Source organism: Centruroides vittatus, unplaced genomic scaffold (assembly GCF_030686945.1).
Source record: "Centruroides vittatus isolate TY-2023 unplaced genomic scaffold, ASM3068694v2 scaffold_861, whole genome shotgun sequence".
Classification (NCBI taxonomy): domain Eukaryota; kingdom Metazoa; phylum Arthropoda; class Arachnida; order Scorpiones; family Buthidae; genus Centruroides; species Centruroides vittatus.
Window position 1 is genome coordinate 287,505 of NW_027122718.1, and position 288,358 is coordinate 575,862.

At 33.6% G+C, this 288,358-nt stretch overlaps 5 protein-coding genes and 2 long non-coding RNA genes across 11 annotated transcripts; 6 read left to right on the forward strand and 1 right to left on the reverse strand.

Annotated features, from left to right (window-relative positions):
• The first annotated feature begins 10,617 nt into the window (after nt 1–10,617).
• LOC136990033 (cyclic GMP-AMP synthase-like receptor) lies at nt 10,618–82,568 on the forward strand. 4 transcript variants are annotated; one of them, XM_067288363.1, is made up of 8 exons: nt 10,618–10,654; nt 40,032–40,320; nt 43,318–43,536; nt 52,328–52,483; nt 56,655–56,810; nt 63,246–63,377; nt 70,594–70,781; nt 82,017–82,568. In XM_067288363.1, the coding sequence occupies exons 2-7, from the start codon at nt 40,051–40,053 to the stop codon at nt 70,768–70,770; spliced, it is 1,110 nt and encodes a 369-aa protein (XP_067144464.1). In that variant the 5' UTR covers nt 10,618–10,654; nt 40,032–40,050; the 3' UTR covers nt 70,771–70,781; nt 82,017–82,568. The 4 variants fall into 4 exon arrangements, with proteins under 4 accessions (XP_067144464.1, XP_067144467.1, XP_067144465.1 ...); XM_067288364.1 differs by lacking the exons at nt 10,618–10,654; nt 82,017–82,568 and adding an exon at nt 27,085–27,257 and having other exon boundaries at nt 70,594–70,805; XM_067288365.1 differs by lacking the exons at nt 10,618–10,654; nt 82,017–82,568 and adding an exon at nt 36,892–36,913 and having other exon boundaries at nt 70,594–70,805.
• LOC136989977 (uncharacterized) lies at nt 22,010–23,638 on the forward strand. The gene is made up of 2 exons (XR_010882984.1): nt 22,010–22,232; nt 22,344–23,638. It is a non-coding gene; the product is annotated as an uncharacterized lncRNA (long non-coding RNA).
• LOC136989978 (uncharacterized) lies at nt 23,968–25,102 on the forward strand. Its single transcript, XR_010882985.1, has 2 exons — nt 23,968–24,343; nt 24,523–25,102. It is a non-coding gene; the product is annotated as an uncharacterized lncRNA (long non-coding RNA).
• A 5,269-nt stretch (nt 82,569–87,837) lies between the features above and the next one.
• LOC136990027 (folylpolyglutamate synthase, mitochondrial-like) lies at nt 87,838–136,484 on the forward strand. 2 transcript variants are annotated; one of them, XM_067288356.1, is made up of 12 exons: nt 87,838–87,976; nt 88,059–88,190; nt 89,383–89,501; nt 89,626–89,737; nt 96,850–96,930; nt 117,164–117,225; nt 119,827–120,007; nt 120,325–120,466; nt 123,064–123,177; nt 130,428–130,575; nt 130,644–130,786; nt 135,802–136,484. In XM_067288356.1, exons 1-12 carry the CDS (start codon nt 87,881–87,883, stop codon nt 136,179–136,181), a joined length of 1,710 nt encoding a protein of 569 aa, XP_067144457.1. In that variant the 5' UTR covers nt 87,838–87,880; the 3' UTR covers nt 136,182–136,484. The 2 variants fall into 2 exon arrangements, with proteins under 2 accessions (XP_067144457.1, XP_067144458.1); XM_067288357.1 differs by lacking the exon at nt 123,064–123,177.
• A 14,947-nt stretch (nt 136,485–151,431) lies between these two features.
• Nucleotides 151,432–177,701, reverse strand: LOC136990034 (cyclic GMP-AMP synthase-like receptor). The gene is made up of 7 exons (XM_067288368.1): nt 177,662–177,701; nt 164,198–164,485; nt 163,077–163,295; nt 161,817–161,972; nt 161,572–161,727; nt 155,175–155,303; nt 151,432–151,698 (listed from the first exon to the last, which is right to left on the reverse strand). The coding sequence occupies exons 2-7, from the start codon at nt 164,465–164,467 to the stop codon at nt 151,522–151,524; spliced, it is 1,107 nt and encodes a 368-aa protein (XP_067144469.1). The 5' UTR covers nt 164,468–164,485; nt 177,662–177,701; the 3' UTR covers nt 151,432–151,521.
• A 17,581-nt stretch (nt 177,702–195,282) lies between these two features.
• On the forward strand, nt 195,283–280,658 carry LOC136990029 (histone-lysine N-methyltransferase SMYD3-like). Its single transcript, XM_067288360.1, has 12 exons — nt 195,283–195,562; nt 206,542–206,605; nt 209,088–209,198; nt 224,234–224,297; nt 233,620–233,741; nt 249,389–249,456; nt 249,533–249,641; nt 254,561–254,671; nt 264,199–264,310; nt 271,246–271,423; nt 276,411–276,519; nt 280,375–280,658. The coding sequence occupies exons 1-12, from the start codon at nt 195,450–195,452 to the stop codon at nt 280,504–280,506; spliced, it is 1,293 nt and encodes a 430-aa protein (XP_067144461.1). The 5' UTR covers nt 195,283–195,449; the 3' UTR covers nt 280,507–280,658.
• Nucleotides 280,659–287,351: 6,693 nt separating this feature from the next.
• On the forward strand, nt 287,352–288,155 carry LOC136990095 (uncharacterized). Its single transcript, XM_067288447.1, has 2 exons — nt 287,352–287,558; nt 287,631–288,155. The coding sequence occupies exons 1-2, from the start codon at nt 287,352–287,354 to the stop codon at nt 288,153–288,155; spliced, it is 732 nt and encodes a 243-aa protein (XP_067144548.1).
• Nucleotides 288,156–288,358: the final 203 nt, after the last annotated feature.

Genomic DNA, 288,358 nt, shown 5'->3' on the forward strand with positions numbered 1-288,358 from the left:
GATTATTTTGATCTTTAAATCAAAAAACAATAATAATTTTCTTTTAATTTCTTACACGATAAATCGAATCCACAAAGATCCGCTTTTCTTTATTTTAGTAAATAATACAATCGAAAAGCGGATCTTCAATTTAAACACTAGACGAGATATACATATATTGATATATTCTGTGCATATTTTTGTGATTTAATTATTTTTCAAAATATCCACAGAAAATCAAAGTTTAAAAAATAAACTTGTACAATTATTGGAATAATACTTTTAGAATATTAAAGTATTGTTTACAATTATTAATCTGTCCAATATCATAATGGTGTATTTTACATTGTTCCTCATGTGATATTGTGAAAACAAAACGATCAGGCAAACGAGAAGAAGGAATGCGTATTTATTATATGTGGCTTTTTCTTTGTAGAAAAAGTATTCGAGTCAAAAAAGAAATCTTTGAAAATTATTTAATAGTTGTATCTATATCGAATCATTGGTATTATTTTTGTACTTAAAATTTATTTATAGTTTGATCTCATTAGTTTATATTTTAAAAAATTGTATAAATTGTAAAAATAAAAGAGGAAAATATTCTTAAATGAATAAAAATTGTTGAAATTAAAATTCCATTTTGGAAGTAACGAAAATTTTCGAAAAAAATCTGAAAGAAATGTTCAGGAACTTGGTCGTGTCTGTAACAAAATATTATGATAAAATACGACGCACGTCGCTCCGAAGGATCGTATGAAAGTTCGCGTTTAACTTGACCTTGCCCGATTGCGTTTTCGTCTTCGTTAAGTTTAAAAATCATTTTGGAAATTCCTTTCGCTGGTATTTTCTGGCCGACCGTATATTCCAGCCAATTGTTTGGCCGTAAACTCTTAAATTATAAATAATGTATATAGTGTATAATGCTAATTATAGTTTTAAAAATTAATTGGAAGCTATTTTGTTGAAAATAAAACAAAATCCATTAAAAAATATGTTTTCGAATTCATATATTTAGTTTTTGATTGGCTATGGAAAATAGGTACAAATTATCTGAATATATTCATGGAATATGTACAAAATGTGGATATGGATGTAATAGTGTAGGTGAAATAATAAATTACATGTAGCTACTGTGTACATTTGTACAGTACTTTGAATAAAAATGTATGGATACGCACTAGTTTAATTTTGAAAATAAAAGATAAACTTCACAAGAATCCGTGACCATTTATAATTCTCACATAGATTTTTTTTTATTTAAGCCTAAATGTAAAGATGTAAATTAAGTATGTACTTGACAGAATTATTTTTTAAGAGGAGTTTTCGTTAACGACTGCCAACAAATGCTATTAAATCTGTGCGACCCTTCCAATGCCGATTAATAATTTGATGACGTCCGCGTCAAACGATATTTAAGCAGCCTCGGAGGTGTATCCAAATTAAACTGCGTAGTGGTTTTGGTTCTGCAAAGAAATAGACTCCCCTGTTAAATGGATTATTAGCGTTCGTTTCAAAAATGCTCTTATTTAGTAACCGCTGATAGATTTTACAATATAGTTTCTAATAATGTTTATCTGGCTTTCAAAAATTACCAACTAAATTATTTCAATATCTTGCCGTTTTAATTGTATACTTCAAAAGGTATTTATAATTACAACTTTTTGAAATAAGCTTCAGATAGGGTGTCCGACAGACCTGGAAAAAGAAAAAAATGTTACAGAATGTAAATGCATTGTGTACTTGAAAAGGGAATAACAAACGATTTAATGTGCATGATGATTATTATACTTAAATTTACAGTCAGTTTCAAAATTATAAACACACCCAACTTTTTTAAATAACAAAAACATTAACAATAGTAATGTATAATAATTGTATGTTGTTTACAACATCGATTTAAACATTTTCTGAAATTTTTAGAGCAATCTGACAATTACAAAAAAAAAAATATCACAGATTTTCAATTTTTGATTGTTTCAAAAGTATAAACCCCCTTGCATAAACTTAGTATGATAATTTTTTATTAATTATTGGTGTAATTAGTTGTCACCAGAGGGTAGTATCGTTCATTATTACAAATACGGTGCCAATTTTAAATAGTTTTTTGTGATTTAAAACAATTCCTCGCGGAAAAACACTAACAGAGTTGGAAATAGGTGAAATTTATCAACTAAAAGGAGCGGGACAATCTCTAAGACAAATTTTGGCAGCTGTAAATCGATCTACGCGCGCCGTGAGAAATGTGTCGACACGGGGTGAAAATTATAGCAGAAATAAACCGTGCGGGAAGGTCTACACTCCTTACATCTAGAAACGAACGAGAGGTTTTTCGGCTACCGACGGTCAACGAGTTGTCTGTCGGAGAATCGGCATCAACGATGCCAATTGCAGATTTGCCGGCAATTGTATGGAGATTTATGCATAATCATAAAAATGCCAAATTTACCAAAATGGCTGCCAAACTGAAATTAACACAATTGCACAAAACAGCTTGATTAAAGTGGGCCAAAGACGACTTGGAAAGAAGAGTGAAAACAGTCTTTTCAGATGAAAAAAAAGAAAATGGACTTGACAGTTATAGTCACTACTAGCGTGATTTGAGGAAGAACAAAGTCAGAATGAGCAGACAGCGAGGCGTGGGCAGGATTTGGATGGGGTAAACAGACATAGTATTTATAGAAGGTAGAATGAATTCAGAAAAGTATCGAGAACTGTTGTATCAAAATTTAATAACTTTTGGATCACTTATTGGGTGAGAAAAATTGGTAATTCCAACAGGATAATACATCAAAGTCAACTAAAAATTGGTTTGCCGAAAATAAAACATGAACGTAATCGATTGCCATCATCACGGAGCCCCGGTACGAACCGGACAGAGAACGTTTGGGGCATCACGAGTCGTCTCGCTGGCCAAAATAGACAATACAACACTGTAAATGAACCGAAATTAGCAATCGTGGATTGTTGGAAAAATATTAACAACTTCAAAAACTAGTAAAATATATGCCCGATAGAGTATTTGAACTAATTAAATCAAATGGTGGACCTACAAAATATTGAAACATCACAAATCGTTTTTTATTTTGTGCACATGTATTTATACTTTTGAAACAATCAAAAATTGAAAATCTGTGATAATTTTTTTTGTAATTGTCAGATTGCTCTAAAAATTTCAGAAAGTGGTTAAATTGATGTTGTAAACAACATACTAATATAATAAATACATTACCATTAATGTTTTTGTTATTGAAAAAAGTTGGGTGTGTTTATAATTTTGAAACAGACTGTAATCAGCATGCATGACGATTAAATTTGAGTAAATTAGTTATGATTATACTTAATTCAAACTTTGTACTTTCTTAAAACATTATGTGGCTTTAAATTGTTTTATGGAAAAAACTGTAGCTTTTTCAATTGTAAATAACTTATTTTTGAGTGTCGTCTTGTGGGATTGGCTGAAAAACAGTTGGCAACTCTAGCTAGCAGTCGGTTTTCTTTGGAAATAAGGCTGTAGGGAGGTTGATTACAACGCAGTTTCAAAGCTCTTACCGAGTAAATGATACGTAGAATCCACTTGGGCAATACTTGCAATTTATGATTGCATGATTTGGAACTTGTCACTATTTAAATGAAAGACTCGACTTCTATTTAATCACTATTTTTACAAAATGTCATAAGAGTCCCTTTTGGAAAGATGTTACCATATTCTATTTTAATGTGATCCTTTTCAACTTTTTGAGAAGATGAGAGATGAAGTGTACATTAGATTCGAAGTATAAATGAGGAGCTCGGAAGCAAAACATGATAAGTGACATTAGTATCATTTATACAGGTAGTATTATGGCATGTTAAACCTGTTAACTGTAATTTGAACAGATTTCATTATGGTTAATTGATTTTAATAGTGAAATCTATTCAAATTAGAAAGTTTTACGTGAAAACTTTTAATTTACAGTTACAAGACAATAAAGAAAGATTTCATTTTTTATGAAAACAATAGTTTAATCAATCATATGTTCATATAATTATATAATATTAGCTGTTATCCGCGACCATGCCCGCGTGGATTTTGCAGGCAAACACAATTTATATTCAGTATTTCAACAACCATAGTAATTGTTATATAACGATGGGCAAGCAAGCATTCAGTGGGAACCGAAATGTAGGTTTTGCAACATGCATGGGAGCCGCTGTTCTGTACTGTCCTGGCGGATAGTATGGTAAGGCGCGCGATTTTATTATATAATATAAAACAAATATTGATTTTTTTAATAAACATATTTTCACAAAATTACAAAAATAAAATTGTAAAAATAATAATAAAAAACAAATTAACACTTTCGGCAAGAGCCGCGCGTTTACAAGCGTTCTATGATCGAACCAATATGCAATAACATCCGAATTTAAAACGGTTCGAACATTTGGTTAAATATCGAAATATATAAAATTATTTATAACAATGTCTGAAATGTTATCAATTTAATACACCTAAGTACTCAATGAAACCTAAATGTAGTTGAAACAAAAAACCACATCTAAAATAGTACAGTAGAAGCCGTTCTTCGGGTTAAACCTTAATTCTCTCCCTCTCCCCCACGGGGGAATTTCGAAAAATCTCTTCTTAGTGTGCGTTTTCATGACGTACCCTACTAAAACGCAGTTAAAAACAAAAATATAAAATTAAAAATTTGGAACTGAGGACCCTCAGTTCCAAATTTTTAATTGGATAATTTCTGTTTTTTTTAAGGAATGGTTTAACTCGACAGCCGAGTAGCCTATAAAGGAAGGTTTGGTCGTCTGAAGTTTTATTCTAGAACACGTGATAAAAATAAATGGTGGTTACCAGAAATTTTTGGATCGACTGTGTCTCTACAAAAAAGTAATATATTGTAAGACGAGCCCACCAGTGGCCAAGCGGTCTTCGTTCCCGAACACTGGCAGTTCGGTCGTGGGTTCGCGCCTCGCTCAGACGGGCTGGCCATGTGGAGTTTTCCAGGTTTTCTCCACGTCTGTAACGCCTAAATAAGGCCAGTTTCCCTTAAAAGGCATCCCCCTAGGCACATCACCCAAGTGTTGGGTTGCCATAACTAAGCAAACAAATATATTGTAAGAGACTCTTATCACATCATGGCAGCTAACAAAAAGTGATAAACTCATCTCGGTAGTACTTTCCAGTCCTTGTTTAAACGTAAGACCGTGAAAAATTTTTCGTAGGCGATCTATCTCGGATTCCATCTCTCCTCGCCCATTATGGGTCTGGCAAAAGTCTCTTACTGCTATAAGGAAAAAATATTAGATAGAGGCTTCGGACCTCCAAAAAAGTACGCCTATATAATAATCGAGTAAAAATTATTTTGGTTAAAATATTTACAATTACAGCGAAAAAAGGTAGATGCGCTGTCGCCGTAAACTCTGGTACACTGATGTAGACACCCCCTCCTCTCGGTGGTGCAACGAACATCCCCCTCACCACATAGTTTGTGTTGCGGTAGGTTGATAGTTTATTGTTTTTCTAATCGGTGTTTTAGAGCCACGACTACAGAAGACCTCCCGGTAGTACCTAATACATTTCCACTATATATATCAGTAGTTTGGAGTGAAATCGATCAAAGGGTGTTTATGAATTGATGTTAAATATCTAGCTTTATTTTCTAAGATTTTATTTCGTGTCAATGCAAAACAGTCGATAAAGGAAACAAACGAGAAGTCTTCTTAGCTACGTTATTAACAAATGCTCCTAACTTTTTAAAATAAAATAAAATTTATATGAACGATTATGTAGACGTAAGTTACACGTACACGATAGCGACGTCACAGCTGGCGTGTGTAGCCGTAGATAGGTAGAGTTGTGTACTTAATCCGTCGATATTGTTTAGCACAGTTCCTTTTGCTCTTTTGTCGTGCATACCGGTATTTAAAAAAAACAATAAATACTTTTTCAGAATTTTAGTGGAGATAATAACAGTTTCTACGTCATTAAATTTATTTAATATATTAATTTAGCTTATTTAATGAACCAAGATCGACAAGCATGTACTAATGCATTTCCGAGCCTCAAAAACGACAGGTTCCAGACAAAGCCTAGGATGTGTATGCTTAAATCCGTCACTCTTCAAGTATTGCTCTTATTGAGTGATATTGATATTAGTACCTTATTTTCTAAGTTTATATTTTTTAAATCTTAATACTGTACTTACTTTTATTTTACTTTTTACTTACCCACTAGCGGTCGAGTGGTTTTAAGGCCGGATGGCCGAGCGGTCAAGGTGGTAGCCTACCGCTCTGGGGAACCCGGGTACGAAATCCGGCGATTCAAAAATCCGAGAAATTTTTAAGGGGGTGTGGTCCGTCCGGATATGTCGGACCCCGTCCCTCCCCCATTCTGAGCCTGGCCTAACCCATAATAGGCTTACTAAAAAAGGCTCCTCTTAGTGCACACGGGGCGGAGTTAAAAAGAAAACAGTGGTCGAGTGGATAAAATCACTAAACATTGTAGCGGTCGCGGGTTCACACTTCATAACAATTAATGATTTCAATATTAAGATATTGACGAGAGGACAGCCGAGGCAATTGAGGGACCTATCACTCTGGGGAACCCGGAATCGAATCCGCGCGGGCAATCCCAGGAATTTTTCATGGGTCCGAATATGTCGGGCCCCGTCCCTAGCCACTCGGTAGCCTCCATTGTAGGGCCTAATCAAACCAAATCTGATGGGTATGGTTACAAAAGCCCTTTTAGTAGACGGCCGAATGGCCGAGCGGTCAAGGTGGCAGCCTACCGCTCTGGGGGACCCGGGATCGAATCCGAACGGGTCGAATAATCCCCAGGAATTTTTCGGGGGTGGTCCGTTCGGATATGTCGGGCCCCGTCCCTCACCACCCGGTCGCCCCATTGTGGGCCTGGCCGAACCCATAATGGGCCTTCTAAAAGAGGCCCTCTTAGTGCCTACAGGGCGGAAAGAGTTAAAAAAAGCCCTTTTAGTGCCCGCAAGGCTGAGCCAAAAAATGAAAAAAGCTACGATAGTGGAGTGATACACATTCAAGATTCAACTTATCTGCTCCATTCTATTTTCTGATAAGTACTATAATTGAGAAACTTCGCAATTCAATTTAATGATTTAATTTTTAATATAATTATGAAACTAAATATTTAATCAATTTATGATTTTTAGGCATAAGACTTGTTCTTTACAGTTGTTATCCGATCATACAAATGCAGAAAAGGCCCGCCGTTAGCGTGACCTGTTATTGCGGAAATGCTTTTTTTAATTAAATTTGTAGATGTAAGATTCAGAACAATCGATATCGATGGCGACGATGACTCTGATGGAATTGGTTTCATCGTCGAAAAAATAACAGTAATCGATAATATGGACGAACCAAATTATCCACTAGGAAAAGAAACCGACGATCCCAAAGAATTTTTACAATATTTAACAAAGGATAGGCCTAACCATAAATAGTTTCCCCATTTGCTTCCCTCACAGAGTATTTTGTAACGGAGAAGATTGCGTGATTGCAATTACGACGGAATCGTGGTCTAAAATTGCCGATTTAGGAGGAGCTTCTGACAACATTAAAAAAAACTACAATGCAGGCTTCCTTACGGACATTAATTGCGATCGATCCGTAACCACGGCTACACAAGTCACGAATCTATTTCGTATGCTGGGTACTGCGTTTGGCTGCGAGAAAGATCCAGCGAATGATCCAGTTTGCAGTCCCGAAGATGTGGGAGATCCGATTGGAAATTATACAATGTACTCAAAAGTTCGTAACGCTTATAAAAATAATAATTTGAAGTATTCTCCACGCTGTCGGAATTCTATGAACGAATTTATTAAAATTAAAGGTAAGTATAAACGCCATTAATAATTAAATTAGCAATAAGGAAATAAAATTACACTCGGTTGCTTGAAATAGGAAATTGTTGGAAAACTCCCAACGCGCGGGAACGGAATTTCCGAAGAGGGAGAAGAATGTGATTGTGGAAACAGAAAGAATGTGCAAAGTGCTAGATCGTTGCTGCATTCCTAAAGGATCTCCATCCGAATGCTTTATTGTAAAAGGAAATTCTGTAGCGCAGATCGATCTGTGTTGCAATCTCGACTGTGAAACTGTTTCTGCCGAAAAAAGGGAAATTTGCTTTATCTTTAAAGAATGCCGCGAAGTAATCTCATATTGCGATGGATTTTCGCCGTTTTGTCCCGAAATTTTTGCCAAAGATGGAGAGCCTTGCCTGGGTACAAGTAAAACGTGTAGAAATGACGAATGTATTAAAATATGAAATTAAATGTATTAGCAATATCTGCCAGGATAAAGGATTAGGAACTTGTGAATGTTCGTCAATTCAACATCAATGTTATATGTGCTGCGAGAGATCAGACAAATGAGTCTCGGCCATAAACTTAACTTTGTAACAGCAGCTAAGCATCCACATTTAAAATTTCCCGGGACACCTTGCAATATGAAAGGCGGAACGTGCGTTAGGTGAGTTAAATAGGAGAAAGTATGAGTGTAACGGAAAAAGTAAGTTTATAGAATTTATTTAATATTTTACTATTTTTTCATTTGACAGTACTGGAACGTGTACAAAACATATCTTCCGGAAAAGTTATGATTTCTGGAATTTCTTTCTTCCCATACCTTTCATTTTATATGCAGTTTTTGCAACCATATATTTTGTCTACGTCTGCAAGTATTAAGATTTTTTGATTTCGTACATTTTAAATAAAATTTTATTGATTGTATGTTTCATTTTACTTTCCCAGTTGTTACGCATACATAACAAGGGAAAGTATTGTAATCGAGTCAAATTTTGCTCTGGAATTTTTTGCAAATCTCCACGTTTTGAGATTTCCTGAACCCAAAAAAGTTTTTATGCTTAATTATTATAAAAAGGCAAAAGAATTAATTTTGATGGTAGAGATGAGTTCTTTAAAAAAATTATAAATATCGATAACGAGTAAAATTTTCATTAAATCCGACCCCACTGGCGATATGACAAACGACCTCTCTTTCTATCTTCCCATCCTCTCGACCTTTAACCACCAAAATTTAATAGCAACAATGCCCCGTATGTACAAGTTAGGAGCCGTCCATAAATTACGTAAGGGCGATTTCGGCCATTCTAGACCCCCACCCACCCCTGTGTAAGAAACCGTAATATTTTCTTTGGTCCCTCTCCCCTTTCCTATCTTACGTAATATTTAGGCATGATTTTAAAAAAAGATTTTAACAAAACAAATTTTTTTTATGAAACCCTAAAAACTTTAGGTCCAAAATATATAATTATTAATTAGTTAATTAGTCTTTTATAAATAATAGTACATATTAAGTGAACAAATTTAAAAATATAAAAATTTAATGAATTCGAATGAACAATTTATTTTAAGAACTTTATTTTTTAATTATTAACAATCTTTTCATTATTATTATCATTAATACTTCATTTTTATATTAATTTTCACAAAAGGACGCAAAAAACTTTGACAGATCGACTAGCTACTACACGTGTAAACAGAAACGTCATACAAAACAAAACAATAGAGAGAAACCACCAGACCGCCTTTCTCCCACGATAAAAAATGTGTAGAGCGTGAATCTGCTAGCGTTATTATTCTATCACGTCACACGAGATGGCATTGGTACAACGAGCGTTCATAATAGAAACGCCAAATTGAAGCCAAATTCAAAACTCCACCACTCGACGAGATCAAAAAATAAGAATATTACGTAAGACGAGATCTATTACCCCCTACCCCCGAGTAAGAAATCGTAAGAAATCCTTGACTCCCACCCACCCCAAAATACCTTACGTAATTTATGGACGGCCCCTCAGCATGCCAATATTTGTTTCTTGATCTTTACTCCATCCTGAGATGGTAAACGAAAAAGACACAAGCACGCACATACATCCATAAATTGTTTTTTTATTATTTAGGGGTCTCCAAATGTCGAGATTTGCAAAAAAAAAAAAAAAAAACTCGGAAGGTCAAATTTGACACGATTACACTACCACTACTTTCCCGTGTTATATATACCTGTGTATGTGTAGTTCACATTATCAAATCTTTTAAACACGTTATCAATTGTGATACGGTGCAGATTATACTATAAAAAAATAAATCCTGTCTGGCCAGCCAGACGCCTTTCCGATGATTTTGTGATTGTAGTGGTAAATTCCGATGAATTGTGAGTTGTAGTTGTTTACTCAGCATCCGAAGCATCTGAGTAAACCACTACCACCCACACGTAAATCCCCTAAACACACATAACAATACAGCTGAGCAAATCCTTAAAACATTTCTCTCATAGAGCATCGGTGTAATCATGATTCACTGTATAATTAAAGCGGTACCCGTATGTATAGAATTCAATTTTAAAAGCTTGTAATTAATTGGCTGATAATATTTCATTTGCGTTTTAGTGTTTCCATTTGTTATACGTTACCAGTTTAACTGTCTTAATAAATTACAAAATGGAACTAAAATCTACTCCCGAAGCAAGATTGCGCCTGATAATTGCGCAGAAGCTACTGCCAGTACCCTCTACCTTTTACCTAGCGGAGACATTGCGCATGAAGGAACGAAGCTCTATCCGCAATAGTACCCGTACCTATTTTTGGCGTGCAAAAACGAATATCTGCACCCGAATATATTCTCAACTCAAATTCGTAAGTAATTGTGTAATTTTCATGAAATATCAAAAATATCGAATAATAATATAATGCGGGCTATCAAAAACTTCCTGGTGATTCGATTCCGGGTCCCCTCCAGTGGGAGGCCGAAATTACCAATCAATAAAATAAACTGCGCGCTTATTTTTTAAAATTATTTTGATTTTTCATTACCGGATTTTCAATTTAATATTAATTTAAATTCCAATTACAGTTAGAGTTGACATTTAATTGTTCATCTACATTTGTAATACGAAAATAAATAAATTATTTACGGATATTCATCGAGACCTGAAAATGTAACTACAGCCACGGTTAAGGCCTGACCTACCCTTCTGGGAGACCAGGGATCGAATTCAGAAAGTAACCTGACGAATTTTTCGTGGGATGGCCCCACGAAAATATGTCGAGTCCATACCTCGCCATCGGTCGACCCAATGTGGCCTGATGTATGGTGGATATGATTAAAAAGACCCTCTTAGTGTCTGCAGAGAAGAAAACATTTTTTTAATAAATGCAATTATAGCAAAAAGCAATAACTTCGTCTATTATGCAATAATTTAATGCGTTGTTGCTAGGAAGCAAATTAAAATGATGGTATGCTAATGTTATGCACCATACTGTAAATTATAGTCTTGGGTCACGAGACGGTTACGTGCCAGCAGCAATTGACGGTCGTACGTTATGTCACGAAACCCGAGCGCAGCTTCTACTCAGATCGGACGAAAGAACACGAAAAACTGATTCGTTCCATCCGACTTAAGTAAAACGTTAATTTTAGAAATGTTTGCAAACGCTCTTAACGCTATATAAACTGTTAAGCTAGCAGCTGGACAACATCGAGTGTATATTCAGAAGCACCTGACAAGAAAGTTGCCGAATACCAGTGGCGTGCCCTGACATTTTATGACAGGGAAGCTGTGTTTCTGTAAAAAGCCGACTTCTAAGGGCAATCAGTTAATTGCGTCTCGGTGATGGTCTAGGGCAGGGGGCACGTGAGTAATTTTAAATAAAATGGCTGATGTTTTGACTGGAAGATATTAGATGTTAACAAACTGATGTTCCTGTATCGTTTATATTATGCAAGAACACAATCAATATGAGTTTAAGAGCTATTTGGATAGTTTCACTTTGCCAAGATTTCGGAAAAGTTTATTATTTTAGAGTTTTTCGAACAGTTGAAAGGAGAGCACAAAAAATACACAAGGATTTATTTACAAAGCTTCCTAATTGTGATGAATTTAGTAAAAGTTTATTGGTTAAACTTGGATTGAACTCATCAAAAGAGTTTATAGAATGGAGAGATTCTGCATCTTCCCAAATGCAACTACCTGTTCTCAGTTTAAAAATAAATGATGGTGAATTATGGCCAGTTCTTGTAATTGAACAGTATGGTTATCTTTTTTGTTGTTTACCTTTGGTAGAAGAAAAATATGAGAATGAATGGTCTAGGGCAGGGATGGCCAACATACGGCCCGCGATTAGTTTTTCAATATTAGCTACTTAACTTCCAATAATTGGTCGAATGGATGATTCGCGATTCTTCTTCATTTTTTTAAAAAATTCCATTGTAGAGATTTACAACTTTTGTATTCGTCTGTTATAAATTTACACTATTTGAAGAACGAAAGACCCCACACTCACTGAAACTTGTCTGCCACTCCGCCAAGTTACTAAAAAGCTCTGTTTACGCTGACGTGTAGAGTACAGTACTGTACCTAGGTACTCTACTGACGTGTGACGCACAGCGCCGCCTGCCCGTCGACGTTTTTTTTTTTCGCTTGTACGTTTCTTCGCATTGTAAAATAATATTGCGCATGCGTCAGGAACTTCTCTTCGAACAAACCTGACCTGCTGCCCGGATCAGCGTATTTGTATTTAACATGATTTAATTTTAATATTTCGTTCGGCCCGCGAAAAAGTTGTTCTTTCCAATTCGGCCCGAGGGCAAAAACTGTTGGCCACCCCTAGTCTAGGGTCCATTCGTATTTATTTGTTCGATAATCCAGTAAAAACTGTAGACTTCTCTAAATATATTTTTAATATCACAATTACATCCCGAATCGCTGGTCACGATATAAGGGCTAAAATTAAAAATAAATTATAAAAACTTACTCGGTGAAATAAAATGTGCGCTGGATATACATACCCGGTACAATATATTGTTCGATTGTATTAATATACTTTTAAAGAAAATTATAATTAAATGCAGCTTTGTAAAGAAACGTACATAAAATTAACATAAAATATTCTTTACTTTTTAAATTTTAAAACAATCCACTTAGTCAAATAGCTCGATACGAGTGGCTAATGATGGAATCGGAGACGGTCCGGGTAGGTGTGCGGTGCGTGCGTGCCAAATCCCGAGGGTGCCGATACCGGTCGATGTCAAATGCCTCTTTTGTCGCATCAGTCGTATACCTGAAAGGACGCGACAGGGCTGTTGTAGATTTTAAACGTTTCTCACCACAGCTGTAAAAATCTAAATATGTTAAACTTAATACTAAGTAGATTGTCCGTCATTTGTTTTCTAACTAATTCGTTTTAGGACCAGTGTCTACGGAAATTTCCAAAATTTACAACTTTTCGGTCACTCTCACTGAACTGGAAAAATTTTCTTTATTACGTCTAATATTACGAAGAAATCTGCCCCCGCTGTACGTGGCTAGAGATTGGTTGGGTTAAGCTTTTGTTAAGTAAAATTCCGGCTCTTTCGGCGGGGTTTTATTTATTTCCCCAATTCCCTAATCTCTTAATTATTTAACTACTCCTTAGTAGAAATAAGTCGAAACCGGTTACTTTGTACTCGAATATCCGTAGTCTTGGGAAAACATTGGAAATACAAATTTTTATGACAACGGATATATAAATCGTAAATTTAAGGAAAATAAATTCTAGAGCTTTTTTTTATACCATTGTACGTCTAATTCATTAAATTTGGTTGTAAATGATGCTGCCAAAGTAACAGTTAATTTTTTAACATTGTACAAGAATTAGACACGTTTTTTTCTGCATCCCCTTACAGATGGGACGTACTAAATCGTAATATCACCGGTTTAACATTGAAATCCGTAAGTAATATAAGATGGGAGAGCGGAATAAACGTAGAATAAATATATCAAATGGATTTTTTTAAACTCCTGTCAACTATACATAACTATCATAAAAACATACCAGTAAATTCCTATCGGTTGGGTTAAGTTATAAATGTACTTATGATTCACATAATCGGGCGAGGGTGGCCAAATATCTTGCAGGCAGACGGCTAACAACCCAGAATCGGTCCGAGATAGATCGTTGGAAGCGTTATATGTGTGTAGCTTCCACCAGCTAAACCGGGTGAGGTTGGTGCTCTAAAGCGCATGCACCAATGCCTATAATCTGGTTGTTTGGAAGCTGACCCGGGCCGTATTCTGGTCACCATCTCTGGTCTCTCGTCTTTCACAAGCCGGTCCCTGATTGGCTAATCATTTGGATTAGCCAATCAGTGATCGGCTTGTGAGAGACGAGAGACCAAGAGAACGTGACAGTATACGTGCCCCGGTTTCGACAATACAGCGCTTCCATTCCGCCATTGATATTCGAATATACAATAGCGATCTTATCGTTTTTTTCACGTGTAGTATAGAAATTTGTAATAATATACATAATGCGGTTATACTAAAATATTAATTTTAATTAATCCAAAATACGTTAAAAATATGAAAATAATCGCGCAATATGTATTTATGTTTTAGAAAATACAAGGAAAGCGGCGCTTCCACCGCTTCCGATGATGGCAGGCTACTGCCGAATACACAAAAAACTTTTATTATATGATATCGAGTATACGTAAAACCTAGAGTATTCAACACAACGAATAGAATTTGGTAGGTTTTTCCCACTCGACCTTTTCCGTCTTGTGGGCATTAAGAGGACCTTTTTCCATATCTATCGTGGGTTTGGCTGAGGCCATAATGGATGCTTCCGGGCGGTAAAGGACTCGACCCGATGTATCCGAGAAAAATTCTAGAGGTCCCCAGAGCGCACTATTGATGGCGCAATTACAGTATTACGCTAACTCTTAATACACGTAGCATTTTTTGTTAAATATTAAACTATAATTTAATATTTGATTTTATATAACATATCTCTTAAAGATTGTTTAAGAGATACGTTATATGATTTATTCGTAATTTATAACTTATAATTAATTTTCCTGGAATAAAACAATACTATCATTTTATGATGATAATATTTAATCCCGAATAGAAGAAAAACTATCTATGAAAATATGTTTTTCACATTATGACCGATTACTTTTAATCGATTTATTTTTACATTATTAACATGATTACGGAGATGCAGAGAGTCCTTGAAAATGTCACACCCAGGGGCCAGTACGTTGGGGCACTTGAGGAAGGCACGTGCTCCCTTTTTGTCTAGATTGCTTTCTTCCCTAATTCCCTAGGGGTCCCAAATACTATTATTCGATAGAAAATTCATGCAAATATAAGAGACACAAACGAACGATATTTGTTCATTGCAATCCGGGCCAAGTTTTGGTCAAGTCGCATATGACAATTAGCACCACATTATAGAAGCTCTAATCCGACGCCGAGTCAGTTTGAATCCACTTGCATAATGTACGAAGCCCTTTTTTTATAGTTTATTCCTCCTTTGTGTACTTTGCGGGCGCTGCTGATCACGATAATATGCATTGTTTCATACAAGCGCGGTTTTTAAACCCTTTTTCCCTCTATGGGCACTAAGAGGGCCTCTTTTAGCAAGTTCATTATAGATTCTACCAGGCTCAGAATGGGGCGGCCGGGTGGTGAGGGACGGGGCCAGACATATCCAGACGGACCACCACCTGAAAAATTTCTGAGGAATTTTCGTCTCGTCCGTATTGGATCTCGAGTCCCTCAGAGCAGTAGGCTGTCACCTCGACCTCTGGACCATCCGGCCAAACACGTAAGCATATTGAATAAATAGCAGAGGTAAACTTGTTTGAACAGGTACTTGCGTGATATTTTCTTCGAATATTTTCTTTTTCTTTTGTAATTCGTCACTAAACACTTGGCTGCCGAGAAACATTTATTCGCTTGTACCAATGGTTCCCAACCTTTCTGAGGCCGCGGAACACCATTCGTATATGTGAAGTCCCAAAAACGGGTTGACATTAATCATTTATATTAGAAAATTGTTAAAACGAATGTAGAAAATCGTCCATTGTTAAAGAAGACAAAAACCGATCAAAGATCGAATTAGACGCGTTAGTCATTTGAAATCGCGACGCCAAAAAAAGCAAAAGATGTCGAAAGGCAAAAAGGGCCTAATGTAAAATAAAACGCGATAATTGTAATAAATAAATGGTGGTAGACGAATGTCCGCCAGTAGAGATGGACCTTTGATAAGTCGCTCGTATACGAAATTTAGATCATTAAAATTTGGAAAAAGGGAAAGGTTAATAATGAAAAGGAACATCGCGTCGAATCATTAAATTTCAAAAATATCTCAGACCAGACAACAATGGGAAAAATATGAGCGCAAGTTTCAAAGTTCCATCTGGATGGGAAGAATTTTCCCATCCAGAAGAAACGGACGGTGTTAAGTAGATTCGTCGAAATGGCTCTTTCTCGTGACTCGAACAGGGGTCGTTTTTCGCTTAGAGACAAGCGAGGGACCAATTGAGAAGCGGGAAAGAGGGGGCGTGGAGCCAATCAACACGAACAATACGAAAAAGGGAGATTGAGATAATCGCCGGGCTGGAGAGACGAGAGGCCTTTTTCCTTCTGAACGCGGAAAGGCCGGTCGGAACTGTGAATCTGCTTACGGCTAATACGCGCGCAAAGATGATTTATTTTTCGTGCATCATGCCGATCTGCTAATTAGTGCCACTAAGGACAGACCACCAGTGACGAGAGGTGACCATCTCCACCTGTTGCTGCCCCGGGCCTACAGTAGAAGACGTCAGGAAAACGCCGGCGTGACTAACACTTTTCCAAGTTTCCCAAGTTATTCGTCTGAGAAGAAGTCTGTACTAGGTGTAAGTTCGTTTACGTCTAAATAAACGACTTTTTGTGAGACACTGGTCGTCCTTGTCTCCTCCCCCACACCCACACGCGAACGACCCTAGACCATCCTGTCGCGGGATTAACGATTCCCCCTAGAAGTCGGAGAACTTACACTGGTGAGAAGTGGGATTTAAGTGTCCAATCTCCACCAGGTCAGCGAGCTTACATATACTTTTTATTACACGGAGCATTAGCATCAATACATTCAAAAATTGATAAGCAATTCCATGTTTACTATCCTCGGGAAACAACGAAGCAATAAACTAATAAATTTTAATATATTGAATAAAATTAAGACATGGAATTGTCCACGAATATAGCGATGGGACTAAATTGAAATAAAAACTTTAAAATCTTTTCTTTAGTAGAACAATCGAGGTAGGTTTGCGGAACATTGATTAAGAACCACTGGCTTACAGGCCTACTAACGTTTTCAGTCTAATGAAAACGTTAGTGTATAAGTAAATACAGAGGGGCCTCGCTTAACGAGCACCTAGCACAGCGAGCATTTTGCATAACGAGCAAGACAAATTGTAAAATTAGTCTCGCTCAACGAGCGATGTTTCGCATAACGAGTGATTAGGAGACGGGAAGTCCCGAATTGTGCGCATGCAGCATGCTCAATCAGTCTGTGATTAGCACTGATTCCTCTAGCATCTTAGTGTCGCTCGTAATCACATATTTTTCCAAACTTGTGTTCACACATATTACTTATAAACATCGACAACCATAGCCCGTTATATAATAAACACGCCAAACGATATGCCAAATTCTTGGGTCATTAAATTTAATGACCGATTCCAAATTAAATTTTAGAAATGTGTGAATTAAAAATTACCTTTTTATAATTATTAAATTTAATACCAGATGGAAACATAACTGCCTACCTCTAGTCAAATTATTTAAATTCTAATATTTAATTATAGCCTTTACATAACCCAAGAATTTGGCATATCGTTTGGAGTGTTTATCAAACATTAGCTGCAATTTTTTTTGTTTCTGCAAATCGAATTCTCATTTCAGGATGGTTCATTCCGCGCTAGAAGAAATGATGATTACGATTCACGCTCCTTAACAGTGTATATTGTACAATTTTTTTTGAATAAACGTTATACATAAAACATTTGAGCATTTTTTCGGCGTGGAACGCATTATCGTATTTTACATTAATTTCTATGGGAAAAATTGTTTCGCATTACGAGTAAGACTCTGGAACGAATTATGCTCGTTGAGCGAGGTTCCACTGTAAATGTTTCTCAGCAGCCAAAAGTGTTTAATGATTATTTTTTATGTGAGTATGGGTTTTGTTGTCTCCTTTATATTTAAACTTATACAGTCAAACCAGTTTTTATGCGGTGGATAGGGACCGCATAAAAAAACGCATAAAAAAATCGCACAAAAAAATCGCACGAAACTTTACGAATGGCTGTAAATAATAGTTTTCGCAACACGATTAAAAAAATATTTTTTTAATGTGGTGAATAGGGACCGCATAAAAAAAGTCTCGCATAGAAAATAACTCAAAACCGTACGAAATAGAATTTATTGACAACAGATGTCAGCACTTGACTGCATCGTCTCGTCTATCGTCTGTTTTACATATTTTTGTCCAGGTGGTGTTTTGTTGACTTAAAAAATAAATTATTTCATTTTTCGCATATTCATGCAATAATATTACTATAATAAGTTCATTTATGCTATAATAAGTTTATTTAGCTATAATAAGTCAACGTGAGACATGATGAATCGCACGAGACTAGTCGCCAACTATACCGCACAAAAAAATCGCACAAAAAAAGACCGCATAAAAACAGGTTTGACTGTAATTGCATACCCTATAGGAGTTTTTTTTTTTTTTTTTAACTCTTTCCGCCCTGTGGGCACTAAGAGGGCCTCTTTTAGTAGGCCCATTATGGGTTCGGCCAGGCCCACAATGGGGCGACCGGGTGGTGAGGGACGGGGCCCGACATATCCGAACGGACCACCCCCCGAAAAATTCCTGGGGATTATTCGACCCGTTCGGATTCGATCCCGGGTCCCCCAGAGCGGTAGGCTGCCACCTTTACCGCTCGGCCATCCGGCCACCCTATAGGAGTTAGGTTTGAAGTAGCAATCTGGCCGCCAGTATTAGGCGGCCAGATTGCTACTTCTCTAGAGGACCCGGGATCTTTATTCTCTAGAGGACCCGAGTCATTTATTCAATATAAGGGGTTCCATAAAATACTATACCGTAATTAGAGAGGAAAGTCCCACCAGTGGCCAAATGGATAAAACCACTGACACTGGTAATTGGTCAACCTCACCAACGGGCTGGCTGTGAAGTTCCCCGGGTTTTCTTCATATTAGTAACACCTAAATAGAGGCCAGTTTCCCGCAGAAAGTCTTCCCGGGACATCCCCCTTCGGCAGTTCGTCCCCGTGTGCGTTTCCTTATACGAATAGAAAATAAAAATAAATTACAGAGAGGAAGTTTGCCAAAAGTACACAATTGTACACAACAGGACGAAAGGGGTCGAAAGTGGCTCAAAAATTCTTCACGCGATTAATGAATGCTCGGCTTGGCATAACACGGCTCAGTTTAGTTCAGCTTAGTTCGCAGCTCTCTTACGAAAGCTCTGACCTCAGTGTTCTCGTCCTCCCACGAGAACGCTGAGCACACGAGCTTATCCATTCACTTTCCAGAATGAACTAAACCTCTAACTCGACGGATGAATGATGAACCCGTCAAGTTAATAGAAATAGTAAGTTCAAGGAAGCTTACAGATGAAAGGAAACTCTTTCCCTTTAAAGTAATATGATTCAATCTTTCAAATATAAATCGTCATCACAAACGTGTGACGGGGTCGACCGGAGCACCGGAAAATCATGTTCGCGGCAACACCTGACGTCATGGCCCTAACTCCGTCAGGTCACGTGGAGCCGCGTGTAAGCGGGCAATGTCCAGTTCTACCTGAGTGAAAGGGGCTATAAATAGAGTTAACAGATTGGTTTCCCCCTCCCAAAAAATGGAGGATCAGATGGTCGAGGTCGTTAAGGCGTAGCCTACACTCTTGGGAGGCCCGGGATCAAATCCGGCGCGAGTAACACCAGAAATTTTTCCGTCCCTCCTCTATAACCCTCATTGTGGCCTGACAGAATCCACGTTGGGTATGAAAAGACTATTAGAATCACAGGCTTGAAAGAGTTAAAAAAATTAGTCGGGAAAGAATGGGAAGGAGTCGTGCTTCTGAGTTCCGAGTCACTACTTCTACATCTATCGGTTAAGGAACCGAACACGTCTAGTCAACTTTTCCGCACTGAGCTAAAGTGTGCTGTGTGTTTTTTGTTTTCTGAATGTACTCACAAATACTCTGGCCACAAAGGAACGGCTTCGACGGCAATGCAGAGGTAGACGGTCGAGTATGGCGTCACGGATGGCTCATAGCATTCATGATGTCACCGTTTCACCAGCCTGTCGTATCTCATATACGTCTCTACAATTCGTCAATATCGTGCAGCGCTGCTGGGTACCCATCGTATACCGATGCTTTTATGTGACCCCGAAGAAGAAAATTTCGGGGTTTAAACGTGGAACAAGACCCTATTGCCTTACCTGGCGGTTGCTAAACTTCTCTGCGAAACCGCTGACCCACGTCTGTCCGGGAATGCACCGGCGCCATCGTTCTGGTACAAACCTGCTGTAGTTGTATCGTCACTCGTCCCTTTCGTTGAATGATTTATTTTACTGAATGCACCAATTCACTATTATCGTGGCATTTTTTAAAATGAATTAAGCTTTTGTCCCTGGATAGATATTTAAGATTATATTATTTTAATGCCGAAACAAGCATGCACTACATGCAACGGGGTCAACTGTATAAATATGGGGCAATGACAATGAATGAGAAAAATTTCTCATCGGGTTTTAGTTGGTATACAAAATAAGGTGTATTTCTTGTGTACAGTATTCGTTTATACTTTTAACTTTTGTAGAAGAGTATAAAATAAAAATACGTTGGAGGGAGGCGATTTGCTGGTACAAAAATATTGGGGGGATACGTCCTCTCTGTTCCATATGGACGCCCTTGACGCCATGCACACATTCGTTCAATATTGATAATAATTGACGAGTTATTACTTAACCTATTATTTTTCAACTGTTATTTCGGAAAAAGCAACTACATATTAATTTTTACTTGTTATTGATTTTTGAAGTACGTCACGTATCGTGTGTTATTGTGTAAATAACTGGATAAAAATCGGGCCAGCGAATCGTAGAAAAGTCGTGATAACACGCTAGGCTTTAACTCCGCCAACTTGGGGAACCTGGGTTCGTTTCACTTAGGAAACAATACCCTTAATAGACGGCTGCCCCAGATATGTCGGGCCACGTTTCTCCCCATCCGATCGCCCCCCATTGTGGTTATGATCGAATCCATCGGGGGCAGAATTTAAAAAAAGGTTTTATTAGTGCCCAAAGCGTGGGAAACCTCCCAAAAATGCTAGACTGTGGCCAGACGTAACCATCGATTCATCGCCGATGATTTCACCAGATCACTGATGGTTTTGAAGCCTTTCGATGCACTATTTTGATGTGTTATTTTTTTAAATTTAAAAATATATGTAAACACGAATATGTCGGACCCTGCCTCTTACTATCCGGCTATCCCATTACCGGGGGCAAAAAATTGGGCTTGCAAAAGGCTCTTAGTGCACAGAGTTAAAATATAATTACGATATCGAGTTGTATTTTTATGGAATTGAAAGCGTTAAACATAATTTTTAATTTTTAAAAATCTAGTTTTACCTAGTTCCAGCCACGGGTTAGGATGTGTCCGTGGTTGCAGCGACAAGGATCTTTCGCTGATTTGGCAACAGTACGGCCTTGTCGAATCGATCTTTCTGTAGTCATTCGTAGTAGTTTAGTCGTAGTTTTATTAGATTTTCGGTTATTCCATATGTTTTATTTATTCTTTAATCAATCGTGGTATTTCGTTTGTGTAAGTTTCAGTTTAAAATACTGGAAGGAAATTTAGATAAAAACGATTCTTTAATGTTAAATATTGGCAAGCGCCAAATCCGACAGAGGGCGCTCAAAATGGCTGCCGAAACAGGTAAGGAACCGACAGGAAACGCTGTCTTGTAGAAGGTGAAATCGTTTTGGATGCTGGACACATCGTATTTTGTGGATTAAACTCTAACAACAACACTGAACATAGTTTTATTTATCATAATAGTTATGCTTTTATATTAGAACATGGTGTATACTGCTTAAAATATTTAAACACTTCTCACCCGTTACACGTTAACAGGTGAGAAGTGTTTTAATTCTACAGACGATAGTCTTTTATTTTATTTTTAAATAATAATTCTTATGTAGTCATGACGTAGCGGTAATATTCCTATTCAAGTTTGAAAATTATTCTTTTGAAAATCTGAAGCCGTCCACATAAAAAGAAAAAAATGTCTAATTTTTTTTTTTTTGTAAATGGACATGCCTGTCGAAAAATTGTTTTTGTACGCAGATCGGAAAGAAAATAGGTAAATTTTCTATCTTCGTATACATATGTCGAGATAACTTTCCGGTCAAATTTTTAAAAATATTCTTAATTGAAAATATAAGTTAATTTACGTTTTTTCTTTTCATTTTAGTATTATGCTCGGCTGTCACGTGTTTACGAAAACCAGACGGCCCCGCTTTGCACGTGCATTCTCCCTGTAATTGAGATGTATTTAAACAACAATATCTGAGATTGAAACACTAAAGCAACAACGTGAACTTTCGGTGTTTTTGTTAGAGTTTAATCCACAAAATACGATGTGTCCGGCATCCAAAATGGCTTCACCTTCTACAAGATGACGTTTCCTGTCGCCGATACAGTCTAGAATTTGACATAAATTCAATGTATTTAATAAATATATAAAAATATAAATAATGCCGGCCATGTACTTTTTATTAATTATTTACTTTATAAATTCAATGATTTCTTCTCCATTTGGTCATCGCAATAGTCGTCACCGATGGAAACTGAATCGGCTCGGGCATTGAAGAAACACGTGGTCGGTTCCTTACCTGTTTCGGCAGCCATCTTGAGTGTCGTCTGTCGGATTTGGCGCTTGCCAATTGGTGTCAATCTTACGATGTGTTATAAACATTGCGATTAAATAGTTCCAGCGATTTTTTTGGTATATTTTCAAGTTTATAAGAAAACTTCTGTATAAATAGATACAAAGTATTCATAATATCACATGTAAACCACGCAATATTAATTATATTAATGTTCAATCCTCATAATATCTATTACAGACTAGTATAGAGACAATGTTTCGTATAATTACAAAAGAAATTGCCCAATAAAATATATAGAATCCAAATTGGACTTGGAAAACGTGAGACCGCTCCAGAGGGTAATTAATATTCTATGTAATACTTTGGCTGTCTGGCTCCGGATGGCACCGTTGTAAATAAATAACAGACGAATTGTCGGTATTATTTATTCTCGTTATTACGTTTGTTTAAGTTTCGGTTTAAAATGCTGGAAATCTTTCTCGAGCCGGGAAATCGTAATATCCGAACCCATAAAATCCAATTTCCCAATTATCGAATCGTAAACCAAAACTAGAAAAATCGATAGACGAAGTAAATAAATATTAAATTTATATGCCTTTGTGTCCGTAACTTAATAATTTAAACTTAAATCGTCGACTAGGACACGTCTATTATTAGGACTTATTATACCGGATAACCAGTTCTGCAAATTAAGTAAACATTAAGTTATCACAGGTGATAAATAAAGACTGTTTTTCTGACTTTGTACTTAATTTACAGAACCGGTTATGCAGTATAATAAGTCCTAATAATAGATGTGTCCTAGTCGACGATTTAAGTTTAAATAAATATTAGGTCGTTGCGAGTGAAATGGTTACTTATTAAAATTTAAACTTTCTGCTTGTGTAGTTTGACTTTTTTTTTGTATACGAGTGGCACCGTATGCGAGCAATTTAAAAAGTAACGTACGATAAGTGAATTTAAAAATATCTCGTTTATGTCACGAGTTTTGTGCGTTTGCGAGTGGTTTTTCTTATGGCATGGAAAGAAAAGAAAATACGGTAGAGTAATTTTCTCGTACGTGTACGAGCCGGGACGTAATGCGGTCGAGGGAACAGGAAATATCGATAAAGGTGCCACGAGCGAGCGTACCGCGCAGCATCGGTTTGAAAAATTTTGTTCTAGGAATACAAATGTCCGAAATTTGCTTTGCGGACGTCCGTCGAGTGTCGTCGAATTGGCAGCGGATCATCGTAACTTTGTGGAGTTCGGGGCAAATTCAAATTGGGTGGCTCCGTGTACGGCGTCGACTTCGGGTTTTTCTTTAGGGAAATTTTTTTGGAGAGACGTTTTCTTCTAATGGATTGGTTTGGAGACTCCGGACAATTGCCCGTTTTACCCGTAGGATAACGCACCACGGCAAATCGGAACCTTGCCCGACCATCCGGGAAATTGCGAAAAGGTCGATCGTACGTTATTCGATCCTTTCTCGACAATCTATTAGGGAAAATGAGAAGCTCGACAAATGAGTACCGAGTGAAGAGAGAGAGAGACAGAGCTTCGTTTGGAGGTCTGCAGTTCTTTAAGTATTCGTCACAAAAATGTACGTATATTGTCTTGTATTGTAACTTGCAACAAAAAGTAATTTTTTTTATTAAATCATTTATTTATAATAATTATATTGATTAAATATATTTAATAATGATTTTAAATAATTTACAAAATTATAATTTCAATTTCCAAAAAATAATATGCAAATAATTTACATACTGTTTTCATTAGATATTAATACGTTCAAACATAAAATCTAATTCGATCCTCTACGACTGTCGACGTTCTGTGCAGTGGCTAGACGTGCAAGAAGCACCAAAACACGTGCCAAAACCGAGCCTTCGTATGCATAAAGTGATAGTGTCTGTAAGGGAGCGTGATCTCTTTTTCATTTCTGTAGAGGTAAAACAACGAATGCCGACAAATACTAATTGATGTAATGTACAACGAACTGTGCACTCGAGAGCCATCATTTGTGAATAGATTCAGTGTTTTATTGCTTCACAATACTGCCAGGTCACTGCAAAGAAAAAAATTAAAAAGTTGACAGAATTAAAGTGCAAAATTCTTCTTCATCCATCTTATTCTCCAGACCTTTTGCCAACACTATTTTAAACATTTGGACAGTTTTTTAGCAGAGAATCTTCAAGGAAGAAGACGCAATAAAAAGTGCCTTTAATAATTTTTTGGTTTCTCATTCTTGTGATTTCTATCAAACTGGAATTATTGCACTTCTGTTATATTGGAAGAATTTTGATGAATATGTAAGTTTCAAGTGAAATTAATAAATGTTCAAAGTCGGAAATAAAAATCAGCCATTTCATTTACAAAGACTTAATAAAAATAACACAACATATCCTAACTCAATCAAGAACTTATCTGATAGTCAAAAACTATACACTGATTTAAGGTAGTCACGAATAACCTTCACTGTCTGGGCTGCATGTGGTATGCAATGTTCGAATATGTGACCTTGGGGCTTTGGCAATGGAATTTTAATTTCTTCTTTTCTGTCTCGTGTCATCATGCAACTCTAATTAAGCTGTTATTCATGAACATTCAAACTAAACTTGACAAGTGAAAAGATGAGAATAAACTATGCATTAATAGTTTGCATAACTATATTTAGAATATATTATTTTAGTACCTAGTGTACTGGCAATTATGTTGGTACTCAGCAGGGTTAAAGCCTGCAACTGAGAAAAATTGATTACAGCCAATTGGAAGCTTACAAAGTTCTCATGTAGTCCTCATCCAGAAAAGGTTACTCATACTGGTTTAAGAGATCAACATGTCATCTTTAAAAGACTGTGTTGCATGACTAATTAAAAGTCAGATTAATTTTTAAGAAAATTAATAGAAATACCATCAATTAAAACAGACAAAAAACTATGATTGGTCTCAAAAGTGTCAGAACTCGTAATACAAATTATAATAATATCGTTTGTGCACAAGAATAGTGACTCAACTCAAAAATTTCCAATTTCGAGTTTATTGTAGAAATGTATAGCAAACTCCCCATATTTTTATGTGGAAGAACGAACACTAATATTTATTTCCAAAATAGATTTGAAAATTTTAAAAATCCAAGATCGTGACAAAGCCTTACAGGAAACAAACTGTTAAGTGGCTGTTCTGGAGAAACTATTTTTTTGAGTTGTGTCACTATTCTTGTGCACCAATGATATACTATACTAAAAAGATCTGATTAACTTAACTGGGAATTCTTTTCAAACAAAATTAAAATAATGAAAACTTCTTAGATAAACAAATAAAAACTACAAGAAAACTGAAACCAGCTTTACTAGCACATATCCAAAATTCTAGAGTAGAAATTTCAAATACAATATTTGATTCAAACAGTAATTACCAATACTCAGTAATGAATTGCTACGAATACTTGATTACAATCTACTCATACCCGTAACTTTTGATTCAGCAATTAAGCAACAATTACTAATATATCAAAAGTAATGAAGTTTACATAATCATAAGTAATACATTCTAATACTTTTCTGACAGAGGCTAAACCAATTTTTCTTTATCATATTTAGATCTATAATTTTCTTCCTATGTCAAGTGAGTCAAATTATTCTGTTTGGATTTCAAGTCCAGCAATTACTATATTTTTATTATAGTCTAATTTAATTATTCTATAATATGCGAAATATCTTTCGGTAGTCGTCTCGTCTCAAAATATTTGACACGTAAGTTAATTGCTCGTTTAGCGGTCGACGCGAGCGGCAGACTTCCGAACCCGATCTACAAAATGCGTGGGTTCGAAAGTTTGTCGTTCTTCAAATTAAAATTATAATTTGTATCAAATGTACAAATTATAATTTTAAATATAGTGAATATGATATATATTTCAAGATGTAAAATTGGCAATTTAATGACCATGTAAAATGATATTTTACATTTGAATTTGTGAAACAAATCCAAAACTTAATTATCTATTTACTAATATTGAACTTTATATATAATTGTTACTTATTGTAACCTGTTAGTAAATCTATGTAATTATGGTTAGATAAATTATATAGTCAATATCATTGTAATATGATTAAGGATAAAGATTCTGGGAAAAGAGAACTTTAACAATCCGGTAATCAATTTCTCGTTAAACAAAACACAAACATTTTCGGCCTAATTCGATAGGCCGTCGTCGGGTGTAACTGGATTTGAATGCCTTTTCAAAAATTTAACCTTTCAATCTATTTACTTTAATTAATCAATATCATACCTTTCTTACACTTTTCAGCAATACTTTATTAGAAACAAGTGTTTTCAGCTCAGTTTATGGATCTGCTTCAAGTTCTACACTTTTGAATTGAATATTTCATTACATTGAATTGAATACTGAGTATTTCAAATAGGAAAGCAAACCCATAAACTATGCTTGAAATGTTTGTTTCTAATAAAGTATGCTGGAAAACAAGGAAGGTGTGATACTGATTAATGTTAAGGTAAGTAACTGCTTTGAATGACTGATTACTTTAATTATTATTGAATTAGTTTTTATTTTTTAGTTTGTGCAATATGGTTTCCATTTAACATTTATCTTTATTATTCAAATTAGCCTCTAAAATAGAAAGTGAGAGAAAGCAGCTGAGATGTAACAAATAGTCTTCAACCTTAAAATGTTGAAAATAAAATATAAAATTATTTTTTCTTGTTCTAAAAAATTAATTTATCATCAATTCTTATTCAAGATTTGAATATAATTTGCAAGGTTTAAAAATGCCAAAGTGTTCATGATTATTGAAATTATAAGCACAGAGAATTGCTGATGGAAATCCTATGTTATAGGATTATTTTATTTTCAGATTTCATCAACAAGTAAAGCAATAATAAATTGTATAAGATTTAACGTAGAAACATAACAGTCGTAGTGCATACCAGTGCTCTTTTTCTAAAAATTTACTGTCGGTACACTTATATAATGACTGAACATTCAGTATTGATTTTACTGAACAACTGTCATTACTATGGGTACGTTCGTTAAGTCAAACGAGTTAAACGCGTTAGTAACGAATCGTTCGAAAAGTAGTAGTCTCGCTCAGTGCGCATGCTCTGCGGTGATGACGTATCGAACGAAACTCTAACGAAGCTCACGAAGGAAAGAGTTAGTTTACTTCGTTAAGGAAATGGCGCCCGACAATATCGATGTTTCTAGATCTACTCGAGTGTTTAAATTGTGAATTAAAAGGTGAAATGATTGAAATAACTGTCCATCCGAAGCAACCTAAGAAAAATATTTTGGATAAGGCTGCACTAGCAACATTCATATCTTCGATTTTAGAAACAGCCATTTAGTTATAACGAATCGTTCGAAAAGTCTAACGAAACGAATAACGATGACGTCATTCTCGTTTAACTCGTTTGACTTAACGAACGTATCCTATGTATGGCTAACAATACTTTTTCATGCTATCTGCCATTATAGCATACCAGTTCATTCCAGCTGAAGAATAGCCCTGAGACATGCAAAGACATCTGTCTCTAAACATGCACCAGCACAAACACCCTAATTAGGAAAACTCTGTTCTCACTATTTATCTGGTAATAAGTTTGAAATCCTAACCAATTCAATTATATCTGTCACCACAATAACAGTACAGGAAATTCTCATTAATTCGAACTCGGATAATTCAAAATTCCATTAGTTTGTAACTGTACTTTTGTTCCGGCTGAGGATATAGAGATTTACGTGTTAAGGAATTTGCTACTTCAAAATTTGAAGCAAAAATTCTGTCCGAACTGTGATATGCATATGTTAACTTGTTCATTTAGATCAAAGTACCTTCATGCTATGAGAACAATAGGCCAAGAACTGGTCTGGTCATCTGGTCAATATGGCTTTGTTTACAGTAACACATTTTTGGGTGTCACCTTAGCCATGAACTATCCTTTTTTCTCTTATCTCATAAAATATAGCTGATTTTTGGGATTGCAAGATTGGCTATAAGTAGCAAATTGAAATATTTATACCGTATTTTACGGACCATAAGATGCTACGGATTATAAGATGCACCTTAATTTTTAAGCAATTTTTTAAAAAAATACCTATAAGATGCTACGGACTATAAGACGCACCTGAATTTTGGAGGCAATTTTTCGAAGAAAAAAGTGCGTCTTATAGTCCGTAAAATACGGTAGTACTCTAGGCCCATGGTTCTCGATCCGTGGTCGGTGGAACATGGGTGCTCCGTAAAGCCACTTCAAATGTTTGACAAAAAAATCAAATATACAATTAAAAATTGTTGCAAGAGAAAAATAACACAATGTAAAATAATTTTTGTGTAATCCGCAAATGCCAATGACGTCATATACTAGACCGAGTGTGCTTCTGATTTCAAAAAGGTTTGTCGTCCTTGCTTTAAAGCTGATGTATTGTAAGTGTTCCGTGGAAAAAAATGCAAAAGTTTAGCACTCCCCGACTTCAAAAAGATTGAGAACCACAGCTCTAGGCTACTACATTTTGGCATCTTACTACTTTTTGAACCACTTCAGAAATAATCTGGGCTACATTTTGAGTTATTTTGCTTTACTTTTTATCAAACATATCTGGCAACCTGTGAAGTTCTCATTGGACATGTGCTATTTATCTTCACATTTATATTATTATTATTATTTATTTATTATAAATTAATCAAAATAGCATTCTTTATATGTATTCATATTCTGTTTTCTTAATAAATTACGTCAGTTGCATGGCATTTGGCATATTGTACAGATATATGTAAATCTCGGATAATTCTATACTCGATAATTTGTAGTCATGATTATTTCGTCCCTTGAATTTCGAACCAACAAGGATTTCCTATATCTACAAAATTATTTTAAAAATAAAATTAATTCATATACTGTAATTAGTGTCGCCAATCGTCCGGTTTTCACCCAGACAGTCCAGTTTTTAATTCATTGTCCGGGATTTCGTAGAAATTGTGAAATTATGATGAAACAAAATACTAGCAAATATTTTTATAAATTTAAATTTACTTTATTTTAACAGCAAAAGACTTCACACTCTCACCCCGAAACTTAATTACTTAATTCACCATCTTACGCTGAGTAATGTTGCAACTTGTCGACCCTTTTTTTTTTTTGCTTCTCAGCTCTTTAAAGCTAAGTTATTTCATTTCTTAATTTAAGTTGCTCCTACATGAGTCCCTAACTGGTTTAGAACTGGTGTGCACATTATTCTTTGTATGGTAAAATAACATTGCGCTTGCTTCAGGGTTGAACCGTCCGGGTCAGCAATTTTGAAAAGGTGGCAACACTAACTGTTATTATAAAGCAAGATATTTTTAGAAACTTTATTTCAGTTTTCACTATATATTGTGAAAAAAATTGAGTTTTTTTGCAATATATTCTCCAAAACAATATTATCTTGTTAGATCTAATAGATAGCATTGATTTGGATGAAATATTGGAAAAAGAAAATAAATTAGTTCCATAGAAGAAAGAGAGAAAGTATAAAAGTTCTTATTATTTATGAAGTAATGCATTTTAAAGATATTTAACCCAGCGTGAGTGAGGTCGGGTATGTTGTACCCGAGAAGTTTTTAAACACAGACTATTTAATGTTATTGTTGCCATGCAAATCCTGTCGTCACAGTAGCTGGAGGTAAGAGAGTGGGGGGCAAGGTGCACTGTTGAGTTTAGTGCCATGCCGGTGTCAGTGGGAGATACACATGCACAAAGGTGACTGGGGTACGTCACACCCGACCTCAGAGTTGGTGTTACATTTTTGAGTTGACAGTAAGTTTATGAGTTATAGTTATTTATAGTATTCTTAGATTTATTTTTAAATTTCTCATGAAGAAAATGAACGTCGGCTACAAGAATTATTAGAAAACTGTTCAAGTGCTAGTTCCTGTGACTTCAAGAGCGAAGAAGAGATTGACAACATTTCTCAAAGAAGTGAAGAAAGTGATTCGGAACAGGAGGGTATTTTGGATGATTTGGAAGAGCCAGGATCTGTGTCGGCAGCTCCTAGTCAGTCATCTGAGGTACGTGGGGTTTTTTATACATCCAAATATGGTACAAAATGGATGAAAGATTGTCCTAGACAAAGCATTTGTATTCGTTCTGAGAATATTATTACTAATGCTCCAGGCATAAAAGTGCTGCAAAACTTGCCAAAACAGAGATTGAATGTTGGAGTCTCTTTATAACAAACAGTATGTTGAATACTATACTTACATATACAAATAGTCAAATAAGGAATAAAAGGGAAAAATGTCCAGAAAATAAAAAGCAGTACAACATGAAAGATGCAACTTTGGAGGATTTGAAGGCATTTATGGGACTTTTATACACTGAAGAGCAATTGAATTAGGGATAGCTGGCATTATAAAAATTTTCAGTTGTGCGTAAGTGTGAAAGTGATTTGCAGATGAGGTAAGCAGCAGTTTGACAAAATAAGGAGTGCTGCTAACGGTATCAGTAATAGTCAGAAGCAAAATGGGTAAGAGTAAAGATCTAAGTGCATTTGATCATGGACAAATCATCAGGGCCCGACGAATGGGTCACTCCATTTCAGAAGTAGTGGAAACACTGGGATTTTCATGCACCACTGTTTCGAGGGTGTACCGTGAGTGTGTCAATTCCGGTAAAACCATCACTGCCAGGGTCAACTGCTGCAGACAATAGCATGTGGATGAACGAGGTCATTGACAGCTAGCCCACATTGTAACAACGGATAGATGGGCCACGGTGCAACAGATCACCCGTCAATTTAACGCTGGTGCACAGCAAGGTGTAAGCTGCCATACCATACAAAACCGTCTCCTCTCAATGGGGTACAGGAGTCATCGTTCTATGAGAGTCCCCCTGCTGACTGCACAAAACAGGGCAGCACAACGATTAGCATAGGCACGGGAACATCGCCAATGGACCATCGAGATGTGGAAAAATGTTGCCTGGAGTGATGAGTCGAGATTCACTTTGGTACATACTGATGGCAGAGTTCGTGTATGCCGTAAACCACATGAAGCGATGGATCCTTCCTGCCTGCAGGAGACTCTTCAAGCTGGCGGAGGTGGCATTCTTTTGTGGGGACTGTTCACATGGACTGAAATGGGACTCCTGGTACGTGTGACAGCGTCGCTGACAGGTGAATGTTACCGGGATATCCTTGACGACCATCTGCTCCCATTTGTTCATTTTCGACAGCCCACTACAGAGATTATCTTTTGACAAGACAATGCACTATGCCATCGCTCCCAAACTGTATCAGAATGGTTAGATGAACATTCCACAGACCTGCACATGCTTTCCTGGTCATCACGATCACCTGACCTCAATCCAATCGAGCACATCTGGGATGCAATTGAGAGAGATGTTCGAGGCTCCAACCACCTTCCATCTAATCTTCGTGATTTGTGGGAGATTATTCAGGACCTGTGGATACATATGGCTTCTCATTGCTTCCAGTGTCTTGTGGAGTCCATGCCAAGACAAATTGCAGCCATCATCAAAGCAAAAGGTGGTGCTACACGCTACTAGACAGGTATCCCTAATTCAATTGCTCTTCAGTGTATATAACTGGCCTAAACCGCTCAAATAAACAAAACTAGAACGATTTGTGGCGTACAGATAGTATAGGAGTTGAAATCTTTCGGACTACAGTGTCACTGCAGAGGTTTTACTTTCTCCAAAACTGTTTGAGATTTGATGATAAGAACATCCAGGACCAAATAAAAAAGACTGACAATCTAGCTGCTGTAAGAGACATTTTTGATAATTTTGTTGAAAATATTTGAAAACATTATACGCCTTCTGAGAACCTTTCTATTGATGAGATGCTGTTATCTTTCCGAGGGTGATGTCCTTTCCGCGTATACGTTCCAAAGAAACCAGCCAAATATGGCATAAAAATACAAGCTCTTGTAGATGCGAAGACATTCTATATCCTCAAACTGGAAGTATACGTGGGAAAACAACCACCAGGGCCTTACTAACTGCATAATAAAGTGTATGATATCGTAAACCGTTTAATGGAACCAATAACAAAAACAAACAGGAATTTGACGTTCGATAATTGGTTTACTAGTTACCCCCTTAAGATTCATCTGTTGAAAGAACATTCATTGACTTCTGTTGGCACAGTCTGTAAAAACAATACACGCATACCTGAGATTTTCAAAAAAGGAACAGAAGTAAATAGCTTTTGATTTGGGTTCCAGAATGACATTACATTGGTGTCCTACATACCTAAAAAAAATAAAGTTGTGTTGGTTATGTCAACTTTACACCATGATAAAAATATAGACGAAATTGACAGGTGATAAAAGAAAATCGGAAATGATTACTTATTATAATACAACTAAAGCCAGTGTCTGTGTGCAGATGAACTGAGTGCCACTTATGATGTTTCGTGCAACAGCCAGAGGTGGCCCTAGGGTGGTGCAAATGGTGCGACTGCTCCAGGCGCCGTCATAGTGGGGGCACCGAAAATGCAACAATAGAACAAATATAAAACCCAATCACCCACAATTGAAAGGTATATTTGATAAGTTTTAGTAAAAGAGACAAAGCAGCATGAAAGATCACTATGAAACATGTTTTACATCCTTAGAACACTTAGAACATAAAGTTAAGGTTTTGAAATCCTATTGCCTAAAAAAAAAAAAAAAAAAGTCAGCAGCTCACCATGTGTTAGGATTAACCCTCCACTATGAGTTTCTTAAGGGGCCTCCAAGATTTTCTTCTCTCGGGACTTTGCATGCATATAGCGTGGAATTCGCACTTAACGTTGTAGACTGTTAACCCTTTCAAACAAATATTATTTCTTTTTACTGTTATTGTCTCTCATCCATACTACTACCAAGTTAATCTTTCGGAGGTCTGAGTTATTAATAATTTAAAAAATGTACGTTATCTTTAGTCTCTACAGGGGGGATGCCACAATGAGATCTCGCACTACCTGAAAATCTTGCTAGGGCCACCTCTGGCAACAGCAAATGTTGTCCTATGATGATTTTTTACGGTATACTCAAAATGGCTGCCATAAATGATGACGTAATCTACAGAGAAAATAACATAGTTGACAAAACACGCACAAAGTGCTGAGACTTCATTCATAATTTCGGTTAGAACCTGCTAAATGATAGTCTTCACATTAGACAACAAAACGTACATCTTCCAAGGGAAACTCAAAAGAGGATTGCTGATCAACTGCGAGAACCTTCACCACCAGTTCCCTAAAAAATGGCTGGTAAATATGTCAGTTGTGGTGACTGTACTAAAAAAAAAAAAAAATAGGAAAACAAAACATTACTGTTCGAAGTGTGAGAAGCCAATATGTATGGAGTGCACGATTTTTATGTGCAGAGAATGTGCTGATTTGTAGGTGTAATGTTGGTGCAGTGCTAATTGATCTCATAAGACCTTTTAGTTTTTTTTTTTCTATTTTTATAATTAGAAGATACTGTAGTTATGTTGATTAACTAAAGAAGTTGTAATTTTGTTAGAATTTTTATATGAAAAAATGTTAAACTACTAAAACTTGTACTTTTTCAAAGAAAATATATACACTTTGTTATTTCAATAAAAAAAAACACACTTTTCAATCTTAAATATAGTATTTTATTTACTCATCTTGTTGAATGGATACTATTATTATTATCCCAAGTAAAAAAATACTTAATACACAATTATAGTATCAAAAATTCGGCATCAAAGTATCGGGTATCTCCTACCCGCCTCATAGCTGGTGTAACAATTTCTCACACCTCATTCACGCCTGGTTAAGTTCATAAATAATATGGAATTGGAAAAAAAAGGGTTATATTCTTAGTACTAGCTGCAAGTATCCGCTTCACTGGGTTTTTTTTGTTCGTACATTTATATGTAATATAGGTTTTTTTAAATATAAAAGACATGCGTTAAAAACTTTTCTTATCCTAGCAGATAAGTCCAGCATTGCTCGGGCAAAAAGTAACAATAGCAAAGATTAAGATTATTATGTTATAGCCGACCTTACCCGTTTTCACTGAATGCAAGAATTAGGTCCCCCTGTTTCCAGAGACTAATTAGAGAATTTTTAGATGGGTCTAAAAATATGTTCGATTTCCTGCAAAAACGCATAAAACCGCATCTGCGCCTGTAAGTCTTGTACGTCGCTTTCTCTTAACACTTCCATTGTTAACACTCCCATTCTTAACACTTTTATTGTTAACACTTCCATTCTTAACACTTTCAACCCACATATCTCCCAGCTGTTATCTGCGACTTCGTTCGTGTGCATTTTGCAAGCAAACCCTATTTACATTCAATATTTCAACAACCATAGTAATTGTTATATAACACCTACCACTGAGAATTGCTGAGAATCAAACTAACTGTTTTTAATTTGATAAATTTTCTGGAACGTTTACAATCGTTCTATAATCGAACCAATATGCAATAACAAATTTGAATTTAAAACAGTTCGAACATTTGGTTAAAAAATCAAAATATATAAAACTATTTATATCAATGTCTGAAATGTTATCAATTTAATACCCCTAAGTACTCAATGAAGACTAAACGTAATTAAAAACAAAAATTTGCATCTAAAATAGTACAGTAGAAGCCGTTCTTCAGGTTAAGACTTAATCCTTTCCCTCTCCCCCTGCGGGGGAATTTCAAAAAATCCCTTCTTAGTGTGCATTTTCATGCCGTACCCTAACTGTGTACCAAATTTCACCTCTAGGTTCTGGAGATTTCTAGAAAAAACTGGAACATTCTCATTGAAGCATCATACATTTTTGTAGTCAACCACTTTCAACCCCCATATCTTCCACACCCTTATAGCTATCGAGACACAACCACCATAGTGCACAATGGGAGACTTGGGGCTACTACCACACACAAACACCATTCATATGCGATGTGTAGTTTTGGCTGCAGAGTGAGATATAAGCACACACACACGTCCATTTATATATATATATATATAAATATAGATAATAACAATGTGTATTTACAAGACAATGCCACTTTCATCAGTGGGTCTTCCAGATATTCAGCTAGTGCCTGAGTTTTTGCTTTTAACATACTCGTACCAAATCCAATGTCTTTATACAACTGATTGGATGTAACAACCTTTAATATATCCAGCAATAAAGTAACTGTCTTGAATAATCTTCAGATTTAAACAAAGTTATATATGAACTTCACTTTAAGGCTTGGAGACAATTTCTCAAGATAGTTGAAAAAAGTTTTTTTTATTAATTTATTGCTGAATATTTGAACTTGCATATCCACTTTTACTTTCCTAGCTGTTATGTATACATAACAAGGGAAAGTATTGAAATTGTGTTAAACTTGACCTGGATATTTTGCAAATTACATTTTGAGACATCCTGAACCCAAAAAGTAAAACAACAAGAAAAAATTCTGTGGATGTGTGTGTTGGTGTCTATTTTGTTTAATATCTCAGGGTGGGGTAATGATTATGAAATGAAATTTGGCACTGTAACTTGGTGCATAAGAGGTGTTGATGCTATTAAATTTTGGTGGTTAAAGGTCAAGGAGTGAGAAAATAGAGGGGGGGTCACGTGTAACATCTCAAGGAGGCAAACTTAATGAAGATCACACATACAGGAACCACTTACCAGTGTTAGAAACGAAAAAAACGTCGTTAACGACGTTTTTTCGTTTCCAACACCGGTAAGTGGTTCCTGTACGTGTGGTTTACATCCCCGGTGTTCCATGAATGTAGAAGCTTAATGAAGATTTACTTATTATTAAAATTTCCAATTTTTTATAAAATTCATCCCTACACTCAAAATAAGCCTTTTGCCATATTAATAATATAAAAAGTTTTTTTATAAGAAAAATCTCATAATAGATGGTGCCACACAATTTTATTTATGATTAATTAATCGTATTAAAATTATTATTTAAATAAAATCTCATAACTGCTGGGAAAGTTGTCCAATTCATTGCTGAATTTTTTTATTTCTATGCAACATCTAATCATATCAAATGTTTAATATTAATTATCACAACTGTTATTAGTAAGATAATAAAAATATCTGAAATAAATTAAAAAATGATTTCATAATCAAGATAAGACACTTATATAAAGATCAAAGTTAACCATATATATAGAATTTAATGCTCTTGTGTAAGTGTTTTTGAATATGTTTGTATTAATTATTATTTTGTACATGAATTATGTATATTATACAATTTTTTATTTTGGATGAAGTTATATCTTAACTAACTACTTGTTGACTATTCTATCCTTTTTTCATCTGCTCCTTTACAGAGCAGTTTATAGCCATTTATCAGCTAGTTGTTATCCCAATGTTTAACATTCCCATTCTAACTTTAAACACCCTCCTCTTTCCTTTCATTGAACTAACTTCTTTAGTCAAACCTGTCCTTGGTTTGGTAGTCCACACTCATTTCTTGCAGTTTTCTGGTGACGTGACTGAACATCACTTGTGGGATACACCCAAACTCTTGTATATTCTCTCTTATCCATTATTCCATTTGGTTTTGGTATATAAGTTTTACTGTCAGATGGCCTTCCTGACACCAACCCTCACTACTTACTAGACTTGGGATGGGATAGCTTGCCCCCTGTGTGGCTGGTATTTAAAATAATTCATTTTGTTTTTTATTATTATTTTTATTTATTTTTCCCCCATAAAAAATTATTACTGTATTCTTTTAATAATCATAACAACATTTTGACACTAGGTTTATCCCTGACAGATTAGGTCAGTTTGCCATCAACAGGCTGGGCTTAGAAGGACTGAGCCTGTTGATTACATAAAATGATATTGACTCCCAGTGACTAATTGAGATCATTAAAAAATAATTAAACAACTAATTGCTAAAAAATTTACATTAACTACAAAATCTGTAGTTTTCACAAATAAGATAACAGTTTTTTTTTAATTTATAATAAAATTTCTTCATTTGTAGAGGTTTTTTAACTCTTTCCACTCCATGGATACTAAGAGGGCCTCTTTTAGCAAGCCCATAATGAGACCAGGAACAACTTGTAACTTGTTAAGTCTCCAGTACATTATATTAATTAATTTAAAAAAGAGAAACATTCACATGAAGAGTTCACATGTTAAAGAACATTAAAATAAATGTTTTATTTTCCTGCGAGCACTTTCGACATATTTATAAACGTCGTCTTCGGGCAGAAATAGAATTAAATAAAATTTCCGAACAATTTTTTTTTTTTTTTTAAATTAGAACAAAAATGGCATTAGCTGCATAGGACATAACAAGTTTAAAATAGAACTTGAAATATTAGATTTAAAAACGTGCGTAACATCATTGCGCACGCGCCCTATGCGAAAACAACAAGAACGGCGTTGGCCGTTTAGAACACAATGCAAAACTTAAATTTGCGTAACATTGTCGTGCATGCATTTTAGAGGGCAGAAAACAGGAACGGGAATTAGCCGTTTTTAACAAAACTTAAATATAACAAAGCTTAAAGTATTGATTTAAATATGCGTAAAATTTTTTTGCATGTGCCTTACTACACAGAGAAGGTGGGAATATAGAAACAGAGTTAATGCAGGTGTTTTATCCGTTTGTACAAACTGATCCAAATCCCGGGCAACTCAAGGGTTTAAAAAAAAAAATAAAAAATTTTGTTTGGAAATTTTATTTAATTTTATTTCTGCCTGAAGACGACGTTTATAAATATGTCGAATGCTCTCGCAGGAAAATAAAACATTTTAATGTTTAACACCTCTTCGTGTGAATGTTTCTCTTGTATCAGTAAAATAGTCGGCATGACGTCCGCTCAAAGTATTTAATTTAAAAAAAGAAATTAGTCTTAAATTATTCTGAGAAATGATAACTAAATTGGAACCTGAATGATATAGCTGAAGATCAAAATCAAAGAGTTGGTAACATTGATTCATAGTTTTATGTGACTTTTGAAGATGACAACTTTTAATTCTTAGCTTTTGGTAAAAAATAACTAGAAATTTAAAAAAAGCAAATAAAATGTAAAATATATCAGATTTTCACACATCTTTAACTCAAAAGAAAAAATTAAGCTCTCATATTTATGAATTTAAAATCAAACAGAATGTTTGAGAAAATTTATGCTTATTTGAAAAAATAAAACAAGTAGACAGCGTTGACTTATTCTGTAGTGATATGAAATATAAAATATTAAAATTAGTTGTAGTGTTTTTATGTTTCAATCTTAATTTTTTTTAGCTGCGGCTAATCGAACGATTTCTATCGACGTCAAGTACCTATAACTATTTTAGTAAGTTTATCGCGATCAATTGTAAATAGAATACTCGATAATATAAAAATTTAGATATTTTTACGTAGTGTAGTTATAGCGATCGTACGTTCTTTATTTCACTGCTCTGTCCTTTAGATTTGTTTTTTCTAAAATGACCATTTTGTCCTTTATTTTGTAAATTGAAATAGTAAATTGAATATTGGTGCCCATACATGGCACCAATATTTATTTTACAAAACTTATAAATTTTACCAAACTTGTATTGATTATTTAACTTAATAGCTGGGGCAGCTCTTTTATGGAACCCTTCTGTTGGCAAGGAAGATTGAGGAAAACGTTCTGTTTATTTCTAGTCACTGGAACTTATATATAAGTGATGGTAAAGTATTTGATGAAGTTTTGTGTATTAAAAGTTATGTTACCAGTGAAAGGATCTAAGAATGCTGACAAAACAATAAGTTCTGCCAATGTAGATGGGTTAAAATTTTAAAATATTTTGAAGATGAACACATATCTTTTTAAAAACATTTTAAAAATCATTAAATTTTTAAATATATTTTGCTTATGCCTTCCTGGCTGTAATGCTTCCACTGAACAAGTATTTTCATTATTGAACAACACATGGACCAGTGAAAAATGCAATTAAAAATTGAAACAGTAGAAGCAAGTGTTATATCAAATGCAACTTTAAATAAATTGTATACAGTTTTAAGAATTTTTAAAACATAAATCTGATTTATTAAAAAAAAGGGTCATTCTTGTGAATAAAAATTAAAACTTTTTAAAATGTGATTGTTTAAAATGCCATGTATATACTTAAAACCTTTATAACATTTATTATAAAATATAAGTTTTAGTGAAACAAATAAATGAAACTAGCTTTTTTTATGAAACAATTTCTGATTTGTCCTTTATTTTCTTCAAAAAAAAAAAAAAAATGGTCACCATAACTACATAGTGTTTCATTTACATAAAAAAATTAAATCTGTCTTTATTTCTATTTCAGGTTAAAATTTTAAAGATACATGGCTAAAAATGATAAGATGCTTTTAACAAATTTAAAAGAAATCCTAAGAACAGAAGTGAAATTAACAGGAGAGAGAGAGAATGTTCGCATTCTAGAAACTAATTTACCTCTACTTATTAAGCAAATGGAACTAGTATCTCCATTATTTAAAGCTGTTTATCAACGAATTTATTATACTGGAAGTTATTACGACGGATTAAGAGTAAAAAATGCAACCGAGTTTGATTTAAACTTAGTTTTGGCATTTCCTAAAAATATGGATTTAGAGGTATGGATATTTATAAAATTATACATAATGATTTAAGCCATTGCAGTGTAGTTTCTTTCTTTATGTCCAATTTTTATAAATTTTATTTATCCAATAGATTCCAAAAATGTTAACTTCAATACATGATTAGCAAAATATCTTAGAAGTAAAACTAATTACTACTACAGATTAATTAATAAAAAGTAGTAAATTAATTAAATAAGATTGCATATTTGACAATATATATTTTTTTTAACTTTCATATAATTTCTGAAAGTGCAGTACATGCTAATAAATATTGTTTTGAAGATTCAAAAGAGGTAAATTCAATCAATGCCACATTTTGGACACCCTTAGGAACTCAAATATATGAGGTTCCAGACTGAGTCCAAACCCATTATTAATCGTACAAACGTGATAAAAGAGAAAAGAAAAGGAAACTGTAATGAAAATAAATGCGATGCAAAAGTCGACAAGTGAGACTTGAGTGTGACTCTGACACGTGTCGATCAATAGATCGGTGTTGAGCCAGAGAGTTCAAACTTTGACAGTGACAGTGACAGTTGTATACAAAAGATTGAAATTAAACTGAATCGAGAAATGAGAAGGTTTGGCAAACAGAAAACACCGCATTCGATCGTTAACGTTCTAAAATATCAAGAAAAAGGACATAACGAGCTAAAATACAAGTGTAGGTTTCTTAGTTCCATCAACATCTCCCAGTCAGAGTCTAGGGATGGTGTTGGGTTGACCATCTAAGACAGGTCTTTCTCGTGACCTGAACTGATCTTATTTCCGCCTGGAAACGGAAAGAGACCAGTCGGGAAATGATGAGAGGAAGTCGGAACCGATCGGAAAGGGAAATTTGGGAACAAGATCTTATAAAAACCCCAATTTTCAAGGTCGAAACATAGATTCCTTACAATTTGTGCCATTAGAAAGAACCTGTGTCTTTCTCTTCAACTACTGCAACACTGCTATTGCCCAAGTTCAACTCGTCGCCTCGTCCACTCTGTCTAGTATCTCTATGTCTTCTTTTCCAACCTGCCGAATTCACCTTGCCATTGTCTCGGGGCTGCCGTGAAATGTCCGTTCGGGATGCGCCGCCTCCGACAAGCTCGTCGAACTTTCCAACAATCTTCAGTTGCAGAAAGAATTTTCTTTATAACCTACGTAAGCCAACTATTTTCCTTTATTTCAAATAAACAGGATTTTTGTAAAGGTGCCTAGCATCAGTGTCTCCTACACCACCACCCACATATGATTTACATCCTGACAAGAGATTAAAGATTTCCCTGTTGGCAAGCTCACATATATAATTAATTTGCAAGTGCTGGTGGGCAAAAGTCCAGTCCAATTGAGTTATAAAACTTGCAAAACAGGAGTCAATCAAACCAAAAATGCTTCCATGTTTATATATAAGATAATTGAAAAAGTTGGATCAGAAATGGAACTTGTGAACTTTATGAACACATTATTTGGATAGTGACTCGGCATATGCATTTCATTGCTTGCTTTTCAACAAAGAAACTTTTTATGGAAAGTTGTGATGGATGGTGAATAGACAATAATTCTGAACAGAAGAAAGTATGATTGAACATCACAATTTATGTAGATGATGATGGTCTAATTGTCAGCAGTGACAGGAAAGAGATCGCTGAATTTTTGAGAGCTCTGCAACAAGAATTTAATACGACGACAGGGTCTCTCGACAATTTTCTTGCGACGAAAATAAAACAGTATGAAGATGGATCAATTACAGTAAGTCAAGAGAATTACACAAAAAGAATATTAGAAAGATTCCAAATGCCGAATCAAATGCAGTCTCAACCCCTGTTGGCTTTGAAGAAAGTGATCTTGACGAGGTAGTGTCATCTGATACACCCTATTGCTAGGCAGTGGTCTGTCTCGTGTATCTTGCAACAGCATCTTGTCCAGATATCACCTTTACAGTGAATAAAGCTGCTCAAGCTACGGAGAAATCAACTATTCAAAATCGGAATCAGGTAAAACATATATTTTGGTACTTGAAAGGTACTACGAACTGGAGCATCATTTATAATAAAGAAGAACTGAAAGTCTACAGTGAATTCTGATTTCATTAGTGACAAGAAGACAAGACGTTCAACAACTGGAATCATCACGAAATTCTTGGTGGAGCTATATCATGGACTAGTCAATTACAAAAAGTAGTGGCAACTTCCACAACTGAAGTAGAGATTATCTCAGCAAGTGAAGGAGCAAAAGAATTAATTTGGTTACAATGTTTATTGTCTGAATTGATTGAAATGCCAGAACAGCCTCCAATGCTGTATATTGACAACGCAAGTGCTATAAAGCTAGCAAAGAATACGGAATTTCGTCAACAGTCCAAACATATCGAGGTTCGACGCTTTTACGTACATGAAAGATTTTTAAATGGCGAACTCAGATTGGAACACGTCGACGGAAAGAACCAATTGGCCGATTTGTCGACGCTCGAATGTGTCCAATTTCATTTGCTAAGAGAAAAGATTGGTTTACGAAAGTTGTGACCAAGTAATCATTAAGGAAGTCTTATTTTTTCTTTTGGAAGAAGTGTTATAATAAAAAGAAAAAATATGACAAGGCTCCCTCTGTCGCGTAGCAGAAGAGTTAACGTTTTTTTATTTTTATGTAAACAAACCGCATGCAAGTCAGCCATGTTGTTTTCTCGTGAAGTTACGTGTAAAGTTATTTATTTCAATAAAAAGTAATAAATTGAATTCATAATTATATTTGTTTGACAAACATTGTAGTATTTCAAATTATTCTGAGATGAAAGTAGCATGTTTGTTTAAATTAGAAAGAACAGGAATACCAAGAACTTCTCTCTATTCCTGTATTTACCAACATATTTGTTCTTATAACTCATATAAATACAAATATTTTATATGAAATTTTATTCATTTTTTATTAAATAGTAAAAAATTTAAAATTAAATTTTTGTAATTACTGTAAAGATATATTTTCTCTTATTAATTTGTTTTCTTCTTATAGATAAGAACTACTAATTCTCCTCCCTCCTTCTGTACTTGTAAGCTGAAAAATAAAGAAAGTTTGAGAAAGCAACAAAATTTTGAATTTATCGGTAAACTTTTAAGAGAGTTTTTTGATGAAAGAACTGATTTCTTTTTACCTGATAAGATCAGAAGGTGGCTTCAAGGAGTTTTTGATTCTGCACTTCTTTCATTTGAACCAAGTGGTGATGTAAAAGAGGTATTTCATTTAGATTATTAATATATTTAATTTTGTAATCTAAATTAATATTTTAATTTGATTTCAGTTTTCAGGAATACACTAATAATTTTTCTTTTGTAAATGTAATGAGGGCTTAACCCTTACTAAATTCTCACAAGGAGTAGTTTAATTTATGAACATTCAGTTTTAAGATAATTACTAGAAAATTAAAATAATGCTAAGATTAATTTATTTTCAAAATACTGACATTTTAAAATTATATATTTATAAATCTTAAATTTTTCTTTCTAGATAATTTCTTATTAGAATACAGTTCTAGAATTTATTTAATATTTATTAAATAATCCATCATTATAGAAGTAATTTTATTTAAACTTTTATGATTATGTATATTATTGAAACAGTGAACAGAAGCAGACTTATCAAGGGAGCCTCTGATGATAACTGATTACATCAACAATGCTGGAATGAGACACATTAACTTTTGGCACACTCCCGATCACATTCCAATCCATTTTGAGTGTGGACTGGTCAGACATGGTAGACATTAATGTCATAATTGAATGCAAACAAACTGGCCGGGAATGTGCACTCTGGCCAGCAGAGTGACCGACTCTTAATCCCATTTACAATTCACCTCAATATTAAGAGACATTGGAGTTGGGGCAGTCAACAACATGTGAAAATTCTTTTGATGAGTACAAGTCTCTCAATGAAGACCACATAGTCCTAGTCCTAGAAACTGCTGATAACTTATATATCTCATTGACAGTAGGTAGAATTTGCCTTCTACTACAGTAGAGCGTCGATAAGTGGAACCAATTGGGGACTGGGGTCCTTCCAGTTAATGATTTGTTCCAGTTTCCGACTTTGTACGAAAAAATACATTAACCTGTCCGATGTTCAAATTTTTCTCCGTTGCGTATCGCTTCCTGTTGAATTTTTCTCCGTTGCGTGTCGCTTCGTGTTGAATTTTCGTCGATTTTAAGCCTAACGAAAATTTTTATAATAATCATCGAGGCTATTGTATCGTTAAAAATTATTTCTGCATTTTGTACAAACAAAATAAATATATTAAAGAATATAAAAAACATGAAAATTATACTTTAGAAGTAAATTTAGTATCAAAAACATTCGATTCAGCACGACACAGTCCGACTGAAAATCGTTCCACTTTCCGGCCATTCCACTTACCGACGCTCTACTGTAATTGCAATCAATAACCTTCACCCAGTAGCCAGCTGACGGAAAACTAACATAGGTACCCTTAGACAGTAGGATTGCTTGTATCCATTGCCTATCACCCTTCCAAAGTGATGTGGAACTTCCAGACTTAAAAGCTAAACTCTCAATTTTCAAAGACCTGTTTTTTGGAAATGGTTGAGAAGTGGGTCTTATTATTTGGACAAGGAGCTGTTTGTGTTTAGCACTACATGCTCACCAAGTTTTGTTCTAATCAGAGATACGAATGTCTGGCCATCTCCTTGTTAGACAAATGGCTTATGGAGTGATTTAACAAGATTTTGTCAGATATACTGAATGTATGTTGGCATCAAATATTGACACTGGGCTGATACTTTGCCATTTGTGACATTTGCTTATAACATTTCACAAGATACAAGATACTTATTCACTATTCTTCCTGGTTCATGGTCATCATGTTCATCACGTTACAGTTCCTGCTGATCTTATACAACCTATATCTCCAGAGAATTTTGAGGATTAGTTTGCTTTTCTCAGTACAAAAGTTCTCAGAAGCTTGAAATCTGCATGAATACATACTTGATGGTTAAGCATTATGACAAGGAGTGATATGATGCTCCTTATTAGTTTAAATACTAACAAATGAATTATTGTGGATCTACACCCCTACTTGCAGGCTGGGACTATATGAGAAACTGTTTTGTCAGTATTTTGGTCCTTATAGAGTGTTTCACTGAAGTTCTAAGGTCACCTATAAAGTAGACCCTCTCTCTTCCAACAGCAGACCACAAATACAAAAGAAATTGTGTATGTAATCTGCATAAAACTTCTCGTGACTGGACTTGGAAGTCCCCAGTGGTGACATCATAAAAAAGAGGAAGTGCCACTATGAACTTGTGCATTCTAAAATTCAGCATACTGTTCAAGAACAGCTCATGCCAATATTTCATTTCTGGACTGAGATTTGTTTGATTCTCTTTTAGTGTTTCTGTTTTATTTCTAGAAATTGTAACATCTTTTTATTTAATTTTTGAGTTGTGTGTGTGAAGAAACCATTGTCTTCATTCTTTTTCTTTGTGACAATATATTTGTTAAATAATTTTAAAAATTTGTTCTTATTTATTTTAAATAGTATTTGAAAATTTATCTAGTAAAACATACCAAACCTCAAATCAAGGCATCTTTTTTCTTTTAATTTGAAATATTTTTGATAATTCAACACTTCACCAGCAATCTCAAACGTTTTAAAATCCTAAAAAGATTTAAATTTGTTGGAATGGAGAAAAACAAAACAAACAAATTTAAATAATTCTATGCTTTAAAATGTTTGAAAATCTGTTGTTCCGTTAGGATGTTTGAAATCACTGAGGATGAAAAGTTGAATTTTCAAAAAACATTTCAAATTAAAAGGAAACTATGACTAAATCTATGGCATTCTTTATTTATTGCTAGAAATCAAAGACAGCTGTATCTTTCATTTGGGACTAGACTTCCGGACTTTTATAAATTCAAGTGATAAATATATAATACTTCTTTAGTTTCCATTATCAGTTATTGTTTTCAAGGCATTTCAAACTCTAACTTTATAGGAGCATAAGTTAAATTTCATTGTGTTCTATGTAATGATAAGATTTTAACTGTTATGCCTTTTTTATTTCTATTTTGAAATGCCTCACAGGAATAACAGAACAATGATATATCGTATATCTAGACAGATGGCCATCAATTTAATCATAACTTTGTGAAGTGGATTAAGTTGGCCATGGACACACTTAAAAATAAAAAAATTAATTTTACTGGAAATTTTTGTAAATCAGTTCTTATTCACAGTATTAACTAGGTATTTTCTAGGAGAAGGAAACCGAGCTTCGTGGCTTAGATTTTCCTGTTTTAGCTTGGCACGAAAACACAAATATGGTGATATGCTTCTAATGTTCTGTCTACAGCAGTTTAAAACCAACAGGTACGTGGGGATGTGCATGCCCATTGTCATAGCCAACAAAAACGTCGTGAAATATTTGAAACACCCATGTATGCAGCCAGCAGCCATAACTCCAGTGACCAGTTAAAACATGCACATGGGTGGATGCAAGACATAAATATGTGAGTTTTGAAAAGTTAACTTTATCGTGACCATTGTGCATGTTAAATGCCCGTTGTAAAGATCAAAATGAAACATTGTCGTAGAGATGTAAATTGACAGCAGTCGTAAACTCAATTGACATAATATAGTGTATGATGAGCTTACAACTGGCAACTCACCCATAGAATTTACATGGAGAAATTTGACATGGAATATCTCAACTCATAGATCAAATTTCAAAATTCCAGCATTGTCACATCAACCTTGCAGAGTTGTACATATTTGCAAAAAATCATGTTTAATGGTCATGCAATCCCTTTGAATTTCGATCACAGACAAACCACTTTCTGATTTACGAAGAGCTCTACTTACATTCTGCTCAAAAATAGCGAATCAAGTTACATGAAAAATAATAATTGTTACATCAAATGCCAGTAAGCACAAACCTTGAATGTATATAAAAAATTTTATTCTAATATATTCTTTCTACATTCCTTTAAATACATGATAAAAATACAGTTAAACCCTGTTTCATACAAAGTTGAAGGGAGTAAAAATTGGCATTTTGTGTTAATGAGGTTTGTATTAAGCAAACTTTACAAAACATCAATGGTCTTACCATCAAATGGCAAAAGCCAAATTTTCTCCCAGTTATTTCACTATCTTGTTTGAATATGTGTAAAAATAAACAAAGAAACTTGTGTTTTTGCTATGCTTTAGCATAGCAAAACACAAATTTCATTGTTTACCTATGCTTTATTGAGATACAGTGGCTTGAAGAATTGGTGTCTGTTTTTCAACATTGGTTAGAATTGGTAGGACAAAAAAGCTACTGGATATAACAGGTGATCTAACCACCAAATTGAATCTAGAAGCTGGATACACAGAAAATTCTACAAATTAAAAAATACTTCTCTGCTCTTTACTGACACCGGGTATTATAACTATAACTTCAAAACGAACCTGTTACCGGTGTAAATCTTCTTATGAGCATCTGACTAACGTTTTCGAACTTAAAACAGTTCTTCTTCAGGCGAAGATGGAATAATTTGAAAGATAGAATAGAATGTTTCAAATCGAACCGCTTCGTCTAATTCCGTCATGGCTGACATGCGCTGTAGTGTCCGGGTGTTGGTTATCGTTTATGCATGTCTAAAAGGATTTGCCAGGCCGATGAAATGTCGATCTCTTCTTTTTGGTTGATGCAGATATTATTACAGCTCGTTTTATATATAGCGACCGCTTCTAACCATTTTATATGTTCCGGGTGGGGCGTCGTTACGATGATTTTAGCCGTATCCAGTTCCGCATTGATATCTTGATCAGATGCGTATATACTTAGCGCCGTGTTGAGTTTCCGGTGTTGTAGGTCAGCTTGGTGTTCTTTTAATCTGGTCTTTAACGAGCGCTTAGTGGAACCGATGTAAACGAGCTCCCTTTGCCATGTGTTGTCCCTTAGGGGGATAGAGTACACTCCATACATTCTGTTGGGATCCGGAGGGTCTTTGCAATTTTTTAGGATTTCGGCTATTGTGGGGCCTCTTCGATATGCTATCTGCATCTGCTGTTTTTTGGCTATTTTTCCATATACTTTACAAACGTATGGGTTGTATGTGATAGGAAGCCTTGTTAAATCTTTTTTGTTAGCGCTACCGTTTGCTTGTCCAGCGGATGCATTTTCTTGGTGATGTTGCCTGGTTATACGCCGTATTAGGGAAGGGTATCCGTGGTCCGTTGCGACTTTTTTAAGATATGCCAGTTCTTTGTCTAGCGCTTTCTTAGTGGAGGAGTACGAGGTTGCTCTTCTTACTAAGGTTTTGAAAGCGGCCGCTTTATACGAGAACGGGTTGCAGGAACCCTTAGGTATGTATATTGGTGTTGCCGTCGGTTTTCTGTAGACAGACGTTTGGATCGTAGACGCTTCTATCCTGATGGCGATGTCTAGAAAATGGGCCTCCGTGCTGCTTATCTGCTCCACATCTATGACCAAGCCATACGGGTTGTTGTTGACAGTTTGTACAAAGGCCGCTATATCAGGCTCCGTTTTCCATAAAATGAGTACGTCGTCAACGTATCTCTTATAGAGTAAAATATCCGGAAGATATCGTGGGATGACTTTACTTTCCATCTGCCTTACCACCATCTCACATAGGTCGCCTGATACCGGGCTACCCATGGGGACGCCTTTTGTCTGTTTATAAATCGTACTTTCGAAAACGAAGATCGAGTTGTAACAGACCAGATGGGCCATTTCCAATATATGTTGGTGGAATGCTTGATCCTGAACGTATGTCATTAAGAAATCTCTGAGGGAGCAAAAAACTGCCGGGAGCTTCACCGATGGGTATAGTGATTTAAAGTCAAGGACTGTGATAAGTTTCGGACACTCAGGTAGATTTTTCAGTAGGCCTATGAGGTTTTCTGGGTTCGCAATGGTGTAAGGGTAATCTTCCAAGTTTGGCAAAAGGAGTTGGTGGGTAGCCTTCTCTAGTTTTCTTGTAGGTGCTCTTGCTTTGTCTACTATTGGACGAAGTTGCTGGCCCTCTTTATGAGTTTTAGCATACGCAAAGAGCTTAGGTGTGTCCGGTGAGTCTACTATTAAGTCCTGTAAGGCTAGACGTTTCGCTAACTTCGATGTTGCAAAGCGTTTCACCCTATTCTGCAGTTTATCCACAACGTCATCGTTTTCTTGTTCACATTGGGTGATATTGATGTAGTCATGTAGTCCTCGTTGGTATGTGCTCCGTTTCATAATAACCAAAGATTTCGATTTATTTGCTCTGGTGAGGATAATATCGTTCCTTTTCATCCATTTGCTGGCTAGCCGTAGTTTTGTTCTTAACGTCATCATTTCTGGGTTTTCTTTGGCTCTTATGGTCTTTAGTGTGGTTATCCATCTATAATATTCTTTCTGTTTATCGGGTAGGTTTTTTATTAAGAGCTCCAGGTCAGGAATTAGGTTTCTGGATCCCGTTTTCGGAGGCGGTAATGCGAAAGTTGGACCATACCCTAGTACATCCTTCACATACCCGGGCAACTGTATATCATCCCATACGGTGTAAGGGAAGGTTGAATGGCGGTGGCCTATTGGTGTCTGGAATCTTAAGATCCATTGCAGCTTTTTACGGTAGCGCTCTGCTAGTTTGGCCTTTAATCTTTCTTGGATGGGAACTAACCTGGCATTTTCTTCAGCCAGCGTAGCTGGATCTACATTGAACAACGAATCTTCGGCCCGAATGAGATCGCTAAGTATCGAGAATAGGTGCTTTCTAGTCGACCTGATGGCCCTATTGAGGCATAAAAGCCTTACTTTTTTGACGAGCGGTTCACTGCCCGGTGGAAGGCGTATCCGATAAAAAGACATGGGCATTATTCCATTTTTCCTGCAATCCATAAGGAATTGAAGTTCAGCTCTAGCCCTAGTGAGGGCTGTTAGCTTCTTCTGGTATATATTAGCCGGCATAGCTAATGTTTAAAGTACTTCTCTGCTCTTTACTGACACCGGGTATTATAACTATAACTTCAAAACGAACCTGTTACCGGTGTAAATCTTCTTATGAGCATCTGACTAACGTTTTCGAACTTAAGACAGTTCTTCTTCAGGCGAAGATGGAATAATTTGAAAGATAGAATAGAATGTTTCAATCGAACCACTTCGTCTAATTCCGTCATGGCTGACATGCGCTGTAGTGTCCGGGTGTTGGTTATTGTTTATGCGTGTCTAAAAGGATTTGCCAGGCCGATGTTATGAAACGGAGCACATACCAACGAGGACTGCATGACTACATCAATATCATCCAATGTGAACAAGAAAACGATGACGTTGTGGATAAACTGCAGAATAGGATGAAACGCTTTGCAACATCGAAGTTAGCGAAACGTCTAGCCCTACAGGACTTAATAGTAGACTCACTGGACACACATAAGCTCTTTGCGTATGCTAAAACTCATAAAGAGGGCCAGCAACTTCGTCCAATAGTAGACAAAGCAAGAGCACCTACAAGAAAACTAGAGAAGGCTACCCACCAACTCCTTTTGCCAAACTTGGAAGATTACCCTTACACCATTGCAAACCCAGAAAACCTCATAGGCCTACTGAAAAATCTACCTGAGTGTCCGAAACTTATCACAGTCCTTGACTTTAAATCACTATACCCATCGGTGAAGCTCCCGGCAGTTTTTTGCTCCCTCAGAGATTTCTTAATGACATACGTTCAGGATCAAGCATTCCACCAACATATATTGGAAATGGCCCATCTGGTCTGTTACAACTCGATCTTCGTTTTCGAAAGTACGATTTATAAACAGACAAAAGGCGTCCCCACGGGTAGCCCGGTATCAGGCGACCTATGTGAGATGGTGGTAAGGCAGATGGAAAGTAAAGTCATACCACGATATCTTCCGGATATTTTACTCTATAAGAGATACGTTGACTGATACGTTGACGTTACTGATGATTGAAAAAAGTCTGTGATTGTATTGACGAAGTGAAATACGAACTGTGCTTTTTAGAATTTTCAGTAACTCGTGGTGGGCATTCAAACATTAAAAATCACTCGAAATGTGAGAAACATAAGGCAAGCAATAGGAACTTCCTCAAATGTATTGTCATTTTTAAATGTACCGATTTAAGTGACAAAGAACTTTTTTAAAAGTTCACTCTAGTGATAAATATTAATAACTTCTTAATGATAAGATATGCTTAGTTCAGTTATTAAAAATTGCTTTTAACTCGTTGATTTTGTTAGCAACTGCTTTATTTGGCCTTTTCAATCATAGGTATTTATCCTAGTAGGCTTAATTTTCTGTTGCGAGTACAGTCAAACCTGTTTTTATGCGCTCTTTTTATGTGCGATTTTTATTTGTGCGATTTTTTTAATGCGAATTTTTAATTTGTGCGGTATAGTTGGCGACTAGTCTCGTGCGATTTGTCATGTCTCACGTTGACTTATTATAGCTAAATAAACTTATTATAGCATAAATGCACTTATTATAGTTATATTATTGCATGAATATGCGAAAAATGAAATAATTTACTTTTTAAGTCAACAAAACACCACCTGGACAAAAATATGTAAAACAGACGATAGACCAGACGATGCAGTCAAGTGCTGACATCTGTTGTCAATAAATTCTATTTCGTACGGTTTTGAGTTATTTTCTATGTGAGACTTTTTTTATGCGGTCCCTGTTGACTGCATAAAAAAATTATTTTTTAATTGTGTTGCGAAAACTATTATTTACAGCCATTCGTGAAGTTTCGTGAGATTTTTTTTAATGCGTTTTTTTTAATGCGGTCCCTATCCCCCGCATAAAAACAGGTTTGACTGTATTTTCTCAAAATTGTCCCGGTTTCAGAAAAAAATATTATGGTAAGCCTAATAAATCTACTTAACATTAATGTGGACTTTGCACAAACCAATAACATTACAGGGTTTAACTGTATTTTTGTATTTAATTTTTTAAGTATTTTATTTTAATTCAAAAAATTGATATATTAATACAATATTTCAATTCTAATAGATAAGAAAATCTAGCAGTGGACCAGCGTTAACAATTTATATTAAAACAACGACTGGAACTCAGTTAGATGTAGATCTTGTTCCTGTATTGGAATTCAAATACCCAGCTTGGCCTGATGGTGCTCGGAAAAGTTTTAAAACATCAATTCCAGATGATGTACGTGCTTAGTTTTAGTTTTAAGATTTTTAAATAATAATAATCTATTTTTATTCAATAATAATCAAATAATTTTACCTAATAGATATTGTAAATCTGAAATTTAGAGTAAAAGCATAGCACACACAAAAAACCAAAAATCCAGCAAAAGAAATGTAAAATATAATGAAATCGTTAGTTTATCATTAAATTTTGTACTTACTTTGCTGGATTTTTGGTTTTTTGCATGTGTTATGCTTTAGATTTATCCTGCATCAGTTCTATATAAGGTGCATCCAAAATGTTTATGGAATGAAAATTATTTCAAAAATATTAAAAACTGGGTAACCCCTGGTGTTTTAACTTTTAACACCACTTTATAAAAGTTATAAGTAATTTATTTTGGCAATTTTTCTTTTTTATGTAATCTTCTCTTCTTTGCATTTCTCAGCCATGTTTTTACTACATCTTCCACTTGTGCCCTTGACGCAGCATCTGTCATTGAAAATATGTTAATTTCTAAATTAAATTAATTAAGATATCTACAACCATGAGGCTGATGATAATAAGGGCTTATCACACCAATGATAATGGGCACAAATGCTCAGGAATTAAAGTAAAAACATTTAATAAAAACAAAAAAGGGGTGTACAATAAAAATGTCTACATAAGTATGGAACCGAAACACCCAAAATGCATTTCAGACTATTTTCTAATAGAAAATAGTTAATACCAACTGATGAGGGACTATTTAGAAAATAGTCCCTCATCAGTTGGTGTTAACTAAAGGTTTTAGTATACTTAAAAATTATACAAGGTAAAAAAATAAACTTAAAACTATGCCTAAAGCTATGGAATATAAAGATGAAAATGCCATTACAACTGTATGAGCAGTAAGCATTATCAATGTAGACAGGTGTAATAAATCTTCATAACGTTGCAGGTGATGTGCCATACAGGGTGTATATGTTTGAGAAAATTAAAATGGTCTTAAATATTACCAACATCAATTTGGTCCCTGACCTTTGTAACAAAACCCAAAACACATACAACCTAATCACCCAAACAATATGGTTAATGTCCTTAAAAAAGTAATGTTATATACAGGTTTAACTGCAACTGCACTAATCCTATGACCTGTGTCGGTAAAACAAAAAGATGCCGTGATGTTCGTATAAAAGAACACATTAACGCTATCAAATACAATTCCGAATACTCTGCTGTTGCTAAACGCTGCAATCTATATGGTTGCGAAATTGATTAAAGTACAATAAAAGCACTAAAATTCGAAACTAACACCTATAAACAGAAATATTTTGAACACAGAGATTTTAAAAATTAATAATGTTAATAGAATTAATTATAATTCAGGTGTCGAAATTGACAAAGGTTGGCACAATTATATCTTTTAAAAACAAAATATTTTTGTGATGTTACAACTCTATCTTGTAAATACTGTTGAAAATTTGTAATTGTATAGGTTGTCACCACTTGTGCACCAGATGTGGATTGTAACACACCTGCTCCCTGCATCTTGTAGTAATGCCTGCACCTGCAACTCTGTCGTCTTATTGTTTTTGGTATGTATATAATCTGCCTGTATAACATTAGTTCATAACTGTAAAATAATAATTGGTCTAATTCATAACTGTTTTTGTATCGGCACCCTGTACGGCATGCCATCCTGCAACATTATGAAGATTTATTACACCTGTCTACATTGATAATGCTTACTGCTCATACAGTTATAGCGGCATGTTCATCTTTATATTGTATAGCTTTAGGCGTAGCTTTAAGTTTATTTTTTTATGTTGTATAATTTTTAAGTATTTAACGAAATTTTTAATTTTTAAGTAACGAAAACCTTTAGTTAATACTAACTGATGAGGGACTATTAGAAAATAGTCCGAAATGCATTTTGGGTTTTTCAGTTCCATACTTATGTAGTCATTTTTATTGTACACCTCTTTTTTGTTTTTATTAAGTGTTTTCACTTTGATTTCTGAGCATTTGTGCCCATTATCATTGGTGTGATAAGCCCTTACTATTATCTGCCTCACGGTTGTAGATATCTTAATTAATTTAATTATACCTAGGGTTAAAAGCAAGTTTTGTAATAATTATGTTAATTTATATACAATGCAAAATGAAATTTCAAGACCCTTAAAACATATTACTGAGAAAGTCATAGGCAAAATTATAACTGAATGATTAAACAGAGCATACAAATATAAGTATATATTGATAAGTTTAAATTTTCTTTTATAATAATGCACTGAACAAAAGTTTACAAGTATAATAAAAACTACATTGCTTAATAATAATCACAATGCTTTCCTTTACAAATCACAACCGTACCCAGCAGAATTAAAAATACCTGACGATGATCTAACGAATAGATCGAAAACGTTTGTTACATTAAAAAATCTCTCAGCGAACATTAAGGTGTTGGTTTAAGCTTTCCTTTACATTCAATTACTTGTATTAAACACTAAGACAGAATTTCCTAGGGCTGACAGGCTACTATTCCAAGCAGAAATCATAGCTGCTTTGAATTCCTTGATGTTTTTATGTTGCTTTCTGACACTATACACTATGCAAGATTACCCCAGAGATTTTCTATTCAATTAAGATCAGAATTAATTAAAACATTAGTGACCAGCACATAAGAGATGATACAATACTGAATTCTGTGATATGATCCAATAACTTTCTTACTAATCCGATCCCCAATACTTGCTTCTTTCCATATACTAAAAGTGTCGACAATAAATGAAAGCCTCGAAGCTCTTTGGCTTAGAGAATATTAATTTTATTCACTGACTTAATTTTAAATTTAAATATAAGAAAATAAAGGTTACAAATCAATTTATGAGCACTTTTCAGATCTGGGTCCTAGGCTGTTGTAATTGTTTACCTAGACCTGACTCTGGCCTGTTTTTAGAAAAAAATTCAGATATACAGAATAATTTCATAATAGTATAGAAAAATCACCAGATTGAAAAATCATTGTCAAATTGCCAATTGGCTTGAAATATTGCCAGCTTTATGTTCCTACTGGAAGCTTCTGCTTTTGCCAGCATTTTCTTAAGATTCATAGTAACTACTGGGCTCTCACCTTGACAAGGTGGTGACTCGTGAGAGTTATTATTTTAAAATTTTCAATGGATTTTCTTTTTTTTGAAAACTATTTTAATATTTTATCACCAATGACAGAATTAGCTATCATTGTCTGTTAAATCTAAAATTAATAAAATTAACATAATGAAATACCGTATTTTACGGACTATAAGACGCTACAGACTATAAGACGCACCTTAATTTTTAAGCAATTTAAAAAAAAAAAAATACCTATAAGACGCTACGGACTATAAGACGCACCTGAATTTTGGAGGCAATTTTTCAAAGAAAAAAGTGCGTCTTATAGTCCGTAAAATACGGTATTTGAAAAAAATTATTTATGGATCTTTCTTATCAGACTAGCTTAATGGCATTAAAAAGATAAATTCAGTTGCTGCATTCTATAAAATATGACTGCATTCAAACACTTTTTTGAGAAATGCTTAGTCTTTGTAAAAATTATTTCTGAATATATCATTGTTTTTTTAGATAAAATATACATGTATACCTCGAGTTACGTCGCTCCCGATTATACGTCGTTTGTCAAAAAAGTATACGGAAAAATAAAAATCAAGTTTAAGTCAGTTTATTTGACTTTAAATCAGTTTATTTGACTTTAAATCAGTTTATTTGACTTTAAATCCGTCCGTCACAATCATTGAAGTCGTAATATCACTAGAAAAGCATTGAAAGCACATAAAATCATATTAAAATATGTACATTTACAGTAAATGTTAATATAATCATCATAAATCCTAGAGAACAAAAACATGAAAACATCTGTGTTTCTGTGTTGTCGTCTTATTTAGCGGTCTTTAAGTGTTCATTATTGGCGTTTTCCACCGTAGTTTTGACTTACGTTGTAACTACACAAGTAAATTCGACTTATGTTGCCTCTCCTGGAACCAATTACCGACGTAAGATGAGGTATTACCTGTATTGTGAATAATATATTGACTAAACTATTTTTCAATAAGAGAACTATTTAATTAGAATATATTATTATTATTATTATTATTATTATATTATTATTATAATTATAATACTCTACATATGTATATTAATTTTTCAGCAAAAATATTGGTTTATTGTTCCTAAACCACCACAGGCAAATTCCTGTAAATCATGTCAAAATTATTCTTATCAATGGAGATTCCACTTTCCTGGAGTAGAGAGACACTTATTACATAACAAAGGCTGTGTGAAGCCTATAATTAAGTTGTTAAAGGTAATTTTTAATTAAAAGTTATGTTAATTTCAAAAATTTATTGATAAATAAATATTTGTATATATTTATTACTAGGTATATAATGATAACAATACTTTTTGATGTAGCACAAATTTGGCTGATTTTCACAGACTTATCACAATTTCTAGATTAAGTAATGAAATGGAGTCAGAAAATCAAGTTCAGAAATATACACTTTTATTAGTATTGGAAATGCATTTCGGACTTTCGTCGAAAAGCATTAACCCAGACAAGAAGAGAAAAATTTACAATGATAACAATAATTTAATTTATTACTATAAACAATAAATTTTAGAGATTAAAACAAATATAATTAACAAATAAAAATTATTGTGATGTCTTCACAATGCTGAGCTGCAATTTTTAATATATTTAATTTAAAATACAGTGGAACCTGCCAATGTGACCACCACCTTCCTATAGTAACCAATTTTATTTGGTCTGAAATTTACTCAATAGATTTTAGAGATACTTTTCCTTTGTGTAGTGACCATCTGTTTATTGTGTAATGTGACCACTTTAGAGAAAAAAGCTGGTGGATTGTGGGTTTTTTGTTGGTTTTTTGGTGACCCTTGTGGTATAGGCAAGAAGAAATTCTACTTGCAGATCAACACCTGCCTCTCACACATTGTAGTATTTACTTCAAAAGTATTTTCTATTATCAGAAGTTGCTTCAATATTGTAATACAACAGCTACCATGAGAAACTAAATTCAATCCACATTTCAGAAAAAATGTTAAATAAATGTTCTAAAAATTGAAAAATGAGAAATAATTTCATTACCTCTGAAATCTGCTTTTATATGCTTTTTTAGATCAACATCTAATTTTCTGGGCACTAGTGATTATAAGTTTCGGGCTGGATTTTATAATTGTTTAGGCTATAAAAATCTGAGATATCTAGCAACCTTGTTCAGGCAGAATTTAGAAAACTCCAGAAATATCGCACCATTTCTACTGTACTGAGTTTCCCTCCTATTTGTCATACATAAGTGTATTCTGTAGTTTTGTGTATTTTGTTCATTACAGAGACCATCTAAAATCTGTTCATCTACAGCTCTGCAGTCATCAATTATGGCTCAAATCAATCCATACGGAGAGCTTACTCTAAAAGAAAAACTTGAGGTTATCAAGTTTCTTGAACCAAATAGTCAGCAAAAAGCAGCAGCAAAGTTCAGGATAAGTAAAGCCTGTGTTAACAACGTTCATAAATTCAAGATAGAATAGAACTTTGAACATTATTAAAACAATGAAAATGGAGACCATTCCAGAAAAGTAAGAAAGACAGCAAATTTTGAGATAAATGCTGCTGTTATGAAATGGTTTCAGCAAATGCATGGCATGAATGCTTTTGTGTCTGGCCAGCGCCGGATTAAGCCTCTAGCAGGCCCTAGACAAAATTTAAATTGGGGCCCCAAATAAATAAGTTGCTTGTAAACAAATCTTAAATAATGTCACTTAAAATTTTTATTAATAATAGAGAATACAAACACTAATACAATAATAATTGTACAACAAAAGAGTTTCTGGTACAATGAGAAATGTACAGTAAGGCCCCCTTAACGCAGGGGATGCGTTCCTAGTTGATAAAGCACTAAGCGAAACAGTGTTAAATGAGACGATTTTGACATAGAGTAAATAGGGATAGGGGGAACACGCGACCAAAAAATAAGCAATTTTACTATAATTTTAAGTTATTTTTATATAAATTTTCGCATAATAATATATGTTAAATAACACAAACTTGTTCTTTGCGATGAAGTCCTGTAGTTTCATTGGTCGCTTTCTTTTTCTTTCCTTAAGCAAATGTCGGTAGCAGAAGATCGCATCAAAAATGCCTCGTTTTGCTTTGGCACTCCTATCAAAATCTGGATCATTCGGTACAATTTGATCAACGATTTCAGTTATCGTTACCAAACTTTTCCTAAGGAAATCTGTAGCAAGTTCTTTGGTTCTTTGTCTTCAGAATCTCTATTTTCTAGTTCTACACAAATTCCTTGTTCTTCCAGTTCTTGAAGTCATCATTGGTAAGGCTCTTACCAGAAACCTGCAGTAACTCCCCAATATCCTGCTCGTCTACATCCGTATTGATTAAGTTGACAATTTTGTCAACCTAACGATACAGCGATAGACTCTTCTCGATGAAAATTCTTGGATACCTCCAGCCGTAACTTCTTTCACACTTCGTTCATGCATTTATCAGTTAATTCTTGCCAAGAGAAGTCGGTATTTCCTGTGGCATCCATCATGTTATATATTTTTCAAAATTGAACAAAACAAATATAGATTTAAGGGAAGTACAGTGCTACGACGAATTGCCACCTTTTGCTGATTGGTTCGTGTTTGGGAATAATTGTATTATATATGAATCAATGAAATACCGCGTTAATTTGAATCAGCATAAATTTTGAGCATTTTTTAGGCATCGAGCAGACCACGTTATATTGAATCAGCGTTAAGTGGGGTCTTACTGAATATAATTTTAGCCATTAATCAGCTTTTCAAATATTTAAATTTTTCATTTTTGGATTTTCATTTCAGAAAATTGATCAATCTAGCCATTTGAGAGTGTTTCTTTCTTTAGTAAGCATTGTTAAAGACCCTTTCCTGTCCTATCAAATTTCTTAAATAATTTTTAACTCATTTTAAAACAGAGAAAGATTCTGCACTGAAGCTGGGTCCCTCCGAATTACGGGCCCTAGACATTTGTCTAATTTGTCTAATTTGTCTATTGGTTAATCCGGCCCTGTGTCTGGCCAATGCTAAAGGAAGTAGCATTCACATTTTCAGAGAAGGTACTGTATGGAGAATCAAATGATGTAAATGACATAACAGGGAAAACTTCAAAGAGAGGATATCTCAATTTATACAGTTTTTGACCCAATTAATGCATATACTGCTATATAAAATCACAGCTGTCAACATTAATAGAAATAAATTCATAAAACATATAAAACAATGTGTTATTGGTTTGTTTGATATAATGTATGCATTCTCCATATAGTGACCATTTATCTTCATCCTAAGGGTAGTTACATTAAGCAGGTTCCACTATATACCTGGTATATACTCAATTTTATTGATAGTAGTGTCTGCCCCTGTACATCATGCTTTTCCTGATAACAAGAGTTATACAACAGGACCGTGTTCAGTAATGCAGAACACCTAAGTTAGAATTCTGAGTGGCTTAGTGGGTGGAGCTAAGAATGTTCTGAGCATCATTGAACAATTATTCTTAGACAACTAGGCAAAATGGTGGACAAAATTAAAATTATGATTGCAACAATTGTCGCAAACAAACTGGTCGAAAAGGATGAAGTAACCAATACAATTATTCAAATGGAAGCTGCGTCAGATCGTGACGAAATTAATAAAGCAATTATTAATTGTAAGCAACGAAATGGACCGCTATCTTCCGTTAAAATGTATTCGGAATCTGTTATACCGACATATGATAATTTTACATTTAAATGTCATTTTAGAATGAGTTAATGATTTAGAATGAGAGAATAACTTTGTGATTGTTATAATAAAATATGTTTAGTCCAACATGAGCAGCCAACTTCAAATCGTACGACGAGACAAAAACAATGACATCACTAGTAGAAGTTATCATAGATAAAAGAAGCTGACTGAACTAGCTAGAATTCTAGCGGTGGGAGGAGTCAAGCAGTAGTTAGAAATGAGTTCAACATCACAGTATAACTAGACTTAGCAAGAATTCTGCATTACTGAACACAGCCCAACTCTTGCCAAAGAATGTGTCATAACAAAAATGAGGCATAGAAAAGCAATATTTTTGTAAGTTTTAAGATAGCTGTAAAGACTTGTTCAGCAAGGAAAGCTTCACATTGTGAATATCCTAAATGCAATTTTATGGAGAAAAATTCCCATATATTGTTAACTTGATATACATAATAACAATCCTTTCAATGCCAAAAAAACTGCCAGATTATTTATCAGACTATAACAAAGCTAATTGGATGTAAAGCATGTTGGCTATAGGTAAGTGGTTAGGCCACCATCTAATAATAAATTTAATTTTTAATTTAAATATAGAATATCCTGGAAAGGAAGAAAGATTAGTCAGGAGTGGTATTTCAATCTGCAACTCCTGTTTATCATGCAGATACTTTTTCAGTTATTTTGCCAAGACCCCTATACAATCTTTACTTCCAGAGCTATTAATTACTTAAGTAATTTAGATATAATCATACTAGTTGCCTACAGCCCTCTATGGCTCATAGTTGACTTATCATACACAAACACACACTTTTACCACCCTTCATTGAATGTTGATGTGTGTGTGTAAACACTGATGGAGGAGGACTAAGAATCCTTCCCCATTGTGAACGGACTTAACAGAATTTTGTTGATAAAGTATTATTCAAGATGATAGATCCCCATGTTTCATATGAGAGTATTAGTTTCGCCTACAAGAAAAAACAAGTTTTTTCCAATATCCAATTCAATTAGTAATGCCAAACAAACTGCCGGGTTATTTGTCAGAATTTAGATTAGCCTTGTTATAATCCAATATATAATTCAGCAGTTTGTTTCACGTTACTAATTGAATCCAGTTAATGTGCATGTTCTTATATATATGAGCCGTTGATTTTGAAAGTGGGGCAAGTCCATTTTATGTTATTTTTAGATATTTAATGGTTGCATTTAAATGGGTTTAAAAATATTTGTAAACCATAATAGACTTATTTTATATTTTTTTGGTCTTATTTCATGTAAATTTAATATGCAATAATGATTATCCATGTTAGGTGAAAAAAATCATGGTTTTGATATGCGCCAATGGACTTGCCTCACTTTCAAAAGCAATGATTTCTTGAAATCGTTGATTTTCTTTGAATGGAATGTAATTATAATAACAAAAAATTGAATACCGTATTTACTCGCATATAAGGCGACCTTGCATATAGGACAAGGTGTGACTTTAATTTAAAGATCAAAATAAAGAAAATTAGATTTATTAATACAATTCTAATTTTATTTCGTTTAATCACAAATAAAATATGAAATGCACGTAAATGCACACATTGTCTTGCAAAAATTACTGGCATTTTAAATTTTAAGGCAAAATCATGTAAAATCAACAACATAATTTGTTCACGTAAAACTGGACAATTGGTAACCTTTACTTGCCAATTCTTAACAGTCGAATCCACTCTCCGTCGATGAAACTTAAGAGTTTCTCCGAATTCCGATTACCGAATAATCATTCGTTTTCACATGGGAATAAATTAAAACTGATATCGGGCTCCCGTGTGATTTTGGAATTTCAATTTGGAATTCAGTGCTATTCATCTTTACTTCTGACAATATACAAGAACGATTCAAACAATCCAGATAAAATACTTTTGTTTTTAAACACCAGAGGGTGAGCATCCGTTAAAAAATGCAAATACACGGTTCACAAAAATTTTTGCAAAAATGCAAAGAATCCTTCGCTCGCGCGTATAGGACGACCTAGGTTTTCAAAGCAGTGAAATGAATAAAAATTTTGTCTTATATTTGAGTAAATAAGGTATTTTATTTATTTACTTATTTATTTTATTTCAACATTTCATACTTCTTTTGAAAAGCTACAATAAAACAAAAAATAAAGTTAATTTTATAGGAAAAAGTGTATAAAATAAGAAAAAATATTCAGTAATAAGTTGCATGCATATAATTATATTTCTTAGTTTAGATGGTGCAGATTTTTAAAGTATTCATGATGAATGGATAGTACATAGGATAATAAATCCTTCATATCTTTATATTTTTCTTTAGAGTGGACTTGCCTTACTTTCAAAATCAACACACAACAAATATCATTGACGGTATAAATTACTAGTAACAACTTTATATTGATATTAAAAGATATTTATTGTGAATTGACTAAAAACATAAATTTTATGTTAATTTGTAATAAAAATTAGCTTTAACTAATTTTTTCGCAAAATGAACTTGTCCCACTTTCAAAATCAATGGCTCATATAAGCCTTTCAACTTTAATGGTATAATAAGAAAATAGTTTTAGTGTCATGTATTTTTGGGTTTAATTAAATTCATATTCCTGTTACACAGTTCTAATTTAAATATGCATTAATTGATATTGACAAGGAGTTATTAAAAATTGCTCCAACCATCAGTTATGATTGGAGCATACCACATACCAATAAATGATATTTGGATGCTTTCCTGAAATTTAACATAATAAACATATCAAAAATGAATGTTATTACTACAATTATATACTAATAAGAATATCATAAATTGTATTAAAAAACAGCATTTTTAAAGTGTAGGTAAATATAGTTCTGTATAATTTATCAATTTGTTAGGATAATGAATATCTTTATCTTTATCTATATCTATACAAGTTTAAAGTAATGACAGAATAATTTATAATTCTTAGCTGTTACGAGACAAGCAAGATTGGAGAATTTTGGCATCTTATTACTTGAAGACTGTTGTAATGCATGCGGTAATCAAACCCACTGATCAGATAGACTGGAATGAGAGTAAAATGGATAAAACTTTTATTCGAGTAAATATATATTTTCTTATTAATATTACTATTATATTATATATGTAAATACAGTGCATTCGTGCTAATCTGAACTAATTATTATGTGATAATTAGTTCAGATATCTGAAAAGCATAAATCACCAAGATGTTTCTTAAGAGGCCAAAAAAGTAAAAATCAGAGGGTGCTAAGTTCAGACTGAACCAAGATGGTCCATTACATCTCATCCATATTTATTTTAGCCAGTCTGAAGTCTGATATGTGGTGTGAGAGTTACATTATTGTGCAGCCGCATTATTGCATTATTGCACTTCTCAGATGATGATGAAGTTAACTTCATCATCATCTGAGAATCAAGATGCAGTCATGGACTTTTTCAAATCATTAATTAAGTGGAGAATTTTTTAGAAAGGAATTTTTGCCCTTTGTCCTGCTGGGTAAAGTGTTTCGAAAATAACAGCAACTGTGTACTTTCAAATGGCTAATTTAATTTTTTTATAACAACTTAATAACAAGTTACATTAAAGATTGTACCTTACTTTTGGGACATGCCTGTTATTTAATTAATATATTTCATTGTTTATATCTATTGTTTCACTGAAATTAGAAGTCATTAAATTTGATATAAAGTAAAACTTTGCTAAATCAAACTATGTTAATTTGAAACTGTTTATAGGTCCCAGACATAGTGTATAGGGTTTTTCATATGACATGATCTCATTAAATTGAAATTTTTGGTACTTTTAGCTCTAACTAATCTTCCACATATCTTTAAAAGGTCCTTCATTTTCTCTTATATTCTGTGTGAATTGTTGGAATACAACAATTGAAGTTGTTTATAAATAGAATATTGATGCATACGTTGTATTGTGTTGTGATGATTTTTGTAAAGTTTTTCTGTTGAATAATAAAAGGTTGGTGGTATGGTGATTCGTGGTGAGGTGTAATATGTTCCGCGAATGGACCGATACAAAATAAACGAATCAGATTTTTCTTTTAACAAGATATGATTTTTATTTTCGCCAGAAAAGAACAAAACAGGTTCTTTGCGGATCCCAACTTTACAAAGTAAAACGTCGTACAGGCGTTCTGTCTCTTAGTATACAACAAAGGGCACGTTCGAAACGGAACCCGACAAAGTCCGACGTGTGCAGACCTTAAAACTAAGCTTATCCTACTTATAACTAGAAGAGAAGAAAAAGTTAAATTAGGTAGAGGTAGAAATAGAAGAAGAGTGAAATACCCGGGATTTTCTTTTCTTCGTATCTCTACTTTGGTGGGACACCGCTCTTGAGTCCTTCTTGATTATTGTGAACTTTCCGTTCTCTCGATGAATTTCTCGTTCTTCCGTAGTTTTCTTTAGCTCTCTCTACGATAGCCTCGAAAATTTCCCTCCTTTCTCAGGCCTGACCTTTTCGGCTCGTAGTCTTTGTTACTTTTCTTTCTGCAGCTAACCTATGCACCCCGTTCGAGCTCAATCCTTTATCCACCTTCTCTCTCCGCCGTCCAGTCCAAAAGTGACTCCCCCGTTCCCTCCGAAGCCCTTGGGGTCTTGTTCTTCTATTGTTTCTGTTGTTTACTTCTTCGAAACGGTAATCCCACCCAGAGGGTACTAGAAGTGGAAAGGAAACTTAAATTTATCTTTGTATACTAGTACATTTATCAATTAACAGGACTTATTACACTGGAAAATTATGGATGCAGATATTTAGTCTTACAGATCAGAAATAATATTTTTTATTTAGTTCACCTGTTTTACTCTCCCTTTTCAAGCACTAACCTTCCATTAGTCAACTAATGAACAGGTGAACTAAATAAAAAATATTATTTCTGATCTGTAAGACTAAATATTTGCATCCATAATTTTCCAGTGTAATAAGTCCTGTTAATTGATAAATGTACTAGTATACAAAGATAAATTTAAGTTTCCTTTCCACTTCTAGTACCCTCTGGGTGGGATTACCGTTTCGAAGAAGTAAACAACAGAAACAATAGAAGAACAAGACCCCAAGGGCTTCGGAGGGAGCGGGGGAGTCACTTTTGGACTGGACGGCGGAGAGAGAAGGTGGATAAAGGATTGAGCTCGAACGGGGTGCATAGGTTAGCTGCAGAAAGAAAAGTAACAAAGACTACGAGCCGAAAAGGTCAGGCCTGAGAAAGGAGGGAAATTTTCGAGGCTATCGTAGAGAGAGCTAAAGAAAACTACGGAAGAACGAGAAATTCATCGAGAGAACGGAAAGTTCACAATAATCAAGAAGGACTCAAGAGCGGTGTCCCACCAAAGTAGAGATACGAAGAAAAGAAAATCCCGGGTATTTCACTCTTCTTCTATTTCTACCTCTACCTAATTTAACTTTTTCTTCTCTTCTAGTTATAAGTAGGATAAGCTTAGTTTTAAGGTCTGCACACGTCGGACTTTGTCGGGTTCCGTTTCGAACGTGCCCTTTGTTGTATACTAAGAGACAGAACGCCTGTACGACGTTTTACTTTGTAAAGTTGGGATCCGCAAAGAACCTGTTTTGTTCTTTTCTGGCGAAAATAAAAATCATATCTTGTTAAAAGAAAAATCTGATTCGTTTATTTTGTATCGGTCCATTCGCGGAACATATTACACCTTGCCATGAATCACTACAATACAACTTGCATTTTGCAGTGCCAACCATTACCCTGTTACACTGTGTTACCCTTGCAAAGACAAGAAACTCAAATATTATATCTAAACAATGTTTTTTGCCTAGAGAATCTCTAATTTCAAAAACATTACCAGCAATGTTAAAACCTTTACTAGACCAAGTTGTAAAAATGTTAACTTACATCAAGTCAACATCATTTAAGTTCTTTTTTAAAATTTGAATATCTATGGAAGTTCAGTATAAATCTTTGCTTTTGCATGCTGAAGTAAGATTGTTATTCAGGGCCAAAGTGTCGAGTCCATTTTTAGAACTTTTTCTAAAATGAAGGTGCAAATACTTTTATAAAAATGATATTTGGTTTGTTAAAATGGCATATTTTGTCAATATTTTTAATTACTTCAATAGCTTAATACAAATATCCAAGGAAAACATGAAAATATTTTGACATCCACTGACAAATGTCAGCATTTCAGAAAAAGTACAAACTTCATAATGAAAATGCTGAGGGAATTATTTCCATTATAAAAGAACATTTAACACTATTGGAAGAAAAGAGTGCAAGTTACTTTCCTTCCTTAAATATAGAAAATTATGACTGGATATGAAATCAATTTGGTGCAGTTAGTACATTGAATCGTGAATTTTCAATACAAAAACAACTTGTCAACAGATGATACATTAAAAATGAAACTCTCTGAAATAACACTTTGGATAAAAATCCAAAATTTTCAATCTAAATAACCAGTTTTCAACACAAGGCACTAAAAATTTTGTTACACTTTTCAACATAATATGAGCTCAGATCTTGCATTCATCAATATAAAAACTCAAAAAACAAGAGACTTACTAATATAGAAAAAGAACTATACGAGGGTAACTTAACAATAGTAGACCTCATATTGATAAAACTTGCAAAAACCGACAAGCTCATATATTGCATTATAATTGACTTAAAACTTATATAATTGAAGCTCCATTTTATAAATTATTTTATTTACAGTTTTTACAAATATAATTTTTTTAATTATTTTTTTTACTATTATATAATCTGTAATTATAATTTTTAATAAAAAGATGTTTATTTAAATTTTTGTTATTATTTTATTATCTTAGTGATTTTGCTGTTTTGCAAATTTTTCTGATATTCAAAAGTGTTCTGTGACTTCAAAAAGGTTAAGAACTGTAAAGTACTATTTTTAGTATCTTAGGAAACCGACTATAATTACGGTCGGTAAAACTTCCGTTAACCTAACGGATACTTTATGCGGATTCGAGATTAGTTTGCCAGGCCTGGGCTTTTTAAGCGTGCACCGAAAAATTAGTAATAATAACGATAAATATCAAGTCAGATCAAAAGTTCAAATATATTTAATTAGCAACTAGAACGTACTACGTACAAATGTCAATAATCCAAACAAAATTTATTAACGAAAATCAACAAGTCAACCCGACAATAAACTCAGCTACTTAGCTTAACTTAATAGTAATTTCCCTTTGAAATTCGACAATCAAATACTTAGAAACTATGAACAAAATCTCTTACTAATTAAACGTCTATCCGTCACCTCACTATACGAAGAAACTACTTCCTCAATCCTTTCGATATCGTCAAATCGTCAATCGAACTCCTCTTTAACACCTTGGATCGTCCAATTATCAATCTGGACTTCTATCAGAAAATACTTCGCTTTCGAATTAACCTCTCTCTCAAAGTCGCCTCGATTTGGAATTCACCTCTCCTTCTTCGATTAACGTACGGGTTTTATACTGTGAGGTGACGTCACACTTGAGCTGGGTTACTCCCCTTATTTACATACTTAGTTGCTAACATTAATTTTCTTTTCTGGCAGCTTTAAGTTTCCGACAAAGCTTATAAACCGTTTACAAAATATTTATCATAATTTTCTGGGATGTTTAAGACGGTTTATCAAGTATTTCTCTACTAGTGATTGTGGGGACTCCCCCTTCCATTTTTTTTTTCTGCGGACTGTTACTTCCGCCGGGCAGCGCAAGTGCGCAAGATGTTTCCTATGGCGCTTATTTCTCCGTGAGTTGTTTTATCTTCATTTTTCATTACTAACAAGAGAGTGGTGGGGAACCTTCATCCTAAATAAACATAAACCCCAAACAAAAGATAATAAAACGGAAATAATAATAATAAAATAAAAATAACTTTCGGACTCAGTTCCTTACAGAACCACTGTGTTAAACTCAATTAGTAAAGAAACAGGCAGAAAGCCTGGCTTTACAGAAACAACAACAACAAATTTTGTCATAGTTCTGGCATCTGGCATTTTAAAAAATGCCAGACATCATAAAAAACACTTTATACTGTGCAGAGGCCTATAGACAGCTTTGGGTTAATGCAGTTCAATTTAGCAAGATTTTACTGTATTGCAAACTATTATAAAGAGATTATTATAGAAATACAATCGATTCCACTTAATTGGGACACATTGGGACTAATCCATTTTGGCCCAATTAAGTGGCTGCCCCAATTAAACGAACTAATAATAAATTCTATAATAAAATATGTAATATGTAGGTAAATAAATAAGTAGGTTAAACAAAATAATAATTGGGTATTTATTTTGATGCTTTATTGAACCAAAATACAGAAAATATTTGTACTATAAATTTGCCTGACTCACAACGATAGATAACTAATTCACATAATGCTAGTGTTGACAAATATTAGTAGTGATGTAAACAAGGGTGGACCATTCAATCTGTTCCTGATCAAACAATTTTTCTTTTCTTTCTTTTTAGTTAGAACATGTTCTAACTAAAAGGGGAGAAAGAAAAGGGTTTGTCCAAAAGTCATTTTACAGTCTTCGAGCACAGTTTCCTTTACTTGGAGATGGACCACTTCAGCAGGAGTGTCTGTAGAATCCGCCAGCTCGATGCTGGTCTCAACAATGGGATTGCTGCTGTCTGAATCTAGACGTAATTATGCACACAATACCTTCCAAGGGAACTCTAGCTGCCTTCCAACTCAGTCAAAAGACCTCGAAAAATTGTCCGGCGATCTATGTCCCTCTGCTTTTAAGGGGATCGTCTGGTCCAATCCAGAACAGGGTCAGTAACTTGCATTCAGGTCTGCCTCAGACGAAATCCTTGTGTGATACATCCTGTTATGCTGACCCCCTCCGGAAAAACCAAACTGCTCAAGCAAAAGACAGAATCTCTTTCTCTCTGCCAACTGTTAGGCCTAGTGTACGTAGTGCCTACATTTTTTGGAAGATTACTAAAATATATTAAAAATTGCTAAATTTATTTTCTGCTACTGTCCCAATTAAATGATTAAATTATGTATTCATTTGTTAGTTTGGTTTCCGTTCTTTGAGATTTGACCCAATAATGCGGCTGCCCCGATTAACTGGTGGCCCAATTAAACAGAATTGACTGTATATGCACAATTAAACTGAAGTGCCAAAAAATTAGACACATTTACCTAATAATGTGTAGCTACTCCCTGAGCCTGAATAACAGTGGCTACATGACGTGGCATAGACTCTATGAGGTGTCTGAGTTGTTGCACAAGTATCTGAATCCAGACTTGTTCAATGATTTTCCATAATTCAGTTGCATCTGTTGGATAGTTCTGCAAAGCATTGAGTAACATTTGCATAGTGTCTCATAAATGTTCTATGGGGTTCAAATCTGGTGATTGATGTGGCCAAGAGAGTAACTGAAAATATGTCAAGTGTTCTTGAACCATTGTTGTACACAAGATTAGTATACTTTGCACCTGTCAAAGTTGACTGCAGTCTCACCATTAGTCCCTGTTCATGCCAATAGAACATACTCCAAACCAGAACAGCTGCCACCAGCTTGCATAACACCTTACTGACACGATAGATTCATGGCTTTATGTGGTTGTCGCCACACATGAACATAACTATCAGCTCTAAAGAGCTGAAAATGAGATTCATCTGACCACATAATACTGTGCTGGTCATCCACTGTCCAATTTTGATGTTCTTTGGCTCAGGTGGGTGCATTGCCTGATGCCTGGGTGTTAATGATATCAGAGTGGATCAGCAAATGCCAAACAATCACTGTGCAACATACACAGGAATGCTGTGTATGTTGCACAGTGCATTGACTGATGGGTTCAGCAGTGCCCCTGTTGAAATCTGACGTGATTTGATGCCAAATTGCCCTTTGTTGCATGGTTAATAACCTGGTTAAGCCATCAGCAGTCATGTTCTTTCATCAGCCATGGGCACCCACTCTGTGATGCACTGCTGATGTCTGTCCAGAATTTAAATATTCCTGGTAAACCCTTGAAACTGTCGCATGAGAAAATCTAAGAGCATTATGGCTACCTTGCTGATAAAACCATTCATCTTGCTATAACAATCTATCCATGATCAAATGATAATAAATCCTTTACATGCCCATTGCTACTCTAAGCTCACATAAAATCGATAGGTATTATACCTATGGTGTCAAATGCAAATGTTTCAGCCCAAAGCCTTTCCCCTGTGAAGAAGGTAACAACGTTGCACATGCTGCTGTTTCTAAGTTTTTGGCACTTTAGTTTATCTACAGTAAAAAATTTCAATATTAAATAATTGTCTGAATTTTTTTCTTTTAGATGCTAAAACATTTGCAAGCTTATGTTCAAAATAAATGTTTACCATACTTATTTTATGAAAAATGTAACTTAATTTCTAAAATGGGAAATCAGCAAGCAGAAAACATTGATCGTCGATTGAGTAGAATAATTCAAGACATTGAAAATGATCCTCAAAAAGTATTTGTATATATGTAATTATTTTTCAGGTAATTAAAAAATTTTTTTTCTATTTTAAAATAATTTACATTTTAAAAATACAGTGCATTCTCGATCTAGTGTTCCCATATCAAATTAACTTATATATAATGTTAATTTTTCCTGTATTCTTTGTTCCTGCATTGTTTGTTTTCCTGCAATGTTTGTTCTGTATTTTAACTGAAAGAAAAAGTTATCCTGCATCAGTCATTTTACTCACATAACAGAGGATGCTAAATTGAAACACTGATTTTCATGTGCTAAGAATAAAAATATATCAAATTTAAAAGTTAAACCCTTTGACTACAGTTAACCAGTTTTTATTCTGATTTTTCTACTGCTTTACAAAATACTGTACTTTATTGGCAACATTTTCTCTTAAAACCTGGCAATACTAGTAAAAATTAGCACATTGTCTGAGCGTTGCTATCTGTATGATAATTTTTGTATTTGTACAATTATTTCAGGTGCCATACGATGTATGATACCGATAGGGTTTTGTTCAATAATTTCATAAATATGCCTTACTCTGAAAACAATCCTTAATTTTTGAAAAGACCTATTTGCAATCACTATTTCTATACGTATTGCCCTTTCATTGATACTTTGTGTCTTTTTTGCCGTGAGAGGACTACTAAATTTTTGGAAGTTTTTAGATTGGCTACTACCATATATTCTCAATTATAAGACACACCTTTGTCATACTATTTGAGACTGCTAACTGCTATACTCTAGACCTACTGATAAAATGCTCAAATTGATGTGAAATGAAAATTTGTGCAAATAAACATTCTGTTGAAGTGCCATTATGCTTCTCCTTGTACAAAATGTATTAATGTAGTACCTATAGAGTAGTTTCCATCTAGCAAACTGTCTAGAACTGAAACTGTTTTGGCATGGGAGTTGTGGAGTGGTGGACTAAAAATTTTAATGGTTGCAAAAACTTGGAAAATTGATCTTTATGCATATGATATAAGTACTGTATATAAAGGAAAGTGTTACATGTTTGTTAATAGTAATTTGTTAATGTCTGGTATGTTGAAATTGTGTGAAAAAATTAAATTTTAGCTTATGCCCATTCAGAGGTTTGTTTTGCATCATATATTATGAGAGTCATGAAGACTTCATTGTAAAATGGGGTATAAAACTTTTTTTTGGAAGAAGAGATTGCAGATAAAAAGTTTATGAGAATCTGACATAGGGTCAACCTTTTAATATTTCTCTGGATGAAGAGTGTAAGTATAAATGATTGAGATGGATGTATGATAATTTTAAGTGAAATATGATAATTTGAAGGGGCAGATATGATGATTTACTCCCATAAGGTTGGCAAATCTGCATTGTCTTGAGATAGGCAAGATCTAGTGATGTAACAAATAGTATATTCAACCAGGAGCGTGGCCGAATTGCCGAATATTCAACCAAACTATTCGGCTTCATTAACGCACGTACGAAAATTGGCGCGCAAACCACATTATTGCAAGGATTGCGCGCCCTGCTCTCTATTGGCCTGCTGTCACTACGATTTTTTCTTCCAGTAGGTCTAAATTATAATTATTAAAGTTAATATGAGATGGAGCCTAACGTCTACCTCTAGTGCCAAATTGTTTTATAATTTATGTAATAGCCGTAAGTAGTAGTGGTTTCGGCCATATTGATCACAAAATTAATTTTCTAATTACAAATTTGAATTAAATTAATTTTATTTTAACATATTTAGAAAACTTTTTAATTCCCTTCAGTTTTCATATTTAGAAAACTTTTTAATTAAGTTCAGTTTTGATATTTAGAACACTTTTTAATTCCCTTCAGTTTTCATATTTAGAGAACTTTTTAATTTCCTTTCAGTTTTGATATTTAGAACACTTTTTAATTCAGTTCAGTTTTCATATTTAGAAAACTTTTTAATTTCTTTCAGTTTCGATATTTAGAACACTTTTTAATTTTCTTCAGTTTTGATATTTAGAACACTTTTTAATTTCTTCAGTTTTGATATTTAGAAAACTTTTTAATTTAGTTCAGTTTTCATATTTAGAAAACTTTTTAATTTCCTTTCAGTTTTGATATTTAGAACACTTTTTAATTCAGTTCAGTTTTCATATTTAGAAAACTTTTTAATTTTCTTTCAGTTTTCGATATTTAGAACACTTTTTAATTTCAGTTCAGTTTTGATATTTAGAAAACTTTTTAATTTAGTTCAGTTTTCATATTTAGAAAACTTTTTAATTCACTTCAGTTTTCATATTTAGAAAACTTTTTAATTCAGTTCAGTTTTGATATTTAGAACACTTTTTAATTCAGTTCAGTTTTCATATTTAGAAAACTTTTTAATTTCCTTCAGTTTTCATATTTAGAAAACTTTTTAATTTTCTTTCAGTTTTCGATATTTAGAACACTTTTTAATTTCAGTTCAGTTTTGATATTTAGAAAACTTTTTAATTCACTTCAGTTTTCATATTTAGAACACTTTTTAATTCAGTTCAGTTTTGATATTTAGAAAACTTTTTAATTCAGTTCAGTTTTCATATTTAGAAAACTTTTTAATTCAGTTCAGTTTTCATATTTAGAAAACTTTTTAATTCCTTTCAGTTTTGATATTTAGAACACTTTTTAATTTAGTTCAGTTTTGATATTTAGAACACTTTTTAATTCAGTTCAGTTTTCATATTTAGAAAACTTTTTAATTTCGTTCAGTTTTCATATTTAGAAAACTTTTTAATTCAGTTCAGTTTTGATATTTAGAAAACTTTTTAATTTCCTTCAGTTTTGATATTTAGAACACTTTTTAATTCTGTTCAGTTTTCATATTTAGAACACTTTTTAATTCAGTTCAGTTTTCATATTTAGAAAACTTTTTAATTCAGTTCAGTTTTCATATTTAGAAAACTTTTTAATTCTCTTCAGTTTTGATATTTAGAACACTTTTTAATTTCGTTCAGTTTTCATATTTAGAACACTTTTTAATTCAGTTCAGTTTTCATATTTAGAAAACTTTTTAATTTCTTTCAGTTTTGATATTTAGAACACTTTTTAATTCAGTTCAGTTTTCATATTTAGAAAACTTTTTAATTCCCTTCAGTTTTCATATTTAGAAAACTTTTTAATTTCCTTTCAGTTTTGATATTTAGAACACTTTTTAATTCAGTTCAGTTTTGATATTTAGAAAACTTTTTAATTTCCTTCAGTTTTCATATTTAGAAAACTTTTTAATTCAGTTCAGTTTTCATATTTAGAACACTTTTTAATTCAGTTCAGTTTTGATATTTAGAACACTTTTTAATTCAGTTCAGTTTTCATATTTAGAAAACTTTTTAATTTCCTTCAGTTTTCATATTTAGAAAACTTTTTAATTTAGTTTCAGTTTCGATATTTAGAACACTTTTTAATTTTCTTCAGTTTTGATATTTAGAACACTTTTTAATTCAGTTCAGTTTTGATATTTAGAACACTTTTTAATTCAGTTCAGTTTTCATATTTAGAAAACTTTTTAATTTCAGTTCAGTTTTGATATTTAGAAAACTTTTTAATTCTTTCAGTTTTCATATTTAGAAAACTTTTTAATTTAGTTCAGTTTTCATATTTAGAAAACTTTTTAATTCAGTTCAGTTTTCATATTTAGAACACTTTTTAATTCAGTTCAGTTTTCATATTTAGAAAACTTTTTAATTTCCTTTCAGTTTTGATATTTAGAAAACTTTTTAATTTCCTTCAGTTTTGATATTTAGAACACTTTTTAATTCAGTTCAGTTTTGATATTTAGAACACTTTTTAATTTAGTTCAGTTTTCATATTTAGAAAACTTTTTAATTTCCTTCAGTTTTCATATTTAGAAAACTTTTTAATTCAGTTCAGTTTTGATATTTAGAAAACTTTTTAATTCCCTTTAGTTTTGATATTTAGAACACTTTTTAATTCAGTTCAGTTTTCATATTTAGAACACTTTTTAATTTAGTTCAGTTTTCATATTTAGAAAACTTTTTAATTTCCTTTCAGTTTTGATATTTAGAACACTTTTTAATTCAGTTCAGTTTTCATATTTAGAAAACTTTTTAATTTTCTTCAGTTTTGATATTTAGAACACTTTTTAATTCAGTTCAGTTTTCATATTTAGAAAACTTTTTAATTCCCTTCAGTTTTCATATTTAGAAAACTTTTTAATTTTCTTTCAGTTTCGATATTTAGAACACTTTTTAATTCAGTTCAATTTTGATATTTAGAACACTTTTTAATTTAGTTCAGTTTTCATATTTAGAAAACTTTTTAATTCCCTTCAGTTTTGATATTTAGAACACTTTTTAATTCAGTTCAGTTTTCATATTTAGAAAACTTTTTAATTTCCTTCAGTTTTCATATTTAGAAAACTTTTTAATTTTTTTTCAGTTTCGATATTCAGAACACTTTTTAATTTTCTTCAGTTTTGATATTTAGAACACTTTTTAATTCAGTTCAGTTTTGATATTTAGAAAACTTTTTAATTTAGTTCAGTTTTCATATTTAGAAAACTTTTTAATTCAGTTCAGTTTTGATATTTAGAAAACTTTTTAATTCCCTTCAGTTTTGATATTTAGAACACTTTTTAATTTAGTTCAGTTTTCATATTTAGAACACTTTTTAATTCAGTTCAGTTTTCATATTTAGAAAACTTTTTAATTTTCTTTCAGTTTCGATATTTAGAACACTTTTTAATTTTCTTCAGTTTTATATTTAGAAAACTTTTTAATTTAGTTCAGTTTTTATATTTAGAAAACTTTTTAATTTCCTTTCAGTTTTGATATTTAGAACACTTTTTAATTCAGTTCAGTTTTCATATTTAGAAAACTTTTTAATTCCCTTCAGTTTTATATTTAGAAAACTTTTTAATTTCCTTTCAGTTTTGATATTTAGAACACTTTTTAATTCACTTCAGTTTTGATATTTAGAACACTTTTTAATTTAGTTCAGTTTTTATATTTAGAAAACTTTTTAATTTCCTTCAGTTTTCATATTTAGAAAACTTTTTAATTCAGTTCAGTTTTGATATTTAGAAAACTTTTTAATTCCCTTTAGTTTTGATATTTAGAACACTTTTTAATTCAGTTCAGTTTTCATATTTAGAACACTTTTTAATTTAGTTCAGTTTTCATATTTAGAAAACTTTTTAATTTCCTTTCAGTTTTGATATTTAGAACACTTTTTAATTCAGTTCAGTTTTCATATTTAGAAAACTTTTTAATTTCTTTCAGTTTTCATATTTAGAAAACTTTTTAATTTTCTTTCAGTTTCGATATTTAGAACACTTTTTAATTCAGTTCAGTTTTGATATTTAGAACACTTTTTAATTTAGTTCAGTTTTCATATTTAGAAAACTTTTTAATTCCCTTTCAGTTTTGATATTTAGAACACTTTTTAATTCAGTTCAGTTTTCATATTTAGAACACTTTTTAATTCCTTCAGTTTTGATATTTAGAACACTTTTTAATTCAGTTCAGTTTTCATATTTAGAAAACTTTTTAATTTCCTTCAGTTTTCATATTTAGAAAACTTTTTAATTTCGTTCAGTTTTGATATTTAGAACACTTTTTAATTTCCTTCAGTTTTGATATTTAGAACACTTTTTAATTCAGTTCAGTTTTCATATTTAGAAAACTTTTTAATTTCAGTTCAGTTTTCATATTTAGAAAACTTTTTAATTCAGTTCAGTTTTGATATTTAGAAAACTTTTTAATTCCCTTCAGTTTTGATATTTAGAACACTTTTTAATTTAGTTCAGTTTTCATATTTAGAAAACTTTTTAATTTCCTTCAGTTTTCATATTTAGAAAACTTTTTAATTCAGTTCAGTTTTGATATTTAGAAAACTTTTTAATTCCCTTTAGTTTTGATATTTAGAACACTTTTTAATTCAGTTCAGTTTTCATATTTAGAACACTTTTTAATTTAGTTCAGTTTTCATATTTAGAAAACTTTTTAATTTCCTTTCAGTTTTGATATTTAGAACACTTTTTAATTCAGTTCAGTTTTCATATTTAGAAAACTTTTTAATTTTCTTCAGTTTTGATATTTAGAACACTTTTTAATTCAGTTCAGTTTTCATATTTAGAAAACTTTTTAATTCCCTTCAGTTTTCATATTTAGAAAACTTTTTAATTTTCTTTCAGTTTCGATATTTAGAACACTTTTTAATTCAGTTCAATTTTGATATTTAGAACACTTTTTAATTTAGTTCAGTTTTCATATTTAGAAAACTTTTTAATTCCCTTCAGTTTTGATATTTAGAACACTTTTTAATTCAGTTCAGTTTTCATATTTAGAAAACTTTTTAATTTCCTTCAGTTTTCATATTTAGAAAACTTTTTAATTTTCTTTCAGTTTTGATATTTAGAACACTTTTTAATTTCTTCAGTTTTGATATTTAGAACACTTTTTAATTCAGTTCAGTTTTGATATTTAGAAAACTTTTTAATTTAGTTCAGTTTTCATATTTAGAAAACTTTTTAATTCAGTTCAGTTTTGATATTTAGAAAACTTTTTAATTCCCTTTCAGTTTTGATATTTAGAACACTTTTTAATTTAGTTCAGTTTTCATATTTAGAACACTTTTTAATTCAGTTCAGTTTTCATATTTAGAAAACTTTTTAATTTTCTTTCAGTTTCGATATTTAGAACACTTTTTAATTTTTTTCAGTTTGTATATTTAGAAAACTTTTTAATTTAGTTCAGTTTTTATATTTAGAAAACTTTTTAATTTCCTTCAGTTTTGATATTTAGAACACTTTTTAATTCAGTTCAGTTTTCATATTTAGAAAACTTTTTAATTCAGTTCAGTTTTCATATTTAGAAAACTTTTTAATTTCCTTTCAGTTTTGATATTTAGAACACTTTTTAATTCAGTTCAGTTTTCATATTTAGAAAACTTTTTAATTCTTTTCAGTTTTGATATTTAGAACACTTTTTAATTCAGTTCAGTTTTCATATTTAGAAAACTTTTTAATTTCTTTCAGTTTCGATATTTAGAACACTTTTTAATTCAGTTCAGTTTTGATATTTAGAACACTTTTTAATTTAGTTCAGTTTTCATATTTAGAAAACTTTTTAATTTCTTTCAGTTTTGATATTTAGAACACTTTTTAATTTAGTTCAGTTTTCATATTTAGAAAACTTTTTAATATCTTTTCAGTTTTGATATTTAGAACACTTTTTAATTCAGTTCAGTTTTCATATTTAGAAAACTTTTTAATTTTCTTTCAGTTTCGATATTTAGAACACTTTTTAATTCAGTTCAGTTTTGATATTTAGAACACTTTTTAATTTAGTTCAGTTTTCATATTTAGAAAACTTTTTAATTTCCTTTCAGTTTTGATATTTAGAACACTTTTTAATTCAGTTCAGTTTTCATATTTAGAAAACTTTTTAATTCCTTCAGTTTTCATATTTAGAAAACTTTTTAATTTCCTTTCAGTTTTGATATTTAGAACACTTTTTAATTCAGTTCAGTTTTCATATTTAGAAAACTTTTTAATTTTCTTTCAGTTTCGATATTTAGAACACTTTTTAATTCAGTTCAGTTTTGATATTTAGAACACTTTTTAATTCCCTTCAGTTTTCATATTTAGAAAACTTTTTAATTCTTTTTCAGTTTTCATATTTAGAAAACTCTTTAATTCAGTTTTATTTTCATATTTAGAAAACTTTTTAATTTTCTTCAGTTTTCATATTTAGAACACTTTTTAATTCAGTTCAGTTTTGATATTTACAAAAATTTTTAATTTAGTTCAGTCTTGATATTTAGAAAACTTTTTAATTCCCTTTAGTTTTGATATTTAGAACACTTTTTAATTTAGTTCAGTTTTGATATTTAGAACACTTTTTAATTCAGTTCAGTTTTGATATTTAGAAAACTTTTTAATTCCCTTCAGTTTTGATATTTAGAAAACTTTTTAATTTCTTTCAGTTTTGATATTTAGAACACTTTTTAATTCAGTTCAGTTTTCATATTTAGAAAACTTTTTAATTTTCTTCAGTTTTCATATTTAGAAAACTTTTTAATTCCCTTCAGTTTTGATATTTAGAAAACTTTTTAATTTTATTTCAGTTTCGATATTTAGAACACTTTTTAATTTTTATCAGTTTTGATATTTAAAACACTTTTTAATTCAGTTCAGTTTTCATATTTAGAAAACTTTTTAATTCCCTTCAGTTTTGATATTTAGAAAACTTTTTAATTTACTTTCAGTTTCGATATTTATAACACTTATTAATTTTCTTCAGTTTTGATATTTAGAACACTTTTTAATTTTCTTCAGTTTTGATATTTAGAACACTTTTTAATTCAGTTCAGTTTTCATATTTAGAAATCTTTTTAATTCACTTTAGTTTTTTAAATATGAAACTGAATTGAATTAAAAGTTTTCTAAATATGTTAAAATAAAATTAATTTAATTCAAATTTATAATTAGAAAATTAATTTTGTGATCAAATGTTGTTTAAATAAAATTAATTTAATTCGAATTTATAAAAACATTTAATAATTAATTTAAATTTGTGATCAATATGTCTCACAAAATTAATTTTGTTATCGGTGTGGTACAAACCACTACTACTGCCGTAAATAGCCTGATATGATTCGGCAGTTGTTGGTATTTAGATGTAAGTTATAAGTTATTTTATTTGCAATAAATTTTTTTAACTTTTTAATTAAGCACTAAAATTTTGTTGTTATTATGTATTTGTAAACTTAATAGTACCCTGGGTATACTTTAGTGGGGACATAGGGTTTAGTTTCTCCCCAGTTGTGGAACAGTTCAAATACAGTCAAACCTGTTTTTATGCGGGGATAGGAATTGCATAAAAGAAAATGCATAAAAAAAAATTGCGCGAAACTTCACGAGTGGCTATGAAAAATAGTTTTTGCAACACAATTAAAAAATATTTTTTTTATGCGTGAATAGGGACCGCATAAAAAAGTCTCACGTAGAAAATAACTCGAAATTGTACGAAATAACTAGGAATTGCTTTTTTAACTCCTCGGGCCTTTTTCTGCAACACCTAATGGGGAAAAATCCTCTAAGAATTTTAATTTTTATATTAATTAATTATTTCCACTTAAATACGAATCTAACATTAAAAAGTTAAAAATAATCGTCAAATAATGATTTTATTTGATAAATATAGTTGCAGGAAGTGTTATTTCATTTAACTAGGCGTGAAATTTTACACCGGCAGTCTAAAGCTAAAGGGGAGCTAACTTACCGCATCTGTTCAAATATAACATAATATTTATTGTTTTTATGCTATTAAAATAAGAGAGGACCGAAATAAACGTATGAGAAAAAAATTTGCTGATGTCATAGAAAACAACTAATAGAGTTTTTAAAAATTTTACAGGAGTCAATTATGTTCCAATTTTATTGACATTTTCATATACCGCACAAAAATACATGCCATCAATGCCGTAAGATATCGGGCTATAATATTTAATTACGAAATAATTTAATACTAGAGTTAGATGCTATTTCTTATTAACTTTAATAATTATAATTTAATGTTCAGCATTAATAAAAGTTACCAAAATGATTAATTTACTGTGTTTTTGTTATTTCTTACTCCTGTTTTTAGGTATTCGTATTTGGCCGAATAGTGATTAAATATTCGGTATTCAGCCAAATAATAAAAATAGGCTGAATACCGAATAGTAACCAAATATTCGTTGCATCACTAATGAAAACATATCTGGCATATTGTATACCTTACATTCTGCACATATGCAATTTAAGTTAAAAAATGGGCTTTGCTGCAACACATCTCAGTTCAGCTTATCTCTCAGTTCACCTGTCAACACTTCAGCTCGGCATTCCCAAATAGCTGAGCTTTATCAATTTTTATATATATGTATAGATAAATAGATTTTATCATATAGGATAGAAGTTTCAATAAAGTAAAATCAATCTTAGAACCTGGCAGTTTGTTTTAACAAGATTTTCTTGATGTATAGCTAGTTTTCATTGTCATTTCCAAACATTTCTCAACAGTTCCTATAATATTAGTATAATCCACTTCATGTTTTTGATATATATTTCAATGATTGAATTATTATTATTATTATTATTATCATTATTATCATCTCAATATATTGTTTTAAATAAACTGCATTTCCATCTTTGCAAAATCTTTTACAGCTTATTTCTCTGTTATTAAAATTAAGAAATTATGAACTAAGGTTTGTTTTCATTCCAGAACTAATTAACAATTATGCAACTCCAAATGCTACTATGAATAGTAGCATTTGGAGTTTCAAATGCCAAAATACTTTTTTAAAGCAGATTTTAAAAGATTGGGAAGTAGTAAGCTTACTTTACTCTATTTTATTGGTGGGTTGAAACAATTACATTGTATTGTTTAAAGTTCAGTTCTTTAAAAATTTCTTCAAAAAATTGATAAGACTTCACAGGTTAAAAATTGAAGAATTTAACCATTGTTTTTTTTTATTCGGACCTCATTTCAACATAGACAAAAACTACTGAGTGTTATCTTCACTATTCTTTATTCTACTATACATTTCGGGCGCAAGATTTTTGTGTAGCTTGCACCTCTCATCAGGTGTTACATTTCTACAAATTAGTAGAAATACAATTATTACATTAAAATTATTACAACTTTCATTATTTGGAAATATTTACATTATAGTGAACTAACCTGTTTCATGTTTAGACATATAGCTACACAGTGTTGATGTTCTATCCCCTAAGGCATTTTTAACTGTCTTTTGGTTTGCTTGCTTTTTAGCCCCTCCCATTTCCTCCCATGAAAGTTGTAATAATTTTAACATAATAAATTAATCAATGTAATAATTGTATTTCTACCAATTTGTAGAAATGTAACACCTGACGAGGGGTGCAAGCTACACAAAAATCTTGCACCCGAAATGCGTAGTAGAATAAAGAATAACGAAGATAACACTCAGTAGTTTTTGTCTCTGTTGAAATGCGGTCCAGATAAAAAAAAAAAACAATGGTTAAATTCTTCGGTTTTTAACCTGTGAAGTCTTATCAATTTTTTGAAGAAATTTTTACAGAATTGAATTTTAAACAATATAAAGAAACCACACCATTGATATAGTACATATCTGTTACTTATAGTAGATAATTAGAATGTAATTTTTTCAATTATCGACGAAGCAGAGTATAGTCGACTAACAATTCTAATTTTGAATACAATCTGTATGAATTACTATATTATTCAGTATGTATAATTTCGATTTTAATTTTACAGATCAAAGTAATTTTAAAGTGGATCCAGAAAAAGAACTGGAATAGTGTGAAAGAAATATGAAAATATGGAATAATCTGTTAAGCTCCGTTTATGAAGAAAAAATATCATCCAATGCTGCAGGAACTATACCTAAATCACTTCTACATTCATCAGCTCAAAATAATAATAATACCATTGTTTTTTCTTGCTTAAAAGATGCTATTCAATTTTTTTCCATAATTATGATCCTAATTTTAAGAGGAAAATGTCAGTTCCAAATTCCTCATCATTCTTGCTAAACGTGGCAACGGCCAAGCACGTATCTCTTCTCGTAACAGGAAGTATACATTTAGTCGTGAACGTGTTATCCTTGATTGATCCAGAATTACAGGAACATTAAATTTTAAAGCAGTAATTCTATAAAACTTATTTATCCAAGAAAAATTTAAAATGTTTGACAGTAAATGAAGCAAAAATTTATTTACTGTTGTTAAATATTTAAAATTTTTTCATTTTGTTTGAAATATTTATATCTGTTTAAATAAAATGCTAATTGGAATTGAAAAAAGTAAATTTTATGAATTTCGCATTTAATATTTTAAATGTATAAAAGATATTTCATAAATTACAATAGTTATAAACAAATAATTGTTTTCAAGTGAATTTTATATGAAAACTTTTATAAATATTTTTTTTATTCAATTTCTTTTATAAATTTTGAAAATAAATCTCTATTTAAAAAGTTTCATTCAAAGTTTTTTTTATACAAAACTAGCTGACCCGGCCACGCGTTGCTGTGGCTCAAAATGTATCTATTATAAATGTATAACACTTCCCCTGTGGGGGGAATTTCAAAAAATCCCTTCTTAGTGTACATTCTCTTGACGTACCCTATTAAAACGCAATCAAAACCGCATGTAAAATAGTATAAATAGAAGCCGAGTTCTTCACAGTAAGCCTTAATCCCGTCACTTTTCCCGCTGGGGAATATCGAAAAATCCCTTTTTAGTGTATATTCTGTTGACGTAACCTATTAAAACTCAATTGAAAACGCAAAAAACCGCATGTAAAATAGTATAATAGAAGCCGAGTTCTTCACGGTAAGCCTTAATCCCGTCCATCTCCCCCCACTGGGGGGAATTTCGACATGTATATTATATAAAAACACGTGCGTATTCGAATGCAACGTTGTGTCAAAATTTCAAAGGAATCGGTAGGAACAAACGAACGTTATATTTTATTTATATAGATAGATAGAAAACGATCTGCTTCAGTCCATTCTCACAGAAAAGCATAATGCCGCACAGAAAAGCAAACTTAAGTCGTCGGAAGTTAGCGCCATCTGTTGGACATAAAAGCCTTAATCCATATATAAATATATTTTTGAAAGGGGGAAATGGTGTAGGGGTATGAAAAATAGATAGTAGCCGATTCTCAGACCTACTGAATATGCATATGAAATTTGGTAAAAATCGGTAAAGCTGTTTCGGAGGAGTAAGGTAACTAACATTGTGACACGAGAATTTTATATATAAGACGAGAATTTTATATATAAGATATACTTTTTTGAATTGTGTAAAAACATGTTTGTTTAAAGTACCTTTAATAAAACTAAGAAATTTGGATGATGATGACGATGATTTCTATATTTGAAGTATTGTATACAGCAGCAGGGGGTCACAAACCAGTGACCTGTGGATTGGGTACAGTCCGTTAAGATTTCACATTTGGTCCACAGCCTCGGTGATTTCTAAAAATCAATCTTTCTATTGATAACTTGCCAGGATTAAAACAGAAAAAATTCAAACTTCTAAGGGTCGAGTTATAAACTCTGTAACGTAACCATATCTGTATTCGTAAATGTTTGCTACACCGGATATCTATAGCAATAGGTAAACTATTACTGTTTATGCAAGTCGTAAAGGTTAGGCAACAAAAGGGTCTTTGTTCTAACAAAGACACTTGTTATACTTGAAGATACAATTACAGTCAAACCTGTTTTTATGCGCTCCTTTTATGTGCGATTTTTATTTGTGCGATTTTTTTAATGCGAATTTTTAATTTGTGCGGTATAGTTGGCGACTAGTCTCGTGCGATTCGTCATGTCTCACGTTGACTTATTATAGCTAAATAAACTTATTATAGCATAAATGCACTTATTATAGTAATATTATTGCATGAATATGCGAAAAATGAAATAATTTACTTTTTAAGTCAACAAAACACCACCTGGACAAAAATATGTAAAACAGACGATAGACCAGACGATGCAGTCAAGTGCTGACATCTGTTGTCAATAAATTCTATTTCGTACGGTTTTGAGTTATTTTCTATGTGAGACTTTTTTTATGCGGTCCCTGTTGACCGCATAAAAAAATTATTTTTTTAATTGTGTTGCGAAAACTATTATTTACAGCCATTCGTGAAGTTTCGTGAGATTTTTTTTAATGCGTTTTTTTTAATGCGGTCCCTATCCCCCGCATAAAAACAGGTTTGACTGTATTTGTTTGTAACTGATGTAATTTATGAAATATCTTTTATACATTCAAAAGAGCCTCCTCTTTAGTTTACTGTATGTTTTGGTGTACCTGTACAGTACATCAGAGAATGCTGTATGTCGATTTTATGTTTCCTATACTACCTTGTATTTACTATATTTAATTTGTATTACTATTATATTGTGTTTACTATATTTACGTACAAATAATGTTAACAATAAATGATGTTAGAATAATAAAACTCGTGTTTCTTTTGTAAATTGTTTATTTTTTTGTTCCATTTGAAGTTGTGAATCCTATTGAGCATTTCCTACTGGATGCATATACTGTACATTTTCAGACTTTTCTTACAGGACGATTTTTGGAACGTATCCATCGCGCAAAAAGAGGAATAAGTGTACTGTACATATAGCCTGATACCAGACATTTTCAGCTTTTGTAGCCAAAAATTTTCTAAAAAGTAGCCAACTCAAACCATTCCATTTTAATAACCTGAGATTTGACAATAAAATTCAAAAAACACCACTCGTACTTTTCCAGCAATAACTTTAACCACAGAACAAACTTTCGGTCAATTTACAGGCCTGAAGCAGGTCTGTAAACTGATCCGTAAATAAGGATCGCAAGACCCAAAATACAAGCATAAACTGTAATTTACTAATATGTCGAAAACACTCATTTTATATGCAAAATTTTTTTAAACTCTGCCCTGTAGGCACTAAGAGGGCCTCTTATAGCAGGTCCATAATGGGGCGACCGGGTGGTGAGGGACGGGGCTCTCCGAAAAATTCCTGGGGATTTCTCGACCCGTCCGGATTCGATTCCGGGTTTCCCAGAGCGGTAGGCTGCCAGCTTGATCGCCGGCCCATCCGACCGTCATACCAAGACGGACTATAAAAATTAATTTTCCTCTGTAATATTCTTAATAATTATTAATTTGCTATTTCAAAAGGATTTATCAAACTACAATTATTTAATTTGAAAGTTGACTAATCGATTTCTTTATTAAATTGATACGTACAGTATTGTACTGGCGTAAAAATTATCATTTGGCGCATTAGCTACTTTTTGGGCTACATAAATTTGACTTGGCTACATTTTAGCTACATATTTATATATTATTTGGATAAAAATGCACTTTAAAATGGTGTTTCGTCATTTTTTTATTAAGTGTAGACTCAAATAAAATAAAATGTTTGTTTGTATTCTTTATTAAAAATAAAAATAATTTATCTACTTCTAAGTAAAATTTGAAAGTGTCTGTAGAAGCAATTTTTTAAAATATGCTTTTTTGTGATAGTTTTAATACTTATTACTATAATTTAGGCCTGTTAATCCTTAAATAATAAAAGTAGAAAAAATAGTATTAATTTTCTTATTACAAAGGACTTATCACACCACAGTTCTTTAATTTCAAAGTCGACTAAGATTTCTTTATTATACTAATATGCACAGTACAGTACACACCTTGGTTTGTTGTAGTTCGTGGCAGAGAAGTGGAGAGATATACGGAGCTTAATGCTTAGAAGGGAAATCCTCCAAAAAAATAACGGGTAGCACTTCATCGGGAGATTCTTCGAGTCGAGGTCTCTTTTGGTTAGGAACAAGAAATTGATCTAAAATCGATTGTTTTACTTTTTTAATGAAAGTTTTTCTCAAATGCGATAGCGCATTGCCGTTTTCTATCACCACTCAGGGCCGGATTATCGAATAGGCAAAGTAGGCAAATGTCTAGGGCCCGTAATTCGGAGGGGCCCGGCTTCAGTGCAGAAGATTTCTCTGTTTCAAAACGAGTTAAAAATTATGTAAGAAATTCGATAGGACAGAAAAGGCTGTATTTAACAATTCCTACTAAGCTCCGCTCGACTGGCCATTGCCTAAAAAGAAAAAAAAAGGGGTCAACAGCCACCCGAGCATCAGAAGTAATGTACGCCACAAGATCTCTCGCACCATCCAGAAATATTCCTAGGGCCGCCTCTCGTGGTAGTACTGATGTATGGTTATAATTTATTTTCTAAATCTAAACCTATTCGATATAGCGTTCAAGTTGCTCGAGTGCGAAGATATTACAATTCAATAGTGTTTTATAAAAGAGTTAAAAAGGGTGACACTACGGTGTGACTTGGGGTGACACCACGATATCCGCACCGGGTGTCACCCATGCTAGCTACGCTAATGTCACATTATATAAGATTTGTTTAGAAGCAACTTATTTAAATGGGGCCCCAATTTAAATTTTGTCTAGGGCCCGCTAGAGGCTTAATCCGGCGCTGTCACCACTATCATTTTTCTCTTTCTTGGATGCCATATTGATTAAATATATAAATCACAAAACCGAAAAAAGGAGTTTAGCACAAACACTCGGAAAAGCAATGCCTAACTCGCGCATACCTAACAGCAACTAAAATTTGACACAAAAAACCGTTACGTTCGTTATCCGAGACAAAATTTTTCCAAAATAAAAGTTCGTTGACCGGGGTTCCATTGTACTCGGTATCGAAGAAAAGTATAGATACGGTATCGGTATCGGCAGTATCGGGAGTCCCTATTCCCATAAGGATGACGCTGGTTGCATTGGGGTACCAAAAACGTAACTACACACATCTCCGGACGCAAAAGCCTCGTAGCCAGCGTCCAATCCCCCCGAATAAGAAAATCTACGATTTTGGTAAACATACGACGAAGTTGCATGGGTCAATGGACAAATATCATTCATTAGTCTTTTTTATACTGTATTTGCAGAATAGTCTAGAACAGTTATTCTCAACCACTGTGTCGCGAGATTTTTAAGTGTGCCGCCACTGGGAATACCCACACGTCAAACAAGTAGTTCAATCTGTTCTATCTTCCTAGGGAACGTTTGGAAAGTGTAACCGGTGTTACCAGTAATTGCCCCTAGTTACCAAGGTGTTTAGAAAATGTGACCTAAATAACGAACGGCGTTTAAAAATCACTGTTATGACGTCACCGGTTGTCCCGCGGTACTTACCGTGTGTGACGCCAAATTTTTAAATTATTAAAAGTGTACCGTGACGAAAAAAAAGTTGAGAATCATTGGTCTAGAAGTTAAGAATTTCCTTCTTGCACACAGAGGAGAGACAGTTTAAAAAAAAAATCATCTATAAAAGAAAATATGCACTTTATTATTAATGTTTCATATTTATCACGCAATTATTTATAATTTACAAATTAAATTACTATTTAAAGAATTTTTTATCGTTTCTGAACTATCTGTAATCAACGTATTTACGGATTTCTAATACTGTAAATTATTATTTTTATTTTTATAAGTATTTATTAGGTGGCGCTGGCGTACTTTCATTGCGCGGAACAACGTGGGTGCTTATCATTTCTAAACAGGATATATATATAAACATCGGAACCGCTATGAGAATCTTTTGGAAAATAGTAAAACAGGCGATGGAATTGGGTACCTCCGCCGATAAACGTAGCTTTTCTACCGTAACAAAGCTAACTTACGAGGTGTTTTAAATTTTATTTAATAAATAAACACTAAGAAGTGATAGTTTCAAGTTTTAACCGGAATATTCACTTGTATATTCAGGATGCTGTGTATGCTCTAAACGGACTTCAGAGTAACGCGGCTGTTTTGGAAAAGGCGCGAAAAGAGAGAAGTGTCAACGCCTATAAAAACCTCAAAAACACAGAAAAGTTTCTTAAAAAGCTCGACATAACGGTGAGTAAAAAATTAATTAATTATTTTATCAAGTTTCTTAAATAATTACCAAAAACTTCGTTTAATTTTTATTTTTTCTATCTGTAATTAATTTAAATTTAATAGATTAAAAAATTATATAACAGATTTTATATCGACTCTACCATGCGATAAAACCCAAAGGTGCAACAGAATTTCTACCAGATTAATTTCTCAAGAAAACAAAAAACAAACATATCCTCCATTTAATTGTTATATAGTTTATTCTTTTTTTCTAAAGGAAGATTAAATATATTTTAAAATGGAGAATTTTTAAAACGATTCTATTTTTGTAATATTAGAAACTGACTGTAATTAAATCCATTCTTAAATTTGAGATGTTTTTTCCTATGTAATATATTTTTAAATCTTGATTTGTTCAAAAAAATTAAATATTGTATAAATTTTTTTTTTATTTTCAAAAACTTTAAAACAATTTATTAAAGAAATAATTACAGATTATATTAACTTTATTTGAATAGTTTTTATTTTATTGCTTTTTATTGTATAACTGTATTTTTAGAAAATTTATTGAGTTTTTTTTTTAATGTTTCTGATGTAAATAACTCAATTATTTACATTATAGTTATAGTTAATGAATTTAAAACAAGTGTTTTATTAAATTATAAAATAATTTAAAATATTACTTTTAAATTTAAGAAATGGCATTGAAATGTTATTTATTTTTTTAATTTTTGAAAGTTAATTTCTAATAGTGAAACTTTATTATATATTTTTATTTAAGTGCAAAATTTAAAATTTTAAATGTAAGTAAATAATTAGATTAAAATTAAGTTTTTAACTGTACTATTGCCAGAAATGTCTTCGGTTTCGATTTTAATTCGAAACGATCGGTTTTATTTTCGAAATCTAATGGTGAAATCTTGGCGCTTTGTGTTTATCGTTTTATTCTGTGTTTATCGTAAAACGACTACATCTACGACTTGGAGATAAAATTAAATGAACAAATTTTCAAAATAATTTTACCATTACTAAAATTCATTTAAGATATATTTAATTATAGTTAGTTTCGTGGATTACTTTTTAAATTTGTAAGTATTAATATTTAAGATGAAAACATTTTATAGTAAAATTTGTTATTAAATGTAATTTATATTAAAATATATAAATTGATAATGATCAAAAATGATTAAGAAAAATGTTTATTTCACAGCCTACTGACTTAGATAGATTAAATATCATTCATATCTCTGGTACAAAAGGCAAAGGATCTACGTGCGCTTTTACGGAAAGCGTGTTACGTCGTCGAGGAGTTAAAACTGGTTTCTACAGGTAACGTGTTACGATAGAATAAAATGTAATTTTTATAAACTTTTATCAGTTTGTAAACAAAGAAAATCAAAGTTTTATTTATTTTTATTTTTTGTTTTCCAAAGATAAACTTTTATTTCTACAGTTCTCCTCATTTAGTTGCCGTTAGAGAGAGAATTCGGATAAATGGAAAACCTCTGTGTAAAGAAATGTTTACGTCGTATTTTTGGAAGGTTTATAATAAATTAAAATTACAAGTATGTTATTTATATTAAATTTTTTATTTTTTAGTTTAGTCAAATAATAATTTAACAATTAATTTTCAAATGTTTCTGAAACTATATAAATTTTAATTTATACATAGTAATTGTATTATTCTGCCAAATACTTTTATAAAAAAATTGCCTTAAATTTTATTAAAGCTTTTGAGATTGTTGTTATTTTTAACCTCTAAATAAACTGGATGTGTACAAATGAAAATTACACACCTTTAAAAACTTTAAAATTCCAGTAAATAACTTTAATAGACCCGAAGACAATGTTAGTAATACATTGAAAATGTTTGTCTATTAAAGTTATTTACTGAAATTTAAAGTTTTTAAAGGTGTATTTAATTACACACCTGTAAAAACCTTTAAATTCAATAAATTAAGATTGTTGTTAAAGAGAAACAATATTTAAACAATGTAATTATAGTAATAGCTAGTCATTACACTGTTAACTTATAATAGTTTCAGTGTCATTCACCAAGTAATGCTATGCAAATATTAGTTGTATGATGCATTTCTTTCTACATATTATAAGCAGTTGTAATTAGAAAGTGGGAGTTTTAACTATTTCTTTCAAACATTTGTATTATAATATTTATTTCACTGTACTAATTAATTTAATTTTCCTACTTTTTATACTTTTTTCTAATTTTTCATATCATTTTTAGCAGTTACAACAGAAGTGCAACTATATGATCAATGTTTACCTAACTGTAAAGTTAGCCAAACATTGATAATATGGTTGCACTTCTGTTATAACTGCTTCTTAATTTCAATTTATTAGAAATAACTTCTCTCAGATCTGTTATATGTATCTTTCATATTCTTAGTTTCTTTGTATTTACTTAGAAATTCATTTGAAATAATAGATTAGCCAAAGTTTTAAAAAATGGTGCAAATGCATTATAATATTTTGAATCGTTACTAATGCTTCTAAACTTTATTTTGATATAAAACAACAAAGTTTTTGCAAATCATAGATCTGAATTGCTGGATTTTTGAGCCACATTTATACTAGATTTCAATTAATTAATTTGTAAAATTTATAATTCCATAATTTTTTGGCTTTTATTATTGCTTTTCGTAAATCTTTGTTTATTTTAAATGAATTTATATCTTCTCTCTTGGTTTTGTCTCAATGCCAGAAATTAAATCAGTTTATTATTGTAATTATGTTACTTTGTGGTTGGAAGCATTATTGTTTATGTACCAGAGAACCATATCTGGAAATCCTTTTAAATAACAAATATGTATTCCTATAATAGACTGACCTTTGACCACCCAGAACTTTGGGTGTTGCTTTTTAAATTAATAATTAAAAAAGTTAATTTTGTGGATATGGTGAGGTTAACCAGTTTGTTAAAATTATAGTTTTAATTTTTACAGTTCTTACAAGGATCCATTGGTCTTATACCTTTTTTCCTAATATTTAAAAACCAGTTTTATGTCATTATATTTCTTTTGCATTTGGTCAAATTTTTAAAAATTGACAAAAAGCTCATTAATAATTTATGCTTATAAGAAGTGATCGAATTTTTTAAACTCGCATTCTTGTTACGGCTAACGGGAATCTTAGCCAAGTACAAGTTCGGGGTCGTCGATACTCGAGAGTCCGTACCCCAAGGTTCGAATCTATTCTGGGGTATATGTTCGTTCTTGCTCCGCACTCGTCGACGTCCTAACAACAAGGGACCAAGTCACAAACTGTCTGAACCTACCGGTTCCTCTCATATCGCGCAGGATTACTATCGCAATGACTTCCGTTGCCGCGGCTAAGGGTCTTCTGCCTTAGGGGTGTTTAGTCATAATCCCACGAACAATAGCTTCGCACCACTAGCCACTCAAAGAAGCACATGTACATGTACCAAGTGTTCGTTACAGCACTCTCCCCTTTAGGACGAGACGTCTCGGCTCGTAACAATTTCTCTTAAGGATATAACAGTTATGATTTCCGAGGACTGAAGATAATATTTCTTCTTAGTTCCTGGGATATCGTCGGTGCTGTAATCTGCATCTCGCGGGTCATCTGGTTCTGGTTCTTTGTCAGAGTCACTGCTATCTTGTGTCAACGTTGATTCCTTGTCCTCTGTTTGATCTAGGGACTTCATGATGAACTTTGGTGTGTAGAACAGTTTTAAGCGCTCTACATGGACCACATCATGCCAAGGGCTACTACGAGGTTTAGAATCAATAGCCTCTATTTCATAGTTGTTATCGTTCAGCTTGCTTATAATTCTGAAGGGACCTCTATATTTTATAGGTTTGCCCTTCTGTAGTTGTTTGGGGATAGCCAATAATACTAGCTGTCCTTTAAAGTATTCATGAAATTGTCGGCATTCATTGTATTTGTTCATACAAAGGTCTTTTGCATTAGCAATATAACCTAACGCAATTTCACGAGCGGCCTCCGCGCACTTAACCCAGACAGGAATATTTGTATCGGCCAATTCGTTGTTATCGACAAAATTGATTCTATTTAAATGTAGCTCCTTGGGTAATAGAGGATCTCTACCATATACCAAATAAAACGGAGTGAAGCCTCTAGGCTCACTATAAGTGGTATTATATGCGAAGGCTGCGTAATTTAACAATTCTGACCAATTCTTACGGTTTGCCTTATAAAAATTATTTAAAATATTTTTAATTGTTCTTATCGTTCTTTCTGCAAGATTGTTTTCTTGAGGGTGATAAGCAGAAGTATGCTTTGAGCCTATGCACCTAATTTTCAAAAATGTTTGTGTTGCTTTCGAAATAAATTGCGAGCCTCGATCAGTTCTTACTTCTCTAGGACAACTGTGCCTTAAAACGATGTAGTTTTCTATAAAGTCAATTACATCCTTGGAGCATTTGCTCCGGAGCGCATCTACTTCCACATAACCTGTGAAATCACAGACTGCAACTATTGCATGAGTATGTCCTAACTTATCTTTAGGCCATGGGCCAGCTAGATCTAGGGAAACTCTTTCGAAAGGTGCGTTGACTGGTACTGGCATCAGCATACCTGCTTTAGGACAACATTTAGACAACATTCCTTCTGTGTTGTCAGATAATTACACTCACTTTTATTAAGCATTTGGCTGATGTAGCATACGGGATGCTCTCTTCCGTCGTCATCCTTTTGAAACAGAGTAGCTCCTAATCCTATATCACATGCATCTGTGTGTATATAACACATTCTTTCTGGGTCAAAATGACTTAAAACTGGTGAGTTACATAGACTTTCCTTTAATCGTACAAAACTTTCTTGTTCGATATCTCTCCAAATGAACTTTTGATTGATTCTAAGTAAACGGAATAATGGTGTGGCGATAGTCGAGAAATCCTTTATGAATCTTCTAAAATATCCACACATTCCTAAGAAGGATCGAAGTTCTTTCACCGTAGTAGGTACTTTCATTTCAGTAATTGCCTTTACTTTCTCTGGGTCGGTTTTACAACCTACATCGTTGAAGATGTAGGTTATGATTAGCGGAAAATATGCATTTTTCAGGTTTAGCTTTCAATTGAGCATTTCTAAATCTTTCGAACAATTCCTTTAGTAATTTCAAATGTTCTGGGAGGTCTTTGGAAAATGCTATAGTATTGTCGATATATGTAAGTGCTTCCTTCCACTTTAGATCGCCTAAAACTTGGTCAACTATCCTCTGACATGTTGCTGGGGCACCTTTTAAACCGAATGGCATCTTCAAAAACTCATATATGCCATCTGGGATTATAAACGTGGTCTTGCATATATCATTTTCAGCCATGGGTATCTGCCAAAATTCAGAGGCTAAATCTATTACCGAATAGAGTTTGTTTCCTCCCAAGATTTCTAAGGTATCATCTATACGAGGTAGAGGATAAGTATCGGAGACGGTGAGGCTATTCAGACGATGATAATCCACACATAACCAATGTTTCCCATCTTTCTTTGGTACTAGCACTATAGGTGAGGTCCAGGGACTCTTTGACGGCCTAATTATACCAGCTTGAAGCATTTGCTTTACTAAATCTCTGACAACTTCTTGTTGATATGCAGACATTCTATAAGCATTTTGCTTAATTGGCTTAACATCCGGCTTTGTTACTATTTCATGAGATCCTAGGGTGCATACTCCAAGATTGAAACTGCTTTTGGCAAATATGTCTAGGTTCTCTCTCAATACCTCTTCTATTTGTTTTACAGAATCTTCAGATAAATCATTCCTGATATTAAAAGTAAATGACTCTATGTTTAGTCTTCGATAAGAATGAACGAATAAGCTAACATTTCTTTCCTTCAAAGGGTTAGCGTTTGACTTTATAGTATTTGAATCTGTTGCATTACTGTCTGATTGTGATGATAAAGACAAATTTACAAAGGATCATTCTTCACATGGTTTCCCTTTGGCAACAGTAGATTCTGCTGGGAGTAAAACAGGAGTTGGAGTGCTATTTAATACTAGAATTATACATTTATTATTTCTCACCTCACAAATACCTGATAAAACATCGATACCATTCTTGCCCATTTCGTGCTTTATTTCTACTGTACTCTGCTTAATTGGACAGCAAACTTTTACGGTACGCATAGTAAAAGCATTTACAAGTGTTTCTTCTGTGGTACGGAATTTTGTGTTGGTATGATGTAAGAGGAGCATTTGAATTTGACTAATACAATTCTCTCCCATTGGCACTATAAATAAGTTGTCTCTGAAGCTGATGGTTGCTTTCATTTGTTCACAAAAATCACTACCTAGTAATAAATCATGTGGAAAATTTTCCAATACTACAAACACAAATTCAATACTATTTCCCATTATTTGTAGTCTACACATACAAGTACCTTCACACTCTATCTTTCTATTATCTGCTACGATGAGTTTAATAGGTTCAGGACGTATTTTTAGTCTTAATTCTATACATAGTTTTCAGCTTATCAATGATTTCTCTGAGGCCGTATCAATGATGGCACTAAACGGAGAGCCTTCGATTTCTAAATAAATAGTGCGTAATTTTGATTTCGAAATTGCGAGACACACTAAAAGATAAGGAGGGATTTTAGCAGCTTGGAAACAGGGCTCTCTCTCAGGAGCCCGACCCATTAGTTTTTTTTCTTTGTTTTGATTTTCGAGTTTATCCACGAGTTGGTGCATTTTTTCGAAAGCATAAAATTTTGGATATTTGCAGCTCTTCTTATAATGACCCCTATTCCAACAGTTATGACAAATAATATCGTGAGAACTTTCTTCTGAGACTCTGATTTCGAGAAATAGCCTGTTCTGGTTGTATGCCATTGTTTCTATTGTTAGTTCTCCTAAAGGTTTTAGAATGCTTATTGTATACGGATGTTCTTTCACGGTCCATTAATTCACGATTTTGATGATTTGATTGTTCTTTGTAAAAATGGCTGTAAGGCTTAGGCGACCTTGAAATTTCATTAGGTCTATTTGAACATTTGCCTACACTGAAACTTTTGTAGTATTTTTTGAGCTCTCTCTTTGTTATAAAGTCTAATTCCATAATGGCATTGGTATAATCATCTAAGGTATGGAATGTTTTATTTGCAATAGACATTCTTTCTTCTTTTTGCAGACCATTGTTTAATAGTTCGATTTTTTCTATTTCTGAATATTCATGATTTAAAGAATTAATTAATTCTGATTTATCTAAAACATAAGAAAAGGCTGATTCTAATTTTCCTTGAACCCTATCATACATTTTAATAGTCTTCTTTACAGTGGAATCTGTTTCATACCATTTCTTTATTTGTGCCTTCAACCTAGTCCGGGTCAATTCATACCCTTTTGCCTCTTCTAGCCTAATTCTTTTTACCAAATCTATATCTGATTGTAGCTTTAGTGTGGAAATAAACATTGTATCATCTAATTCGAAACATTCTTTTATTCCTTGCAGCTTTTCCAGCCAAATGTTTATATTTTGTGGATCAAAAGCAGGCCAAGATATTAACTTTTGTGGAATGGTAGGACCTTTTGGAAGTGTGAGACTGATCGAAGGATTTGAGTCAGCACATTTTGCATTTACAAACGTATTCTCAAGTTTATTAAATCTAGTTTCTAATTCCTCTCTAATTTGGTTTATTAAGTTAATCATCATGTTAATAGGTGAAACAGACGAAACGTTCGACTTCCTATCATCCTCTAGAACAGTAGGGGAAGGTTCTCGTTCCATTCCCGAGTTTTCGATGTTCCTGGATCTATTTTTTTCTTTTTTCTCAATATTTTTAATTTTCTCTTGTAATTCACGAATAACTGATTTTAGCTGCATAATTTCGTTATCTTTAGAAATAATTCTATCCTCTAAAATATCAATTTTGTCTTTCATGGCCAACTTTTTTGGCATTTTGGTTAGGTACAATAATTCCTGTTACAATTTAATATTAAGTTACCCAAAATGTAACTTATTTTATGATTATATACAATAATCCCTGGTCGCCAGACCTTATGTATGAGACAAAGGAACAATGAACCTACTGTTTTCTCTTCCTTTTAAGTTGAACCTTGCTATCATTTCTTTTTGGTTTTTTTCTTTTTCTTCAGATGTGATGAACCTCTGTTCCTCACTGGTGGCTCCAGTTTGTTACGGCTAACGGGAATCTTAGCCAAGTAAAAGTTCAGGGTCGTCGATACTCGAGAGTTCGTACCCCAAGGTTCGAATCTATTCTGGGGTATATGTTCGTTCTTGCTCCGCACTCATCAACGTCCTAACAACAAGGGACCAAGTCACAAACTGTCTGAACCTACCGGTTCCTCTCGTATCGCGCAGGATTACTATCGCAACGACTTCCGTTGCCACGGCTAAGGGTCTTCTGCCTTAGGGGTGTTTAGTCATAATCCCACGAACAATAGCTTCGCACCACTAGCTGCTCGAAGAAGCACATGTACCAAGTGTCCGTTACAATTCCCTTGTTTAAAAAAATTTTTGTTTGATGTACCATTCTACAAAAATTTTTTGCCTGGTGAAGATGGTAATGCACAGTGAAAGAACCTGTGTACACATTTTTATTTTTATTAAAGAATTTTAACACCAAAAGACAGCAATTTTTTTTTATTTTTTGGTTAAACTTTTGTGATAATTATTTTTATTATAATCAGTGACATTTTTAACTTGTTTTTCAGGAAAAGGCTGAAGAAGTATCCATGCCACCTTATTTTATGTTTTTAACAATAATGGCATTTTATGTGTTTCTTCAAGAAAAGGTAAGAACATAGTATAAATTTTAGTAAACATTGTGTAACTAAAAAATATTAACATAATGTCAAATGATTGTTAGATTATATCAGGCTATATTATATTATTATTTTTTGATACTATTATAATTAAATATCAAGTACAGTGGGTGATTGGTTAACGAACATAATCCGTTCCAAGACTTTGTTCGCTATCCGAATTGTTCGTTAACCAATTATTGATTTACCATAGGTTTTTATGGGAATTTGATTAATTCATTCTGGAGACCCCAAAAAATAAAAAAATATATGTTACCACTAAAGCTCGAAAGCCGTTGATGTGTACCTTACTTAGCTAATCTCCAGATTAACTAGGGTGATTCATTAAAGTTTTGAAAATTGTTCCATTTCTCAAATTACCTAGGTAATGTGCAGATTATCTAGATAATCTGCACATTATCTACTAGGCACTTGGTAAAGTGAAAATAAGATCTTTGCTGGAACAACAGCAATCTTTCTGTATGCTTAAATTAACATAATGTTATTTATTTAATTTTCGTTATCTAAAGAAATCAAGTTAATACAATCAAACAATCAACAAATTAGATGATAGAATCAATCATCAATCAATTAAAAAACTGTAATTCAAAAAATCTAATGGTTTAAAATATTGTTACAATTAGGGAAATGAATTTGCAAAACATATGATAAAATTGTGCTTACTTATTAGTGCAATCTAAAGATTGATGACACTTTGAATTACATAGCAATTGGTTTTTGCAACAAGCACACCTATTTGTGGTACGTTTAGATTTGCAGTTACATTTCTGAAACACTGCCCAGTACCAAGGGATTGTTTTATTGCTGTTTGACGTAAAGATATTTCTACAGCAGTGACATCTTCTTTCGTTAAAAATCTCTTTGCAAACACTGAATTCAGATTTTGCATACAATTGTTTTGAAATACCCATTTTAGTACCAAGTTTATAAAAGCCATCCTCTGTTTTATTAAAAACCACAGCTAAAATTGAGCATGCATCAGTTTTTGCTCTGTCTTATTCGGGTACTTCAATTCATTGACATTTGGGTGCTTTGCATTAGAAACTGCTAACATTTTCTTTGCTTGCTTTTCTAAACATTTCTTGGCTTCATCATGCTGTATTTTTTTTATCCATATTCTTTTTACAGATGTTGCACAATACATTCTTACCATATCCTTCCTCTTTAGGATCTATTTCACCACAAACTACGTGAACAAACATATCACATGATTTACACTTGTGAGCACTTGATGTTGCTTTTGAGCAAACAATACAGACCATGTATTGTATAGTCCTCTTTACAGACTCTGTACGAAACTGTGATGGTGATTCTGCTGAAGTTGAGGGTAACTCAGTGATGACTTCTTCAACATGCAGAGGTGATTCCTTGGAGGTGCAGGGTAACTGAATGTTCTTCATAACTGTATCCTCAATCAGTGGTGTAGAAGACAGTTTAAGATTACTATTGATAAATTCTTGTATTTCTATAGGTGATTCTGTAGAAGCAGAGGATAATGGGATGTCCTCTTGAGTAAGATTTGACTGTGATCCCATAATCACAGTCTCTTGTGAATCTTCTAATTTTTCAAGGTCTTCTTCAGTATTTATCAAATGTAATACACTTTGTGATATAATAGAAGACAATCCCACTTTTGCGGGACAACCGAACATGGTTTCGTATGAACTTCCTTTAATTGCAGAATGATAGGCACGATTCTTCATGAATTGTACAAATCGTATGCCCTCACTCCACTTGTTAGTTAGGTTATCAGTCATCCAAGTAGTTAGCATGTTTTCAATGTCTTGATTTGCTCATTCTACACTTCCTTGACTTTGGCTGTGTCTAGGTTTGCCATTAAACATTTTGATTTCTGTCCACAACTGTGTTACACATTCTAAGATTTCATTACAAAATTCACGTCCGTTATCAGAATGCAAAATACTTGGAGTGCCAAAAAGGAGAAAAATATCAAGCAAGTTATAGGCCACTTCATCTGCCCATTTTGATGTGAATTGCTTTAATACAACAAATTTTGTTAAGTGGTCTTGGTATACAAGAAGAAACTTAAAGTTTACATCTGGTTGAGATTGGTAATCAATGAGATCCACCTGACATCTGCTATTGAAATGCAATGAAATAATCGGCTTTACAAGAAGCCCTTTTTTCGCACTTTTTTGTTTTTGTTGACAAGGTTCGCATAAATCCAAAAACATTTTTATTTGGGCTTGGGTTATGTTTTTATAAAATGTTTTTAATTACTTGATCATTCTGTCTCTTCCATCGTGGCCAATTGACAAATGAGTCAAATACAATATGTCAAACAATTCTTCGGCATGGACAAACTTTTTCACACTCTCGCGCATCTGACAACGGCTCAATGAGTTTTTCACAGTCAACATATCATACCTTTGAATTATTCGATAATCTCAAGATGACTCTTTCTTCTTGGAAACTTTTATTCTGAAACCAAATTAAAAGTGGAGGGAGAGAGGGAAGGAGTAGGGAAAGGAAATGACAGAAACAAACTTTTGAACTTTAATGATACGGAAGCTGATTACCTAGGTAAAATGCGGAAAACTCTTGATTTCACATGTTAACGGATCACCCTAGTTAATCTGGAGATTAGCTAGGTAATGTACAGTACACATTAACAGCTTTCAAGCTTTAGTGGTAACATATATACTTTCTTACTACATTTATTTATATGTAATAATAAAAATACATATATACACAGTCTTGCATTTTTATTAGTCATGTTTTTTCCATTTGTGGAGGTTAAAGAATCTGTCTATTGTTGATTGCTTTTCTCTCTTCAGATTTTTCAGAAGTAATTAATAGCATTGTAATTGTAGATATCCCCAAGCCTATTAACCTCAACCTGGTTTGGATGCCATTCTAAGACTGTTGTTCTGACATCCTCCCACTTCTTTAAAAGATCTTTAAGAGTAGATATCGGCATTAATCCTCTTTTTCAGAAGAAAACATATCTCTCTGAGTTTCTTGGTGTTCTTCTGTCGTCAGATCAGGTTTCATTATGAGCTCAATGTTCTTTATTTCTCAGATGTGATTTTTGTTACTTCTTCAGCTGCTTGAGTCTTCTTGATTATACAGTATCTTTCTTAGATAAGATTGAACTGCGGCCTACTGTAGACCTGTTTAAGCCATACTGCCCAGCAACGTCAGACAACTTCTGCCCATTCTCTACCTTTGCTCTTATACTCTCGCCTTTCGCTGCAAAATTTAATGAGTGCCTGCCTGACAGTCTCGCGAATACTATAAAAGAATTGTTTCTGTCAGAAAAATAAAAGACTGGAATTACAAGGGAGAGTTTTAAAGTTCGGAGGAATACTATCCAATTAGTGTATACCGGGTTGGGCTTCAACATTGACATCTCCCATTCTCTGAAAAGTTTCGAATTGTTGCCCGAAGACAAGGGAAGACCAATTGGTATTTGTTATTTTATGTTGCTCTTCTTGTGTTTGTTCTGTGAGGTGTTCATTATCTGAACGTCTGTTTGTTGTCCAAACATAAAAATAGTTTGCAAAAGTGTTTGTTATCCGATTTGTTCGTTAACCGAACTGTTCATTAACCGATCACCCACTGTAATTGTTTGGTATTAGTATAAAAATCAGGTTAATTGATGTTTATATTTGTAAATATTGGTTATTAACATATTGGTTTATTCAAATTTTTATGGATATGTACTGTACTGTACTGTACATGTTGGATTGTTCAAGGATTAGGCAATTACACCTGTTTTGGCTTTAAAAGTCATTTAACTTCTTCCTGGTTTAGATACATACACATCTATATAATTTATCTGATTTTCAGACAAATTATGTAAACTTAATACGTGAGTAATAAGTTCATAAAAAATTTTTTTACATATATAGTTAGTCCCTGATTTACAACCAACTATACGTAACAACAGTCACAACTAGTGCATAAAAACTATTTCTGACTTCAAACAGTCAGTCACACTAACAATACTGTGAGATTGGGGTCGGTAAAACCTCACCCACTTGTCTAGGATGGCTTCAAAAGGTTTATCTAAACTTTTGGGAGACTAAAGATCAGGAGATCTCCTGCTCTGTCAGTCCTGACACCAGTTAGAACGATTATTTTTATATTGCATTCTAACTTGCAATTCCTGTAGTGGCTAAATACAGTGTGTGATCAGTTAACAAACAGTTCAGACTGCAAACAAATCGGACAATGAACACTTTTGTGAAAGATTTTTATGTTCTGACAATGAACACTTCACAGAACAAACACAAAAAGAAGCGATGTAAAATAATGAATACTGATTGGTTTTCCCTCGTCTTCAGGTAACAGTTCGAAACCTTTCGGAGCGTGGGAGATGTCGACATCGATGATCAACCCGATACCGATCGGATAGTATTCCTCCAAACTTTGAAACTCTCCATTGTAATTCCAGCTTTTTGTTTACCTTTCTGACAAATAATTTTTTATAGTCTTTGCAAGACTGTCTCTCACTTGTTAAGTTTTGCCTCAGTTTTTATTTTCCAAAGGTGAGAGTTTAACTGTCCTATTGGATATTCATTAACATTTTAACACCAAAATTTTTGAATTTCATTCAGGCCTCACATTTACATAATTCTTTCATGTGCTAGTTGATTTCTGTTTTCAAATTTTTGTGAGTGCTTTTCTGAACTTTTTATTTCAAAAAGAAATTGATAATATTATGGAGCCTAAAAAGAGTGGAGTTTTAAGAATTGTTCTCACCATAGAAACCAAGCAAGAGATAATAGCCAAGGTAGAGAGTGGGCAGATGATGTCTGATGTTGCTAGGCAGTATGGCTTAAACAGGTCTACAGTTGGCACAATCTTAACTAAGAAAGATATAATCAAGAAGACTCAAGTTGCTAAAGGAGTAAAGAAAATCACATCTGAAAAACAAACTTGTGCCATCCATGAAAAAATGGAGATTGCTTTTAATTTGGATAAAAGAAAGGGAAATGAAGAGAGATGTAACTTGTGGTCGAAGGAAGTCGGACTGCTCCTTCCGGCCACAGGTCGATGACTACTCACTTGTCAAGGATGGCTGTTATGTTTTGTTACACGTTATGTGAGTGGAGGAGATCAGTGGAGCCAATGATAAGGTGTAGGCGACAGTCGAGCAAAGACACTATCGTAATAACGAAACAAGATTTATTGAAATCAATCAATGGAACAAGTACAACACGAATTTCGGGTTCTAGCATTCTAACTCCCTATTACGCGGGAGAGGGTCGAGAGAGAGCTTACAATACCGATTGCATACCTCTTTGAACTGTTCCCCTGAAAACGGAATATCCAAATAAAATCGGAAATAGGTCAGATAAAGTTGGCACTAGGTTCTCCGGTTGGGATGAGTTGGAGGCTTGAGTATCCACAAGGTGACACTAGGAAAAAATATTGGCTTGGAGGTCGGCGATGGACACACTCGTTCGATCGAAGACAAGAGACTCCCCAGAGGGGGGAAGAAATGGCTTTTATAATTTCGCGGTGGAAAATTATGTCACGAGACTGATTGTTTACAGGTTAAAGTTGCCATAAGGATTAAACAATTAACAGAATTGGACGGTAAGTGTAAACTTTACGTCGTTACTGCATGAGAACTTTAATAGGAAGGGTTATAAAATTCCCACGAACTCCGCGGTTCATTTTATGAGTCATTACGGAAAATAATTTAGATAAATTCCGGATTTCACAAACTAGTATGACTCATTCAAGAGAAAGCTAGAGAAATTTTTGAAGAACTGAAGAAACAAACTCGACATTCGTTACATGAGGAGATAGAATTCAAGGATACCACTGGATGGTTTGCAAAGTTTAGAAGGAGATCTGGCATTAAACGTGGTAATTCACAGTGAGTCTGCTAGTGCAGATAAAGAAGCTGAGAAGTTCTGTCTCAAATTTGAAGAATTCGTTAAAAAAGAAGGATATTGTCCACAACAAATTTACAATTGTGATGAAAAAGGTTTATTTTGGAAGCGCATGCCAAATCATACCTACATCACAAAAAATGAAAAAAATATTCCTGGGCATAAACCCATGAAAGTCCAATTGATGTTACTTTTGGGAGCTAATGCTAGTGGTGATATGAAGCTTATCCTGCTTCTTGTCCATCGTTCTGAGAACCCTAGAGCATTCAAAAAAATTCCATAATTAAAGAAAGACTACCAGTGATGTGAAGATTGAATAAAGAGCATGGGTCACGCAGACTCTTTCCAAAGAATTGCTGTTTGAAGTTTGTGCTCCAAGCATCAAGAACCAATGAATTGCCATTGAAAGCATTGTTGCTATTGGACAATGCACCAGGACAACCAAAAGATCTTGAAGATAATTTGCTGAAAGATTTTCCCTGGCTGACAGTTCAGTTTCTACCTCCGAATTCCACTTCATTGATTCAACCAATGGATCAAGAGGTTATTGTAGGTTTCAAGAAATTGTACATTCGAGCACTGTTTTGTCAGTGTTTTAAGCATTCTAGTTCTCATCAACAATGAACATAAAAAATGTTTTGGAAAGAAACATTTGATATTCTTGAAGCTGTATGGCTCATTCAAAAGGCATGGTCAGAAGTCACTCAACGACAGTTGAATTCTGCTTGGCAAAAGCTGTGTCCCTTCTGCATTCAGGGAGATGGAGATGATGTCCCTGAAGTTATGGATGAAATTGTGACAACTGTTAGAGATCTGGAATTGGAGGTGAATGAAGATGACATTGAAGAGCTCAAATTGGTTAGATCTCTGGGAAATTAGCAGAAAATGAACAGAGAAAACAAAATTACAACAGATATTCACTGTAAAGTACAAACAGTGGATCCCGAACGTTGATACAAACAATAAGCAGAACATACAGTAATGCATGGGCATTTTACAAAAGGAAACAGTATATGAGATTCACGTGATGATAATACAAACAGAGTATCCCAAACATCATTATTGTTGACACCTCATGACACATTATTAGTCGCAGTAACAAAGCAGGGAGAGTGGAGTCACCCAAGGTACACAATAAAGATGCGAGGTGGGAGTACTCGAACAGCGATACAGTATAAAACCAGTGACCAAGCGACAGGTTTTATGTACAAAATAAGCAATCAGATGAAGAGCGACAACTTACCGTTAAACAAAGTCCATTACAAGGAGAACTCGGTTGTTGATTGTTTGATGCTGGACGTGAGGTGGGTCGAGGGCTGCCGTCGTCTTCAGGAAGGTATTCACAGCATTGAAAATGTCACGGTCCTGCAGAAGCTTGTTGTGAGGGCATGGCCAGCTGTAGTTAGATTTGAGGATGTGGATCATCAGTATGATCCTCTGCTGTGCGTAGAGCTTGCAGTTCCAAAGAAGATGCTCGGTGTCCTGTGGAGAGGTGTTGTCACACAAACAGGTGTCAATTGTCTTCAGGTGAAAGTGCTTCAGGTACGCGTTGAAATTGCCGTGCCCAGTGATTAATTGCGTTAGATGATAGTTTTAAGTGGAAATTCTTCACTCTAGTCTCTCATTAATATTGGGGATGAATTGGTGTGTTGTCCTTCCAGTAGCACTGCTTCCTCTTCCTGCCAGAGAGATAAGGCCTGGTTAAAAGCCCAGAGCCTGATTTTTCAAATGGGAACCTAACGTGGAGCTGGTGGCGTGCTTTGCCAGCTGATCGGCGGCCTCGTTGCCGGGAACACCAGAATGGCCACGGACCCATTTGAAGTAAACAGTGTGGTGGTGGGTGTTGACAGAAAGCAGACGATGGATCTTGACGACGTTCTTGCCCCTTTTAAATGGGGTATAGATTGAGTGGAGAGCAGTCAAACTGTCTGTGTAATGGTTCCCTCAGCAGCTGAACACAAATGTTCAGCTGCTGAGGGAACCATTCCTTGTGCACGTTCTCCATGGCTTTAGTGATTGCTAGGATCTCAGCCTGCGGGACTGAGCAGTGGAGCCCCAGCCTATAAGCAGACGTATAAGTAGAATTATTTCTGTGATTGTAAAGGACGAAGGTTGCCCCAACTCCATCGCTATGCAGTGAGCCGTCGGTGTAGATGGAAATGTCAATTTTCTCAACTTGAGAGGAATGGTCCTGGAGCCATGGATACTCCTGACTATTGCTAAGTTTGTAGGCTTTACGTTCTATCATGTAGTGCTTCAGATCCTCTAGTTTGTTGGTCAAGAATGGAAAGGAAGTCTTTGCAGCTGTTGCAGGAGCTTGGTGGTTGCAGGCGTGCCACAGCCACATAGCCATCCTCGCCTTCATGTGTGCCGGCATGAAACCAGCAATCACCAGCAAGGCCGAAGTTGGAGCCATGTGGTAGGCCCTACAGATACGCAGGGTGGCGATCTGTTGAGCTTTTAGGAGTTTTTGCTGAATATACACTTTTTTCGTTGCTGAAGCCCAGATTGGAGAAGCGTATAGAAGGATTGGCTCGATAGCACCAAGATAGCTATGGCGAGTTGCCTTGTAGCCAACACCCCTGGTATTTTCAGCAATGCTTAAAAGAGCGTTTGAGACCCGAGCAGCCTTTGCACTAACCAATTCAATATGTCTAGTCTACTGGAGTTGTTGCTCTAGGATGACACCAAGGTAGGTAGATTCAGTCACTCTTGGTATGTGGTTCCCATCAATGAAGATCCTTGGGCTTTTTTGTAGAGGAGTGTTTTTGGAGAAAATAATGTAAGAACGTTTGCTGTAGTTAATCGGGAGCTTTACACGCTTGCTCCAGTTTGAGACTTTGTTGAGAATATCATTACCGAGAATTGGAAGATCATCACTGTTTTTGTTTGACACTAAGATGACAGTGTCACCCACATAACCCTGTATGAGAGTGTCATTAGAGCCATTAACCTTTCAGCAGTGGGAGAGTCAGGTATAGTTCTATCCCTTAGTAGTGGAGAATATACCCGAAAAATTTTTAAAGTATTTTTTCACGCAATTTTTCTCATTTTCGTTTTAGAAAAAGTATTTGTAAACAGTTATGTCTAGTAAAGAAAAGTCTTTTTTTATTGTTACATAATTCATTTTTTATGTGAATTTTTTTTTGTGGTAGTTTTTGGCTAGATTTTGGTGATACCCCCAAAAGAATTTAACGTATATATACGTCCCTCACCACTGCCACACGATCGCCCTCAACGTATATATACGTCCCTCACTGCTGAGTGGTTAAGGGAGGTCAACAGATCATTATGGATGATTGTCCAGAGACTGGGACCCACAATGGAGCCTGTGAACAACCCTTTGTGACGTGGTGAACATGGTGGTAAGTGGTGGTGTACATGCCTGCCTGGCGGTCTTCTAGGAAGCTGCTACAAATCAGGAAAAGGTTCCTTGGGCATTGGTAGACACGAAGCTGACTGAGAATCATAGGCCACCATAAATTGTCACCTGGAAGTCAATTGAGATAAGAAGTGTGTGTTTCCCTTCCTTCTTTGCCTGCTGAAATTGATCAACTATTTTAGTTAATGCAGTAATAGTTGACTTTCCAGGGGTAAAGCCGTGCTGATGAGGACTTAGAATGTTATTTGTCCTTAGATGATGTAGGATCCTATTATTGATGAGTTTGTCAAGGACCTTCCCCATGACGGGAAGGAGGCTAATCGGCCTGTAGTCCCTAGGGTAAGTAGGCACGACATCAGGGCGCTTGCCGATAAATTTTACAGAGTCACTCTTCCACTCTGTAGGGAAATAACCCAGCGAAAGACAACGATTGAAGATGGTGATGAAAGTCGTGGGGATTGCTTTATAAGCCTTCTTAATCATTTTTCTGGTGATATTGTCAATTCCCGGTGCTTTTTTGATGTTGATTAATCTTATCGCATGGGAGACTTCGTTATAGCTAAAGGGGTTGTCATCCCGTTCATCTGGAGAGTCTCTAAAGCTGGTGCGAATGGGATGATGGTGGTCGTTGTTCGTCCTGGATGTCATGTGGGAAATGATAATTAAAGAGCTCCCTCATGGTGTCAGGGAGAGAATTTGTAAAGTTGCCATCAGTAGTTAAGACTGCTGCAGGAGTGTTTGCCTTGCCTTTTTTCTTAAAGGCGATCTAGTAAGGCTCACTCCAAGGTGTATTAAAATGGCTGCAGTAACTCCACCAAGCCTGATGACGTTTGTGGTTTATCATGGTTTTATATGCGTTAAATTTCTCAATGTGGCGGGCTTTAAGAACCTCCTTTAAGCGAGTGTCGTTCTGCCGACAGTATAGCTTTCTAAGCCTATGAACTTCTGTACGATGCATAGACAGCTCACTGTCCCACCAAGGGCCATGGACTTTTTATTGGTGATTTTCTTACTTGCCATTTGATGGCTATGGAGGATGACCCTGCTCAGTCGAGTAACACAGTTGTCAATTTCACTTTTGGTCATATTTATAATTGGAGTGTCAATAATCCAATTGTCTCGGATTAAGTCTTGAAAAAGTGGTCACCAAGTGTGGTAGCCATTAGTAGATGGCTTACTGCTATCCACATTGATGTTAAGGTGCGTCTCAATATACCTGTGGTCACTTGCACTAGGGATATCAAGCGTGGAGCAAAAGCTGACCATTGGTGCCATCGAGGTGTTGGCCAGTGCAACATTGATCCAACTCTCTCCCCTTGGTGAGAAGTATGTGGGAAGGGGACTGGTGTTGAAGAGGTAAGGTAAAGGGCTGCAACAAGCTCTTGAAAAAGATAGCCCCTAGGATCTTCAGACGGACTATGTCAAAGAAAGGATTGTGTTTACGTCACCACAAATGGCCCATGGCGCAGCCACAGTGTTGCTGATTCTGTCTAACTTGTAAGTCGTGAAGAAGTGGGTTCAATACGCACAAAGGGAGAGCAGTATATAGACGAGATAAATATGATGGTGTTTTGGATGTAAATGGACCCAGTAGTGACGAAATTGGTTGAGAGGTGGGGCATAAATTGCACAGTCAAGTTAGGGTTCCTGATCAGGATAGCAGTTTTAGTCGTTGGAGTGGTTTTAGGAGGAATGGCAGTCCAGCCACTGAAGTGAGAAAGCTTGCCACTGTAAAGGTAAGGTTCTTGGATAGCTATGATGTCAGAGTTGTGCTCTTTGGCGATCTTGATCAGGAGGGAAGATGGGGCTTTGCCCCTTTGCAGGTTGATTTGTAGAATCTTCAATTGATTGTTGGTCTGAGTTGTGATGGAGTGTGAGCTACTGGCCATAATTGGTTCTACTTACTGTGTTGAATTTTATTCTGTTAGTTATAGGACAGGCAGGATCAAAAGCATTATGATCTGTCCTAAATTCCCTCTCATCTGGCAGCTCACTATTTGCCTTTTTGCAATTAATGCAGCAAGGAGTCTTCTCGAGCCGGCAGCAGTCAGCAAAGCAATGCTGTTTGGCAGAATGACTGCACCTCAGGTCCTCGGGGCATCCACTGGCGTGATGGTTGTAGCCTCAGCAGTTGTAACAACGGACGACTGGGATATGGTTGTCTGCTTTTACATTGGCCCAGGCCAGGAATAAATGTTTATTTGTCACAATAACTTTACTGATAGAGGGTGGTACAGCAATAATTACATGTCAACAGTTTTCTCTTATTCTTCCTTTGTGTGTAGTAGTACTTATTCTGCTGTTACTAAGGAATGCCTCCTTGCTAACTTTTTGTAGGCATTGATTTTGTTCATAAGCCACTGTGAGGACATTGTCGTCCTCGATCGAGTTTGGTACATTCAGTAAGATAACTGTTGGCTGTCTTCTCGTAGAAACAGTACATTTTATTTTTCTCCTGATGCTATCAATGTTGTTGATTGCATTCATAAGTGTCTCACCCTCTTCGTGTGTTCCAACACGCACACAGATCCCTTCGTTCTTGATATCTCTAACAGATTTTATCCCGACTAATCTGCTTCGGCTTGATGGTTTTCATGATGGTAGCCTTTATTTTCTTGATATCAAGCCTGGATTCTGAGTCACTGTTTCCCTTTGTATAGACCAGAACAGCATGACTGCTGCTTGTTCCCTCTTTAATCAGCTTTTGGCCGAGGGTCTGGTTTATCACCTTCGTTGTATAGCTTGGACGTATCTGTTACTTTTTTGCACCACCGCAGCATAGGACATCTTTTCCCCACTGTTAGTGCCAGAATTAGTAGCGGGCTCCCAAGGCAAGTGTAGTTCATGTAGGATCCCAAACATTTGGGCAACGCATGAATGTAACTGTGTCACCCTCATTCTAACTTCCTTTCTCTTTTTCATTCTAAGGTTTCTGCTGTGAGTTTCAGGCAGAAGGTTCATTAACCTCCCCAGCTGGCTACTATCCTCCTCAAGGATTGTCTCCTTGGGCGAACCAATGACAACAGTAGGTTTGAGAGGCACACTCATCTTCACTGGCTCTGAATCAATTTGTGGTTATTGATTGGCTGGCTCCATTACCACAAGAAACTTGAATAAAATCTGAAGCAAACGATTTGACTCATACACCAGCTACCAGAAGCGGGATGACTTGCACCAAAACAAGAGACTGGACTAGAGTCAGACGGGGGAGAACAGAAAATAATGCAAGAAAATAAGTAGAACAAGATCAGCGATATCAGTAGATAGAACAATTAATTCAGAATACAACAGTATACTACACAACCAGAACGACCCAAAAGCTGCGCTACAGTGAACAAAGTAAGCGATCGAATTAGGGTCATGTAGGGAAGTAGGTCAACCACATGGCGAGGTCTGTGTCCTTTGACCCTTTGTTCGTTTTTGTTGCTATAACTCGAGAAATAATTAATGAAATTAAACGAAATTTCTACAGTACTAGTACTATAACACCGTCTAACTAGTAACCAACTAACAGCACCAACGGCCTAATAAATCAGCCAGGAAAGTTAGCTAACAACGGTCGCAATAACGTATGATCTAGGAAATGAAAAATAACATTTGATATATCAAACAGAATGGTATATAGAGGCGAATACAATGGTGCATACAGCAAAAAAGTACAAGGAATAAACGAGATGAATACAACCATTTTTCAATTGCGTGGTCGTGACCAAAAAAGGACCATATCTTCCGAAAAAATATACCGATTTTAAAAATTAGGATGGTATTTGAAAGCGCACGTCTTAAGCAGTAGAATAATATGTGAATCACTCACCAGTGACAAAATTTTGCAGAGAAATCACTTTCGAAAGTCGGAGCACATAGAAAAGCACACTATCCACTTGTGGTGCCCAGCGCCCTCTACTTTGCGTTGATGACAGTAAAAAGGGTCTTCTAATGAGGGCGGCAATGGTGACATTAACATACTGCGTAGGCTGGAAAGCATCTGCTGGGATAATATGTGGCGCCATATTAGATTTGTGGTGAACCAAGAACTGTGACCCCTCAGGAGATTTACATATGCACAAATCTAAGAACGTTATGAAAGAGAATGATGCAGCAATTATTGCTGCATCATTCTTTCTCCCAAGTTAATGGAAGGATATATGCTTGAGAGTTGCTACATGAAGGTGCCGTTAAGAACACATGTTAAGTCACATGTTCTTAACAGTATTACCAAATATTTTAATTTGAAAATATGTGTTCTATTCTCCTCAGAATATTCTGTATGTTCTTTTAAAATATTTATTCACCTGACGATGACGATTATGAATTCGTCAAAAGTACTTGAAATAAAAAAGCAATTATAACGCCAAACTCAGTGAACTTTCCGTCCTACTATATAAATCATAACCTATAAAAATAAATTTGAATAATCAATCCTCTAATTTAACTTTTATGTTTGATAGAGAGAGTTTACAATTCATATTACCTTCGTTGACATTCAGTCTTCTTTAGACGAGTTGATGGATGAGGAGGATACACGTGACTGTACAACTGGGTTACAGAGAGTCTAAACTTGCCTCATGGGAGGTCAAGGACATTGAAGAAATAAAGCTTGATAAAGAGCTGTGAGCTGAGCTAAGCTAATCTAAGTTGACTAAAGCAAAGCTGAGCATTAGGGGTGACCTATCCCTTTTTATTAGAAATCTCCTCCAGTCAAACTGTTTAAAATAAGCCCTCCACTCTTTTGATGTGTTATGGAAGTTGGGCGGTTTTGTGGATAGAATGTGAGAAATCCCAAGCTAAACTATCATTTTTGAAGGAACTGTGTTATCTTTCTCCAACTAAACAGGAAGTTCCTTTTTCAACTTTGTACAATTTTTACAAAACAAGTAAAATTCTATCAAATAATTATAACAAAACTTTGTTATATTTGTTAATAAATTAAATAATTAACACTAGATTCTCTCACTATTATTAATAATAATTAGATATTTTTGATTATTAATATAATTTTTAATTTAATTGAAGAGCACTGATTCTGTATTTAAGGACATAGTAAGTGAGAAGATGCCATTCTAGTGGATACTTGTGTTTTAACTTAAAATTTTTCATAGTGGCAGTTTATGCATTGTAAGAGAGAATGTCCATATTAATCAAGTAAACATCTAGAATGATTAGATGTATATGTGATACTTTATGTAAAATCAGACTAAAGTATACTACTTTTCTTATCAATGATAAATGTCAATCGCCCTACTATATTTCTATGAAATTTTTAATATATTTATAACAATATAATCAAAATTATAAAGTTTGTATTATGTTAGAATGAACAATTTTCTTAATTGACATTTCAAATATATTCTAAATTTTACAGGGTGTCCCAGAATAACTTCCATGGTCACTGGTTCATTACACACACCATAAGATTAGAATCAAGTTTTTCCTTTGTATAATTCTATGTACCGTTGAGCAACTCGTCTTCTGCAGTGGATAAACTAACCAGCATGTTTTAAGCAGAACACACATAAGGCATGTGCATAAGTCAGCATTTAGTTGCAGAAGTTATTCTGGGACACCCTGTATATGATAATCATTGACTACAGAATACTTATGTAAAGTTGTTGTGATTCTTTGTATTGATTTAAAAACACAAATTTATTAAGTTTTCTATCATTGTTCTTCTTCCGTGGTTGTCATTATTTGACAGGTGCTAAATTCATGAGGAGTAACATTTCTAATTTCTTATTGACCAAAGACAATGGATGTGCTAACAACATTTCCATGTTGTTAAACTGTTATTGTTAATGTAGGATGTTATTAGTAATGACACTTTTGTGAATCTTTGGTACCAGGCTTGTGTCATAACACCCAAATACAAAAATAAAGTGAACTTTCTGCATAGCTACTAGATTTTTCTTTAAATTTCAGTTACATTATATTAAGTTTAAAATGAAATACAGTGGAACCTCTCTTAATGAGCACCTCGCATAATGAGCAAAACAAATTGTAACAAAAATGACTCTCTTAACGAGCGATGTTTTGCATAACGAGTGACAAGGAGAGGGAAAGTCCCGGATTTTGCACATGCTCCATCAGTCAGTGTTTAACACTCCTTCCACTAGCATCTTAGTGTCGCTTGTGATCACACATTTTTCCAAACTTGTGTTCACACATATTACGTATAAACACCAACAACCATAGCTCATGATATAATAAACATGCAAAACCATATGGAAAATTTTTGGGCTATGTTAAGGTTATAATTAAATATTAAAAATTAATTAATTTGACTAGAGGTAGGCAGTTATGCTGCTATATCATATTAAATTTAATGAGGTAAAGTGTTATTTTTGTTTTTTTTAAATTTATGGAATTTAATTTAGAATTGGTCATTAAATGTCTAAATTAAAAATTAATTATAAATAATTAGTGGTTGCAGCCATAAGGTAAAGTAACGATTTGAGGTTCACGTTTTATAGATGAAAACTTCAGCTGCAACCTCTCTATTATCTTCTGTGATGATTTTTTTTTTTTTTGCAAATTGAATTTGCATTCCAGTGTGGTGAATGCACACAATAGTACAAAGAACAACAAGAGCAAGTACAATGATAATAAACAGAATTTATTAATCGATTTGCGTGATGGTTAATTTTACACAGGATTCTTACTTGGATCCCAACTATAATATAAGCTTACAATGAATAGGAGTGTTAAACAAAGGGAGCACTATTTGCTATGATACTTATTACAGTTGGACTTTCCTAATCCTTATAACTAAACTTAAAACTAACTTACACACTATAAAGAGGAAGAAGAAAGATATAAAATAAGTTGTAGGAAGGTGAGAATGAAAGTATGGATGGTACCTGGGGGTTTTGTGAACGTTCGATCTTTCGGGTGGAGGGACTACTCTAACTTCGTTGTCCACTACTCTTCTTTGCTTCAAGGTTTATGATCCCAAAAATAATTCACTTAATTTTCAATTACTGTCGACACTATAGTTCGTTCTTGTTACCGCAGACGATTTCTGTCTTCTTTTTGTCCCACTAGACAACGTCTCGGACCTCGATCTTTCTCTGTCTGCCCTCTTCAAACGCTCCACCAAGAATGATTATCTCTCACCCCCGACTCGCCTCGGGGCTTTCACTCTCTTGTTTTCGGTGTAATTCTCCGAAAATGTGTTCCCACCAGCAGGAAGGAAAGACCGTTAGAAAGTTCGAGAAAAAGATATAGAACAAAAGACTAAGGAAACTAAATATTAGGCTTAACACTAAAGACATATATACAAAATTATGGCATATCGCCACACCAGGTTGGTTCATTCCGTGCTAGAAGAAAAGATGATGATTTATGCTCCTTAATAATGTATAGTGTATAATTTTCTTTGAATAAACGTTATAGATGAAATATTTGAGTATTTTTTTGGCATGGAACACATTATCATATTTTACATTAATTTCTATGGGGAAAATTGTTTCGCTTAATGAGTGTTTTGCATTACAAGTAAGATTCTGGAATGAATTATGCTCGTTAAGCGAGGTTCCACTGTAGTAATAAATTAAGTTTTTTTTATTTAACAAACAATAACGATAACTTTATTTTTATTCTTATTTATTCGTAATTGTGCCTGAAAACTGTAATACTTAGTATGATTTTTGATTCATTTTGAACATGGTTGACTATTTGCATACATCTGTGAATCTTTGTTAATAAAATATCATAATGAAGTATTAATTAAAATACTAGTATGAATTAAAATACTAAATATTGGTTTGAAGATCAATACACCTAAACAGCATTCTGTATTGTATTACAATACCCAAAAACATTAACTGATTACAATATGCATTTATATGCAATAATAATATACAGTATATAGACCTTAGGAAACTTAACTCATTATCACTATTATTTTTTTATGTTCAATTTATACTAAAACTTCTGTATTAAGGGGCTACCGATATTTTAGTATTTTATTGTCTTTAGACAACAAAATCATTAATTTTCTATGAATTTTTAAAAAAGGCGTATAAATTTGTAGAAAATCAACAAATCTGATTTTCAAACATTTGAGAATATAGATAATTTAGTATTTTATATGTAATACTAAAAAAAAATTATCTATATTCTCAAATGTTTGAAAATCAGATTTGTTAATTTTCTACAAATTTATACACCTTTTTAAAAATTCATAGAAAATTAATGATTTTGATTTTCAAAATTCTGAACTATACAGGAATAGAAAAATTAAATTGTATTCTAATGCAAAAAGCTGTGTGGTTATATCTGCTTTCTTTTTCAAGAACTTTTGGAAAAGGATTTTTTCATAGAAAAAGCATTAAATCTGCTATCTGCTGGAAACAACATGTCTAACCCAAGAAGTTACAATCAGCCTCAATGAAAAATTTTTTAAAGGAATTATTGCTGTATAATTCAATTATTATGCCTTTGTGTCCTTTATCATAACTTAAATTCATCTTTGTATACTAGTACATTTATCAATTAACAGGACTTATTATACTGGAAAATTATGGATGCAGGTATTTAGTCTTACAGATTAGAAATAATAATCTTTATTTAGTTCACCCGAACACGTACACTTTAAGCTTGTGTTTCGGACTTGTTTGTCCCTCCTCGGCAGGCATTCGAAAAGCACTTTCTACAATTAACAATTAAAATGTTTTTTTCTTACAATTATAATTAAAAATTAAAATAAACACATTAATTTCCCGACAATAAAATAATAAAATTCTTAGTTTCTGTATTTCCGAACTTCTTTAAAGATTCAAATATACTTGTAATCCACGTTAACCGTATAATTCGAACCGTATACCTATTTTTTATACGTCGTAATTAATCTTATTAAATTTATAATTGTAATTTCATCTAAAATTTCTACATTAACTACTTACATTTTTGATTATTCTTTTTTACTTAATCTATATTTACAATTCATTCCAAAACTCTCCTTTTATGCGTTCCCCTCCCTCCCCCTTGTATAATGCTTCTCCAGGATTGGTGGATTTCCCTTCTGGTATTGTTATTTATTCTTTCTGTTTGTCTGATTATATTTATATGTTCATATAACTGACGTTTATAATTATTTTCTTCTTTTTTCCTTATTTTAACAGTATTTAAATCAATTTCGCAACCTTCCATATTACAATGTTCAGCCACTGCTGAATTTGCATATTTTCCTTTTATTGCTCTAATATGCTCACTTAATCTTATTTTTAATTTTCTTTTTGTTTCTCCAATATATGTTTTCTTTGGGTTACAATTGCAATTAAATGAATATACAACACCTTTTTCCTCTGTTATATCATATTTTTCTTCTTTTCTATAACACAAATATTTTTTAGTTGAATTTATTTTTTCAGGTATTAAATTAATTCTACTTTTTACAACTTTTTTAATTCTTTCAAATAATTTTGGTACATACCTTAATTTAACAAATTTTTTCTCTCTGTCCATTGATTTTGATTGATTGTCATTACATAATTTTTCATTCAATTTATTTAATAAACATTTTGGGTAGTCATTTAAAATAAACATTTTAATTATTTCTTCTTCCTCTTGTTTTTTTGTTTCTATTTCCCTTGTTCTTTGTCTTATTTTATTCATATACATTTTAAATATATTATATTTCATACTAACAGATATAACAGATTTATAATTAATTATTTTGGGTATTTGTATAGGTTTAACATATTTCTTATAAACTAATCTATCATTTTTTCTTTCTATAGTTACATCTAGATAATTTATACTGTTCTGTTTTTCTTTTTCTAATTCAAATTTAATACTCTCTTTGATCTTATTAGCCATATTTATGATTATATTTTCATTTGTTTTCCTTTTATCAAAAATTATTATGCAATCATCCACATACCTGCTATAAAATTCAATACCTTTTATATTTTTGATCTTTTCGTCTATTTGCATCATTGATATTTTGGCCAATTTTGGACCTATGCATGTGCCCATAGGTATTCCTTCTGTTTGGGTGTAAAATTTCTTATCAAACTGAAAATAGTTATTTTTAATTACTATTAAACATAATTTAATTATCCAATTTGGTGTTTTGATTTTTATTAACGAATTTTCTATGTCTTCTGTTGTAATGCTAGGGTACATATTGACTACATCTAGTGATATTAAATTCAAATTTTCGTTAATAGTTATATTTTTTAATCTACTTAATAATTCATCCACATTTTTTATACTGTACTTAGATACTTCTAATAAATTTAATTTATCCTTTAAATATTTTTCTAAATTATAATATATGTAATTTTTTACGTCTATTAGAGGTCTATATTTAATAGGATTTTTATGTGTCTTTACCCTTATGTTAAATTTTGGTGTTCTGTTGTCTTCTCTTTTTATGTATTTGATGTCTTCTTCTGTTATATTTTGTTGTATTTTTAAATTCTTTAGTTCCTTGTCTAAAGCTTTTATTAGACCATTCGCTGGATCTTTGTTGAGTTGTTCATAACTTCCTTCTTGGATTAATTCTTTGATTACTTCGATTTTCTTGTCTTTTTCCATTATTATTATTTGTTTGGTTTTATCCCCTTGAAGTATTTCCAAATTATTATTTATTAAAAATGCTTTAACATTGTTTTGATTTCTTTTATAATTTTTAATCTTATTTTGTGTTTATTTATTTAATTGTTTATTTTTAATTATGTTTTGCATACCTGTTCTTATTTGCTCTCACTCCTCTTCTAGAAACTTCCATAATAAGTGTTCTGTAAAAACTGCGATATCTTCAATTGGTAGCAAAAAACGGCTGTGTGTAAAAAGGTGTCTAAGAGTTTGTTTCGAGTTAAATAAATAAATAAAACTACAATTTAAATTTGTCATAATGAAGATTGCAGATTATATTTGAAAATTTTTATCAATTGAAAATATAAAATCATTATTTTTGATAATTCCAATGTTTTATATTTTTAAATAGGTAGAAGTTGCTATTATAGAAGTTGGTGTTGGTGGCTTATATGACAACACAAACATTGTGAGGTATTTATATTTTAAGTATTTTTCTAAGTAAAGTTTTATAACAAAATAAAGGCTGGATTCACAAAAGTGTTGTTAATAATAATTCCATATGTTAATGATATTGTTAAAATTGACAGTTTAATTAATGACTTGTAATAGATGACATTCACAAAAGGCATTGTAGAATATCTTACAGATAATGATGAAGTAACTAGCATCTTGTATCAGGAATGTTGAAACATTATCATCATTTCTGTTATAGCAAATCTATTGGCATATCATCATATCTGACTATAGGCAATAAGAAATTAGAAGTTATTTTACTTTTCATGGTTTTAGAATTTGTTGAGTGATTGTAAGCATGGAAGAAGGACAATGATACAAAATATTAGAGTTAAGAACTTTCTTGTGTATTTTTTTAAAATTATGTCATAATATAATGAATCAAAGCAGCTCTAAGTAGAGAATGTATTCTGTAGTCTATGGCTACCAAATATAGTGTTATGACCCTAGAGCTAGATCTAGGTCTACTAGACTATAAATAACAACAAGTCAGCTTACAGAAATGGATTTATTTAGAACTAACACATGCTCAGCAAACAAAGGGCTCGACAACCTCCTCTGCGGAGCTCCTTTTCTCTTACGTGTTCCAAGTACAAATAGCACGCGTACCTTCACTCTCCCGTAACCCTTATGTTAACGCGTAACAAAGTCTACACAAAACTTACATTAACAAGGAAGGTTCAAAGAGAACCATGAACTCACAGTACTTCCATGCTTGAACAGGGATGTCTACCCGACAGTTAGCGCACGTGAAAAAAAAATAATTACTCGGGATGATGCCTCAGACACTTCCACTTCCTTTTTGATTCTCTTCACTCCGTTGTTCTCTCGACCGCCTCGGATGGAAATGGACTATAGTCCTTCTCCGATGTTCCCGATTGTTTCCTTCTTCCTTACACACGTGCCTTCTTGATATCTCCACAATAGCACCAGCCAAGACAAGACGAATGAAAGAATGTTCTTCCACGCCTGGACTTTCTATTTATACCTTTTTCTTGCTGTCCCCACATGACCTTTTGACAACCAACCTAAAAGCTACTTCCGCACACCTCTGAGAAGGTGGTTCGGAAAGAGAAAGTCACGTGTCAACCACAAACAGCAAAACAAAAACAACAGGGGGAAAGAGAAGGAAAACCCGATACAATAATGAACATAATAAAACTAATGAAGATGTGCACAAATGATATATATAATATTGTATATATAAATACAGAACCAAACGACAACCAATAAGTGGCAGAGCACTACAATAGTTAGATTTCATTGTAATTTACTATAAATTATTATATCTTGAATTAAGAAGTTATAATATGAATTTACATATTTATTTTAATGAAATAAGACTCAAAATATTTTGATAAAACATAATATATGTTATAATTTGATTATGCCATTATAAATATGTTGAAAAATCATAAAAGAAATAAAAGTAGAGCAAATAACATTCATCACTGATAAGAAAGGTAATGTACTTTCATTCAATTTTATGTAAAAAATATATATATAATTACTTTTAAATGTTCTTGAAACCATGTTTTTACTGTATATTGAGCACTGAACACAAGACCGTGTTATTTATCAAACACCTGGCTTTTTCTGCCTTTATTAGTTGAGACGAGGTCTTATTTCACTCGTTTCGGGCATTTCGCCTTTCTTCGGTCAACTAATAGAAAATAATATATACGGTATATATTTTTTAAAGAAATTTTATATTTTAATCAGCTGTACGTAGATTCTGTACATTTGTCACAGTAAATTTGACATCCAAACTTGTGCTGTACACGCGCACCCTTGAGTTCAAGGAATTAACGGTACATTTCAAGATAATTTCTATACAATTTATTGGTGTATATTGTATTATTTAGAATACCGAATATATTATTTTCTATTAGTTGACCGAAGAGGGGCGAAATGCCCGAAACGAATGAAATAAGACTTCGTCTCAACTAATAAAGGCGGAAAAAGCCAGGTGTTTGATAAATAACACGCTCTTGTGTTCAGTGCTCAATATATAATTACTCTAGATATTGTCACTTGATTAATCCCCTAAAATGGATGCCACTATGAAAAGTTATAAGACAAAACATAAATATCCACTTGAATGGCATACAATATGTACTTAATTATATTCAAAAATAATTTTGTGATGTATTTTAAAAGTATACTTATTCTTATGGATTGAATATTTTAGATTTAAACAGTAATGTCATATGCATTTAACATTCTGTTGTGGAGTTTCAAAAACATATTTTTCAAATACTAATGCTAAACCTGAAGCAGCTTTATGAATAAATTGAAAATGTTTGTTCGTTTATCTTAAATCAACTCTTGCTGGAAAAGTGTGAAAGGTATTGTTTTGAAGTGTAAGATATGTCTGTACATTCAACTTTTTATAAAGTTTTAATATGAGAAAAGAGTGAAGTATTAAACAAACATTAAACTTAGAAAGAAATATTGTTTAGTAATGTTTATCTTTACATTAAATTTCCATTAAGTTTCATTTATGGAATAATAGTTTGCTATTTAATAAACAACAAAAATTATCAATTATTTTTTCAGATCACCTGTTGCGACTGGGGTTACGTCTCTCGGTTACGATCACGTTGCCGTACTCGGAAAGACTATCGAAGAAATAGCTTGGCAAAAAGCTGGGATATTTAAAACTGGAGTTCCTGCCTTTACTGTTTCACAACCCCAAGAAGCTATGAAAGTTTTACAGAAGAAGGCCTCTGAGATTAATGTAAAATATATTTTATTACTAAATTGACTGACTGGTTTTTGTATTTTATTTATTTTCTTTTTACATTTAACAGCAGCTAAATATAAGTAAGTCTTATAAATAAAAGAAAATTTAATTAAATCTTTAAAACTATGTGATCCTTGTATATGTACTGTACATATATGTGTTTTATTTGTAACTTAGCATATATATAAGTGTTATATTGTGTATATTGTAATTTGTTAGAAATATTTGTAATCAATATTTTTTAATTTAATTTTTGTACATTTACTTATGCATATTAATAAATTGTATTACGTATTTAATTTTTTTGATAGTGTTCTCTACATGTTGTACCTCCTCTTTCTACTTACGAATGGGAAAAAGTCATGAAGTTAGGAATTCCGGGTGATGTTCAAACAATGAACGCTTCTTTAGCATTGCAATTATGTCAAAGTTGGATTAATCAGAAAAAACAAGGTAGACATTAATATTTTTGTCTTAGTGTGCACATTTATGAAGTAAATATTATTTTCACAAAAGTCATTTTCAGTTAATAAACATTAATATTAAAAATGTATAAAGATGTTTATTCTCAATAAAAATTTTCAATATACATGGATAAAGTAATGCTCAATAAATTTGACATTCATTGAACACCATACAGTTAATCATGAAATATCTGCATTTTCTGGCCTGAATGATCTTTAAAAAATTGAAGATGAATGTAAAAACTTCACCTTATCTATTTTCTTTCTAAGGTTTTCTTGCCTGCTATTTAATATTTAATTTTGTTTCTAATTACATGATGATTTCATAATACTCATTTGAATTATTTCTAACATAAATTTTAAAGATTGTAGGTTTGATAACTAAACATTGAGAAATGATACCAAAATATTAAAAGTCTGTTTTTTTAACAGTGTTATATGATTTGTATATAAGTGAATAAAAACAAACTCTTTTGTTGTCTTTATAGATGAAAATCAATTAAAACAAATTAATTAACTTAAACCATTAAAAATTCATTAAAATGTTTTTGGTTATAAATAATAATTACAGAAGAATAAAATTAACCTTGGATATAATGACAAGAATAGAACATTCTTAAAATTAACAACGTTTTGTTTTTGGACATATACTTGTTATTCAAAATGAAAATTCTTGAATTTCAAATAAAATAAATTAAGTACAATGGTTTAAAACAAAAACAACCTAAAATTTTGACTATAGGCCATCTTGTGTATTAGCTGCAAAAGCAAAAGTTGTAAAAGAATGTTGACTTTCTGTTGGATAAGATGCTCTCACATATAGGATGTGGTGTATAGCCAAGGTTTTAGTGTACGATTCCAGAATTAAGACCAATAAGAAATGAACATCATCAGGAATAACATCTATGTAATATTGGACTATGTGTTAAAGTTAACTGTATGTCACTTTGTTGATCATTTTTGCCAGTTTTCACTAATGCTTTAAAATTATTTTTACTGGCATATCACATAGAAAGAAGATGTGATCAGACTATGCATACTCAATTTTATTTCGTATCAGTTAGACTTTGTAAAATACAAATGTGCGAACTTTTGGCAATTTTTAGTTACTTTTGAAGCACTTTTGGCAACTGCTGATTTAAAATATCTGGCAACTCCATCCTTCACATGTAGTTGGTTCATTATGTTACTTAGATTTGTTATGTATTAGTTGTCCTTGTACATAGATTGCATGCAATGAATTTTACAAATGCAACCTTTTATAGATCACAGCCTGTAGCCAAGGTTTTAGGATGCATAAAATATACTTTTATGTATATATACAGTCAAACTTGGTTAATTCAAAGTTCAAGGGAAGTGCAAAATAATTTGAATTAAACAATTTTATTGATAATTATTAAGTAATACAGATAAAATGTAATTAATTTGGTTGTCACATTTTCTTGTAAGCTTAATTCACACTGAGAGTGAATCAGAGTGAATAACACATCATGTATGATGATGTTTATGGAAAATTTTACCATTTTACAAATCACTCAGAAGTTCAGAACTGTTGAACTTTTTCACTAACCAAAACATTTTACCACTTATCACAGTGCCATTTGTTGTGGGGTGTTCTTAGTGGTTTTAAAGATGGTTACAAAATCATCATACAACAGAGTAATAGACTCACGACAACCTTTTAAGTGACCAGTAAAATATTTAATTGTAAAACATTAAATTGTTTTACAATTAAATATTTTACTGGTCACTTAAAAAGTTCTTGTGAGTCTATTATATATTATGCCAGTACCTATAAACAAGTGTAGTTAACCTGTATACAACAGAGTAGACATCAAAATTAGCATGATGTTCTTTCAATTCACACTTTTTAAATATTTTTCTCTACCAACATCATTTTCTTTAACATATCTTTCATTTTCTCTGTAACAAGTATGCAATAACCCTCCAGCTGCCATATAACATGTTATACGGCAGCTGGAGGGTTATTGCTATGTATTGCGTTTGATGAGGATGTTTATCCAATTCAATTTATGTGCTCTATGATGGCACATCATCCGTAATGGATCCGGATGGTGTAATAAGTCTAGCAGAAAAGAAAAGCCGTTCATAGAGCTCATAAATTGAATACAAGACTAGACAAGAAGCATGTTACAGAACTCGGTGGATGTTTATATTTAAGTATGCAATAGTGGTTAAAAACAGAATGTCAGAAGTATTTTGTTTTTACTGATGATGATTCTTTCTTGCTTGTAAATGATTGGCTGCTCAAAATTTGAAATCACTTCCTGCAGTCCATACTAGTTTTGTATTTGTTTTTCACTTTTTAAATTTTGCTTCTTGCTAGTTGCTCAGTATGAACTAAGCTACTCCAGCTTCAAATTATCCCAAAAATTGGAAAGAAAAAAAAGTCAAATTAAACAGGTAATTTTACATTACATTTATTAGGAAACTCAAGGGTAATTTGTAGAATTCAAATTATCCAAAAATTCGAATTAACCAAGTTTGAATTTATAACAGAAATTATATAATAAAGAAATTTAAGTGAAATTAATTTAAATAAAAAGTATTATTATTCTAATTTAGATTCCTCACAGAAGAAAGTATCTACTGTCTTTCCATTGAATTTAGGTGCAGATCATCATTATTTGCCTCCTCCATTAGCTTCGCCATTTTTAATCAGTACAAAATTTGCAGAAGGTAAATTGTATTATATAATTATTCAGTAATTCATATGTATTTTCAAAAGTTAATTTTCAGAAAGTATTTTGAATGCTGAATTTGTAAATAATTACTTTTATAATGTATGGGGGAAAAAATCTTGATTTCTAGGCATCAAGATTTAGTTATTTTTTAGAATATTTGAATTGTCATTTTAATTCAAATATAATAGAGAACTAATCTTTTTGACATTATGTTTATATTTAGATGAAGTTTTTCTTTGTAATAAAAATTTATGGGTCTATATTATAATACTAAATAAATGAAAAGACAAAACAAACTGCAACTAGTATAATTAGAATGATGGCCAGATAGAGAAATGATTAAGGTGTTAGCCTATTGCTGTGTGGGACCTGGATTGAATCTGAATGGGTCCAAAAAACCAGGATTTTTTTGGGGGGTGATCCATATGGATATGTGGGCCCCATCACATTCCACTTGGTTGCCCGTCTTGGCACAGCTGAACTCATAATGGGCTTGCTCAAAAAAGCCCTCATAGTGACCATGGGGCTCAAAGAGTTAATTCTTTAAGATTCTATAAAAGAATTTACAAAATTAATTTGTTTTCAAATTCAGTTTTTCAAAAATGATTGTCATAAAATAATATGGAAAAAATGAAAACTTAAAATTTTTCTGCATGAACTTGAAACTAATTTAAAAGAAATAAATGAACTTTATTATTGGGATTTTTTTTATAAATCAAATCAACTCATTAAATTTATAAAGATTGTGATTATATTTAAATTGTGTCTGTGTAATATATTGTGTGTGCGCGCTTACATACATGCTTATACTCACACTCGCGCACACTTAATTTTCATGGTATAATTGCACAATTTCAAATTTAATGATTTTAGTTTACCAGGGTAGAAAAATGTATAAAATACCATTTTAAATGTTAGTTTCAATTTAATATTTGTTGATATTCTTCAATACTTTATTTTAAAATTGTCTTTTTATTGATAAAATGAATATTTAGGCCTCTGGTAATTATGACATTGCAGTTCTATTGCCAAATGAAAACAAAACCTTTAAATGCCAGTAACAGAACTTTAACGAAAACTCCAAACATTTTTGGCCTTCACCAAGGCCTGCTTCAGGTTTTTTAACGAAACAGAATTCCAAAACAGAATGTTATAACAAGAATATTTGAAAAATCAAATTTGACGGAATAAATTTTGAAGATGGCTTTCCGTCTATGGTATTCTTTGTGCATAACGTTCGTACTGCCAATGAGCCTTTCGATGTCAGGCATCACCTGCTTCAGTTGCAGTTTGAAAGCACCAAGTGCATATGTTGGACCATGTTGTACAATGCAAATGAGGTAATCTGGGGATGAAATGTCGTCCCAGCAAATTAATGGCGTAGTGGGCGATTTCCTTATCAGGTTTTTGCTTACTGAGTATTCAACTTAATTTCTTCTGGTACTTTTTCTCCAAGCTTCCTGCAAGAATTTAATGAAAACAGTTAACCCTTCTATTCACCTCATCAAGTACGTCTGGGTTCTGTTCGAATAGTTGATTCTCTACTTTAACCAATTTGTCCAGTTTAGAATATGTCCTTCCTTGATGATCTAATGGCCTTTCTTAAACATAACACCCTGAGCCACAGTAAAAGTGATTAACACCCCTTGGGGAGGTGTATCTGATGAATCGACATAGGAAATACATCATTCTTCTGGCATTCCAAAAGGAACTTAAATTTAGCTCTAGTCCTAAAAAAAAAACTGGTGCTAGAGCTGGATCAGATGAGTAGTACTAGCACTCATTTCTTGGATGTCAGCATGCATTTCGATAGGGGGTGGGTGCATGGCCGGATTATCGAATAGGCAAAGTAGGCAAATGTCTAGGGCCCGTAATTCGGTGGGGCCCGGCTTCAGTGCAGAAGATTTCTGTTTCAAAATGAGTTAAAAATTATATAAGAAATTCGATAGGACAGAAAAGGCTGTATTTAACAATTCCTACTAAGCTCCGCTCGACTGGCCATTGCCTAAAAAGAAAAAAAAAGGGGTCAACAGCCACCCGAGCATCAGAAGTAATGTACGCCACAAGATCTCTCGCACCATCCAGAAATATTCCTAGGGCCGCCTCTCGTGGTAGTACTGATGTATGGTTATAATTTATTTTCTAAATCTAAACCTATTCGATATAGCGTTCAAGTTGCTCGAGTGCGAAGATATTACAATTCAATAGTGTTTTATAAAAGAGTTAAAAAGGGTGACACTACGGTGTGACTTGGGGTGACACCACGATATCCGCACCGGGTGTCACCCATGCTAGCTACGCTAATGTCACATTATATAAGATTTGTTTAGAAGCAACTTATTTAAATGGGGCCCCAATTTAAATTTTGTCTAGGGCCCGCTAGAGGCTTAATCCGGCGCTGGGTGGGTGGAAATGAATGTTTATTACAAACCTATAAATAAACAACAACTAACCCATTATACATAAAGACCAACCACTGCCGAATTATCAGGCTAGAAACGGCTATAGAAATATTAATAATTTTAAGATAATTTGGTACTAGAGTTAGGCGTGGGAGTTTGGGAGGACGTGGGTGCTTAATGTGTCCCCAGCCAGCATTGTAATGATCGTCGACGGTCGTAACGTAATCTTATATATACTGGAAGGGGAAATCGGACCGGAGGTCTGGGTAGCGTAATTGGCAACGCATCTGCATAGTGAGCAGGAGTTGCGGGTTCAAGTCCCGCTTCGGGCCGATTCTTTTCTTCCAGTTAGGTCTAAATTTATTTTAAAATTATTTAATTAAATTCTAATTATTAAATTTAGCAAGAGATGGCACCTAACGCCTAACTCTAGTACCAAATTATCTTAAAATTATTAATATTTCTATTGCCGTTTCTAGCCCAATAATTCGGCAGTGGTTGGTCTTATTACAAACCATGCTACTTACCACTATTTATCTCAGCAAACTCTTCCAACCTTTTTTCGTATAAGATTGCTGCATTCTGTGCCCTAACCAGATGGGCCTACACTCATCACACCAATTAGGAAGATGCTCTGCTAGAGCTACAATGTATCGAGGATATAGTGATAGAACATGGTTACCAAAGAGACCTGGTACATAATTTAGCCTGTGCCTACTCCAACAACCTTGCTGCACACAACATTCACAACACCCAGACTACTTCTAACAGAAGCCGACAGCACAACCCGGGGGCTACAGGTGCACCAAAATACAGTTCAATCAGCATTTTAACTCCTTATACAAAGATATTGCAGGTCATAGTGGTACCGAAATTGTGTACAGGAGATCCAATACAATATATAAGTTACTATGCAACACAAAGGATAAGATGGATCAAAGCAGAGCCTCAGGAGTGTACTGTATACCGGTATGGGATTATAGATTCCAAAGGGAATTAGTATATATTGGCTCAACTAAATGATCAATATGAAAGAGGGTACATGAGCATCAATACAACCTTGAGAACAATAGGCATGCCACCCACCCAGACATGCATGCAGACTTCCAAAACACCCAAGTTAATTAGGCAGGCCTTTCAAACTGACCATATTTGTAGCCCAGAGTGGATGCTTTGGAAATATATAAAGCCAGCCCGACCAGCAAGTGTATTAACTTTAAAGACTGCAATACGATATCGCATGCATGGAAGTACCTTTATGAAAAATTCGAGCAAAGTTAACCTATACTAATTCATCTCAGACACTGTATATCTTAAAAATGTATATGTGTGACATGGTCACACATTTACGATTTTTAGTCTATCTACTGTATAAATTTGGTTTATGTTGTGAGGTATTTGAAATTTTAAAAATTTATTTTTCAAATATTATCATTCTAATATTCCATTTTGGAATTCTGTTTCATTAAAAACCTGAAGCAGGCCTTAGTGAAGGCCGAAAACATTCAGGGTTTTCATTAAAGTTCTGTTACTGGTATTTAAAGGTTTTGTTTTTGATTGCTCCAGTAATTTGAAAAGGAGATAGTTATAATAGTTGTATTGCCACTGTTTTCAACCCTCTAGTTCAGAAATGGAATTCTTTATTTTACGCTATACTTTTTTGTCTACACTATACAATACACATTATAGTTTATATCAAGAAATTTATAAAGAATCAAGTAGATAAAAATCTAGCTTATCTGAATAAAATCTGTTAACAAAGATCATCGTCAATATGTTCAGTAAATTAACATACTCTAGGATTGAAGAAATTAACAATAGAAGTAATGTGTGATTTTTCAACTAAAAAGAAGAGAATATTATTTCTTTACTTTTCTAATCACTTAAAAGGGGTTTTGGACAAATAAACTAAATTGTTATGTCCTTCAAATTTGACTTTTACCTGAGTTCAACTTTAATAAAAGTCAGATTTGAAGGACATAACAATTTAGTTTATTTGTCCAAAATCCCTTTTAAGTGGTTAGAAAAGTATCTGATTAAATCTGGCTAATATTGCTAATTTTTAGCATCTTATAGTAATTATTTCTTTATCAACAAATGAAGACGTTACAGAATGAGATTTTATTTTTGTTTTTAAATTGTTAACCCTTCGTCACGCGCCTAGTGCTGATTCCGCACCAATCGATTTTTAATTAGTTCGTGTAAAAATTCTAATTGTCCGAAAAATCTGAAAAAATTATTACCTGTCTAATTTTTCTTCAATTTTATGATGCGCTATTCATTTTTTGCTTAAAGCGTTCCGTTATTTTTAATTAATTATTGGTGCCGAATCGGCACTATGGCGCGCGTTATCGCGGATTTCAATTTTGAAATTTCCCGCCAGTCGTTGTTACTAAAAATAGCCGCAGCGGTGGCGCGCGCGCTTCTTTGTTTATAATCGCGTTATTTTAAAGTGAATTACTTCTAATAAACTGAAATTTGACCGGAAATAATTTAATTTCTTACAATGGTATTTTTTAATTATTTTTTAAAGTTTTATGACACCATCACAACATTTCCCTGAGTGGAAGAACACAATTAGAAAGTTAACACTATATGAACGTATTCATTTTTTATATTATCTATTTTTCTGTATTTTTTTTATTTTCTGGGTTAGGCATAAGGGCTTGCTTTCACGGATTTGCAAACAGGACCTTTTGGATAAAGTATCCAACAAATGAATGACATTTATTGATATATATATCAATAAAAGTTGTTCATTTGTTGAATACTGCATCCAAAAGGTCCTGTCTGCTAAATCAGTGAAAGAAACCCCGTATGCCTAACCTAGAAAATAAAAAAATTAACTTTTTTGCACACGCTAATTATAATTTTTGCAATACAAGATGTACATAAAGTTTTAGCATTGTATAATGTAAAATGTATAAACGAATAATAGAAATGAATATTTAAATGTATAAATAAATAATATATAATATAATTTTATTTGTATTACCAATTTATACTGTTTATCTTAATTATTATTTATATAACTCTTGTATTGAAAGTAGAATAGATGTAAGCAAGAGACGAGATAATTGACATCCAGGCGACACTTAACGCCTGGATGTCAATTATCTGGTCTCTTGCTTATTCAGAGATCGGCGTGAAGTCCACCATCGTTAGGATTATTATAGATCTAATAGAATAGATGTAAAAAACATTTTCGTGTAGTATAAACATTTTTTTTTTCTATTATATTTTTGATCCGTTTTTTTATTTTTTAAATACAGTCAGTAATTAATATATATTATTCCTATATAGATTTATTAATTATAATAAACATACACTATTTAATATTATATTAAAATAACACTCTTTAATTAACATCTGAAATGAAGAAGTAATTGAATCGAGTCCCATCGCCATCTTTAGTAACGCGCGACAGTAATTAATTGATTCTGAGCGCGTCGCGTTGCATCAATTTAAATAATTTATAAAAATTAAAATTATAAATATGTTTATAAAATAATTGACGATATCTGTTCGCAATAGTATTGTAAAACACACTGTACTTATAGTTCAGCATTTCTGATAAATTTTAATAAATATTTGAATTTTCGTATATTTTATATATAAAAATCGAAGAAAAAAACATAAATTTGTAAAACTTAATAAAAAAAATATCTGCAACTTCATAACACATATAAGTATGAGAATCCATCAAAAAAAGATAGTTAATAATAATTAAAATCGAAAAAAAAAATAAAACTTTCAAGGTAAGGTAATTTCTGTGGTAAAATGTGAGGTAAGCGATCACGTGACGCCCGTCTCCCCATCTTCAGTAACCAAAACGGACGAGGTTGAAATAAAAGCCTAATCACCAGTAGAACTAAAAACATACATCGGCGCGTGCCTAGAGCAATAAACTTGAACGGGAGCGAAGATGAAACACGACACTTTGTAATTTATGCTAATTACCTTCTAATATTAAAAAATTAAAATCATCAATAAATTATGATGAAATTAAAACTTTTTTGACTGAATTCGATTACAAACATATTAATAAACTGGATTAAAGTAAAAATACCCGTTTTTCGACGCTACATTTTTATTAATTAATTTTTTAATTTGGTGCCGATTTGACCGAGCGCGTGTGATTTCGATTTGACTGCGCACGCGCGTGATGAAGGGTTAACAAAAAATAGAACCTTTGCATTTTTCGTTCCATTTTCCAATGGTAGTGTCAACTTACCTGATTTTCATTACTGAGGAACCAAACAACTGTGTAAATCAAGAGTTAGGTATATGTATATTTATATATTGCTAGTGTGTAGATGTGTATGCATGTGCACACAAACACATGTATATGCACACTCTAAAAAATAAAATATCTGCAAATTAAATTTAAACTACAGTAGAGCATCGATTAACCGACCGCGTTCTAGTCGGCAAATTCAAATGTCCGCTAGTGACGTGGCGCTACAATATTTGGCTACGTCTTGGCTACTTTAATAATTTTTTTTGTTAAATTTTTCCATGTTTTAGCTGGCAACACTGGCTCGACCACGAAAGGGAGGCTAGTATTTAAACCGGGCCTAATACACTATACTAATAATGTATTTTTTCATACTTTTCGGTTATCCGACCGACCCCAGTCCCCGATTAAGTCGGATAATCGATGCTCTACCGTAGTTGCAAATTACCGTAACCACAAATTTTTTTTCCGAATGTGAATATTGAGTAAATCTGTGATTTTTGTAAATGTGGAAAATTTACTATATATAAATTATATTCTACAAACTTCATTATTACTTTGTTTAAATCTAAATTATTTAAAATTCATTAATGAATATTTTCTTAGGTCTTCAGAATTGTAGATGGCCCGGTCGTCATCAAACAATTCACAGAGATTCTATTACTTACTTCTTAGATGGTGCTCATACTGCCGAAAGTATGATACCGTGTGTCAGGTGGTACACAGAATGTATCAAGAAAATAGAGTCTAACATGTAAATTTCTTATTTAATAGTTTCGTTATCCACTCTTTATTAACTTTTAATGTGTAATTTCTTTTTAGAGGAGATATATACAAAGTGCTACTTTTCAATTGCACTGGTGAGAGGAAAGCAGAAACATTACTTACCCCTTTAATTGATATACCATTTGATTTAGTAGTATTTTCTCCAAATAAACTAGACTTAACAAAAGATGCTACTTCAGGTAAAATATCAGTGTTATAATTTTAAAGTTTAAAATTTTAATTTGTATAAAAATTTATTTTGATTATTTAAATTACTTTTCCAAAATATTTAAAGAAAATTAATACAATAACATACTGTAAAAGATTTTTTATAATTTATTATGTAGATGTAATTCATTATTAGGTAAATGCTTTCAATTGAATTTTATAAATAACTGTCTGATGATTTTGTCAATTATGATAAGAAATGTAAATACAGTAATTCTATTTAAAATTTTAAGAAAAGAATAAAATTTAATATTAAAAAAAAATTAAAATTAAATGAGATGTTGAAGTTATATTTGCTTGCAAATGGCATAATAAGATTAAATGTTAAACAAATTATATAAAATAAAATTCACCACTAGAGAAGTATAAATTGTTTTAATAATACATTGATAAATTATATTAAAATAAGAAGAAGAAACTTCTTTGGGAATGATAGTATGGTATAAGAAATGAAAAGGAATGATCAGTGTCTATAACAACAATAAAGGAAAACTTAGGAAATTCAGTAAACCTAAATTTTTGAATCTCATATTTTAGTTTCCAGAGGATAACTACATTACACTATGCTATAAAAAAATTACAACCGAAGGACAAAAGTCCAGCAACGAGTGCCTTTTATTTTAGTCTCGGTAACTTTGATTACGTTTTTTATACGACGACAAATTTACATTAAAATTATTAATAAAGTAGGAAGAAAGAATCTTTCTTTTTAAAGATCAAAAATTTTATAATGGAATTATTTTCAAAGTATACAAAAAAGTAAAGAACACGTCGTCGACGAAAGTCCTGCAACACGGGGAAAACCGAGACAAAAGTCTTGCAACTTTGATTTTAGTATCGTGCGGTTCCACCTTTGGCCTTTAAAAGTGTTTTAATTCTTTGTGGAAAGGAATAAATTAAGTTCTTACATTCTTGGACAGTAATTGTAACTCTAAATCTTTCAATTAAAATGTGTTTTTGTTTCAGTTGTTTCTTCACCCTATCCCATATTTTTTATATGAGAGTAAGGTCTGGTGAATTGCCAGGCCAATCTAATAATTCTATTCTCATGTTTTCAAAATATGATTTCATTTTCTTGGATGTATATGCAGGTACACAATCCTGTTGATAAATGTATTCACCATAACAAAAGTAATATTTAGTTGTTGGTATAAGATTTTCGTCCAGTATATTAATGTAAACTGATGAATCATTGTCTTGCTTCACAATTTTTAAGCTTCCAAGTCTATAAGCAGTTAAATACACTATAATTCCTTGTGCAAATTTTGCAATCTTTGAAATGCAATTAGCATGATATTCCTCACTTTTTTTGCAAGACCTTTGTGTTTCCATCCTGAAATAAACAAAATCTTGATTTGTCACTAAATATTTATATTTTTTACATCACCTAATTCTTTTTTGTTTCTTTGCACTAGTAAGTAGTGGTCCCTTTTTTGCTTGCTTAAATCCTTGTGTTCAAAGAATCACACCACAATGGTCTTAAACTGTGAGTGCAACATGCATGCATTTTTAGAGTGCAATGAACTTGGGGATTTTCATTGCATGTTCTGACATTTTGTTTTTGGGTCATACCATAACGTTTCAGTAGTACATTTTCCAATTTTCATGCAAAATTAAATATTAACACATTGCTCTAAATTTTGGTTCAGTCACCCATATTTTTGATAGAGTACACGTGGATAACTATTACCTTCCCAATAGCTAATTAACAATAGCTCTATCGGCTTTAAATTTTTGCATACATTAGTTCAAACATGTTTGAACACGAATGCGCATGTTGTTTCGATATAATTATGTCATGGGCGACACTACATGGCCATTCTGAGAATTAAATTGTCACACCTTATAAATTCTGAAAAGTCCAATATGCAAATTACTTCTGCTAAAGTTAAAACACAATGATTATTTTCTGTATAAAATAATTTTACGAATTTTATCAAAGTTGCAGGACTTTTGTTTGTCAGTTATATATAACATTCAAAATAAGCCAGAAAAGTATTTATGCATATTATGATTTTGAATTTTATTCTGTATGGAATAGTGAAATTCCAATAGAGTACAACCAATTTGAGAATATGACAATTTGTTTTAACGAGAATTTGGTTGTATGATTAGCATCAGAAATTAACAATTGATTCTTGGTATTTCTGCATATTATTTTATAGTTTATAAGATTACTTTTCTATTTTTAAATGATTAGTGGAGCATTATTTTGACCGTGTTTCCACAAGGATTAAATGTGGAAATAAAATTCCGTTCAAAAAACGTTAGTCGTTTTGGAAAAGATGGAAATCTTTTACAGTTGAATATAAATATAAGAAATTATTACTTCTTTTGAACTTTTAAATAATGAATGAATATATATAAACATCACTAAGCCCAATGTATTAATAATAAACCAAATGTTTGCTGTAATTAAATGGGCTAATTAAGTGCTATTATTAATTACTGACTATTAAGTAATTTGGTACTAGAGGCACGATTACTAGAATATAAGGTTGAAGAACTCCCATAAGAAGCGTGTCGATAAAGTGTCTAGAGACAAACTTTGTCACCGGGGCGTCACTGCCGGCGAGTCGGGCCGTGGTTTGTTACTGCTATATCGGGTTTGTTAATATAGAAATTGTTTGGTTTTGATGCAATAATGCCTTCTAAGTGCTGTGTTCTGGGGTGTAAAAGTGACTATGCCTTTTGTAAAGAAAAGCATGTCCTGTTTTCATTTCTGAGAGATCCAGTAAAACAAAATGCATGAAGAAGGAATATACCAAGAGATGTTGAAATCACAAGAACTCCTTTGTGAGTTGTATTTTGATAGTCATTACATTATAAGAACATACTATGTAATTATTAAGGGAAAAACATACAGAGAAGCATTTACAACCAACACTATGACAGGATGCAATTCCTACTATTTTTCCCAGAGCAGAAGGAACCAAGAGAGAAAATTGCAGGGCTGACCCATAACCAAAAGCCATGGAAGACTCCTGCATCCTTTCAAACAAGCTGCTGCATTTACTACTGTTGTGTGAAAAACACATCTCTCAGTAAGTAGAAGATAAGAAATTTGTTGTTGTTAGAATATTTGATGATATTGTAACAGATAGCAACTTGGCCTTAGTTGCTTTAGGATGTAAAGATCATTATTTACAATTAGTTTCACACAATTCAGTTCTATGTAACCACAAGAATTCATTTTTTAGAAGAGGGAAACTGTCAGTTGTAACTAACTAGTAGAATAAACTTTTGTCTAATGAAACTTAAACGTTTCTCAATAATGTTTTCAACTTATTTCACAAATCATCAGATGGATCAACATTTGAATATCAAAGAAAATTAAAAATATGAATGTTTACAATATAGAATAACTAAATAATCATTAGGCACCATCTCTTATTAAATTTAATAATTATAATATTTACTAATTAATTAAGAATATTCTGGAAAAAAGAATCAACCCGAAGTGGGACTCAAACCCACAACAGTAAGCAGGACTTGTGGTTTGAGTCCCACTCCGGGCCGATTCTTTTCTTCCAGAATATTCTAAATTAATTAGTAAATATTATAATTATTAAATTTAATAAGAGATGGCATCTAACACTTACCTCTAGTACTACATTACTTAATAGTCAATCATTGATAATAGCATTTAATTAGCCCAATTAATTATGGCAATCTTTGGTTTAATGAATGTATATAGGTAGAAACTTGATTATCCAAAATGGTTTACAAAGAAAACTAGAACATGTACTGTTGCATATACCACAGAGTATAATATATACAAAGATCAAATTCTCCACGTAACTGGAAATTATTACATCATCTGTTAATCGTAGTGCTGCAAAACTAAGTATATACATAACATTACGTAAAAATTTAGTAAATTAATTTACTGTCAAATACAGTAATTACATTATAATTCACAAAACTTCAAATTCACAATGCTCGATGTAGCCAAAACATAAACACGAAGTAAAGTAAATATTTGAAACCGTAGCCGACTGTATTTAATTTTGTAAAAAATATAAAAACATTGTGAATATCTTCACTTTCTTTCTGTCCTTTACTTGCGAGTGGCATTGCGGGACGTAACCTCAAAGAAAAGGTCGTCTCCGAATATAAGACTTCTGTTTTGGACCGTCGCCGGTGTAAACAACGGAAAGAAATCGAAGATATTTGCGACGATTTTATATTTTTTTAAAAAACAAAGACGAGAGTTTCTGGATTATCTAAAATTTCATTTATCCGAAGGATCCCCAGTCTTAAATTTGGATAATTGAGTTTCTTTATATCCAGGTGCTCCCCTACTTATGCACATTCAACTTATAAACTTTCAGATTTACAAATAATTTCAACAAATGTCTAAAATTTAATTTTTGTGTAGATTCTGAAGTTCTCTTGATGTTTGTGAGATGGCATCGACGTCGGCTTTTGGCCAGTAATAAAATGATAAATTTTTAATAACTAATTAATGTGGACTTATTTTTATTGCATATCCCCATTTTTCATTTTTGCATGAATTATTGCTGCTTGTGAGTTGGTGTCAAAGTTAGTAATGTTGAAGTAATGGTGTTTTTCACTATTATTTGCAATTTTCATAAACTTTTAAGTTTAGTGCTTCAAAAATACATCAAAAACATTATAATAAATGTAGCAGTGGAGATAAATGCAAGAAGTATGGCTCTATAACTGTAGAAACTAAACTGGACGTTATAAAAGTAAGTGCATAAGGTGGAAAAAACCACGTTTGAAACACTTGCTACTAAGAAGTAGTGAGTAGGTAAATGAGTGTAATGTATTCTATTAAGTACATTGAAGGATAAAACACTAAGTGGTTATTTTGCGTACAAACGTACTTTCTAAGTTAGTTTTCGACTTAGGACAAAACTTCGGGAACGTAACCCGTTTGTAGGCAGGGGAGCACCTGTAGTTATACAGTATAATAGGATATTTGGTTTATTTGCAGTTTGATATTATTTTGCTTTTACAGATCAAAGCAATTTTACAGTGGATCCAGATAAAGAATTAATACAGTGTGAAAGAAATATGAAAGTATGGAATTACCTGTTAAGTTCCGTTTACGAAGAAGAAATATCATCCAATGCCGCAGGAACTTTATCCAAGTCACTTCTATCACATTCGTCAGAACAAAATAACAACAATACCGTAGTTTTTTCTTGTTTGAAAGACGCCTTGCAATTCATTTGCCGTAATCACGATTCCGACTTAAGGAAAAAAGTGCCGATTCCAAATTCGTCGTTCCCGTTAAATTCGATAACGGCTAAACACTTATCTCTTTTTGTAACGGGAAGTATACATTTGGTCGGTAACGTGTTATCTTTAATCGACCCAGAATTACAAGAACATTAAAATTTCAAATTGTAAAGTAGATGCATACATTTTTATAGTATATGTATTTTTGTAGAAGTATTAAGAAAATGAGAAATGTTTCTTTTTGCTTAATAGCAGATGAAGCAAAAAGAATGTTTTTTGGCTATTAAATTTTTAAAACGTTCATTTTCTATTTGAAGTAAAAGTACTTAATGAAGAGCTAAGGGAATTGAAAAGATTCAATCAAATACTTATATCATTTAAAATATTTTATGCATCTTGTACATTTATGAAATATTTTTCATATATAAATAATTTTTTATTCAAATTTATATATAATTTTAGAAATAAATCTGTTCTAAAAAAAGTTTGCATGAAAATTGTTTTTATTTTTTAAATTAATACAAAGGCAATATCACAAGGACAATATTGGCCTTCCCAATGCAACAAATGTACATAACACCAATAACAGCCATAATCACAACCGGGATCAAGAGTTAGAGTTAGAAATTAACCGATAAGCATTTGTGTGCTAGAAGTAAAGTGAACGGTAATTGGTTAGCTTCTAACTCTAATTCTTGATCCTTGATTGTAAATATTGGCCATAAAAGTAATTTCAAATAATAACAGTTAAACATGTAAAATTCATATATAACTTAAAATAAAAAAATAAAATTCAGCATTAAGAAGTATTAGTATTCTTTTATACACGAAATGTACTTATTGTATTACATAAGAAAAATACTTTAAATTATTTTTAAGCAAATTAGCAATAATGCTTCAAATACAGGAATTTTTGTGTATTTAATGAAAATACTTTTTTTGTACAGTATTTAAATATTGGACTTTTAATAAGAAATATTGTAGAATTCTGTCAGATGATTGTTTAAAAATGAAATTGAAGATAAAGTCTGTTAAAAAGGAACCACCATTTATTCACTTTTAATGTTCTGGAATGCAAACTTTTGACGACCGATCTTTCTCTGTACGCTACTTGGTCGTCAAAATTAAAACTTCCCTTAAAAATAGAAAAAATATCCAATTAAAAACACGAGTTTAAAAATTGGAATTGGTGATGTCACAGACATCATCTTTCCTTTCCTGTCTGTGACATCACCAGTACTGATTTTTAAACTCGTGTTTTTAATTGGATATTTTTTCTATTTTTAAGGGAAGTTTTAATTTTGACGGCCAAGTAGCGTACAGAGAAAGATCGGTCGTCAAAAGTTTGCATTCCAGAACATTAAAAGTGAATAAATGGTGGTTCCTTTTTAACAGACTTTATCTTCAATTTCATTTTTAGAGAAGTAAGATTTTTAATGAAAAATACAACTAAAAGTATTTTCAAATTGGAATTAAAATGAAAAATAATATCATCTCTTATTTCTGAATAACACAAATATTTGAGATAGAAAAATATTGTGAAATCAAATTTAAATGAAACCATTTTTTCAAAAATTTGAGAGAATATTCAAAAGACTAGGTATTTCCTAGGAAAATGAAACTGAACTGTGCAGTGTTCTAGCTTCACAAAAACACAAATATGAAGATGTACTTCTAACATTGCCTAAAGCAATTTAAAACATGCAGATTCTGGAAAGGCCGTTCAGTCCATCATCATAGTTGACAAAAGAAGTCAAGAAACGTTTAAAACATGTTCATGTGTAGCTGTAGGCCACACACACACATTGTAAAGATCAAAAAAAAAATTATCAGAGATCAATGTAAATTTCTAGCAATTGGACACTCGATTGACGTGTAGTGTCACCAGCTTACAACCGGTCATTGGCCCGAGACTACGTGGCAAATTTTGATCTCAAATATCTCGGTCCATAGATTAAATTTCAAGATTTTGTGACTGGTTTTATTGTTTATCACAATTTATACTCATTGTGTTATTGTAATATTAAATAAATCGATGTTAAATTTTTATAATTTCTGGTTATCTTGACATATTTTAACAATTCTGAAATTTGTAATAGATACATTTTTTATCAGTAAATTTTATTTTAAATAACTTCTGTTAGCTTGAAATGGGATGGAAAGTGAAATCTGTAAACAAAAATCATTATTTTTAACAATGAATAGTTAATTGTTATTGATCATAAATAGTACTTTGTTTTTGATTGTTATTTAAGAGCATTCATTTACTTTTTAAGCTTGCATTTGGAGTAAGATCTTCAGATAGAGATCCTACAATTAAAAAAAGAAGCATAGAGAGATGAAGAAATGGGTGATCGTCCCACAGAATATCCAAAGGATTTAGCAATCCGTGGATTCTGCCCAAATCCCCAGAACACTCTAGAAATCCAGAGGATCCAAAAACCACTAGATCCCTCAGAAATCGTCCAAAATTTAAAGACCCCGAAGACTGATTTTCTGCTAGATTCCTCGGAGAATTCCTAATATTCAAAGGATCTGCAAATTATTGGACTTCCTTTAGAATCTTCTTGAATGGGTGAAACTGAAAATCCATTGGGATCAATCCAAGATATAAGACAGATTGGCTTATATGAGTTATGAGGAGATAGAAGTTGTGAGACAGAGGTTATGGAGTTTGACTGCAGCAAGCTTTACCCAGACAAATTCTGAAAGTGCTGCCCTGATGAAGCTGCTAAAGAAAAGGAAGAAATTCTCTTGCTCCTGTTGCAGTGGTTTCAAGAAATTAAAAGTGGATTCGAGGTACGAACGATTCAAGCGCATGCTCGGCTATCTGAAGAATTGTCTTTTCGGTAAGTGCAATTCTAATAATCTGAACATTATTTTAATTTAATTCAATCAATTCAGTTTAATCTTTGATTTTATTTTGTAGCCCTCGTAGCACCAAAGCCGAATGGAAATAACTGAAGGAATTTAAAAAGCAATTGGAGAAGATGGAAGTTAATATGTTTTATAAGTCTTCAGTTTGTTAAGATAGCTGAAAGGTGATTTTATTTACCGATTTGTGAATTTTCTTCTGAATTGGACTAAACTACACAACCTGGATTCATTGGTTCTATCTGAGATGACGGTTGTTAAGCGAGTATGGGCCGCACTCAAATGTATAGCCCCATAGCCAGAAGCAGAAAGAAGAGGTAAAGGAGTTTGAAGAGGTTAGTATATCTGAGATGACAGTTTACCTCACACTTTGATCAAAGGATTACTCTCAAATACACTTTCAAATAAGCAGAGAATCATTTAAAAGTCTGACTTTTAACTGTGGATAATTGTTTTCTGTATTGTGATTATAATTTTATCAGTGGACCAAACTTCTTAAATTGTTCAGAATAAGGATTGAAATTTTACCACAATGGTGGCTTGTGCATATTTTAATATTTATGTTCAATTAAAATTTAATTTTTAATTATCCTAATTAATTAAATTTTTAATTTAATTTTTATTCAATTTTTTAAATAATTAATTATTTAAAAAATTATTGTGTGTCATTTATATGCTACAATGATCACAAATATTAAAATGTAAACTGAATTATAAAATGAATGAATTAGCATTATCAAAGCATTGTGCTATCAAAACTATGCTTTATTCATACTGAATTAGAGTATTTTTAAGGATTTTTTTCAACAAATTTCTACAAATGGTGAATACATTAGTTCCATATATTAAGAATTTACACCTTTTATAGTATTATATATAAATAAATTTTTTCTTGCCTAAAAATTATAATTTAGTGCTGTTAATATCAGTAACTTATTCATTTTAGGTAATATTCATTATCAATTATTTACTTGAATTCCACTTCAAACCTGTTTCTTTAATAATGGGGGATCATAATTAAATATCTCTATTCAGTGCTGTCCAGAGAAAGATTTAGGGTACTTGGGAATTATCCATCCACGTGTTGTATGTTGCATTCCAATTCCATGTATTTGTCACGTTGCTTACAAAGTGAAGGAGTAAAGCAGTGGTGGTCTACATGTGACCTTTTGTGATATAGAGCCCCCAAATAAAATCTTGACGACCCACAAAAATGGGGTAAAATCTAGAACAATTTCTCAAAACAATGCTAAGAATCAACTGTTTTCCACTTTACTAGAGACACATTCCATTTAAAAGCTTAAAAAACAAGAAATGCTATTGCACTGACTACTTCTGGGCATAACTACATACAGTAGAGCGTCATTTATCCAAATCAGTTGGGGACTGGGGTTGTTCGGATAACCGATTATGTACGAAAAAATATATTAACTTATCCCGTGTTGAAATTTTTCTCCGTTGCGTGTCGCTTCGTGTTGAATTTTCGTCGATTTCAAGCCTAACGAAAATTTTTATAATAATAATCGAGGCTATTGTATCGTTAGAAATTATTTCTTTATTTTGTACAAAATAAATATATTGAAAAGTATAAAAACAAAAAAATTATACTTCAGAAATTAATCTAGTATCAAAGACGTTCGATTTGGCACGACACACTCCGACCGGAACGCTTTCGGATAAACGACGCTCTACTGTATTATATAATATATAATATATATTATATATATATATATCTTGCAAAGAGTCGCATGTAGGCCATCAGTTCCTTTTACTTTTTTACTCATATGGGCATGGTCTACAACTGTGATAAGGTCCAACAGCCACATTCAGAGTTTCATTTGTACCACCAATGTTAAATTAATATTTTTTAATTAAAATGTATGACAATTGCTTTTTAATGTATGAAAGTTGTCAAATACTTGTACATGATAAACATCATTACTGTATGTCAGCCCTTGCATTTCTCATTCCATACAATTATTAATTAAATGTTTTTGCCAATGTAACTTAAATATATATTTTGAAATTCTAAGTACGGTGGGTGATCGGTTAATGAACATAATCTGTTCCAAGGTTTTGTTAGCTATCAAAATTGTTTGTTAACCGTAGGTTTTTATGGAAATTTGATTAATTCGTTCTGGAAACTCCAAAAAATAAAAAACATATACAGTACTTTCTTACTACGTTTATATGTAATAATAAAAATACATATATACACAGTCTTGCATTTTTATTAGTCTTGTTTTTTTCCATTTGTGGGGTTAAATAATCTGTCTAATGTCGATTGCTTTTCTCTTTTCTTCAGGATTTTTCGAAAGTAATTAATAGCATTGTAATTGTAGAGATCCCCAAGCCTATTAACCTCAACCTGGTTTGGATGCCATTCTAAGACTGTTGTTCTGACATCCTCCCACTTCTTCAAAAGATGATTAATGCTGATATCTACTCTTAAACATCTTTTTCAGAAGAAAACATATCTCGCTGAGTTTCTTGGTGTTCTTCATTCAAGAGTTCTTGGTGTTCTTCTGTCATCAGATCAGGTTCCATTATGAGCTCATCAATGTTCTTTATTTCTCAGATGTGATTTTTTTTTTTTTATTCCTTCAGTTGCTCGCATCTTCTTGATTATACTGTATCTTTCTTAGATAAGATTGAACTGTGGCCTACTGTAGACCTGTTCAAGCTATACTGCCCAGCAACATCAGACATCTTCTGTCCACTCTCTGCCTTTGCTATTATACTCTCACCTTTTGAAAATAAAAACCTACGCAAAACTTAACGAGTGCCCGCTTGACAGTCTCGCGAATACTACAAAAGAATTGTTTCTGTCAGAAAAATAAAAGGCTGGAATTACAAAGGAGAGTTTCAAAGTTTGGAGGAATACTATCCGATCGGTATATATCGGGTTGAGCGTCGATGTTGACGTCTCCTGCGCTCCGAAATGTTTGTTGCCCAAAGACAAGGGAAGACCAATCGGTATTCGTTATTTTATGTTGCTTCTTCTTGTGATTGTTCTGTGAGGTGTTCGTTGTCCAAACATAAAAATCTTTCGTGAAAGTGTTCGTTATCCGATTTGTTCGTTAACCGATCACCCATTATATACATTTTAACTCTCTCTGCATAATTGTGTGAAAAGAAATCTAGTTTTCAGGTCATGCTTTCAATATATACCATATAACTGAAATGCCTGTTTATTAATTGTTGTCATTGTATACTAATTAAAAATTTGTCTCAGTAAGTAAATAAAAATCACATAGATTATAAATAAAATATAACAAATTGATTTTTCAAATAATTTTTAAAATCGTTTTAATCAAATTTAATCAATAATATTCTTTTAATCAAACACAATTTAATGTTAAAAATTTGTTTAATGATCAATAAAAAAATTAACAATATTAAAGTATATAAGCGATACATCGATCACATATGCATCATATGGAAGATGAAGCCAATCATCAAAGAATTTATAAGATGCATGAATTGCAACCCATATGGCCTTACAATTGAATTGGAACAAATAAGCAATAAGGAGGCTCATTTTTTGGACTTTAGTATAACATTCAATGGTAGCAGATATGACGCAAAGATATACCGAAAACCAAGTGCCATCCCAATATTTATCCCAGCTGACTCGAACGACTCATACAACTACAAAATGGCAACTTTTAGAGTGCTTATCGGAAGAGCCTACACACACTGTAGCAAAGAACCAGACCAATGGAGGAAAATAGCAGAAATTACCAAGAGTCACGACTACAATAAAGGACTAATATATAGAATGGCCGATAACCAACGAAACCGGCTCGAAGACCAATTGAATGGGATCCCGGGAAAGGATCCACGACAAGATGCATCTCCCTACCGTATAGCTATAACATATGAGTGCCCTATGCAGTCCCTATATCAAGAAATTGGAGCTTACACTAACACAAAAATAGCCTACAGACGTAAGCCAGATACATTTGCCATGTTGAGAAACGAAGAGATCGAGCCGAAATCGAAAGAACACCAGGAGTATATAAAATTCTGTTAAAAGATAAAAGATTCAATAGAGACCCCGTATATGTCGGATCTACAAAAAGATTGCCGAAACAACGCCTCTCCGAGCACAAAATGGACATTAAAAAAAAATAAAACCAATACCACCTTAGCGATATATTCCATCAAAAACCGCATCATCCCTAACCTGCAACAAGCAACAATGATTCGACAAACCCGACATATAAACCAACTACAAAATCTAGAGGCGTTAGAAATTTTTAAAGCAGACTGCAAAGGCCTGTCAATCAATTTTAAAGAAGAAAAACAACTATCAAGACCATGGCAAGCTATTTATGACGCAAAGCTACAACAACTGGCGCAGGCGCACATCGTTTGGAGATTCGAATTTTGAAATTTTAAAAAATTCCAAAGATAGAAGCATCGGAGACCCGAACGGTTAAAAATCGGAGTCGCACCAGAAAAACTTATAAAACACCCGAAGAAGACCCTAGAAGTGGGTCGAAAACATTTGTGTTACGTTTTTAAGTAGCAACTGCAAAGCTACACAAGGTTAGTACGACATATCTGTAACATTATGGGTTTGACCAGGCCCACAATGGGTGGCCAGGTGGTGAGAGGTGGGCCAAACTTATCCAGATGGACCAACCCCCAAAAATTTCCTGGGGGTTTTCAACCCATCTGGATTGAATCCCAGGTCTCCCGGTGGTAAGCTGCCATTTAGCTGGCCAAGAGCCAAGGAGAGCCGTGGATGCTAAAGTCATCCCTGGATGGCATTATGAGTAACCTGTGTGATTATACCTAAATTAATTAAATTAATAACTCTGGAAGCAAAGATTAGACAGAAATCAGAGTAGCGTAACTGGCAACAAATCTGCACAGTAAGCAGGAGATGCAGATTCGAGTTCCAATCAGAGTTGATCCTTTTTTTCAAAATATTTTAAATTTAAATTTAAAAAAATTTCCCTCATAAATTTCTTGTAGTTAAAAAATTATTTACAAATTATGATTAAAGCAATTTTATTGTCGCAGTTATTTTCTTTTTCAATTTCAGGGCACTAGGCACTGCCTTAAAATAATCAATTAAAAATATTTTCAAATATTAAATTATTAAATCTTTGGAAAAATATTTTATTTGTAATAGTAACATAAAATTTTAGACCAACTTTTTTAATTAAATAATTACTATTGTATTTTTTACAATAATTTCTATTTATTGATTTTTCACACTTTTTGTATAATATTAAACATTTATAAAGACAAACAGTTTTGCAATAATATACAGTATACCAGGGAACTCAAACTCAAATGCAGCAAAAGGCCAAATAGTTATATATCAGATGTGGGCACAACATTCAATATTGTTTGGTACTGGTACCTATTCGGCAGTAAAAACAACTGGAAGACGATGTGACGGACCGAACGGTGACAGGTGTCGAGATTTTCAGTTTTGATACCCGATGTCAATACTGGACGGTATTGATACTTTTGTGGTATCGAGACGTTCCTATGTGGGAGTGCTGATCTGACATTGAATCGTAGAGTTTGAAGCTCCTTGCTTAATGTACAATTCCCATTTTTTATAGCTTGTAGCCCCGTGCCGGTTTTCCCATATAACATTACATCAATGATGTTTCATAAGTTTAAATGAGGACTAGCAGACTTCCTCGTATGGAGATTTTGTGAGTGAGCGGTCTCGTTACGGGGACTCAGAGTAAGAAAATGGACAAGAAATTTGACATAACAGGTTACTCATAATGCCAGAAATGACACAGAAGTAAATTGCTCAACTCGTTAACAAAATTTCAAGATGTTTATTTATAATATATAAAAACAAAAGTCAGTAAGTAAATTATAAAATAAATATACAAATATACCTATAGGCGGAAATATTGATCAATACATAGAATGGATACCAAATTATTCCAAGTGTACAAATTTACAATAACTAAACTAGACTCTTTGAGAGACAGAGAGAGAGAGTTTAAAATTGATAAATTCATTTGCACGACTATATATATAATCGAGACGAGTTAATAATAATAATAATAATAATCAGTACAGAGCCCAAACGGTTAGGAGTTGAAAGTTGAAATTTGGTACACAGTTAGGGTACGTCACGAGAACGCACACTAAGAAGGGATTTTTTGAAATTCCTCCCCACGGGGGAGAGGGACAGGATTAAGTCTTAACACTTCCATCAACAATGGAAGTGTGAAGTAACAATGGAGAACAAGAGAAAGCGACGTGCAAGATTTAGCGGTGCTGGAGGAAAAAAAAGAAAGAAAAAGAGTAATATGTTAACATATTCAATTTTCAAATTTAAACACATTAGTTCGGTTTTTCTCGACCTTTCTTCTTTAGAACATTCGATGAAAATTGAACAATATAATCAGAACACGTCGTGAAAATCGAACAATATTAGAACATTCGATTTTCAAATTCGACCTTTCTTTAGAAATACTTAGTTCGTTGATGAAATTACTCTTTTTCTTTTGTGACTATAAAGTAATAATTTTAATCTTCGCTATCGTTACTTTTGCCCGAGCAATGCCGGGCCTACCTGCTAGTATATATATATGTATATTTTTTCTTTTTTACTTTCTCCAGCTGTTATATATAACAAAGGGAAAGTATGGCAATCGGTCAAAAAATGACCCCCAAGATTTTTACATTTTTGGGCTTGGGAAACCTTGAAACATCAAGAAATGCAAAAAAATTTGAGGCTAATTTATGTGGGGGGGCACAATTTTGTTCACCTTGTTTGAAGCGTAACAACTCCTGTGCTTTTTGTCGAAAATTTCTGAAATTTTGCAGGAAGATACGTTTATTAGAGGAATTGATGCTATTGAATTTTGGTGATTAAAGGTCAACGGGTGGTGAGATAATGAGGGTCGTGGTATATCTCCAGTAAGGTCAGACTTAATGACAATTTTACTTATTAGCATTTACAATTTTTTATAAAACTGATCCCTACCCTCAAAATTAAGCTTTTTTTTCCATTTTATAATATATATTAAAAATATTATATAAAAAATGAAAAGTATATAAAGTTTTTAAAATAAAATATGATAACAGATGGCACTACCAAATGTTGTCATTTTTTTAAAACTCTGTCCTGTGTGCACTAAGAGAGCCTCTTTTAGCAAGCCCATTATGGGTTTGGCCAGGCCCACAATGGGACAGCCGGTCGCTGGTGAGGAACAGAGCCAGGCACATCGGACGGACCACCACCCGAAAATTCCCCGGGGCTTTATCAACCGGTCCAGATTCAATCCCGAGTCTCCCAGAGTGATAGGCTGCCACTTTAATCATTTGTCCATCCAACCCAACGGCTATTCACACGACATGTGGGAATTCCTTTCTAACTTACGCTCAAGGAATTACCACTTTGAACAAATTATTACATCCTTATTGTTCGAACAGTCCTTGAAATGTTAGAAATAGTCTTTTTGACGAACAAATTAAACGGCAACATTCCTCAACATACATCAGGCAGATGGCTCTCCACAAAGAGAGTCCAAGAGAACTTCTTGGGAAGCCTTCCGAGGAGGGACCTTTCTTTAGGTGTTGTTTCTCCTTTTGTACCTTTCCTTTTACCAGAAGCATCGGCATCTTACCAAATTTGGTCATCTCAATGTGGTTCCTAACAATCGTCCAAGCTAAAGTTTTAAATCGTACTTCCTTGGATGAGTCTGACCTCAGGAAGAAGTGTCATTTTTGAAAGAAATGAAATTGAAAATTTAATCTCATCAACTTCCTGTTAAAATTTGCAACTTTAGGCCTACTAAATAATATTTGTTTTGAGAAAAAGCTAATTTTATAAATTATTAAAACAGCAGTTCATAGTCTTCACAAACATAACCTACTCTACAGCATCAAGTAAAAATTATGATTTTTTTCTTGAAGAAATCAAAAGATGAAGGTTTTAACTATGTTCCCAAAAAGAAATATTGGTCAGTAAAAGATTAGACTGACTATGCTTAATCAGTATACAAAAGGAATGTTTGGAAAAGAAGAGTTTGAGATGGAAGTTAGAGATTTTTTGACAATTCAAGACGGCTATTGTTGTAAGTTTAAGATTTTTCCAGTTCACAAATTTTTTAAGAGCAAATAATGTGAATAAATATGCATGACATTTTTTACTGAATATCTAAACCTAAAGGAAAAACAATGAGATAGATGAAGAAGGCCCAGACATTATGGTAGAAGAAGTGAGACATGCAATTAAAAACACGAACGAAGGTAAGGTAACTGGATCAGATGGACTTCCCATTGGACTTATCAAAAATATAGATGACAAAGGAATAGATGCATTAGCAGACATCTTGAATAACATATACAAAAAAGGGAAGGCACCGGATGAAATGAACTATTCTATTATGGTACCTTTACCCAAGAAAACAGGAACTGTAAAACATTGTGAACTCGGAACAATTAGCTTGCTAAATCATATAAGCAAAATTCTGCTAAAAATCATCCACAACAGAATATACGGCAAAATTGAAAGTAATATCAATAAGACTCAATTTAGATTTTGAACTGGAGTTGGAACAAGAGAAGCAATCTTTGCCCTCTTTCAAATTGCTGAAAAAACACTAGATATGAATGTTCCCATCTTTGTGTGTTTTCTGGATTATGAAAAAGCATTCGATAAGATACGGCATGACAAACTACTTGAAATACTTTGTAACCTAGGACTAGACAGAAGAGACATTAAGATCAATAAAGATGCATATTGGAACCAGAAAACAAAAGTTAGATTGGGAAATGAAGAATCTGAATGGATTGAAATGAAAAACGGGATTAGACAGGGCTGTGTACTTTCATCAATCCTATATAATTTGTATGCCGAGTACGTAATGCTGGAGGCCCTGGAAGACAGAACAGAAGGCGTAAAGATAATGGGATAAACATTAACAATCGCAGATATGCAGATGACAGTCATTCTTGCTACATCAGAAAAAGAACTACAAATACTGTTAAATGAACTAGTATCAAAAAGTGAAGAAATGGGACTCACAGTAAATACAAAAGAAGACTAAGACAATGTGCATAAGTAAAGATAAGCACACAATAAAGGTGAAATGCAGAGGGGAGAACCTTGAACAAGTAGATAGTTTCTGTTATTTGGGGAAAAGATTTTACTCAGGCAATAATGTATCAAAGGAAATCCAAAGCAGAATTGAACAAGCTAAAGGCAAGTTTAATCAGATGAAAAACATTCTGTGTGAAAAGAAACTAAATCTACAATTAAGACTAAAAACACTAAAATGCTACATTTGGCCCATTTTTCTTTACGGATGTGAGGCATGACACTATGAAAAGATATGGAGAGGAAAATTGAGGCCTTTGAGATGTGGACAATCAGAAGAATGTTGAAGGTCAAGTGGACTAGCAGAACCACTAATGACAGGGTGTTACAAGTGGCAGATACTAAAAGAGAATTAATAAAAATAATAGAGGAGAAAACTAGCATACTGTGGATACATACTGACGGGAGAAAAATATGAAATTCTCAAACTCACATTAGAAGGAAAGATTGAGGGAAAAAGATGAGGCTGGATGGATGACCTTACAGATTGGACAGGTCTAGATACTGAAGAAATTATTCATAAGACTCACAATAGAGATTTGTGGTATTTGTTGGCTGCCAACCTCCCCTAGGAGAAGGCACAGGTAGAAGAAAGGAAAAACTTTGGCTATTCTAGGTTTCCTTTTATAGAGCAACTAAATTGATCACTTCAATGTTGAAAGGACCAGAGGTTTATTTCCCTACAGAATAAGTACAAAGATAGCAATAACTGAAAATGTGTGATTTCTTAGAGAACCTGCCAATCATTTTAAAATAATGTTAAAACAAATTCATACTACTCAACTACCCCCATAGTTCCAAGTCTTAGACATGTTAGCTCTAATTTGGTCCCCCTAAACAGAATCCTGGGTATACCTGTGTGTAGCATATAATATTCTTATTATTATATCTAAATAAATTAGTTTTTCTCAACTTCATAATCCAAGAATATAGACTGACTTTATTGGAAATCAAAAATCGTCCTATTATATTGTGAAAGGATGAGAAACATGTGACAATAAGACAATGCAAATAACAGTCAAATCGTGTTTTTATTGATAAAATGAGGGAACAGAGGTCGGACTGCCCGTTACAGAGAACAAAAGTATATATACGAGTTGTACTACGTCTCTGCTCTTGCTCAAACTTCCCCACGACAATTAGTTTATATCCAATTTCATTTAAACCTAAGACAATTACAATTCAACTTAAACCTAATACTATTACTACTTACAACTAAAAAGAGAGAAGAAAGGATGAAGGATGGTTGGATAGTCTTCCGGTAGCTTAGATCGGGGGTCCCGATACTGGGGTAACGTTAACTATGGTCACTTTGTGGACAGTGAACATCCAATCTGTTCACATCCAGGGTAATAACAACCAGTTACCATTAAATATGTGCCAAGGCAGGTCCTTGAGCTTGTATGGAAGGGCTCGCTTACTTAGCCAAGTCATCATCTGCACATGGTCTATACTGATCCTCTTTCTCCTATCATCCTAGGTCTGACTCCTAGTAGCTTGTAATTCAGTCTCTCACCTGACCTCCTATCTTGTCGGTGGCAAACCCAAAACGTGACTCTCATCAACTCCTGGTTTCCCCAGGTCCCCTTTGGGCAGGACCCCTTCCTTTCCCTTTGTACATTGGCCAATCAGGACCTGCAAACAGTAAAGCTCCTGTCATGTGACAGGAAAGGGTTAAAGACAGAAGGAATAAGAATTACAGGAAAGCAGAAAGGAGTTCCTATTCTATATACAACTAGCTGATCCGGCCACACGTTGTTGTGGCTCAAAATGTATCTATTATAAATGTGTAACACTTCCCCCATGGGGGAATTTCAAAAAATCCCTTTTTAGTGTACATTCTGTTGACGTCACCTATTAAAACGCAAAAAACCGCATGTAAAATAGTATAAATAGAAGCCGAGTTCTTCACAGTAAGCCTTAATCCTGTCCCTTTCCCCACTGGGGAATATCGAAAAATCCCTTTTTAGTGTATATTCTGTTGACGTCACCTATTAAAACGCAAAAAAACCGCATGTAAAATAGTATAAATAGAAGCCGAGTTCTTCACAGTAAGCCTTAATCCTGTCCCTTTCCCCACTGGGGAATATCGAAAAATCCCTTTTTAGTGTATATTCTGTTGACGTCACCTATTAAAACGCAATTAAAAACGCAAAAAACCGCATGTAAATAGTATAAATAGAAGCCGAGTTCTTCACAGTAAGCCTTAATCCTGTCCCTTTCCCCACTGGGGAATATCGAAAAATCCCTTTTTAGTGTATATTCTGTTGACGTCACCTATTAAAACGCAATTAAAAACGCAAAAAACCGCATGTAAAATAGTATAAATAGAAGCCGAGTTCTTCACGGTAAGCCTTAATCCTGTCCCTTTCCCCGCTGGGAATATCGAAAAATCTCTTTTTAGTGTATATTCTGTTGACGTCACCTATTAAAACGCAATTAAAAACGCAAAAAACCGCATGTAAAATAGTATAAATAGAAGCCGAGTTCTTCACAGTAAGCCTTAATCCTGTCCCTTTCCCGCTGGGGAATATCGAAAAATCCCTTTTTAGTGTATATTCTGTTGACGTCACCTATTAAAACGCAATTAAAAACGCAAAAAACCGCATGTAAAATAGTATAAATAGAAGCAGAGTTCTTCACGGTAAGCCTTAATCCCGTCCATCTTCCCCCGTAGGGAGAAGTTCGACATGTATATTATATAAAAACACGTGCATATTCGAATGCAACGTTGTCAAAATTTCAAAGGAATCTGTAGGAACAAACAAACGTCATATTTTATTTATATAGATAGGTAGAAAATGATCTGCTTAGGTCCATTCTCACAGAAAAGCATAATGCCTCACAGAAAAGCAAACTTAGGTCGTCTGAAGTTAGCGCCATCTATTGGACATAAAAGCCTTAATCCATATATAAATATATTTTTGAAAGGGGGGAAATGGGGATCTTCACATATGCCACAAACCTTTGCGGGAATGTATTAAACAACTTCCCAAAGTTTCATGGCAATCGGATAAATGGTGTGGTAATGCATGAAGGACAAACACACACACACACACACATTCGTTTTTATATATATAGATTATACAAAACAAACGTGGCAGACAGCCACAATATCATATTATTTAAAGTGACAATCCAGAAATATGAATTCCAATATTCTAAAATAGATTTCATGACTAAAAGGTCAAAGTTATGAAACACTAATATTAACAATCACCAATAATTAAAATTATAGCAAATATTCAGAAAATATTTTTAAACAATTAAAAACAATTTATTTACAAATATTCTTCCATCACAGTATCATTACAATATAAATATAAATATCACTGAACATAGTTTTGATATTTTGTAGGCATACTCATTAGGTACATTCTTAACAGGCAATGTTGAATTTATATTCGTTATGTGCATTTTAAGTGATTTTTTTTTGTACATAAATTAGTTGTGTTGTTAAATAACAGTCTGAAAAATTCTAATATTGTTTCCATATATAAATAAGAAGTCTGAATTGATTAAAATTCACAAATATAAATTAATATTTTCTGGATTACTTTCAATGTCTTTTATTATCTTACTAAGTCTCTGTTCGATGTGCTTCGATTGAAGGTGGGTCATTTTACAAATCAGATTATAATCAGGATAAAATAAATAAGGTATATTTACATTTTTCACAAATTCTCTCAATTTTCTAAGCATCTGTTAAAAAAAAAAATGATTTCATAAATTATTAAAGAAATACGGTATATACTATTTTAATAAATTAATGTATTTATATTAAATGTTGGATTTGGCGCTTGCCAATAAAGACAATTGTAAGGAGCTGTGGATTTGATTTATTCATAGTAGTTAAGACAATATTGTATTAGCTAATATCAACTGATATTTTCAAAACAAACAAATCTTGGCATCATTACATAGTGCTAATTAAAGCAACTGAATGGAAAAGTTTAAGCTGAAAATATTTCTTCAATATATTTAGCCATAATGGCACAAGAACTAGCTTCTTTCCGTATTATCATGAAAAGGGCAATCGATTGTTCACTCCTCTCTAAGTATACACCATAAAGTAAGGTTAGGATTGTGAAAATAGAATTATCACATGCCTTTGTTTCCAAAGTAATTAAAGGTCTTTTATTACAGAGTAAAATATAAAGTTATACATTAAAAGATTTATCTACTGTAGAACTTAAAAGAACCTAGAGTATAGGCTGATATGTTGAAATTACTTTAACATAATAATAGCTTTGTATGTTTTGTGCTAGTGCATTTTTCCCAAAAGACACTCTTATCACACTGGATTAAATGCAGAACACCATGAGACACACAATTTACAGAGTAATTCTATACAGTCAAACCTGTTTTTATGCGGTGGATAGGGACCGCATTAAAAAAAAAAATCACACGAAACTTCGCGAGTGGCTATAAAAAATAGTTTTCGCAACACAATTAAAAAAATATTTTTTTTATGCGGTCAATAGGGACCGCATAAAAAAAGTCTCGCATAGAAAATAACTCAAAACCGTACGAAATAGAATTTATTGACAACAGATGTCAGCACTTGACTGCATCGTCTCGTCTATCGTCTGTTTTACATATTTTTGTCCAGGTGGTGTTTTTTTGACTTAAAAAATAAATTATTTCATTTTTCGCATATTCGTGCAATAATATTACTATAATAAGTTCATTTATGCTATAATAAGTTTATTTAGCTATAATAAGTCAACGTGAGACATGACGAATCGCACGAGACTAGTCGCCAACTATACCGCACAAATAAAAAATCGCACAAAAAAAACGCACAAATTAAAAATTCGCACAAAAAAAGACTGCATAAAAACAGGCTTGACTGTATATCTATTTTATGATATACATTTTGGATGTAACAGATCCATTTTTAGTCTTAATAATAGATACATTTTTTTTAGGATTAGTAGGAATATTTAGCCTGGTCCCAACTTGCTGACACTTCCGGCTCACTCAAAATCTGGTTTGAGAGTAAGCTGGGGTGTCAGCATGTTGGGACCAGGCTAAATTATTAAAAAAGGTGTTTGACATCAACAATTTACAATCAATGGAAGCTTTTGAAATATTCCATGCACCTAGAAAGGGTGAATGCATTAATTTCAAGGAGAAAGAAACATTATCCAAAGCATATAGTCTCTTGTTGATAACTTGATGGGGCAAGAGAACAACATAGGCTTGACTTAAAAATGACTTAAATTCATTACACATTATTAACAAAATTTATTTTATTTTTTATTTATTCTAATGTTTTCCCTTGGGTGGGATGACCAATTCTGGGAACCACTAGAACAATGGAAGAAAAGAGGCCCTGGGGTCGGTGAGACAAAACGAGACACATTCTTGGGTTGAGCTCTCAAGGAGAGTAGACATAAAAAGTAGTGCTCCAGTACAAGTTAGCTGGCATAGCTTAATTAGCTCAAACTCCGCAAGCCTGGAATATAATACAATACTCAAAGTTTGAGCTAATTAAGCTATGCTGGCTAACTTGTATAGAAGACTGGTGCTAGCCTTAACGAAAGGTAGTGCTCCAGGTCACGAGTAGGAAGGACTGGAGGCTTCGAGTGTCCGAGAAAAAGAGAAAATAGAATTTTATTATTGTAGTTATGATAGAAGGTATAGCAACTGAGTGCAAGAGGAACCATAAAAGACGACGAGTGACTTTCCAGAGAAAAGTTCAGCATGGTATCCCACCTGAAACTGTGAAGACCAGAGAAAAGCCCAGGTATTTCACTTCTCTCTATCCTTCTAAAATCTTTCCTCCCTATCATTTCCCTTCTTCCTGCAGTTTTTAAGTTAGTATATAAGCACTAGTTATAGTTTATCGAGTACCATTTGTACTTATTTTGCTGTGAACGGTGTTTCCTTTGTTATTCCTGCCATTTTGTTTGTGTCAGGTTTCCTTTGTTAATCCAGTGCATTTCATGTGTGAATACAACAATTAGAATGCAGTTTTTTGTTTTTAACCTGAGGCAGATCTCCGAACAAGATCGAAAACATTATTTTGATTAAACTAGTGCTGGAAAAGTGTGTAAGGTGTGGTATGATTACTGTTTCACATCAAATATCTTTAATTTTAATTAGATTTTAGTTGAAAATCAAACTTTTTCTTTTGAACTAGCTTAATACTTGTATATATTATTTTTTATGAAACAGTTATTAAAAATTTAAATTTCATACTATGATTATGAAAATTCATCCAAGTAAACAACCAATATATTACAAATTAAAATCATGTCAACTAAATAATATACAGTGGAACCTTGCTTAACGAGCATAATTCGTTCCAGAGTCTTACTCGTAATGCAAAACACTCGTGAAGCAAAACAATTTTTCCCATAGAAATTAATGTAAAATACGATAATGCGTTCCACTTCGAAAAAATGCTCAAATGTTATGTATAACGTTTATTCAAAAAAATTGTACAATATACACTGTTAAGGAGCATGAATCGTCATCATCTTTTCTTCTAGCGCGGAATGAACCATCCTGAAATGAGAATTCGATTTGCAGAAACAAAAAAAATTGCAGCTAATGTTTGATAAACACTCCAAACGATATGCCAAATTCTTGGGTTATGTAAAGGCTATAATTAAATATTAGAATTTAAATAATTTGACTAGAGGTAGGCAGTTATGTTTCCATCTGGTATTAAATTTAATAATTATAAAAAGGTAATTTTTAATTCACACATTTCTAAAATTTAATTTGGAATCGGTCATTAAATTTAATGACCCAAGAATTTGGCATATCATTTGCGTGTTTATTATATAACGGGCTATGGTTGTCGATGTTTATAAGTAATATGTGTGAACACAAGTTTGGAAAAATATGTGATCACGAGCGACACTAAGATGCTAGCGGAACGAGTGCTAAACACAGACCGATGGAGCATGCCGCATGCGCACAATTCAAGACTTCCCCTCCTCATCACTCGTTAAGCAAGGCAAATTTTTACAATTTGTTTTGCTCGTTATGGGAAATACTCGTCGTGCGAGGTGCTCGTTAAGCGAGGTTCCGCTGTAATTTGAATTAAATTATTTCAAATACTCCATATATAATAAGTGAAATACTGATTATCATAAAACATTATCTAAACTGCATAGGTTTAATATTTTCTATTCATTTTTAATACAGTAAAAAAATGTTACCATCAGGAAAAGAATATCCATTTTACTTTCGTTCCAGCTTACATTATCTTCTATTATTACAGTCCACATAACAGCAGTTTTCAAATAATAAGACGCCAAAGGTTTCCATCCTTCTCTGTCCCTTAACAACTAAAACATTTTAGATGAAAAATAAATCAATAATACTATAAATCAATAATAATTAAATTTATTTAGTATTATTTTTATTGTAAAAAAATTAAATTTTAAAATATTAGGATATTCAGATAATATCCATAGCTACAAACATGTTTTATTTAACATAATTTTCTTAGTGTATCATGTAATTGATATTCCAAAATTATGTGCATATCAATGCTGGTATTTTTCTAAATCAATCTAAAATTATTGAAGTAGTGGTAATGCATGAGACATCCAAGTCAAAAATTGCCACATTTTGGCTTATATGTTTTCACTTTTGCAGAATTGCTAAGATACTTTAATTTTACTGAGAAGAGTCTTCTCATATGGATTGAGAAACATTTAGTGAATTTTTTAAAAGATAAGCTGAGAGGATACAAATTTAAAATGAAAGATATGGTGGATCTTGTAACTAAGATCAAAAATGGATGATATCTTTGATCTCAGACCACCTTCCTTACATTTTCCAGCAAGCAATTTTATTATAACACAAACGTTTTTGGCCTCATTTAGGAGCCTATATCAGGTTTTAAAAAAGAAAAAAACCAGGAGTTTCAAATTACAATGTTTCTTTGTTTAGGATGATGTCTTAAATGTCAATGTTCTATCTAAGTAGTTTGTTGTTCTATCTATCACATAGATCAGTGTTTTTCAACCGGGGTGTCGCAAAGTTTAGGGCCGATAATAAAAGCAGATTTAAAAAACAATAGCAAGATTATTATTTTACGTGTAGGTAATTCAACAAAATTCAATGGACTTAAATTTTGATTTTTAACACGTAGAAATGCGTTTTTTTCATAAAAATGCTACTTCAAACTGTCAAATTTTAAAATTTTTCTTCTTGGGGAGAGAGTTTCCTCCCTGGACCCACCCCAGCGTTGCGCGTAATATTTGTTTTCACAAAAGGTTCATCTGGCCCGTTAGCCTCCCCTTATTTAGATTCTAGATCCGCCGCTGGTCGAGGGTGTCACGATTTTTTATTTTTCAATCGGGCACCACTCAATGAAAAAGGTTGAAAAATACTGACATAGATGATAGAACATTTGGAGGATATTTTGTTCTTTATATTCAGAAACAAAAATTGAACTAAAATGCTTGTTTCTGAATTTTTCTGTTAATTGTAGATGATCACATAATTATCTAGGCCAGGAGTGTCCAAGCTTTTTGCCTCAAGGGCCAGATTGAATTTAAATACATTTGTAGCGGATCACGTGAATATGTAAATTAAAAAATCTCATTATGACTAAGGCAGAATTGAATTTTATTTTTTACAGTTAATTACAGATACACCAATACTAAAAAAACATGGCTAAATTATACATAATTAGAAAATTATTTCATGCAACTTTTAATGGGAATGATGGAACTGTGTTTTTTGCTGAAGAATTTCTTTAAAGTTGGGATTAAAATCTGAAACACCAATTATAAGCAATGATTGCAAATGATCATCTGATAAATTTGCCCTGTACTTTGATTTCAGATACTTCATCCTGGAAAAAGTTTGTTCGCACATATAGGTAGTCCCAAACATAGAAATAAATTTACAAGCAAATTGCTTTAAATTTGGAAACTCTTTTGCATTCAAAAATTTGTAAAAATCGACCAAGTTTCATTCCTTGTATTTATACTTTATTTGATCGTTAGCTTGAAGATCAATAATTTCCATTTGGAACTGACTTGAAACGTCGGCAACATTGCAGTCAAATGGATTTTGAAACAGCCGAATTTCCTTTGAATTTGTGTCAAGACCAGAATATCGCTTTAGAAATTCTTGTTTTAAATCTGCAATGACTTTTACTGCAAATCTGGTTGGAAATTGTTCATCAGTTTCTGTGTTCAATTCTTCACAGCAAGGGAAATGGGTAAAATTACATTCATTCATCTGACTTTTGAGCAATATCGGCTTTGCACTGAAAGCTTTGATTTGCGTGAATAAATCACAAATTAAGTTGTTTTTACCTTGGAGCTTTAAGTTCGAGTTATTCACGCGTGTCACATCTGCAAAAAAAGCCAACTTCCAGAGCCACTCGGCATTTGATAAAAGTGGTTCGGGGTGATTTTTCTCCGCAAGAAATAAATTAATTTCATTTCTAAGCTTAAAGAACTGCAATAGCACTTTTCCACAGCTAAGCTACTGCAGTATAATACGGCAAGTCGACGGTCTCGGATTCAATTTGTTCGAGAAAAGATCGAAATTGGCGATGATAAGTGCGTGTGATCGAATAAAATTTACGACAGAAACAACTGGTTTTAAAATGCAGTTCATATCGACATGCTTTACACTTACTGCTTGTTGATGGATAATAGTGTTGAAAAATTGGTGCCGATGCTCCTGCACCTTCACAAGCTTTTCTGATTTGCCCAACCACACCGATGTTTGTGCCAGACGTGTTTCTTCCTCCATCAATTGTCACACCTTGGAGTCGATTCCAGTCCAAGCTATACTTTGTCAATGTTTTTTGTACTTCTTTGAAGATATCTTCTCCATATTTGTAGTGCTGTGCATGCTGTTAACGGAGACTAATTCTTGTGTGAGATTAAGTTTGTCGTCAACTCCACGAACAAAAACTAAAAGTTGTGAGGTGTCACTAACATCAGTTGATTCATCCATCGCGAGAGAATACAGAGTGAAACGCTGTGCTTTACCAGTAATCTGGTGGAGAATATTGTTTCCAATATCGTCAATTTGATGAGCAACAGTATTGTGGGACAGACTGATCATTTTGAAAAGTTGCAACTTTTCTGGGCACAACTCACCAACAGCTTCCATCATACATTCTTTAACGATGTTTCCATCCATAAAGGGTTTTCCTTCTTTTGCCAACAAAATAAGCAACTTTCAAGCTAACTGAGGTCAATGCTTCATTTTCTGAGTTTGCCTTCCTAAATAAATTTTGCTGAGTAAACAAACTACGATGCATTGTTTCAAATTTTTCAGTACGCTGCTTGTCCTTAAATTGTGAGTAGGTTGAAGCATGTTTTAGTTTCATAATGTCGACGTAAATTATATTCCTTCATTACAGCAACAGTGTCATTGCAAATTACACATACAGCTTTGCCATTCTTTGACTGAGATTGCACAAAGAAGTATTTTACTCCTCATTCTTCATTAAAAACGTGACACTCGTCATCAACTTTTCTTTTTGTTCTTTGCATGTTTAAACCTTAAAAAACAATATTAAACTTCAAAATAATTAATTTGTAATACATTAAATTTGAATTTACACATACCAATTTACAAATGAGTCATGCACAATAGAACAGAAGACGACAGAAGGCAATCCCGAGGTCAACTACAGAGATGCCACATACAATGCTCTCGATTCTTTCTTTCTCCCCCCTACTCACTAATACAAAGACAACCCACAGAATCTGTGTATTTGTGTATCTTCACTACTTGCTTGCCATCATACCAATTTGGTAGTTACCCAATAGAAACAATAGCCCAAAACAATATTTTTACAACTGTAAATTTAAGTAAAATTTTATGTATATATTTTTTCATTTTTAAAAATCCATTTTTTATCAAATATGATTTTTGCATTTTTTTCAATTTTCGATATACATTTTTGAAAATCAAACAGGTTCACGCAAAAAAATCAGTATTTTTCAAAAGCCTTTGCGGGCCGGATAAAATCACCTGCCGGGCTGGGTCTGGCCCGTAGTTTAGACACCTCTGGTCTAGGCAATCATCTGGCACTACTTGTGTGAGGATAAAGAGGGCAATTAATAATTAAAAATAAAAAAATTAGAAATAATTTAGAATTTTTACGATGTAGTGGGAATGTGTCAAAAGGTCAGTCAAAATGGAAAAACAACCTCCCCCACTTCCAATGTTACGATGAGTAACACGGACCATCATGACCATAAAAGGCAATGAATTTTACCAAAGTCGTAAGATAAATCTTAACCTTAGTCACCTCCGAACATTTATTTCAAATGTTTTGACAGTTGTTATCAATTTTAATATAAACAACACTCGTTCGAAGCGCTCTTCGAATAGATTACATCACGATTTGCATTATTCATTTCCCAACCAAACGGGTATAAAAAGGGGTACAATACAGACCTCCGGGCAGCCGTCGACAGAAGACACACGACATGCTGGCCCGCCACATACTCTAGGGCTACTACCTCTGGCCCAAAGCCGCCATCACCTACGCCAAGTCCTCGACGGTCCACCTCCGATACTCCACTAGATCAGCCTCTCCGGCGATCCATACACAGCGAGCATCGTGAGGTATATTTTACATAGATTACAAACTTTCTCTCCTCTCTCAGTTAGACTAGTTATAGTTGTAAGTTAACGAATAGTTATAAGTTAGACTCATATTTCCAAACATTAACATATGAACGGCATGTGTATCATTGTCACGACACGGCCAATAAATAATGTTATTTTAGTCATACTCTAGAATAGATAGATTATAAGTGTAGCTGTACACTATACTTTTTTTTTGTAAATACAGTAGAGAGTCGTTAATCGGAACCCCGGTAATCAGAATCGCCGGTAATCGGAACGATTTTCAGTCGGACTGTGTCATGCTGAATCGAATGTTTTTGATACTAGATTTACTTCTAAAGTATAATTTTTATGATTTTATATTCTTCAATATATTTATTTTGTTTGTACAAAATGAAGAAATAATTTTTAACGATACGATAGCCTCGATTATTATTATAAAAATTTTTGTTAGGCTTAAAATCGATGAAAATTCAACACAAAGCGACACGCAACGGAGAAAAATTTGAACATCGGACAGGTTAATATATTTTTTCATACATAATCGATAATCTGAACAAATCACTAATCTGAACAACTCCAGTCCCCAATTGATTCCGATTTTCGACAACCCACAAGTTAAGTTTTAGTTTTAAGTTTAGTTTAGTTTCTTCTTTCTATTCTTTGTCCTATTGTCCTATTTCTTTCTAGAACTTTCTTATTTTATCTTTCTTAATCCCTGTCCCTTGGGTGGGATTACCGATTCCAAGAAAGGTGCAGTAGAACAAAAGGTGAAGTAAGGCCCTGGGGGCCAGTGAACAAAGGGGAGAGGACAGTCTTGACGAGAGAAGAGTGTGCTCCAGATCGCATGTAGGACGATCAGCGACCATGAGGTTTTGAAAGAGTAGTTTGGGCTCGAATTCCAAAGTATAAGGACTGAAAAGAGGTAATGCTCCAGATCGAGTGTAAGACGATTGGAGGATATGAGGGACAAAGGAATCGATAGGAAGGAATTCCTATAAGAGAACTTTGAAGGAAGCTATTGAAAGAATCATACTAAACGTCTGCAGGAAGGATGAGAAATAACTTTCCAAGGATAGCTCCAAAGTGGTGTCCCACCCAAGATTACGAACTGAAGAAAATCCCGGGTATTTCCATCTTCATCTTATTCTATTCTTATTCTCTTCTTCCTTCTTTAGTTGTAAGTAGTATAAGAATTAGTTTTAAGTTTCGCCCCGTGTAGAGTTGTCACGCTCAATTAACCCATGGTTGTTAGATCAAATGTTAATGCCAGTGTCTACAGAAACCATTTGTAGCATTGGGATCCAAAAGAAAAAAGAACCCGTTCAAAGCGATAATAAATTACTTTGTGACAAAAATAAAATCTAACTGTATTTATTTGTACCATTCCGCTTGCAGGACCTCGTACTTGTCGCACGAACTTAACATAAGCTATGTTTATCTTGCATTATTTTTGTATACGTTTGTTTGCCCATCAAATAAATTATGTTCTGTTATGTTAAACCCGTCTCTTCCCGAGTACGAGCGACACCTTACCACCACCTCACTCACCCTCCCCACTCGATTTTAGCCCTCCTAACGACCATCCTAGACAAGAGAAGCCAGTAAGCAGGATCAAGCCCGCAGCTTAACCCCCTCAGTTCTCACACTTGGAGTGAAGAATAAATTTATGTAGAATCTTACTTTATGCAATACTTACTTTTTTGGTCAGTGAAAAATTACACCTGTGGATTATAGGCAATGAATGATGGCAAATTAGACATCCAAATTAAAAGAATAGGTCACACCTATATTTTTAGATATTGAATATAGTCATTATAAACAGTAAAAACTGTACTATTGCAGCATGTAACTATAAAGGAATGTTGATAGAACACAAAGAATTTGATATAAGTTATATAAAAAATTCTGATAAAAACTTCATGAATATATTCTTTCGTGAAAACCTATATGAAAATTAAGTATTTAAAATTTAATTTAAATCAAATAACTTACCTTCAATAATTTAATTATTGACTTTAAGCATCCCTTATCATATATTAATTTTTTTTCAATTCCTGGAAAATGAAGTCGCCACTGATACGAAATGTTTTGATTTACTTCACATATTTCTGATGGAGGTAACTTTGGTACGATAAACCAATATCTTTCCTAGAAATAATTGTATATTTAAATAATAAAAGTAAGTAATTAAACATTATTCAATTTTTAAAAACCCATAATAAATATACGATTCTTACATCATGTGGAATATTTTTCAAAAAATATTGTGCTGCACCTTCGGGCCAAAATGGCCAATTAAATTTTAATACTGGAACTAAATCTACATCAATCTGAATTCCATTTTTAGTAATAATATATATTGTGATTGCAGGTCCACTTAAATGTCTGATTATCTGTAAAATAATATACATATTAATAAAACTGATGGCAAATTTAAAAAATAAGATTACTTTATTGTTAAATTTTTCATTAAATCAGAACTTAAAAACACAATATTTTACAGTACAGGCAGTCCTCTACTTACGAACTTTCGAAGTTACGAACAAAGCCGACAGATGGCGGGTTAAAGTGCAGTTGGTTATTTTTTATGTGTAGTCAAGTTTATTTTTGAAGTTTTACGTTAAAACATTTACAGTACATACATATGTACATTTGTAATTGTTTTAAATGAGTAATTTTAATAAATAATGTACTGTACATGTGATTGATTGTTAAAGGGAAGTATAAATTCAAATCTTAATTCAACATTATTCAAGTAGCCTAAACATTACATAATTGTAAAAACAACGTTGTATTTGAGTTTTTGCGCTAAACGTCGTCTTTTCGAGTTACAAACTTTTCGACTTGCGAACGACCGCTACGAACGGATTAAGTTCGTAAGTAGAGGACTTACTGTATTTGTTTTTATTCTAAACAATAAAAATTGACAAAAGCAAGCATCTCGTTTTCATTGTTTTTCTTTTACATTAAAACATTTAATTATTATTTTCCTAAATGAAAGTGGAAAAACTCTAACTAGATTTTCTAACTAAATATTAATAAAAAGCATAATAATGTAATTTATTTTGTATTATGCTTCCTCTTATATACGAATGAGTCTTGAATGAATTTCACAATAAAGATTGACTGACTGAGTGAAATAAATTGTTTTAATTATTGTAATTAATGTTAAGGCTGATTGTAACCTCTTTGGTTACGCACACAATCTGCAGCAGATAGCATTAAATTTTTAATGCTTTTTTCTATGGGAAAATTCTTTTCCAAAAATTCTCAAAAATGGGAGCAGATAGAACCAAACAGTTTTTTGTGTTAGAACTGTATTTACTTCTTATGCATATCTCTCTTGGTTGTTAAAAAGTACTAAAGAAACTGTTATTCAATTTAAATGAGCTCTAATAAAGCAGAGTTTTGTTACTATTTATAGAATTTGAAGTTGTTTTCATTAATCAAAATATTATATATAAATTTCTATTTTTATCTACTTATTTTATATTTACCTTTGGTAAAGTATTTCTTTTTCCCAATTTATTAATTGCCGAATCTACAATTCCTTGAAACCAATTTTTAATTTTTCCTGCTTCCAAAAAATTGTTTCTGTTAGAAAATTTTCGTAAAATTTCTCTATTTAATTCCCAATTCTTCTCGTGCATTAATTCTTTCAATTTGGATTTTAATTGGCACGTAACAAATGAGAAAGGAGAATGCTCGGTTGTTACCTGGAAAATTTGCATGTAAATATTGAAGAAAATAATTTACAATTAAAATGTAATAACAGAATTTTATAAGAATTCTATTTAAATCATTAAAGAAGTTCAAAAGATAATATAACTGATAGTTAAACAAACAGAATTTCATTTATAAAAGCTGACTTTTTACTTAATGTATGTCAAATATCTCAACAAGTTTACAGAGATGATTACTTTTGATGATTCTCAGTGAAATTTCCTTGTTTGTCCTTTTGGGGAGGCTAACTTATCTTTTTATGGGAATCAAAGGAGACTATCTTCATCAACGATTAACTGAAGCCTCAGGATTCTCGTTGCACAAAGTCTTCAAGAAATTCTTGTCCCTTGCTATGATCAGGATTGACCTCTCTTCTCCACTGTCTACTTGAGTCTGAACTCTTCTTTCCAGTCTGAAAATCATTACCTCTTCCCTCTAGACCCTTAGGCATTTTTTCTCCCCATGGGACAGCTCAGAACATCAGTCATCAATCTTAACTGTTCTATCTTTTAAACTGTTTATTTAGTCATGGACATCTGCAGAGGGGAGCAAACAGAGCACTTGCCCTCCCCTGGAATCAAGTAAAATAGTCACAAATTACACAATAATTGTTAGAGTAGTTGAGATATGTAACCTTACAACCACAACCACGGGACACTTTGATACAATACCATATTCTATAATCTGCATGTGAAAAAACTCAAAAAAAAACTTAAATATTTAAATAAAAATTTATTTGTGTAATTGTCACAAATAAATTTTTGCCACAAAATTTTTTCCGGATATCCACATTGACAGTACTGGAGTTTTTAAATATACTCTGTCGATTAATTTTTCCAAATTATATTCTACCTAATAATAATTCATTTGAAAAACTACAATAATAATAAATTACCTGAAAATTCATAATCTTAGGAAAAGTCAAAATCAAATTTAAATCGAATTCAGTTGCTTCTTTTACTCTCAATTTTTCAAAATAACTTCCTGTGTAATATATATTTTCAAAAAGATGATAAAATAATTTATCAGTCTTCATTTCTTTAATTAATTCATCCAACACCATTTTTAAAATTCTGATATTTTCAGTTTGATCTTCTAGTTTTACTTTTGTTCTTAAAATTTCCTTCAAATTAGCCAAAAGAAGTTTATCATTTGATTTTGCCATTGAAGATAAATTTTTATTCTGAAAGGAAAAAATTAAATTAAATATTCAGAAAATACATATTTATTCAATTCATTTCACAAGAATGATTAATGATTGATTAATTAAATTAAATATAGCAACTGAAATTTTTAGATAAATTTGTTTATTATCTATATACTTATTAAACTTATTAGGTACCCATAGTAATGTGTTATTGCATGTTGAAATGTTTTTTAGTTTTTTTTATATTCTACTTTTTCTTGTCCTCTGTTTCTTTTTTTTTTTAATCTTTTTTGCCAGATGTACAAAAAGGGATAGTCCAGGGAAGCAGTTGGAAGTTGAAGATGGAGAAACTGGTTCTGGCTAATAAGAAGGGGAATTTAACGATATTTTCATCAAAAGTGCATCAACCTTTGTGAAACAGAAAAAGTGTGCAAAAAGGTTTATCTTCCAAGCTATATGTGAAAAGATGAAAGGATAAAATTCTCCTATATATATGTTTTTCCCTTAATGATATATTTTGTGCTGTTCTTATAATTTGTTAACTCATCTATCCTATAAAACTTTCTTTTCCTCAACCAACAAAAGACTACCTTCCTTTTTTTCCAGCAAACAATTTTATTATAATACAGGTAACCCCCGTATAACACGGTGCTTTTATAGCACGGGTTCGTTCTAACACGGCTCGGGAATTAAATAAAACCCTCGTACAACATAAAATGTAATAAAAACTGTTACTAGTTGATGATACTCATGCTGAGATCATCATATAGGATGAATAATCCTCTGGTAAAATAATAAATAAGCATTTTACCCATGAAAAAAATCTACTATATAAAACTGAAAAACCGGATTCTATCAATGTATGCCAAAAATGGCCATTAGGGGCTCCCCTAGCAAGTATTTAAATTAACGATATACTGTACAAACATTTTCAGCCTCATTTAGGGGCCTAAGGTTTTCAAACAAAAAAGAAAACAAAGTATTCCAAATCACAACATTCTATCATTTAGAATGATGTTTTAAATTGCCAAGCTCTATCTATAAACTGACATCCTTTAAAAAACTAAAACATAATCTTGGAAATGACAAAATCAAATAACAACATAGAGCAAATTTAGTCATGTTCAATATCACATCCATTCTATTTAATTTCATGTATTTTCTTGTATTTTTAAATATTAATTTTTGAATTCTATATATGTGAGAGCCCAGACTTGACAAAAATTTTTTGAAAAAAAAAAATTGAAAGTAAATCTGTTAAAATTCTTCTCAGCACAAACCTTATTGTTGGAGGAAGTGATTATATTTTTTTCCCACAGATTTGCTTCCTTGTTTCCTTGTTCCTGGTGACACATTTTCGAACGTGTGTCACCAGGTACTGTACCTAACAAAAAAAATTGGTATTGGACACAGACTTTAAAAGTTTCCAAAAAAGAACAAGAATAGCGAAAGGGGGACTCCCAATTAAAAGAACGGGATCGGCGACGACAGGTTTTGTTCGTCGACAGTCTCGAGTCGGTTAGAGTGAAGGTCCGCTATCTCGTCGGGATTAAGAATTCGACCGGATCTCCTCGGACAGTGCTCCCACTGTGCAATTAATTTGGATATCGCACAAATCATCTTTCGAGGACCTCTATGGATCAGAAAACTATTCCTTGTCCGGAGACATTATCTCCACTTCTGCTCCTCTACAAAACCATCACCGACTTTTCCGTCACCCGTCATCCAAGTCCGTGAAGTCCGGAGGAAAGACTTCACCTCAATAAAATTTGAAAGGTATTTATCGACCTCGTCTCGATTCGATTGTAAACTCTCTCTCTCTCGGTTAGGGATTTGATATGACGTCATTGAGAATGATAAAGATGATAGTTATGGATGCTATATTCTATGGTTAATTTTAAGCTGTATATTATGTGTAAATAAGTTTCTACAATAAAACAGGTAAGTGTTTAGAATTGTGGTGGTTGAGTGCACTTTTTGTCTCTGGATATGCTGCCTCTCAGACCGTACCTATCCCGAATCCGACAGTGCTTAGAAAGTGTATGGGGTCTCACTCATAGGTATAGCCCACCAACAGAAATTGAAAGAAGATAAAGGTATTATGACAAGAAGTTAGAATGAGAGGGAGCAAAGTGTGATAGGATAGGAAGAAAATTAGAACCTGAGAGTCATGGGACCCAAGGGTGCCAGCATCGCATTTATTTTAAAAACAAAACGTACATTTACATACAGAAAAACATAAAATACATAGAAAACAGAAATACAAATTACGGCGCACTGATGCAAACATAAAACAAACAGAAAACATTGAACAGAGTAAGAGATTATACAATTAAAATACATCAGACTACAGTACAAAGTAACATCAATAGTATGACAATGCAAAAGTAACATATGTTGTAAATGTGTGACAATGACAAAGTGGATGAACAGTAGGTAAACAGAATAAGAACCAAGGGTGGCAAAAGCCAAATAATAGTAAACACCGTGAACGGTAGAAATTACACAATACAATGCCACGCACACAGCAGGTGCAATAGCTACATATCCAAGAAAGGGAGGTCATATTCGGTGTAGTCGATCCTACGTCTCGTTTCGGCTTTAACCTTTAGTAAAGTCAGGCAGTCCTTGTTCATTGAGTTATGGTGTATGTTTGGAATGTTTCCTTTTCTACAGTTAACGCAGGTGGGTTGATTGTGTTTCTTCAAACAGTCCTTGTAGAGATGGAGATCCCCGCAGTGACTGCAGGTGGATTCTTTCACATTGCAGGTGCTCACTCTGTGCCCAAAGCCAAGGCACCTGAAACACTGGATGATAGGCACAAAGTCATACACTGGGCACCGACACTATTGTATATTTATTCACTTTTCCTGTATAAGAATACTCCTTAATTTAGGGTTGGTTTCAACAACCCAAGACTCAGAATGTTCGTCCTTTTGTTTCATTTTAAATCTAATTTTAATCTTTTCCCGGAACTCCTTTTCAGTGTAGGGTGCTTGAAAGTGCTCATTTTGCCTATAGATGTACCCAATAAGATTGTCACTATCTATTGACTATGGAACCGAAGCAATTTTCAATAGAGGCCATCTCTTCTCAGCCATTTTGGAACCTAAGTGTGACTCGGCATTTTCCGAAATAGCAACATCTAGTTTGTCAGCATCCTTCTGACTAGGGCAATCCATGGCCACGCCGCCTCCGCCAATATTCTGGACACGCCTAACGCCAAAGCCTAGCACCTGTGGTTTGATCACCTTCGTAAGAGTCTCTCTAGTTTCTTCTGAAGTACTCTTGGGTTTAGTGCTGTAAACAAGGACGGTATAACACGGCGGCGGGGGCTTAGGAACAGGTTGCGAAGTACCCAGCCCTTTCCTGAGAGTATCACTATAAGTAGGGGTATGGCTGTCACTTTAGGTTTGGTTTTTGCTAGAAATACTATTCCCCAGCTCAGATATTTCTTTCTTAATACTAGCAGCAGAGGCCAAAAGATCCCTACTCTGTTCAGACACAAGCTTAACAATTTTTTCCATAGTGGAAATATTTTTAAATTTTTCTTCTAAATAGGTAGATAGATTATTAGCCTCAAAGACGCCAATAGCTAGATTGATTACCCTATCAAACCTCTCGGTAACATATCTCAGATGGTCCTTGGTCTGAAGCCTACACGACCGCTTGCACGTGAATGAACGAAAAAATCACGATTTCTGTGTTCTCTAAAACACGGTGGTGTCGGTCCTGGCAGGGTATCGAGGAGGTGCCGACCCTTTGGTCACATATATAATTTTTTGTTATTTTATTTCATGTTATTTCTGCAATTGTGTTTTAATTTTTAAAAGACATCAATTTACAGATAGAATGTGACAATTTAAAACATCATTATAAATGATAAACATCATAATTTGGAACACCTAGTTTTTTTATTTTTGTTTGAAAATCTGATGTAGGCTCCAAAATAAGGCCAAAAATGTTTGTGTTATAATAAAATTGTTTACTGGAAAAAGTAAGTCTTGTTGATTATAAGAAAGCTCCAGCTTTTGAGGAGTCTATTTTCCCTCAAACACTTCATTTTCCTGTCTTTAATTTGTCTTTTTTATAAATCCTTCTTTTTCCTTTTTCTAATTAGTTAGTTATAGTTAACTGATAAGAATTATAGTATTAAGGTTACAAGATTGTTCCATTTTCTGCTCCTTATCACTTGTTAATATTATAGGCAAGTATTGGAATGGAATTATACCAAATTTGACCCTCTGGATTTTTTGCAAATCTTGGACCTTTGAGACCTTGAACCTAAAAAAAATATTAAAAAATGAAGGAAAAATTCCATGTATATGTATGTATGTGTGTGTTTATGTCATCATCCATTTCATTTAATATCCCAGGATGAGTTCTGATTAAGAAACAAAATTTGTTATGGTATATTGTGTATAAGGATGATATTAAATTTTGGTGGTTAAAGGGTGGGAAGATACAGGAGTCATGTTTCATATCTCTAGCAGGATTGGACTTAATGAAGACTGTACTCCTTATTAGCTTTTACAATTTTTTTTATAAAACTAATTTCTGCCCCCATAATTAAGCTTCTTGCCATTTTATAATAATTAATAATATAAAAAGTTTTTTAATAAAATTTCATAATGGATGGTGCCACAAACAATTTTAACTTTATTGCTGGGAAAAGTTATGCAACTCATTGCTGGATTTTTATAGGTTTCTTCATTATATATATGTGGGGTTTAAACAAGTAACATTCCTATACTGGTAAGATTTACAAGGGGTTGTGAGGGGAGATGAAGAGAACAAGGAAGTGGGAACAAGTAAGGGGAGATGTGAAGCAAGACGATAGTTGGTGACAACACGAAAGGACAGAAGACGTTACGAAGACAGGACAAACGATGTTACGAAGAAGATTATCATTCTATCAAGACAGTTGCAAGACGCTGGAAGACTGTTGTCAATTCTGGTTCTCTCTATTTCTATCTCAATCACTATTTCTACAAATTTTGGGGGCTCGTCCGGGATATTGAGAGAAATTCATACAAGAACTTTTAGAAGGGCAATGGAATCCAGACAAGATGGCAGAGTTAGTGACACTACGGTGAACAACGAAGAACTACGACTGACTGTTGTATCTAAGGGCAATACTATGACAGATGTAAAACATCTTAAGTGTGCTGATTTGAAAATTGAAAATGATGGGTTGCAAGAGAGAGTTGGTGCAAAGATTGGAAGCGGCACTTTTGATTGAGAATGCCAGAGACGACAACGTGCAAAGCGACGACAACACTGACAAAAGTGAGGATGATGATAGCAATATTATGTGACATAAAAGTGAGTACTCGAAATCAATATTTACCTTTAGCGATATTGACGAATCCCTTGAAACGTTCAGTGGTGATGACGGAAAGAACGTCATTAAGTGGATCTCTAATTTTGAAGAGACTGCGGAAATGTGTGACTGGAATGGCATGCAGAAGATAATTTACGCAAAACGACTACTCAGAGGTTCAGCGAGAATGTACGTGAACTATGAACAATGTACTAAATCATGGAGAGCATTAAAAGAAGCTCTTTGTGCTGAGTTTTCTCCAAAACTAAACAGTTGGAAGATTCATAAGCAACTTTCGATGGAAGTGAAGCATCAGAGTGAAACGTATCAGGAATATATGTATCAGATGATTGAAATTTTGTCACAAATTACGATTTAGGAAGAATCAGTGATACAATACATGATCAATGGAATTCAGGATGAGCAAGTAAGTAAAACAGTACTTTATGGTGCTACTAATTTCAAAGAATTTCGACAAAATCTGTGAATTTATGAAAACATGAAATCAAGTCGTAAGCTAAATGCTAAAATGATGGTGGGATCTAAGAAGCTAGAACATGAGATTAAGTCTAATAATGCTTGTGGAGATGAAAAACGTTGTTATAACTGTGGTGGGAAAAACCATGTGAGTAAAAGTTGTCCAGAGAAAGACAAAGGAATGAAATGTTTTAGTTGTAATAATTTTGGTCATATTTCGGCTCAATGTCCTCAAAATGTTAAGAAGAGAAGTTAAGTCAAAGCCTGTAAAAGAAGTCAAGATAGGGGAAGTGAGCTTCACAGCACTTATAAACTCAGGAAGTGATATAAATCTAATGAGAGCCGATGATTACGTAAAGTTGGGCGCACCAAAATTAACTGGTAATTCCTTAAAATTTCACGGAGTAAGTGAACATAAGAGTTCTACACTGGGAAGTTTTTGGACTGTGGTAAATGTTGACGGAGACCAATTTTCAGTTCTCATACATGTGGTTCCTAGTTCACTCCTTGCTTATCAGTTATTGTTGGGAGCAGACTTTCTGAAACAAGTTCATATCAGTTTAAAAAAAGGTCCTGTTGTAAAAATTATTAAAGCAAGAGGTGCAGAAGTGAACATTTCAGACATACGATATTGATGTTGCCTACGTTGATGTTGGTGGTGTTGGTTTGAGTCACACCAATGATGCAAAATATAAAGGAGTTTCTAGATCCAAAAAGAAACTACAAAGCAGTGTAGACTCCGCAAGCACGTGGTTTGTGGGTATGAAAGGAAGTGGAAATGAATAGTCGGTAGAAGCGTATAGATAAACAAACAAAGGTTTATTAATTACACACACAAAAAAAGGGGGATTGATCGCCTGATTTAAACAGGCAAACAGCGTTCTTAACAAAATTAAGGATGACAATAACACTATGATTACAACAGTAATTAATCGCGAGACTAAAACTAATACGCGATTAAACCTTAAAAAACTATACAAACATTTACAAGATGGTAGGTACCGTCGCCGTATTTCGTGGGACACGTTGTTACGAAATGAGATTCTTCTCGCTGGTTTTTGTTTTTTTTTCTTCCTGATCGGCTGCTCTGCTTCGAATCCTTTCTCTCGTCTCTTTCGTGGATCGGGGATCTGGAGCGGTGAAGAGAAAAATGAAAAAAAAAAAAATGCCTCGACACGTGGAAGTCACTCGTTTATATCTCCCACCATCCGGGAGCTTTTTCTTTTCCTCCCACGTGATCCTCCAAATAGCCAATCAAACACCACTGCACAGCAATGACGATAACAGACGGTACCGTACACAACAAAATGGCTGTGCGTCACATCTAAAACCCGATACAACAACATATACGCGACGCGACATAAACGGAAAAACAAACATATAAATAGAACAATCGAACAAAAAAAAAAATACATAAATATATACATATAGTTAATAGCAGCAGAAGACACTACAAAGCAGTCAGAGAACAAGAAACAGGGATCAAAATGAACACTATTTTAAAAAAAATGACGCTCCAGTTTGTCAATGTCCAAGATAGCTATCTGCTAGTAAGAAGGCTGAAGTTAATAAGGAGATGGAAGAATGGTTACATGAAACATCTGAACAACCCACAGATGATGAAGGAAAAGTAGAAGAAGCATTGTGCATAATGAAACTTTGTGACCAGTCAAAAAAAGAAAGAAAAGCTTCATATAAGTCTTCAGAACTTAATCATTGGTTACAGCAACATCATGCATCAAACGTTAAGCAAGCAGAAGTTACAGTTGTTCAGGAGAAACAGATGGAAGTTTGTGGTGCCTTTTTGATAGTTGGTGATGCAGAGCAATGCATTGATGATCATTCAATGGAAAAATAGCATGTTGGTTATGCAAGATTAAAATCGGCAGGTGAAGAAATTGTTCATAAGAGAGAAAGAGCAAGAAGAAGGAAAGTAACAGGAAGGAAAGAAACACAGACAAAATTATCATAGTAGATCGGATGATCGAAAACGTGACGCGAGACCCAAGAAGTAGAAAACATACACGCAGAAGTAAAGATAGATCTTATTATAATAGAAGAGAAGAGGATATTATAGAGAAAGAGAAAAAATGAAAGAAAGATCTAAATATAAATCTAGATCAAGGAGGTACTGATCAAAGACGATGTGACAAGCACACTCAATCATGTGATTCAAAATATCAAAGACAGTCTAGAAGATGATCTCCAGAAATTAGAGCAATGGCAAAAGAAAACATTAAGTTAATTAAAAATCTGCAAGCGAACAACTTGAAAGCATGGGTCCGTTCAACTAACAAGTATTTGATCGGTCAGACGAGGACATCAGGGATGATGTCAGCTGTCAGGATGGTCAAATGTGGGTTTAGACGAGTAACATTCCTATACCGTTAAGATTTACGGGGGGGTTGCGGGTGGAGACGAAGAGAATGAGGGAGTGGGAATGAGTAAGGGGAAATGTGAAGCAAGACAACAGTTGGTGACAGCACAAAAGGACAAAAGACGTTAAGAAGATTATCGTTCTATCAAGACAGTTGCAAGACGCTGGAAGACTGTTGTCAATTCTGGTTCTCTCTATTTCTATCTCAATCACTATATCTACATATATATATATAAGAATATGTGTTTTATATATATATATATATATATATATATAAAACACATACTTATATATGCATTTGTTTTATATTTTTTCTGTAATCTGTATTTTGACATTCCATTTTGTCCTTTTCATTTTATACTTTTATAAGAAACCTTGTATTATAAAAAAGGATTAAATCATATCTAATATATCTCACTAACTTTACGAAGCTTTGCAAAATTTAAATTATCACGAACGTTTTCAGTCCCCTTAGGACCTTCTTCGGGTGGAATTCTAGTAGAGAAAAATCTTTTTGTTCTAATTTCTGTTTCGAATGTGTTCCAATTTTTTGAATTTTTTTCTTTGTGCACATGTGTCGGCAACTATAATGCTGGGTCATACATAGCCTGCCACGCCTTTGAAAGCTGTTTTTCTTCCTTAAAATTGATTGAGAGGCCTTGGTGTTCTGCTTAAAAGATCTCTAATGCTTCCAAATTCCTAAGATGATGTATCTGCTGAGTTTTCCGGATCGTGGTTGCCTGTTGTAATTCGGGTGTAATGCCGTTTTCACTGGCATATATAGCCAAGGCAGTATTGTTCTTCTTCTTCTCAATATCGGTTTTATGCTCCCGGAGGCATTGTTTGAGTGATCTTCTTGTGGAACCGACATATACCAGATCTCTATCGAATCTATCATCTCCGAGCGGAATTTTATACACTCCCGGCGCTCTTTCGATGTCCGCTCGATCTTTCCCATTCCTAAGCATGGCGAATATGTCTGGTTTTCGCCTGTAGGCTATTTTTGAATTAGTATATGTCTCAATCTCTCGGTATATGGAGTGCATACGGCACTCATGTGTTATAGTAATAAGATGGGGAGACACATCCTGCTGCAGACTATTTTTTGGAGCTCTATTCGACTGATTTTTGGGTCAGCTTTCTTGTTCGTCTGCTATTTTAAATATTAACTTTTTGTTATAGCCATGGTTTTCAGCTAATTCTGCTATTTTTTTTATTTCCCTCTGCTTGTCTTGTTCTTTATTTCACTGTGTATGGGTCCTTCTAGTAAGTGTTCTAAAGGCCGCCATTTTGTAGTTATATGGATTGTTAGAGTCGGCTGGGATGTATATCAGGATAGCACTCGGTTTACAGTATACTTTAGTATCATATCCGTTACCAATAAAGGTAATACTAATATCTAAAAATTGAATTTCTTTATTGCTCATTTGTTCTAACTCAACCGTAAGACCATACGGATTGTTGTTCATACAGTGCATAAATTTCTCGATGTTCGGTTTTGTTTTCCAGATGATGCATATATCATCAATGTATCTTATATATATTTGATGTTACAGAGGAACTCTGGGATGATTTTGGCTTCTAAAAGATGCACCACAATTTTAGGCAAGTCCCCAGATAAGGGGCTACTCATAGGTCCTCTTTTTTGAAGGAACATCTTCCCATCCAGTTGGAAGCATGAGGTGTAACAAAGAATGAGACAGTTCCAGTATTTGTTTGTGGTCTGCACTGTTTGCTATCCTAGTCATAAGCCAATTTCGTAAACTGCAGAAACAGGGCTCCAGTTTAATCAATGAGTATAGCACCTTAAAGTCTAAAATAGTAATCCAGAAGTTTTCAGATGGTAGGCAGTTCCGTATAGCTTCAATTACCTACGTCAAATTGGAGACTGAATTGATAGCCTTCTAGATATTTAGCTAGGAACGTATGGAATTTTTGCCCTATTTTTCTGGTGGGTGCATTGGTTTTGTCTAAAATAGGTGTAAGCTCCATCCTTTGTTTATGCATTTTGGCATAGGCGAAGAGTCTGGGAACTGCAGGCGAAGCTACAGTCGTGTTGTCTAGTTGTAACTTTCTTTCTAAGCATGTATGTGTAAATCTGTGGACTCTTGACTGGATCTTATCGATGAAGTCCTTTCTTATCTTCTCACATTCTGTGTCTCGTATATACTTCTGTACAATGGTGGTGTAGGAGTCTCTCTTCATCAATACTATAGCCTTATTCTTGTCAGCTCTCAGAAGGGCAATGTTATTTTCTCATAGCCATTTCTTGCTCTTATTTAAAGCTTTCTGGTATTCCGTTTCCTCATAGTGCTTCCTTAGGTTATATCGCATGGGTGGGCAAGCAAGAGTTTAGTGGGAGCTGAAATGTAGGTTTTGCAAAATGCATGGGAGCTGCAGTTCTGTACTGTCATAGCAGATAGTATGGTAAGGCTGGGAAGGATAAGGTGTGCGATTTTATTATATAATATAAATATAATATAAAACAAATATTGAATTTTTTTAATAAACGTATTTTCACAAAATTGTGGAAATAAAATTGTAAAAATAATAATAAAAAGCAGAAATTAACACTTTCAGCAAGAGCCGCATGCTGCTCTCGGAGCCACATTTGCCCATGTCTGTTATATCGCTTCATCTGGAAGTATGCCTTCCATCTGAACTGTTCTTTTTGGGTTTTGCTCAGGCTGTGTATGAGGGTTTCAATCTCTTGCATCTATAACAAAAAGTTAATATTTAAAATAGCAGACGAACAAGAAAGCCGACCCAAAAATCAGTCGGATAGAGCTCCAAAAAATAGTCTGCAGCAGGATGTATCTCCACATCCTATTACTATAACGTATGAGTGTCGTATGCACTCCATATATCGAGAGATTAAGACATATACTAATTCAAAAATAGCCTACAGGCGAAAACCAGACATATTCGCCATGCTTAGGAATGGGAAAGATCGAGCGGACATCGAAAGAGCGCCGGGAGTGTATAAAATTCCGCTCGGAGATGATAGATTCGATAGAGATCTGGTATATGTCGGTTCCACAAGAAGATCACTCAAACAATGCCTCCGGGAGCATAAAACCGATATTGAGAAGAAGAAGAACAATACTGCCTTGGCTATATATGCCAGTGAAAACGGCATTACACCCGAATTACAACAGGCAACCACGATCCGGAAAACTCAGCAGATACATCATCTTAGGAATTTGGAAGCATTAGAGATCTTTTAAGCAGAACACCAAGGCCTCTCAATCAATTTTAAGGAAGAAAAACAGCTTTCAAAGGCGTGGCAGGCTATGTATGACCCAGCATTATAGTTGCCGACACATGTGCACAAAGAAAAAAATTCAAAAAATTGGAACACATTCGAAACAGAAATTAGAACAAAAAGATTTTTCTCTACTAGAATTCCACCCGAAGAAGGTCCTAAGGGGACCGGAAACGTTCGTGATAATTTAAATTTTGCAAAGCTTCATAAGGTTAGTGAGATATATTTGTTAATGCTTTGTTTTTAAGATGGATTTTATTAAATCATATCTCTTTATATAATAAATTTTATTTTCTAATGTCATAAGTGTTCTGGATTTTTATCCATAACTATGGTAAATGACTTAGGATTACCATTCCAAAATTGTTGTAACCCTAATTATTGTTTGTTAAATTATATAATTAAATGTGTGACATTTGTGCTGAGAATTTAGAACTGAGAATTTAATTTTGGAGAATAAAAAACAGTTTAAAAAGTTTTTATTGCAAATCCAATAAAATTCCTATTATATGACCTGTATTCATAAATACAGTAGTGTAGAAATAGAGGACGTGGTGCAATATAAATTAAAAACAAAATGAATTTTAATTAAGAAAACATTTTTGGAAAATTTTCTAGTATTTTTTCTATTTTCTTTTGGGATGCCAGGGCCCGTGACCTCTCCTCTGGGTGTGTCACAGCTCTATTATATATTACACAAGAAAATTATATACTAATGCTAGATTTTATAAGAATTAAATTTTATTTTGATTACAGTTGTGGTTATCGTTTCTTATCTCAAATGAAACAGTAAAGTTATAACAATTAAATTCAATTATTACAAATTCATTTTACCTTTAAAACAAAATTATATTTTATATTATGTGCAAGGCTGTTAAGAGTTTGTGTGGAGCCCAGAGGTAGAGCAGACTTTTTTAGTTTTCATTTTTTTATTATTTTTTAACAAATGAAAATGTTCCGAACAGTAGCAGAGAGGTTAAAACCACCAAACACCGGTAACGGGTTGCGATTTCGTGCCCGGCCGGCCAACAAGTCGGGATCCCCATCTCGGCAGATTGCCTGCGCGTGGCTTTGCCGTACACGACCGATCCAGTCCAAACGAACGAAATACGTAGAACATTTATTAAAGTTTGTTTGTTTGGTTAAGTTACGGCAACGCAACGCTCGGGCAATCCGCCTAGGGGAATGCGTTCCAAAAGGTCTTTCTAAGGGTAACCGGCTCCCATTCGGGTGTTACGGAGGCAGAGAAAACCCGGAAAACTCCGCTCGGGCACCGGCGGGCCCACGTCTTAACGAAAACTAATCTTAAAGGATTTGTTTACCGTCGGTAAAAAACAGCATTAATTTCATTTGGTAGGAACTACAACGGGTCCCTACATTTTTTCTCGATTAGGAAAAAATTCCCAACTCCCCATCTCGACGGCTTAATTAATATTAATCTTAATTATTTTCATTAAAATTTAGAAAATTACTATTAAAACGTTTTATTAATGTAGATTTTTCTAAACCTTAACGAAAATATTTACGGTAATATAAATATTGGAAAGAAATTTTTCGCGGGAAAATTATTTATTTCGTCACAAATAAATAGAACGAATTTAAGCGAAAAGAATTCAGAGTAATTTTCTTCGTTTGTATTACGATGATAATATAAAAGCTTAAGTAAAAATCTAAAATAAACGTTAATAAACTAATTATAATTAAATGTATATATTTCTTAATTACGGAACTAAACAGAATTAACAATTAAAAGTAAAAAAAAATCCTTACCAAAATATTTAAATCTTAAATACTGTTGGGAAATTGCGTTACGTCGACGGATCTTCCTCTCTCCTTCGACTTTTATCGAAATTCGCTCCGTAGATTAAATACTTAAGCCGTCACATGCGCAGTAGTGTGGCATACCGATACCGAAACCGAAACCTTCACTTATTGACGACGTCATCACGACACGTAGACGTAAATGATTTCCCAATGAATAAACTGTGTTTATCTTTCCACTAAGCAATGACTTGACAAGGTAATATAATTAATCAATACGTTATTCTAATTGGTACAATTTTCAAAAATAAATTTTAACACAAACAGACTTTAATTCTTAAAAATTTGTTATAAAATTCAAAATAAAAGGATTGTGTGTGGCGCCATCTGTTAGGATATTTTCTTAAAAAATCATTTTTATATTAATTATTATTATAAAATGGGAAAAGACTTAATTTTGAAGGAGGAGATGAGATTTTTAATAAATTGTGAATTTCAATAACGGGTAAGTAAAACTTTCATTACTTCCAACCCCACTCGAGATATGACACGTGATCCCCTCTATCTCCCACCGTTTCGATCTCTAACCACCAAAATTCAGCATCAATGTCCCTATACAAGTCACCGTGCCAAATTTCGCTTGTTAATCTTTACACCACAGCAGGATAGCTCCATGTAAGAGGCACAGTTATGGTTATGATAAAAGGAACATAAACGTATATGCTTCTGAACTTTACTTATGGGCTTATGTACAGTAATAAGGTATATGAAAACAAACAAACAAAAAAAGAACGGGGGTGCAATTATTGTTAATTAGCACTCGTGTCTGATTATCATGTTTCTTATTACAAAAAGTGTTTACGAAGTTTGTTGACATCTCTTTCAGTTAAACAAGTCTGTTGTAATTTTACTTTCCTTCCTTGTGTACTGCATAACATGGGAAAGAATTGGAGTCGTGTGAAATTTAACCCTCTCGGTTTTGTGCAAATCTCTGTGAGAGGTTTGGCACGGAAGTCGATTTGGGGATCTGAATGTGGGCAATCGTTTCGTTTGTTAAGTTATGGCAACGCAACACTTGGGCGATCTGCCTAGGGAGATGCCTTCCGGGAGGCCTTTTAAGGGAAACTGGCCCCTATTTAGGCGTTACGGACGTGGAGAAAACCCGGAAAACTCCCCGTGGCCAGCCCATCCGAGTGAGGCGCGAACCCACGACCGAACTCCCAGTGTTCAGGGTTGATTGTCAACATACCCACCAGCGGCTAAGCGGTCACTGGAGGGTATGTTGACAATCAATCGAGAAATTAAAGATCTCTTTTTCAGACACAAATAGGAAGAATTAAAGGTCTCGGTTGAACAATGAAAGTGTAAGGCCGCCGACTTCCAGGGGAAAACAGTTAATCACGCGTCAGGAAAACCTAGGGTCGAAAACGTATGTGGGTGGTGGCGATAGGAGACAAAGATGACAAGTGTCTTACAATAAACCGTTTATTCTAACTACTAAGTTAACTTACATATTATTGGTACAAATTGCGATCTAGATCGACTCTTGTGGTGATAGAGATCTCCAGTTGTCGGTAGTCGGATGCGGTCCGTCTTCCGAAGATGCGTGCCCGGGGCTGGGATGGCGAACTGTCTATTGCACTGGACGTGTGGCTTGGACGGGTGTCATCAGCTGGCGGACGTAGGTTCTGGCGTCTATGAGGTAACACTGGTCCAGAAGAGAACTGCCGCACTTCTTCCAAGAATGACGGAAGGAGGGTCCACCCTTTGACCTTGCGACTCGGGAATTTTATAGGAGTTTCCCCCCTGAATTTCACCCTTTTGATTGGTTCTATTCTTCCTCTCCCTTACCCCGATTGGTCATTTCTTTTGTTTCTATGCGAAACTGGAGACCGATCTGGGTCGGGAGAGTTCCGAGAGGTGTTGACGGAGTCTTTGAAGTTCGTGCTCGTATATTCCGGCCGTTATGGCCCTCTCTTTGACGTTTTTGACCTCACGCGGTCCGCCAGATGCTTCGGTGGCCATTTACCCCCCTCTGTTTCCCGTTTCCGACACTCGTACACGAGCACCTGGACAAAGCTCCCTCTCTCTCGGTTGACATCCCCTCGGTCGTTCATTATCGTGTCGCGTTTGTTTTAGGATAAGTTTGGGAGAGTTTCTTTCGTGTCTGGTTTACATCACCAACACATGTTCCTGACACGATTTGACTCTCAAAACTTTCCGACTTCGGAACTTTATAATTATTCACCATTTTTACGCGTTTTTGCGATCCCCACAAAAGTTTTATTATTATTATTAAAACAAAGGATGAAATGTATCGAAAAGATCAAAGTCGAGGGAAACGTGGTTAGAGAGAAGTCGTATTTAGTCGCGAAGTTTACCTCTCCCGCGCCTCCGACAGGTTTCTAACTGTCACCAGGTGACGATGGGCGACCAATCAAAAGACAACTTTGGGGGTAAAACTGATAAATACGCGCGATTCAAGGACCTGACGTTGGTGCTCCACTTCAGGAATTTTTGCGATCCTGCCGAGATTTGTCGACTCCTGGGACTTACCGTCGCTCTCCCGTGACGTCTCGCTTCGCCTAGATCCACCCTTCTTTCGAGATTTTTGCTCGAAGCCGTGCCGCACGTTCCGGGGCCGTCTATCTCAACATCCGTCATCGAGTGACCGAAGGAAGAACTTCCTACTGAACATCGGACTCCTGTGTGGACTTTTATCTCGCTCCCTGAGCTGGGTTGCGACGAAACTTTTGTAATATAATAAACGGGTTAAGAAACAAAATTTGGAAAGGTAGCCTGCTTATAAGGGCCATTGATAGCATGGACACCCGTACATTGGGGCACGTGCCCCCTTTCATCTCGGTTGCCTTTTCATAATTTCTAAGAGGGCCCAAACAACAGAAAATTTGTGGAAATTTAAAAGAAACTAATAAGCGATATTTGTCCATTGATCCATGCAACTTCGTCGTAAGTTGAACAAAACGCCATTCGTTGGTTCAAGGTCAAGTTAGCCCGGAATGCAACCAGATCCAATTTGTGGGAGTGCTGATCCCAAGGTCCTAGACCAGGGGTGGCCAACAGTTTTTGCCCCCGGGCCGAATTGGAAAGAAAAATTTTTACGGGCCGAACAAAATATTAAAATTAAATCATGTTAAATACAAACACGCTGACCCGGGCAGCAGGTCAGGTTTGTTCGAAACAGAAGTTCCTGACGCATGCGCAATGTCATTTTACAATGCGAAGAAACATACAAGCAAAATTTTAAAAAGTCGACAGGCAGGCGGCGCTGTGCGTTACACATCAGTAGAGTACCTAGATATCGAAGGTTGATGGCCGGATGGCCGAGCGGTAAAGGTGGCAGCCTACCGCTCTGGGGGACCCGGGATCGAATCCGAACGGGTCGAATAATCCCCAGGAATTTTTCGGGGGGTGGTCCGTTCGGATAGGTCGGGCCCCGTCCCTCACCACCCGGTCGCCCCATTGTGGGCCTGGCCGAACCCATAATGGGCCTACTAAAAGAGGCCCTCTTAGTGCCCACAGGGCGGAAAGAGTTCAAAAAAAAAAAAAAAAAAAAGATATCGAAGGTACTGTACTGTACACATCAGCATAAACAGAGTGACATGGCGGAATGGCAGCCGACTTTCAGTGAGTGTGGGTCTTTCGTTCTTCAAATAGTGTAAATTTATAACAGACGAATACAGAAGTTGTAAATCTCTACAATGGAATTTTTTTTTAAAAATGAAGAAGAATCGCGAATCATCCATTCGACAAATTATTGAAAGTTAAGTAGATAATGTTGAAAAATTAACCGCGGGCCGTATGTTGGCTACCCCTGTCCTAGACCTTGCGCTGATCCGACGTTCAAACAGAGTTTGAAGCTCATTGCATAATGTACAGTACAGTACAATGCCCTTTTAATAAATTGTGTCCCCTCTTTTCATGGTGTGTGGGCGCCGCTGATTGATACCATTAAATTTGATAGTTAAAGGTCGAGGGGTGGGAAGCTAGTGGAGGTCACGTGTCATACGTCAAATGAGGTCGGACTTAATGACGAATTTACTCATTAGAATTTGCAACTTTTTATGAAACTCTTCTCTACCCTCAAAATTAAGCTTTCCGCCATTTTGTGGTATTAAATATAAGTTTTAAATTTTGTTTTCCGGAAAAGTTATACAACTTGTTGCTGAATTTTTTTTTAAATTTCAAATCGAATTAGAATAATTATAAATAATGCACAAAATTCAGATCGTGTTATCATTGAAGCTTAAAATCCAGTGACGTGCGGTGACATTTGATGATAGGGAAGCTGTGCCGGTCCTGGATAGAATCATTGGAAGCGTTATACGATATTTTGGCGTGTGGCATCCACCAACTAAACCGCGTGAGGTTGGTGCTCTGTAAAGCGCACGTGCGTATGCGTATAATCTGGCTGCTTTACACCATTCAAACATTTTGACAGTGGAAGCTATCCCGTATTCAACAATACGGCGCTTTCATTGGGAATATGCATATACGAATTTATGTTCGAATACACAATATATTTCACATGTATATAAATTTGTAATAAAATATACATTGCGGTTATAATAAAATATTAATTTTAAGTAATTCAAAGTACTTTAAAATATGAAAATAATCGCACGATATGTATTTATATTTTAGAAAACACAAGGGAAGCGGTGCTTCCACAGCTTCCATGGACGGCACGCACTGTTAAAACCTTTTCGCCATTCCAGACGATTTTAATTATTAATTATACTGTCTCAATAATTTTTTAAATAAGTTTTTTTATTTTAATGCTGTAGCTTTGTTTTGTTTTAAATACTTTTTCAAAAAAAAGTTTAAAGCGCAGAAATGTATACAGTAGAGCGTCGAAAATCGGAATCAATTGGGGACTGGGGTTGTTCCGATTAGTCATTTGTTCCGATTACCGACTTTGTACGAAAAAATATATTAACCTGTCCGATGTTCAAATTTTTCTCCGTTGCGTGTCGCTTCGTGTGGAATTTTTCTCCGTCGCGTGTCGCTTCGTGTGGAATTTTTCTCCGTTGCGTGTCGCTTCGTGTTGAATTTTCGTCGATTTTAAGCCTAACGAAAATTTTATAATAATAATCGAGGCTATCGTATCGTTAAAAATTATTTCTGCATTTTGTACAAACAAAATAAATATATTGAAGAATATAAAAAACATGAAAATTATACTTTAGAAGTAAATCTAGTATCAAAAACGTTCGATTCAGCACGACACAGTCCGACTGAAAATCGTTCCGATTACCGGCGTTCCGATTAACGACGCTCTACTGTAGTTTTCAATTAAAGACAGACACATTACATGTTACAGTAAAAACCCGTTTTTAGTTAAAACGCATTTTAACTAGTTGAAACTAGTTTTTACTGGATGTCATTGTTATAACTAGAATTTACTGCTAGTCAAAAATAAATTTGAGTTAAAACTAGTTTTAACTAGACAAAACGGGTTTTAACAAAATGGCTTATTAAAAACTGTTTCGACCAAGGTCATTCGGCTAACACGTTCCTATAGTGTATGATGAATTTCGTATCGCTTTAACTCTTTTCCCCGACATCTCGTTTACGTTTATATTGCGATCCCTCCGAAGGCAATACAGTCAAACCTGTTTTTATGCGGTGGATAGGGACCGCATAAAAAAAATCGCAGAAATAAAACATCGCACAAAAAAGACCGCATAAAAACAGGTTTGACTGTATAGGTCAGTCGGGCGATATTGCCCTCGACCCAAACATCTCTTACGACTACGGCAAAATCAGCCAAGGGACTCTTAAATGGCTTCTGCAGGAGGAGGCCATAGATACATGGCAATCTCACTGGAACGAACTTGGGCACCACATCATTAAGCAATTCATTCCTGACCTCCGGCAACACAACAAAATAAAGTGGTTTACCCCTGACCACTATACTACTCAGTTTTTGAGTAACCACGGGAAATTTGCTCACTACTTGGCGAGGTTTGTCAATAGAACGTCTGACGAGTGCCCCACCTGTGGGGTTAGTGACGGAGCTAACCATTACCTATACGACTGTACTATAACTGCCAAAGAGAGAACTGAAATGAGTCGTCTCCTGAATGAAATTAACATAGACTGGCCCTGCGACCTTACCGACATTTGGAAAAGTCAAGAGATCTTCCACGCCTTCAAAAGGCTCGCAAAAAAGACGATTCTTACTAACAATCAGCTGCTCCAAGATGGGGCAGTTGGGGGACCAAATAGCTCCTGAGGGGCTGCGCTTTCGGGTTTTCCTATCCCCTGCTGGGAGGCAATGCCGCCCTTCTCTTTAGGTACAGGGGATGTCATCTTGTTCTTTCTCCACGCGATACAAGCTGTAACGCGGTGATTCGTGAAACTGTTTTATTTTATTGTTTTATCCACTCTATATTTTCATCTTGTCTCTTCAATGTAGCATTCTGTAGCGCCAATTATATTGTTTCCTACGCCCTGGTTGTGCCACTGGCAGGTACAGGGCATGTAAAATAAATCTTTACGTCAATAGTCGGGCGATATTTTAAAAGTTCACCAAAACTCAAATTATCGTTATATCTATATGAAAAAAATCACTTACATTTATTAATATCTTTAGTTTTAAATACGATATTTTTCAATGCATTTTATTAGAAAATTTTATAAGAAACAAAATATATATCAGAACTGACACACAAACTTGATAATTTGTAACATTTTGTGAAAATTAACATTGTCTAGTTACATAGTTGTTTGCTGGCACTGAGCCAGAAAGACGTAGAATATTGTTTTGTACAATTCGATATAACACGCGTGTATGTTTATTCGTTGTAAAATTATCGCACATTATATCAAACATTTGTTTGAGATCAAAATTTTATACCGCTATCAACTAATATAATGAATTATTATACTTTATTCGCTTCGTATCGAACGAGATTATATCCGTCGTTAATAAATTTTACAAAAATCGATATTTACCAAAGTAACGACGAATCGGTACCCTCGAAGTTTTGCTTAAAAAGCCAGGGTACCAATCGATCGGTGCCTTCGGGGACAAAGGGTTTTTTTTGTTTTTTTTAACTCTTTCCGCCCTGTGGGCACTAAGAGGGCCTCTTTTAATAGGCCCATTATGGGTTCGGCCAGGCCCACAATGGGGCGACCGGGTGGTGAGGGACGGGGCCCGACATATCCGAACGGACCACCCCCCGAAAATTTCCTGGGGATTATTCGACCCGTTCGGATTCGATCCCAGGTCCCCCAGAGCGGTAGGCTGCCACCTTTACCGCTCGGCCATCCGGCCGGGGACAAAGGGTTAATTAATTAACATTAATTAACCTTTGTCCCCGGCCGGTCACACATCTGCGTTATTAACATAACGCAGATGTGTGACCAATATTTTTAATAAATATCGTATTAAATAATAAAAATGTTTTAATCCCAATCATCACTTTATTTATTATCCCCAAACATATTTATGTAGCTAAAATTAGTTTTAACTAATGTTAAAAGTTAAAACTAGTTTTATCTAAAATCAAAACATGTAAAGCAGTAAATTCTAGTTTTAACTAGACAAAACGAGTTTTAACAATGACATCCAGTAAAAACTAGTTAAAACGCGTTTTTACTGTAACATATACAGGGTGGGCCAGCGAAAACGAAACGGCAGAGTGTTCGTGTTCGTCCAAGCAAAGCGCTCGGACAGGTCGATTTTACTCTCGAGGGGACATCTTTTGCAATAAAGTTTTTGCGATTCTGAATAAAACAGACAACAAAAAATTTTAAAAACTCATTTATTTTGTATTAACTAAACAAACATTTATTTCGAAAAAAATGTTTGTTTAGTTAATATTCAGAATCGCAAAAACTTTATTGCAAAAGATGTCCCCTCGAGAGTAAAATCGACCTGTCCGAGCGCTTTGCTTGGACGAACACGAACACTCTGCCGTTTCGTTTTCGCTGGCCCACCCTGTATATTAGTGATGTAACGAATATTCGGTTATTACCCGGTATTCGGCCGAATACCGGATACCTAAAAACAGGAGTAAGAAATAACAAAAACACAGTAAATTAGTCATTTTGGTAACTTTTATTAATGCTGAACATTAAACTATAATTATTAAAGTTAATAAGAAATAGCGTCTAACTCTAGTATTAAATTATTTCGTAATTAAATAATATTCTAGCCTTTATCTAGCCCGATATCTTATGGCATTGATGGCGTGTAGGTTGTTTTTTTGGTAACTCTTTCCGCCCAGTGGGCACTAAGAGGACCTCTTATAGCAAGGGTCCCCAACCCTATGCCCGCGGGCACCATAGCGCCCGCCGATCGTTTTATGTGTGCCCGCCGCTGTGCGACCACAATAAAAATAAAAATATTTCAGTTTTCAATAAAATGCTATGTAAAAGTTTACTCATTTTTAATGATTAACCACACAATAGTAGAAATGGCACCCAACACAGATAAAAGCACAAAGCGAAATGCGACCGATCTCTTTTTCCCCTTGCGCCAAATCTTCGCCAACCAAATTTCCCATACCTAAAATGAAATGAATCGGTCCGTTTCTATGGTTGCCGTGACAACGCAGACATTTGTCTGGAGCTCATCCAGCGTTGTCATATTTGGCCACTTTGCGCCAAATTTGGCTACCCTTTTTTTAGTTTGGCGTAAAAAATATCATTTGGCGCATTGGCTACTTTTTGGGTTACATAAATTTGACATGGCTACATTTTTGGCTACATATTATTTATAAATATATTATTTGAATAAAGGTTAAAGTTTACCTAGGGAACCCCAATGGCCGCGCTTTCGGTAATCACGACAGCATGTGATATTAGAAATTCATTGTAGGTGGCGCAATTTTCAAATTACACTATCGTATGTAAATTTCTTTTTTTGCATGGCAGTAAGACTCCTGTGTGTGTTATTTTGACTAGTTAAACATTTATGAAGAAAAAGTGTTACTTTCTGTTATTTTTAATAGTAAATAGGTAAGTTTCTATTCGTTCTAGTTCTAATGTTGAAATGTGAAGCAAATTTAATAATTTTCTCATAATAATAGCTGTTCGTAGAAGTATTTTTTGTGAGATAATGGCTACCGCTGACATTAATTTGGAAAAATTTTGGAATAATTGTAGTACCTCTGGACAGTTCTCTCGATTAATGTACTCTGGATTCGATGATTTAGCGACAGATAAAAAAATACCGAGTGATGTGAAATTTGCAATATTCTTGAATTTGCAACATGTAGAAGAAGAATTGTCCGAATCCTATTTGTATTCTTTTATGTATAAAAAATATCACAAATGGCAATTGAAATCAGCAGGGAACGTTTTGAAATTTGGTTAATGTTACCTTAGGTGCCAAGATGGCGACTCGTCTGATTCCAGCAAGGAAACAGTGGGGATGCACGTTCTAACCTAACCTATTCTAATAAATTACCATAATTATTAGCAACCAAATTATTAGAATAGGTTAGGTTAGAACGTGCGTCCCACTGTTTCCTTGCTGGAATCAGACGAGTCGCCATCTTGGCACCTAAGGTAACATTAACCTCAAATTTTTATAAAACATTTCAGCTTTATTTATCTCGGGTCTGGAATTGAGCCGAAATGGAAAGAACGGGAGTCTGTTCCAGCTGCTCCACAAAGAGATGAGTGTAAGAAGGTAAAAAAACAAAAGTAGATTCATGTGTTGAAATTAAAAAACGTGTAAAAATATCATGTAAAAAGAGAAAAATTAGTGATAAGTATTGTAAATCCAATAAAAGTGAGAAAAAATGAAAAGGAAATGTAAAAAAGCGTCAAACACGTGAGTAAAGATTTGTTTCATTTTATAGTTAGTGAAACTTGTAAAATAATCTTGAAACATTTATTATTTACTAATGTAATAATAATTTTTTCAATAAATTCTAAATACTAACTAATTTGCATAAGTTTTTGAACATAGTACGCGTGCGTAGTACAGTAAACAAACAAAATGGTGACTGGAAGCGCGGCCATTGGGGTTCCCTATGTAAACTTTAACCTGAATAAAAATCACTTTAAAATGGTGTTTCGATGTTTTTGATTAATTACAGACCCAAATAAAATAAATATTTTTATTATGTTTTTCAAATTATGCTTTTTTTTTAAAATACATTTTTGTTTGTCTCCTTTATAATAAATGAATATATCTATTTCTAAGTAAAAATTGAAAGTGTCTGTAGAAGTAATTTTTTTAAATATCCTTTTTCGTGATAAAGTTTTAATACTTATTATTATAATCTAGACATGTTAATCTTTAAATAATAAAAGTAGAACAAAAATAATAATAATTTTCCTATTCCAAAGAACTTCTCAAACCACAGTTATTTAATTTGAAAGTTGACTGACATTTCTTTACTAAACTAATATGTGCATTTTGCATATATCATGACCCTTCATCAATTCGGTATTAGGTTTTTCTGTTGTAAAAGATATTTTAAGCGATTTTAACTTTTCCTTTTTTAAACTCCCCCCCGTAGGCACTAAGGCCTTTGTGGGAAACGCCGGGAGGTAGGACAGAGTCGTACCTCCTTTTTCTTCGGCGAATAGGTCGGCAAGACCCACCCCACTGTCAAGGATGGCTGATTTTGTACGATATCCCGACTTGTCGGGATCGGGTAATTAATTGTCAGGTCGAGTGGAGGAAGTGTGTGGGTTCGACGATAAGGTTAAGGCGATATTCGAATAAACAGACCCAGGATGAAAACACATGACGATTTATTTAGACGGACAAACAAATTACAAAAACCTACCGAGTCCTGTCCCTAATCGCGGGAGAGAGAGAGTTCACAATTGTTGGGGGGTTCATACCTCTCAGATATCAACAATCGCAGGATGTTCTTCGGCTCGGGCGGCGGCTCTAGCGGTGGGCGGCTGGATCCGGCGTCTTCGTATGGGACTCTGTTTCGCCGGGACGTTCGTCGTCTTCGGACGTTCAGCCACGCCGTTCTTAGATATCTCCCCCCTATTTATACTCCCGATCGCGTCCGCTAAGATTACCAATCGCGACGGAGGGCGATGATTCGGGCTCCGTGACGCAGAAGGCGATTCCGGAGAGGAGGGAAGCGAGTTTGACGGCGGAAGACTGTACATCCTTTGACTTGTGATTGTTATCTCTGATTTTGATTGTTATCTCCCGAGGGGATTTAAAACAAAGAAATTTTAAAATCGGACCGGCTTAATTCGGTCCTCACACCTTTTTAACCAAGCCCATTATGTGTTCGGCCACCATACAATTGGGCGGCCAGGTGATGAGGGACGGGGCCTGACATATCCGCTTGGACCATCCCGAAAAATTCCTGGGGATTTTTCGACCCGATTGGATTTGATCCCGGGTCTCTCCAGAGGGGGTAGAGAGAGAAATTTTGGATCTTCAGAACGACATTATCCTAAAATCCATTGTATAAGATGAGAAATTCTGGAATATAGTTGAAAGAAACAAATTTCCATTCTTGAAAAAAGCAGCATATAAAATAAAATCGTTTTTTGGTTCCACATACTTGTGTGAATCATTGTTTTCGACAATGAACATCATAAAATCAAAGTACAGATCACGACTTACAGATGAACACCTTGACGATTGCTTACGAGGAGGAATAACATACTCTTCTAATTACAAAGCAATGGCCAATGAAATGCAATGCCAAAAATCACATTGACTTTGAGATTTATATTTTTTTTATAAAGAATTTTTATACTTTGTAGATTTTGTACGCATTGTTTGGTAATTACTTGTTTTATAAAAATTATTGTTAATATTCTTGTTTATGTCAAATTACATTTTTTGAATTAAATGTTTTTTTATACATTATGTGTATGTATTATTAACTATGTCCAATTCTTGAAAAAATAAATGGTGCCCGCCGTCCGACCGGTATTCTAAAATGTGCTCTTAGGTACAAAAAGGTTGGGGACCCCTGTCTTATAGCAAGCCCATTATGGGTTCGGCCAGGCCCACAATGGGGCGGCCGGGTAGTGTGGGACGGGGACCAACATATCCGGACGGACCACCCCCCGAAAAATTCCTGGGGATTTTTCGACCCGTCCGGATTCGATCCCGGGTCCCCCAGGGCGGCAGGCTGCTAACCTTGACCGCTCGGCCATCCGGCCGCTACAAAATGGCATGTAGGTTAGAATGTATCGGGCATTAATGTTATTGTTTAGTTAATTACGTTATATTCGTAATCGCGTATATTTTAATACTTTTTTACGATATTTTAAAATGATTTACGAAACGTTTTATTGAAACTTATCGTATTTAATGAAAAAATTATTTATCTATTTCCAGAAGATAAGTAACTAATATATAATTTATTTTATATATAAAGCAAAGAATGAGCATTTCTCATTATATGCAAAAGATAACATTTGAAATCGTGTTAATTTTAAAAATATTGACAAACAATAGCAACAAGATATCACAAAACTTCACAAATAGAAACCCCCAATAATATATTTGAACTGTTCCACAACTGGGGAGAAACTAGACCCTATGTCCCCACTTAAGTATATCCTTAGGGTACTATTCAGTCTACAAATACGTAGTAAAAACAAAATTTTAGTGCTTAATTAAAGAGTAAAAAGATCGATTACAAATAAAATAAGTTATAACTTACATCTTTTTTTTTTTTTTTTGTAACTCTTTCCGCCCAGTGGGCACTAAGAGGGCCTCTTATAGCAAGCCCATTATGGGTTCGGCCAGGCCCACAATGAGGCGGCCGGGTGGTGAGGGACGGGGCCCGACATATCCGGACGGACCACCCCCCGAAAAATTCCTGGGGATTTCTCGACCCGTCCGGATTCGATCCCGGGTCCCCCAGGGCGGCAGGCTGCTAACCTTGACCGCTCGGCCATCCGGCCGATATAACTTACATCTAAATACCAACAACTGCCGAATCGTATCGGGCTATTTACGGTTATTACATAAATTATAAACCAATTTGGCACTAGAAGTAGACGTTGGGCTCCATCTCATATTAACTTTAATAATTATAATTTAATTAATTAATTTAAATAATTTAGACCTACTGGAAGAAAAAATTGTACTGACAGCGGGCCAATTCGCTTGTGCCAACGATAGATCTGACACCTAGCGGTATTAGCGCGAACTACATAATGGCGGCTGCTATGGGTATAAAGTAGGGTTTCTCAAACGGGATTCCGGGATCCCAGGAACCCGGTTTTTTTTAACCCGGGAAATTTTTGTTATCCCGGGAAATCCCGCAAATTTCTTAAAAATTCACTTTTTTCTTATTTTACGTTAAGGTTGAGGAAATTTTGCAAATAGAAAGTATAATTAACTCATAAACTGTCGAATACATTTGTATTTATTAATTTTAAACCTACTTATTAGGTTTTTTTTATTTTTTGCTCGTTATGGCACGTCACAAATGGTCAATAATCAATACGTAGCTTATTTGTGGCAGGACTCTCAAAATTCTTTACCAGTAATATCTGGAATAATTGTGCTTACGCTGTCTTAATTTTTAACCATGCCCAGTAGCTTCAATGACTGCGTAACGCCAAGTTGTGCAAATTGGGCAAGGATATAAACGAGTACGAAGTCAGCGAGTATGAAGTTTTTCTTTATAATCTGATTATTAAAGACAAACGAACTGCCGAATTATTGGAATACGATGTTTCTATTAAAGTAGTCGAGGTAGACAAATCAAGAACACTAGGGAACAAAAGAAGTACTACAATCTCGAAAACGAACTAGAAATCTTTCAGAATACAAGTGAAAAATACCTAACATTTGTCTTCTCTTAAATGCATTAAACACGATTCCAATCACATCAATTGAATCGGAAAAGGCATTCTCGGTAGCGAGACTTTTCATTACTAAAATAAGAATTAGATTATCTGATCGGAGTATTGACCATCTTTGCTTTTTAAAATCTTATAAAAATTTACAATATTTTGTATTATATTTTATTTAAAAAAATCAAAAATTACCTTCTAAGTTAGAAGTTTGATCTAAATTCATTTTTCTTTAAATTTTCAACTCAATTCAAAGTCATTTTTTGTTGTTGTATGCAGTTTCCAGCAAACTTTAATAATTTTTTTCTATTTGTGAAAATTTCTACGTAATTCAAAGGTAATTTTTAATATATATCTTACACAGCATTATTAATATGATTTTGGAGGTTGCAGAACGTATTAAATTACTTTAAAAAACGAAAAATAATTATATCATTTGATTTCATGATATTTTGTATATCTTAAAAATAATTAATTTTGTCCCGGGATCTCGGAAAACAGTTCACTTTTATCCCGGAATCCCGGGACAAGCAAAAGACCGGGAAATGAGAAACCCTAGTATAAAGTAGTTTGTTAGAATAGAAAGTGTTCACCCTATCTAATATAGGCCATCGTCAGGTTTAATATTATATGTAAAATATTATAATATAATGTATGTGCATAATATTATATGTAAAATATTCGAAAACGGTACGTTCCATTTTGGAACATTTATAATATTAAACCTGACGATGGCCTATATTAGATAGGTGAAAACATTTGTATAAAAGAATTTTAAGCTCAGCAAAATTAGCTGTGGTGAAACTGAAGTGAATTGTTTGCTGAGAAAGAGCTGGATAGATGTGAAGTTATCAGTTTTAGTATTTCCTCTCCTTCTGTAAGACATCTTTTTCGATCAGCCACATATTCTAAAATGTCACGAAGTGTAATCATCGTGACTTAAACAACTACGAAATCAACTAGGATTAATGTCGGATACAAATGCGAATAAAACGTTTTGATTATAGAGAGAAAAGTTATTAAAAAGACAACACACAAGTAACTCTCGTACGTTGTCAAGCACGCTACACCCTTTGTGGCAGCCATTTTGGTCGACTCATACGCCACCTATATTTACTGGCACAAGCGAATAGAGAGCAGGGTGCGCGATCCTTGCCATAATACGGTTTGCGCGCTGATTTTCGTACGTGCGTTAATCAAGCCGAATAGTTCAGCCGAATATTCGGCTATTCGGCCACGCTCCTGGCCGAATATTCGGTATTCGATCTGAGCCGAATATACTATTCGTTACATCACTTATATATATATATATATATATAATAGAACGGGTTAAATAATACATTTATGTTCAACTGTTTATAGTATGAAATAATTCCACCCATTTTCACACCACCATAAAACCAGAAACGCCAACCGTGAACATCGGTAAGTAAACTTCTGCACTTTATTGCAACGTGGAAAAAAGAGGGAGAAGTTCGAGCTGTTTCTAATAATAGAATCGAATAATTAATTAATTAATTTTTATTTGAGGTGGCAACCTACCGCTCCGGGAAAACCGGGATTAAATTGGGACGGATAGAAAAATTCCAGGAATTTTCGGGAGTGGTCTGTCCGAATATGTCGATCCCCATCCGTCACCACCCGCCCGCCCCATTGTCTGCCTGGCCAAATTCCTAATACGCTTGTTAGGGGCCGTCCATAAATTACGTAAGGGTGATTTCGGCCATTCTAGACCCCACCCACCCCTGTGTAAGAAACCCCTACCCTCTTTGATTCCCCCTCCTCTTCCCTATCGTACGTAATATTTAGGTATGATTTAAAAAAAAAGGTTTTAACAAAAAATATTTTTTTATGAAACCCTAAAAACCTTCGGTCCAAAATATATAATTATTAATTAGTTAATTAGTCTTTTATAAATAATAGTACATATTAAATGAACAAGTTAAAAAATATAAAAATTTAATGAATTCGAATGAACAATTTATTTTAAGAACTTTATTTTTTAATTATTAACAATCTTTTCATTATTATTATCATTAATATTCATTTTTATATTAATTTTCACAAAAGGACGCAAAAGACTTTGACAGATCGAGTAGCTACTACACGTGTAAACAGAAACGTCATACAAAACAAAACAATAGAGAGAAACCACCAGACCGCCTTTCTCCCACGATAAAAAATGTGTAGAGCGTGAATCTGCTAGCGTTATTATTCTATCACGTCACACGAGATGGCATTGGTACAACGAACGTTCTTAATAGAAACCGCCAAATTGTGAAGCCAAATTCAAAACTCCACCACTCGACGAGATCAAAAAATAAGAATATTACGTAAGACGAGATCTATTACCCCCTACTCCCGAGTAAGAAATCGTAAGAAATCCTTGACCCTCACCCACCCCAAAATACCTTACGTAATTTATGGACGGCCCCTTAAAAATTCGGAGAGTTATTAAAACTGTCATTCGGTCATAAGTCTGAAATTGCCATATGACTATTAATGTTTGACTAATATAAATCGACAGCTTTCATAATAAATAATTTTATTACTTAATATTCTTGCATTTGGTTATCCTCCATGTTTAATATCTGCGTTATCACTGGCTTTCATTAAATTAATTAATTAAGTTATTTATCTTGCGATACGCTAATTGATAGTAATCGGATTCTGAATTAAGCTCTTGGTTTGCGTTTAGTATTTATAGTTTTATTTATGTGAAATTTAAAAAGAGAGCAATAATATATAACGGCAAGGTGTTAAGACGCTTATAAAAATCGAAGTAATGAGATTATTTAAAAAATGAGTACAGTAATTCCATTTCCGTTTTGGAATGAATTTATGTTTTTAAATTTGTGAAGATATCTGGATCTGATTTTTTCCCCTTCAATAAAATGTGGCAAGCTATTATTATTATTATAGTGGTTTTTTGTGTTATAGTGGTGAATTCTTTCCGCTATGTAGGCACCTACAACGCCTTTTTTAGCAAGCGCATTATGAGTTCGGCCAGGCCCACAATGGAGCGGGCGCGTGGTGAGGGACGGGGCCCGATCTTATCCAGATGGACTAACCCCCGAAATATTCCTGTGATTTTTCGACCCATTCCAGAGCGATCTTAACCGATCGACCATCCGGCCATCTCGGTAGTTAGGTTAATCAGTGCAGCTTATCTCACATTACAAGTTAGACGGGCGATTATTGAGATTATTACAAGAAATCTAGTTACGTGAGCGATTATTAGAATATGACCGAATATTACAGGAAATACCGTATTTCCTGTAACATTCGGTCATATAAATAAAAATTTTGTGACTTGGAATAATTGATAGGGATAGCTCAATTCTGGTTCTTCTCTAGCCACGGGCGTTGTCCAATAGAAATGAACAAAATTGTTGGTGGACATACTACTCAATTTGAACTTAAACTTTATGTATGTAAATTGTAATTCATTCTATGTATACGAGAGTATATAAATACTGAAAAGGTATACAAAACGTCAGATATTTATTAGAAATATTGAGTATAAATAATGAATACTACTTTATACGATAAAAAAGAATACTCCAATATCTATGAAATAATAATTATAAAAATTATAACATAATAAAAATGCAAATTTTTAAAATACAATAATGTTAAATAACACGCACATACAGTATATATATTTTATATTACGAGTACATCATTTATTATTATTATTATTTATAGTTAAATATTAGTATTTATATTTTCATAAAAATAAATATTCATATCTTCCTAAAATAAGACGAAACAAGAAAGGCGTCGCTTTTGGAAAAATAGATTGTTGAACCAATCACAGGCGACTTTACTTCGACCCGATGATCGGATTATCGTTAATCGATAGTATCTGTCATCGTCGTAGAGTAAATATTCGACTGTAGGAAATACGTACAGTCAATTCCGGTCGTAATTTTATCATCATGTATTTGTCGTCTTCTCTTAAGATTTTCATTATCTAAATTCATAATAATTTCACATATAGACAGGAATAATGTCAGATACAATTGGGTATCGGAAAGGCGATTTAATATTTGTTTCCAAACCATTTGTTCACGTATTGGATAATTGTAAAAGAAATATCTTATGTGATTACTGTCTGAAAAGGTCAGGAAATTATTTCGATGTAATTTATATAAGATTATATAATAATCTTGTATAATTTGCATTAAAGTGTAAGATTATATTGTGATGTGTCTTAATAAGATTATTGATTATTAAATAACGATTCGTTCGATTGGTTGTGACGATGGACATTTTTACGTCAATTTGACGTCATTACGTCAGTTACAATGAAAATTTCTGAAGAATTACGTCAAATTTACGTAAAAATGTGCGCCGTCGCAACCAATAGAAAAGAACTATATTTTTAAGAATCTACAGATTCGGTTGTTTTTTTTTAATGTTTACATTTTTTGTGTAATAAGATTTCTCATTCTTTTAATATTTCATAATCTCTGAAAGGTTAACGATACAGTAATAATGAAAACACGAGGCATTATTTAAATTTTAAATAGTGTTTTGACGTATTTAAATATTAAAAATCTACCTGTTATTGTGTAATTTATACAATTCTGATGTATAAAAATTACAGAACATTCAGTTACAGCAGCAGTTAAATGGTTACTTAACCTTTGAAATGATATATATATATATATATATATATATATATATCACATTACCAAACAGTACTTTTATTTAAATGTTTATAATGATTTACAACTAAAAATTAACATTGATATATGTTACAAATAATTTGATTTCCAGATTAAGAAATAAAAAGCAAACATTATTATTATTAAAACTAAAATATCAATAATATAGAAAGCAGAAAATCAATGATAATGGAAATTGCTCCTGAAAATAATTTGCTATATATAAAAATAAACAAAACTCTTGATGTAATATTTATTATTTTAATATTACAAGTAGGCCTATTTATAGAAGACCATCTTCAAAATAAGTACTGTACATTCTGTAGCTATATACTTCGGCCAATGTTTGCGCCATTGAGTAAAACAGTCTTGTAACCTATTCTCCTACTCTTGACTGCAAATGTTGCAATGCTTTTTACCTCTTCTGTTAATTCGAATACTTTAGCAAAGTCACTCGAAACTTTCTCCAACCTATTAACCGGAGTAATACTTTTTGATATTTGCTAATGCTTTCGACTCGCTACGCCGACTCGCTACGATATTTATCGAATGCCCGAGGAAGAGCCCGAGAGGGGCATCGAAAGCGTTAGCAAATATCGAAAAGTATTACTCCGGTTAATAGGTTGGAGAAAGTGTTGAGTATATCACCCCGGTGTATTAGAAGTGGAGAATAGTTACTTTAGCAAAGCTTTGATTTTAATGAAATCACAAAAATTGCAGAAATAAGATCTGATAAGTGAGGAGTATGTGGAAGTATTTGGTATTATGTCAGTCGGTCATTGATAGGAGAGCATGATGCACTGGGGCATTATGATAGTGATAAGTTTTGGTTACCAGAAATGAAGTAATTTTTGTCTTTCTGTGTCACTAAATGTAGGAATTGCTGTTAATAGGTCTGTTGTGAACTACAGTATTTGTAATGCAATAGGTCATCTAGTCTTAACTAGTTTCAAAATTACCTAAGGTTATGTAATTTCATTACATGTTCAAAATCATACCACATGTAAATACTGTATATTGGATGTTAGTCTCTTAGACACTTGCATGCAGTTTGATGTTTGAATATGCAATGTAAGCATCTTGTTGCTATTGGATACCAAATCTTTAGTATTATTGAAAATAGACCCCATGTGATTCATATAAAGTTCTATGCAAGATGAAAAGATGTTATGACAACACCTTTAGGAGGTAACAAAAAATTGGCTGCAAAATTGTTTTAATAAGTGGAACAAATATTGACAGATGTTGCAGAAGAGGTTTATTTTGAAGATGTCTTTAATAAATACTTGAATCGTTAATGTAATCGAAGTTATGCTAAAAGTTCGGTTTACTTTTGACTCGATCGTATATAACAAATTTTATTTTATTTCCATTTAGTCCAATTCACATTCTAAATACCAATGCTGATTAAATTTAAATATGTCAAAATATTTAACGTGTGATCCATTGAAAGAAGATTGATAATTTTATTTGCTAATCAGTTTTACTTATGAATTTCAATTTATCATTATAAGATGTCAAAAATATCTTCAAATCTAAATCATTAAAGTTTTGGATTTGGAATCGATATTTAAATAGATCCTTTACATTATCAATATGGATTTCTATGATGTTATATTTATATACAAATTTTTAGAAGTCATCTTTTAATATTATTATTTATTTTACTACATAGTATTAAACTACATAGTACTAAATTAATACACAGTATTATAGCTTTGTAAAAACATCTGATAATGCCAAATTATAAATGATGGATATCGTATGATTATATGTAGTTTTTGCTAATATTTTCGTATTGCTATGAATAAATATTCTAAAATAATGAATAATTTTATTGCATAAAAGAATATATTAATTATATCACAAAAATATTAGCATATTGTCATTCTGTAATGTAGCAAAGATTATGAATAAACTGAAAAAACTATCAAGATTTAATTATTTTGATGTTATCCATGCATTTTATTGTTCATAGATAGTCACAAACTGTTGAGAAGGAAATCAGAGAAACTATATTTTCCATGTGAAAAAATATTGAAAATATGTTAATAAATATATTATTTAATTTAAAATTTTGAAACATTAGATACAGAAGTAATTAGTACATCACAAAAAATTAAACTTCTTTTTTTATGAGGTATTTATTATTACTGTATCAAAGATGATGTATTGACCATTGTGGTAATTCATCTATATTATTAATTGCATCTTTAACAGTGGGATTTTTAACATTTTCAACCTAGTTCAAAAAACACTCATTTTTAAAAATCCCATTGTTAAAGATGTAGTAACCAATCAGCTTATTGCTGTATCCAAACTTTCTTTTATATTTTGGATTTAAGTAATGAGCTTTGCATGGATGGATCTACATGGAATGATGGATAATTACCCCATGGGATTTTTATTATTATTAATAGGAGCATCATTATTTCTTTGAAATAATTTAAATATTTTTATCATTAATTTTTAATTTTCTGTTTTTATGTTTAAGTTTATGTAATAAATATTTTAAGTTTTAATGTTCGTTTATATTTTAAATAATAATATGAATTATTATAATATATGAATTAAAAATTATCTTCCTAAGATTTGTTTCTGGATCTGGACCTTTGTAATTATAATAATCTTATATCAAAAATATTTGAATAGCAATTCTAACTTTTATTTTTTGTTCAAATAAACAATGTTTATCTACTTATATTTCGATCGAGATAATTTCGAACATATATATATATATTGGGTTGTTCGGAAAACGTCGAGTTTCGAAGCCAACATATATATATATATATATATATATTGGTTGTTCGGAAAGTTCGTTGCGATTTTTGATAGCCAACAGTTGAGACACCGATTGACGCAAAAATGATTAGAATTGTACAAACCAATGAATATTATGATAAATGACCTTGAGACGCGTCTGTTACAAAAAAACCGTTAAGATTATTCAAATAGCGTTTAATTTGTCTCATTGCAAAAATGGATGCGGACAACGTGCATTATCGACACTTGTTTCTTTTCTTTTTTCATAAAGGCAAAAATGCTGTACAAACAGCAAAAAAGATATGTGATGTTTATGGTGGGAGTGCTGTATCGGAATCAACTGTTCGAAAGTGGTTTGCAAAATTTAAAACGGGTAATTTCGGCCTTGAAGATGCTCCTCGCTCGGGAAGACCTCCTGTTATTGAAGAGGACCAGATCAAAGCATTATTGGATGAAAACCCTCATTACACAACTCGAGAGATTGCAGACATAGTGAAGTCATCAAACAGTACTGTATTTCGACATCTAAAGAAGCTCAGATACGTGAATCGTTACGACATTTGGATACCTCACGACTTAACGGAAAAAAACTTACTGGATCGCATCTCCATTTGTGATTCTCTTGAAAGACGAAATGAAAATGACCCTTTTCTGAAGCATTTAGTGACAGGTGATGAAAAGTGGATCATTTATAACAACATCAGCCGAAAACGATCATGGGGTAAGAAAAATGAATCATTGTTAAAAACTCCAAAGGCCGGTTTTCATCCAAAGAAGGTCATGCTCATTGTCTGGTGGGATTGGAAAGGAATCCTGTACTACGAGCTGCTTCCACAGAATCAAACAATTGATTCTGATAAGTATTGTTCCCAATTGAATAATCTGAACATGGCAATTAAAGAAAAATGTCCGGAACTGGCCAATAGAAAAGGCATTGTGTTTCACCAAGATAATGCCAGACCTCACACGTCTTTACGAACACACCAAAAATTATTGGAACCAGGCTGGGATGTTTTACCCCACCCCCCTTACTCACCCGACCTTGCCCCGTCGGACTACCATTTGTTCCGTTCTCTACAAAATTCCCTTCATGATAAAAACTTTGATACTTTGGAAGCTTGCAAAATCCACGTGGATCAGTTTTTCGTGGGAAAAACTGGAAAGTTCTACGAAGAGGGTATCATGAAGCTGCCCCATAGATGGCAATACGTCATTAAAAACAATGGCGCATACATAATGGAATAAAAGTATATTTTTAGTTTTAAAACAATTTCTTTTCTTTCTCTTAAAAATTGCTACAAACTTTCCGAACAACCCAATATATATTATGAAGTAGAGACAAATATCTGATATAAAATAATGAAATGTTCTAATAAAGTACAGAAGTTAATCATAATTACAACTAATCCAAATATAGAATATGAATCTAGCAATGATTTATTGTAAATTTAATTAATACATATTCTGTCGGCTAATAATTTAATTCTGTCTTCAAAATATTTAAAGTAGTAGACTTTAAAGTTAAATGATATGCTGTATTATCAAGTTATAATTATAGTTTGATGATATGGCAGATCATTTGGCTTTAATTTAAAATATTGTATTTGTGGATTTATTGTTCATATACATGTAATAGCCTTTTTAAATCAAATAGCTTTTTGTAACTCAACAAAATTTGTATTGTCAGCATATCTCAGGTTGTTTTATGGCCCCCGATGGAAATGCCTCTGTTCCAGTTATCTAATACCCTTCTCATGATCATTAACAACTCAGTTAATGATAAAAATTAAGTAAATAACTACAAACTGTTGAGAAAATATACATCTCTAAACATTATATTCTGCTTCTCTTCTATTTGTTTGCTATTAGTTTTCTTTGATTATCAAGACAGCAAATAATGAGATTGATAAACTTTATACCAGGGATGGAGAACCTGCGGCCTTTTGGGCCAACAAGTGTGGCCTTCTGCGGCCTGTGATGTAAATGTTGATATATATTTTTTAAGACCTACTATTTACTTATTACTTGTATAAAAAGTTCCTACTGAAGTAAAATAACTTAAAATGTAATTATTTTCAATTTTTATTCACCTGTCTTTTTTTTATTACATAACTTTCAAATTACTTAGCGGCCTAAGCCTAGGGAAAAATGACGAAAAAAATTTCAATGCGACCTCTATAAGGGACGATGAATTGTAATGTGGCCTTCATGAACAAAAAGGTTCCCCATCCCTGCTTTAGACTACATATAATCTTATAAATGCCTGTACATTTAAATAATGCCTTTTTTTGGTCTTTCAAAAATAATTATATAATTATTTCCATATAATTATCTTAGATTAACTTAGATTGTGGCAACAAATAAAACTTTTACTTCAAGTGAAAAATAGTTTACATTAATTTTTCATGTTTTATTTGATATTACACAAGATCACATTAAAAATAAGACACTGGAAAATTTATATAATTCTTGATTTTTTAAAAATACATTAAAATACTAAAAAACTACTGTCTATTGGCATTAAAACACAAGCACTTTCAACATTTTTACCAGTCATTTTCAGGCAAAGAAAAGTTTAAAAATTTTATTTGTATCATTATTTATCTCTATTTTTCGTGAACTTGTAAATATATCCTCAACTATTTAAGAAACAGTATAGATTATGCAAAGAAAAATATTAACATGAAAAAAAATTATTCCCAAATAGCATACATAAATCAAGTGACATATTTAATATGCATGAAAAATATGCATGTTCAAATATTTTGTGAATGAAGGAATTTCATGAGACAATTTTTTTCATTTTGCTATTAGAGGAATGATTCATTTTTAAATTCTTTTTAGTTTTTTAATACCAAATCAACACTTGTTTACCAATATTATATCAAATTAAAATATTTCTGCTGTTTTTTTATGAATTGTTACAATAATTTAATAGATAATAAAATTTAAAGAATAAATTTCTTTGGTGTTAATTGTGATTTTTTTTTGTTTGTCGATCTCCTCTTCTTCTTAATCCTATGCCTTTCAGAAGGCGTGGTGATATTACGAATTGACGGCTTTAATTGTATCTTTCCACTGCTCACAGTGTTGTGCCATTTGGATGGCTTCATACATTGTATGTCCTGTAATCTCATTACTTGGTCTGCCCATCTAATCTAACATCTTCCTCTAGGGCACTTGCCATTAATCTTCCCTTCTAGAATTTATTTCTAAAATCCATTTTTGTGTCTGGAAATATGTCCCAAGAAACGAAGGTAAGGATTGGTATATTTTAGTGGTAATGCGTGTTGTGATTTTCAGTTGATTTAAGATGGAGCAATTTGTTTGGTGCTGTGTCCAAGAGATTGTCAGCATTCTTCTATATGTCCATATTTCAAAGAAATCAAGTTTCTTTCAAGAAGTGGCATTTATGATCCAGGTTTCTGAGGCATAAGTGGCAATCAGAAAAATAAGCATTCTTATGAGCTTTATTAAAAATAGTGATTGCAGAATCTTCCAAATTCTAAATAATTTAGAGGTTGCATTGCGAACGAGGCAAATTCTGCATTTAATTCCATTATTGCATCCTCCTTTATTCGTAAGAAGTGATCCAAGGTAAACAAATTCATTCACCACCTTAAAGCCTGCAATTTCCTTAGTCTGTGTCAAGGAATGATCAATTATTATAACTTTTGTTTTACTTCCATTAATCAGCAATCCATATTCCCTGCTTTCAGTTTCAAGACTTTTCATAATATATTCAAGTTCTGATTCACTGGATGCTTTAATAAGTGTATTGTCGGCGTATCTCAAGTTGTTAATTTTACGGCCCCCGATGGAAATGCCTCTGTTCCAGTTATCTAATACCCTTCTCATGATTATTTCAGAATAAGCATTAAAGAGCAAATGGGAAAGAATACATCCTTGTCTTACACTAGCTTCAGATGTAAATGTATTAGACATAGTTTTGTTAACTTACTCTTGCAGAGTTGTTCTCATATAAATTTCTAATCACCAAAATAAGATGGCACAGGACTCCCATATTCTGGAGAGCACATGGGATCACATAACCTAAATTTCATGTCTTTTGTTAAAATTGAGAATATAATAATTAATAATTTTTCTTTGTAAATTTAATTCTTTATAAATATAATTCCATCATTTTAACTAGAATATTTATATATAAAATATTAATGATAAATAATGTTTTAGTAAAGCAGCAGAAAGATTCAATGCTTTGAATCAATCAGTGTTAAAAATTCAGACAAAACAAGTTAAAAGCAGATTTAATTCAAGTTTTATTTGCAGAATTGTAAAAGTACTTGAATTAGGGCTTTTAATTTTTTATTTTTTGCTTCTTTGGCCTAAGTTTTTAACATGCAATTTAGAGTATTGAAGTTATATTTAACTAGCTGCATGTGTCCAGCATTTCTCGTGCTTTTGAGGGGCTGGAGACTGTTGAGGTTGCATTGGGAGAAAGTGATAAAAACTATGGTCTTAGTAACTAAAATGTACATTTATTGACTTGTGTTTATACAATAATGAAACTGCAAAATGCAAAAAATTGCTTGGGCTTAAGAGGGAAAGTGCTTTAGGGGAGGTTGGACTTTTATATAGATAGATGATTGTAGTGTACATCCGTAGGCACAAAAAACCTTTCACACACTATTTCTAGCAGACAAATTAATGAGCACAAACGTTTTCGGCCGTTTTAAAAGGCCTTCTTCAGGTGCACTGAGGACGGTTGGAAAGTTGGATAGCCAATGTTTACGTGACGTCATTGTTTTTGAGGGGTTTCCTCTTACAAGTGACATCTTAGCAGAGAAGGTTTAAACGAAATTGACCTTGGAAAATATTTTAAGATTAGCCAAGATGCGTGAACTATACAGAAAAAACGTCTTAGCTTTAACAAGACTCAGAGAAAAATTTAATTTCTTATTGGACTGTAAACGGAACAAGGTTTTTCCAACGTCGATCCAAAAAATCAGTTTACCGACAGGCTGCTCCTCCCTGCTCCCAAAGCTCAAGTTTGTCTGCCTTAGAAAAGCCATTCGAAGCACCAGGAAGTCGTTATATGCTAACTTGCACCAGCTTATCAACCTCGAAAACACCCTCTTTAACCTCGACCCGGTCCTCCTGTCAAATGTCAACTCCAGAGTCATAAACCTACAAGAGCAAGTTCAGCAGTCTCTACGCAGGAAATACGCCAAAAAATTGAGTTGGGTCATGAAAAACCAAAAGAAACAGCGCAAAAACAAGCTGGAATGTCCCCTCATATGCTGGGACAATATTAAACCTCCAGAAGAGTTGGTTCAAGCCTTTAGATTTGGGCCTATGTTCGCTCCAAAACCTCCGAAAATCTCAGCCTATACTATCGTTCCGAATATCGAGAAACTTCTACGGCCCGTTACAGCTCAACATAAAGAGTTCTTTAGATGGAATACAGCGCTCAGCAGAAGAATTAAAGAGGTTGACGACAGAGACAAGGTTTTCTGGACAAGCGTAGATAAGAGTAAGAAATGGTTACAAGCTAACGATATCACCCTTACTAGAGCGGATAAAAGCAGAAACGTCGTTCTTATGAAGAAGCATACGTACGTTCAGCTCCTCGAGGAATATATCAGGTCTACGGAATGCCAAAATATCGCGGAAAGTTTCTTAGACAAGCTCCAGAATAGAGTTGTTAGATTTACCTGTTCACCTCTAGCTAAACACCTACGCCTAGGAAATGCAACGATGCGGTCTCCCGAGGTACCAAGGCTTTTTGGCTATGCTAAAGCCCATAAACCAGGCAAACAAATACGGCCGATCGTGGACAAGTCAAGATCCCCAACACTCCCCCTTGAAAGGGGTCTGCATGAGCTCCTCAGAGCTTATTTGAAAGAATATAGCTACACCGTTTCAAACGCGGGTGAACTCGTCTCTAAATTACAAGGCATTGCTTTAACCGGGCAAGAATTTATCACAGTGTTAGACTATGAAGCTATGTATCCATCCATTAAATTGGAGCCGTGCTTCTGTGCCCTTAGAGACTTCCTCTTCCAAGCCGTTCCGCCCGGACCTAAGCACCACAAGCAGATTTTGGAGCTGGCCCACCTAGTATGCTACAACTCCTTTTTCACCTTCAACCAGCGAATCTACCTTCAAAGAAGAGGGGTCCCAATGGGTAGCCCCCTGTCTGGAGACCTCTGTGAGTTAGTGGTTAGAAAATTAGATAGCGAAGTCCTACAAACCTTCAATGCAGACATTGTACTCTACACGCGGTATGTTGATGATATTCTTATTATCTGGAGATCCGAACCGGACGTTGGTAAGCTGCTGCAGACTGTTAATAACAATCCGTTTGGGCTTAAGTTAAAGCTTGATCAGCAGGATGATAGGTTGGCCCATTTCCTTGACCTCAGTATTTTCCTAGACCGCGGTTGTATAACCACTAGTGTATTCCATAAGCCTAATCTTCTACCTTTCTTCATCCCCTCAGCCTCGAACGACCCCTTTACCTATAAAATTTCCGCCTACCGGGCCCTGATCCGTAGGGCCTATACCCATTGCTCTAACACTAATGACGCGTTTCGTGAAATCCAGCACATCAAACGCATCGCCGTAGCCCACGGTTACAACGGTAAATTTATAGATGTGCTGGCCCAGAGAATACATGATCGCGTTGTTAACAAAGCCGTCAGTTCCAGTCATCGTAACCTGCGAAGTAAGCAAGTTGTTGTTGATTTCGACCCTAGGTTGAGCCAAGCGTATAAAATCTTATCCAAAAAAGCCAAAGTTGGTCTTACGTACAAGCGCAGCCCTTCGATTTATAAGCTTCTAACAAATAACAAGGATAAATGCAGCGAAGCCAGGATTCCAGGGGTCTACTCTGTTCCGCTGGTGGACAATAGAGTTAAGCCAAGCAATAAATTAACCTACATAGGCTCAACCAACAGATCGCTTACCAAAAGGATAGCTGAGCATAGGTACGACGCGCGCAACAAAAAATTTAATTCCACCCTAGCCCAGTACGCAAGCGAACCCAGTATAACGGCCGAATGGGAAGATGCTAGGATTACCGTTCCTATTCTTGACTCTAGCAAACTTAGAACAATCGAAGCTATAGAGATCTTTACTGAATCCCTCAAAGGAAACTGCATTAACAGCAGGGATGCAGATTCGCTTTCCCCTGCCTGGCGGTCACTCCTCGATAACCCCCTTAATTAAATAGGCCGGTCCACCCTCTCCTTGTCCGTTTCGTTCTCTCGTGCAGTTTCTAAATTTATCAGGTTTCTTTTTCCTTTTTCTTTCTATTTCCTTTTTTCCGCCTTTCACGATTCGCATATCTTCGACAATAGTTCACGCATCTTGGCTAATCTTAAAATATTTTCCAAGGTCAATTTCGTTTAAACCTTCTCTGCTAAGACGTCACTTGTAAGAGGAAACCCCTCATAAACAATGACGTCACGTAAACATTGGCTATCCAACTTTCCAACCGTCCTCAGTGCACCTGAAGAAGGCCTTTTAAAACAGCCGAAAATGTTTGTGCTCATTAATTTGTCTGCTAGAAATAGAGTGTGAAAGGTTTTTTGTGCCTACGAATTTAAATTAGTTCTAGCTTTGTGTGCAGAGATTAGTAGTGTACATCTCCACTAATATTCTTAAAAGAAATAATTAATATTTATAAAAATTTATTTATTACAGAAACTCTGTGTTAAAGCGTTGTTCTAAGTGCAGGTTTGTTTTCTACTGTAATGAACAATGCCAGGTATGTTTATAGCAAGTTTTTTAAATAGAAATTAAAATCATTGTAATCATAGTTATTTATATAATTTAGCATTAGACAAAGTTCATAAGAATCACATAGTAAAATTTGATTTGAATATGTTCATTATTTTCAAATTCCAAAATTTATTAAATTTACATAAATTCTAAATAGCATAGATTTCATATCTTTGGAATCTATGCTACTTAAAAATTATGAATTCTTTCATAATTTATTTTTTAGTGATGATATTAGTTTTCTATATTTATAATTTTTGAATACTTTTTAATTCAAAAAAATGATATATATTGAACAATTTTAAGCCAGTTCAAACATATTAATAACTGAAATTTTAATATTTTTAGATTTGATTTTTACAATTTTTTTAAACAAATAAACTAGGTAAAAGAATTTACAATGCAAAATATCTCAGAATAGGCAATGTGTAACTAAAAGAAAATAAATAAAATAGTATTAGGTAATAAAATAATTCTAATTATATAATAGCAAATAAAATATGTAAAGAGCAAAGGTATTGTTCTTGATCAATACAGTGCAGTCACAATTCACAGTCTTATTTTGCAGAATTTTAAACAAATGCAATGTTATAAGTGCTGAACAGTTTCAGTGCCTGAAGCAAATCTCGTATCTGGTGTCCTTGATTTAACATTAATTACAAAAAAAGTTTCAAGGCTCATTTTGGAGCCTCTAAGGTCAGCATCTGGGACATGTGCCTCTCCTCACCCCCCCACTTATACTGTTGGTTATAAGTATATTAGTAATAACAAGTAAAACGGCAAGGCCGTATTTGGGACAAGACTATGTCTTGAAAACTCACTACTAAGTGGGATCACTTTGATGCTCACAGCTGGTCTCGTTCTCATTCTTCAATCATCTTTGGTATTGCTGGTTTTGAGCACGATCATTCAAACTTTGCCGGCCACAGCCACGACCACGAGGTCTCCCACAATTGCATTTTCATTGAAATTAACTTATCAAATGTTGAAATTTCTCTCTGTTGCGTGACGCCCCAGGTTGAATTTTTGTCAATGCAAAAATTTTCCATTTTTTAAAAAATAATGGTGGTTATTGTATCATTTGCAATTATTTTTTTATTTTGCACAAACAAAATATAGTATATATATATATATATAGTATATAATTAATAAATGTAAAAAGAAAAAATAATTCTATTTCGGAAGTTAGTTTTAATTTAAAATTATAATGACGCACCATCTAGTTTCAAAAAGTTCTGACGATGAAACGAGATATCTCCGGTCAATTGGTCGAGGTTAGCACGTGGTGACCAGAAATATGTGGGGAATACCACAGCACAGGTAAATGGATTTTTTTCAAAGATTCGTTTGTCAAAATTTGATTTAGCAACATTCACTTTTCGAACTTTCTAATGCACGTGTTTGTCAAAATTCGATTTCACAATATTTGTATTTCCAACTTACCAACCAGCAACACATGCACAAATCTCGCACTACTGCCTGTTTGTAGAGAGTGTCGCCATTTTGTATTTTATTGTTTTCGGTTCTCGGTCCCCTGACTACCTACGAGTCTGGTTTTTTTTATGCGTGCATGATTTGGGCACCTAATACTCTGTGCCAAATTTCAACTCCTGACATGTACTCCTTCATACCTCTAAGCTGATAAGACAGCAGGACATATGATTTTAAAAACAAGACATAGTCTTGTTAAATTTATTTTATTTATTTTTCATCAAGAATTTTAAGAATTCCACATTTTTATTTTATTGTAAACATTATTTTATGAGAAGTTTTAAATTTGCATGAAAATTTAAAATTGTTCAAAATCAAAGTTTATTTAGACACATTTATTGTAACAGAATTTATATAAATTAAGTATAATGGGAGGTTACTGAACAAAAATTGTCTGCTCTTCACAATTTAACTCAACATTTTTAGAACATCACTCAATCTAAAATTCATATAAAATAAGATTAAATGATATATTCTGATTTCTCTATTATTAAAAAATTTGAATATCATATAATTGATTTTTTAGAGAGATAATTAAATAAGAAAAGATACATAAGCTATACATAGTGAAACCTGTTTAAAATGGAACCTTAATAAAACAAAAACCTGTAACTATGTTCTTCACAAATTACTGCAGTAATTAATTAAATACAAACAAAACCTTTTATCCACAAAAACCTGCCTAAATAGGAAAAGTTCTTCAGAATGCAATGATTTTTTCTGTTAAAAATAGCCTGTTCAAAATCAAAACTTGCCAAATTGGAAAAAGTATTTGGTACCATGTGAGTGCAGTCTACAAGGTTTATTGTAAATGTGAATACTTTGTTGACATAAAAAATTTCTCTTGTATTCTTTTTTATATATTTATATACAAAAATATATTTTAAAAAATATATATTTTTGTATTATATTTTATAATATATTTCTTGTATTTTTTAATTTAACACTAATTATAAAATAAATTTTTTTTTTATTAGAAGAAGTCATGGTATCTACATAAATATGAATGTCAGAGATTAAAGAAATGCTTTCCAGAATTGCCTTCAAGTAGTTTACGATTTTTGGCAAATTTAGTTGTTATGTTAGAGGTAAGAAATTAAGATTAGATGCAGAAGTTGCTAACTTGAATATAAGTAAGTAAATAAATAAATTTCTTTATTTACTTATATAATAAATAATAATAATAATAATAATAATAATAATAGTAATAACAATAATAACTCTCCTGTGGTCACCACCTGGTTGTGGTTGGAGAGCCCAGTAATTTTACTGAACCATAGAGCAATGCAGGCTGGAGCACAAGTTCCTGGTAGGGAAATCCATGCCAATAAGGTCTATGGGGAGAAATGAAGCTAAGAGTGACCACACCCACATTCTGTGGAGATATTTATCATGATAGTAACCAGATCTAAATATGATACCGGCTTGGATGTTGCCTGGGTTAACAAGGTCTGCGTTCGTGGGTTAGGCAGAGGCTCACGTTTGAAAAATAGGCCACAGTCTCCCTTGGTTACCGGTGGCAAAAGCAGCACCGGCCCAAGCATGGCTACTGCAATGCCATCAACAGATGTGAGGAACCAACCTAGCCTTGGGGTTTCTGTGGCAATGCATCCACAGACCACAAAGGCTGGAAAACTATGCCAATGGATGAAATGGACAATAGAAATGAACGAGTTTATCATTCCATACTTACTACACCATCACAAAACTTGAAACAAACATGACAGCGTACAGACAACAACTACACTATAGATTCACACAACAATATCCTCACCTCACTGTCACCGAACAAAGGGTTGTTGATCAAAAAAGAACAATTATACACAACAACCTTATCCCACAAACAACACTCAAACTTATCAAACGACAGGTTGCTGATCAAATACATCAACAGACAGAAACATCTAACATTAATGAAGATCATGTAACCTGTCAGGATAATCCAGCAACAAGCATTGATAACAACACACATACAACAATTACCACTAATAATACTACAGACACTTTCTCATCCATCACTGATAACATAGACATAGATTTAGTTAATATGCTCTTACTTATATTTCAGGAAACACTCACTAAATATAGCAGGCACAGATCCCACACAACGACCACGAATACCAAAAATCAACACGTCAAAGGAAGTAGGAAAAACACTAAATTATGTAAACACTCACTTACTACCACACTACATTCATTCAGTTTCTACACTCTCAGACATACATACATTAGTTTATGCTGGGGCAGTCACAGTAGTGACACACTATGGACTGAAAATACAATCACAGACAGATACACACAAAACACAGTTCTATCACAAGCCTGCCTGGCAGAGAAGAATAGAAATACAAATAAATGACATTAGACAGCAATTAGGCAGGCTGACACAATACACTAAAAATAACATAACACCCAAATTAAAGAAACAACTCAAAAACATTTTCAAGAAAATCAAGACACACACAAAACACGAACATCACAACACACACATTACAGAATACATCGATACACTAAAACAAAACCTTGCAGCCAAAGCATGTAGACTCAAACGATACAAAACATGTTCACTACGAAAACAACAAAATAAATTATTCACAAACAATGACGTAACCTGTCAGGATAATCCAGCAAGAAGCATTGACAATAGCGCACATACAACAACTACCACCACTAATGATACTACAGACACTTCCTCATCCATCACTGATAACATAGATATAGATTTAGTTAATATGCTCTTACTTATATTTCAGGAAACACTCACTAAATATACAGGTACAGATTCCACACAAAGACCACAAATACCAAAAATTAACACACCAAAGGTAGTAGGAAAAACACTAAATTATGTAAACACTCACTACCACACTACATTCATTTAGTTTCTATACTCTCAGACATACATACATTAGTTTATGCTGGGGCAGTCACAGTAGTGACACACTATGGACTGAAAATACAATCACAGACAGATACACACAAAACACAGTTCTATCACAAGCCTGCCTGGCAGAGAAGAATAGAAATACAAATAAATGACATTTATAGCGTATGGCTTATACATGACACGAACAAAGCGTAACAAAATGGAGTAATACAAAACCATAAGTGAAATAAAAGAACAAGAAGCAGTAAGTCTATAAGCAATTAAACTATTGTAAAACTTAATTATTGAATAAACTTTGAATTATTTAAATGAAATTAAACTATTGTAAAACTGTACAAAAGTGTGACTGCACATGTACACAAAGATATAGAGAGCATTCAGAGTTGTAGATCTAACTCGCTTATCCACTTCAAGGCCTCTGAAGTGGACATTAATATGTCGCTCCAGTCTCCCGGGTAAGCCCGGAGGCTACATTCGCGTGCAATGTGCTCAACAGTCTGACGTGGAGCACCACAGTCACACCCCGGGCTCGGAACCTTCTTCCATTTGAACAGAGAGTCCCTACACCTGCCATGGCCCGTCCTGACACGGTTTAACGCGGACCATGTTTTGCGAGGTAAGTCGAAACCCTGGACTTTTCCCCTATGACAGAACAGGCCATGCAAGCGGGACCCCATTCCTGTTTCCCAGCGGTTTTTCCACAATGTCATATAGTCATCATCAGTTATAGCCATGTCTTGAGCTGCCCGGAGGGTTGGATTCCGAGATTTCAAGCGATTAATGCTCAAGGATGGAATGTCTTGGTGAATTTGGAGTTGAGGATTTTTGCTTATCTTTAGGGACTCGCGAGCAAGGGCCCTAGATCGACGCAGGTCAGGTGGCATGACTCCTGCCAACAATGGTAGCCAAAGTACTGGTGTAGATCGTATGGTAGCAGAAATCAGGCGCATTGTAACATTAAGCTGTGTATCTACCAATCTTGTATGGGAGCTATTCATCCAGACAGGGGCACAATACTCAGCACACGAATAAACCAGTCCTAAAGCTGAGCAGCGCAGCGTGCTAGCAGTTGATCCCCACGTGGTGCCACAAAGCTTCTGTATTATATTGTTCCTGCTCTTAAGCTTGCCAGCGACATTTTGTAGATGCGTCTTGAAAGACAGAGTGCGATCAAGGGTGATTCCCAGGTATTTGGGGTACATATTATGTCTAAGAGGTTGATTACAGAAAGAGACATTCAGCCTTGTATTTGCCAGTTGATTATTCAGGTGGAAACAGGACACTTCTGTTTTGGTGGCACTTGGAGACAATCGCCATTTTTTGAAGTAGTGCCCCAAGCTCTCCAGGTCGTGTTCCAAAGTTTCCTCAATTTGCTCTAATTGACTGTGTTGTGCAGCTATTGTGATATCATCTGCATAGCAGAACTTTCTTGATGCAGTAATTGGAAGATCAGAAATGTACAGGTTAAATAGCAAAGGTGAGAGCACTGATCCTTGAGGTAGTCCATTGTGTATCTTCCTATCGGCGCTCATTCCATCCCCTAGAAAGACTTGAAATTTCCTATCGCAGAGCATGCTGTTGATGGTATGGGCTGTTGCTCTGCATGGTATAATCTGTAGAAACTTGTACACCACACCCTCTCTCCAGACGGTGTCAAATGCCGCAGTAAGATCAATAAACACAGCGCCAGTCTTCAAGCGCTTTTGGAAGCCTGCCTCTATATGAGTTGTAAGAGAAAGTACTTGATCGCAACAGCTCCTGTTAGGTCTAAAACCCGCCTGATCTGTTGGTACATGTTCCAGAATGGTGTTGCTGATTCTATTGTAGATAAGCCTCTCAAAGAGCTTGTAGCAACAGCTGAGAAGTGCTATGGGTCAGTAGCTTTCTGGTTTTTTGCATGATTTTCCAGGCTTTAAAATGGCTATTATTTTAGATTTCTTAAATTCTTGTGGAAGTATACCATTCCGGAGTATGTCTGTGAAAAATAGTGCTAGCCATGCTCTTGTGTTCTTGCCAGTATGTATTAAGAACTCAGGATGTATTCTGTCAAAGCCAGGGGCCGTGCTAGGTTTTAGTTTCTTCAGAGCCGTATCTATCTCTTCAACTGAGAAAGGTCGGGCATAGCTTGATACAGATGCTGCCTTTCTTTTCAGAGCTCTAAGTTGACGTTTCACAAATTTAGTGTGGTTTTTATCAGGTTGTACTCGAGATTTTAAGATAATATGGTTGGCTATTTGGTCAGGTGTGACTTTGGGCTGTTCTTTAGTTACAGCTGTACTCCCTCCTAGCTTTCTAAGAAGGCTCCAAGCTGCTCGGCTGGAATGAATAAAGTTTAGATTTTCAACAGTGTTGATCCATTTTTGTCTGCAGGTGGTATCGAGACTGGACAGGAGTGCATTAGCAATTTCTGGGTCATTGTTCTCCTGAAACTCATTGAAGAGTATTTCACTCTCTTCTGTCCATCCAGGAATGTATTCCCTTCGAAATCCCCTTGGTATACTACACTTTGCAGCACACAGTACTGCTCCAATGAAACGTTTGTAGCCATTGCTTTTTGGTGGGATCCAACGTATGCACCTCTCTAGCTTAGTGGAGAACAGCTCCCAGTTAGCTTTTAAAAAGTTCCATCTTGGGTGAGGGGTAGATTTTATCAAAGGGATAGTGATGCCGATTTCAAGCAAAACTGGCCTATGTTGGCTGTGTGGGAAGCCCTCAAGTACCCTCCTCATGATGGGCAGAGGGTGGCCTCTATCATCACAGCTCACAAAGCACAGATCTGGATTATAATCTCTTCTCCAGGCTGCTGATCGAAATGTACCTTTGTCCTCAGCATCAAATATCAATACTAGATTGTTTATTTCCACCCATTCAGTGAGTCTCAAGCCACACTCATCGCTAGTAGCATAGTTCCACTCTTCACTGTGGCTGTTAAAGTCCCCTACATAGATGGAAGGATGCACAGTGGAGGGTAGAACAATTTCTGGCCAGGGGAGACCAGGAGGCTTGTAGACATTTGTAATTGACACATTGTTCACTTTCGTTACGACCATGTGGATGTTTTCTTGTATGCCCTGTGATAGTAAGTTAACGTTTTTGATGGTATTGCGTACATATGTTGCAACACCATAAGAACTGTCATATGTTACGCCTATTGCAGTGAATCCCGGGATGTGGCATCTTTTCCGGAACTGGTCTTCATTTGAGACATGTGTCTCTTGGACGGCAACCACATCAACATTGTTGTCCAACAGCAATTTTGACAAGTATTCACATTTTGCTTTGCTCATACCCTCTGTGTTAAGCTGGGAGATCTGCATGGTGGTTCCGAGTACACGGGAGTGTGACCCCGAGCTCTTAAAAGAGCTGTTTTTGAAAGTTTGCGGTGTCACGTATGAGTAGCCAGGAGATCTTTTCAGATAGACTGGCTGTCAGAAGATTGCTGCTCGTTTAGCACCACCCAGGGGTCACGTGTAGGGTACTTAATGGTTAAACCTACGGACGTGAGCAACACCAACCCCATAAATGACATTAGACAGCAATTAGGCAGGCTGACACAATACACTAAAAATAACATAACACCCAAATTAAAGAAACAACTCAAAAACATTTTCAAGAAAATCAAGACACACACAAAACACGAACATCACAACACACACATTACAGAATACATTGATACATTAAAAGAAAACCTTGCAGCTAAAGCACGTAGACTCAAGCGATACAAAACATGTAAACTACGAAAAAAACAAAATAAGTTATTTACAAACAATGAAAAACTCTTTTACAGACAAATTGGTAACAAAACAAACACTAAAGGTCCCATTGCTTTAATTTTTACTTTACAAAACAAACACTGATACATTAAATTTCCTATGATAGCTGTATTATATGTTGATCTAGTAATAGTCTCTTTAATCCGAAAAATATATTGACGGTAGACTGTCTCACAGCTTAACAGGTTCAAACTCCTTTATTGCTTTTTTACAAATGCATTTTGGATCAGTATTGTATTTTCTGACCCCTCTTCAATGCTATAAAACAAAATTTATATATGTAACAAAACTAACGCTAGCAGAAAAAACAAGAAACACTTTTTAAAAAACCGTTTTTCCAATACCTTAAGTTCTTCATACACTCCCTTACACCTATACAGTACTTCCGGGTTCTGTTTACATTGCCTTCTAAAATACAGTTTTCTCCTATTGCAACAACAGTGCACTACAGCAATGCTACATAAGTAACTGCAAAGTATAACATCTAGTTAACATCCTTTAAAACTAGCCTATTTTTAACACAAATTTCTTTAAATATCTAAAGTTATAAACAATCAATTATACATACGTACAGGCCTTCTTTAAAAGTATTCTAAAACTTTACACATTTTTTAAAAACCACAACATATGTTATAAACACTTGAAATATTCCCCTCGGTACAGTTTTCTCCCATCCACAACAATAAACTCATATTGTCGTGGATGGGAGAAAACTGTACCGAGGGGAATATTTCAAGTGTTTATAACATATGTTGTGGTTTTTAAAAAATGTGTAAAGTTTTAGAATACTTTTAAAGAAGGCCTGTACGTATGTATAATTGATTGTTTATAACTTTAGATATTTAAAGAAATTTGTGTTAAAAATAGGCTAGTTTTAAAGGATGTTAACTAGATGTTATACTTTGCAGTTACTTATGTAGCATTGCTGTAGTGCACTGTTGTTGCAATAGGAGAAAACTGTATTTTAGAAGGCAATGTAAACAGAACCCGGAAGTACTGTATAGGTGTAAGGGAGTGTATGAAGAACTTAAGGTATTGGAAAAACGGTTTTTTAAAAAGTGTTTCTTGTTTTTTCTGCTAGCGTTAGTTTTGTTACATATATAAATTTTGTTTTATAGCACCGAAGAGGGGTCAGAAAATACAATACTGATCCGAAATGCATTTGTAAAAAAGCAATAAAGGAGTTTGAACCTGTTAAGCTGTGAGACAGTCTACCGTCAATATATTTTTCGGATTAAAGAGACTATTACTAGATAAACACTGATACAAAGCACAGTGGCACACCAACAGAAGAAGAACTCACAACTTACTGGTCCTCTCTTTAATCCAATGCTGGTGCAGGCTAAATCAAGGAGGAGAACAGAAACTTGCACAACATACCAACTATGCCCTGTGCTGAAATAAACATATACGACATCCGCCAAGTTGTTAACAGGACACATAACTGGAAGACACCTGGTGTAGAAAACATTCACAATTTCTGATACAAAAAATTTACATCACTGCATCAGGAACTAGCTAAACATCTAACACACATCATCATCAATCCACAAGACATGCCAAAATTTCTTACTCAGGGCATCACTGACGTGAAACCTAAAAACAACAATACCACAGACCCCACACAATAAAGACCAATTACATGTCTTCCAACATTCTACAAATTATTGACATCCTGTATTGCAAACAAAATATACAAACATGTTGAAGAACACAACATTCTTATGGAACAACAAAAAGATTGCCATAGAAATCACAGAGGATGCAAAGAACAGTTACTCATAGATTCAGTCACTCTACGGCAAGCACACAAACAACACAGAAACATACACCTGGGATATATAGTCCCTATTATTAATGACATCCTTGGGCTTCTTCAAAAGTTGCAACACTCAAAGAATATTAACTTCTATTGGGTGAAGGGCCACTCTGGTTGTCCTGGGAATGAACAGGCAGACCAGCTTGCTAAGGTAGCCCCTTTGAGGCTTACTGACGTCTCCTTCTCTTCTGTTCCTGTCTCCTGGTTTTCCAGCACAAAATGTACTACGACAGAGCCATAATCACAGATAAAACAATTACCACAACAGACCAGACATCACACTCATTGACAAACACAATAAAATCACACATTATAGACATATCCATTCCAAACACTCACAATGTACAAAACAGGAAATAAGGTATCTGTGGAGGATGGATAGGGTGCTTATCGTACCTGTCGTTCTCTCCTCAACAGGGGTCATACCACACATACTATACAAAAGCCTGGGCACATTACAATTGAATAGAAACACATACATCACACATGTACATACACAGACCACACAATATTGAATACATGTCATATTGTCAGGAAATTCCTGAATACAAACACACACACTGAAACATTAATTTAATTTTAGTTTTGTTTTGGTTGCCACTCCTTGACTCTGGTCCGGCATAGTACATAGCCACCGGTGTCAACCGAGTATAAACACAACAATAATAATAACATAATAAATAAATAAATTTTATTTATGTTCTTATTATTATTTATTTATTTAAATTAATAATAATAATTTAATGAATTTGGTACTCTGCGTTGTTTCTCATGTGCAACACAACACTATTTGTGACCATTGCACATAACACTTAATGTGAACACAATTGGCATGCATGAAATGCCGGTATCAGAAAATATGGAAGCATAGGTCTTAGACTGTTTGCTCTGTGTATAGACCAGGGTTGTCCAACCATTTTTCCTAATGGGCCAAATTGAAAATTTACATATATTCAGTGGTCACAAAGGTATTGTATATAAATATATGCTTTTAAATAGTTAAAAATGTGAATATCAAATTTTAATAACATACAGTATTTTTTGTAATTATATGTATTATTGACAGTAAAAAACATAAATTATACTCACAAAATAAAAATAAATTCAATGCCATTTTTGATATTGCTTTTCTTTTATAATATTATCAATATCTGCTTTTATGGTACTGTATTAATTCTAAAAATGTTAGTTAAATGGGAAGCACTCAACTGATTTCTTTCAGCAATATTGATGTTTATCATGCACAAAAAGAATTGTTCACAACAGTATGTACTCTACCCCATTTGCATAACAGTTTTCTAGATAAAACAATTTTCTAGTACCAATTACATCATTACAATATCAAAGTGTATCCAGTGAAACGAAAATAATTTTCATAACCTACTTTACCAAAATAAATGACAATGTACTTAAAAAATTTAGGTACAATGGGCCACATAAAAATATTGGTTAATGTTACCTAAGGATCCAAAATGGCGGCGGGGGAAATTTTTCCCTACCTCGCCGACTGCGGCAGGGAAAAAATTTTCTCCGCAATTCCAGATGGCTGCGTTACCGGCCGCCATCTTGAATTTCTCTGCAAACTCCGCGGATTTTTTAACCGACAAAAACAATAAAAAACAACAAAATGAGGAGTTTTTTTACTCACTTTTTGATTGTTCGATATTCTGAGTATGATCTCCTCTTTGGGAGTCGACGAAATTTTTCGAATGGTTGACTGTTCTATGTTCGACCGCTACTCCTTCTATGTCGTCAATGTGCATATATGCACATTGACATATACTTGATTATACTGTATATATCCTTTCCATTCATCCGTTATTATCGTACTGCCGGAATTCACGTATTTACAAACGATCCAATTCACAGTGTTTTCTGATCTGTCGTTCACCTGACATATGAAGCATTTATCTTCATCGCAATGAATGCAAACGGACTCGGTCGGCTGTATGCTTAATTTTACAGCAAAATTCGATGCGTTATCGATACGGGGAGGCAAACCTAGCTCCGAAAAGTTGTCTTACATTAACTTGTAGAAATCACGGGAAGTGCATCTCGACCAAAATTCGTCGTTGCAACTCAAATCGGCAAAACTAGTCATTATTGAACAATTGGCAATAAACTAAACGCGGAGAGGTAAGGAGAGGAAAAAAACACGGTCTTTCCTTAATTTCTGATTACTTGGTTCTCTAACTTTTAGGATTAAATTCTAATAAAAGAAATAACAATACTTACTAATACTGGAGGAATTAATAATAATAAATATTCACCGATAGCAATTTGTGTGAAAATGAAATATCGTTACGAAGAAAAAAAAAAAACACAGCAATTAATCCAATACGCAATTCGTCGCAACACAGCAGTAAACGATTCCAACAGGAAATTAGTTGATTTGCATAAAATTGCCCAGAAATGAACAGAAATCACATCACAGATCATGCATTTGCATATTCATTCGTAACACCCCTATGAATTTCCCGCCGATTTTACTCTCGCACGACGTCACGAAAAGGCTCCCTCTACCATTTCCGTTTCGAGGTTACAGGATACTCGGCAACGTCGAACGCAAGGTAGAAACTGAACGGGGAAAAAATCCCCACGTCGTCGACGTCTCGACTCTAGGGAAAATTTTTTTCCCTGTCGCAGTCGGCAAGGTAGGGAAAAATTTCCCCCGCCGCCATTTTGGATCCTTAGGTAACATTAACCAAAATATTAAATGGGCTACGGGTTAGACATCCTTGGTATAGACTACAGTGTGTGATCGGTTAACGAGCATAATCCGTTCCAAGACTTTGTTCGCTATTCGAATTGTTTGTTAACCGATTATGGATTTACCATAGATTTTTATGGGAATTTGATTAATTCATTTGGGAGATACTAAAAAATAAATAAATAATTATATACTTACTATGTTTGTTTATATGTAATAATAAAAATATGTATATACACAGTCTTGCATTTTTATTAGTCATGTTTCTTCCGTTTGTTTGGGGTTAAAGAATCTGTCTAATGTCGATTGCTTTTCTCTCTTCAGGATTTTTCAGAAGTAATTAATAGCATTGTAATTGTAGAGATCCCCAAGCCTATTAACCTCAATCTGGTTTGGATGCCATTCTAAGACTATTGTTCTGATATCCTTCCACTTCAAAAGATCTTTAATAGCCGACGTTAGCATTAATCCTCTTTTTCAGAAGAAAACATCTTGTCGAGTTTCTTGGTGTTCTTCCTTCAAGAGTTCTTTACATTCTTCTGTCGTCAGATCTGTTTCAGGTCCATTATGAGATCTTCAATGTTCTTTATTTCTCAGATGTGATTTTTATGACTTATTTAGCTGCTCGAGTCTTCTTGATTATACTGTATCTTTCTTAAATAAGACTGAACTGCAGCCTACTGTAGACCCATCCAAGCCATACTGCCTAGCAACATCAGACATCTCTGCCCACTCTCTACCTTTGCTATTATACTCTCACCTTTCGAAAATAAAAACCAATGCAAAACTTAATGAGTGCTCACCAGACAGTCTTGTGAATACTGTAAAAAAATTGTTTCTGTCAGAAAAATAAAAGGCTGGAATTACAAGGGAGAGTTTCAAAGTTTGGAGTAATACTATCTGATCAGTATATATTGGGTTGAGCGTCGATTTTGACGTCTCCTGTGCTCCAAAAAGTTTCGAATTGTTGCCCGAAGACAAGGAAAGACTAATCGGTATTCGTTATTTTATGTTGCTGCTTCTTGTGTTTGTTCTGTGAGGTGTTCGTTATCCGAACATGTGTCTATTGTCCAAACATAAAAATCTTTCACAAGTGTTCATTATCTGATTTGTTCATTAACCGAACTGTTCATTAACCAATCGCCCACTGTATTATGAAAAGGGATTTTCTTTAGGGGATTTAAAGAAAAAACAGCTTGAGTGTTTTGGGAGGTATGTGTTGAAAAAAACAACAAAAAATATGTTTTTTAAAAAAAAAATAGAAAATTCAATTAAGTTGGTAACAAAATAGACATTAATAATTCTGCTTTGTCTAAATCAGAGCTGTCTTGCAAATATGAACAAACTCATACAAAAATAACCCTGAAGAAACAGCAATAAATTTAATAACTATAACGATTTTGGACGTTTTTAATGCTCTTCTTCCAGTAGATGATGTAATGGAATGCCAATTCAAATTTAACATCTGAACTTTAAGACATTGCAAAATGAACATGTAAGTTCGAAAATATTCAAAAAAAAACAAAGATCATCACATATAAATAAAATGTAAATAAAAATAAACAAATACATAAGAAAATTAAATCAATAAATACAAAAAGTTAAATTTAAATAAATACATCATATCTTTAAATAATGAACCCTCATTCATTAAATCAAATGATCCATTCCATAGCTATTGCAAGGCTTCATATAGTCTGAGTTCTACATATTATTTATTTAGAGGATGTACAAAAGAGGGACCTCCATGCAACTGACAAAGAGCTGATGTTTTTATAATTGAGAGAATGTCTCTTACATGTCACTTTATAAATAGGAAAAGCTTCTGCATAGCGAATATGTTTGTAATTTCATATTTTTTGGATGATTTGGGCTCAGTCCCATTCAATACTCATAGAATCTTGATTAGTGATGGCATACACTGCTAAGGTGGTATTAGGATTGGATTTCCTAACATAGTCCATGTATTATTTGATGGATCTCAGAGTTATCCCAATGTTGTAGAGATTATGTGCAAGTCTGCTGTCTTTTACAGGAATGTTGTAAACATCTGGGACCAACACCATGTTTGGGGATCCTTGTCATTTCTTAATGACCTATAAACCATAGAGTTTTTTCTGTAGGTGATGCTGTAGGTGCAATCAATGGTGCTGCCTATCTCCTTAAAGATATTCCTTAGGGGAGTGGTGTAGTCCGTGATAAGATGTTCAGCTTATGAAGAATTCCTGGGACATCCCTCCAGTTTTTGTTGAAATGAATCAATGAGGACATTAATGGTCCTACATTTGTAACAAAATCTCATACCAATGGAAATGATGTAATTCAATTCCTTGTTTCCTGAGTGTCTATGTAGTGTGTGTTTGCTCTCCTTATCAGCACCTGGAATGCTGCTAGTCTATAGTTGATAGAGTTGTGGGAACTCCAAGGAATGAACAGGATTGTAGGAAGGTTTTCTGTAAATGCTTTTGAATATGCTGCCACTCCTGAGTGTTATCATAATATTCAGAAAATGCACTTCCCTATCCTACTCCAATTCTAGCATGTGACCATATAGGCTAGTATTGATGTCATCTATAAAATTCTAGATGATGAGACACTTTTTCCAAATAATGAGAATATCATCTATGTATCTAACATACAATTGAATGCTGGAAACATACATGGGCAAGACAGAAGTCTCCAGAGGCCTAAGGACCATTTCACAAAGTACCCCAAAAGAGGGATTTTCATGGGACACCTGTTCTGTATGTTAAGTAGGGTTGTTAAATGAGAAGAATGACAAATAAGTCACTAGATGTGCCAGCTCCAAGACTTGATTGTGTAGCTTAGGTGCATGGTGGAATTTCTGTAGAAGAAAGTCCCTCAGATGACAAAAACAGGGTTTCAATTTGATTGACAGGTATAAAAATCCAAGACTGTCATGTACTTCTCATTGTACAAATCAACGCTTCTTAGCTTCTTAATTAGGGCTAATGGTTGTGAAATGCTGTGTTCATATGCAGGTAGGTGTTGAGTGACAAATTTGCAGAGGAATTACTAAATGTGGATGGTCGGTGAGCAACATTTGTCCATCATCTCAAGCTATTTCCTGGTTTATGTACTTTTGCAAAAGCAAATAATCTGGCTGTCAATGGGGATGTAACCACTGCATTGCTCAGGTGGAGTTCTCGTGCCAAAGAGGTGCTTACAAAATGTTTTACTCCGGACTGTGGTCATTCTAATAGATGTTAGGGGGCCCACTGTGCATTCTGTGGCCATAATGTATTCAAGAAGGACCTTTGTGTGTGTGGTACATGAGAAGAGCACAAAGTCCTTAGATTTGTCCACTTGTATGATAATGGTATTATTAGTCTGGAGCCGTGGCATTAATCAAATCCCTCTATATGTAGTAGGGAGTGGAGTTTTGAATCATGTTTCAGGTGGCAAAAGCGGTCTTCATCTGAAATATTCTTTCTGAACTTTATTACGGCCCTCCAAAGCATGTTTAACATTAGGTATGGTGGTTTCAAGTTTAGGTAAAAGTTGTAGCATGAACGTGGGTCCAAGTTTGGTGGCCTACCATAGGTATTGCGGAGGAGAGATGTTATCCCAGAGGGTGCAGATCAGCAGAAGGGATCCTGGAATGTGAGAAGAAATGTAGTATCCAGGAGAGCTTGTTGTGATACTTCTTTTTTTAGTCGGGCGAAAACATGGTCTGCTAAATCCATCACTCTTGCATTATTCTCAATTAATAATTTAGTCAAAGAATGAAACACCGAAACCTCCAATCATATAAGGTCCCAAAGGAGTGCATATTTGTGGAATCAAATAGAATGGATTGCTTTCCTTAAGCATACAAAATGCAATTTTGGGAGTAGCAAAGCTCAGCCAACGTGTAAACGGATTCTCCAAATTGGTATTCCATTATGTCTTCTACTGGAAGAAGGATGTTAAAAACATCCAAAAACATTATAGTTATTAAATTTTTTGCTGTTTCTTCAAGGTAATTTTTGTGTGAGTTTTTTTGTCTGTTTTGTCACACTATTGAAAAAATAACAAAATAACATAAATGTTTCTTTACAAAAGTAGAGAAAATTTAGCAAAATGGGTAACTAAATAAATAATAATAATAATAATTTATGCTTATTTGATACCATTGAAAAAACAAAAAATATGATTTTATGAAAATACAGAAATTTAATAAATTTTTTTTAAAAAATATTTTATTAATCAAAATGGTTAACAAAATAGATGTCAATAAGTCTGCTTTGTTATTCCATTGATTTAAACACTGTCTAAAGGAAAAGAAACTGAAGTGGACCAGTGGCGTAGTGTGGGAGTCAGCTGCCCGGGGCGGAGGAAAATTTTGCCGCCCCCTTATTTAGGTATTATTATTTATCGTGAAATTTTGCTGCTCCCTTAAAGTGTCTCCCCTGCCGCCCCCACTACACTATGCCACTGAAGTGGACTACAATGAACACAGCAATAAGTTTGATTTCTTACTCCAGAATTATTCTTTATTTATTCCATTAGGGAAATGGATATGTTATGATGAATTTTTATTGTAAGATAATTTCTAAAAATAATATCAATAGCATAATTTTTACAAAATATCAGTCTAATTTTTTTCAGGTTATCAACATGTTTATTTCCTATAACAAAATTTAACATTTTTCTAATTGATAGCAATTTTTCACAATTGAAAGGTAAATTTTTAAATGTTCAATAAATCATTTTTTAAGATTGAAGTTATCATGAAATTCTTCATCTTCCTGGCAAACTCCACTACATTTTTTGACTTATTTGGATTTAAATTAGTTGATAAAATTTTGTGAGGGATATCATAGTGCTAATGATTATTTATTTGATAAATATATTTAATTTTATTATTTTAATAAAATAATATTTATATTACTGTAGAAGTTTTTGAATTTTAAATTTATTTCTAATTTCAGAAAAATAAAAATGAATATGAAGAAATAGGAGGATTTCAAAGAACATTTGATGATTTAGAATCACGTAAATATATATTTTTTTATTAATTTATTAAATATGTCTTTCTAATAATTAAAGTTCAAGATAAATTCCTTAAAGCACAGTTATGAAATGAAAAATTGGTTAATGTTACCTATGGTAGCGAAACATGGCAGTCCTTCCGGTTGCCATCTTGTTTTTCTGCATGCATATGTGCAAACAAGATGGCAACCGTCAACATTAACCAATACGCAACTACAGTATATTTAAACTTTTTTTAAACTAAAACATTTTTAAAACATAAATTTGCTACTTACTTTTTCCCAAGACTTTGGTTTCATTTCCTTTTTTCGGATCAAAGATGAAAAATAAAAAGTTCATCATTCTACCTTAAATCCATTGATAACTGGACGTAGTGATTTACGAGAATAGATACATCAGTGGTTAGAATATAATTTGCCTGGAGTGTAAGTAAAAGTTTTAGTCTCTAAGGAACTACAACCTTGCGATTCACATCTCTCACCTTTTTGACTACGAGAGGTAGTGTCACCACAAACATTGGCATCTGCGATCCACACATACCTCGCCTTTCATGTGTCATTTGCATTGACTCGTCACGAGAAACATATGCCTTGTTATGACACTTTTAATACACATTTCACACACGTTTAACACCCATTTAAGACATTTAACACCCATTTAACACATATTTAACATCCATTTAGCACATTTAATAACCATTTAACACATTTAGGACACATATAACACGGTAATTAACATTGGCTAAATTTTCCTACTCGTTAAATTTAAAAAAATAGATAAAATTGTACAAAGTTTAAATAAACACGGACACCTTTAGAAGACTTAACAATATGCACGATCCATCTACATCATAACCAAAACCGATATTCACATTATTCCTCATATTTCCAGTTTGGATACTTTTGCTGAAAATTTGCATACAAAATCATCATCTACCATAAGTTCCATCTACAGTTCATTTCTAAACACTCATGCCGTCGAGGTTACTGGAAGGGCCGCCATGTTTCGCTACCATAGGTAACATTAACCGAAAAATTGAATTGTATGAATTAAAAAATAATTAATCATTAATATGAAATTTTTCAAACCAGATGTTAAAATAATTTAAAATATTGATTACCACCTTTTATAGCTTTACAATTATAAAATTCCTATAAAACACATATATTAATTTTTACTTCTCTGCATTATTTCCAAAAATTCATGATTTAGCTCATCCTAATAAGAAAAAAATATGAGATACAAGAAATCAGTTTTTAGTTGCATTATGATTAATTTTTAACTTAGTAATTGATTTCAAACTTTACTGTAAGAAAATTAACAAAAAGTAGAATTTGACAGTAAGATAAACTAAATAATTTAATTAATTAATGAAAAATAAATATGAAAACAGATATTAAATGCATTATGATTGCTATAAATATTTAATTCTTGCATATTGTATTCAAGAAAAAAATATTTATTCTTATTTAAAATATTTACAACAGATATTAATGTTAACATTAAGATTTGCATTATAAATAAAAATGTAACTAAATATCAAACTCAGTCTTTTAAACACTTAACAAAACATCAGACACCTTCTGTCACTGAGAAATGTTTATTCAATGAAACACTAATATTTTCAGCCTAATAGAATAGGCCATCTTTAGGTGTAACTGAATTCGAATGTATTTTAAAAATTTAACATTCTAACGATGGAACGTCCAAACATTATACATTCAAATTTAAAATGCAAATATTAGATAAATTAACAAATAAATAATAAAATAAAATAAAATACATAAAAATGCATCCAAATATAAGGGCAGGTGCGGTCTAAGAGCTTTTATATTTTAATTTTTCTTTCATGTAGAATTTCCATGCAGAAGCTAGTCCATCTGCATCCCTGGCATTAATACAACCATCCTTTAATTTACTTTTATAGATTTCAATTTTTTCTTCGTACAATGCTATGATGGGGAATGCATGGTCCTGAGGATAGTCGCTTCTCCATTTAACTACAGCATCCTCTGCTTGTGCATTACTTGACAAAACTGTGTTGCAGTGCCCTTTATTAATGTCATATTTGTGTTCCTTAAGTCTAATAGTTAAATTCCTTCTTGTGACCTCAATATAGTCTTTAAAATTCCTAATTGCTGATTTTCAAATGGAATTTTATATACTCCTGCATTTTCTTCTTTCTTAAGCATGTCTTTATCATTTCTGAGAATACTATATAAATTAGGAGCTCTTTTGAAAACTATTTTAAAGGAGTTGTGGAGCATTTTTAAGTGTTTTGGTTGAAGTTTTATACGTTTGAAGTTTCTACGGAAGCTACTCGAACATTTTGAATTTTCGGTTGGCACATGCATCACGGAAATAAGTGTTCGATGATTTGAAAATCGTTTTAAGAGAAGAAAGCTTGAGAAAGGGCACAGTGAGGTGTCTGAAAACGTTTGCTGAGGGACTTTGAGCAGACTTTCACCGGTTAAAGGTTTTTGGAGGAGTTAATATTTTAGAGTTTTTTTTGTCCGATACTTGTTTTATGATGATCTTGATGTTTCAATTATAAGCGAACTTGGAGATTTTAAACTGATTTGTTTGGGTTCTTAATTTTCTGCCTCCTTCATATCTTTTAATTAGTCCATCTATTGTACTCTTTTTATATTCCAAGTTTGAAGCTGTTTCTTTGATTCTATTAATCTCCTTCATCCTGTCTAGTACATTAGAGCAATATGAATATGCTCTTCTAATGAGTGCATGAAAAGTGGACCGTTTGTATTCATATGGGATGTTTGAGTTAAGCAGAATGTAAAGTGGACTATGTGTTGGTTTTATGTAAATACCCGTTGTTATACAATCTCCAGGATGAAGGAGATTAATGGAATCAAAGAAACAGCTTCAAACTTGGGATATAAAAAGAGTACAATAGAAGGACTAATTAAAAGATATGAAGGAGGCAAAAAATTAAGAACCCAAACAAATCAGTTTAAAATCTCTAAGTTTGCTTATAATCGAAACATCAAGAAAATCATGAAACAAGTATCAGACAAAAAACACTCTAAAATAGTTTTCAAAAGAGCTCCTAATTTATATAGTATTCTCAGAAATGATAAAGACATGCTTAAGAAAGAAGAAAATGCGGGAGTATATAAAATTCCATTTGAAAATCAGCAATTAGGAATTTTAAAGACTATATTGAGGTCACAAGAAGGAATTTAACTATTAGACTTAAGGAACACAAATATGACATTAATAAAGGGCACTGCAACACAGTTTTGTCAAGTAATGCACAAGCAGAGGATGCTGTAGTTAATTGGAGAAGCGACTATCCTCAGGACCATGCATTCCCCATCATTAGCATTGTACGAAGAAAAAATTGAAATCTATAAAAGTAAATTAAAGGATGGTTGTATTAATGCCAGGGATGCAGATGGACTAGCTTCTGCATGGAAATTCTACATGAAAGAAAAATTAAAATATAAAAGCTCTTAGACCGCACCTGCCCTTATATTTGGATGCATTTTTATGTATTTTATTTTATTTTATTATTTATTTGTTAATTTATCTAATATTTGCATTTTAAATTTGAATGTATAATGTTTGGACGTTCCATCGTTAGAATGTTAAATTTTTAAAATACATTCGAATTCAGTTACACCTAAAGATGGCCTATTCTATTAGGCTGAAAATATTAGTGTTTCATTGAATAAACATTTCTCAGTGACAGAAGGTGTCTGATGTTTTGTTAAGTGTTTAAAAGACTGTAATTATGTTTGATATAATGTTTAAGTTCTATCATAAATTAAATAAATAAAAAAATATAAACTTAATATTTTTATATATTTTGTATAATAATACTATTAAAATTTTTAGTTTTTGAATATACAGGTATCCCTTGCACAACATGACATTTCTACAACACAGTTTTGTTCTAACACTGTTTGAAATTGGGGAAATCTTCCATATAAAATTTCATAATTTTTAAGTGTAAATTCCATTATTTGATATTTTTTATTCAAGTAAGCATGCATGTTGTCTCAAATTTGCCTACAAATTATAGAATATTGAAATTTTCAATTTGTTTTGTGTCTTTCATCAGGTTAGTTTAATGAAAACTGATGATAGAATTTATTCTTTTTTGTCCTAGCTTTCCTGTTAACCAGATGCTATTGTCATTGCTTTTAGACTTTAGTCTTTAAGACTTTCACTGTGTTTTGTTTTTTATAGATTAATCTTTGTATTCAGTAAAGTTTATTTAAACATTTTTAGGTAGGTGGTGTTAAAATTTTTTAAACTAGGTAAGTAATCATGCCTAAAAATGACAAATGAAATATGACAGTATCTTGTATTTGAACTGTTCTCAACTCAAACAATTTGATATTCGAATACAAATTCTAGGAAAAATCGTTCAGTACTCGACTAAACAAACATGACCTGTTAGAACAAATTTTTGATTAATAACATATTTTTCTTTTTATTTTGACATCCATAAAATTTTTTTATGATAAATATTTTTTAAAAAATGAAGATGTTGCTGATACTCTTGATTAAGATCAACAGAAAAAGCTTAGAAGCTGAAGATACTTTGTAAAAAGAAAATTCTCTCATTTAACCAAAATTTATATTAATGCATAATGCAGTACTTTGAATTGTGATTGTTAGTTAATTATTGATTGTAAATAAATTATTGTTTGCTTTAATAATCATATTTCTCGTAGCAATGAAAAAGAATTGGAAACTTTTATTTACTTTTGGAACATAATCCTATGTTTTGTACTAGTTCTTTGTTTCAGATAGCATGGATTCACATAACGGCACTTTTTTAGAATTAACTATCGTGTCATACCTGTAATAATTCAGCAACACAACAAACCGTATAAACCACACTCGTACCCCGCAGAATTCAATATACAAAAAACTTAAACCAACACCTTAATGTTCGCTGAGAGATTTATTAATTTAACTAACGTTTTCGGCTTACTCAATAAGCCATCTTCAGGTTTTAACTTTTGAAAAAGAAACAATTGTTTTAACTTTCGAAAAAGAAACAATTGAAAGATTGTTTCTTTTTCGAAAGTTAAAACCTGAAGATGGCTTATTGAGTAAGCCGAAAACGTTAGTTAAATTAATAAATCTCTCAGCAAACATTAAGGTGTTGGTTTAAGTTTTTTGTAACACAACAAACAATAATCTTTCAGCATTAAAACTCTTTAATAAACACAAAATATATATGCAAGTATTTTCAATGGTGCATTAACTTCATCAGGCAAAAATCTTCTGCCTGATGCAATTCACTGAAAATATATGAACTTTTCAAATGAAGTAAGTACAGTGATCTAAGATTGCAACATCATATTACAGTTCATAATGCATGTTCATTGCTAACTTTTTCATTGTGTTCTATCTTTTCATTACCTCAGCTTACTTTTTATTCATTATTGCTTTTTTAATTTATTCTCATCATTTTTCTGTTAATGTTTTGCATTTCATTTTTTCATCTATATTATACTTAGTCATTTTTGTACAGATTTACCAACTCACTTATAATTAATGTTGTTAAGCCTTGTCATTCTGCCAAGCTGCGCACACGTATTTTCTCTTTTTGGTTACATCATAGTCCATATTTCTATGGGTCATTAGTTTTTAAAACACCTATTTAGCTTTTACTCTGATGATGAATTTATTTCCTGATGAAAGCAGCTTTAAACATAGCAAAACAGAGCATTCTCTTTTTGTTGCATTAGTTTTTTTTATAGTAGCATATTGTCATTGCTCTGTTTTTATTTGTATTTTTTCTGATTATTTCCTTTAATAAACCAAGCATTCAAATTCAAAGGTTTGAATTTTGATTATACATGGTGTTCAAAAAGTTTCCAGAAAATGGTTATTATTCATAAACAAAATACTATATTTATAATTAATATAAATAAAACTTGTCAAGACTTATTTTGTTAGTGTGTCTAGCCCCATCAGACTTTTTTATTACCAAATTTAAAAAAAAATTAAAGACATTTGCTGGCAGTTGATAGATCAAATAAAATGTTTTTTAGTGCAATAGATAGGATCAAAAAGCCCTGATTTCTACCAGAAGGGCTTAGAAGGATGGTAATACTGTATGGAAAAAAGTTATAACATAAGTGGAATATATGTTAAAAGGAAATTGAATTTAGCACTTTATTTTGTCTTTTTATTTACATTTTCCAGGAACTTTTTGAACACCATTCATATAGTTGTAATTTTTTTCATGCTTTAAATTTGCATTGTATATAATTAATATTGTTTGTATAGATTTATAAATATACAGGTCAATTTCCAATATAACAAATTCCATAATAATAAAATTTTCAAAATAATGAACAGTTTTCTTGCATTTGGACAAACTTAATAAATTGTATAAAAAAAATTTTGTTTTAGTAAAATCAATAATTCAGTATAATAAATATTATTTTATCACTATGCTTAGAAATTTTATGGATAGAGGCTAGTTACTTCAGTACTTTTCAGGTTCAACAAAATGTTTTGTTATAAAATGAATGCAATTTGCAGTACAGAAATAGCATGCTTAGGAAACTATAATACTTTTTAGTTTTTTTTCCTCCTCTATTTTTATTATTATTACAATTAATTTATTTTATGTTTATGTTACCATTAAAATGAACAAAAATTTAACATTTGTCATTAATTCACTCATTAACAATTTTGGATAAAAGTACACTGACAAGAAGAAAAATGATGATGTAAGAAAATTTCATATAGTTTATTTGATTATTTGAATTTTAATTAAGCCAATTGATGAGAAAATTCATTTGCAAAAGCTTTGGACGGACTAAGAAAAATTCATGCATATTTGTCTCTGTTACTGATGACCAGAAAATATTTCTTAATAATTAAGTGTTGAAAGCTTCATTTTCAATGGTCTTATTCAGTGGCGTGCCGTCATTGGAAATGGTGGAAGCACCACTTCCCTTGTATTTTCTAAAATATAAATTCATATTGGGCGATTATTTTCATATTTGAACGTACTTTGAATTAATTAAAATTAATATTTTATTATAACCACATTTTGTATCTTATTACAAATTTCTATACTACATGTGAAAAAAACGATAAGATTGCTATTGTATATTTGAATATCAGTGACGAAATGGAAGTGCTGTATTGTTGAAACTGGGTCAGCTTCCAAGCAGCCAGATTATAGGCATTGGTGCATGCGCTTTACAGAGCTCCAACCTCAGTTGGTTTAGCCGGTGGAAGCTACACACATATAATGCTTCCAAAGATTCTATCCCTTAACTACTGGGTAGCCAGCAATCTGACTAAGTGAATTGTTTAAGATTTAAAAAGTAAAGAGTATTCAATGTTATTTTTATGTGTTTCTTTGTAAAGTTATATTTAATTATAGTTTTCTTTTAATTATACTGTAATTATATTGATAGATTTTCAGACATAAAATTTTTAGAATTTTTAACACTTTTAGATGTTAATAATTTTAATATTATGAAAAACAATTGTTCCGAGCGTGTTTTAATTCTTTAAATTAAGTAAATTTTATGAGAAATTTTTTGATTTATCTAAATTACGTAGTGAATCGCAATATTTATATTCGTGTCCGGACTATATTGACAAGTAACTCTTAGACATAAAAAGTATTATAATTAATGACAATCTGAACAAAGACATACTAAAAGAATTATATGATTTTTACGGTACCATCTACCAGTGGGTCTGCTGAGTGCAGTTTTTAGACCACGAAGCAAATTCATACATTGGCCAGGAACACTCGGTCGGAGGAAAAATTGTGGTCGCTAGTGTTGCTTTTGATAGAAAGAGAGCTTTAAAATACATTGATGAGTCAATGACCAGCGACTTTTATGATAAAGTAATTAACGACTATGTGGAAAAAATTGCCGAATAGAGTTAGTTTATAAAAAAATAAAAAACAAGTTTTTCTATTATTGTTTGTATCATATCAATTTGTATTATGTATGTATTATTTGTATTTTAGAACTAAAATACATAAATTGTTTATTTTTGTCATGTCCAGTATTTGTTTAAAACTTTTATGGAAATGTGAGGTTCCGGACGGGTCTGACCCATCATGAAAGACACGAAAAAACAGTTAATTTAGAGAAAAATTTATTAGTTTAAAAAAACATAGGTAAAAGTCGTTTGTAGTCGGACACTCATTGTTTATATCAAACTGCCAGGCAGAAATTATAAATCATGGAAGGAAGTCTTCCTATGATTGGTGGAAGATCAAATTCGTCTTCGATTTTGACTTTTCTTGCGCTCCAGGCAAGAGTCTCGTTACGCTTAGTAACCAGGGACCAACCACTTGGGAAGTATGATTGAGGGAGAATGACCAATCAAATGGATGAAAGAAAGAATGGAGATTGATATAATCCCTAACCATTGAGGACACCTTGCACTCAGTTAACGTTCTGAATAACCATAATGCCGTGTGTCAACGTGCCCACAAAAAAAAAAAAAAAAAAAAAAACAGTTTCTTGTCTATTGTGCCAACCTGTAACCCGTGCCACTTCGGACTTAGACCGAGTCCCCGACGCCAACAGACAAAGTCTCCCCATGCCTTACAGATTTGTCAATGCCAGTGTCCCAAGGCCACCTTCGATCGACCATCAAAGAACCACACCGACATCCAGGACGTCCGAATGGTTGATTGTCCTAAAGCAAACTATTTTGTACATAGTGTATGTTTATTTTATGTTAAAATAAATGGTTTTTTGTCAGATACTTGTCATCTTTCTCTTCCGCCACCACGCACGTACGAATGGACCCTAGGCCATCACTGATGCACAATTAACTGTTTGCCCCTGGAAGTCGGCTTCTTACAGAAACACAGCTTCCCTATCATCAAATGTCACAGCATGCCACTGGTGCTATTAAAGATCATCAAAAATATTACTCTTTAAAATTATAATAATAAAATAAAACTTTACAATGATTAGTAGCATTCGTATGGCAATTTTCAAATAAAAAATGCTTATAATTTGTTTTCTTTATAAGAGAATTTCATTGTAACAAAATAAATTGTGAGGTCTTCAAAGATTTGTTTTTACCACATTTAATTTATATTATTGAATAACCTTACTTATATAATTGAAGATATCTGTGTAGAGATATATATTTTAATTACAATGTATTCTTTTTTTAATTTAGTTGATTTTATTTAATAAATTATAACAACTATTTTGAAAGATAGTGAATTTTAAAGTAAAACGATAAATAATTTCTAATTACATAATTATATGGTTTAATAAATTACACCATACCTTTAAGTTTTATTATATATTAAACAATTATTAATTATTTTATATAGATTCAGAAGAGATTAGGAATGATGTCAAACGTATGCAGCAGTTTCAAGGTATTTTTGCAGCATTAGAGAGTTTCATGGGTCAAAAATATAATTCAAGTGAAATATTAAATATTTTTGGAAAGGTCAGTAATAAATTACTTAAGATAAAACATATAGTTAGTGATCATTTGATTGTTTTTTGTAAGAAAGTAATTGCTTTTAATTTAAATGAAATAATTTCTAACAAATTTCTAATAACTATTATAAATTTTTTCAATAATTACAATATATGACAAATTAATATAAAAAGTTACTGATATTACTTATGAAAGGATTTTGTAAATAAATTCAAAGGATAATATAAAAATTAAATTAAACTAGTTAAGTAATGCTGTATCAACATGTAGTCGGAACGAAGCTGCTCGCACCTCTATATTATGAGGGAAAAAAGAAACAAAGAATCATTCGTTCTCAACAATATATTTGATTTCTATTGGATCATTTAAAGGTACAAATATAAGGTCAGAATAAGTCATTAATTAATTGCTATGCCAATGTCACGAAATTCTGTCTATCACTATGGGCCTTGGGCTTACTGATTGACTTGTAGCAATCTTTATTGTAACTCTCTAAAAATACTGAGTCAGTTATTTTTTTCACTTGACTCAATGTAACATACGTAAGACCGATAGATGTCTCTTTTTCCCCTCTATCTATTTTGATTTTTGGAAGAGTTAATCCCTGTGATTTATGTAGTCATTGAGTATGCTAAGGTAAGGGGAAACTGTCTACGAGATGGCAATATACTGCCATCGTTCGAAGAGCGTGTTATGGGGATTATTGGAAACAGTTTACCATAGATGAAAGGTCCCTGATAGCTATCGAATTCCACTAAAATAAACAGAGGAAGAGCTGGAGGGTGAGCATTAGGAGCATATATAATGTAACGTATAGTTCCTAGTAAACCATTGACGAGACCTCCTTGCACCCATAAGTTGACTCTCAGCATGATTCTGGCATTAACTGAGAGATTCAAATACTTGAAGAGACCAAGAGCTGAGTCACCTTTGGACGAAGGCGGGGCAATATCTGGAGTGTTTTCGGATGCTATATAAGCAAGAGGGCATCCAGTTGACTGCAAGTAGTCTTCGTTGCTTTGTTTAACTTGCTCATTTGTTGGATATAGCTCTACTGCCATTTGGAACTGATCAAGTTCATCTCTGGATAAATAGGCTCGATTTCTTGTTGTCAGAATTACTATGAGAATTACTAAGTTCAATGAACTTTTCAAAAGAATCAAATGGGAATGCAATGTAATGTCCCAACAAGGTCCTTACTTTGTTGGGACATTACATTGTAAAAAACACTCGAGTAGAGAGGAGTATCTTTAACCAGTGCTGTAACTAGCCTTTTATGTGCCCGTATCTGTAACTACGCCCAAAAACTATGACCCAAAACTTGGTCCAGGTCATTTCTGTGCCCCTTAGGGTCTACACCCTGTGCCTGGGCGCTGCTGGCACCGCCCTAGTTACAGCACTGTCTTTAACAGGAGAAAGCTGACAAAAATGACCAAACAAATAGATAAAGAATCCACCAAATGGCTCATCTTTCTTGGGGTTTATCTCCCTTAATCTTCTTTCGATCATGTAAAGCATTCTTGCACCAATCATTGACATTTCATTGATGACAACGAATTTGAGCAACTTCAACTCAACCTGGAATCTCTGTGCAGCTTCTCCATTTAGAGATTGAAATTTCATACTGACAATAGGAAGACGAAGGAGAAAATGGATTGTAAAGCCATCAATATTGATCATTGCTGCTCCACGTTTTAAAAAGAAGACTTGTTTAAACTTATTATTCTATACAGATTCTTTATATTTGTTGTTGTGTATCTAGTTAGCGATAACATTTACTTTTCAAGATTACCGTTTTACTGCTTGTCATATTTTCCGACCACTAGATGACGCTTCTACGCGTGCATGCAGGAAGTGACTAACACTTGACTTCATGCATTCCTTGTCAACATTATAACTCTAGAACGAGTTGTCCAATTTGATGACATTTTCTAAGACGACTCACTATCACTCAAGGATGAACTGATTAAAATTTCAACTCTGAAAAATGATCCATACTGAAGAAAAACGCGATCTTGGTTTTGACCCCTATCTCCAGTTTTACAAAAATGGATCATTTTTGAGAGCTGAAATTTTAATCAGTTCATCCTTGAGTGATGATGAGTTGTCCTAGAAAATTTCATCAAGATCGGACAACTCATTCTAGAGTTATAATGTTGACAAGGAATGCATAAAGTCAAGTATTAGTCGTCACTTTGTTCCAACAATAACAGATAATGAAAAGATTTTAAGTATTAAAATGCTATTAAAATTATGCAGATTTCTAAAAATACATACTGTGTAAGGCATACCTTACAGAAATTTTTCTGATTAACACTTTCATAATAGAATATCACTTTATTTAATATTCAAAACTTTATAGAAAAAATCTGAATGCTTTTTTTTCAAAGCAGTTTACAGTAAGTTTTTAGTTACATTCCATATACTATTGATATAATGTCAAAATCACATGTAAATGTTTACTAAAGTCATCCTAACTTTAATATTATATTTGTCAACGTGGACTTAAATTATTAGTAGGACTGTTAAACTGGTGTAAGCAATAATGCAGGAAATTTGATATATTTAAAATGTATATTGAAAAAATTCAAAACAGAACTACAAACTTTCATGACCAAGTACTAGAAATTGAACATATAAACAAAATGTTTCTACTTAATAATTACCCTAAGAAAATATTAGATAAATGGATGAACTGGATTAATAACCAAATGGATAATAAAACGTTTAATAAAAATATAAAATGCGTCAAGCTTACTTATAGTCCAAAAATATTTGAACGAGTCAAAAACACACTCAAAGATATAGTAAATGTAGTACCAGAGAGAAATAACTCGCTTAAAAGAAATCTATATTATAAATCAGCCAAAAAAATTGATTTACTAAAAGAAAAAAACATAGTTTATTCTTTTGATTGCAGTTGTAACCCTAGTAAAACATATATCGGAGAAACCAAACACAAATTGGGGACATGAATAAAAGAGCATATACGAGCAATGAGAAGAAATTACACAAATTCTGCCTTAGCAGAACATGCTAATAAAAATGGTTGTGAAATTAATTTAAATACTATTAAAATAAAGAAAAAAGAACAAAATTATTACAAGAGACAATTGTACGAGCATATAAACATTGTAAGGGAGAAAAATAGAATAAACAACAATTTAGGCAGAATGATTGACCAATCATGGACAGCCATTCTTGACAATGCCCAAGTAAACCGAGAGTGCACTCAACACGCGAACATATTGTAGGACCGTGCTGAACATTGAAAAGGATAATGTGTAAGTTTAAAAAACCACCAAAAAACCCATCATTGTCAAGAGTTGGATTCTCGCATATTGTAAGCCTTTTTATGTCGTATTAATTAATTTTTGTATTTATGTTTTTTAAAAATTCACTGTTGGTCTATTCTTTCATTATTTGTAGTTATATGTAACAGCCATAGTCATCCTGCTGATAAGCGTAATAGCCCGAAACACACAGTTGTAAACCAAAGTATGTGTACAGGAGGCTAAATAAAGAAAGACTGTTTTTCCATGTGAACTAGTACCCACGTTCCTGCGTTATTGCTTACACCAGTTTAACAGTCCTACTAATAATTTAAGTCCACGTTGACAAATATAATATTAATTGAAATAAGGACAAGGCAATAACAACCAATCATCCTAACTGTCTTTAAGCTTCAAGTTTTTGTAGTGAGTAAAGTTTATTACACAGGCCTCGGAGTCACTTACTGTTCTCTTTTGTATTCACTTTTCTGAAGAATTCTCACTTTTCTCACTTTTTTGGTCATTTCCATGTGCTTAATTAGGAAGATGTGGGACCAATCAAAATTACTTTTAAAGCCAGACGAACTATCGGACTAGAAGTTTTTGGAAGAAAATATATTTGGCTCCAAGCAGGACTCAAAACCACAACTGCTGCTCAGTGTCATTAAGTTATAGGAAACAAAAATCCCTTTCACTTACAGGGTCTGTACAGACCTGGAAAGTCAGTCAGGGAACCCACAAATACCACAGAATCTCTGTCACTCTCGTTCTCTTTTGATCCAAACATGTCTTTAATTTTGATTCAGTATAGGGAGATTTACGATAACTGGAGCAACTAAACAAATGGCAAAATTTGTTGTGTTTATATATCATAAACTATAAATGATAGTCATGATTTAAATTTTGTTGGATAGAAGTTTTATGTCCTGTATTTAAGATGGTGGGTAGTAGGGGTGTGCAGCTGTGTGGGGAGGGGTAGCAGTTGCCCATGAAAACTGAAAATGGCAATGCAGTGAAACTTTGGATGGCAAAGAAATAGGAAGTTGAAATTGGTGTCGATTTCTACAGAATGACAGAATCTACAATACTACTTAGCAATTATAACAGCTAAAGTAGAATTTGTAAAGTTATAAGCCAATAGCTGTGCAAGTCAAAGAAAATTTTCATAATGTCAAAGATGTTGCAAAGGAAATATGGACAGAAATGTAAAATATGTCTATCGTTGGAAAGAAAAATTCAAAAGGAATCAGAAAAGCCCAAAATGACTAATGCCGAACAATGCAGATTGTATAGAGAGCATAAGAAAACCAAGCACATCAACTCCGACGTGAATATTTGCAGTGCGCCGCTGCCCGAATCGATAGATATTGACTTGGAATGTGATAACCAGCAAGACTATTCATTTACACCTTATCCTTCTTCTAACAATACAAAGACTGATTCACACCTTAAACAACTGTGATAGTCACCTGTACACAACCCTCCCAACCTTTTGACCTGCACATCTGGTTAATTCTTCCTCTCGCAGAGTGCATAATTTCTTTTGTTTAAATTATTTTGAATTTCCCGCTTCCTTTTTTAAGAAAGTTTGATTTTTATGACACAACCATTATGTAATGGAAAGGGGAAATGAAAAGACGTTAATAAGTCAGTGAATAATATCATAATTGATCAGGGAATGTCAGAATCAAAGATGGAATTACCTGTATGGACCCTGCACGTATGTAAAAAAGTCCTTTATGAACTTAAAAAAATTCCTCTCATTACAAATTCAGAAGCCAATGTTGAGTAAAGTTATATACTCGTGCCATAATGTCATTATTAGCCAAAATCAAGTTTTTTAGAATTGCATTTCCTTCTATGGAGATTAAAAAATAAGAATTCTAAGCATCCCTACATTTTTGGCTGTTTTCTAAGAAAACCCCTGAAATTCCTTTGCAGGTGAAAACACCTTAAGCCGAGGGATTAATCTCTCAAGCTGACAACACTGTTGCCTTTTTTAAATTTAAATTAATATACAGTGAAATTCTGCTAACATGGCCTTTGGTATGCCGGCAAACTAGCTAATTGCCATAATTTGTATGTGCCGTGGCAGCTAATTGCCAGCATTTGGTATGCCGGCAATTAGCTGCCTTGGCACATACAAATTATCAAGAACAATTGGAAAATGAAAAGAAGTTAAAAGAAGAAGAGAAACAGAAAAAAAGAGCAGAAGAGGAAGCACAGAAACATTTTGAAGAACATCAAAAGAAAGTTGTTCATGACAAGGAAAAGATTATGGCACCGTGGCAGAGTTTAAAACAGATAAAAGTAGAAGAAAGTGAAATACATGAGACAGGCCAAGTTTTATTACAAGCAGCAAACAAAAAACTGGAGAAGGCCATTAATAGCAAGAACATGAATGAAATACGGGCAGCACATGTCATGCTTGTTAGTGTTAAGTGTTCATAAGCAAGAGGAAGCAAAAAAGAAGGAAGCTGAAAACATCCAGAAAAATCTTAATAAATGAACATTGTCTTTAGTAATGTTCAAAAACCAAATTGGGTTGACAATTCACAAACGTTTATATTGACAAAACAAAGATACAGAAAATAAATACACAGTAACACTCGATGACACCAAATAAAAGTTACAACCGACAATAATTCTGTCATAGGTCCGTCGGAAGAGCACCTTACGACTTCCAGTTACAAACGTGACAATCGTAGAACCTTCGAGTCCTATACAACAACAAGTACGTTACAGTCCAACATGAGTCCACACTTTTTGGGATTCAAACAGGAACCTTTGCCTTCAGCTTTCAAAAGGGAACCTTCATCTTCAGCTTTCAAACGGAAACCTCTTTCCCATTGAAAGTTACTCCTTTTATACTGGTCAGATTCCATGGCCGTCCTCCAATCAGTGCTACGAAGTCTTCAGCTCACCATTCATTCATTCATTCATTCATTCATTTTAAGTTTATTAGTTACCAATTTTAGTACATAGCCCGGTTCCGCTTTGGGCACTACCAGGAGTAAAGACAAATAAATTTACAGGTATACAGATACATATATATATATTTTCACATACATAAATGAAAGAATTGAGAGTGAAGTAACAGTTAACCGCGCGACAAACTTTGCGCGTGTTGGTAAAACCGTAATCAACAAACAGGAGTAAGGAACCCAGCTGGCTGTACGAGCATGCCTTTCGCTCTTACAGTGCCAGCGCATGGGGACAGCACAAAAGGACAGAACACCCGCGGTACCCCTAGCGGAAAGTGAGGTTATGTGTGATTTGGCTAATCTTTCTAGCCAGGTTGTCGAAAGCCTGGAAAATTTCCCGTGTCCTCCAGAAGTCAGCCGGATCGCAGGGCCACCCCACACCCTGCTCCCGAAGTAAAAGTTGTAACTCAAGTCTATGCTGATCCAATATCATGCAGTCATTTAGGTAGTGTAGAGCACCATCCCCAACGTTGCAAGTCGGGCACAGTGGTGATGTGCCGTGGGCAAACCTGACCAGATAAGCAGCATACCTTCCGTGATTTGTGAATACTTGAGAATTATAGTAGTTGGGGGTGTACCAACTATTTTGCAGGAATGTCTCGAGGTTAGGAATAAAGGTGTGAGTTATATGATCTTCATGTTGGTTCCAGCTTTGCTGCCAGAGAGTAAGAGTCTCTTTACGCAGAAAGTTGCGGAGTGTGCGTTGACTCAGTTTGCAATACGAAATGGAGAGGGATTTGTCCGTGGCAGCCTCCTTGGCCAGAGTATCCGCTCTCTCATTTCCCCGCTCACCCTGGTGTGCTCTGATCCAGTTAATGTCAAAAGTGCATCTGGAAGCATGTAAATCCCTTCTGATTTTTTCTGCAGTTGGATGTTGGTTTCTGCTAGTTAAGAGGTTGAGTGCAGATAGTGAGTCGGTGAAGATAGAGACATGCATATTGTTATAATTAGTGCTGATATGCTCCACTGCTTTGCTGATAGCCCACATCTCTGCTTGAAAAATAGTGCACTTGCAGTGCAGACGGAACTTTTGGTGGTATACTTCATTATCTTCATCGTATACGACGTAGCTACTTCCCACGCCATTGTCATGACATGACCCATCTGTGTAAACTTTTAGGTCCGCACTAGAAGTACTGTCATGGGTGACCAGATAGGATTCAAAAGGTGGAAGGGTATTGCCGAAAGGTGATGGCCATTCAATATCTTTGTTGTCTATGTTTTCGGTTTCAGTCTGTATATTACCTCCCCACTTCAATTTACAGTAACGTTGCTTCTGAGTAATAACAAGATCGATAGGCGGTTTTTTGCACAGAACCTGTAGACAGATGTTGCTGGTCGTGCGGTAAGCCCTTGAGATCAACAGAAGAGCACGTCTCTGTGAGGAGTATAGTTTACGTCTGGGGTGAACCTTGGTGACAGCCCACCCCCACGTGCCGCACGCATAGGTTGTAATTGGTACATAAATGCCATCATAAATAACCGACATGGCCTTGGAATTGAGGCCCCAGTTCCGTTTGGCGACTTGAGCAAATGCCTGACATATAAGTCCTGTTTTCCCAGTAATATATTCTATATGGCTATCCCAAGCTAGCCTAAAGTCAATAATAGCACCTAGATATTTTAGAGTGCGTTCCACCTTGATGGTGCTGCCGTTCATTTTCAAGTGGGGCGGTCTCCGGTAGAGGTTACTCTTTTTAGGCCTGTTAAACACAATGGCTTTCGTTTTCTGTGTGTTGAATTTAAGCTTGTGCTTCTCGCCCCACTCATAGATGCTCTGAAGCATTCTGTTTCCCTTATCCTCCAAGACTGCTCTCGATCTACCCTCTAATATCAAGAACACATCGTCTGCGTACGCAATACTATGCGTTTGACCAAAGTTATTTTCCAAGAATGCATTGAACATAACATTCCACAGGAGTGGCCCGCACACTGACCCCTGTGGGCACCCTTTGGTTATGCTCTTTGAAACAGCTTGTGGCCCACACTGGTATATGGCCTCTCTTTCCTTAAAGTAGTTAATGATGAGACTCAGCAGGTTCTTCGGACAGTCAATTTGGCGAAGCTGGTGTGTCACTAGGGGCCACCAGGCACTATCAAAAGCTTTTGATATGTCCAGGCTGACCCCTAGGACATACTTGCTGTCTTGTAAAAGATGCTGAATTTTGTTAATGGCATTTTCTATGGCATCTTCTGCCGATTTTTGCGGTCTAAATCCGTATTGCGAGTCGTTTAACTTTTTGTGATATTCTATGTGCCAGTTAAGGCGCTTGGTGATTAATTTTTCGAGGATTTTCCCCATAATCGGCAGTAGTGAGATTGGTCTAGTGTCGGTTAATGATCCAGGCTTCGGGACTGGAATTACCCGTGCCCTCTTCCATGCTCTCGGAAATGTGCCATGTTTGAGGCAGGTATTATAAAGATTTTTTAGATGGTGTGGGATGGTGTTCCACAATTCGATTACGATTTCAGAGGTTATATCATCAATACCCGGCGCTTTGCGCCGTCCGAGAGTGGTAATTGCCCAGTGAATTTCCTCTACAGTAAACAATGGTGTATCTTCAGTATCATTTAATTTATTTAAGTCAGAACGGAGATGCCGCTGCCAATCAGTGTCAGTCAAGGGGTCATCATCCGGACAGTAAGAGTGGAGTTGCAAAGTCATTGCTTGTAACAGTGATGGGAGCTGTCTACCTTCTTGCAGATCCGTCAGGATCTTTGTTCTCCGCAGTTTGTTGGAGCACATTTTGGTAAGGTAGCCCCATGGATTGCTCGAGGTTCTTGTGCAGAAGTCCCGCCAGCTGCGAAGTTTTTCAGCCTTAATGGTCTTCTTGTAGATACGCTGACAGGCGAGGTAGGCCTCCTTGTGCTGTGCCCTGGTATTATTATTACTTTTCTGGAAGATGTTCCTTAGTTGTCTAGTCTTTCGGCGCAATTCACCGATTTCCCTAGTCCACCAGGGGACACTTCTTTTACTAATCGACCCTTTTGGAATGTATTTTTCGCAGGCCGTTGTAATTATTTCAATGTTGTGGTCAATTTGTTTAGTTGCTGAGCACTGATTGTCGTCGTAATCTTGTATTAAGTTCTCTTCCAAGTAGGTTTTCATCTGTGTCCAGTCAGCCTTTGCGACTATATATCTGTTTTTAGATTTCCAAACATCATTGTTCCTGTTTCCTTCTAAGTCAAACGAGACGTAAGCGTGATCACTAAGTGAATCCTCCTCCAGCACTCTCCAATTTGTGGCTCTAGTATATAACCCCGAGCTGCAGATTGCCAGGTCAATCCAAGAGTCTCCCCTGCTGGAGCAGAAAGTAGGGGGAGAGAGCGGGTTATTTAAAACGAGGAGGTCATTTTGGTGAAAGAATTCCTCAAGTGTTCTTCCTCTGCTATCTAAGCGATCCCCTCCCCAAGCAGGGGAATGGGCGTTAAAGTCGCCTGCCAGCACGATGTAGGCGTCATGAAACAAGTCTATTATGTGTTGGAGTTTCTCCAAAAAGCCAGCGTCATCTGTTTCCCCTGGGAAATACACGTTCAGGATGACGATCCTTTCATCATTGACTGAGAGTTCTGTGACGATGACATATTCATCACTGAGTTTAGTATGATGCATGATTGGAAGATTAGTGTTGGGCACCAAAGTGACCGCCCACGGGTACTGGTTAGTGCCCTGCAGGATTGGGCAGTTAGTAGGTAAACACGCAGGAACATTAGCCCGACAATACGGTTCCTGCATCAACACCAAGTCATATTTTTGTAATTGTTTTCTAATCAGAGAGGTGGCCGAAATGCTCCTCTGGGTATTGCTTTGCAGAATCCTAATCTTGCTTTCAAAGTTCAAGGCCATATTCAGTTCGAGATAGGAGGTTATTTTTAATACGTTGGAAGATCGGGCATTTGGTATTTCGGGCGTTATGGTTGCTATCTTTGATTTTTGCAGCTTTGCAGTTGCAACAAATAGGCTCTTCCTTCTTTTTGGGGCATTCCCGGAACAGGTGATCCCCTCTGCATTGGCTGCAAATAGTTGTGGATTGGGCACACTCCTTTGTTGTGTGTCCATACTGGCAGCATCTAAAGCACTGCAGGACCGGACAAAAGTCCGCAATCCTGCAGCGTGACCAGTTTAGATTCACTTTTCCCAGGTCTATCAGTGTTTTCCTAACGGAAGGGGAAACTTCTGCTGTCCAGTTTTTGAAGGTAGAGTCTTTCTTACCCATGTGAAATTTGATTTTTAATTGCCTTTCAAACTCTTCTTGGGTATACTTTTCCTGTAGAATCTGATTTTGGGCATATATTTGGTACGGGAGACTCTCCCTGTCAATATCCTTGTGTATCGAGAATAAAACCACGTGTGGCCACCTCCTTTTTGGAGCATGTGCTGTTAATTCGGGGATATTAGCCTCAATACATTTTTCTAAGATGGCGGCATCTCCCTTGCCGCTCAACTCCACTGCCACACCACCACCTCCTATCCTACGTACTCTTTCCACTCCAATATTTAGATCTGAAGGCCTTATCTTATCCTGCATAATCCTGCGGGTTGAGTCACTATTACAGTCATCCTTATTTTTACTGTAGACCAGCAGAACTTCGCGTGGGGCATTGGGTTTTGGAGCTACTTGGCATTCCCTAGTCTTTCCCCCCGTTCTAACAACGGAGCTGTAAAGAGGAGCAGGAGGTGTTCGCTGTAGTACTTTGTCTTCTAAGTTACCTAACTTATGAATTATATTGGAGACTGCTGCAGTGATATTCTCACTATTCTTTCCCATCGTATCTGCAAGGTCTTGCCTAAGCTCCTTTTCTATTTCCTTGGTGATTATCTGATCTTGTACCGTCTTTTTAACATCCCAAATTTCTTCCTTAATTTCCCTTAGAGATTCTGAGTTTCTATTTTCAAATGCCCGAAATGTGCTTACAATATCCTCTATTGACATCCTTGGAGACTGGTCTTCGTCAGACTTTTGAGTGGGCAAGATGTCCAGTATCGTTGTTTCTGCTAGGTTAATCACCCTAGTGAGCTGCTTTATAATGAGCGCTTTATTTGCCCTTGTGGACAGCTTACCTTCCTTATTAACATTAATGTATTGTTTGGTTTCTTCCACAATCTTACGAGACTCCTCCAAGAATTTTTCCAGTACCACTCCTTTGTATTCTTCCATGGTCGAGGGTGCAGACAGTTGCTTTGTTGCCATTACACAATAAAACTATATCACCGTTGCCAGAACAACAAGAGAACAAACGTTTATAGTGAATAAACCGATAACTAAGTGTATAAACCCCAGTGTGTATGTTGAGTACCTATAGCCCCAAAGCTGAAGATGGTATTGAACAGAGGTAGCCTTGTACCAACGACTCTGCACCCCCAGGACAGTGCCTGACAATGCAGAGAGAAAAGAAAGATAGAAACTTAAAACTAATTAAAAACTAGTTACAATAAATTAAACAGATGGCAAAGCATAAGTCAATAACATACAGTCTTGTCCTAGAGTAGTTTCAAAACGTTTTACAATCAGAGTACTTTCAAGAGCGATGACGTCAGCTTCAACGTCAGTCCAGAGACCGTTGGCAACGACTTCAACGGTTCAGTGGAGATATCTCTTCAATTTTAAACATGCCGCCATTTAAATTCAAATTAAGCTAGGGGCGTGAGAATTTGACACTGCGACGATGAAAGGGTCCTCTATCCATCGATGTACCCAAATTTCCCGATTGAAGTCGCAAAAGCCCTATGCGGGCCGTTGAGTGCTGCACACAAGAAGTACCACCGTAAAAGAACGGGTGAACCAAAAGTGACCAAATTTGGGAGATTCACTCACTTATTGATGGTCGAGCGTCCGCCGTACACACTTCCGGAAAAACGATCAGGAGAGTTCCGGAAAATCGGTTCGAAGTTGCGTTGACTTTACATTCCCGTATTTCCGAAAATTCTAGGTCCACCCTGCCAAAATTAGTGTCAGCAGGATCCTCTCTGATAGTTCTTACCAAACAAACACAAAATACCAGAACAAAAACAAGATATCCCAGCGAAAACGCGATAGACTTAGGAGCTCGATTTTCACACACTATCAATCACCAATGTCTATATAAGAAGGTCTTCAGCTCACCGGCCCAACGCCCGATATTGTCGACCAATCACTGCTCTCTGATTTAAACCGAACGGCCGTTATCCCAACCATTGTTCCAACGGACTCCTCTCCAACGGCTATCAATTTGAACTTATAGAACTATGTTACAACACAAAAAGCGGGAATCGCCCGTCTCGCGATTCTGACCACAACATCTTTCATGACTGATTATTTACAGAAGAAGCTAAAGACTTATTAAGTATTTATGGTTTACTGGAAATTTTACAGTATATACAGAAAGTTTTAAAATGTATTTAACCATAACAATAAAAAAAAACTTTTATTGCTATTTTGCTGAGTTTTCCTTCCATGTTTTCACTTTGTTTTGTCACTATTGCACTCACTTTTCTCACTTTTTCAGAGGGAAAATGGCACTCTGAGGCCCAATTACAAGAAGTTTTCTTGTAATCGAGCCTCATAATAATCCTGTAATAAATTTCTTTGTTGTTTCTTATTTGCCATGCCATATAGTGAATGTAATATAGTTGTGTTTCAACATGTAGACTGTATGCATTACTGTTACTGATTGTTAACAGCCTATTATTTGCTTTGTGACTAGATAGCAATGATTTAAGAGAGTTGCATCCTAACATGATAATTTGTCACTTATAGGCAACATTTACTTTCATAATCCAAGGATGCAAAGAATTTCAAATAAAAATTGGAGTATGCCATCATATGGTTATTTTAGGATGTCAAGTTCACATTGAGCATGCTCAATTTGATTTTAGTTTTTGAAGTGAAAACCAGTTGTTTCAGTTTGGTGTTGATAACAATATGGCATCTATCAATCATACATTAATAAAATACTCTATTTGCCAGTGATTATTTTTTCTTACAACATATTTTCAGAATATATTTGTTCTGAAGTCAGTGTTTGTTCTCCAAAGAGTCGGTTTCATTATAATTATAATCACTTTTGTGAAAAAGATGTGATTAGGAAATATATATGAAGTGCATATTTTCGAAACATATCTTGTCCAAAATTTGAGCTATCAATTACTTCAGATTCATTTGTGGTTTTGCCTTTTATTTCTTTAATTTTATTTTAAAACAGAGTTTAACCTGTGATAAATTTCTTTCGTATATATGAGTTTTCAATCAAAAATGACTTGTCCACAACATGCCATCCTACAGGAAAACCTTGTCATTAGGGGTCTTTTCCAATTATTTTCTTTTTAATGTTTCTTGTCTTACAAAATTTGCTTTCAAATTGTCCTTTAATTTCATCTTTAGTTTCAAATGTCCTTTGTCCAAACTAATTTCTTTAATTATTCTGTAACGTTGCATAAGACAATGAAAATTATTATGAAAATAAAATCTTATCAGCCGTAAGAATTAGATTACAAAACATTTACACATTAAATATAGTTATGACAACTACTGAGGACTGACTGATGAATTTCTCTTCCACAAAAAACCTAACTTAAGGATCTTGAAGTGAGATTTTCCATTATTTAGACAGGTTTGAAAGATTTAAGATACTTTATTATTACAGTGTTTAATCATAAACATCTGTAAGCCCAATAGTTATATTGAAGCCAAACAATTGCCAGATTATATTGGACTATATATACTATTGCTGCTAATAATTAAATGATAAATAATTTGGCCTAGATGTAGGTGCTAGGTGCCATCTGTTATTAAATTTAATAATTATAATTAATATTTATTTAATAATTACTTTAGAAGGTTCTGGAAGAAAAAAATTGGTCTGGAGCAGGATTGAAACCTGCAACATGCTTAGCATTTAATTATTAATAGTAGCTGGTAATATAACCTGATCTAATCCTTCAGTATTTAATTGTAAACTTATAAGCTGCTAAAATAAAACCTACCATAATAATCTTTTGGTATTCAACAATTGGACATCTTCAAAATACTTGAGCAATTCAATATACATTTACGTTTAACTCCATTATTGCTACATCTTTTATCATATGACTGAATGATCAGATTACAAGCTATTAGGCTTAAAAGTAAATGCAATCATAGCTGTTTTAGTTATGTTTTAGGATATTGGCTACAGATTTTTAGTTGACATTTTAATACATTATAATTTTCTCATTTAAAATAATAGGAAACAGGCTCCTGATTAGTATTTTCATGCAGAATGTCTGATTTTCAGGAACGATTTATCAACATTAAGTACAGATGCCTGTATATAAAAATAATTGCTTGTTATTAATTTTTTAAAATTCTTTCAATATTTGTCAAATTAATAAAATATTAATTTTAATTATTATTTATAATATTCTTCTTTACTTTTGTATTAAAGATATAAATTTTTAACAATCCTAAATCTCATGTTTGTATGGCTACTTTCTACTAAATATTGCTTTACTTTTATCCATTTCCTTGATAGCCAATATCATGCTACTTCTATTAGTTTATCTTATTTAATATAACTTTTTTGAAAATTTGTCTTTAACATTTATTTAATATGCATGAGCTTATTTACTTTGAATTTCTCACTATTATAATAATATATATATATACTACTGTAGTAAGATATAAGTCTTATTATACTGAATATACATATTTCTAAAACTTAAGGACAGATGACATTTGTACATGAATAGAGATAACTGTAGATGAATGAAGACAAATATTGTAAGAACTGTATTACTCAATGTCTTGCATAAGGCAATACATAATAAATTGTAGGATTTTATGAATCAAAGCAATAAAAGTAAGTCTGATGAAACAGATACATATAACAGTTAGACATGGATGGAGAGTGGATGGAAAATGTTTACCAATACCCAGACAGAAAGATCTGCCAATATGGAATATGCTCACCTTGAACTGTGATGTAGCATTCACTATGTTATGACAGGCTGTCACCAATTGTTTCAATGACTTTTTCCAGCTATAACTGCTAGCAATTGTGTTTATCCTTAAGTTTTGGACATGTATATAATATAAGACAATAAGGTATTACAAATAATAGTATTATAAATTATACAATAAAAATATTTTTTTAATATTTGATTTTTTAAATGTATCTAATTTCTAAGTTTGTTTACAATGATAATTGAAATTTTTATATTATATTTTTTATTCATTTAATTAAATTACTTACAAATTACAATTCAGTTTTTAAATTACTTAAAGCAATTTACAGTATTGCTTTAAGTAATTTAAATTTTTGAATTGTTTGAAAATTTCTTTTAAATATTTTTTACTAATATTTCTATAAATAAATAGTTATTTTATATTTATAATGAATTAATTTAAATGTTTTAACTATAAAATTGAATTTCTTTTAGATAGTAATAAATTCCTTTAGCATACTTGACAGTGAAATGCAAGCAATTGGAAGTGGATTATTTTTAGGGTATGTCTAATATTTGGAAGTTTTCTTTTACTTTTTAATATAATACAAATATATTTTATATTAATTATAATTAAAGGCCATCTATATTAGACCATTCCTGTGATCCTAATGCTGCTGTGACATTTGATGGCAGATTTTTACATGTAAGAGCAGTAGGAGATATTCCTAGTGAAAATATTAGAGATGTAAGTTTATTGTCATTATTTTTATTATAAATGACATGATCTATGTAAAATTTTAAACATTATTTTAATATTTTATTTCATTTAGATTGATATTAAACAAATATAATTTATAAATATGAAAATACTCACAACTGAAAATTAAGCCTACTAGGATAAGTACAGTACCTATGATTGAAAAGGCTAAATAAAGTAGTTGTTAACAAAAACGAGTTAAAAGTAATTTTTAATAACTGAACTAAACAAATCTTATTATTAAGAAGTTATTAATATTTATCACTAGTGTGAACTTTCTTTAAAAATTCTTTGTCACTTAAATCAGTACATTTAAAATATGACAATACATTTGAGGAAGTTCCTATTGCTTGCCTTATGTTTTGCACATTTCGAGTGATTTTTAATGTTTGAATGCCCACCACAAGTTACTGAAAATTCTGAAAAGCACAGTTTGTATTTCACTTTGTCAATACAATCACAGACTTTTTTCAATCATCAGTAAACACATGGTTTCTTTTTGGCATTTTAGAGATTGAATGAATTTAATATACTGTACGAAATAATCGCAAATACCGACCGGCAATTTGAACTCGACTAAGATATGACATGAGCAGCAATGACGTGGCCAGTGTAAGTTTCAGTCTTGCCAAATCTAATGGAAACAAAATATCTAAAAAAAATGAAATAAAAATATCTGGATCTTATAGGCTACATGCTATTGTAAATTCTGTGAAAAAATATCTGAATGACAAAATAAAACATCTAAATTCATTAGGCCATATGCTATGAATTTTGGAGGAAAACATGTAGACAACATTAAAAGTACTTAGATCTAGATACGAAATATTTTGCTTGGCAATAGTGAGCGTAACACAGGGAATATTTTAGTTGCCAAATTGCCATTTTACTCGAGGCTGCACTATTTTTACTTCTTGTATATTTGGCAATTTTAAAATTTTACCAAATAACCAGGACAAAATGACAAACTGGCTGGGATGCTGGGACAACATCGTCAAACTGGGACAATCCTGGTCAAAACAGGACGTCTGGTAAGCCTGTGTATGAGGGATGTATATGGACATCAGCAGTAATTCTGCTAATATCTACATTCCTGAGAGTATAGGGTTGACTACAGTAGCATAAGACTGATATATGCCAAGGTTTGAGTGTGTATAAATGGATTGGTTAACTGTTTATAATTTCATGACTTTGTTTATAATGCTTTATGGTTTTAATGAATTTATTAATTTTATAAAGTACCCTCTCTGAAAGACAGTTTGTAACTCAGGCATGTGAATTAATTTATTCTTTCTATTATATTAATTAATATTGAATAATAATAATAATAATAATAATGGTTCTGCTTAGCCCTGAATCCATTATCCAACATGTTAAACAACAACATGCAATATGGTTACAATATCAGACATGAAAAAACAACACAGTTTACACTGTCACATCTCATGTACAGTACATGGATGACATAAAACTTTATGCATCCACACAAAAACAACTTATCAACTCCTACAAATCACACATTCATACACCAAGGACATACAAATGGAATTTGGCCTAGACAAATGCAAAACACTTCACATAGAAAAAGGAATCCTGAAGAAAGAAGATTTTGCACTTGGAAATGGGGACATTATTGAATCCATGGAAGAGGGCAAGTTCTATAAGTATTTAGCATTCCAACAGGCCAAACTAACAGAACATGCACAAATAAAGCAAAAATTAATTAAAGGATACCAAAGTAGGTTAAATGCTATTCTCAGAACAGAGTTAAATGCAAACACACAGTTAAAGCAATAAACACGTATGTCATCCCAGTATTCACATATTCTTTTGGAGTTATACATTGGACTCACACAGATCTCAAGCAACTTCAAAGGAAAACAAGAACAACACTTACTAAGCATAAACAATATCATCCTAAATCTGCCACAGACAGATTAACCCTTCCACGTAAAGATGGCGGACGTGGCCTGATTGACATAGTTTAAGCTTCACTACAAACAAATACAGTCACTGCGAGAGTTTTTCTACAAAAACAAGAAACATCACAATTACATAAAGCAGTAACTCTAGCAGACTCAAATAACACACCATTAAACTTACACTCACATCATATGGACACAACACAACATATAAAAAGCATAGACACCATTAAGCAATCGTAGGCTCGAAAGGCACTCCATGGCAGGCATCCTTACGATCTGGCCCAGGATTTTGTTGACAAAACTGCGTCAAACAGCTGGTTAGCTCGGGATGCCTCTTTGGGGAGACGGAAGGATTCATGATTGCCATACAGGATCAGGTCATAAATACTAAAAACTACAGAAAACACATACTCAAAGATACAACGCTCACAAATGACACATGCAGAAAATGTCATATCGTGCCAGAAACTATACAACACATCACCTCTGGTTGCAAGCTCTTGGCACAGACAGATTATTTACACAGACATAATCAAGTAGCAAATATAATACACCAAGAGCTTGCAAAGAAACACAAATTAGTAGACACCACGAACCATACTACAAATACATTCCACAGACAGTATTGGAAAACAACACGCACAAAATGTACTATGACAGAGCCATAATCACAGATAAAACAATTTACACACAACAGACCAGACATCACACTCATTGACAAACACAATAAAATCACAACATTATAGACATATCCATTCCAAACACTCACAATATACAAAACGCATGCACTGAAAAAATTAGCAAGTACACAGAACTCGCCCAGGAAATAAGGCATCTGTGGAGGATGGATAGGGTGCTTATTGTACCTGTTGTTCTCTCCTCTACAGGTGTCATACCACACACACTACACAAAAGCCTGGGCACATTACAATTGAATAGAAACACATACATCACACTACAGAAGGCCACTATATTGAATACATGTCATATTGTGAGAAAATTCCTGAATACAGACACACACACTGATACACTTCTTTAATTTCTGTTTTGGTTACTATGCCTTGACTTTGGTCCGGCATGGTACACAGCCACCAGTGTTAACCAAGTATATCTCACTTAACCCAACATAATAATTATAATTGCTGGCTGACTTGTGGATGCTTTTTTGGCGAGATGAAAAGGTTTATGATAAATTATTATTGCCTTATTGTCCTTATTTAAATACTTATTATATTTGTCAACTTGGACATAAATTATTAATAGGACTGTTAAACTGGTGTAAGTATTGTCGCAAAATTGAGCAAAAGTTCTCAAAGAAAACAGACTTTCTTTATTGACCCTCCTGGCCAGGAGGCTCATTTCATTTAACCACAGAGTCCTCTGCTTGTGCCATACAGGATAATGCTGTGTTGCAGTGCCCTTTTTTAATGTCATATTTGTGCTCCTTAAGTCTGGTAGCTGAATTCCTTCTTATGACCCCAATATAGTCCTACTTAATTCCTAATTCCTGATTTTCTAATGGAATTTTATATACACTGGCTTTTTCTGCTTTTTTAATCATGTCTTTATCATTTATTAAAATACTGTATAAATTAGGCGCTCTTTTGAAAACTATTTTTGAGTGTTTTCTGTCCAATGCTTGTTTCATGATGTTCTTGATGTTTTGATTATAAGTGAACTTCGAGATTTTAAACTGATTTGTTTGGGTCCTAATTATACTGCCTTCTAATTAAAAGATATGAAGGAGGCAATGTAATAAGAACCCAAACAAATCAGTATTTCACATAATTGAAATTTAATGACTTTTACAATTCTATAACTATGAAAGTGGTGTAAGTCCATTTTCAACCCAAAAAGACTATATTGGTTTAGTTAAATTCACTTAGAAGTCTTTATGTAATCAACTTACATATTCATAATGTCATAGAAACATTGTCAAACTTAGTACACTTTATATATATTAATAAATGTGAAAAGAAAAATATATATATTTCGGAAGTTAGTTTTAATATAAAATTATAACAACATGCCATCTAGTTTCAAAAAGTTCCGACGATGAAACGAGATATCTCCGGTCAATCAATCAAGATTAGCACGTGGTGACCAGAAATATGTGGGGAATAACACGGGACAGGTAAATGGGTTTTTTCAAAGATTCATTTGTCAAAATTCGATTTAGCAACATTTGCTTTTTGAACTTCCCAATGCACGTGTTTGTCAAAATTCGATTTTACAATATTCGTATTTCCAACTTACCAACGAGCAATGCGTGCGCAAATCTCACACTACTGCCTATTTGTAGAGAGTGTCGCCATTTTGTATTTTATTGTGTTTTGGTTCTCGGTCCCCTGGCTACCTACGAGTCTGGTTTTTTTATGCATGCATGATTTGGGCACCTAATACTCTGTACCAAATTTGAACTCCTGACATGTACACCTTCATACCTCTAAGCTGATAAGACAGCAAGCAGTACAATTTTATAAACAAGACATAATCTTGTCAAAAAGAAAATTATGAATATTTACTTTAATTATTTTTGTGGAGAAAAATGAAATTCAGTTATCAAAAAGATTTAGTTTCAACTTTGTAAATGTTTAAAATTTACCTTTTAGAATATTTTGTAAACATAGAATAGGACATAGAATAAGATCTTATATACTTTTAATTAGTTAAGATATATAAGATCCCATTTTATGGTCTATTTTAAAATTAAGCAAATCGAATGTACTATAGTTGCATTACTTTTACTTTTTAAAATTATGTAGGAAAATAAAATTAATAAAACATGATAGTCTTTCAAAAAACAAATTTATTGAATAACATCATATATAATTGGATGAGTGTACTACATTGGAATTAAAATGACTGATGATGATCACAATTTTTTGTTGGGTACAGTACCTCTAATGGATAACTTTGATAATTAATATAAAATTTTAAAAATTAAAACTGATTTTCAAATATCTCAAATTTTATTTACAGGTATTTATTAGTTATATTGATCAAATGGAAACCAAAGAAACAAAACAACAACAACTTCAAGAACAGTATTATTTTACATGCAGTTGTTCACGATGTTTTGGTGACTATTGGGTTAGTTTATTATATACTTGCATATATTTTTCTTGAAATAAATATAAGTTTCTAAGTACTGAAATTTTCGGTTATTTTAATGCATTAATTATTTGATATTTTTCATTAAATAACTTTATTGAAGGTATCCAATTACATTATTTATAACAACCAGATGTGAATATTTATATTATTACAGGGCTACACTATTAAGAAAGAACTTATCCTAAATTGTATTTAGGTTTTAACCTCTAAAAGCAATGAAACTATTCAAATATATCTCATCTTTTTCTTTAAATTAAATTTAGTGCTGAAAATATATCACAGGCTTTTAGGAATTTGAAAATATTGTATACTAGCAGGTAGGCCTGGCATTGCTTGGGCAAAAGTAACGATAGCAAAGATTAAGATTATTACGTTATAGTCAACCTTACCCGTTTTCACAGAATGCAAGAATTGGGTCTGCATCTTGCATGTCGCTTTCTCTTAACAATTCCATTGTTACGTAACACTTCCCTCAACAATGGAAGTGTTACGTAACAATGGAATTGTTACGCCTTAATCCTTGTTAAGCCTTAATCCTGTTCCTCTCCCCCGCGGGGAGGAATTTTGAAAAATCCCTTCTTAGTGTGTGTTCTCGTGATGTACCCTAACTGCGTACCAAATTTCAACTTTCAACTCCTAACTGTTTGGGCTCTGTGCTGATTATTATTATTATCAACTCGTCTCGATTATTATATATATAGATAGATTCAGTATAGAATAAATTGGCTCTTGTGAAACTAAGGCTGCATTCACACTGCTGTTGACAATACAGATCTCACTATCAAAATGATAGTGCATGTTTCTTCATAATATCATTTGTTACCAAAGCATTCACATTGTTCATTAGTTTTCGCATTAGAGCATGTGCAATTTACATTAGGTTTAGCATTATTCTGTGTTCTTAGACTGGACTCATCTCTATTTTAAAAATAGATATGAAGAGTAAAATGTTAATTCTTTGATGTTTGGGGATTTGTCATAGTTTACATAGTTAATCTATGTGAACTATGAACTTCTCAAATGATTTAGATTAAATATTTTATATATGAAAGTGATTGTCATCTTGATGAAATGTTATCAATAAACTTTCAGACAATATTGAAGAATCTAAAAAAAAACACAGTGATTTATCATTATTTTAACATTAAGCTTTATTAAGTTTTATAAATCATATAAACTTATGAAAATAAAACTGTGAATATCAGTACTCTATGCGTTTTTCCAAAGAATTCTTCATTACAGAATAATTCGATTTAAAGCATGTTTATTTGTATATCAGGTTGTAAAGGTGTGACTTGGCTCTTTCTTCAACACATGAGATTAGCTGTTCCTCCATCTTGTTCAAACAGCACAATGGGAAGTTTTCAGTGATTGACCAATGTGACCGCATGGTCGGCAACTCTTTGATGCCACATCAGGACTGACACCACTGTGTCTCAATGGACACAGAAATTGCGATGGCTGTTAAGATCAATTTTGTGCAAACAGTCGCATGTGTGGATGCTCAGACTTGCGACTGTCTCTCAAACCGAGAAGGTTTGAGAGACAGTCGGTGGAAGAAATTCACTCAACTGCAAACTTAACATTAAACAATACTCGTTTATTTACATAAGCATTTTGCATTTCTGTACATAAGTTATATAAGGATCTTTGTTAGATGCTAATTTTATAAGGATCTCTACAAGGTAGCTGTTATCATTAATATCAGTGCATGTGTTTTATACATTGTTAGTGTTTGGAATGGATATGTCTATAATGTATGTGATTTTATTGTGTTTGTCAATGAGTGTGATGTCTGGTCTGTTGTGGTAAATTGTTTTATCTGTGATTATGGCTCTGTCGTAGTACATTTTGTGCGTGTTGTTTTCCAATACTGTCTGTGGAATGTATTTGTAGTATGGTTCGTGGATGTCTGCTAATTTGTGTTTCTTTGCAAGCTCTTGGTGTATTATATTTGCTACTTGATTATGTCTGTGTAAATAATCTGTCTGTGCCAAGAGCTTGCAACCAGAGGTGATGTGTTGTATAGTTTCTGGCATGATGTGACATTTTCTGCATGTGTCATTTGTGAGTGCTGCATCTTTGAGTATGTGTTTTCTGTAGTTTTTAGTATTTATGACCTGATCCTGTATGGCGATCATGAATCCTTCCGTCTCCCCAAAGAGGCATCCCCGAGCTAACCAGCTGTTTGACACAGTTTTGTCAACAAAATCCTGGGCCAGGTCGTAAGGATGCCTGCCATGGAGTGCCTTTCGAGCCCACAATTGCTTAATGGTGTCTATGCTTTTTATATGTTGTGTTGTGTCCATATGATGTGAGTGTAAGTTTAATGGTGTGTTATTTGAGTCTGCTAGAGTTACTGCTTTATGTAATTGTGATGTTTCTTGTTTAATGTAGAAAAACTCTCGCAGTGACTGTATTTGTTTGTAGTGAAGGTTAACTATGTCAATCAGGCCACGTCCGCCATCTTTACGTGGAAGGGTTAATCTTTCTGTGGCGGATTTAGGATGATGTTGTTTATGCTTAGTAAGTGTTGTTCTTGTTTTCCTTTGGAGTTGCTCAAGATCTGTGTGAGTCCAATGTATAACTCCAAAAGAATATGTGAGTACTGGGATGACATACGTGTTTATTGCTTTAACTGTGTGTTTTGCATTTAACTCTGTTCTGAGAATAGCATTTAACCTACTTTGGTATTCTTTAATTAATCTTTGCTTTATTTGTGCATGTTCTGTTAGTTTGGCCTGTTGGAATCCTAAATACTTGTAGAACTCACCCTCTTCCATGGATTCAATAACGTCTCCATTTCCAAGTGCAAAATCTTCTTTCTTCAGGATTCCTTTTTCTATGTGTTTTGCACTTGTCTAGGCCAAACACCATTTGTATGTCCTTGCTGTATGAATGTGTGATTTGTAAGAGTTGATGAAGTTGTTTTTGTGTGGATGCATAAAGTTTTATGTCGTCCATGTACATGAGATGTGACAGTGTAAACTGTGTTGTTTTTTCATGTCTGATATTGTAACCATATTGCGTGTTGTTTAGCATGTTGGATAATGGATTCAGGGCTAAGCAGAACCAGAGAGGACTTAAGGAATCTCCTTGAAAAATTCCTCGCCTAATAAATTTGGTTTGTTTGTATGGAAGTGTTACTAACCCTGAGATGTAGTGTTGTTCTCCAGTACTGCATAGTGTTTTGGAAGAATGCAATGAGCGATGGATGTATTTTGTACATGTGTAGAATATGTAGCAGCCAACTGTGTGGAACACTGTTGAATGCTTTTCTATAGTCTATATATGCCATGTGTATGTTTCTGTGTTGTTTGTGTGCTTGCCGTAGAATGACTGAATCTATAAGTAACTGTTCTTTGCATCCCCTGTGATTTCTATCGGCAACCTTTTTGTTGTTCCATAAGAATGTTGTGTTCTTCAATATGTTTGTATATTTTGTTTGCGATACAGGATGTCAATAATTTTTACAGTGTTAGAAGACATGTAATTGGTCTGTATTGTGTGGGGTCTGTGGTATTGTTGTTTTTAGGTTTCATGTAGGTGATGCCGAGTAAGAAATTTTGGCATGTCTTGTGGATTAAATGTTGATGTGTGTTAGATGTTTAGCTAGTTCCTGTAATGATGTAAATTTGATGTAAATTTTTTGTACCAGAAATTGTGAATGTTGTCTACACCAGGTGTCTTCCAGTTTTGTGTTCTGTTAACAGCGTAGTGGATGTCGTGTATGTTTATTTCAGCACAGGGCATAGTTGGTATGTTATGCAAGTTTTTGTTCTTCTCTTGGTTTAGTGCTGTTATGCACAATGCTGATGCAGGCTGGATCGAGGAGGAGAACAAAAACTTGCATAACATACCAACTATGCCTGTGCTGAAATAAATGTACAGGACCAAGTGCAAGTTGGTGTGCCACTGTGCTGTGTATCTGTGTTTGTTTTGGTACTGATTTGTCTGTAGAAGAGTTTTTCATTGTTTGTAAATAATTTATTTTGTTGTTTTCGTAGTGAACATGTTTTGTATCGTTTGAGTCTACATGCTTTGGCTGCAAGGTTTTGTTTTAGTGTATCGATGTATTCTGTAATGTGTGTGTTGTGATGTTCGTGTTTTGTGTGTGTTTTGATTTTCTTGAAAATGTTTTTGAGTTGTTTCTTTAATTTGGGTGTTATGTTGTTTTTAGTGTATTGTGTCAGCCTGCCTAATTGCTGTCTAATGTCATTTATTTGTATTTCTATTCTTCTCTGCCAGGCAGGCTTGTGATAGAATTGTGTTTTGTGTGTATCTGTCTGTGATTGTATTTTCAGTCCATGGTGTGTCACTACTGTGACTGCCCCAGCATAAACTAATGTATGAATGTCTGAGAGTGTAGAAACTGAATGAATGTAGTGTGGTAGTAAGTGAGTGTTTACATAATTTAGTGTTTTTCCTACTTCCTTTGACGTGTTGATTTTTGGTATTCGTGGTCGTTGTGTGGGATCTGTGCCTGCATATTTAGTGAGTGTTTCCTGAAATATAAGTAAGAGCATATTAACTAAATCTATGTCTATGTTATCAGTGATGGATGAGAAAGTGTCTGTAGTATCATTAGTGGTAATTGTTGTATGTGTGTTGTTTATCAATGCTTGTTGCTGGATTATCCTGACAGGTTACATGATCTTCATTAATGTTAGATGTTTCTGTCTGTTGATGTATTTGATCAGCAACCTTTGTTTGATAAGTTCAAGTGTTGTTTGTGGAATAAGGTTGTTGTGTATAATTGTTTTTTTTTGATCAACAACTCTTTGTTCGGCCACAGTGAGATGAGGATACTGTTGTGTGAATCTATGGTGTAGTTGTTGTCTGTATGCTGTCATGTTTGTTTCAAGTTTTGTGATGGTGTAGTAAGTACGGATGATAAACTCGTTCATTTCTATTGTCCATTTCATCCGTTGGCATGGTTTTCCAGCCTTTGTGGTCTGTGGATGCATTGCCACAGAAACACCAAGGCTGGGTTGGTTCCTCACATCTGTTGAGGGCATTGCAGTAGCCATGCTTGGGCCGGTGCTGCTTTCGCCACCGGTCAACCAAGGGAGACTGTGGCCTATTTTTCGAATGTGAGCCTCTGCCTAACCCACGAACGCGGACCTTGTTAACCCGGGCGACGTCCGAGTCGGTATCACACTTTGATCTGGTTATTACCATAATAAATATCTCCACAGAATGTGGGTGTGGTCACTCTTAGCTTCATTTCTCTCCATAGACCTTACTGGCATGGGTGTCCCTACCAGGAGCTTGTGCTCCAGCCTGCATTGCCCTATGGATCAGTAAAATTACTGGGCATCGTGCCTGTACACACTAATCAAACACAACACGGTTTCGACAAAATCAACAAATTATTATTATTATTATTACTATATGGTCTGTTTAAAGGTGCTTGTCTGTGATATTGTTCAACTATCATTATATCATTTATCTTTCTTATAAAGTTGATAAAATATTAGTACAGTAGACCCCCCCTATAACACGGTAGATAAGTTCCATGCTATAGGAGGGTCTACTGTATATCGATTTATATACTACAAATAATATACAGCCACTTTTCCCTTAATGACCTATCAGCTTAACAGCTGATTGGATTTATGACCATCTCTCCAGTGCAGGAAACCTCTTTTCTCAGTCTGAATCTTGGGAATCTCTTTTTGTAGTCATAGTCTTGTTTTCTGTAGTTGGTCAGTATTAATATTAGAAGTATTTGCAATCTTTTAGACTACATATTTCCTGTATAAATTTGTATTTTATTGTGCACCCCTTAGTACAAGATGTTGGAAGACTAATAAATGAAGGAAGGACAACAGAGTTGGTAGCATAACAGCAGTTGGAAAAAAGGAGGAGGAAAGAATAGAAGTACAAAAGAAGTTCAGTGTAAAGGAGTTAGCTGGTGTGTTCTCAAAATTAAATGTAGCTATATTAGAACTAGAAGGATATAGATCCAAATGTTGAACAGTTTGCAAAAGTGGAACAGCAAATGAATGAATGTTTATGATTTTGTCAAAATTTATCAAGAAAAAAGAAAACTTACAAAGCAGAACATGCTAATGAGATCTCCTCAAAAGCTACATCCAGGACTCCTACAAATATTTCCACTTCTTTGCAGTAATCTCTCTAACTCAGGCTTTCTACTGCTTCGGATAACCTTATGATGACACTGATCACCTAGAACCATTACCCTTTGAAGGATTTGATGACTATAATATTACTCTGAATGACATTCTTTAAATGAATGAACTTTAATTTTTTTGGTACAATATTTTAATAATTTTTGCTGATTGAATTTCTACATTCTGTAATATGTAAGAAATGCAAATTAAAGCAAATTTATAAATTTGGAATCTCTTTTAGACCAGTGATTCTCAAAGTAGGGGTTGTGAAAAATATTTGGGGGGTCGCAGAAAAATTAATGCCAGATCAATTTTTTTTCAAATATTTTATAAATTTTCTATGGATTCATGTTTAGAAATAGTAGAAATAAAAATATATAAAATAATTTTTACTTAAATAAATTGCACATGTAAATAATAAAAATAATATAAATATTTTAATGAGAGCCTAAATATAACATTCAAAAATTTGTGCGCTATTGGTGAATTCCCTGAGCTTCCACTCTCTGCCTAAACTATGATGGAACAATGTTGTCATTTGGAACGGTGTTTGCTAGCAGTGCTATGTCTGTAGGCAAGTCAAGTTAGAAATACAGTAGAGCGTTGATTATCCGAATACGATCAACTGAAAGTGTTTCAGTTGGCAAACTCAAATTTCCGCCGCACAATATTTGGCTATGTCTTGGGCTACTCCGATATTATTTTTGTTGGTATGTATGTTTTAGCTAGCAGCACTGGCACGACCATGAGAGAGTACTTAAGGACGCACCAGTATTTGAACGAGGCCTTTTTTTCCATCGTGAGTGGTAAATTTTGCTTGTTTTTCTGAAGACTGTGTGTCATGCTGAATTGGAACGTTTTTGAGAAAAGACTTTTTGAGACTTTTAACTTTCAAAATATAATTTTTTTGTTTTTATATTTTTCAATATATTTATTTTGTTTGTGCAAAATAAAGAAATAATTTTTAACAATACAATAGCCACGATTATTATTTTAAAAAAATTTTGTTAGGCTTAACATTGACGAAAATTCAATGTGACACGCAACAGAGAAAAATTTCAACGTGGGATAGATTAATTAAACAAAATAAATTAACTTTTTCTGAATTTAAATTAACCCCCTCCAGGATGTTTTTCTACACATACCCATTCTTCTGGGGGTCCTTTGAAATTTTTAAGTGCAAAAGGGGGGTCAGGACCAAACAGTTTGAGAAACACTGCTTTAGACCATTTCTTTATCAAGAATAACTAAAACCATTAAGCTCTTTGTTTATTGATTAATTTGCTTAATGACCTAGTTGTAGGAACAGGACTGTTATTAATGGAAGAGTGACTGTTTACAAATATAGAATTAATAGAATTGTCAACTATGTTAAGAAATATGTTATATTTCATAATCATGTAGATTAAATTAAGTTTATAAATAAAATACAATTTTTAAAATATAAAAATTTTAATCAAGTAATAAATAATTAAGAAAAATTAATTTAGAACAATTTTGAGGTTAGAAAGTTATGAACAGTTACAAAAGTTTCAAATTGTTGTGCCATATTAATTTATCAAAAAAGCATTATCAAATTTCTTAAAATTATATTCATATTGAAGAATTTAATTTTTATCATATGGTAGACAGGTTATAAAATTATGTTCAGCAAAGAGAATCAATAACATGTCTACCTCTAAAACAAATTTTTCAGATAATTAACATTATTATTTGTTTACTTTTTTAAAAATTTAAAATTAACACTTGGTTCTTGTATTTGTATTTATATTTAAGTAACCAAACATTGGCTATCATTGCTTTATTATGTAGATTTATAGTTTAACTTGCAAGTTTTAAAGTATGGCTGTTTTAACATTTGTAATAAATGTACTTTATGTTGGCCAGATGGCTGAGCTGTTAGGGTGACAGCCTACTGCTCTGGGATCAAATCTGAACAGGTCAAAACACCCCAAAAATTTTTCAGGGGGTGATCCATCTGAATATGTCAAGTCCTGTCTGTCTCTTGTCCCCTAGTCATTTCATTGTGGGCCTGACTGAACCTATATAGGCTTGCTAAAAAGAAAACAGCCCTTTTAGTACCCACAGGGTGAAAAGAATTTGTAGAAAATATAGGAAACTATTTATATTTGTAAAATAGGAAATATCTATTTTAATATAAATATTATACGAGGTCTGTAAATGAAGTAATGAGACTGGTTTCATAGTGAATGATCTGGCAACACTGTGAGGTTCTTCTTGCCAGTGATGTAAGGACAACATGCCATATAGCTTCAGTTTAAGTGAAAACCTTGTCACATTAACTAGTGCACTGTGAGTGCACATTTTGCAAAGTAATATTTTGTTGTGCATTCTGAAAGTGAGCCAATGTAGTTATGAACAACGCTCTTCACATCATTACAGGTGATGAAACATGGATCTTTCAGTACAATCCAGAAACAAAATGCCAAAGTGAGGAATGGCACTCAGCAACCTCCACATGGCCGAAAAAAGCTAAAATGAGCAAGTCGAAGATCAAACTCATGCTCATGTGCTTCTTTGTCAGCAATGGAATTGTCCATAAAGAATTCATGCCTCAAGGACAAACTGCCCTTGATGCACAAAGTTTTACTGTGATGTTCTTGAAAGGCTATGAAAATCTGTTGCTTGCGTGAGGCCAAATATCAAAGAGACCTGGATGCTGCATCATAATAATGCACCTTGTCACACGGCGCTTTCGATTATGGAGTTTTTGATATGGAAAAATATTCTTGTTGTCCCTCAGCCCCCTTATTCTCCTGACGTGAGCCTGTGCAACTACTTTCTTTTCCCCAGACTGAAACAACACCTCAAAGGGCTTCATTTTGGCACAACAGAAAACATAAAACAGGCTGTAACCAACCAGTTGAAGGCCATTCCGCTTTCTGCATTCCAGCACTGCTATGAACAGTGGAAGCAATGTCTCAGATGCTGTGTCACTTCCAAAGGAGACTATTTTGAAGGAGACAGGGTTGATCTGTAAATTAATTATGAATACAGATATTTACAGAAAAAGTCTCATTACTTTATTTACAGACCATGTATCATTTGAACCTTTATGAAAGATTTGATCAAAATATTGAAAATTTTATTCATCTTCTAGTTAAAATTCATATTCTATTTAATGAGATAATAATAATTCAGAATTAATAAATTTATTAATTTATTACTTTAAAATCTAAACAATGAACTTAGTTTTTGAAATATTTTCTCTAATAGAGTGTAAACACAATATTAAATTTATTATTTTAAAAGATGCATAATTTAATTTTATATTTAATTAAACATATATTAATATAATAATAATACTTGTATTATATATTATATATATATTCATTTATTTTCTAGAATAAAGAAACATTAAAATATCCTTTAAGCAATGGCAATTTTCACTGCAAAGATATTGTAGAAAAATCACTTTTAACTTTAGACATTTTGAAAAAAATGAAGAAAGATAATGGTAAATATATAAAATAAATAAATGTTAATATAATTATTTCAAGTATTTTAAAAGTAGTATCTAAGTAATTTTTTATAAATTATGATAAGTTTATAATGTATATTAATAGAAAATTTAATAAATTTAAATTTAAAATATTCAATTTTTCAATATTTAATAAATTTACTTCAAGGATACAAAAGTTTTTTCATAAGAAATAGAACAAAATTTATTGAGGGTCTTGTAAAAATTTTATAATAAATCATGATCCATTTCCAAAATATATAAGGTGCGTTGCAAAAGTTTAGGTCCACTCCATTTACCCTTTCCATGCAGATATATGCCCTTAGGCGTATGTCACGTGACTTGCCATTAATTGGTGATGCGAGATTTGCCTTTAGGCATAATTAATCAAAAAATTCGATTAATTTGCGTTATATTTGAGTTTTCCATGATCTTAGCTTTGATTTGCTCTTCTGTAGGTTGATTGACTTTATTTAAGCCAATAAGTGTTTTGTTACCACCCCTGGGCCATAAATATTTTGGTAAAAAGGACTCCCTATCATTCTACAGCAAATCTTTGCAGTTAACTACACAGTTGACTGAAAACAATCAATGGGATACTTCTTCTACAATTTTATTGGATATCTTCTGTCTTTGTTGACATTACTTTAACTAATCACAGACTTGTGAAAAGAAAAAATTGCCACAAAATCCCCGCCTCCAACCTTCCAAGTAAAATGTAAACAATCGCAATAAATTCGCTTTTTAAACCGTTTTTTAGCTCTAATTAACTAATTTAATGTACTTAGACATTAAATTAGCTAATTCGACAATATTTAAGCGAATAAATATGTTTTTTAAAACTTTCTAGCAATAAATATTGCCGAGAAACTCGACCTCCCTATAGTAAGTCTATGGAAGATCTTCTTGCTGTTTAATTGGCTTTAAAATTTTTGTTTCTACGCCTATTACGCTCTCATTGGTAATTTATATTATAACTGAATCAACTTCAACGAATGAGAGTTTCTTTTAAACCCATCTGGTCAGGATATTCCCGCGAAGATCCAGTCCACATGATTAAAGTCAGAATGTAAACAAACGTTAAAAAATAGCTATATTCTTCATTTTAGAGCCGTAATTCTACTAGTTTTCATGTTATTTGACTTTACTTAGACAGGAAGATTTCTTATCAAAAGCATCTAGCTGAAAAATTTACCAGGAAACTCATTACTTCCAGATATTGCGTAATTGCAGGAAAAAATTAACTAATTGCTTCTTTTAGTGTATTATTGTATAAAGCAGGCATGTCAAACATGCGGCCCACCAACATCTGGGTTGCGGCCCGCCGAGACTTTAAAAAAATTTTTAAACATCAAGCTTTGACGTTTGAAGTTGGAAAGTTTGAACTTTTTTGAACTGTACGATTCCCGCCCTTTTTGTGTTTGTCCGTTCCGTATTTCGTCCAACCAATTCAAATTGGTCGACGCTAGGAAAGACGGTTGGATAACGGCCGCGGCTTTGAATCTACGAACGATGATTGGCCGGCGAACATCGTGGAAAACTGCTACGTGCCGATTTGTCCATCAGCGATTGCTACAATCCGTATAAAAGAAAAGGTTTTGGCGCGAAAGTCAAGTGTTTGCTGGAACATCAAGGCGGACGTTTGTGTGCTCTGTCGTAAGGTGTTTCGTCTACTGTTGCCGTGACAAGTGACTGTATTCGAAGTATACGTCGCAAGGTGTCTTTTCGACGGATCTGCTCAGGAATAGCGACTTTCGGAAGTTTGACTGTTTGTGTGAATCTACTTTGTAAACGTCGTAATTTTTGTGATTTGCTTCATTTCTGGAATGTGAATACACCGATCTACCATATTATACGGAAGTTCGTTGGCTTTCAAGTCATAAAGTGCTAAAACAATTCTTCAAATTGCTGGACAAAATCATAATTTTCTTGGAAACAAAAAATTATGAATGCGCTGAATTAAAAGATGGACAAAGGATAAAGATCCTGGCTTTCTCGGTTGATATTACGAGTCATCTTAATCGACTTAATCTTAAGCTTCGAGGCAAAAATCATGTTGTGACAATGCTATTTGATAATATTAATGCTTTCAAACAAAAATGATTACTTTGGCAAAAACAAATAGGAAAAGAAAACTTTGAAAGCTGCCAATATCTATTGCTTAAATCACCTAAATTAAAATATACAGAATTCGATGAAAGATTTTCTAATTTTAAAAGCTGTGAATTACAATTTCGTCTTTTTACTTCACCTCTATCTATCAATATTGAAACCGTTGATGAAAACTTACAAATGGAATTAATTAACTTAAAATTCAATGTGATAATTTGCTGAAGCAAAAATATATGCAAGTTGGAATTCCAGATTTTTATACATATTTATCTGTAGATCGGTTTCCTAAAATGTTATCGTTCGTTACCCGTATACTGGCTGTGTTCGGAAGCACTTATTTATGCGAGCAACTATTTTCTTTAATAAAAAATGAAAGGTCGAGGACCGATCAACATTTATCATCAATTTTAAAAATTGCATCGGCTGAATATATTCAATCAAATTTTGATGACTCGCTTTGTGAAAAACGTTGTCAAATATCTTCTAAAAAGTAATATTAAACTGTGATTTTGTTTATTTCTTATTATAACTTTTGTTTTTTATAAAAAATATAAAATATTTTTAAGTTTAAAAAATAATATGAAATATAAAATGTCTATGTACATATAATATACAATATATTGAGTTTAATAAATACATAATATAATCATTCTAAAAATCGTATTTTATTAATTTTTTGAACATTGAAAACGTGCGGCCCTCGACTTATACAAAATAGATCATGTGGCCCGTAATATCGTATGAGTTTGACATGCCTGGTATAAAGCATTGGTTCTCAAACTTTTTCGATCCACCGCCCCCTTTGTTCCATAAAGTTATACCCAACGCCCCTAACCCATCAGATACTCCAACTTTTACCTTTGGTCACCGTTCAGTACCCTGCCTCCAGCACCCCCTAGATTTACTCACCGCCCACAGGGGGCGGTATCGCCCACTTTGTGAACCCCTAGTATAAAGCATTGAAAAAATATATAAAAAGTGTCAAATATTCACTATTTTAAGCAGAAATATTTGATGATAAACTTGAACATGTCACTTTACAATAACAATAGACTCCTCTCCCTGAGAAGTAATTAGAGACATGGTGTAAATAATGGCAATAACTTCTCCCCCACACTAGCTAGAGAGATGGGGTTTGTTTTATTTTAAAGAAGACAGATGTGTCTACCTAACGGATGCACAAAGTTCAGCGATTCTCTGTAAATTAATTTTTTTTCTTTTGTTTGTAAACATCAAATTTTAATATTATTTAAAATTTGTATTAAACTATAAATTAAACAATTGTAAACAGTAATATGTTTTCAATCAGACACAAAAAACAGATTAAACATAGCGCGATTTTGAAGTGAAATATCGCGATTTAAAAATTATGCAAAAAATGCGCCGCATGACGAATTCCACTCAAAAATGTTCTGTAGATCGCCAGCAGGGAAAGGGTTAAGCAAACATAACACAAACACATCTAAAGAAACCAACACATACATTTATTTGTCTAGGTAGCAGAAACATGTAAAAATAATATGATATCATTAAACTAGCATATTAGATGACTGTAAATGCATAAACAGACAAAGTGAGATAATCCATGTGTTGCAAAAGTTTAGTTCATCACATCCCCAGGAGAAATAACAGTATGAACCTGCAAGTTAAACATTGCAAACTATTTCATATGTGTTAAGAGTGAAATTCTCATATTGCTGCAACACTGAGTTGTATCATTTGCTTGATATAATGTTTATGGAAACATGGGCCATGGCAAGGTGTTATCTGCCTATGAGAGAAGCAAGATCAATGCATTAAAGCAGCAAGGGCTGTTCAACAGGGCCATAGCAAAACAAATTAATCGGTCACAGAATGTGGTGAACAATTATGTACATAACCAAGAGGATTACAATCAAAAACCCTGTTCAGGACGTCCATGAGCAGTCAGTGAACATCATCTCCAACGGGTCGTAAACATCGTAAAACAATTGGATCATCACTCAGACAGTTGGCACGCAATTCAATGGTTAACATTTATGTCAATCCTATCAAGAGCTGTAAGGCTCAACGGATAACTGCTGTACAAGAAAAAGAAAGGTCAGCCCAGATTAACATCAGACCATAAGTTAGCACAGGTAAAATGGGCTAGAGAACAACATTCAAATTGGAATACAGAATGGAGATGAGTAGTATTCAGCGACAAAAAAAAATTTAATTTAGATGGTCCTGATAGCTAGTGCTACTACTAGCGTGACATCAGAGAGGACAAGATTTTTTCCATACACCAAATGAGAGGAGGATCAATACTTGTCTGGGAAGACCATTACTGATCCTCCTCCCATTTGGCATATGGAAAAACATTGCATTTCTGAGTAGGCATATGAAGGCCAGAGACTACCAGGAACTGTTGGATGTGCACCTCATGACATTTGGAGAGAGGGTTGGAGGACCATTCTGGACATTCCAACAGGACAACTCACTAACCCATGTAGCACACACTACATGGGAGTGGTTCTTAGACAAAGGTGTGCATGTAATGGAGTGGCCTGCTAATTTCCCTGACCTTAACCCCATGTAGAACCTCTGGGGAATCCTCGCTAGGAAGGTATATGCCAATGAACGTCAGTTTTCAACTGTTGCAGAACTGCAGACAGCCATCACCTCTGTACAGGAGGTCAAGATGTGCTCCAGCGACTTTTAGACAGCATGCCTCATCGTGTTTTTCACATTGGGGTGCAAAAAGAAGGGTCTCCGGAACAATAATATGTAATTTTAAATGGTGGAACTAAACTTTTGCAACACATGGATTATCTCACTTTGCCTGTTTATGCATTTACAGTCATCTAATATGCTAGTTTAATGATGTCATATTATTTTTACATGTATCTGCTACCTTCACAAATACATGTATGTGTTGGTTTCTTCAGATGTGTTTGTGTTGTGTTTGCTTAACTGAAAGGAGTGGGCCTAAACTTTTGCAACGCATCTTACTTATTAATTTTTTTTCCTTATAAGTTGTACTTTTTGTATTTAAAATTTACCTGAAAATCAGAATGCATCTTATACTGTGATATTTTTTTCCCAAAAAAATTTCTTAAAAAATGTGATCTGTCCAATACAACAGTCTGTCTTATAAAGCAAAAATATGGTAATTAAACTTTGTTTTCATTTTTTTTTCATTTTGAGATTTTTGATAAAATTTTGAAATAATTTATCCCTTTTGAGAGACTTGTTTCAGAATTTTCAAAATGTAATGTATGAATTTCATGTATTGATGATTTGTTTAGATTTATGTAATGAATAAATTATATAAGCGTAGTGATTATTCATTATTTATATCATTCATTTTATTATATTCAATTATAAATATAACTGGGTTAATGAAGTACCCATAAAACTCAACTTTTAAATCTTCTATATAGAAAATATACTAAACTTTTCAAAACCTGCATTAAACTGCTTAAAAATCATTTTAACAAACCTACTTTTAAGTATTATAAAATTCTATTTTTAATAAAAATTGTTACTTTGATTAGACACCAACCAAATGCCGAAACTCTATCGGGCTAGATTTCTTTTTTTAAGGCTAATTACTAAATGAATTACGTACCAATTTGACTCTAGAGGTAAGCGTTAGGCGCCATCTCGTATTAACATTAATAATTATAATTTAATTAATTAATTAAAATAATTTAGAACTGCTGGGAGAACTTTGATTACTTATATTGAATCGTGACAAACATTGAGTAATAAAAGTATCATTGAAATTATAAATAATTTATTTTTTCTTTGTTCTTTTCCCATGTAAAAAATCTCGGATTATTTTCATTTTTGGACACAATCCCAGATATTGTCATAATTCCAGGACACTCTGGCCAAAACCCAGACTTATCATAATTCTATACATAAGCAGTTAACAACCTTTTTTGATTTGCATACCCCTTGGCAATCTATTTTTCATAAGTTTTATTTTGTATGTATATTGAAAAGTGATGCCTTCATCAATTATACAGCACTAAAATTATATGTAAAAAAGTTTATTTTTAAATCGAAAAGTGTTGCAGAAAGGACACAGATAAATATAATAAAAATATAATTATATTTTTAGTTAAAACTAATCATCAAGTGCCATGACATCATCAAAGGCATCAATGTAGAATCTGAATATTCTTATAGTAAATCTGTCATTATTAATTTTTTTTTTCGTGTACCCCTAAATCACAAAGTGCATACTCCTGGGGTACACATACTCCCAGTTGAAAATTGCTACTATATGTGGTTATTCAAATCTTTTCAGAGAAATGAAAGTCACGTTGAGGGGATATATGGACATGTGTTAATATTAGACTTTGTTAGAATTAATCAAATCTATTTATCTATACAGAATACACTAATGTAAAATCTGTTTTCAATTTGTTAAATTAATTTACATATAATTTATTTATATAAAACAAAATTTCTTGGTACATAGCATTAGTAGTTTATTTGTAACTTAACACAACTTTTTACAACAATTATTTTGCTGGGTGCAACTAGTAAAAAATAATAATTCTCATTATTTAACTTCCATAATTTTTAGAGTATATTTTATAAATAATAACTTAAAATTTAGTTGTGAAAAAAGTGAGTTTATTTGATTGCGATATTGATCATAATTTTTAAAATTTGTGCATTATGTATATGTATATGTCATTGATAAATCTTTACATTATTATATTATTAATCTGTCTTGAAATTATTGTAATTATATATGTTAAGTCTTCTTTAATAATTTATTTCATATAAGTTATTTATTCAAGTTTTTGATTGATTAAATAATTACACTATCATTTTATCAGCTAATCCGAGGGAAATTTTAAAATTAAGTCTTCCATTGCTTAAAGAACAAGAAACTGTCATGCATCCAATAAATGTTCTATTAGTAAAAATTCAAGATATTATATTTGATGCTTACATTGATTTACAAGACTGGGAAGAGGCTTTAGAAATTGGACTTAAAACTTTAGATGCATATAGGTATGTAGTGTTATATTTGGAATAAATACAAAGTTGTATTAATTAATTTGGAATATTAATGTATTTAATTTACTGAACACCTAAAACTTATCGAAAAAAAAAATTTTATTGTGATATATAAGCCCAAAAATTTAGAAGTTACATTTTTATTCAGTTAAAATGAAATGTAAATTCACAAATTCATTTCAATGTGCTATCATTAAATGTATTAATTAATTGTTTTGTTTTGAAAACTATTGGGTTGTTCGGAAAGTAATTTCGTTTTTTTATTACTAGAGGAATTAGATGTATTTTTACCGGCCAATTTTATTTTGAACCACATTTTCATTATATACTTTGACAGCTGACATTTTAAGGCTTATTTGTAAAAACTTTTGTTTGATTCTGTACAATTGTTTTTTTTCGGAGACCCATGAAATATGGAAAATCGAAAGCATCATTTTCGGCATATTTTGCTTTTTTATAACTAAAACATCAAAATGCTGTTCAAACAAGAAAAAAATTGTGGTACATGTTTGGAGAAGATGCGTTGAAAGAAAGACGGTGCCAAAACCGGTTTACAAAATTGCATTCTGGCAATTTTAATATTGAAGATACCCCACATTCTAGATGTCCATTTGAAGCCAATGAAAACAGAATAAAGGTGCCGATCGAAGCGATCTGCCGTATAACAACATGTGAAGTCACTAAGGATTAAATCTGTTAAATTGAACCGTTTATTATTACTTAAAACGAATTGGTTTCGTTTCGAAGCTCGATATATGGGTTCCACACGTTATTAACGAGAGATGCTCTCTATGGTTGGATTTTAAAGAAATTTGTTTTTGAGCTTTTACCAGACAATTTAACAATCGATTCGAAAGTGTACCGCCATCGAGTAAACAAATTGAGTAATATCATCAAACAGAAAAGGCCAGACTTGATCGACAAACAAAGTGTAGCGTTTTACCACGATAATGCCAAATTTCACACAAGTTTGGTAACTCGGTCAGAAACTGTTATAGCTTAGATGGGATGTGTTATCGCACCAACCGTATTCGCCGGATCGGGCACGCTCGGATTATTACTCGTTCCGGTCTATACAAATTTTTTTAACTGTAAGACATTTACTCGAAATGACAATGTCAAAAATCACTCGGATCAGTTTTTTGTAAACAACGATCAAAATTTTTATGAATATGAAATCATGCTACTACCAGAAACAATGACAACAGGTATTTGATCAAAATGATCAATATATAATTCAATAAAATATTTATTTATTATAAGAATATTGTGTTTATTTTTCTATGAAAAAAACGAAATTACTTTCCGAACAACCCAATAATAGTCTAAATTAGCTTAGATAATGTATTTTTTATCGTAATTTTTTCAACATTTTAAAATTAATTAAAAAACAGAAAGTTGGAAAATAGTAAACCTTTAATTTAATGGACTGATAGTGATATCCTTTACTTGTACTATATATTTAAAAGAACTGGTAAAATATCTAAAAAAAATTTTTTTAGTCGAAACTAATTGAACATAAACTATGTTTCGCTGTATGTAAATTACTATAAATATACTATAAGTGTTACTTTTATTCATACTGTTTACATTATATTATTTTATTTGGGGCAGTACTGATTCAGATAGTCAAACCTCTGTTAATACAAACTTAATTCATTCCTAAAAGTTGTTTGGAAACCGATTCATTCTCAAACCAAAACAAAGTTTCATATAAGAAACAATGTAAAATGGATTAATCTGTTCTCGACCTCCAAAAGAAACCTGATTTTTACCTTGTTAGCTGTATTTCATGCATAATATACCTATAAAGACAATATTATATTACATATAATATTACTTCATATGTATCTATGCTTATATTTATTCTATTTATATAGTATTAAAAGCAAATGTTCCCTCACAGATAACCAAAACTAACACTTTACAAAGATATGCTTTAAGTAGAGACTCGACTCTGACTGCCAAGATGACATATAACCAAATTTATCAAGACCAAGTACTTTATCAATGCTTTTTGAAATATTGTTTCAATTGATTTAATTGAAATTTTATTTTATTTTTAATTTTAGTTTGTTTTGATGTAAGGGCTAGTTTTAATTATTAGTTTTAGTTTAATTAACTGGCTACCTAGTATTAATAAATATTAATATTATAATATATAATATTAGATCGATAAATTTTTGTCATTTAATTTAACTTAAGCATATTTAAACATGAATTCTTGAATGCCATTTGTATTATGTGAATGTCAATTAATGCAGTTTTTATTAATTAATTTAATTTAAATTCAACTGTTGTGCATACAGAAAAATGAAAATACAGTCAAACCTGTTTTTATGCGGGGGATAGGGACCGCATTAAAAAAAAACGCATTAAAAAAATCTCACGAAACTTCACGAATGGCTGTAAATAATAGTTTTCGCAACACAATTAAAAAAATATTTTTTTTATGCGGTCAACAGGGACTGCATAAAAAAAGTCTCACATAGAAAATAACTCAAAACCGTACGAAATAGAATTTATTGACAACAGATGTCAGCACTTGACTGCATCGTCTGGTCTATCGTCTGTTTTACATATTTTTGTCCAGGTGGTGTTTTGTTGACTTAAAAAGTAAATTATTTCATTTTTCGCATATTCATGCAATAATATTACTATAATAAGTTCATTTATGCTACAATAAGTTTATTTAGCTATAATAAGTCAACGTGAGACATGACGAATCGCACGAGACTAGTCGCCAACTATACCGCACAAATAAAAAATCGCACAAAAAAAACCGCACAAATTAAAAATTTGCATTAAAAAATTGCTCAAATAAAAATCGCACATAAAAAGTGACATAAAAACAGTTTGACTGTAATAGCTTTCTCTCATGTACTTTGAAATGTAATTTAAATAGCAAAGTCACCAATGATTCATTAAGAGACACAAGATGATCTCTGTGCCACTAACTTCTGAAACAGTAGGCCCGTCGTCGATTGGTTGGGATGTTGACTTTTTTTTTAACACAGGACATATAGGGAGTTCACCTTCTTGCCGAGTAGCTTGTTTGGAAACCAACTTATTGTATGGAAACCAGAGCAAATATGGCATTCAATGTTTTCTTTGTAACTTGAGGTTTGACTGTACATGTTGATGTGATTGTTTGTGAACTTGACTTGTGATGTAATTTTTAGAAAAATGTTTGAAAAATTATCAGTTTATTATGCAGATTGTTTTTAGTCTAAGAGGGTTAGTTAGTTTTGAAAAATATAAGAGTTATGAAAAAAATTGATATATCCTCTTAATTCGCACACAGTATTTTAAATAATTAGGCAGTATTTTCTTCTTTTGACTCAATTGTGTTGAATAACTCCAGCAATTCAGAAGGAGACAACAAGTATGAATGACTACTAGATGCTATGTTTGTCTTTAAGCTAGAAAATTCTATGCTAAATCTTGCAAAACTAGCAAAAAAAGAAAAGAAAAAAAACATGGGGGATACTGTAGATTACCACCTATGGAATTTCGGATCTTTGGGTATATATCTGAACTCAGGAGACCGAGACGAGTTCAACGATACCCTACTTTTGGACCGGAGACGAAAAATAAAAAAGTTATCATACTTTTTTCCAGCGATCGCACGATGATAGGGAGCCACGTCGCTCTCTCTGCTAAGTCGGCCTTGCTATTGCAATCGGGAGTCGTGTCACTTGCCATTAAAATTGCCTTTAGTAGACGTTCCCCCCCTTTTTTTACTTTGTTCAAGAACTACCGTGAATCAATAACTAGTGACATTTAGCACATGGCGGCCTGCCGGCGGCTCCCCTCCGAGAGGTCAGTCGGGAACACGAACAGTGGGAACGGCTGCCACGTTCGCTGCCATAAGTAACAGTGACCGAAATGGCGATTGCGCGATGATCGGAAGTTGCGTCGCTCTCTCCGCTCTCGTATCGCATGTTTAACCCTACTGGAGATGACCGTAGTCCGACGTCATGGTTTGCAGACTTTACCGCAAGATGGCAGTACTAGCAACTATGGTGCTGTCTTCACGAGAGCATTAAAAAAGTAGTGATAACTTTTTTATTTTTCGTCTCCGGTCCAAAAATAGGGTACCGTTGAACTCGTCTCGGTCTCCTGAGTTCAAATATATAATCAAAGTCCTGAAATTCCGTAGGTGGTAATCTATAGTACACCCAAAACATGGAAAAAGTATTCTAGATCTGTCAATAGTGTTACTAGTTGATTGTAAAGTTTTACATTTGCCCATAAATATATGCAATCACTATAATAAGACAAATTTGAAGGACCTATATATACATGCTTACTCTGTAGAGCCTACCATATATATCATGTATATTTACATCAAAGTGTTAATGATTAATAATAATTATTCTGAATATTATACAGAAATAATAAATGAAATCTTGTGATGTTGTGTACCATAGATTTGCCATCTCTGGACTGTAGTATTTAGTATTGTGTATGCTTTAGTCATTTGTTAGAATACAAGAATTTTTAGTTGTCAGTTATTTTTAATACTTTTTTATAATTTAAATAAAACTTTTTCATGTCAGTTTAATTTTTTGAATATCTTTTGATTATAATATACATGCACACACAAAATCCAGGAGATTAACTCAGTATTTTGTGTTTTCATGTTGCTGATTTTATGGTTACATTTACAATAATGTGTAATAAAAAACAGCATTTTAATGTTTGAGATGGTATCTTCTATATTACATACCAGTAATTGTTATGCTTTCAGCATCTGCTCTGGAGACAGAGTATACATTGAGTCAGGTTATGCAAAGATTTTATTTCCATTCTATGTAATTTTGTATGCGATATAAACTATTACGGGTTATATGTCACTATGGATTAGCCACATAAAATTACAGTGGTGTATTTTTTTTATTATATATTCATTAATATTTAGTCAATATTTTATATTAATAATTTATTTATAACTTTAAAAACATTACTATTTTTAAAGGTATTATTACAGCGATTGTCATCCTTGTCTAGGAATACAGCTGTTTAGAATTGGGAAAATACAGTTATATTTAGAAAAGATAAAAGATGCTAATAAGACTCTTAAAAAGGTATTAACAATATAACAATATTTCTTAATGCAAATATAATGTGTTAATGTGTTGTTTTGATTTAACTTTTTAATAATTTAAACAATTTCAACTGATATAAAAAGTGATAATTGTAGCTCATTTCTATAATATAAAGAAAAGTAATGGAAATTTTATCATTATCTGAAATTGTAATGATTCTCATTTTCAAATGTTACAACAGTACAGGTAAAATTTGATATATGCAGTTTTTATCAGTACTAGTTTCAATTATGTTCTACATGAAGTTCACATTGCTAGCTTGACAGAGCTCATAGCTGGCAAGACTGAACTGGCCCTTTCTCTTCACTACAAGGGTTTCTCCCTTTTTGTTTTTTGAACAAATAAAATGAATAGTGTTTCTTTATTAATAAATAACAATTTTAAGATTTTATTTTTTTGTTAGTAAAAATAACATTAATTTATAGGGATAGAAACAACTATGGGTCTCTGAATTTTCTCCAGACCCAGGGAAAAATACCCTCTTGCAGGTCCTGACTCCTGCTTGTTTTTAGTAGGAAAAAGTGAACTTTAGTTTTCTTAGTGCAGTGCTCTTATTCAGACAGTTTAATTTGTATTTTCACATTCATCATAATTTCTTCAAATATTTTATTTTAATTCTTCAGTTTTTACATGAAACTCTATGAAAAAAGAAAATAACAACTGTGAAGGTAAAGTAAGAAAATTTTAAAATTCAAGTAAAATATCACGCATTATGTATTTGTTTTTTTTTTTTTTTTTTTTTTTTTTTTTTTTTTTTTTTTTTTTTTTGCCACTTTTAGTGGTTAGTCTAAACTCTATAATCAATCTTTAATATTATTTTCTATGGTTCGTTTTCATGTTCGTATGCAACTATCCTGCACTTCATCTAAAATCTTTAATTAATTAATAACACCTTTTTACACACTTTTTACACAATAACTCTTAGACACCTTTTTACACACAGCCGTTTTTTGCTACAATTCAAACGTTTTCGGTTATTTTTAATAACCTTTTTCAAGAACCGTTACAGTCGAATGCAGTCGTAATTTGAACAAACGTCGCCAATTGTAATGGAACTTTTTTAAAATGCTTCTATCCGCGATCTCCTAACGGGAGATTTACAAACCATAAACTTATAAGTTTATTTTTATTTTTTATATCATTAATACGCATGCCAGCTTTTCACTCATGATATGTATCACAATAACTTAACAAATTCACCTGCCTATTCGTTAATATACCTAATATACTTGTATATTACACACGTTTCTTGTAAAGCGCTGCTGTACATGAATTTCCTTGCCCATTAATATACCTAATACAATTGTGAACTAGCAGCAGTACAGCAGCGCTTTACAAGAAACGTGTGTAATATACAAGTATATTAGGTATATTAACGGATAGGCAGGTGAATTCGTTAAGTTATTGTGATACATATTACGAGTGAAAAGCTGGCATGCGTATTAACGATATAAGTTTATTTTTATTTTTTATAAGTTTATGGTTTGTAAATCTCCCGTTAGGAGATCGCGAATAGAAGCATTTTAAAACAGTTCCATTACGACTGGCGACGTTTGTTCAAATTACGACTGCATTCGACTGTAACGGTTCTTGAAAAAGGTTATTAAAAATAACCGAAAACATTTGAATTGTAGCAAAAAACGGCTGTGTGTAAAAAGGTGTCTAAGAGTTTGTGTTGTAAATTAACGCAGTCATAGAAGAGTGTAAAGTATAATTAATTAATAATTCTTCAATAAATGTTTCTTTATTTCCCATGTTTTTACCTCACCCAAGCAAGTATAAATGTAAAAATTATGATTTTAGATGATTTGTTAATCAGCTAATTCACAAATTAACTTACTTCCCACTGATTGTTAACTTTGACATGTGCAGTTTGATACATATGCAGTATATTTGCAGAACCAACTAACTGCATATATCAAGGGTTACCTGTATTACTTTTTATCTTAAATTTACTCATTAATTTCCCAAAATAATCAAATATAGTTAAAACAAAAAACTATTTCACATAATGTTACTTACTTTGTTTAGTGAATTATAAAATTTATACTACAGTTCATGCTTATTTTATTTGGATAAAATTGTTTCAGTATAATAATAAATAAGAATAGATTTAAATGAATTTATCTCTGGAGATATGTAAAGAAGCTGTCTCTTAAACAAATTATAATTTAACTTTTAATTAATAATGAAAAATTAAATTATACTTTTGATGTATTGGGTCATATGATAAGTAATGTAGTTTTTAAAAGATTTTGAAGAACAAAACTTACATTAATTAACTTTTTATCATGCACATCTGATCGGTCTGATACACTGTGTGCACATTTTGAATTGTCATCTCTTGACATAAAATTGTAGCCACACCAACTTTTCAGTAGCTTCTAGTTTTTTTCATTTTTGCTTGTGACCATTTCTTGACCGAAAATAGATGCTGATATGGTTTCATTTTTATTTGGCAGTTTGTAATGAATTACTCCATAAATATTCCACTGAATGCAGATTTAATCTCATTCATACTGTTGTTAAAGATTGTTGTTTTGTTGGTAATCATTGTCACATCACTCAACAAAAAAACCTTGAAATTCAAGTAAAAGTTTTAATAAAAACATAAAAATTAAACTTTTATTGAGTCAAATTTTACATTTTTATTAAAACTTATCACGCAACAAAAAAACCTTGCAACCGAGTAATATGTCGTAGTTACAGTTAGTTATTAGAAGACAGTACAGACTCTTGTACACGTTTTAAACACAGCCGTTTATTGCTATCATTCAAACGTTTTCGGTTATTTTTAATAATCTTTCTCAAGAACGTTTACGTTAAATTTACGACCGCATTCGAATGTAACGGTTCTTGAGAAAGGTTATTAAAAATAACCGAAAACGTTTGAATGATAGCAATAAACGGCTGTGTTTAAAAGGTGTACAAGAGTCTGTAGTGTAAATTAACGCAGTCTTCGAAGAGTATAAAGTATTAGAAGACAGCCGATAAACATTGTCTTTTCTCACTAATATCTGAACTGTACGAGTTATTTATATATAGTAAATTACATTATTTTGAAATTTTCAAAATATGTAATTAAACATAATTTAAAATATCCCTATAAAACATATAACACAGAAAAATCACACTTTCCAGCAGTAGCTGTTTAATAAACATTTTTTGGCCACATTTGGGGATTACATCAGGTTAAGCATACATTAAATCAAACCTTGGTATATACTTAACCCCACAAAGACCCTGAATGTGGCAGAAAACATTTATTAAACAGTTATTGCTGGAAAGTGTGAGGAAGGTGTGATTTTTTTTTCTGTTATATTTCTTTTTCTGTTCTTACAAATTAAATTAGTATTATTAAAGTTACTTATTGAATTTGTAAGTAACTAAGTAAGTATAATTAAACATACCGGTAATTTAACAGTATTAAATGTTAAAACATTTCATATCTTTAGAATTACCATAATTTCAAAATTTGAAGGGATGATTAATGAGCAAATTTTAAGCTTTTTGATTATTATGCCTTTGTGTCCTTTATTATAGCTTAAATTTATCTTTGTATACTAAGTACATTTATCAATTAACAGGACTTTATTATACTGGAAAATTATGGATGCAGACAATTAGTCTTACTGATCAGAAACAATATATTTTTTATTTTTTATTTTTTATTTATTTATTTATTTATTTATTTCACCTGCTGAAGCAGGTGAAATAAATAAATAAATTTAAGCTTTTTGTTTTGTATTTTAGAAAATAATCAGCTTATTTAAATTAATTGTGTATTTACTGATATAAATTACAATTTTATAAAGTTAATTATTTTATTTTTAGACAGAAGAAATATTAAAGATCACCCATGGAACCAATCATCCTCTATATCATGATTTATCTCAATTATTTGTACAGTGCCAAACAGAATTACATATATTATCAGAATTAAATTATAAAAAGAAAGTGATATAATGCAATCAGTTATAATAAATGTATGTTGAATTTTAAAATCTTTATCTGTTTTTAAATTAAAATAAAAAGTTTATCATTTTTTTTTGTTAAATGTGATATTAAGATGATAAAAAAATGTAAATCCCATTTGTTAATAAAAACAAAAAAAATCAGTTTCTAGTATTAAATATTGTTTTTATACACTTTCCACCCTGCAAACAGTAAGAAGGCTCATTTTAATGGGGCTTTGTTGTTGTTTTTTAAGTTATGGCAATGCAACACTTGGTTGATCTGCCTAGGGGGGATGCCTTCCAGAAGGTCTTTTTAAGGGAAACTGGCCCCTATTTAGGCGTTACAGACGTGGAGAAAACCGCCGAGCGAGGTGCGAACCCACGACCGAACTCCCAGTGTTCGGGGAACGAAGACCACTTGGCCACTGGTGGGCCTTTTAACGGGGCAGCCAGATTCCAAAATTAAGCTCCTTGCAGTTCAACATAAATTATTTTTGTTTTATAACCACATCTTCGAATTTATTAAATTTTAAATGACAGAGCATGATGTATCTGTGTTAATCCATTCATGAAAATTTCTGAGTTTACCATACACTTCCAGAACAGCAGATTGATGCCTCTACTGGTTTGTTCATATGCTCATCAATTGTTAAATATCATATTTCCTCAATTCAAGATGCACTTTTTTACTCTTTCAAAGCTGAAGAATGTTTTTTTGAATTAATGGCATCTTACAGTTGCAATTTAAAAACAATTAGCAATCATTGTGCGTAGACAATGATGTTGTGACCGTCGGCCATATTGTATATATATATTTTATTATATATAGTTATAATCCTATCTTATTTTTGCAATTTCCTCTTTTTCCTTTGTCTATTCTTTCTTAAACTTTCCAAGATGACCGTTATCGCCTTGGGGCTGGATTAGCCGTTCTGAGAATCAGTAGAGACAATAGCAGGTAGTGTGGCCTGGGGAAAAAGTGGCTAAGAGAGGGGTCACTTTTCGACTAGACACAAAAAGAGTCAGATGAAAAGAGAGAGGCTCGATCGTGATTTCCGAGAGAGGAAAGAAGTTTGTGATAGTCTAGTGAGGAACCGAAATATAGAGACCGGCATATTGGAGAACCCCGATAATTGAGAGAAGAAAGGATAGTGAAGATGAAAGCCACTATCGTCGAACCCAGATCCTACACAAAGTACGTATCCGCCGAAGAAAGAGAAAACCCCCGGGTGAATCATTCCTTCATTTCTTCTACCTTTCCGCTATCCTATCTTTCTTATTTTTCCTTAATATTAAGTTAGATTTAAGCTAGACTTAAGTTAAGTTAGTCACGCAATTATGAGGGACTGATTGTTACGCGCTAGAAAAATAACACACCATTGTGCTTTGTTTAGGGACAGAGAGTCCCCTGTGTGAAACACCTCGAATTGTAAGTCATTAAAAATCAGTTGGGATTCCTAAAAAAAAAACCTTATTTGTTCTAAGTGAAGTAAAGGGACATTGTCTATTATTGTAGTTGTTGCAGAGTCCTTTCTGTACGTTTCATTCGCAGACCGTACTGCCTCACTTTTATAGAACACCACAATGTGCATCAGTAATAAATGTTTTTGGCCGAATTGCTCAAAACCAACAACAGTTTGAATGAGTTTTTATTGGTGTGAGATCTGTGGATTAAGGGATTAATTATTAAAGATATTATTCTTTGATAATATTTCACACAAAAGGATGTGTTTTGGTTGTTTCCGACAGAGAGATGAAACAAACTTCCTTTCTAGGCTAACTAAAACTTAACTCACTGTTCTATGACGTTGGGTCAATCACTCAGTCATCCCTATAAAAGGGGGTAGATTTCCTGCCTTTTCATGCAGTTCTTCAAAGATAGAATTCGCCATACTAACTAGGCAGTCTCTCATAATCTTGAAGGCACCATATAAAGGACATAAACCGTAATGTATACTGAGCGCATAGAAGATTGATTCTCCCGTTCCACATTCTCCAGAATATTTATCAATACGTCGATACTTAAGAAGATCAAACCTCAAGTGAAGGTAGTATAATATTTAGAATCATTGTAAGCTCTCTCTCTCTCTCTCATGTAGCAGCTGTGTTAGATGTAAAGAATAAGTTCGTTTTAGATCCTTTTGATATGATATTCTTGCCTATTTATAATGTTTGTGGACTATTGTATATATTCTATTGTTTTAGTCCAATAAATAAGATTTATATATATTATGTTTGAGTTCCACTCATTCTTTATCTTTAAGGCATTTATTGTTAAATAGCCCTCCTAGAAATCATCTTTAATATAGGGGAGTCCAGGGCTAGTTGTCACAGTTTTTAGTCATTTCTAGTTTTAGGGTTAATAATATCAATTTATTTAGGTTTAAGTGAAAATGTATACACCTACATATCTTTTGATTTGGTTTATAATAAATACAGTGGTGCCTCGTATAATGTACACCTCGAATAACAGACACTGTGAACAACAGACTTTCTGTTTGGCCATTACATGACTCGAGCAATGGACTGGCTGCAAACAACGGACTTTCTGTTCGGCAGAAACGCGAGGCAAACAACAGACTTTCTGCGAACAAGTGTGAATGATGTTTCCACTCTTTTGCCGTTGCCAATGACAAACTGATTTTTTTACATGTTTTTCCCTTCTTGGCTTCCCAGAATAACTTCTTGATGTAGGTATTTTGGGAGCCTTTGAAAACAGTTGCTCTTTGGCTGCAGAAGAGTAAGCTGTTTTTTCCCCTTCTTCTTCTTTGTCCAACTGCCTGTCCATTGGAAGTCTAACCAAAAACCCTGGGTGACCCAGGTTGTCTTCAAGGAATGGATCCTGGAAACCTTTGCTTCTGCTGTAAAGAAATACCTGCTGGACAAAAAGCTGCCACTCAAAGCCCTACTGATACTGGACAATGTCCCTGGTCACCCAAAAGACCTAGAGGAGATCCTGGAAGAAAGCTATCCTTTCATCAAGGTGCAGTATCTGCCAGCAAACACCACTGCCATCCTTCAGCCAATGGATCAGCAATCATTGTCAACTTTAAAAAACTGTACATCAGAGCTCTCTTCATGAAGGTGTTTGAAGAATGTCAGCTTTGTGGAGACATGACTGTCTGAAAGTTCTGGAAAGAAAAATTTGATGTTCTTGTGGCAAACGGACTCATCCAGAAGGCCTGGGGAGAAGTCACGCAGAAGACCCTCAATTCAGCCAGGAAGAACCAGCTGAGGATACAGAAGTGGTGCGGGAGAGTTGGAATTGGAGGTGGAAATGGAGGATGTGGAGGAGCTCATTGAAGAACACCAAGAAGAGCTGACAACTGAAGAGCTCCAAGCACTTCTGGCCCAGGAACATGATGAAGCTCAAAGAGAAGCTTCATCTGACGAGGAGGAGGAGCTATCCAATCAACTAATTTCAACTGCTGCCATCAAGGACTTTCTTGTGAAATGGGGAGAGGTTCAGGAGTTTACCAACACTCACTATCCAAACACAGCTGAGGCCAACAAGATCAGTGATCTCTACAATGAAACCCTTGCCCGTCATTTCTGACAGGTGTTGAAGAAGAGAAAGAAACAGACCACCTTGGACATGTTTTTCAAGAAGCCAGCTGCCAGAATACAAAGGATGGAACAAGAGGAGTTGACCCTGCAAGCCCCGGTAGCCTCTCTTGAATCTGACTCCGATTAAAAAACAATAAAAAAGAAACCTGCTGCAATGTGTAAAAAGTGTGTCTGTATGAATGTGTGAAAAAAAAGTGTTCCTCCACCTCCTCCTCACATTTGACTACCCTGCATAATTGGTAACTGCTCCAATTTAATTTTTTTTTTTTCTGGTACAGTACGGTTATTTTATGCATCGGAACAAATTAGATGTTTTAGCATGTATTTCTATGGGAAAATGCGCTTCGTATAACGGACTTTTCACTTAACGGACTTGCATCTGAAATGGATTAAGTACGTTATATGAGACACCACTGTATTTTTAGTAGTGGACAAGAGGTGGCCACAACTAGTGAAAATGAACTTTTCACTTTTAATTAATCAGTATCAAGTCAAAAATTAAATCACCTAATGTTAAATAACATAGTGTTGGTTCAGGCATTTTTTGGTTATTCTGTCTAGTCATGGACAGGGGGTGTCCACTATTAAACCATGAATGTCCATTTATTGAAATGAGGTGTTTCAATAGTGGACAAAACATGCATTAATAGTGGACATTCATACCAAAATCTCCAGTAGAGATGTATTTTGATAAAAGGTTGTTTGCATCCTCTTCATTCAGTTCAGTTTTAAAATCATAAACCTTAGATGCACATCCAGTATTTTTTTCCAGATCGAGAAACATGCCATCACAAAAGCAAAAGTGGTGGTCTTATGAAGAAGACAGAATCAAGGATGCAGTAAATGATGTCCATCATGGGATTCCACTTAACACAGCTGCAAAAAACATGGAGTTCCTTGGTCAACAATTCTGGAGGTTTGTGAAAGATGACACTTACAAATTTAAGAAAATCAGACCTGCTCCAACATTATTAAAAGAAGAAGATATTTTAGTTCTATGGATAGCATCGACAGCAGAGGCAGGGTTTCCTGTTAACAGGGAAGACCTACTAGACAGCGTACAGAAATTAGTCAAAGATGTAGGGAGACCTAATAACTTCATAAATGCCCAACCTGGTTGAACTTAGTTTAAAAGTTTCCAGAGAAAAATTCTATCTGATGCAACAAGAGTAGCACAGAATCTAACTGCAAGTAGAGCTGGCGTTACGCAGGAGGGCCTCCACAAGTGGTATAATGAAGTTTACACTTATCTGAAAAACCATGGATTGGAACATATTTTATCTATCCTAACCAAGTTTTTAATAGTGATGAATCAGCATTTTTTCTGAACCCAAAAGGCAATAGGGTACTTGCTATGAAAAGCGATAAGAACATTTATCAGCATATTAATCCAGACAAGAAGGAATGCCTTACAGTTCTCATAATGGCCAATGCCAAGGATCAGCTTGCACCTCCTTTGGTTGTATTCAAGTATGAAAGAATCCCGCAAGAGTTAGTAAATAGTGTACCAGCTGACTGGGGCCTGGGTAAATCGGAATCTGGTTGGATGACGGGGGCCTTGTTCTATGAATTCATATGCAACGTGTTCCGTCCTTGGCTTTCCTGAAACGGTATTCCGCGACCAGTCATCCTGTTCATTGATGGACACACATCACATTTAACCCTCCATACAAGCAGATTTTGTGAGGAAAATGGAATTGTTTTAGTTGTACTCCATGCAAATGCGACTCATTTGATACAACCAATGGATGTTGCAGTATTCAGATCTCTTAAAGAGAGCAGGAGGACAAAGGTTCATGAATGGCGCCTGAAAAACAGAAACTCCTGTTTTTGAAAAAAAAGGATTTTTGCCCATTGCTTAAGGAGGTACTTGAGGAGAAATTGAGTCCTCTCATAATCCAAAATGGATTTCGCAAAAGTGGTTTGGTGCCATGGGATCCTACAGCACTTGGTATGCTAAGTAGGAAAGTAATGTGCAACAAGAAGTCAGACAGTACTCTCACAAAAAGTGATGTAAGAGTTGGTTTTGAAACATTAAAAATCTACATGGGACCTAAGAAAATGGCGTTATTTGAGACTGTAGTTTCTTCTGAAGATGTTGAGGCTACAGACAAGCCCCTGTTCAATTTATGGCACCAGATGAAGACAGACGTCATGAATCAAGTAACAGTTGGAAATAACAGTGAATCAGAACACGAAGATTCGACAGTTGAAACTGCTCAAATCAATCGCGACCAGGAGATAAATGATGTCAGTAATACCAGTGCATTCAGTGATTCATATATTCATGATATTCATAATGACTACCACTGTGAAAATGAAGGACCTAGTACTTCAAACACTGGCAATACCATTGTTGCCACAAGTACGCACGATAGCCGCAACAACAGTCAGATCTCTGAAGCAGTACCTAGTCCTTTCAAAAGGTCACTTCTCTGGCCAGAACCCAGAGAAATCACTAACAAAAGGAAGAAAAAGGAAATCATACCTTCTGTAGTTATGTTTTGACATAACTACAGAAGGTATGATTTCCTACCTACTGATGAACATGTCAAGCTTGGCAGGAATATTATGAAAATTCGTTTACTTCAACATTTGTATTCGTTCAGAATAATGCAACAATAACAAAATAACAAAGTTTCTTATACTAACTTTGTAATGTTTTATATTTATGTTTCATAATACTTACTAGTTCAATTTTCATATAAACGCTACAAACTATGCATATGTAATTTATATTTGTACAATTCGATATTTTAATTAATTTAATTTAATTCTGAGTTGTAATTATAATTAACACAGTGTTCTTGTTCTTTATAGTAAAGACTGTCAAATTCTGCAAGTTGTGAAAAATAAAAACAATTTCATCTTGAGTATAATCATTTCTATATTCCTTGTCCACTAATGGTACAAATGCCTGTCCATTACTAAATATCTCAATTTTTTCAATGTCCACTACTGAAACATTTTTAACCTTAAAGATAAATTAAATTAAAATGTATTCTATGAGACTGACACAATTAAAATCCTTAGAGTGAGTGAAGGAAGACTTTGTCTAACAGATAATATAACTTTTAAGCCATAAGGCTTCCAAATAGGGGTCGTTTCAAAAAAATCAAAAAATTTCCCTTAAAGTGTCCACTACCGGCGCATTTACCTTACATCGGCTGTTCCTTATCGAAGACCAAAACTTTAGCAGTGCCAGACGCATTCACTGGCATCCGGGACAATCAAGTAATAAGTATTTTTTTTAAGTTTTTACGTTTTTTTTACATGTGCTGGATAACGATGGTGACTCACGACGACAGAGACAGTATGATGACCTACTTACCAGAAATCGCCCTAGTAGCTATAAGAGCTCCACCGTTCTGGAAGGCCAACCCGACATTTTGTTTTGCCCAAATAGAAGCTGAATTCGCAAACGCCAACATAGTAGCCGACAAGGCGAAATTCAACCAAGTTATTGCAGCCATTGAGAGCGAAATCCTCGCCCATGTAAGCGACATAGTAGTTCAACCATCAGACAGGGACAAATAACTCACGCTCAAATGCTGATTAATCGACCAGTTCGCAGAATCAGAACAACATCGGCTTCGTCTATTGCTGCAAGACATCGAGCTAGGAGATCAGCACCTGTCTCAATTACTACGAAAGATGCGAGATTTGGCCACAAATAGAATTTCCGACGACGTGCTCAAGACACTTTGGCTCCAGCACTTGCCAATAGCTGCTCGGCAGATTCTAGCGGTAAGCGGCGAGGATCTGGCGAAAGCTGCCAACTTGGCCGACAAAATCTGCGAAGTCACTGCACTGATGGGACAGATTCAGACCGTTTCACCACCATCCACCACCATAAGCCATACAGACGCGATCTCCAAGTTGAAGGAGCAGATAGCACAATTGTCTCTCCGGATCCAGCAAATCACGGAGTCTAAATCCTACCGACGTAGCAGGCATCGCAGCCGCCGTTTATCATCGCCCCATCGAAAGAGAAGCACAACAGAGCAAAAGCAGATCTGCTGGTACCACCGAAAGTTCGGAGACCAAGCAAACAAGTGCACGTCCCCCTGCCAGTTTCAGGCGGGAAACTGATCAGGCCATCGCCCGACGACATGGGCGGCGGCCAATCCAGAGAACACGGGCTCTTCTTACATGACAGGGCCACAGCTATGCATTTTTTAGTGGACACAGGAGCAGATATCTCTGTCGTTCCCCCAACTCCAGCCAAAGCAAGAAGAGAGCCAGACAGACTGCAACTCTTTGCCGTAAATGGCTCAACGATCAAAACGTACGGA

Bases quoted from the DNA above. Each gene is read 5' to 3' on its own strand.
- LOC136990034 (XM_067288368.1), bottom strand. From the start codon at position 164,467: ATGGCAAAATCAAATGATAAACTTCTTTTGGCTAATTTGAAGGAAATT. The intron at 161,973-163,076 runs GTAAATATAAAA...ATTATTTTACAG, and splicing joins AAAGAAATACTTTACCAAAG to ATAATCAGACATTTAAGTGG. The intron at 155,304-161,571 runs GTAAGTTATTTG...AAAATGTTTTAG, and splicing joins CAATAATTAAATTATTGAAG to TTGTTAAGGGACAGAGAAGG.
- LOC136990033 (XM_067288363.1), top strand. From the start codon at position 40,051: ATGGCTAAAAATGATAAGATGCTTTTAACAAATTTAAAAGAAATCCTA. The intron at 40,321-43,317 runs GTATGGATATTT...TTCTTCTTATAG, and splicing joins CTAAAAATATGGATTTAGAG to ATAAGAACTACTAATTCTCC. The intron at 56,811-63,245 runs GTAATTTTTAAT...TATAATTCTTAG, and splicing joins CTATAATTAAGTTGTTAAAG to CTGTTACGAGACAAGCAAGA.
- LOC136990027 (XM_067288356.1), top strand. From the start codon at position 87,881: ATGAGAATCTTTTGGAAAATAGTAAAACAGGCGATGGAATTGGGTACC. The intron at 96,931-117,163 runs GTAAGAACATAG...ATTTTTAAATAG, and splicing joins ATGTGTTTCTTCAAGAAAAG to GTAGAAGTTGCTATTATAGA. The intron at 130,576-130,643 runs GTAAATTTCTTA...ATTTCTTTTTAG, and splicing joins AAGAAAATAGAGTCTAACAT to AGGAGATATATACAAAGTGC.
- LOC136990095 (XM_067288447.1), top strand. From the start codon at position 287,352: ATGGTGACTCACGACGACAGAGACAGTATGATGACCTACTTACCAGAA. The intron at 287,559-287,630 runs GTAAGCGACATA...TTAATCGACCAG, and splicing joins AGAGCGAAATCCTCGCCCAT to TTCGCAGAATCAGAACAACA.
- LOC136990029 (XM_067288360.1), top strand. From the start codon at position 195,450: ATGTCAGATACAATTGGGTATCGGAAAGGCGATTTAATATTTGTTTCC. The intron at 195,563-206,541 runs GTCAGGAAATTA...TATTTATTACAG, and splicing joins TGTGATTACTGTCTGAAAAG to AAACTCTGTGTTAAAGCGTT. The intron at 249,642-254,560 runs GTAAGTTTATTG...TTTTATTTACAG, and splicing joins CTAGTGAAAATATTAGAGAT to GTATTTATTAGTTATATTGA.